This window comes from Meles meles, chromosome 20, assembly GCF_922984935.1.
Source record: "Meles meles chromosome 20, mMelMel3.1 paternal haplotype, whole genome shotgun sequence".
NCBI classification, from domain to species: domain Eukaryota; kingdom Metazoa; phylum Chordata; class Mammalia; order Carnivora; family Mustelidae; genus Meles; species Meles meles.
Window position 1 is genome coordinate 26948469 of NC_060085.1, and position 267598 is coordinate 27216066.

General features: G+C 45.3%; 7 protein-coding genes across 35 annotated transcripts; 5 read left to right on the forward strand and 2 right to left on the reverse strand.

Annotated features, from left to right (window-relative positions):
* Positions 1-19214: 19214 nt before the first annotated feature.
* On the forward strand, positions 19215-72173 carry ABHD6 (abhydrolase domain containing 6, acylglycerol lipase). Of its 5 annotated transcripts, none has more exons than XM_045990322.1 (10): positions 19215-19351; positions 31048-31111; positions 39535-39686; positions 51473-51629; positions 53719-53832; positions 55264-55396; positions 59255-59412; positions 62536-62590; positions 62808-62908; positions 71049-72173. In XM_045990322.1, the coding sequence occupies exons 3-10, from the start codon at positions 39568-39570 to the stop codon at positions 71223-71225; spliced, it is 1014 nt and encodes a 337-aa protein (XP_045846278.1). In that variant the 5' UTR covers positions 19215-19351; positions 31048-31111; positions 39535-39567; the 3' UTR covers positions 71226-72173. The 5 variants fall into 5 exon arrangements, with proteins under 5 accessions (XP_045846278.1, XP_045846279.1, XP_045846280.1 ...); XM_045990323.1 differs by having other exon boundaries at positions 39543-39686; XM_045990324.1 differs by lacking the exons at positions 19215-19351; positions 31048-31111 and adding exons at positions 31256-31396; positions 31783-31901.
* Positions 72174-81364: 9191 nt separating this feature from the next.
* RPP14 (ribonuclease P/MRP subunit p14) lies at positions 81365-90807 on the forward strand. Its single transcript, XM_045992322.1, has 6 exons — positions 81365-81630; positions 84814-84911; positions 85007-85091; positions 89318-89394; positions 89873-89951; positions 90672-90807. The coding sequence occupies exons 2-6, from the start codon at positions 84814-84816 to the stop codon at positions 90726-90728; spliced, it is 396 nt and encodes a 131-aa protein (XP_045848278.1). The 5' UTR covers positions 81365-81630; the 3' UTR covers positions 90729-90807.
* A 40-nt stretch (positions 90808-90847) lies between these two features.
* On the forward strand, positions 90848-92044 carry HTD2 (hydroxyacyl-thioester dehydratase type 2). The gene has a single exon (XM_045992321.1). It carries the CDS (start codon positions 90848-90850, stop codon positions 91352-91354), a length of 507 nt encoding a protein of 168 aa, XP_045848277.1. The 3' UTR covers positions 91355-92044.
* A 7854-nt stretch (positions 92045-99898) lies between these two features.
* On the forward strand, positions 99899-210869 carry PXK (PX domain containing serine/threonine kinase like). 11 transcript variants are annotated; one of them, XR_006816427.1, is made up of 20 exons: positions 99899-100108; positions 127632-127682; positions 129746-129793; positions 139470-139656; positions 146422-146499; positions 147044-147117; positions 147773-147847; positions 150712-150816; positions 151378-151479; positions 153075-153236; positions 153649-153766; positions 155007-155085; positions 158474-158522; positions 164838-164915; positions 165452-165538; positions 166192-166261; positions 168913-168975; positions 174837-174874; positions 177371-177403; positions 178658-178736. XR_006816427.1 is itself a non-coding variant. In XM_045990309.1 (19 exons), exons 1-18 carry the CDS (start codon positions 100007-100009, stop codon positions 174854-174856), a joined length of 1548 nt encoding a protein of 515 aa, XP_045846265.1. In that variant the 5' UTR covers positions 99899-100006; the 3' UTR covers positions 174857-174874; positions 178658-178731. The 11 variants fall into 11 exon arrangements, 9 of the variants coding, with proteins under 9 accessions (XP_045846265.1, XP_045846268.1, XP_045846269.1 ...); XR_006816428.1 differs by having other exon boundaries at positions 168916-168975; XM_045990309.1 differs by lacking the exon at positions 177371-177403 and having other exon boundaries at positions 178658-178731.
* Positions 180416-186181, reverse strand: PDHB (pyruvate dehydrogenase E1 subunit beta). The gene is made up of 10 exons (XM_045990316.1): positions 186095-186181; positions 185962-186015; positions 183943-184050; positions 183789-183851; positions 183653-183688; positions 183227-183512; positions 182709-182819; positions 182072-182163; positions 181266-181407; positions 180416-180966 (listed from the first exon to the last, which is right to left on the reverse strand). The coding sequence occupies exons 1-10, from the start codon at positions 186134-186136 to the stop codon at positions 180821-180823; spliced, it is 1080 nt and encodes a 359-aa protein (XP_045846272.1). The 5' UTR covers positions 186137-186181; the 3' UTR covers positions 180416-180820.
* On the forward strand, positions 210780-226699 carry KCTD6 (potassium channel tetramerization domain containing 6). Of its 4 annotated transcripts, none has more exons than XM_045990321.1 (3): positions 210780-210913; positions 223966-224035; positions 225247-226699. In XM_045990321.1, exons 2-3 carry the CDS (start codon positions 224009-224011, stop codon positions 225931-225933), a joined length of 714 nt encoding a protein of 237 aa, XP_045846277.1. In that variant the 5' UTR covers positions 210780-210913; positions 223966-224008; the 3' UTR covers positions 225934-226699. The 4 variants fall into 4 exon arrangements, with proteins under 4 accessions (XP_045846277.1, XP_045846275.1, XP_045846274.1 ...); XM_045990319.1 differs by lacking the exon at positions 210780-210913 and adding an exon at positions 217041-217411; XM_045990318.1 differs by lacking the exon at positions 210780-210913 and adding an exon at positions 220525-221341.
* A 2600-nt stretch (positions 226700-229299) lies between these two features.
* ACOX2 (acyl-CoA oxidase 2) lies at positions 229300-260005 on the reverse strand. Of its 12 annotated transcripts, none has more exons than XM_045990299.1 (16): positions 259767-260005; positions 259517-259625; positions 257543-258249; positions 256959-257121; positions 256591-256742; positions 256081-256188; positions 253754-253873; positions 253318-253433; positions 252490-252662; positions 250021-250183; positions 248692-248882; positions 247134-247310; positions 244622-244727; positions 239949-240166; positions 232786-232918; positions 229300-229381 (listed from the first exon to the last, which is right to left on the reverse strand). In XM_045990299.1, exons 3-16 carry the CDS (start codon positions 257700-257702, stop codon positions 229319-229321), a joined length of 2043 nt encoding a protein of 680 aa, XP_045846255.1. In that variant the 5' UTR covers positions 257703-258249; positions 259517-259625; positions 259767-260005; the 3' UTR covers positions 229300-229318. The 12 variants fall into 12 exon arrangements, with proteins under 12 accessions (XP_045846255.1, XP_045846253.1, XP_045846257.1 ...); XM_045990297.1 differs by having other exon boundaries at positions 257543-258349; XM_045990301.1 differs by having other exon boundaries at positions 257543-257766; positions 259758-260005.
* Positions 260006-267598: the final 7593 nt, after the last annotated feature.

Genomic DNA, 267598 nt, shown 5'->3' on the forward strand with positions numbered 1-267598 from the left:
CAGGTATGATCTTAATGTTTGTGAGCTATGTATGACCCGAAGAAAGGAAGGTTTTTCAAGAACTGTAGGATTTCAACCCAAGCAAAATGAGTTTTAGAGAGGTGGGCATGGAGACGGGACGATCCGAAATGCAAATCCCAGTCAAGTCCTAAGCCCCGGGTGAGATTTGCAGACTTTGGCAAGGAAAAATTCTTCTGTGAAGAAGGTGGGTGATGAGAATAACTGGAAGGCAGCATTGGGATCTCTGGGCCACCCCCTCTTGAAGAGATGGGCGGGAAAAGGGAGAAGCACGCATGTATCACTAACATACATCCAGGCAGCATCCTGGCCAAAATCTCTCGCCGAGCACGCTCAGGCATCCTAAGGAGATAACCCCAAATAGTACATGGAAGGAAATAATGGTTTCCTGAGCTCCTGGTGACAGGCTGATCCCTGGCGTCAACAACAGGCTTCTCTGAATCTCAAGGGAAAAGGGTGATGATTGCCTTCCTAGGCAAATCAGCCTCTCCCAGCCAGAGGAAGATTTAGAATTGAGTGCTGTACATGCCTTTCGCGCCTCTTAAGGACTTTGTACATATGCGCATTTCATGAACTTGTAACATACAAGAGATTTTGGACTATTTAACCGACAATCTTGTAACTCCAACATCAACTGTGCAGTTAGGGGGATCGATTTAGAGTTGTGGCTTTACGTTGAAGCCTTTCTGAATTCATGCACAGATCTGGAACATTTATAAGAATTTGGAGTTAACAGTGTTTTTTAAGTTTAATTTATTAAAATTACTTAGTATTTAGGGGTGCCTGACAGGCTCAGTTAGTAGAGCATGGGACTCTTGATCTCAGGGTTGTGGGTTCGAGCCCCACGTTGGGTGTAGAGACTACTTAAAAACAAAACAAAAAAATATTTAAAAAAAAAACGAGTATTAGTATTTTAAAAGGTGGCTTTTTTATTAGTTCAGACAACTAAAGATGTTTACAAGGAAATGGGGTATGTTAAATGTATAAAAGTGGTTTAAGTTGTTTGTAAATGGGCCTATAACCCCTTAAAAGTAATTATTTAAGTTTGCTGAATGTAGGGTTCGTTAGATTTAGCAAATAAAAATACAGGGCACTAGGTTGGGGCGCCTGGGTGGCTCAGTGGATTAAGCCGCTGCCTTCGGAGGTTGGGGCGCCTGGGTGGCTCAGTGGATTAAGCCGCTGCCTTCGGCTCAGGTCATGATCTCAGGGTCCTGGGATCGAGCCCCGCATCGGGCTCTCTGCTCTGCAGGGAGCCTGCTTCCTCCTCTCTCTCTGCCTGCCTCTCTGCCTACTTGTGATCTCTCTCTCTGTCAAATAAATAAATAAAATCTTTAAAAAAAAAAAAATACAGGGCACTAGGTAAATTTGCTTTTCTTTTTTAAACATTCATTTCTTTATTTTAGAGAGAAAGCAGGGGGAGGGAGATAGAGAATCTCAAGCAGACTCCCTGCAGAGCCTGACTCGGGGCTCAATCCCAGGACACTGAGATCATGACCTGAACCAAAATCAGGAGTCAGACGCTTAATTGATTGAGCCACCCAGGCACCCCTAGGTAAATTTGACTTTTAGATAATTCAAATTTAATTGGACATCCTATCCTGTGTTTTATCGGGCAATCCTACCTGGATTTATAAAAAGAATAAAGACTTTCATAAGCTGAATTTAAAAGCATGACATTGCCTACGGCAGTAACAATCCTGTAAGGGTCCTGAGATAGGGTTTAGTTCCCAGCATCAAAAATAAGCTAACCTAGGGCACCTGGGTGGCTCAGTGGGTTAAGCCTCTGCCTTCGGCTCGGGTCGTGATCTCGGGGTCCTGGGATCAAGCCCCACATCAGGCTCCCTGCCCAGCGGGGAGCCTGCTTTCCCTCTCTCTGCCTGCCTCTCTGCCTACTTGTGATCCCTCTCTCTGTCAAATAAATATATATATTTTAAAAAAATAAGCTAACCTGGGGACACCTGGCTGGCTCAATCAGCAGAGCATGCAACTCTTGATCTCGGGGTTGAGGGTTCGAGCCTCACGTCAGGTGTAGAGAGAGATGACTTAAAAATAAAATCTCAAATAAAGCTAACCTCCTCTATTGGGTAAAAAGCAAACCCTTTTGTTAAAATTACTGCACATGTTTATGAGAAAAAATTTTTTTAAAGACTAGAATGATACAAGCGAGCAAAAGAAGTTGGTCAGCTTGACTATGGAGGGGTAGCAATAATCTCGAAACATTCCAAAAGATTACGAGCTGAACCTCAGCTCCCTTGGCATCTGAACAGACATAGGAATATGGAATTGCCAGTTGAAAACTGTGACCAGATAGTCCGGAACTCAGAGGCATCAGCAGGTGGCCTAAAGCCATTTCAAGTACAGAAACTATATTGGGGGGCACCTGGGTAGCTCAGTCAGTTAAACCTCTGCCTTCCGCTCAGGTCATGATTCCAGAGTCCTTGGATCAAGCCCTGTGTCGGACTCCCTGGTAGCGGAGAGACCTTCTCCTCCTCCTCCCTCTTCCTGCTGCTCCCCCTGCTTGTGCTCTGTCCCTCTCTCTCTGTCTGTCAAATAAATAAATCTTTAAAAAAAAAGGATACTATATTGGGACTACAGTTATATAAATTTGAACATTCACTGTAACTTTTCCGCTTTTTCTTTTTTAAAGCATATTTGTAACCTCAAAGCTGAGCAGAAGTGACTTTACTTCCTCAAGGTCGATACTGAGCTAACTGTGTTCCCTCCTTTACTGCCCCATCATTCCTCTCACCTTCCCTAAGGCCACAGTCCACAACTTAGGTTATTTTTGCTTCAAAAATTTGAAAGAACTTCATGCCATGAATTTTTTTTCTTTTTCAAAACGCCTATTATCACCTTGTTCAAGTGTAAATGTTCCCTTACCCTTTCGAAATAAATTTCCTTTTGTAATTTTGAAAAAAAAAAAAAAACAAACCTGTAAAGTGAGAGATCCGACAAATCCGTTTTTGAATTTTTAATTTTGATTGTTTGAATATGAATTTGAAAAATAATATGAACCTCTGTATAGTGGCTTCTGCATATAGTAACTGCCCTTGAGGAGTTTAAAAAAAAAATCACGTAAACAGTCTGAGATTGACCCCATTCTGTAATTAGCACATTCAACTGTACCTGGACTTAGGGGGGAAAAAGTATCTGGATTCCAGAAAGAAAATGCTACGCCTCTAATTTAACTGAAGTCAGCTAGGTGCAGGGGCTTTGCTGAGTACTTTCTGTGTTTAACATTACTTAGTGCTCCCTCGGCCCTTCCTATGCTTCCTCCATTTTATGGATGAGAAAACTGAGGTTTGCGCCCAAAGATACACAGCTAGCCGGTCTCACCTGGGGCCTGAACCCAGGCCCTTGGACTCCAGACCAGAGAGACTGAATCCCATCCCTCGGACTCCAGACCAGCCTTCTCGCCTGCCAAACCAGGCATAGCAAAACCTTAATAAGGAGCAAACACTATAGTGGGGGACGGGAAGGAGGCCAAAGGAGACTTTGACTTTTTACTGTTACACATCTGGGTATTGTTGGATTTTTTCGTTTGTTTGTTTCTACTAAAATATTTACTTTTTAGTAATTAAAAAAGGAAGATAAAAGTGCTAAAAAGCTTTTTATTTTTTAAAGCAGATTAAACAATGCCCCTGCCAACATGTTTTCTTCGACTGAGCCAAGTGCAGGTTTCAGCCAGCTCCAGGAGTCACTGATAACATGGAGGGGTCAGGGACAGGAGGCTCTACTGCAGCCTCAAGGAAAGCAGAAAGCCCACACTCATCCATCCTGTGCTGGGAATTGAGGGTTTGAGACCCTTCCTTCCAGGAGCCCGGAGTCCGGAGCCCGGAAGGAAAGGCAGACACTGGCCTGACCTACACTGATCACTTTGAAGTGTCCTTCCTTCTGCCACTTAGTGGCTATGGATGCTGTTCCCTGGGGCATGTATTTCCAAGCACTAGTCTGTAAGATACTCCTAGAAAAAAGGATAAATATGTTACTCCCTGGAGATTTATAAAGCACATTAGCACATTAAATGCTCTGAAAAGTCCTGCAATAAAGAAAACTACTTCAGAGGGGCACCTGGGTGGCTCAGTGGGTTAAAGCCTCTGCCTTCGGCTCAGGTCGTGATCCCAGGGTCCTGGGATCGAGCCCCGAATCGGGCTCTCTGCTCAGCGGGGAGCCTGCTTCCTCCTCTCTCTCTCTCTCTCTCTCTGCCTGCTTGTGATCTCTATGAAATAAATAAATAAAATCTTAAAAAAAAAAAAAGAAAGCTGCTTCAGTGTCCTAAGCAGGGTATCCTGACTTTGTTGTCCATGGAACCCTTTTCTTCCTGCAAGTCCTTTCAATATCTTGAGCAACATCCACCTTGAGAAATACCGTCCCAGTTGGGCAGGGACAGTCAGGTCCTCCAAAGCCTCACTAAGCCCCCACGGAAGAGTTCCCTGAATGTCATATGAATGGGCAAAAATAAGGAGCAGATGTTCAGACATGTGGTCCCATACATCATTGGGAGCCACAGCCAGCCACCATGGGCCCTGGTGGAACAGGAGTCAGTGGGAGCAATACACTGGGGCAAAGGATACCTCAGAATTGGAGAAAGCCAATTCTGGGTATTTCAGGGCATTTCAGGGGGAGTGAAAGTGCACAGGCTGAGTAGCAAAAAGAAAGTAGCAAAAGTAGGAAAAGGAAACAAAGGGCTTGTGGGAAAATCCCCACTACTAGCATGGACAAGCCGCCTGACCCAAACAGGTGTTTCCAGTGACTGATGTCACTCTTTGTCTAGTAACAAATGAGCCATAGCAATAATCTTATAATGTATGCAAATCGCTCTGGTTATCACGGTTCAGAGCCAGCTTCCCTCACCCCAACCATGAGAGGAGGTGCCTTGTTTAAGGCTGCTTAATTGGGACCAAGACCTTTGTGTGATGGTTTCCAGGTGATGAAGCAGGCTCTGGGTTTTGGTCTCACACAGCATCTTCCACGCAAGGCTGTGCTTGGACTTCAAAAAGGTCTCATTCTGACACGCCAAGGCGTGTCACTGCTCTAATTAGAATCCTTCAGAGATCCTTCATTTGGCATAAAGACAAAGCTCCTTCCTGTGGCCTCTATCTACCTACCTCTTGAAAGTAACATTGTTCCTTTCCTTCTTCCTCCCCCACTGGCCTCCCCTCACACTGAGCAGCTTTCAGTGCCCACCTCAGGGCCTTTGCACATCTGTTCCCTCCATCTACAGAGCTCTTCCTCCCACCTCCAAGTCTCAGCTTAAATGTCACTTTCTCAGAAAAGCCTTGCTGCGCACCCCAGCCTATCAGTATCTTTTCTTTTACTCTCTTCCATGGGGCATATGTCTTTTGCTACGTGGCATGTATCACAATGTATGATTATGTATGAGCTGTGTGTTGTCTTATGTCTGTCTGGCCCTCCCTAGACACCTCTGTGGGGGCAGAGACACCTATCTGTGTCTGCATGGCCTGAGACAAGGCCAGCACATAGCAGGTGCGTGATAAATCTTTGTTGAAAGCATGTTGCAGTGCTCTGACTCCAAAGCCCATCTTCTCTACAAATGTGGAGATCCAAAGGGGTACGTGCACCCAAATGTTTATAGTAGCAATGTTCACAATAGCCAAACCCTGGAAAAGAGCCCAGATGTCCATCAACAGATGAACGGAGAAAGAAGATGTGGTATATATATACAATGGAATACCATGCAGCCTTCAAAAGAGATGAAATCTTGCCATTTGCAATGATATGGATGGAACTAGAGGGTATTGTGCTGAGTGAAAGAAGTCAATCAGAGAAAGATAATTTTCTTTTTTTTTTCTTTTTTTTTTTTTTTAAAGATTTTATTTATTTATTTGACAGACAGAGATCACAAGTAGGCAGAGAAACAGGCAGAGAGAGAGGAGGAAGCAGGCTCCCTGCTGAGCAGAGAGCCCGATGTGGGGCTCGATCCCAGGACTCTGGGATCATGAACTGAGCCGAAGGCAGAGGCTTTAACCCACTGAGCCACCCAGGCGCCCCTTTTTTAAAGATTTTATTTATTTATTAGAGAGAGAGAGCGCAGGCAGTCAGAGTAGCAGGCAGAGGCAGAGGGCGAAGCAGGCTCCCTGCCGAGCAAGGAGCCCGATGTGGGACTCGATCCCAGGACGCTAGGATCATGACCTGAGCCGAAGGCAGCCGCTTAACCAACTGAGCCACCCAGGCGTCCCGAGAAAGATAATTTTCATACGATCTCTCTGTTATGAGGAATTTGAGAGGAAGGGCAGGGGGTTCTGGGGGGTAGGGAAGGAAAAAATGAAACAAGATGGCATCAGGAGGGAGACAAACCATAAGAGACTCTTAATCTCACAAAACAAAGGGTTGCTGGGGGGTGAGGTGGGGAGGGATAGGGTGATTGGGTTATGGACATTGAGGAGGGTATGTGCTATGGTGAGCGTGGTGAAGTGTGTAAGACTGATGAATCACAGACCTGTACCCCTGTGGCAAATAATACATTGTATGTTTAAAAAAAAAAAATCTTCTCAACCCGTCGTGTGAGGGCGCTAAGCCAGGGGAACTTGGGTCCCTGAATAACCGAGAGAATCCAGGTCACCGAGACAAAAGAAATAAAGCAACCACCTCCACATAGCATCTGTCTTTCAGGGAGCCCTGCGTGTTAAGTTCTCATATAGCTCCCCGATCTCAGCCACAGAGCAGGGAGCGGGCTTCTCCGCCTACTGACATTTTGGTCCAGATAATTCTGTGTTGTGGGGGCTGCCTCATGCATTGCATGGTGGTTAGCAGCTTTCTTGGCCTTTACCCACTGGATGCTAGTAGCACCCCCCTAGTCATGACAACCCAGAATATCTCCAGACATTGCCAAATGCCTCCACGGGGATGGAGACTGCCCCCCCTCACCCCCCGCCCTGCATTAAGAATGCTGGTGTGAAGGTTAAAGCATATGCACTTCTACTTACTGGCTGTTCAACCTTGGGCAAGTTGCTAAAGCTCTCTGTGCTTATTTCCTCATCCTCAAAAACGGGGATAATAATAGCTCTTATATGGTAAAACTTGACAATTTTGTGAGTTTATAAATAAAGGACAGACTCAGCACAGCATCTGGCCCTCAGGAAGTACTCAGGTGGGTGATATTCTGCCTTCAGAATGAACTGTGCAAAAAAGGGATTGTGATCTCCATTTTACAGATGAGAAAACTGAGAATGACATCAGGCCCAAGCCATTGACTGTAAAGTGACATTAAAGGCAGGAATTTAGGTTTTCAGAATTAATTCTCTTAGCCAGCCCTTTCTTTATGATACAAAAGGGCCTATTAACTGCAGACCTCATCTGGCCAATTGCAAACTGGGCTGGTGGTGTTGTAATTAATGGGTTTGATCTGCCACGGTGGGACTAGGAGGAGGCAAATGAGGCCCTGGCCTCAGGTGAAACATTTAAGGGGGTGACAACTCACTAATCAAGATTAATAACATTTTTCACAATATTTTCAGTAATTAATCTTAAGTAATTATTCTAAATTTATGCAGAAGATCCACAATGAAGAAAGTATCACATCTTAAATGAAGAGAGAAGCCAACCCTCACTTTCAGGCCCCCGCCTCCATCACCTGACTCTAATCCTGCCCCTGGGATCTGCAGATGGGGAAACCACTGTGAGCACACCCAGAGTGGAAAAGTCTGTTTCCCAGCATGCTGCGGGAAGGGGAGAGCGCCCTCTTCTGGCTGATGGTGGGCACTGCTCCTCTCCTGGGAAGCGAAGTTCACCTTCCCTGGATAAAGAAGCATCTCAGTGCTAGAAGAGTCTCTTCTAGCATCACGGTGCTTTTCACCCTGTCCTTCCTGAGACATCTAGGTTAAAAGACTGAAAGCAGGCCAAATGATGCCGCTGGAGCCCCTCTCCCCTTCCTACTGGCCACTGCACTGTGCTGGATCCATCCATTGCCTTTCTCTCCTTACCACATGTGCAAACAAGTCCAGCACCTGGCCCTGCCTCTATGGGCGATCTAAAGCTGCCTGTTAGTATACAGCTGGTCCTTCCAGGCTGACCACAAGAGGGGATGGTGAGGAAACAGGACCAGGAGGTGGAAGTCTTCTCACTGTTTGCCTAACTGCATTGTTTCTTCTAAGGGTTTGGTACTTTCTTTATTTTAGTTAATTATGTTTTCATTTTTACTTTTAAATAATTTCTTTTACTTTTTTAAAAGGTTTTATTTGTTTATTTGACAGCGAGAGAGAGAGAGAGAGGAGAAAGAGAGCGAGCGCACAAGCACAGGGAGTGGCAGAGGGAGAGGGAGAAGCAGGCTTCCTGCCAAGCAGGGTGCCCGATGCGGGGCTTGATCCCAGGACCTTGGGATTATGACCTGAGCCGATGGCAGACAGTTAACAACTGAGCCCCCCAGGTGCCCCTATTTTTAAATAATTTCAAATGTGCATTAAAGTGGCAAAAATAGTTCAAAAACATATATACCCTTCACCCAGATTCACCGATGAACATTTAGGCCCATTTACTTTTTCATTAGTTTTCATACATACAGATTTTTTTTTCCTGAACTGCTCAAGAGTAAGTTGGAGGCATTAGGACCCATTATCCCTAAATACTTCCAAGTGATTTCTCAAGGACAAGTAATTTGCCTTCACAACCACAGGACAATTATCAAAACGAGAATCTTTAGCAATGATATAATATTATTACCTAATCCATAGACCTTATTTAAATTTTACCAATTACTCTAATAATGTCCTTTATAGCAGTTTTGTTTGTTTGTTTGTTTCTGGTGCAGGACCCAATCCATGCTTACCCACCGTTCTTAGTGGTCCTATGTCCTCAACCCTCTCTAATCTGAGCAGTCCCTCAGCCTTTGTCTTTCATACCCTTGACATTTTTGAAGTGTACAGGCTAGTTATTTTGCTGAATCTCTCTCAGTTTGGGTTTGTCTGGACTTCCTCATGATTAGATTCAGGTGATGCATTTTGAGTGGGAATACTACTTACGTGTTTCACAGAAGTTCTTAAATAAGCTTCTCCTAGTATTCACAGGGAAGCTGGGTGACTCAGACACAGGAAGTAGAAGATGATTTAAAAGCTCTTAAAAACAGTTGCTAACATCTATTGAGTGCTTGCTGTTTGACATTCCCTTCTGTATTTGTTGTTGATTTGGGTACTATTCTCTCTTGTATGGGGAGCTTACGTTGGATCACAGTAATAAGACAATAACAACAGCTATGGCTGTTGAGCTGTATTGACCCCATAGTACACATCTTCTTTTCATGGGTGAGGTCAGAGAGGGCATCACTTGCCCCAGGTCTCACAGCTGCCAAGAGGCACAGCTAGGGCTGTTTGACACGAGACTATGACTACCTGGTTAGTCTCCCCATACCAGTGACGAAGCTCAGCCAGGATTCCAGCTCAGAACACTGAGGACAATCCATGTCCCACCCCCTAGACTCCCAGCAAGCGGGGATGTTTTCTCCCCATATTCTGAACTCCCCTGCTTACCCCACATGTCCAGAGCATGAGAACCTGGGAGATAGACCCCATGCTGTGACGAGGGGACCTCAGTAGGTTGTGTGTTCTCCAGGGGCAGATATCCCTCCTGGGTCATCCCCCATTGGACAAGTATTTACTTATCCATTGAAAACTGTATCAGTCCCAAAAACAGGGTGAAGAGCGTGGCTAGGAGTGGGAGTCAGTCCTTAACCAAACAGTGACTCATGAATGTTTCTCAAGGCAGGAGTCCCAATGCATAAGATTTCCCCTCCACAGGCCACACCTGCTCCAAAGTCATCCCAGAACCAGATTTAGATGCAGGCCGGTGTCATTCATAACACACAGCCTTAAGAAACCAGCCGTGGAGGGGCGCCTGGGTGGCTCAATGGGTTAAAGCCTCTGCCTTTGGCTCAGGTCATGATCCCAGGATTCTGGGATCAAGCCCCACATCGCCCCACATCGGGCTCTGCTGCGCAGGGAGCCTGCTTCCTCCTCTCTCTCTCTGCCTGCCTCTCTGCCTACTTGTGATCTCTATCTGTCAAATAAATAAATAAAAATCTTAAAAAAAAAAAAGAAACCAGCCATGGAGATTTGTTGGCACAAGGAGCTCCCAGCCTGAAACTGGGAATCATTTTGCATTGTGGATGATTTAGGACATTTGTTATTCACTCATTTAACAGTTAGCCTACTAAACATGGAGAAGAGATGCAGAGATGAATACGGCAGCCCTGCTCGTGGGGACTCAAAATTAGCTAATTGCACTTGCCTTTGGTTTCAGTTTTCCATGCCTCTGAGCCTTCCTTCCAATGGCCAGAAAACTCTTATGAATATGAATGACCAATGTAAATGTGGAACTCAAACCACTATGACTTCTCTGACCGCAGAGAACCTAAACAGGTTTGTCCAAAACTGAAGGCGGCTTTCAGTGCAAAGACAAAGAAAACAAACTGGGATGAACTGGTTATTCTAGTTTAGTTGGGAATAGGGGCAGCAGGAAGGGAATTGGGGCAAGGAAAAATAACAGTCATTACCTATTTTGTTTGAGGATTTAGTAATGGCTAGAACAAGTTGATGAAGTAAGTACTATAGTACCCCTACTTTATAGAGCTGTCAACGGGGACCCAGGAAAGTAAGTATCTTGTCAGCCGTGTACACTTGGTACCTGGATGAGTCAGGCCTGCTGGGGAACAGCAAATCCTGTGTTCCCAAGCATTACACCGCACCGCCCCAGAGCCACATGTGTAAATGTGGTGCAGGTAAAGCCTTGCAACTGTATTTGAGATGAATTCTCGGAGATTGGAAGTAGTAGCCGGTGGAAGTTATGTTTCCATGGAGACCCACTCATATCCAGCCAGGCTGCGTTCACAGGTGGCCGTAACGGTGGAGAGCTGCCATCACGCAGATGGGTATTTCTTTTTTTTTTTTTTAATATTTTATTTATTTGACAGAAATCACAACTAGGCAGAGAGGCAAGCAGAGAGAGAGGAGGAAGCAGGCTCCCCGTGGAGCAGAGAGCCCAATGTGGGGCTCGATCCCAGGACCCTGGGATCATGACCTGAGCCGAAGGCAGAGGCTTTAACCCACTGAGCCACCCAGGCGCCCCCAGATGTGCATTTCTTAAGAAAAAGACCCTCTGTAGCAATTTCCTGAGCTTCCACCAATGCCCATTCTATCATTCAAGACGCCAGTGGAGTCTCCATGGCAGCCTGCAAAATGTGAGTCTTGCCCAAGCTAGGAGGTATCCGTTGAGGACAGTGGTTCAGAGCGCAGATCCAGGAGACTCGTCTATCTCTGTTCGCTCACCCGTTGGCTACATGAGCTCAGGGAGATTAGCTAACCTCAAGCCCAGTTTCCTCATCTATTAAATTGTGGAAGTCCTAACCTCCATACCCCACAGTGGCTGTGAAGATGAAAACAACTGGTATAATGCATGAAAAGCACAATACCCGGTACCAACTAGGCAGTGAAGAAATGTATGCTACATACTGATTCACATCTGCTCACCCCATGTCTCTTTTTTTTTTTTTTTTTTAAGATTTTGTTTATTTGACACAGAGAGAGATCACAAGTAGACAGAGAGGCAGGTAGGGAGTGGCGGGGAGGTGGGGAGCAGGCTCCCCGCTGAGCAGAGAGCCCGATGTAGGGCTCGATCCCAGGGCCCTGAAATCATGACCTGAGCCGAAGGCAGAGGCTTAACCCACTGGGCCACCAGGTGCCCCTCACCCCATGTCTTTAAATGAAAACAATCCACGTGAAAACTGACACAAAGGAGCAGGAGTCCACTCCCCACAACTGCTTTCTCCCCCTAGCTTCGTCTGCCCTGTTCCTCTCTACTCCCTCCTGTTGCCCATCCCACTTCTGGCCCTTCAGTCTGCTCCCAGCCACTTGTGTGCCACTCGGGAGAGAGGACCAGACGTGGGATCCTGCTCCTGGCCCCACTGGGTACCCAGTACCTCCAGTCCCTAGAACCCCCAACTGGGACATCGGGACCACTGCCTGAAGGGGGACCAGGATCTAGTACATCCACACAGATGTATGATCTGGCTCCCCCATGTGACCTCAGCAGCTCAGAGATGAGACAAGATAAGAACAAACGAAGAAGCATTATCTTTTTGACAAATCAGGGAGCATCATGATTTAGACGGCATAACATGACGTATATCTTTTAAGTTTCGTTAAAAATGTTCGTGTTGAAGTGGCTACCCAGTGGGAGGCTTAAAGGCCCCAGGAAAGACACTAGGGACAGCAAAGAGGGAGAGATCTCAGTACAGTGTCATGAGGCATATGGATGTTGAAATGAAGTCTGTGAGGACCTTGGAGAAAGTGTGTGCTTTCTTAGCAAGAAGAACTATGCAGTACATTCACACACACGCACACACATACAGACATGTGCTGGTAGGCTTCCCCCATGGATTCCTGGTTCACCCTGGGGTCTTCGGAATCTCCGTTCCCTGTCTGACCTTTGCCTCTTCAAAGGCAATTTTTAGGCCCCTCTAAGAACGGGGCGAGCCCAGTAAGTGCTGGGCCTATCAACAGCGATGATGCTGATAGCCTACAGCTGATATGACACACACTTCCTTGGTGCCAGGTGAGGGGCTAATCTGTAAACTCCTTATTCAGCTTGATCTTGTCTTCAGCCCCACGAGGCTGGTCCCATCATCAGTTGCTCATCCTCACCTCCTACTTAGAAATGAAGAAACTCAGGTTTACACAGGCAGATAGCTAGTAAGTGGCAGAGCTGGACCCACCATCACCACCTGAAAGGTGTTCCCGTGACTCATACCCTTGGAGCTTGTGTTTGCTCATCTGTGCTGCTAGCTGTGTTTTTTGCTAGCCCACCCATGAGCCCCAGTGTGGTACCTGCATCCCCAGTGTCCTTGAAGTGCAAGATCTCCCCTAATCTCAATCAGTGTGGTTTGGGTGAGGTAGGAAAGGATTTCTTACAAAAAGAACTAAACACAGAGGATAGGGGAGGCTGGGTGGCTCAGTGGGTTAAAGCCTCTGCCTTCGCCTCAGGTCATGATCCCAGGGTCCTGAGCCCCACATCGGGCTCTTTGCTTGGCAGGAAGCCTACTTCCCCCTCTCTCTCTGCCTGCCTCTCCACCTGCTTGTGATCTCTGTCTGTCAAATAAACAAATAAAATCTTAAAAAAAAAACAAACCCTAAACACAGAGGATATTTGACTAAATTAAAGTTAACGTTGGTCCAGAAGTACTAAAGAAAGTGAAAAGATAAGCCACAAACGGGAAGAAGATCTTAGCTGCACATATAACTATAAACCATTAGAATATAGACAATTAGATGGGAAAATGACACAAACAGGCATTTCACAGACACGGACGGAAACACGATGGCAAATGACTATATGAATAATTGCTCAAGCCCAATTATGCTAGACGTAAAGATTAAGGTCACAATGAGATACCCTTCTATACCTACTAGATTAGAAGCTGATGGAGGCACCTGGGTGGCTCAGTCACTTCAGCTCAGATTGTGATCCTGGGCCCTGGGTTTGAATCCCACATCCAGCTCCTTGCTCTGTGGGGAGACTGCTTCTCCCTCTGCCTCTCTCTCTGTGTGTCTTTCATGAATAAATAAATAGAAACCTTAAAAAAACAAACAAACAAACAAACCCAGCAGTCTGATGGAACCAAGTGTTGGCAAGATCCTGGAGATATTCTCCTATGTTGTCCTTCTAAAAGTTTAGTTTTACCTCTTATTATTAAAGTCTTTGGGGTGCCTGGGTGGCTCAGTCTTTGGGCATCTGTCTTTGGCTCTGGTTGTGATCCCCCAGGGTCCTGGGATGGGGCCCTGCATCGGGCCGCTGCTCAGTGGGTTGTCTGCTCTCCCTCTCCCACTCCCCCTGCTTGTATTCCCTCTCTTTCTGTCTCTCTCTGTCAAATAAATAAATAAAATCTTTAAAAATAAATAAAATCTGTAACCTATCTTAAATTAACTTGGGGGTGGGTGGGTTGTTAAATTCCATGTTTTTCTATATGAATAATCAGTTGTCCTAGCACTTTTTACTGAAGAGTCCCTCCTTTCCCCCGTGATCCAAAATGTCACTTCCCTCATAAACCATGTTTCCCTATGTGCATTGGCCTGTTCCTGTGATTTTTATTCTGCTTCATCAGTGTTTTTATCTGTCCCTACGTGAATACACACTGTCCTGATAACTATACTTTCATAACAAATCTTGATATCTACTTTTCTTTCTTCACTAGGACTGTTTTTACTTTTCTTTGACCTTTGCTCTTTCCTATAAAATCTTATTTTTTTTTTAAGATTTATTCATTTATTCTAGCGAGAAAGAGAGCAAGCGGTGGGGAGGGGTGGAGGGAAAGAAGCAGTCCTGCAGTAGGCTCCCCCACTCAGCCTATGTCAAGCCCACTCGACATGGGCTCCATCCCAGGACGCTGAGGTCATTGTTAGGTCCGTTATTAAATGAAACGAGACTGAGACAAAGTGAAAGTTATTTAAAGCTTTATTTTATGATAAGTATTAGAAGTTAGACTGATCGGTCAGGGAAACGAGACTGAGACAAGGTGGAAAGTTATGCAAAGCTCTACTCTATGCTAAGCATTAGAAGTCAGACTGACCAGTCAGGGCTGCCTCTGAAGAGAGCGACCCCTCCCCAGTCTCACAGACTACCTTTTATGGAGCAAAAGCCTGGCCACACATAGGTGGCCAATGAGATTGTAACACACAGAGAAAGTTGCATAGTCATGTTAGGTCACACGCAGGTGGCGAATTGAATTACAATATACCCTATAGTAGCTGTTTCAACTAACCTATTACTCTGATCAGAATTGGCGCTCAAGTTTGGCACCCAAAAGGCGGAGTTCACATTCTTTGGTGGTTAGGGAGACAGTATGTGTACTTTTACTGATTGGATATCTCCACCTGGCCTGACTTGTCCTTGTATTCTGGGGCTCTGTTATCAGGAACTGGCTGACCTGGCCTTGTATTCTCGCTCTGTTATTAGGAACTAGCCGACCATATTTTACTGGTTTCCCAGACTTGCTTCTAAGTAAGTTTCTCTGGGGGGGGTGGGGGGGGGTGGGCAGGGTCAGTTTAGGTTTTCCTGCACAAACAACAAAATGGCTTTTAACCAAGATGGAGTCGCTCTGGCTAAATAGGTCCTTACAGTCATAACCTGAGCCAAAATCAAAAGTCAGCCACTCAACCCACTGAACCACTCAGGTGTCCCTTCCATATAAATCTTAGAATCAGCTCATCATCTTCCTTGACAAGCCCTGTTGGGATTTCAATTGGAACTGGTTTTGATTCTTTTTTTTTTTTTAATATTTTATTTGAGAGAGAGAGATGCGCGCACAACCAGGGAGAGTGGCAGAGGGAGAGGGAGAAGCAAACTCCTCATTGAGTGGGGAGTCCCATGTGGGGCTCAATCCCAGGACCCTGGGATCATGACCAGAGCTGAAGGCAGTGACTTAACCCACTGAGCCACCCAGGCTCCCCCTCACCACCGTTTTTTATTCTGAAGACAGCATTTCTAACTTTTCATTATTGAGTATACTTGCCATAGGTTTTTGGTAGCTGCCTTTTAACTGTTTAAGGACGTTCTCTTCCTACTTGCTTATGAGTTATTACAGTGAGGGACTATTGAATTTTAAAATTTTGCAACCGCGGAGATGACCTTATAGTTCCCCCTTAATATGCTGATGTGGTTAATTACAAGAGTATATTTCCTAATGTTAAACTGTCCAAACTGTCCTGGCATTCCTGGGGTAAAACTGTCTTGGGAATGATGCGTCATCTTTTTTATATATTGCTGGATTCAACGTACTAATATTTTATTTAATTCAAGATTTTTACTTTCATGTTTCTGAGCTAAGCTTTAGGAGTAATAGTGATCTGATCTTGCTTGGTATGGAATTTAGACTGGCCTCATAGACTGAGTTAGGTTCTGCTCTTTCTTTTTCTATTTTCCGGAAGGGCTTATGAGAGAATAGTATGATCTATTCCTTGAAGGTTTATACTTGCTTCTAGAGCCATCAGGCTTAATGTTTTCCTGTGACTAAAAATTTTAACAATTTCTCTAATAATTATAAAATTTACTTTTTCTATAGTTGACAACTGATATAATTTGCTGGCAAATCAAACTTGATATTATGTAGTGATCCTCTCCATCCTTAATGATTTTTGTTAGTCTGTTATCTAATATTAATACAGCTACACCAGCTCCCTTTTGGATACTATTTTTGAGGTATATCATTTTCTGCACTTTTACTCTTAATCTTTCCAGGTTCCTATGTTTTAGGAATACCTCTTGAGAAAGTGCCTCTTAGATTCTTTTAACAGCCCATTTGACAACTTCAGACTTTTAACTGATGAGTTTAGTTAAATTACTATGATTATTAATATATCTGGACTTAGTTTTTTTACTCTCTTTTTTATGGGGAGGAGTCTCACTTTTTCTACATGACTTTGGGTTGATTAGCATTTGGGTTTTTTATTGATTTTTGTCCTTTCCCCCCTTCTACTGGTTTGAAAGGTATACGTGTTATTCATATTGTTTTAATGAATACTACTGACATTGTGCCATGCATAATTAACAAAGCCAAAGTTAATATCTTAAGTCCCTTCCCACCACAAATGCGAAGTCATTGGAACCCTTTAATTTTGACCATCTCATTCCTAATGTATTGTTGTCTCCTGTTTTCGTTCTGACCTTGTTTAAACCTGTGAATTATGATTATTGATGTCATTGTTGTTTTGTACTGACAGTTTTACTTAGATTCACTCTATTTGCCCATTTCTTCACTCATTATTCCTCCTTTCACTTTTTTTAAGATTTTTATTTATTTATTTGAAAGCGATAGAGAGACAGCAAGAGTGGGAACACAAGCAGGGGGAGTGGGAGAGGAAGAAGCAGACTCCCCGCCAAGCAGGGAGCCAGATGCGGAACTCAGTCTCAGGATGGGATCATGACCTGAGCCTAAGGCAGACAATTAAGGACTGAGCCACCCAGGCGCCCTCACTGCAGTTCTTAATTGGGTTGTTTTTCTTATTCCTGAGGTATACCTTAGAAGTTCAGTTAGTCACCCTCATTCCTGAAAGGCTGGGGATCCAATTCTCAGGTCTTTGGAGATATTCTTCAACATCTTTTAGCTTCCTATGTTGCCATTCAGAAATTTGCTGGCAATCTAATTCCTTCCTTTGGGAATAAACTGTCTTTAAAAAAAAAAAAAAACTCTACTTGCTTTTAAGATCTTTTCTTTGTTTTTAGTATTCTGCAGTTTCACTACAATATTTCTTGGTGTGGATTTCTTATCATTTTTCCTGCTTAGGATATATTATGTTTCCTAAATCTGTAGAATTACATCTTTTTTCTGCTCTTGAAATTCTCACCCATTACTACCTCAAGTGTGGCCTCTCCCTTCTTCTCTCCTTTGATGCTGCTTAAATGGATTTTAGATCTTCTCAGTCTGTTCTGCATGTTTGTAAGATCTTTCATATTTTTCATTTCATATCACTGTGCTGCATTCTGATTAATTTCTTCAGATAGTTCTTCTAAATCACCCTATTTGGTTAATTATGATCTATGAGAATCCTGAACAACTTGCTCTTTGATGAGTACATTGTCCCTGAAGCTCTGAGAACAATTCAATGGAAAAAAACAAAAAACAAAAAACAAAAAAGAAAAAAACAATTCAATGAAGCAACTCCTGTAACCTGAATGATGAGGTAGCCAACAACTTAGAGAGAGATGCTCCAGTCCAAGCCAGGGAGATTGTCCTTGACTCTGGACGGATTCCAACAATCTTGACTTAGACTGGTTTTACAAGGTGGCCTCAAAGATATTCCTTTGCCACATCTCTGAGGCTTCTTGTCCATGACCCATTCTTAAAATTCAGGACCTGCCCAACTCAGCCAGGTTCTGCCAGTCTGAAGAGTTTGGCAGGCAGGAGTCTGCCTTTGGGGTGGATTTAAATATGAAGAGAGTCCTGTTGGGCACTGGTCCCACTTAGGTCTAGACTAAGAGGCAGAAAAGGAAGCCATGGATTTGGGGTAGCAGAAGACATCAAGCCCCAACACCTCACCCCGCATACAGTGCTCAGTACATAGTAAGTGCTCAGTAAATATTTACTAAATCAATGAATAAACACTTAGATGGAAGAAGCTCATAGAGCAGTGTGGGCCCAAAGGGGACTTAAGGAAGGTTTCCTGGAAGAAATGACATTTAAGTTGAGGTATGGAAAAGAGGAAGGAGTCAGGGCCAAGCAGAAAAGGAAGAGTTCCTGGTAGAGAGAACAGCCCATGCAGAGGCCAAAGTGGTAGAATTCAGCCTGGGTGCCCTGAATAGTAGATGATGCTGGAGTGGGAAACAGGCCAGCTGCAAAAATCCAGACTCTGTGGCAGATAAACTAGTCAGGCAACACCGTTTGAATTTAATGGGTGATAATTTTTATGTTCCGCTGATTTTATTTTTTTCTTTAAAAAAAATTTTTTTTTTGCCTAATGAGATTTAACTGTCCTTAAAAAGAAGTAATGACCATAGTGGGGATTTAATTAGTGGTTTCATGACTGCCATTTTGCCCCCGAAGCTTTGGAGCCAGGTGCCGGGTCTGAATTCCCAATTCTGTCCTTTACAGGCTGAATCCACCGGCAAGCTCCTCACCGTTCTTCTGAGAAAGGAAGCCAATCACAATGCCCACCTTACAGGATTAAAAGAGACAACATGTGTAAGATAGCGTTGCTAAGCATGCTTGTGAACCTGGGTCTGTCCCTCTGAGCCCTCTGAGAACAGAGATCCACTCACTTTGACGGCGCGTGCCCGGCAGCACCAGGCACACAGCAGGTGCTCAGTAAACAATGAACCAATGCCTGGACGAACTCTGGCATCTCCCGCTGGAACTGTGGCTCCTCTGGTCCCTACCCTTTCCCCGGCCCCCAGAGCTCTTTAGGGGCGGGGCGGGGCGGGGCGGCCGGCTCCGCGCTCCGCACCCGGCGCCGCGCGCGAACGCAGTAGGCGCCGGCGCTCTGGCGGGAGCTGTTGGATGCTCCGAGGCAGGTTGCGGAGGTCGGGGTGCGCGAGACCCTCACTGGCCCCTCCGGGTTGAACGCTCCGAGCGGCGGAGCCGAGCAGCTGAGGGTTCTTGTGAGGGGTGGGCTGTAGACCGGACCGGGCAGCCGCGGAGCCGCGGGAGGGGCCCGCGCGGGCGGAGCCTGCTTTTCTGTCGGCTGACGCAGGCCGCCGCGCCGCGCCTTTAAGGCGTCCAGCAGAGCCCGGCGCCGGGAACTGAGCGGCGCGGGCACGAGTGCTGCTGCGGGACGCAAGTGGGGCTGGGGGCCGAGGACCGGCGTCCGGATCCGGCGGCCCGACCCAGGCGCCTGAGGTCAGAGAGAGTGTGCGCCCGCGGGGCGGGCTGGGGCAGGGGATGCACTCCTGAAGGGTGGAGGGGGGGAGGTGTTCGAGGTCTCTCCCTTCGGGCCCGCCGACCCACCCTGCACTTCCCGAGTCAGGGCTGCCTAGCCTCCCTGCAAGCGGAACACGGGGCGAAATGGGTCGGGGACCTGCACCTCTCTTTCTGCTCGGTTCCCTCGCTCCGGCATCAGCCCTAGCGCGCTCCCCTGCAGTGCCTGGACGGATTTGACATTCCCGAATCCCAGATGCCCTCACTCCCAGGGCTGCCTACCGCCTAAGCCCCGGGACAAGGTGAGGATGGGTCGGGGACCAGCACCCTCTTTCTACTCCGCCTCCCACCGCTGGCTCTGGCACCAGCCCCTGTGCGCCCCTCCTGGTGCCTGGATGGTTTGGAGGCTCCTGCACCCTCGTTCTACCACTTCCTGAGGAAAGGCTGCAGTTCGACCTTCCAGCTAATGGTATCTACCCCGTCCCGCCCCAGATATCAGCGCCCCTCGGGGACCTCTCCCAGCCAGTACCTACTCCCAGCCGCCTTTAGCTCACCTTTCCTCAGTCTGCCCCAGTTCTCTCGACCTCATGCCCTCTCCTCCCGCCAACCCTTGAGTTAGGATGCTGGTCCAACCACCCCGACAGCCCAGGGCTGCCCCACAACCCCCAGCATCCCCCGCCTACACCTTCGCTGCCTTCCTGGCAGCCTTGGAAACGGATTGTGTAACGCTGGCTGCAGGGCAGAGCACATGCAAGCTTTGCACCCCTGTACCCGCATTTGAGTGAGGAGGCCAAGTTGAGAGAGTGAATGAAATAGGGAAGAAGGAAGAGGTTGCAGGGGGTGGGGGGTCTAGAGGTTGTGCAATCTGGGATATGTACCTGGAGCCCTTCTTATGCCTCAGAGTCTGGTTGATTAAGAGGAGGTCTCAGCTTGGACTGTGGGTCAGCATTTCCTCTCCTCTCCCTCATGGCTAGTCTCCCTGGTTGGAAGTTAAGAGTTTATAATATTGTAAGTAATAGCTGACATAGAATAAGCAAGTACTGGCTACCGGACCGTAGGTCCGGCACCTTTAGATTACCCGCTTTTCTTTTCCCAACAGCTCCATGCATGAGGGAGGTACAGTGTCTCCCGTCTCTCAGAGGAAGAATGTGTCCCCTTCCCAGGACACAGAGGGAATCTGACCTCAAAGCCCCCATTCTGAACCATTAGACTTAATTTTTACCCAATTGTAACTAATAAATTTTTATCAACATTTTTATAACATAGAAAGTTAGAAATATGAGAAATTGATAACCTGTGTTCTTAGCACCAATTTTTCTAAAAGTGGGTTCTCAGACCAGCAGGGGGTCCTGGGTGTCCTCCTTGGGTAGACTGATGCCCAGAGAGAAGGGTTATGCTAGAGGCCCCACAGCTAAGAAGTACCAGGGCTGGGATGCTAAACATGTCCTGGGATGGACAGTCCTTACTTCCTGTGCTCCCAGTTCTGCCCCAGCCCATCAGCCTAGGCCCCTGGAGATTCTCTTCCCTCCCCTGTTTGCATCCTGATCTCCCCCTTCCCGCTCTGCTTGCTTTGCTATAACCCAGGCAGGTGAGCTGCTGCCTTTGCTTAGGCTGTCCCCTCCTTTAGGAATGCCCTCCTTGGAATCTCTGATGTCTCGGTTGTACCTACCCCTTAGCTCCAGCTCAGCAGTCCCCTCCAGGAACGCACCTCTGATTCCTCCTGTTATAACTGGGATCCTTACCTTTCACCCCCATGATGGCATTTGAAAAGTTCTAGCTGCATGTGTCTGCCTATTCTTTCTTGTGCACCTGTGCTGGCAGGATCGGAGGCACTCCCCAGTACCCCTCCAACCATCTGCCCGTGAAGCCCCAGGCAAAGAGAGAGAGAGAGAGAAAGAGGTCCATGGAGGTATGGTGTGGTTTCTGAAGTAAGGATAGGCTCAGAATTTCTGGACACCACAACATTGACTACATTGAGCTACAGCCTGATCATGGGAGAATGGCTCAGCACGTCACCCAACATTATAACTACATAATTTGTTTTTGTTCATAACCCAGAGGATTCCCACCAGAAAATCAGAGACTTGGGTCCAAATCCCCCTGCTACCACTGCTAGCTGTGTGGCCATGGGCCTATTACCTCACGTCTCTGAGCCTTAACTTCTGGTAATGGCACCCGCTTCAGAAGGCAGTGGGAAGATTTAGATAAGAGAAAGCACACAGCCCAGCATGTCCAGAGCACTCAGTAAGCACCAGCTATTATGAAGAGTGAGTGCTGGCCCCCACTTTGAATTACTAGAGACATTAAATCATTACTCAGTGACTCACAATGACTCTGCTTAGAGGTGGGCCAGGAGTCCCACCAAAGGAGAGGAAAGCATTTTTTTTAAAGATTTTAAGTAATTTCTACACCCCATGTGGGGTTTGAACCCACAACCCCACAATCAAGAGTTGCACACTCCACCAACTGAGCCAGCTAGGTGCCCTGAGGTAAGCATTTTTTTTGGGGGGGGGGGGGGTTCCTATACATTTATTTATTTATTTTTTCAGCCTAACAGTATTCATTGTTTTTGCACAACACCCAGTGCTCCATGCAATACATGTCCTCCCTATTACCCACCACCTGGTTCCCCCAGCCTCCCACCCCCGCCCCTTCAAAACCCTCAGGTTGTTTTTCAGAGTCCATAGTCTCTTATGGTTCGCCTCCCCTTCCAATTTCCCTCAACTTCCTTCTCCTCTCCATCTCTCAATGTTGAGGTAAGCATTTTGTGTGTGTACTCAGAAAGGCCCGTGACACTTTCTTCGACTCTAAACCATCCATTGCCTTGGCAAAAAGAATCGTCTTTCTGGTTTTTAGCTTTAAAAATCTATGAGCTTTGAGTTCTGTGAGGCTTCACACACCTAGAATGAGTGTGTGAATGCAGTCGCAATTGTAAGTAACTGAAAACTTACTGATACTAGGGAAAAAAAAAGCTTGTTCTTAGAGGTGACCTTGGTTTGCACTGTGTGTTGGTTCAGGCTTATCTTGGGGGTGAGAGGCTTGAATCAAAGATTTACTATGGATTTGGAGGGAAGGAAAGCCAGGGTGAGTGTTTTTCCCTAGTCTGCTAGTAAGTGGCTCAGAGTAGAAATCACCTTCCCTGTGTCATATTCTTTAGCAACTCCTGGTTATTTTGGTGATTGGATCACTTTTTACGGTGATGAGTGTTCAAAAGTAAAGGACCAGGAATATCTCCTTCAAAACTAAGTGTTTGGAGTATGCGGGGAGGCCAGCTCTGCAGGTTGAAAAAAAAAATTTTTTTTTAATGTCTCCTAATGTGACTATTAAGGTAAGTTAGGATCTCATTTGATAATTTTAAGACTGTTTAGGTATTCTAAGGCATACATTTTTGTAAATTTTCATAGTTCCATGGCATTTAGCAGGCTATGGGACTTTATTTCTGTGACCCTACAGGGACACAACTATTTTTCATGCTATTAATATGGTGGCCATCAAATTCAAATTCAGTGAAATTTAAAATTCTCTTCTTAATTCACACGGGCTGTATTTCAGATGGTCGATAGCCATGAGTGGCCAGTGGCTACTATATTAGGGAGAGCAGATAGAGAACATTTTCATCTTCCCAGAAAGCTTATGGGAAGGCACCATTTAGATCAACAAGGCCATGGACAAACTGCATGATTGCAGGGTTAAGTTCCATTCTTTCTAGCAAGTCATCTGCAGGCCAAGAAATGGAGTGTGCTGAGGATGTCTCCTTGTCAAGGATAAGGATGTTACTTAAATCCCCTTAACCTCATTCTGGTTTTCTTGTTCACTGGCTTTTAACACTGCCAGATTCAGAGGATGGAGGAGATGGAAACAAATGCAATGTCTTCCAGCAATGTTTCTCCATCTTGGCTGAATGTTAGAACCGCCTAGGGAATTAAAAAAAAAAAAAAAAAATACACCTGTCCAGCCTCTGGCCCGGGCGCATTGAATCTGAATCTGTGGGGCAGGTATCCTGGAATCTATATTTTTAAAACGCTCCCTGGGAGATTCTGTGCAGCCAGGGTTGGGAACACCTGCCTTCAAGACTGTGAACTTAGGGGAAAAAAAATCCCTGAGGACTGGAAGATGTCATTTTAAGGCAGGTATGGTGAGTGGCTAAGAATGTCCCTCATTGATTTACTGTGGCAGTAAATGCAGCATTGGAGTTGAATGGTCGTTCTCACTTCTCCAGAAGGACTCTCAACTGAGGGCAGCTTTGCATTTGTCAATGTCTAGAGACACTTCTACTTGTCACAACTTAGGGGTAGCTTCGAATGGCTAGAGGCCCGCATGTGCTGCTAAACATCCTATTTGCATAGGATAGCCCCCCACAACAAAGAGCTAGCCGGCACAGAATGTCCATCGTACCACAGTTGAGAAACCCCAATCTAGATGCATTTTTTTTTAAAGATTTTATTTATTTATTTGACCAGAGATCACAAGTAGGCAGAGAGGCAGGCAGAGAGAGAGGGGAAGCAGGCTCCCTGCTGAGCAGAGAGCCCGATTTGGGGCTCGATCCCAGGACCCTGGACTCACGACCTGAGCGGAAGGCAGAGCTTTAACCCACTGAGCCACCCAGATGCCCCCTAGATGCAATTTTTGCAAACCCAAGTTGTCTCTGACCTTGGATATAGTTATTGTCAAAGAAGATCAAGATATTCTCCTAAACTGGGACTTCGGAAACCTTTTTTTTTTTTTTTTTAAGATTTTATTTATTTATTTGACAGAGATCATAAGTAGGGAGAGAGGCAGGCAGAGAGAGAGAGAGGAGGAAGCAGGCTCCCTGCCAAGCAGAGAGCCTGATGTGGGGCTCGATCCCAGGACCCTGGGATCATGACCTGAGTGAAAGGCAGAGGCTTTAACCCACTGAGCCACCCAGGCGCCCCGGAAACCCTTTTTGATCCATCTTCCAGGCTTTCCAAACCCAGAAGCCATGGAGGGGGTCGCTGCCTGTATTCGGATGTGTTTGGGGCTGCACCAGGGATACTGCTGATTCAGGGGGACAGGACAGCCTGTGAAAGGTGTGGGCAGAGGATCTCACACTGTAGCAGGTTGCGATCCTATCCTATTCTTTTGTTAAGTAATTATCCATAGTAACAACAGCCTTTGCCTTAGGCTTTTTTCCAGAGACCTTGGCTCTGCGACTGTTGGCATGGGGTGTTTGCCTTGTGATATACTCAGGACAAGATTTAAGCCTTGTATGTGGTGAAATTTGGGACCGGAGCTAGGGGCCAGACTCTGGGAGTATAAAGTTAGTGACGCAGACGTGCCTGTAGATTCAAGTGTCTGAGAACCCCCCAGCACGGTGGCACTGTTGGGGGGGGGCGGGGTGGAGGTGTGTCAGGGCTCCCTCCCTGGGTCTTGGAGGACTGTTGAGATCTTCCCAGCTGTCCAGAATGAGTACTTGTTATCTGCCAGTCACTGCTTTGAGCAGTCTCCATGCACCCTCTCATACTGTCCTTTTACCGCGGCCCTAAGAGGTGAAGTGACTTTGCCAAGGTCACATAGCAGGTCAGTAGCAGAGTAGAGGTTTGAACCCAGGTTATAAAACTACAAAACTGAATCCTCAGAAGAGTACTTACAGACGGGCTTTGCTTCATGGCCAAGACTTGTGGAATGAGCTGGAATTCACCAGGCAGGAGGAGAATAGACATGCCAGGGAGAAAAACACCATGTGTGCCAAAGGCTTGGAGTTGTGAAAGAGTATGACTGAGCAGAGATGGTGGCTCATTCAAGGAAAGAGGTGAGAGGGGGGTGATAGAAGAGGATAATGCTTGAGAGACGGGCAGGTATTAAATCCTATCCTACGTAGCCTTGTAAATCATGCTGAGGGCCACTGTGAGCCACTGGTGGATTGGAGGCAGAGAAGAGCTGTGTGATGTTGGACAGCTTGCTTAACTTCTCTGGGTTGCAACCACCCACCTGGAGAAGGCCTCTGGAACTCAGCGCTCTGATGAAGAATGTTCACTTTGTTAGTGACCGTCATGAACAAAGTGAAGGAATGGTCTGTGATGGCGCTAGTGGGCAGCCCTGTTGATTCATGAGCTCCTAGTTTCTCATTTGGTATTGACCAAGTGCCCTCCAAGGGCAAGGCACGGTGTGTCCGGAAGTGCTGTGGCAGATGCAGAGATGTAGTGAGACTCATCTTGGAGACTTGCAGCCTAGTGGAGGGTACAGCTGGTGTTCTCACGGGTCCCGTGCTTAAAGGCACAGATCACCAGGGCCACGAGAGAGAAGCATCCCTATAAAATACCTGAGGCATGGAGGTTACTAATGACTGGGGTTGGGGTGGTGGTGGTTGAGGGAAGGTACATTGAGGGAGATAACTCCTAGCTCTAATAGAAAGACTTGTAAAGGAGAAGATAGGGGTAGGTCAAGGGTATCTTCCCAGGAGAGAGAATGGGGGAAATGGAGAGAAATAAAAAACCAGTTCACAGTCCCCAGACTATCAGCATCTCTGGTATCTGATTCCCCATAGTTTCCAGGTCACAGAGGGGAAGCAGAAGTCATCATCAGAGGAAGATGTTCAATAATGAGCTTGCCACCTACATACAGAGGTCCCACGCCATCATCCCTCCCTCTCTTTTCAACTCTGGTGTCTAGCCTGGCTCCAGGAGCACTCGTGTCTTGGTCATCTGTCTCTCCCAGCTCCTAGGATGTTTTGCAAATCAGTACAGGACAAGGAGTGGAAAGTGAAATTGGAACTCTGTGGGAGAGGCAGGATTTCATGAAATCAAAGCAAGTGATGTTGGAGAACTTCTTGAATGACATGTCAAGGCAGTCATAGATGAGGGTCTGGCAATGTGAGACCTGATGAAGAGAAGGGGGAAAACTGAATTCAAAAATCAAAGAATTAAGCCCTTGAGAGATCAATAAGATATGTTTGCAAAAACATCCTCTTTGTGAAAGCACTGTGATCACCAAATGTTAACCGGAGGATTTACCATGCTCTAAGACAATCCACGTGAGACTTATTCTTTAAGAATTAGCACAGGATTTCAGTTATGACTGATATTGTTTGATATTTACTCTTGCTTTTAAAATACATTTGGTTGGGGGCGCCTGGGTGGCTCAGTGGGTTAAAGCCTCTGCCTTTGGCTCAGGTCATGATCCCAGAGTCCTGGGATCGAGCCCCGCATCAGGCTCTCTGCTCAACGGAGAGCCTGCTTCCTTCTCTCTCTGCCTGCCTCTCTGCTTACTTGTGGTCTCTGTCTGTCAAATAAATAAAATCTTTAAAAAAAAAAAAAAATTTGGTTGGAGTGCCTGGGTGGCTCAGTTGTTAAGCCTCTGCCTTTGGCTCAGGTCGTGATCTCAGGGTCCTGGGATAGAGTCCTGCGTGGAGCCCTGCAATGAGCCCCACATCTGACTCCCTGCGCAGCAGGAAGCCTGCTTCTCCCTCCTCCACTCCCCCTGCTTGTGTTCTCTCTCTTGCTGTCTCTCTGTCAAATAAAATCTTTAAAAGGGGCGCCTGGGTGGCTCAGTGGGTTGAGCCTCTGCCTTCGGCTCAGGTCATGGTCTCAGGGTCCTGGGATCGAGCCCCACATCGGGCTCTCCACTCAGCGGGGAGCCTGCTTCCTCCTCTCTCTCTGCCTGCTGTTCTGCCTCCTTGTGATCTCTCTCTCTCTCTGTCAAATAAATAAAAATTTGAAAAAAAAAAATCTTTAAAAAAAATACATTTGATTTTTTTGTTTTGTTTTGTTTTTTATTTGGATTAAGTTCTAAACTTAATCATAGTCTAAGCTTTGTTTTTTGTTTTCTTTTTTTTTTTTAAGATTTTACTTATTTATTTTGACAGAGAGAGAGATCACAAGCAGGCAGAGAGGCAGGCAGAGAGAGAGGGGTAAGCAGGCCCCCTGCTGAGCAGAGATTCCCGGCTCAGGGCATGATCCCAGGACCCTGAGATCATGACCTGAGCCAGAGGCAGAGGCTTTAACCCACTGAGCCACCCAGGTGCCCCTGTTTGTTTTCTTCTTGACTGTGAACTTCCCCATGTGGCTTCACTGCTGGTCCCTTTGGGGGATGATAATTCTCTGGGGGCACAGAGATCTCCTATGGGAGGAGATAATGCTAGAAAGAAGGTGGGGACCAGCTCACAAAGGGCCCTGAATTCTGAGCCTCTGCTGGAAGCCAGAAATCTTGTCCTGATAAAAAAAAAAAACAAAAAACCTCCAGGCTCTTAATAACAGGACTCCCTTCTGTCTAACCCAGACTTTGTTCCTGCAGGTAGAAAATGCTACGGACCAACTTCACCTCCTTTAGAAATGACAAAACCTTCTTTAATCTCCTTGCTTTTCCTTTTATTGCGAAGTACAGATGAGCAATGGGAGACTGTGTTTTGGGTGCTGAGGTTCTATTTTAGGCCCTGTGCCACTGCATACCCATAGAGAGGGCTATTTTAATTCCTTTCAGTCATGTGGAAAATAATCACTTAAGTGATGCTCTTTCTAGCACTTTACCTCTGAGAGGTGACCTCGGCCGATGACCGTGCATGTAATCTGCAAGAGCCAAGCATTGGAATCAAAGCTGGTCCTGGGCTCCCTTAGACTGAAGATGCTGGGGTCTTCGGAGGTGAAAGGTCAAGTGACTTTGGGGCTTCTTTGATCCTGCAGGAGATTTGGCTCCTATTTCTGGAGGGTTTTCTTGTTTTCAACATGATTTCAAGCAGGCAGTTAGGTCAGACTCTCATCAGTCTAGATCTTGACCACCCCCACCCCAGGCTGATATTTTGAAGGTATTCGGCTAGGTCAGGTCACATGTTGGGTATGTTATTGCCCTGTTTCTTGGCCAGTACAATTTTTTAGAAGATCTGCTGCCAGATATTTAAGCCACTTACCTTCCAGCTGAGCCCCTGATTCCGCTGCCTGCCTTTCCCCCCTCTCTGCCTGTGTCCTTTCTCCAGAGAATCCGGTAGCATGATTATCTGGTTCTCTCATTCTCTGCCCACAGGACCAGCCTGCTTAGGCTGAGTTTCCTTGCCCACAGAGCTGCCCCAGGGAGAAGGAAAGGAGAGGGGCTGTGGGCTTGGTTGGTTCTTAAGTAAGAACCCCCAGAGGGAACCAGTTGCTGGCACTTTGACACCGAGTGGGACCAAGGGCTCCTCTTATTAGTACCTCTCCCAGAGCCGCCAAGGAACTATGCATTTCCAGTTCATGCAAGGGTTTGGTTGCAGGATGGAAATCCTTGTGTTCTTAGAGTGCTGGACTTTGACCTTTGAGGACTGACGTTCATGTCAAACTGACTTAACCTTTGGATAGTCAGGACAGGAGCCCTTCCTGGTCTTTGTTATCTTAGTAGGCAGCCTGGCTTTTTAGCTTGTGTAGAGGGAGAGAGATTTGCAGGCTAACAGCCTTCATATTTGTACTTCTTCCCTTACCATATGAAACAATTAAGGTTTGGGCCATTTTAACTAACGCAGAGTACAGGACTGGCCGGGAGAACTCTGTGATGATGAAAATGATCTCTATGTCCACTGTCCAGTCTGGTAGCCACATAGGGCTCTTGAGCACATGAAATGTGGCTAATACAGGGAGGAACTGAATTTTTCATTTTATTTAATTTTGATTAATTTAAAGTCACAGGTGGATAGTGGCTGCTATATAGGACAATGCAGGGTAGACCATTCTATTTGAGGGCTTTATATTATACTTTGTAATAAAGTAGAGAAAACCTTATACACATACATAGTAGCAACTCAAAAGATACAAAAGGGTATCAGTGACAAGTCTTCCTCATCTGTCTTTAGTCTCCCAGTTTCCCTACCCAGTGGCAGCCAGTTTCTTATGTATCCATCCAGAAATATTTCATACATATATAAACATTACATTTCTTTCTCTTTCTACCTCCCTGTCCTCTTTCATTCCTCTCTCCTTTAATGCAAGAGGTGTTATTCTGTCCACTCTCTACGTTCCTGGGGCTTTGTTTGTTTGTTTTAGAGGCAGGGAGCAGTAGAGGGAGAGAGAGAATCTTAAGCAGCCTCCACACCCGCACAAAGCCCGCAGTGGAGCCCAGTCTCATGACCTTGAGATCATGACCTGAGTCTAAATCAAGAGTTGGACTCTCAACTGACTAAGCCACCCAGGTGCCCTTGTTCTTTGTTTTTTTTGAGTTAATAATAAACCTTGGAGGTCATTATTTTAATGGCTCACATTTAATTTTACTTGTATTTAATGGCTATGCCTAATACACCTTTACAAAGTTATACCATCATTTGCTTAACAGGCACCCCCCCCCCCTTAGAAGTGGGCATATGCATTAATTCCAGTCTTTGGCCATGACAGTATCTGCTGGAACAGCTAACTTGCACAAGTGGGGTTTCACACATTAGGTATAAAACACAGACTCTTAGAAGTGAAATGATCAGGTCGAGGGAATGGTTTACATTGCCTCGGATTTTTACCGGATCGCCATGCATAGAGCGTGTTGATGAGAATAGAAGTTGGTCCTTCGGAAGAGTGCCTGTTCCCTTCAGCCTCGGTGATAGTCTGTTAGTGAACTTTTTGTTCGTTGCCAGTATGATAAATCAAGCCATTACCTTGTAGGTTTAGCATTTCTCTTATTATAAATGAGATCGAGGGTCTTTTTGTATGTTCAGGAGTTTTTTCCTTTCTGGTAAATTGGCTGCTCAGATCATTTGTCCCTTTTTCTGTTGGATTTTGTTGTTGTTTTAATTGATACATAGGAGGAACCTTCTTTACATTCAGGAAATTAGTCTGTTTCCTCTGATTTATATTGACAAATCTTGATCTTGTTCAGGGTCTCTCTTTCCCTGTGGCATTTGAAAGCATTTCATGCGGTGAACATATTAATCTTGTTATGGCCTCTGTGTCTTATATCTGACTTAGACATTCCCCGTGGAGGTATTTTCAAACAGGTCTCGTGTTTTCTTCTAGAACCTCCATGGTTCCATGGTTCCTCACTGACTCCCCTGAAATAGTTCAGGGGTTTTGTGGATTTACTTTCCCTTGCCCGGCTCCTCATTCTCTTGCTGTGGTGCCTTTGCCATTGGCTTTCTGTCCAGCCTTGGTTTTGAGCTGTGGGGCGCCCTTTCACTGACCACTCTGGGAGAAACCTGATCCTCATTTGTCCACTGGTTGCTACCTTCTTCTCTCCTTCCTTTCTCCTTTTAAAAAATTTTTTCTTAAAATTTTAAGTAATCTCTACACCCAACATGGGGCTCAAACTCACAACCTCGAGATCAAGAGTTGCATGCTCTACCCACTGAGCCATCCAGGCACCCCTTCTCATTCCTTTCTGAGTACAACTTTGAGGTAAACCCTAATCCGGAGTGGAGAAGGCGAGAGTCAATCTTTATTTACATCCCCCCACCTGGTTACCTTTCTCCCACTGCCTCCCAGATATGTCACCAGGTCAGTCCTCTGTTCTGCGGATCCCCTTGACTTTCTCCTTGACTTCCTGTGTGCCTTCCTCGCCCTGGATCATTATCTGACACACCCTGCCCTTTGTGCCTGTTGCTTCATTGGGTGGGTGACTTGAACCAGAGGTGGGCTATAAAGCTGTGGGATATTTGTACTCTGCCGGTGGGGAGGAGGAGAGTACTCCGCCTTGCTCTCGGCATTCTGTGGCTGTTAGCACTTCATTCATGTGCTCTAATATGATTTAATGCTTTGTCATTTTCTTTCCTGTGATTCCAGAATCTCATTTTCGCTTCTGCCAGAGCCAGTAGCAGTTGGGAAAGAAGGCTGTGTTCTTTGAAGAGTGAGTATGGATTTTTAACACTGTCGATTACCCAAAAAAAAAAAAGGCAGCCCTTAATGAGCTCTGGGTCCCCTCTGAAAGCTTCCTCAAAACCTCTCCCAAGCCAGCTTGTGGTGGGCAGTTTCTCTGGTTCAGTAGGTCTGGTGGAGAGGGGTTTGGGCCCCTGAAGGGCAGAGACGTGCCCACTACAGACAGTTCTCAAAGACTGTGCCAGGAGCAGGGCTCTGAGCTTCATGGGAGTCTGGAAGATCTGAGCCTCTACGAGGGAATCGGGGTGCTTTCCTGGTGAGTGTGTTGCTTGAATTAGCTCTGAAGGTGGAGAGGAGTTCATCTAGCAGCAAGGACATGGGGGTGTTCCCCATGAAGGGAACAGCCAGAGGAAAGACAGAGCAGGAGGCTGTGCAGGGCTGGCATGGGGACGGGAGCTGGCCATTTGGGGTGCGTGCAGAGATGTGGGAGTTAGTCCAGGAAGTTGGGTTGGGATCGTATGGAATGCTTTGAGTTCACATTCAACCAGGGCAGCCTAGTGCGTGGTGGGAGGTGTGATGGTTCCCCTGGCAACTAGTGGTAGGGCTGAGACAGAAGAGGAGCAAGAAGAAATGAGGATCTGGACCCAGGGCAGCGGCTGACTCACACCTGCTGGAGTTTGTCTTCTTCTTCGGCATTGCTAGGTTTTGTTGGACAACATCAGCCTCAGGAATTGGTGGCGGGAGGCTTTCAGAGGTATAAACCCCCCCAAAGCTATGTTCCTCTTCCTGTGTGGCTCTACCATGCTCTTCAAATGTGACAGGTATGACTGAAGAACTGAACTCTGAATTTTATTTAGTTAAATTTAAATAGGTGTTGAACGCCATCGTCTGTCTAGACTCCCACAAGTTGGCTCCAGTGCTGGCGCTGCTCCCGCTCTGCGTGAAGGAGTGGGAAGAGTGAGAGATGTATCTGTCTGGGAGGCTAGATCGAATGGGGAGACTCAGAAATGAATGAGAAGGGGGAGAGATGTGTCTGGGACATGGTGAGACTGTTGGGTCATGCAGGTGCTCAGGCAGGCTTTTAGAAAAGTCCGGAAGGGGGCTTCTGGCCAGGCATGTTGAGTTTTGAATTTCCTGAAGGAGGGAATGGAGGAGGACGTAGGGATGGAGAGCTCTCCAAGGAAGACTGTGAGGAGAGCATTTGGGGAATATCAGACGACAGGATGAGGAGAGCATGATGGGAAGATCAGGAGAGGAGAACATCATGGGAATATCAAGGGGGAGAGAGAGGAGAGCGTCTCAGGCCCGGTGTGCTCGTTTCAACAGCAGCGCAGTCAGGGGCACCTGCTGGCTCAGTCAGTAGAGCGTGTTAACTCTTGATCTCGGGGTCATAGTTCAAGCTCCACGTTGGGCATGGAGCCTACTTTAAAAAAATTAATTAATGGTTAATCAATAGTAGGGTTGTGAGAACTGCAAAGCACAGAAGATGAATGGACTCAGTCAGACTGGGGGGGGGACAATAAGACAAGGTGGGCATAGAGTTGGGCACCTCGTGACAGGAATCCTAGGGACCATGCCATGCTTTCATTGATGAGTGGGCAAGCTTAACTGCTTATTTGGAAATTTTGGTGTGATTTTCCTCCATGATGGAGATGATATATATGACAAGAAGTTAGAACTGCCGATTTCAGGGGCACCTGGGTGGCTCAGTGGGTTAAAGCCTGCCTTTGGCTCAGGTCATGATCTCAGGGTCCTGTGGTCGAGCCCTGCATTGGGCTCTCAGCTCAGCAGGGAGCCCTCTCCCCCCACACCCCCGCCTGCCTCTCTGCCTACTTGTGATCTCTGTCTGTCAAATAAATAAATAAAATTAAAAAAAAAAACAAAACCTTGCCCATTTCTTGGGGCGCCTGGCTGACTCAGTCAGAAGAGCTTGTGACTCTTGATCATGGGGTCATGAGTTCAAGCCCCACATTGGGTGTAGAGATTACTTTAGAAAAAAAAAAAAAAAGAGCTTTCCATTTCTTGAATTACTGTTTCATCAAGTCCTGGGGCCTCCACATAAGAGACTCTTAACCATCTTTGTATTTTTTCTAGCTGTTGATCATTAGTAATAGTTTTAAGGGATTGGTTTACCTTGACAGGAACCTAGTTTCAAAAAGCAGTTTGGGTGGTTGCAACAATATTTCAGGGCTTGGATATTACACTCAGATTTTAGGAACCTAGCGTTTTCCTTGTGGAAAACATTGTAGGAAGAATTTTTGGCCTCCAGTGGTTACTCCATGGATGGAGGTTGTGGCTCTCACCTCGTTGGCTGTGGTGGTGGTGGCCCTGGTTATTAGAGTTGCTATCATTGTTACAATAATCATTATTTTTAAGAGACCAGGACTTCAGTCTGTCAGATACAATGGTGTAGGGGTAAGATATCTAGGGAAGGGCTGGATTCTGTGAAAATGCTTCCCATTCTGTTTTTTCTTAGAATTTTGCATTATATCCTAAGATGAACGTATTGGAACTGAATTCTCGTTTTTCAAAATCAGGGAGAACGTGGAAAGCCAGTCATGATGCATTATGCCTTACTTTTCACCCCAGACTAGGGACTTGGAGGTGCAGTGTATACGTTGATCTGCTTGTGTGTCCTCTGTCCAGTTAGTGTTCACCCCTGTATTCAGAGATAACGGCCCCAAATGCACAGCTTGGATGCTGACAGGAGGCGGCCGGGGGCAGGCTCCAGTCTGGGATGGGATGCGAGAGTGTGTTACTTTCCCTGGTGTCCTAGCAGCCAGCTCTCTTCTTCCTAAGGTAGCTTCTCTTTACACTGTGCCATGAGGCCACGGACATCATTGTCCTTAACCTGGGATGCCTTGCTTTTATTTACAAGATATGTAAAAAGAGTGCATTTTTTCACCGCCTCTTTCAACCTTTTTCAACCTTTTTCGATAATTCAGGCAATATGCATTGTCAAGCCACAGATAATTTGCCTGGTACTGTTTTAGGTTCTGGGAACATGCAGCAAGGAATAAGATTCTTGAGGGGGGCAAACCAGATCCTCCTCTTTAATTCCCTGGCATAATTTCAGAAACATTTTAAGTCTTCAGAATAGGAAAAGACTGAACAGGTGATTTGGATAAATGTTCTTATTTAATAGTCAAGGAAACCAAGCCCTCGAGGCTGGTGTGTAGAAGAGCCTGGTAGGGGAGAACCCGCTGGAATGTTCCAGCTCCAGACTGGTTGGGCCCAGCTCTCACGTGAATCTGCCCGAGTGGCAGCCATTCCTGTATCTCCATTATGATTGTCACAAGACCCATATATCGCATTTTTCTTAAAATTGACTCCTTTTAACTTAGTTTTCAAAATTAATTTGCGTCCCTACCATAAATTAAAAATATCTCTCCACCTACTAGATGGGATGCTACCCCATTCATGAATGGCTTAATAAAGACAATTGGATCTTCAAGAAAGAAAGCAAGGAAGGAAGAAAGAAACCCTAAAAATCAACACAAAGAAACCATGTTATTAAGTAGCTAGGCACTGTTGCTTGCGGGAGGGGAAGGCTTGGAGAGGTTATCTAATAACACCATACTGAGAGTTCCATTGACCTTGGCAGATCTGACAAAGAGCCCAAAGCCGACTTCTCAGTATGGATGTCGGTGTTATGTTACCTGGGTAATGCTGTGTAGCCCTGAGCATTATTTAGTACTCTCCTGCTCCCTGACCTGAGCATTATTTAGTACTCCCCTGCTCCCTGACCTGAGCATTATTTTGTACTTTCCTGCTCCCTGATGTCATCTTGCAGGCATCAGCTGAACAGGGCCCAACCTTCGCTGGCTCCATTTTCCACCCTGTTAGCAGACTTTCCATCATGGGTGGTTCCAGGTTAACAGGGGTTCCGTTTTTCTGTCTCCAGCCTCTCCTTTGGGTACATAGAGTACCCTATAAACAAACCTCAGCAGGGTAGGAGAGCTGCCTATTTAAAGGAAAGCTGGGGCAACTCCTTTTCAAAATGAAGAATGATGGGACGCCTCAGTGGCTCAGTTGGTTAAGTGTCTGCTTTCGGCTCAGGTCATGATCCCGGGGTCGTGGGATCGAGCCCTACATTGGGCTCCCTGCTACATGGGGAGCCTGCTTCTCCCTCTGCCTACTGCTTCCCCTGCTTGCATTCTCTCTCTCTCTGACAAATAAATAAATAAAATCTTTTTAAAAAGATATCTTTAAATAAATAAATAACATGAGGGATGATGTGGAGGTAGGGATAGTCACTACTCCTGACATGTACAGAACACTCAGGGAGCACCTGGCTGGCTCAGCCAGGACAGCATGCACTTCTTGGTCTCGGAGTTTTGAATTTGAGCCCCACGTTAGATGTAGAGATTACTTTAAAAAAAAGTCTTAAAGAAAACAAAGGATGGGGTGCCTGGGTGATGCAGTGGGTTAAAGCCTCTGCCTTCAGCTCAGGTCATGATCCCAGGGTCCTAGGATTGAGCCCTGCATCCGGCTCTCTGCTCAGCAGGGAGCCTGCTTCCCCCACCATCTCTGCCTGCCTCTCTGCCTACTTGTGATCTCTGTCTGTCAAATAAATAAATCAAATCTTTAAAAAAAAAAAAAAAAGGAAAACAAAGAAAGCATTAGTTTCTTCACTCGGGGCCGGTCTACATTTGACCTGGTCAGGGAAAGTGTGCAGGCTTCTCCGTTATACGTCAAGCCTTGCTAAACCAGTCACGCTGTACAGAAGCTCCTCATCCAAGACTTCATTCTGCAATGAAACGGAAGGTGGCTCCAAAGAAAACCTTCCCTGGACTGACTGGGGACTGACTGGGCCAACCATAGTGGTTATAGTGGGTGTTGACAAAGCTGTGACATCTCTTTGTGACACTCATACCTTCTGGGGCTGCCATCTCCCGTGTCAGGGCCTATGATGTCATGGCCTTGGGCATAAAATGTTCTCATTCCTCGTCCAAAGGAGCATCATGTAATTAACTTCCTGCAGCTCAGAAATCAGAATTCGTGGTACCCCTCAGCAGTTTTTTTTTTCTCTAATTAATTATATTAGCATATAATGTATTATTTGCCCCAGGAGTACAGGTCTGTGAATCATCAGTCTTACGTAATTCACAGCACTGACCATAGCACACACCCTCCCCAGTGTCCATCACCCAGCCACCCCATCCCTCCCTCCTCCTTCCCTCCAGCAACCCTCAGTTTGTTTCATGAGATTAAGGGTCTCTTATGGTTGGTCTCCTTCCCCTAACCCTCACCCTTAGCAGTTTTTAAGGACTTTGTGTAATGTGGAAAAGTCTTCTTGAAGCTGACAGGTCCTATTCTCATTGACTCTTTTGTGACCCACAGTGTTCAAACAGATTGGTTCAGATTCCCTTCATCCGGAAAGTAATTTGCTACCCCTTGACCCTGAGGCCTTTCAGTATTGTAAATTGTATCTGGGGAGTTTTGTAATTACTGAAGGAAAAAGTACAGCATCATTGGGAATAGTTGGTTGTCCCTAAAACTAAGAGGATTGAACCCATTTCGTAACTTTGCTTTTCACTAATTCATTTGTCCCATATTTGTGTCTTGTGCTCTTCGTGCACTGAGAAAGAATGTGGATGATTGGCCCTACCTTCAAAGAGCTTTCCAGAAGATGAAATAGGCCAATGACTTAAGAGTGCTGGAATGTGTTTATGGTGATTGACAAATTGAGAGGACAGTTGAATTAGAAGCATACACAATGCTTCTGCTCCTGAGAAGGCTTTCATTCCTACAGTTTCAACACTGTACCCAGATAGAGAGTGTCTGCCTGACTGAAAAGAGCTACCTGACCCACCTACACTCTCTCTCCCCCGCTCCCCCTACCAAGGCTATGAGGGGCTTGTTCTCGAACCCCTTTGTAGGGGACAAAACATGTAAATGGGAGAAACCAATATTGCATTATATGTTAACTAACAAGATTTAAATTCTAAAAAATTGTAAATAGAATTTAATTTTAATTTAAATTTGTAAATAGAGATATTCTATCTTCATGGAGAAATTAGGAGTGACAGTGAGTGTGAGTATTTAACAGCAAATAGCTTACAAAGATTGAAAAAGGCCATTTGAAAAAAAAAATTTAGACACAGTAGAGCTGGGTGCAAAGGGAGTAGGTCCAAGCAGAAACTTGTTTTGTAATCATGACTCTTCCAACTGAGTAACCTTGGGCAGGTCACTTAACCTCTGTGTCCCTTAGTTTTCTCAGCCTATGAAATGGCAAAAACACCCACCTTGCCTGTTGGACAGAGCTTGGTGTACTTTACCAGGTGTTGATCACTTTTAGCCCGCTGGCCAAATTCAGCATGCAGCCTGTTTCTAATAAAGATTGGAATGTGATCACTCCCACCTATTACATGCTGGGTGTGACTGCTTTCTCACCACAGTGGCAGGTGGAGTAGTTGTGACAGACCCTGTGGGGCTCCCAATGCCAAAATATTTATCGTCTGGCCCTTGTGTTCGGTGATGTCAGTGAGGTCACACCATCACCATCATGAATTCATTACAATATTGAAATATGTCTCAGTTGACAGGGGCATATGGGAGAGATCTCTTCATTTCACAGGGAATACAAGGAAGGGCGGGATTTGCTGGTATTAACACTTTTTCTTAAAGAAGTCTCTGTCTTGTTTGGTGAAATGTAGGTTTGGTCTTAGGCAGTTGGGAACCCTCAGGTTGCAGACCAGCCACGCTCACCCGGCACAGGTCCTTGCAGGAGTTATTTTCTTGATCAGAGAGGATGATGGGACTTGCACGATTTCTCATTTCATGAGAAAACGAACCGTGTTCTGAACACCTAAGACAGGACAGATGGGGGCTACTGATTCAACTCTGGTTTCTAGAGCACCTAGAAATGTATTAGGCCCTCGTCTGGATCCTGGAGACACTCAGTAAGCCCCATTCTCCTGGTGCCCGCATTCTAGCCTTGAGATGTGCCCGGCGAGTCTGCAGGAAGACCTCAGGAAGTGCGCTAGAAACTCTGCTGTTGGGATTTGTTCCCTCCTGACTTTTTATTGTGTAGTATTTATTTTTGAATAGGCCATACATGTGTAAGTGATAAATAACCAAAAGCTTTAAGAGGCAGACAGTGAAACCCAAGTCTTTCTTCTATTCCTGACACCCAGCTTCTAGTTTCCCACTTTAGGTGAACCTAATGGCATCACATACCCTTTTGGTTGATGGTAGCATTCATGTGCACACATACGTTGTTTCCATCTCAGTCTTTTTTTTTTTTTTAATTTAATTTTATTTATTTGACAGAGAGAGAGATCACAAGTAGGCAGAGAGGCAGGCAGAGAGAGAGGAGGAAGCAGACTCCCTGTGGAGCAGAGAGCCCGACGTAGGGCTCGATCTCAGGACCCTGAGATCATGACCTGAGCCGAAGGCAGCGGCTTAATCCACTGAGCCACCCAGGCGCCCCTCCATCTCAGTCTTTTAGGTTCTCTGTCTTCTCTTTTTTTAAAGATTTTATTTGTTTATTTAGAGCAGAAGTGGAGGGAGGGGCAGAGAGAAAGGGAGAGAGAGAATCCCAAGCAGACTCTGCAGAGCGCAGAGCCCTGTGCAGGGTTCGATCCCACAACCTTGAGATCATGACGTCAGGCCAAATCAAGAGTCAGATGCCCAACCAACTGAGCCACCTAAGTGCCCCTGTCCTCTCTAACTTTTAATATTTTTTTAAGATATTTATTTATTTGACAGAGAGAGAGAGAGCAGTCACAAGTAGACAGAGACGCAGGCAGAGAGAGAGGGGGAAGCAGGCTCCCCGCTGAGCAGAGAACACGATGAGGGCCACGATCCCAGGACCCTGAGACCATGACCTGAGCCGAAGGCAGAGGCCCAACCCACTGAGCCACGCAGCCGCCCTTCTAACTTTTAAATTTCAAAAATTGCAAACTTTCAGAAAAGTTGAAAGAATACTACCTTGTAACCTTTACCTAGATTCACCAGTGGTTAACATTATCCTATTTGTTTTAATGTTCTCTCTTCTCCCCTCCTTGCCACATTTTTTTCCCTCAATTTTTAAAAGTGAGCAGCAGAAACAAACACTGAGTAGGTGATATCACAGTTCTTCACCCCTTCATACTTCGGCAGACATCACCCAGGAGCGAAGATATTCTCCTAATGCAAACATAACCATGATTTCATTCCCCGCTCAGGAATTGTGTCTCTGATACAATAATATTGACTTATATCTGGTCCGTACTCTGATTTTCCCAGTGGCTTTAACAGTGTCCTTTATAGCTTAAAAAAAAAAAAAAAATCCAGGATCCTCTCAGGGGTTCTTTGTTGTATTTATTTGTTATAACAATTTAGATTTTTTAAGCACTTTTCAGCTTTTGTTCCCTCCTGACCTTCACTCTCATTCCGGGTCCTTCTGTCTTCCACTTTACTGCTTCACCTTTTTTCTTGGGACAGAGTTTCAGTATTGACTCTCTTCAGCCCTGCAGGTGTCTGCCAGTCCTGAGGAGCAGGATGGACCTTGACGTGGTGAACATGTTTGTGATCGCGGGCGGGACGCTGGCCATCCCAATCCTGGCATTTGTAGCCTCATTTCTCCTGTGGCCTTCAGCGCTGATAAAAATCTATTACTGGTAAGTTAATTTTATAATTGAAGTACTCAAGAGTAGCATAGTAACAGTGTCCTCTTCCCTGCTTATCCTTTGGTGGCCGTTTTTCAACACTTTGTCATGAAATATTTCGAAGATACAGAAAAGTTGAAAGACATCCTGTCTTGAGTCTGGGGACTGTCTTGAAAAATTGGTTGTAGCTCCTCACTGGGTAAATTCTTTCTGGTTTCTGATTACATCTTTGCCTGGGGGGCTACCCTCACTCCCAGAGTCACTGATTCTGTCTTCAGGCAAGGATTGTGCCTGGTTATGGGAACTCCTTTGGTATTTTCTTAGTTGTTGAATTCCAACCCAGTGGTGTCCTGACAGGTGCAGTGATGTGCACAGAAAAATGATTGGAAGGACCAGTGCCAAGGAGATGGCATGGGTAAAACAGAATGGTTTTAGATTTGTTCTAAATGTGTTCGTTAGTGAAGTGACGGAAAGAAAAAGAAGTTTCCAAAATTTTTATCATTCTCGTACCATCTTTATGAGTCTTGCCGTATCTGTAGAACAGCTTTACTTTCCTTTTGTATTTTCTTTAGAATAAGTCACTCTTCTTACCTTAATTCGATTTGAGTGACACAAATATTACTACCTTATGCAGAAAATTCCTATTTGCTGTACTTGCCGTAAATAGTAAGTTAATATTAAAAAGTAAAAATGATGGGCGCCTGGGTGGCTCAGTTGGTTGAGCCATTGCCTTTGGCTCAGGTCGTGATCCTGGAGTCCTAGGATCCAGTCCCATATCGGGCTTCCCCTGCTCTGCAAGGAGCCTGCTTCTCCCTCTCCCTCTGCCTGCCAGCTCCCCCTACTTACGTGCTCTTTCTCTCTCTCTCTCTCTCTTTCTTGATCTCTGTCAAATAATTATAAAATCTTAAAAAACAATAATAAAAATAAAAAGTAAAAATGAGCACAATGCCATTAAACGGCGTTTTAAAATTCTAGTCTCCCAAGGACTCTTGTGTGTCCTTTCTCTTTGTTACAAAGTCCAGAGGGGTGTGAATGATGTAGTGGCCAGAACAGGGCCTTCCTCCTGGATGGAACCAGAAGATTAACAGTTGAAAGGAGATTAGATTTCTCATGATGTGCTTCAGTGACTTTTCGTGCTATGGTCCATTTACCAAATAAAATCACCCCCATGCCCCATGGTGTGTATCTCCTGGTGAGGGCAGTCCCCAAATAGTCCTGGTTCCTCTGTGTGCCACAGAGAGAAGGGAAGCACACTGGGATTTAACCGGGACTCCGGCAGTTAGACTCGCCTTCTCTGCACACAGGAAAGAACGCAGTGAGGTTGCGTTCAGCTCCTCGTGCCCTTTATCTGCTCTCCTTTCTGGCTCCCTTTTGTTTCATTGGAGTGTGGAATTTTCCACCTGCCAGCCAGGCTCTGATCCTTGAAAAGAAGCTAATTGAACAGAAGGGATCTTTTCATCCTGCACTGTCCCGCTCCCTCTTGGACGGGAGGGGGTGAGGGGGAGCGTGGTGACCCTTTCAGAGGGTCATCCAGGACCCACCGACCTACCTCTGCGTTGACGAAGCTGAGATTCTGTGATTGCCCTGCAGCACCTCAGAGAGCTTGGCGGCCAAGGCCTCCGTGTGACCCCTGCCATGGAAGCCCCTTGTGGCTTCACAGAGGCACCCTGGCCCTCCACACACAGATGCCATCTTTCCTCACTCTAGTCCAAGCAGAGAATACAGTTCGGTGGTGGGGCCCGTCACCGTGGATACGGCTGCAGACAGAGGTATGCCGATCCCACCCGCCACACACGGAGCCTGGCAGCTTCCTTGGGCTGTCAGGGAGAAGGCTTTCAAAGTCAGCAGTGTCAGGATGATTTTGACATTGGAGCTTTGAAAAGAAAAATACCCTCATAGCAAATAATTCGCCTTTTTATTGAATTAAAATTCACCTAATATAAAATTCACTATCTTAAAGTGTGTGATTCAGTAGTTTTAGTATATTCATGGCATTGGAGTGCCTGGCTGGCTCAGTCAGAAGAACCTATGACTTTTGATCTTGGAATCCTGAGTTCAAGGCCCAAGTTGGGTATTGAGATTACTAAAAAAAAAAAAACTAAAAATAAAAACTTCTTTAAAAAAAACCACATATATATATATAAATATATATACACACACACAGTGTTGTGCAACCATTATCACTATCTAATTCCTATCTAATTCCAAAACATTTCCATCTTCCCAAAAGGAGCCCCCGTACCTGTTTGTAGTCACAGTTTCCCCGTCCCTTCATGCCCTGGCAATTTTAATTATATCTCTGTCTCTTTAGATTTGCCTATTGGGGCCATTTCATATAAATGAGATCAAACAATTTTGGCATTGATGTCTGATTTCTGTGACTTAGTGTGTTTTCAAGGTGCATCCTTGTTGTAGCATGTGTCAGTATTTCATTATTACAACTGAATTCTGGTCCATCGTGTGGTGGTACAACATGCTATGTATTTAAAAGGACATTTGTATTGTTTCCACATTTTGCCTATTTTGAATAATGCCACATAGCAAATAATTCACTTTTATTAACAAATAATACCACTAAAATCCTGAGAGGTCCCACAGAGCAGAGCATTCAATCCCTTATTTAAATGACAGTATAGGGACACCTGGGTGGCTCAGTGGGTTAAGCATTTGCTTTCGGCTTAGGTCATGATCTCGGGTCCTGGGATTCAGTCCCACGTCAGGTTCCCTGCTCAATGGGGAGTCCGCTTCTCCTCTTGCTCTCCCTTTGTGTTCTCTCTCTCTGTCTCAAATAAATAAATAAAATCTTTAAAAAAAATGACAGCATAGATACATGTGATCTTAAATCCTGCCCATGCCTGTCACTCAGCTCAGAGCTGTAGCCAGAGGACAAACACAGTGTTCTTGATTTTATGAACTCAGGTACACAAGCTAAGAAGAAACCCAGCTGGTTGGAAAGAATGAAAATCCTAGAAAACCTTTTGGTTCATGCCAGGTTGAACTGTGGTATGAGGTGTTGTGATTATGGTACTAGAACCCTATGCCGTTGTAGAGGGCTGTTGGAAATCCTGTGATTTCCTCCTCTTCCCGCCTCCTTGGAAATGCACAGCCTGTTTCCTTCATCTCACCTCACTGCAAGTGACATTTACACAGTGGGTGGCTTGGGGTGAACAGCTTTACCATGAGTCACTTACATCCCTTAAGCACAGCTCCTCCTCCAAACACCTTTATTTGCTCAACTATGCATAATGACCACCAGTGAATTCACTCTGCAGAGCGAGGTTGGTCAGGTTAATATTCAGGGTTGCTACGTGAACAGGAGCAGCAGGCAGTAGAGTTGCTGGGCCTCCCAGACAACCCAAGCTGCTCCGCCGGATGCCCGGAGGAGTGTGGGCTTATCACAGCAGCCTCTCCTGGACATCTCTCTGGGATCTTCCCTGAGGAAACTAAGTGGTGACATAATGGTAAGAAGTCATAAATAGGAAAAGATGGACAAGAATTGAAAAAAAAAAAAAAAAAAGAAAACAAACATTGTTTGCAGGTGACAGGATTGTATTCATAGAAAGCCCAAGGGAATCTATAGATAATATTTTGGAATTAAGAAGTGAGTTTGGAAGGTTGCTAAATACAAGATAACAAAATCAGTTATGTTCTTATATGACAGCAACAAAAAATAGAAAATGAAAAAAAATTTAATGATTCTATTTACTTTGTATCGACAGTTTGTATCAACAAACTCAGAATACCCAATAATAAATCTAAAGAACAGTATGTAAGGCCTCTGGACAGCGAACTCTGAAGTATTAGAGAAATTTGGAAGACCTAAAGCAATGGAGGTATAGACAGTATTTGTGAGTTACCACTGGGTTGTCAGATTTCCCTAAAATGATATATAATTCAGTGTGTACCCATTTACAGTCCCAGCAGGTTTGGTTTGTTTTTTTTTTTTTTTTTTTTAAGATTTTATTTAGTTATTTGAGAGAGAGAGAGTGAGAGAGAGAGCATGGAGGGGAGAAGGTCAGAGGGAGAAGCAGACTCCCCATGGAGCTGGGAGCCCGATGCAGGACTTGATCCCAGGTCTCCAGGATTATGACCTGAGCTGAAGGCAGTTGCTTAACCAACTAAGCTACGCAGCCAGCCAGGGTTTTTTGTTTTGTTTTGTTTTTAAGATTTTATTCATTTATTTGAGAGACAGAGAGCATGGGTCAGGGGGGACGGATGGGCAGAGGGAGAGGGAGAAGCAGACTCCCGGCTGAGCAAGGAGCCCAATACAGGACTCCATCTCAGGACCCACGGATCATGACCTGTGCTGAAGGCAGACATTCAATCAACTGAGTCGTCCAGGCACCCCCAGCAGGTTTTTTTTTTTTTAATGGAATTTAATAAACTGCTTCTTAAATTTATAAAGAAAAGCAAAGAGCCCATTAAGCAAGACAGTCTTGAAGAGGAACAATGTGAGATAATTTACATGACCAGCTGTCAGACCTAATTATAAAGCAACAGTGAATCAAGGCAGCGTAATATTCGCACAAAGAAGGGCGAACCAGTGGGACAGGAGAGCCCAGGAACAGATGCACATAGATCCGGTCTCTTCATTGATAAAGGTGGTGCTGCTTTGCAGCAGGGGAAGAGGGCTGTGTCAACTAGATACCCATCTGGGAGAAAAGTTCATCATGACCTGTTTGGTAAGCAGAATTAGCCAGACCCACAAAGATCTCCCTCTCTAATCTGTGGAACCTGTGAATATGACAACAAATCACTCCCATGGTCGTTATGTTATACATAGTTGACCTAAAGACAAAGTTTACCTGAGGAGGCCTGATCTAGTCCTAGTAGCCCTTACAAGTGGGGAGGTTCGAAGCACAGGAAGGACTCCGTGCGATGGCGAGTCGGAGACCCCAGGTGAAGGAATGGCAATGGGCTGTAGGAGCAGACAGTCCCTGGCTGACAGCCAGCAAAACAGCAGGGATCTCAGTCCTAGGCCACAAAGAACTAAATTCTGCTAATAACCCCTAAATAATAAGCTTAGAAGCTGATTCCTTCCCGTTCCTTCCAGATCAGAGGTGGCTGGTGCCTTGATTTCAGGTTTTGATACATTCAGAGGAGAACTCGGCTAAGCTCACTCCTGACCTGCAGAACCATGAGTTAGTAAATGAGTGTCGTTTCAAGCTGCTAAGCTTGGTAATTTGTAATGCAGCTGTAAAAAAGAATACAGCCTCATCTACAACCTTGTACCGTGCACAGAAATCAAATCCAGGTGGATTTTTAGATCCAAATGAAACAAAAAACCTTTTGTAAGAAAACATGGAAAAATCTCACAAGAGCGCTTATCCAAATGGCCAGTAAACATATGTAATGGCACTCAACTTCATTGGTCATACAGGGCATTTAATAAAACCACAATGGGAGGCCGTTTTCCACCCACCAGGATGGCTAAAGTGAAACAGGCTAAAATTCCAAGAATGGGCAAGGATGTTGTATTCATATCCTAGTGATAAATAGCTACAATCTTGGTGACCTAAAACAACAGAAATTTAAAACAACAATAGAAATGTGTCTTCTCACAGTTCTGGAGGTTGGAAATACTAAACCAAGGTGTTGTCAAGGTCGGTTCCTTCTGGAGGCTCTGAGGGAGAATCCGTTCAGTGGCTCTTCCCTAGTTTCTGCTGACTGCGAGCTATCCCGGGCGTTCCTGGCCTTGGAGATGTGTCCTCCATGCGTAGATGTGTCTCTCCACTGTCTGCCTCTGTATGTCACTTGGTGTTGTTCCTTTGGTGTGTTCCTGGGTCTATATCCCCCCCCCCCCTTTTTAAAGTTTTTATTTATGTATTTGACAAAGAGAGTACAAGTTAGCAGAGCAGCAGGCAAAGGGAGAGGGAGAAACAAGCTCTGCTGAGCAGGGAGCCCGACGCAGGGCTCGATCTCAGGACCCTGGGATCATGACCCAAGCCAAAGGCAGACACTTAACCAACCGAGCCACCCATGTGCCCCAACATTTCCCTTTTTTTTAATAAGGGCACCAGCCATATTGGATTTGGGGCCAGCCCTAATTCAGTATGACCTCAGCTCAACTCAATTATATCTGGGAAGACACTATTTCCAAATAAGTCACATCCACAGGCTCCAGATAGACATGAATTTGGGGGAAATACTGTTCAACCCTATGTGGAGGTGGAACAACTAGAATCTGGCATATTGTTGATGAAAGTATGAATTGGTTTGGAAAACTTTTTGTCAACATGACCCCCCTCATTTCACACAAGAGAAGTATGTGTATAGTGTGTATAAATACACACACATGTATATGTGGAATGAGAGATATCGAAAGACATATAAAAGAATGTTAGAGAGCAGCTTCATTTATAGTACTTCCAAACTAGAAATACCAGTGTCTATTAACACCATAGCAGATACATAAATAAAGGTATAGTTGTACTGCTATTCATGTAGTATTCAGTGGGAAGGAAAGAATCTGTGCTATATTCTACAACACAAACATAATACTGAGTGAAGGAAGTCACAAATACAAATACTTATCATATGATAAAGTTCTGAAACAGCAGAACTGTCCTGGAGAGATAAATGGAGGCAGAAGTTAATGGGGAAAGGCACAAGATAGGCGCCTGGGATGCTGGCCATATTCTTGGTCCTAATCTGGATGGCAAGATGCCGGGTTCATTCATTTTGTGCAAATTCATTGGACTGTACACTTAAAATTTGTGCACTTGTCTATATGATTTATATTTCAGTTAAAAGTTTCTCTAAAAAATAAGAAGGATGTAGAGAAATTGGACTTCTCGTGTACTGCTTGTGGGAATATAAAATTATGCAGCCACTTTGGGAAGCAGTCTAGCAGTTCCTCAAAAGGTTTCTTAAGAAAAAGCTACCGTATTATCCAGCAATTCCACTCCTGGGTGAGCTGAAAACACCCAAGAGAACTGAAAACATATGTCCACAGAAAAAGTTGTACGTGAATGTTCGTAATGGCATTATTTAGCCATTAAAAGGAGAAACAGCTCAAATGTCCATGAACTGAGACTAGATAACCAAGTGTGCATATCCATATGATGGATTATGATTTAGCCTTAAAAAGGAATGGAGTATTGGGGCACCTGGGTGGCTCAGTGGCTTAAGCCTCTGCCTTCAGCTCAGGTCATGATCTCAGGGTCCTGGGATCGAGCCCCACATCAGGCTCTCTGCTCAGCAGGGAGCCTGCTTCCTCCTCTCTTTCTGCCTGCCTCTCTGCTTACTCGTGATCTCTCTCTGTCAAATAGATAAATCTTTAAAAAAAAAAAAAGGAATGGAGTATTAATACATCCTATAACATAGACGAACTTGAAAACATTATGCTAAGTGAGATAAGGCAGACACAAAAAGCCACATGCTGAAGGTGTCCCCATTTATATGAGATGTCCAGAATAAGCAAATCCATAAAGTAAATGCAAAGAGACATGAAGGAAACCAGTGGTTGCCAGGATCTATAAGAAGAGGGCGATGGCGAGTGAGTGCTAATCAGTGTAGATTTCTTTTTTGAATTGCAGTAAAATGTACGTAACATAAAATTTGCCATTCTACCCATTTTAAAGTATACAGTGCAGTCTTGTTTCTTTTTGATAAAAATGTTCCAGATATAGATAGTGGTGATGGTTGCACGCCTTTGTGAATATACTTAAAAAAAAAAAATCCTCAGTTGTACCCTTTAAAAGGGTGACTTTTATGGTATGTCACTTATATCTCAATAGAAAGAGATCTGTATTCAACACCGTAGTCATTAGGGACTTGAAAATCAAAACCACAGTGAGCCACCATTAGGGTGGCTATTTCTATATATATATATATATATTTATTTATTTATTTATTTATTTTAGGGTGCCTATTTTTGAAAAAATGGAAAATAAGTATTGTTAAAAAATAAATAAGTATTGTTGAGAATATAGAGAAATCCTTGTTCCTTGCTGTTAGAAATATGAAATGGGGGCACCTGGGTGGCTCAGAAGCCTCTGCCTTCGGCTCAGGTCATGCCTCCTGCTCAGAAGGAGCCTGCCTCCCCCTCTCTCTCTGCCTGCCTCTCTGCCTACTTGTGATCTCTCTCTCTGTCAAATAAATAAAATAAAATCTTAAAAAAAAAAAAAAGAAATGTGAAATAGTACAGCTTTGTGGACACATTTAGTAGTTCCTCAAAAAATTACACATAGAACTACCTTACGATCCAACAATTCTACTTCTGGGTCTATACCCCAGAGACTTAAAAGCAGGGACTCAAACAGATATTTGTATACAGTTCACAGCAGTATTACTCGGTCAAAAACCCGAAACTGCCCAAATACTCATCAATAGACGAATGATAAACAAAAATGTGGTACCTACATAGAGTAGAATGGTATTCAGTTTTGAGAAGGAATGAAATTCTGACACCTACTATAACACGGATGAACCTTGAGCTCATTATGCTTAGTGAAATTAGCCAGACAAAAAAGAGCAGTGTTGTATGAATCTACTTATATGAGCTATCTAGGATAGGCAGACTCATAGAGATAGAAAGTAGAACAGAGGTTATCAGGAGCTCAAGGGAGGAGGGGAATGATTATTTAAGAGTTAATAGGATTTCTGTTTGGGATGATGAAAAAGTTCTAGACATGGATGATTGTGATGGCTGACATACAACATTGTGAATGTATTTAGTGCTACTGAATTGTGTGGTTAAAATGGTGAATCTTCTGATACATATTTTACCACAATTAAAAAGAAAAGAAAGAAATGTTAAAGTCCTTTTCTCCAGAGGTTCTTATAATATAGTAATGCTGAGACTTAGAGGATGCAGGGTGTGGACCCTGCAGGGTGTACATGTATGTAATGGAGTATCCATCGGTCAGCTATAGAAAAGAAAGATCGTGCCTTTTGTAACAACATGGAGGTGTCTGGAGGGTATTATGCTAAGTCAGACAGAGAAAGAGAAATACACCGTGTGACTTCACTTATGTAAGGAATCTAAAAAACAAGGCAAATAAGCAAAAAACAGAAACGGAATCCTAAGTACCAAAAACAAACTGGTGCCAGCCAGAGGGTAAGTGGGTGGGTGGTATGGGCAAAACAGGTGCGAGGGATTAGGATGTACCACATTCCAGCTACACAGTAAATGAGTCGTGGAGATGGAAAGTACAGCAGAGAAGAACATAGTCAAGAATACCGTAAAAACGGTACATTGTTACATGGTGTTGTATTATTGTGGTGAGCACGGAGTCATGTATAGAATTGTCCAAGCACTATATTGTTTACCTGAAACTGATAAAACATCGTATGTCAACTATACTTTAATTATTTTTAAAAAGATCATAGAGTCAAGAAATGAATGAATTGGGATATTAATGAATGAATGAATGAACAGACTTGTGTCATGTGCCATGATTTCGAATTTTCGAATTGTCATAAGAGCTTTTAAGCTAGCCAGTGTTATTTTTAATGTTTTGAATAGGGAATGCATTTCATTGAAAAAGGAAAGCAGTAAAAGTCTCCCTCCTATCCCTGTTCCCTTTCCAGCTACTTCTCACTAGAATCCCCGCCTCCGGTCCAAATACTCACCTTCACAGTGTCTGGTGTATGCTCTCATGCGTTTGTTTGCAGATGCAAGTAAATATGAATATATGTCCTCATTCCTTTCTCCCTTTATTTACGCCGTGTACGCTATTTGCTTTTTGCAAGACTTGGCTACTTCTCTGGTGCAAAGTGTACCACAAAGTGAATCTCTGATTGAATTCATTATCTTTCATCTTGAAGAGATTCTTCATGCAGAGAGTTCAATTTGTTGCTAATTCCATACTGAAATCGAGTTTGGGCCAAACTCCAGCACTGCCAAGTCTTACATAAGGGACAGACGCTGAGCTTTCAACCAGCTGCCATATTTTGTGAGGAATAAAGCCAGAGGACGGATGCAGATAGTTCCTAAGAGTCAAGTTCCTCAGAACTGGTGGCTCAGTTGGTTAAGTGTCTGCCTTTGGCTCAGGTCATGATCCCAGGATCCTGAGGAGCCCTGCTTATCCGGGAGCCTGCTTCTCTCTCTCCCTCTGCCCCTCCCCCTCAACTTGTGCTCTCTCTCACTATCTCCCTCTCTCTCTCAAATAAATAAAGTTTTTTTAAAAAGTCAAGTTCTTGGGGCACCTGGGTGGCTCAGTTGGTTAAGCAACTGCTTTCAGCACAGGTCATGATCCTGGAGTCCAGGGATCGAGTCCTGCATCGGGCTCCTAGCCCCACGGGGAGTCTGCTTCTCCCTCTGACCTTCTCCCCTCTCATGCTCTCTCTCTCTCTCAAATAAATAAATGAAATCTTTAAAAGAAAAAAAAGGTCAAGTTCTCACTCTCAATATCTCTAGGGGGAAGAAACCAGCATATATTAATATATATATTATACAGATAATATATATATATAGTTAACATATATTTTTAAATACTTAAATGTGTACATATGTTTGGGAGGTAGGATATGAGCCTCTTTGAGCTTATCCACTAGAGTGGAAATAATGTCTGTATAAAAGCAAATGTTTGGGGGTATCTGGGTGGCTCAGTGTGTTAAGCCTCTGCGTTTGGCTCAGGTCGTGGTCTCAGGGTCCTGGGATTGAGCCCCCCATCGGACTCTCTGCTCAGCAGGGAGCCTGCTTCCCCCTCTCTCTCTGCCTGCCTCTCTGCCTACTTGTGATCTCTCTCTGTCAAATAAATAAAATCTTTAAAAACACACACACACACACACAAAATAAATGTTTATTACTATGACTTCTGCATCACAGTTAAAATCCAGTCCACTCAATCAAAATCCACTGGTTCAAAATCAATAGCTTCTTTGAAGCCACAGTAACACTTAAGACTCAAAAGCAGAAATTTGGTTGGCTGGAGGGCTAATTAAACTTCCGGTTTGCTCAAATAGAATGACAAAAGGACAAAACTGTGTTTTTCGCAGAGATCGAGTCCATGGACTCACCAGCGCTGGACAGCTGTGGGAGGGTTTGGTCCTGAAATCATCAGGACTCCAGGCACCCTTTAGACAGTCTTCTGTTGTCCTTTCTCCCTAGTGAGAGATTTGTGGATGTGTGGAGCGACACCACCCCCAGCCATCATAGCCTTGGTGAGAGAGGCTGGTTCTTCATCTCCACAGAGAGCGAGCTGCTTTACCTTTAAGTCTTGGGATGCCTTTCCTGCCCGGCAGAGCCTCTGCAGTGAGATCCTTACTCTGGGATGGTCCTACATGGGTCGTGTTCATGATTCTTCGTCCTGGATTTCAGGTGCCCGTGAATAAGGCCCACCGGGACATGCAGGCCGGCTCTGTGCGAGGGGAACTGCCTTTTTCTTGGCCTTTCCCGAGTTCTTCCCAACCTTGCCGCCAGCCACTTTGAATTCAGCTGCAGCTCAAGCAGGCGAGGCAGAGAAAGGCCAGTCAGGCAGCTGGAGAGATCCCACCACCTACTCCTTCATCATACCACCATTCAAACTGCTAAAAATAGGGACGTAAATATATAGAGTAACAAAAGGCTATGATGTGTCATGCTCCTTCAGAAAACACTCTTCTTTCTCCTCCTAGTTAGAAGTATCAGAAAAGTACATACCAGAATATTTATTTAAGGTGCTTCCTGGAATGGTTCCACTTAGTGCTCCCTGAGGGTAAAGCTGGTGGGGAGCTCCAGAGACCTGCTGGGAGGAGGAGGAAGGCAGCTGGGAGAAGGGTTTGTCTCTCCATGAAGTAGGACTGTGGACAGGGCACGTGCACCTTCTCTGTAGCTTGCTGATTTTGTCTCGCCTTTCTTTTTTCCTCCCCAGGTACTGGCGGAGAACGCTGGGGATGCAGGTCCGCTACGTTTACCATGAAGACTATCAGTTCTGTTACTCCTTCCGGGGCAGGCCTGGGCACAAACCGTCCATCCTCATGCTCCATGGGTTCTCTGCACACAAGGATATGTGGCTTAGCGTAGTCAAGGTGCGGTTCTAGGTTCTTCTCTCTCAACAGAGTGTCACTCAGTAAAGAAAAGGGTGGCCACTTGAATGTGATGTCCTCAGCTATGATGAAAAGCCAAGGGAACCCAAAACTGTGGCTCAAATCATCTGAAAACCAATTCAGCATAGGGGTGCGTGGCTGGCTCACTCAGTAGAGCACGCGACTCTAGCCCTCAGGGATTGTGAGTTCAAGCCCCGTGTTGGGTATGGAGCCTACTTAAAAACACACACACGCGACACACACAAACTAATGTGGTATACAGTTAAGCCTTGAACAACATGGGTATTAAGGGAGCCCATGCACGATGCAGTAAAAAATTCATGTATAGCTCTTTTGCTCCCCCCAAATTTAACTATGAATAGTCTACTGTTGACCAGGAGCCTTAACAATAACATAAATGGTCAATTAACACATATTTTGTATGTCATATGTGTTATATACTATATTCTTACAATAAAATAAACTAGAGAAAAGAAAATGTTATTAAGAAAATCAGGGGCGCCTGGGTGACTCAGTTGGTTAAGCATCTACCTTCGGCTCAGGTCATGATCCCAGGGTCCTGGGATCGAGGCCCATGCCAGGTACCCTGTTTGGCAGCCTGCTTCTCCCTCTCTCTCTCTCTCCCTTTTCTCTCTCAGAGAGAGAGGGAGAAGCAGAGGGACCCTGCTGCTCCCCCTGCCTGTATATGCTGTCTCAAATAAATAAATAAAATTTTTTTTAAAAATCACAAGGAAAAGAAAATACATGTACTGTGCTGTATGGAAAAAAAAATCCACGTCTAAGTGGACCTGCACGGTTGAAACCCATGTCGTTTGAGGGTCAACTGTATTATTCGAATCCTTTTGTCAGACAAAAGTTACTGAGTTCAGTGTTATTTGTAAAATCTGCACTTTAGAGATCATTTCACCATACAAAAATTTCTTAGGGAAAGTTTCTGACACTCAGCTTCCTCTAGAACTTGTCATGACTATCAAGATTGGGTTTAGCAAAATCACTTATTCTTTCAGACTCCAGGTGTCTCCTCTTCCTTCCCTCATCCCCCTTTTTGTTCTTCTCCCTCCCCCTCCCTCCTCCTACTTCCGTTTTTCGCTCTTGTTTTTGTGTTTTAATTTTCCTGAGCCATTTAGAGAGACTCTCTTGATCTGACAGCTCTCTGAGGTAGTTTTCCAAATCCCTCACCTTCTGTCCTGGTTTCCTTGGGTGTGGCAACTTGCTCTGCTTGATAAGTGACCAGCTGGTACAGGTTGGGCCTGAGAGAGGTCTTGGGAAGAACGAGCCTCAGCCTCCCACCTCAAGTAGAACCATACCTGAATGATTCCAAGTAGAACCTACACCAGGGGGAAAGGTTTCACCCATCCTATAGTTACTTCTGTTCTCATTCCCAAATTCCACTGTAAGGACAGTCATCTTCATGCCTGAAGGAACCTCTCACTTCCCAGACCACCTCAGATGTTTTTGGTATAACTGGTATTTGTATATCAATAACATATGTTTCTCAGCTTCTGCTTAAAAGTGGCACAAATATAAATGGAAGGTGTTTTTGGATAATAATCTTCCCAGGAATTAGACCTTAATGCAAAAAAAAAGGTTGAACCGGAATCAGGGTGATCAGACGCAGTTCTGAACTTTACTCCTGCTGGCTCTGGAGCCACCCAGGGTTCTAGGAGAACAGAGTCTTCTTTCCTAGGTCCGTGTCAGTGGCTGCATGACTGGAGTAAGTGTGGAAGGGGTGAAAGGAAGGGAGATAGTACCTACCAACTGGTATCAAGAAAGAGCAAGAGACTCAAGCCTGCTACCCCAACCTTTGTCTCCCTCTTCCCCCCTTTTCCAGACATCTCCTGAGTCCCCTCCCATCCTTGTATTGGTCTTTGAGGGCCTCGGCTCCCTGTGAGGCTCCTGGCAGTGCTTACTCACATCAGATGGAACTAGGGTCAGACACTGGGTAGCCTAGACCCATACATCCTCAGGGATGGCGGTCCAGGTCACTCGGTAAGTGAGGGCGACCTCCCTAGAAGAATGAACAGACGTCCTGCACACCACAGCCTGACTCTCTGCACCTGTGTGTCCCTAGTTCCTTCCAAAGAACCTGCACTTGGTCTGTGTGGACATGCCAGGACATGAAGGCACCACCCGATCCTCCCTGGATGATCTGTCCATAGATGGACAAGTAAAGAGGATACACCAGGTAAGCAGGAGGCTCTGCTGAAGGTTGCTCAGACTGTCTTACCCACCTCGCATGCCCAGATCTGGAGAGCAAGGAAGAGCGTTCCATGCTGACTTGTAACCAGCCTTCAGTGCATTCTGACTGCAGATATTTGCACACAAAATGGCACCCTAGCGTTGGGGCGCCTGAGTGGCTCAGTGGGTTAAGCCTCTGCCTTTGGCTCAGGTCATGATCTCAGGGTCCTGGGATCGAGCCCCACATCAGGCTCTCTGCTCAGCGGGGAGCCTGCCTCCCCCTCTCTCTCTGCCTGCCTCTCTGCCCACTTGTGATCTCTCTCTGTGTGTCAAATAAATAAATAAATAAAATCTTAAAAAAAAAAAAAATGGCAGCCCAGTGGTATCACTGGTCAGCTCTGAAGGACTAGGATGTACGGCAGACTGTTCTCCTTGAAGCCTGCTTTAGTTACTTCTCAAGGAATAGGATATGGACATTTTTTTTAGCTCTTTAAAAAAGGAGTTTAGAATTCTCGAGCCATTTCCCTAGAGTCTATTTTTCTTGCTTACACCTACATGACACAACATAATGATAGCCCTCTGCCTAGTTGTGGAGGATGGGGACGGTGCTCTTTGCATTTTGTTATTTTAGCATCTGGCTTCAGCCTCTCTCTGACTGGGCTTTCAAGGTCATGGGGCTTATGAACCACTTCAGAATTTAGTAATCTATAAGTTACAGATAGGCATTATGAATTTTCCCTAGATGAGGTTGTTATTTAATGTCTGTGCCCAGCATAACCCCCTTTAAAGTCTGTATTCTGATGAAGTCAGGTACCTTGTCTGTTGGGATCTTTGCTGTATCCTCAGGAGCTGACCATAGTTCCTTATACATGATAGATATCCATTAAATATTTTTTTAGATGGGTGGATGGTTGGTGGAATGGTGGGATGAATGGTTAGACGGATGAATAGACAGATAGGTGGATTATTATATGAAATGGGTGGATGGGTGGGAAGGGCTTTAAATGTAGGGCAAGAGTCAGCAAACCATGGTTGGCCTGCAACTGTATTTGTAAGCTTGGTTTTCTTGGAATATAACCATGCTCGTTCATTTACATATTATCTCTGGCCACTTTTGTGTTACAATACTAGAGTTGAGTAGTTGCAAGAGAACCTATGACGCACAAAGCAAAAATATATTTTTCTTGGGACCTTTGTTAAAAAAAAAAAAAAAAAAGTTTGCTGGCTCATGAGTTAGGGGAATCCTTGTCAATTTTATACTTACAAATGACCCCTCAATGACCTGTGCCAGGTAAAGAGGATTATGTAAGAGGATTATATGCCACAGGGTTTGTCTGGATAATGGATCTAGTAGATTTCAGAGGTGTTCTGCTGTGTAATCAGTCTTGTTATTGTCTATAGCTTTGTGACCGAACCTCCTTCTCATTTCCCTCCCTAGTTTGTAGAATGCCTCAAGCTGAACAAAAAACCTTTCCACCTGATAGGCACCTCCATGGGTGGCCACGTGGCTGGAGTCTATGCTGCTTACTACCCATCAGATGTCTGCAGCCTTTCTCTTGTGTGCCCTGCTGGTAAGTTACAAGGCTGCAGTAGCCCTGTGTGTGACTTGAGCACGGAGGGGTCTGAATCTCTAAGGAGCCAGTGTCGTACCTGCACTGTCTTGTAGCATCATGTTTTCAGTGTCTACTTTAGAGAGATGCAATGCTTTAGTGATAACGAACCAATGATAATTGTATAACCGTAATCATTACCTTCCTAACTTTTAAAATCTAGAGCCAGCCTTGTTCCACAAAGGATTCGAGGCGGCTAATTAAAATGTGTCTAGTACTTTGTAGCATATAAATACTTTGAAATAGAATGATAATATTAACATCCAACATATTTTTTTAAGGTTTTATTTATTTGAAAGAGAGAGTGAGCAGGGGGAAGAGCTGAGGGAGAAGGATAAACATACTCCACGCTCAGAATGGAGCCCAGTGCCGGCTCCAATCCCATGACCCTGAGGTCATGATCTGAGCTGTGACAAAGAGTCAGATGCTCAACTGACCGAGCCACCCAGGCGCCCCTAACATCCAACATTTATTGAGCTCTTATGAGCTAAGGTCTTTATATGGATTTAATTCTTGCCATATCCTTATAAGATGAAAGTACTCTTATTATGTATTTCTCCTTTTCTGCTGAAAACTCGGTAATCTTGATACATGACAAGGTCTTTTTTTTTAGAAATCAACAAACTTTAGTTTCTGTGTTTTTATGTATATACATGTCAACTTGGGCTGTAATATGTCTCCAGAAATTACAATTTGAAGTTGAGGTTTTTTTAAGGATTTTATTGGGAGGGAAAAAAAGATTGGTATTTTTTTAAGTAATCTCTACATCCATTGTGGGGCTCTCTTAATCCCAAGATCAAGAGTCACATAGTCCACTGACTGAGCCAGTCAGGCACCCCTGAAGTTGGATTTTTAAAATTAATTTTTCTCATAGAAGTCTTCAAATTTGGATTTATAATGTGTTAGAGAGAAAAATCTTAATTTTCTTTTTCCTTCTCCTGTTCCTTCTCTCTCTGGTACTTTATTGGATTTTGATTTACACACAGTATATCAACCAAATCTTAGGTGTACATCTCAAGGACTTTTTTCATGGGTAATTATTATCCAGATCAAGGGAGTATGCCCATTTTATAGGTGGGAACATTGAGGCACAAAGAAATTACATTTCTGCTGGAGCTATGATAGGAATGGATCCTAGGCTGTCTGACTCTAGAACCCAAACTGTGGCTTCTTGGAAATCCTTTATTGTCCACTACCTCTTACATGTCACTCTTATGCTCTGCCTCCTTTATCTGCTAGAACCTGCTGTCACACCTTCTACTGAAACCTAACTAAATTGACCTTTTAAAATCTTTTAGTCACCGGGGCAGCCGGGTGGCTCAGTGGGTTAAAGCCTCTGCCTTTGGCTCAGGTCATGATCCCAGGGTCCTGGGATTGAACCCCACATCGGACTCTCTACTCCGCAGAGAGCCTGCTTCCTCCTCTCTCCCTGCCTGCCTCTCTGATGACTTGTAATCTCTGTCTGTCAAATAAATAAATAAAATCTTAAAAAAAAATAATAAAGTAAAATAAAATCTTTTAGTCACCAAAATCGCTTTCACGTCTGTTAAGGACATTGAAATTAAAACTCCCAAAGCAAGGTGCCTGGTTGGCTCAGTGGGTTAAAGTCTCTGCCTTCGGCTCAGGTCATGATCCCAGGGTCCTGGGATCGAGCCCTGAATTGGGCTCTCTGTTCATCAGGGAGCCTCCTTACCCCCTAACCCCGCCTGCCTCTCTGCCTACTTGTGATCTCTGTCAAATAAATAAAATCTTAAAAAAAAAACCTCCCAAAGCATTTTCTTTTCTCCTTTTTCTAAGTTCTGTGTCTGAATTCATTTGGTCTTTTAGTTATAATGTTTGAGAATGAGAGAAACGGCTTCTATGGAAGTTATTAGGAAGGTCAAATCTAACTGGCTTTTTTGAATGTATGTTTATTTCCTCAGAGAAGAGTTTCACACCTAAGTTTCAATGGGAAATTTAAAATTAAGATTATTTGGGGGCAGCTGGGTGGCTCAGTCAGTTAAGCATCTGATTCTTGATTTCGGCTTAGGTCATGATCTCAGGGTCTTGAGATCGAGTCCTGCATCTGGGTCTGCACTGAGTGTGGAGCCTTCTTAAGATTCTCTTTCTCCTTCTCCCCCTGCCCCTCCTCCCTACCCATGCGCTTAATTAATTAATTGATTAAAAATAAATTAAGATTGGGGCGCCTGGGTGGCTCAGTGGGTTAAAGCCTCTGCCTTCGGCTCAGCTCATGATCCCAGGGTCCTGGGATCGAGCCCCGCATCAGGCTCTCTGCTCAGCAGGGAGCCTGCTTCCTCCTCTCTCTCTCTGCCCGCCTCTCCGCCTACTTGTGATTTCTGTCTTTCAAATAAATAAATAAAATCTTAAAAAAAAAATAAATTAATTAAGATTGCATGTGGAAATGAAAAGATATGCTTTTTTACTTTGAGATAGTTTTAAATTTACAGACATGTTGCAAAGATAATACAGAGAGTCCCATATACCCTTCACCCAGCTTCCCCCATTGTTAATGGCGCACCTTACCACAGTAAGTTTGTCACAGCTAAGAGACCAACACTGGTACAGCACTATTAACTGAACTCTAGGCTCTGTTTGGATTTCATCCGTTTTTCCACTAATGTGCTTTTTCTGTTCCAGGCTCCAATCCAGGATACCACATGACATTTAATCTAGGATTATTTTTAAAGTGAAAGGAAATAGATCATGTAATCTGCACCATGGCATCGCGAAAGCCACATGATGCTTGTGCTCGCTTTAAAGGAACTGCTGAATGTAGGAGATTTATAAAGTGTGGCACAGTATTGAAGTCACTGCCTTTCTTTGTGAAACGTAGCTCGTCAGCTAAGTGAAACACCTAGACTTCTGCGCAGTATTGGAAGTGAAAATGAGTTTTGCCCTCCTGTGCACATCAGCTTGTGTAAATTCTCTCGTGTCTTGCTCCAGGGAGATAGGAAACAATGGCCAGTCTTAAAGGTGTTTGGTCTCAGTGAGCACCTAATGCTGTCTGGAGAAAGAGTGGCTGTGCACAGGCCAGCTACTGCCCCATCATGGGGGACAGCTCACAAGGGGTCTCTTCCTCCCTGTGGTTTATGTATTAACCCCAAAAAAGAGATAGCTAAGTGGCCCCAGGCCAAGGGAAGGAGGCATTGTTCACTCCAGTCCTGTGTTCTCTTCCCATAATGTATTTTATCAGCTCTCCTCTTTGTGATACGGATGTGAAGGGGCTTGGGCAAGTTGTCTTCTAGACTGATCTTCTTTTTTTCAAAACGATTTTATTTATCCATTTGAGAGAGAGAGAGTGAGAGAGAGCATGAGAGGGGAGAAGGTCAGAGGGAGAAGCAGACTTCCTGTGGAGCTGGGAGCCCGATGCGGGACTTGATCTCGGGACTCCGGGATCATGACCTGAGCCAAAGGCAGTCGTTTAACCAACTGAGCCACCCAGGCGCCCCTAGACTGATGCTTCTTAAACTCTATCATACATGTGCCTCTCTGGCAGCTTGTTCAAGTGCAGATTCGGATTCAAGAGACTTAGGAAGGGGACTGGGATTCTGCAATTCCTACGGGCTTCCACTGCTGCTGGTCCTTGGACCACAGTTTGAGTAACCAGTCCCTAAACCATACTGAAGGAGTCTTTTTCTGTGTTTCTCAGAGTGCGATTTTGACTTTGAGCAAGGATGGCAATACCAATGAAAAAGAAATGTGGTGAAAAACACCAGAAATATGTTAGCTCTGAGCTGCTATTGGAAGTTTCCTGTATAATAATAGGAGCTGGTAAGAAGGTAGCTACATTGCCAAGCTGTTTCGGTTTGAATCCCACAGGCCTGCAGTACTCAACTGATAATCAATTTGTACAGCGGCTCAAAGAACTGCAGGACTCGGCCGCCATGGAGAAGATCCCCTTGATCCCATCCACCCCAGAAGAGATGAGTGAAATGCTCCAGCTCTGCTCCTACGTCCGCTTCAAGGTGCCCCAGCAGGTACCGTACTCCAGCAGCAAGATGCCTGTCCTTTGCCAAAGGCTCGGGCGGCCAGCTGGCGCCCTTCCTCCAGCTGGAGGACCTTCCCTTTCCTAGTCCTCTATGTAGTCATTTGACAGCCGTCTGTCCTGTGCCTGTGGCAGGTCTGGCATGGTGTTTGGGCACTGTGGTGAAGAAAGAAGACAGAGGGGGGACCTGGGCAGACACAGGCCAGTGTGGGAGGCAGATGGCTAATGAGTAAACAAATCCGTACACGTGGTGATAAGTCCTGTGGAGGAGATGAAGATGGTATAGTGACTGAAAGCAGGGAGGCAGGGAAGACTTTGACAAGCCCCTCTGAGGAGCTAGTGTGGGCAGAGGTGGGAAAAACATAGATAAGTTCAAGGGAAGGAGGAGGCCGGGGGGCCTGGCTCTATGTAGAGCGAGAGTAGGGGAGGGAGGCAAGGGCTACAGCGGAGACTTGGTTCTTTTTCTTTTTTCTTCTTTTCTTTTCTCTTCTTTCTTTTTCTTTTCTTTTTTTAAATTTCAGGACTGCTTTTCATGCCTAAGAATTGCTAAGAATCCCAAAGAGCCTTTATTTGTAGAGGTTCTGACTATTGCTATTTACCATATCAGAAAGTAAAACTCAGAAGAAGGTAAGACACAAGAGCATACAGGCACTCATTCCATGAGCTACCAGCGTCAAAACGCTGTCCCTTGACAGGTAGTCTCTGAGGAACAGTGCTTCTGAGAGCATGAGAGTGAAGCAAGCAAGTAACATTCAGCATTACAGAGGACCTAGCTTGACCTCATGAACCCCAGGAGCTGCTTGGAGAGCCACTGGGCTAGATCATGGAGCACCTTCAGGTTTTGGGAAGGAGCCTGGAGTTCGCCTAAGAGGGACTGTGGGGGGCACAAACTGAAGCAGAGAAGCAGTGGGGTGCTCCCGTGGCCTGGTGAGGACAGTGGTGTAGACGAGGATGGTGGCAGTGGAGACTAGAGACCCGAGCCGCTCTGGGAAGGAGGATGGGCAGGCCTTACCGGCAAACTGGCAATGGGGGATGAGAGGCAGTGAGGACGCCCAGGTGACTTCGGTGCTTGAGTTGGATAAAGGCAGCAGTTTCTGTGTAGGGGAAGGAGAGAGGGAGGACAGGTGCTGGAGACAAGCTAAGGGCTCCAGTTTGGCCATGGTCAGGTTGTCTGTGAGGCCTCTGGGTGCAGATGTCAAGCAGATGGGTGCATATGCAAACGCTACTGAGGGACGTCTGGCCCGGAGCTGTGCACCCGGTTAGAGCCATCAGCCGGGATGATGTGAAAGGTCACGGGCTGAATAAAGCCAGGAATCCAGGGAGGTGGTATGGGAACCAAGAGATGAGAATGCATGGCTAAATTTCATAACGGCAGCTAATCTCTTTCTAGTGTAGGAACTGGACCCTGCCTCATGGTGGGGTGGATCCTCCTAGAAGTTGAGGGAGGGGCTCTATGCAGAAGGCCTGAAGACGACTCAGTTAGTGGGTATAGAAGCACCCAGAATCTGATTCTGTGGTATGTTCTATCCCTGAAGTCTTTTTAGTTGTGAGGTTGCACTGATCCCCTCCCAGCCATGCTCTCTGCCGAGAAGAGACTGGCCAACCAGTGCTTTAGGAAATTCCATGTTCTAAGCTGTCGGGGATGTGAAAGCACTGGGAGAAAGCTAGAAGTCTTCCCTCCTAGGAGACCAGGAGCACCCGAGCACTCTGTGTCATGTTATGTTTATCTCTTTACTTGCCTGTGTCTTCCACTCTGACCTCAGTAAGATCAAGGATTTTGTCTTACCTGCCTGCTCTGTCTGCAGCCTTTCGCACAGTGCTCGTGTGAAGTAGGTCCTCGGAACAAACTGGGGGGGTCAGAGGGAGGGAGGATGCCCGGATGATGCAGAGGTGGAGAATGGATGGGCCGCGGAGCAGATGGACGCAGGAAGTGCTGCATGTACGTGCACAGGTGATTTCGGGATGCAGGAGAGATGAAGGGCTGAGTACTTGGTTGGATGGATGGGAGGATACCTGGAGGACACAGGAGTGGAAGGCCGGTGGATTGGCGGATGCAGGATAGAGGGGTGTATCAGTAGACATGCATATGTGATTCAGGGGTGGAGGGTGGCTGGCTGGCTGGATGTCTGCATGAAGCAGGGATGGAGGGTGGTGGATGGGCAGGTACAGGGCAGGTGGGTGCATAGAGAGATACATGCACACATGAGTCAGAGATCCAAGACAGGTGGCTGGGTGGGTAGAGCAGAAGTAGAGGATGCAAGACGGATACGTGTGCGGGTGCAGGATACAGAGTAGAGCTAACGGAATGGCTGAGGCCAAGCGTAGTGTCTTGGACAACTTGCCATTGGTCTCACCTCCAGGATTTCACTTCCAGAATGGTCGCCTCCTAGTCATGCTCCAGAGGGTTGGTTCAGAGCAGTTCGGGCTGGATTTTCCCCCTTCAGTCAGTGCACGGGTCTCCTCAGCCGTGTATGTGAGGGGCTCAAACCATTCCCAGGTAGATGAGAGGAGTGCCAGTGCCAAGGGGATCCTGCAGCAGGAGGAAGAGGAGGGCTGTGTTCCTTCTTCCCACAGCCAGTCTCTGGGTCAGGATCCCTGGGTCAGGACCTTCACCAGCCCTCCAAAAGGAAAGCAAAGATAACCCTGAATAATAAACAAAGGACTGTGGAACCCACCCCAGAATTGTTCAGATAGTTAATCTCTATTGTTCAAGAGGCCCATCATCCCCAATAATTTGATTTTTTTTAATAGACCTTGTTCTGCATGTGGGTGTTCCTAAACAGTTCCTTAATATTATTCCCAACCTTCATTGTATCTTAGGCTAAGCAGAGAATATCTCAAGATAAAGTGGCTGTGAGCCCAGGTCAGGTTTTTGACATGCTTTGGCTTCCCAATATTACCCGGGTTCCTTCCTAATTACAAAGGAAAACCATCAGATGACCCTAACTTCGAATTACAGTATATACTCCGTGGTGGGAATTTGGAACCGTGGGCCCTAAAACCTTGACAGTGCCTTCCGTTGCCGGACTTCATTTCCTTCACTGTCCCGGAGCCACGGGGGGCGTGAGGAAACAGACCGTCTCTTGCCTTCTAACCATGGCTCCCTTCTCCGTAGATCCTGCAAGGCCTTGTTGACGTCCGTATTCCTCATAACAACTTCTACCGAAAGCGTAAGTAGCTGTGTTTAAGCTTGGCACTTGTGACCAGTGAAGCTTTACGGGCAGCTGGCTTCTGTATTTTACATTCCTGAGACTTTGATCATTGTCTGGGGCGTCTAAAGACAGAAGGTGGCAGCCCGACAGTTCTCCTGTCCCTGAACTCAATAGAGTCCGGATGCCTGCCGGCACAGCCCAGCGTGTGCTCACTTTGTTTTCCTTTTCTGCAAAGTGTTTTTGGAAATCATCAGTGAGAAGTCGAGATACTCCCTCCATCAGAACATGGACAAGATCAAGGTCCCAACGCAGATCATTTGGGGGAAACAAGACCAGGTATGTAGCGAGCGTGTCCCTGGGGCCTCCTGTGCCAGCTACACTGGCCTCTGAGAAAAAGCAAGAGGTGATTTATCAAGTGAGCCTCACTGGCTGGTTTCTGATACCAGGAGGACGTAAAACACACCTGCGGCAGATGCTGGTGATTATAGAGGGCAGCATTCTCTTGAGTTGAGAGCAGTGATGTTGATCTTTTAAAATGAAAGGAAATCAGGGCTTCTGGGTGGCTCACTCGTTAAGCGGCTGTTTTTGGCTCAGGTCATGATCCCAGGGTCATGGGCTCGAGTTCTGCATCAGGCTCCTTGCTTGGCAGGGAGCCTGCTTCTCCCTCTCCCTCTGCCTGACCCCTCCATGCTTGCTCTCTCTCTCTCTAATAAATAAATAAAAATCTTAAGGGCACCTGGGTGGCTCAGTCAGTTAAGCATCTGCCCTCAGCTCACATCATGGTCTTGGAGTCCCGGAATTGAGTCCTGCATCAGGCTCCACGCTCAGCAGAGTCTGCTTCCTCCCTCCAACCCTTCCCCCTCTCATGCTCTTTCTCTCTCTCACTCTGTCTGTCACGAAAAAATAAAATCTTCTAAAAGTTTAAAAAATCTTTAAAAATTAAATAAAATGAATGGCAATTTTAAATCATTTTTACAAACTACTTTAAATCAAAGCCATGTAGTTTCAGAGTACAAAAAACTTTACAGAGGGACTCCTGGGTGGCTCAGTCAGTTAAGCGTCAGCCTTCAGCTCAGGTCATGATCCCAGGGTCTGGGATCCAGCCCCATCTCTGGGCTCCCTGCTCAGCAGGGAGCCTGCTTCTCTACCCCTCCCCCTGCTCATGCTTGTTTTCTCTGTCTCTCTCTTGCTCTCAAATAAATAAAATCGTTTTAAAAAAAAAGACCTTTAAAGAGTACAAAAAGGTTTGTAATGAAAATTTGATCCCTTTTCCATCCCCGATCCCAATTCCTTGAGGAAGCTCTTGCTGTCTTGTGAACATTTCTTCCATTTTTCTAAGGCAGGGATTGACGTGTTCTCTGTGAAGGGCAAAATAGCAAATAATTTTGACTTTATGGGTCAAATAATTAAATAAATAAATAGCAAATAATTTATGACTTTATTTCTGTTGCAACTCTGAGCTCTGCTGTTGTGCAAAAGTAGCCACGGACAGTACACAAACAAGTGGCATGGCAGAGTGCCAGCAAACCTTCATTCCCGCCAATGGGCAATGGGCCATTGTCCACTCACTGCCGTGCTGAGCATACATATTTCTGCATAGACCCATTAGATCTGTAAAGTTTTCAAACATGCATAGTGACACTGTTCACATTACTTCATATAGGTGTGAACTGAAGTATCTTGGAAATCATTTCATACCAGCCCACGCAGATTTACTCATTCTGTTTTTTTAATATTTTTTATACTTTACTGACTTTTATTAATATGTTTAGGTAAGTTTTTATATTCCGACACAAAAATGACATGACCAGTGGTTAAATCCTTTTTTAAAAGATTTTTAAAATTTCTTTCTTTCTTCTTTTTTTTTTTTTATTAGGCAGAGAGAGGAAAGGGCAGAGGGAGAGGGGAGAGGGACTGTTGAGCAGGCTCCACACCCAGCACAGAGCCTGATGTGGGGCTCACTCACAATCCTGAGATCATGACATGAGCCGAAATCAAGAATCAGATGTTAAACTGACTGAGCCACCCAGGTGCCCCAAGATTTTTTAAAATTTTAATTCCAGTTAGTTAACATACGGTGTTATAGGAGTTCCAGGTGAACAATATAGTGATTCAACACTTCCATACAACAGTGCTCACATAACAGTGCTCATCACAAGGGTCCTCCTTAATCCCCATCCCCAATTTTACCCCTCCCCCCACTTCCCCCTCTGGTAACCATCAGTTCGTTTTCTGCAGTTTAGAGTCTGTTTTTTGGGGTTGTCTCTCTTTTATCCTTTGTTCATTTGTTTTATTTCTTAAATTCCACATATGAGTGAAATCATATAGTATCTGTCTTTTTTGACTTACTTCACTTAGCATAATACTCTCTATCTAGCTCCATTCACATCATTGCAAAAGGCAAGATTTCATTCTTTCTTATGGCTGAGCAATACTGTATATATCTACTACATCTTCTTTATCCATTCATCAGTCAGTGGACACTTGGGCTGTTTCCACATCTTGCCCACTGTAAATAATGCTGCTGTAAACATATGTGTGCATGTATCCCTTAGAATTAGTGTTTTTTGTTTGTTTGTTTTTTTAATTTATTTATTTGACAAAGAGAGACCATAAGTAGGCAGAGAGGCAGGCAGAGAAGGGGGGAAGCAGGCTCCCCACTGAGCAGAGAGCCCAACATGGGGCTCGATCCCAGGACCCTGAGATCATGACCTGAGCCGAAGGCAGAGGCTTTAACCCGCTAAGCCACACAGGTGCCCCATCCCACTTTTAATATTTTATTTTGAAATAATTTCAAACCTATAGAAAAATAAGAAGATGAGCACAGAGTATTCTTATATACACTTTTCCTAAATCCATCCATTTTAACTGCTTTATTGAGGTATCATCTACCTACCATCAAATTCACCTAGCTGGGCACCCCACTACAACCCAGTTGTAGAGCATTTCTTTCACTCCCCAAAGTTCCCTCCTGCCCACCTCCAGTAAATCCCAGCCCCACACAGCCATAGATCTGTCTTCTATTTCTACAGTTTTACCTTTTCCTGAACTTTCACAGAAATGCTGTTGTATAATAGGTCATCTTTGGTATCTGGCTCTCTCTGCTTGGGCATAGTGTTCTTGAGGTTCTTTCATGGAGCTGCCTGTCTCAGTAGTTTGTTTCCTTTATGGCTGAGTGTCATTCCATGGAATATGTCTACCGTGTTTTATTTACTACCAATTTTTAAACATTTGCTGCATTGGCTTTATTAAACATTCTCTTCTGTCTATCTGTCTATATTTGGGACCATTCGAAATAGGTTGCTTACATTGTGCCCTTTACCCCCAATACATCAGGGTGTATTTACTGAGAGTAAGAATATTCTGTCACATAACCACAGTGTGTTGTTACATTCAGAATGTTTAATGCTGGTGCAATGTTTTTGTCTAATCTACCGCCCATATTCCAAATTCATGGGTGGGGGCCTGGGTGGCTCAGTTGGTTAAGCGTCTGCCTTTGGCTTAGGTCATGATCCCCCAAGGTCCTGGGATCGAGTCCTACATCAGTCTCCTTGCTCAGGAGGGAACTCACTTCTCCCTCTGCCTGCCGCTCCCCCTGCTTGTGCTCTCTCTCTTTCTGACAAATAAATAAATAAAATCTTTAAAAAAGAATAAAACAAAAATGAAATAATACCTCAGTGAACTTCAGCATAGATGTGTGGTTGTGGAGTGTGAGACCATACCTGAAAGGTGAGTTCTCCAGTGTGGACTCTCTGGGTCAAAGAGTGGGTGCATTTTATTTATTTTATTTTATTTTATTTTATTTTAGATTTAATTTATTCATTTGTCAGAGAGAGAGCAAGAGAGCACAAGCAAGGGGAGCAGAAGGCAGAGGAAGAAACAGGCTCCCTGCTGAGCAGGAAGCCCGATGCAGGATTTGATCCCAGGACCCAGAGATTGACCTGAGCCAAAGGCAGATGCTTAACCAACTGAGCCACCCAGGCATCCTGAGCAGGTGCATTTTAAAATTATAATAGGTTTTGGGGACACCTGGCTGGCCCAGTTGATAGAACATACAACTCTTGATCTCGGGGTCATGAGTTCAAGCCCTATGTTGAGTATAGAGCTCACTTAAAAAATTTTTTTTTCTTTAAATAATAAAATCTTAATAGATTTTATTAGAAAACTCTGTATTATTTTGCTGGAATAGTCATAGCAAAGTACCACAAAATGGGTGGCCTAAACAACAGATACTGATCATCTTAAAGTTAATAGAGGTTAGAAGTCCAAGATCAAGTTGTCCGCAGTTTGGTTCCTCCTGGGGGCTGTCAGAGAATCTGCACCATGCCTCTTCCCAGCTTCCGGCAGTTTGCTGGCAATCTTTGTGTTCTTTGGCTAACAGATGTGTCATACGGTCGTCTGCCTTCATCCCCACGCAGCGTTCTCCCTGTGCCTGTGTGTCCCTGTGTTCAAATTTTCTTTCCTATGTTTAAGTTTTTCTAAGGCTAGCAATCATACCGGGTGAGAGGCCCACCTGCACCAGGATGACCTCATCTTAACTAATTACATTTGCAACAACTCTGTTTCTAAATAAAGTCACCTTTGTATTGGAGGTTCGAACTTCAAAATATGAATTTTAAGGGGAGACAAGCAATGACAGACCCTCCAAGGAGAGACTGATTCATACCCCAGAAGCTCCTTTTTTGCTTGCAGCTGTTCTTTAGAAATCGTATCTTACTCAAAGTTGTTGTTGTTGTTCTTCTTCTTTTTAAGATTTTATTTATTTATTTGAGAGAGAGAGGGAACACAGAGGGAGAGGGAGAGGGAGAAGCAGATTCCCTGCTAAGCAGGGAGTCTGATGTGGGGCTCTATCCCAGAAACCTGGGATCATGACCTGAGCCAAAGGCAGAGACTTAACTGATGAGCCACTCAGGCACCCCAAAGTTCTTCTAAAGTTTAAAGCAAGAAGAGGGGCACCTGGGTGGCTTAATCAGTTAAGCATCTGCCTTCGGCTCAGGCCATGATCCCAGGATCCTGTGATCGAGCCCTGAATCACATCAGACTCCCTGATCAGTGGGGAGTCTGCTTCTCCCTCTCCACTTGCCTCCTCCCCCCGCTCATGCTCTCTGTCTCTCTTCTCTTTCAAATAAGTAATTTTTTTTTTTAAAGGCAAGAAGAGGCAATGAGAAATGGAGCCTTTATAAGGCCCATGATGATCCTTGGGGAGAAGCAGCCAGCACTGTGTCCCCAGGGTGCCTAGGGAGGGACTGGTGATGGAGTCAGTATACAGCTCTCCCAAACCAGCCAGGTACAGCTGAGGATGTAGGGTGCAGTGATGTGGACATGGTGAGGAGGGAGGGCTCTTTGCTCCCTTCTGCAGCAGCCAAGGGACTAAAAGGAGTTTTGTGTGCACCTGAGTAGAGAAGTGGGACACGGAGTAGGCCAGCAGGGGGTTATTCAATCAGAAATCAAGTTAGAACAATGAAGGCCTTTCTTCAGTCTAAAAATCCCAAAGGTGATTTGGGGCTCTCAGGGACCAACACAGAGAGGCAAGGACTCATTGCCCTGCCCTGCAGAGACAATGCGGAAGCAAGATCTCTGGGCTTAGACTCTGAAAATTCTGGGTTCCAGCCCTGCCTTTGCCCTGTATCAGCCCAGGACCTTGAGCAAACCTCTCAGCCGCTCCAGATCCTGGGTTTCTCTTCTGCTACTGAGGTGATACGAGGCTCACGTGAAGTAATACACATGAGGGAGATCTTTCTCCAGTGATAAGAAAATATGTTACTTATTACTCATGTCCTTTGCCTCTGAGAGTAGGCCTCTGAATTTTTTCCAGGACTCTGAAGTCCATTTTGTTCTGAAAAAAGAGCCTAACATTCCCTGGGCCTACTATAAATATGACCAGATCTTCTCTGTGTTCTATGGACCATCCCCAGTGCAAAATCCAAATAGCAAACCCTTTAGGGGCTCTTTATTTTATGCCCTTTTGCTTCCCAGGCATCTGGCTCTTTTCCTGTTCTGTTGTCAGCATTTGGTGTCACCAACCCATGACCGCCAGGCTGAATTCAGCCTCCCTCTTTGGACCCCTATAGGTCAGCCACTGTGCTATACAGCTGCAGGAGAGCTGTGTGTATTGTTGTCTGTGTGAATCATGCCCACTGAATTTGGGCAGTATACAGCCTGCATAACTGAACCTGGCAGTCCTCCTTCCTAAGAGGATTTCTGCACATCAGTTCAAGTATTCCCCCTCTGTGTTCAGTCCACCAGAATGGGAGGGCCTTGTGAAGATATACAAGGTCTGTTACTCTTAATGTCCCTTCATCCTGCCACCACAGTGCCTGGGATGCAGGAGACCCAGAGTATACAGTTAGTGGGGGAGCCAGCAAGCAAGGAAGTAAATAAACAACCTAGCAAAGGAACAAAGCCACCCGCTGACAGCCTATACATTTAAGTCAGCGAACAGATTTATATTGAGCACCTGGTATGTGCCTGACACTGTGTTAGGCCCTGGGGTTACAACGAGCACCAAGACAGGATCCCCGAGCTGCAGCAACTCCTGATCTACCTGCCATTATAATGCCTGGCAGACGTAATTATAATAACTAGTTGAGGTAGGTCATATGAGTGCAGGGTCGGATCCTGTCTTTATATTTTGTTCATGGTGGGTCTTCTTGCATTAATGTCTGTTTTCTTAAATACTGCATCAAAATAATCTTCATATTAATTACCGAGTTTTTTGGCGGCTGCTTTAAATTGTGTGCCCAAGGCAAGTGCCTCACTTCCCCGACCCTAGTCTTGGCCCTGGCCTGAAGTGGGATGGAGGAAAATTGTTTTGACTGTCTTCGTGAGTGTCTTGCGCAAGAAAGAGCTGATGTGGTTCCCGTAGACATGTGTACCGGTTGAGTGTCCATATAGCTATTTCCTGTATGTCTGAGTGACCATGGGGAGTCCTGGATTTGACCGGCCTGACAGTGTCAAAGCTAGAGGCTCAAGTGGGCAGCGATGGGTTCTGACCTCTCTGCAGGATAGACATTCATTTGGGAGTTTCTACTTTTTCATGCCTTGGCCCTTTGACACCACCTGCATTTCCTCTGGGGATCTTTCTTTCTGTCTGTCTTTTTTTAATATTTGATTTACTTATTTGACTGACAGAGAGACAGTGAGAGGGGGAACACAACCAAGGGGAGTGGGAGAGGGAGAAGCAGGCTCCCCGCTGAACAGAGAGCCCAATGAGGGACTCGATCCCAGGACCCTGGGATCATGACCGAGCCGAAGGCAGATACTTAACGACTGAGCCAGCCACCCAGGTGCCCCTTCTCTGGAGATTTCTCTACAGACGCTGGGCTTTATTTCTGCACAGTTGCAACAGCAGCTTTCCCTCTGAGTGCAGGCCCGGGGAAGGCGCCCCTCTCACTAAGCTCCCCATCAGCTGCTTCTGTTTGTGGCCCAGGGCTGCTTTGCTATGCTCCACGCTCAGTGCCTTGGCAGAGACATGGTGCCCCTCCCCTGACCCCCCACTTCCTGGGTGGAAAATCTTGGTTTTCATGGTCCAGGCTGACCAGAATGGAGCTTAAACACAGACAGCACTTGAGTTTGTTGGGGGGTCTTGCTTTTGCGTTGAGGATGAGAGGAGGGGTTCTCTTGTGCTGGATGAGTTGAAGGTGAACGCAGTGGCGAATGGGGAACAGATGCAAATCTGATGCTTCAGGAGGGTGTTGGGGAGAAAACCCAGGATGGGTGTGAATAGCAAGGTCACCCAGATGACAGTAAAATTAGTGCATTGTTAGGAAAGGGTCAACCTGGAGAGTGGTGCCTTTCATATCAGAAGAGCATTCCTCGTTATTCACAAACTCCAGGGCCCGTGGTCACGCAACTTGGGGGACCCTGAAAGACCCTCAAAGAGACACTGCGCCCTCCCCCAGCTTGGGATAATTAGCGTTCCCCTCTTGTATCTTCTGTGTGTGCCCTTCACAGAGCTGCCTTCTCTGGTCCGACCTGATCATGTCTGTCCCTAAGACAGCCCCGTGGCTCCCCACTGCCCTTAGATGGAGGCTTGACCCCTTATCTCTCCACCACACCCTCCCCACCCCCCACATGCTGTGTCTCAGCTCAGCTAACTGCCATCCCCGGCGCTTGCCTGACTTGCCCCGGCTCTTGCACGGATCCTCCCCCACACCCACCCCGTGCACTCTCAGATCCTGGGATGCTCCCCACTTAGAGCCCTCATCTACTGACCAGTCCTGCTTCCCTACCAGACCGAAAAACTTCCTCCTGGGCAGGGACTGTGTGTTTCCACTTCAGTAATGCTGGCAGTTAACACAAGTCCAGGTGCCAAATTGCAGAATGAGGCATGCAGTCATTTCTGTCAGTGAGCCACGTGCCCCGACGTGACTCGATCCTAAATGTCTCCCCTGCCAGGCCTCAGCCGGTGTCTGGTCCCCCGAATGCATGAGGGCATCTGAGGCTTTTCTATCTAGTGTCCTGTCTTGTCCTGCAGGTGCTCGACGTGTCTGGGGCCGACATGTTGGCCAAGTCGATCGCCAACTGCCAGGTAGAACTTCTGGAAAACTGTGGGCACTCAGTGGTGATGGAGAGACCCAGGAAGACGGCCAAGCTCATTGTCGACTTCTTAGCTTCTGTGCATAGCACAGGTAACAACAAGAAGCTGGACTGAGTCCCCACCCGCAGCCTGCACTCGCACACAGCATCAGCCCCCATCTCCAGAATCGGACGCGGCCAATTCAGCATTTCTCAGGGATCCTGCCCCAAACGCAGTCAGAGCGCCAGCGTCCCTGAGGAGGCCAGTCCCCTGTTCCCGGCCTCAACAGATCCACAGAGCTTCAGGGGCCACGGGAAATCTCCAAGATATTTTTCACAATATAGAAACTCCCATGGGACAGAATTAAGAAAACCTAGCCACGAAATCTACCCAGAAGTCTTCAAGTTCATGTTGCAAAGCGGCTGCCTCGCGACCATAATCACCGAGGCCATCTTCTGTAAAACAACCTTCACAGACTGAGACTCCAGGATTTCCTGCTGCTTCGACGTTCTCCCCTGCATGGTCAGTGGCTGTTTTAGGAGCGTTAGTCTCCCATCTGCTGAGCCCTTCTTCATGTCTAGTTTAAGTTCTATGTAGAGGCCCCTATGTGCGTGCAAGTCCATCAGCTGCAAGACCAGGGAGCAAGATGCAAGCCATCCGTGATACTAGCACGTGAGGAGGGGTGCGGTCCCCCGCCTGCCGGCCCTCCCAGCTGCCAGAGCAGTGGAGAACACAAGTCGAGGGGGGGATGGGGCCCTGCGTGTCAGCCCTGTCATGAGGGAGCCCGGAACGGCTGCCGTGCGACGACCAGGGTGGGTTTCCTGGGAATCATTGATTATATTTACAAGTAGGACTAATGAAGCAATAATGTTCTATCATCAGACTCGGATTCCACATACAAGCACCTCGTGGGCCTCTTTTCTATCTTGCTGTGCTACTGAAGACCCTTGGGTGTAAAATACTAGTTTGTTAATGAATTCTGTGAATTCTGTGAACAGTCATGTGATTGAAAATAAGTCTAAACAGCTGTAAAAGTGACCACCATGACACGAAATAAATTTAATAAATCAAGATCAACATGCAGATGGTTTCTGTCACTAAGTTCCTATTTAAGTACAACGTTGGCCGATTTCCTGTTAACTTTAAGAAGTGTTTTCTCAAGTAAGGCTTCTTCGAAGACACTGGAAGACCTTATTTGGATAAGTTACTAGTTTTCTTCTAAGAAATCATGTTTGTCATTTTTATTCAGCTGAAACTGTTTATCAGAAACAAAAGGCAAGGGTCATCAGACTGATCGTTTTGGCTCTTGTCTGTTGTACTGAGGAGCCCTTAAAATTCCCAGAGCTTCAGGGCACCTGCGTGGCTCAGTCAGTTAAGTGTCTGACTCTTGATCTCAGCTCAGGCCTTGATCTTGGTGTCGTGAGTTTGAGCCCTGCACTGGGCTTCCTGCTGGGCGTGGAGCCTTTTTTTTCTTTCTTAAAAGGGGGCACCTGGGTGGCTCAATGGGTTAAGCCTCTGCCTTCGGCTCAGGTCATGATCTCAGGGTCCTGGGATTGAGCCCTGCATCAGGCTCTCTGCTCAGTGGGGAGCCTGCTCCCCTCCCCTTCCTGCCTCTCTGCCTACTTGTGATCTCTGTCAAATAAATAAATAAAATCTAAAAAAAAAATCCTCGGAGCTTGAGCCCTCCAAATCTCTTTACAGAGACTCTGCAGCCAACGAGTTCTAGAAATAAAGTGAAATAAACTATAGTTTAAATTAAAAACTACAGTTATAGTTTAAATATTGTTTACGTTTATATTATAATTTATCAGAGAAGAGTGGAACACAGATCTTAAAAACAAGAAGATACAAAAATGGGGTGCCTGGGTGGCTCAGTTGGTTAAGCAACTGCCTTTGGCTCGGGTCATGGTCCCAGAGTCCCGGGATTGAGTCCCACACTGGGCTCCCTGCTCATCAGGGAGTCGTCTTCTCCCTCTGACCTCTCCACTCTCATGCTCGCACGCGCTGACCTCTTCACTCTCATGCTCGCACGCGCTGACCTCTTCACTCTCATGCTCGCACGCGCTGACCTCTCCACTCTCATGCTCGCACGCGCTCATTATTTCTCTCTCTCAAATAAATAAATAAAGCCTTTAAAAAAAAAAGATACAAAAATGTGGTGTCTCATATGGGTGGGCTGCAGCTAACACAGTGCTGGGAGAGAATGTTAGAGGCCTCTGTACACATATTAGCAAAGAAGAGGGGCGCCTGGCTGGCTCAGTTAGTTGAATGTGTAACTCTTGATTTTGGGGTTGTGAGTTTGAGCCCCACATTGGGTGTAGAGATTTCTTAAAAATAAAATCTTTTTTTTTTTAAGATTCTATTTATTAGAAAAAGTGCACAAGCAAGGGGAGCAGGAGAGGGAGAAGCAGACTCCCCACTGAGCTGGGAGCCTGACGTGGGGCTCGATCCCAGGACCCCGGGATTGTGACCTGAGCCAAAAGCAGCTGTTTAACCAACGGACCCACCCAGGTGCCCCTTAAAAATATAATCTTAAAAATGAAAAATCATAAATCAAAAATAAACCTAGGAAAAAATGGAAGGAAATAATACCGGTGAGAGCAAAAACCAATGGCATGGAAGGAAGCATGGATATTAGGCACACTGCTTGTTCCAGTCTTTCATGTTCATCAAGAACTCTGAGCTTTGTGCGGTCCTGAGGACAGGCATCCGTCTGGGTGGGTTTGGGTGAGGAGGACGGTGCCCAGGGTGGCTGAAGATGTCTCCAGCCTGGGGTGAGTCCTGCAAATCAGAAAGCGTACGAGCTGCAGGAATTGTCATGCCCTGGGTGAACAGCCAGTGAGAATCACATCCACAGTTGCTGCAGCATCGCGCACACACCCGACTCATCCAGGCAGGGGTGTGGGCTGCCTGTCCCACCAGGAGGACAGCTGGCAGGGTCGGCAGCAGCAGGAGGCAGCTCCTGCCTCCTTGGCTGTCATGGAACGCAGCTGGAAGTCACGAGAAAGGCATATGAAAGTCCTTTGGACAGATCTTGGGTTGCCTTGGGCCCGCACCTCTAGCCCCACCGTGCTAGGGAGACTTGAAAACAGACATGCACAGCTCCTCTTAGCACCCCACTCTTTGGCCTTGTGATGATAGCAAGCTTGCTGGTGACCGCCAGCTGGCGGTCCCCCAAGCCACAGCCCACTGGGCCCTGTGGTAGTCGCCTTCAGTGGCAGTCTTGGAAAGAAGAAAAGGGTCATTGAGAACAGCCTTGCCTGAAAGACTGCCAGGAGTTTCCGAAGTGGCAGTGGAAAGCCCCGAGAATCACAAGGGGACTGGTTCTCCCACTTCCTGGAGTGGGGCCTTCAGGGCTGCCAAGGATGGACTCTGCTGGGCACGCACCGAGGGCACTGAGGGACAGGCCGTGGGTGGCTCTCAATTCGCCATCAGTCTGGGCTTCCTGTCCAGCGCAGATGCAGCCCCAGGAGTGACCGGTGCAAGGAACGCAAGTCTCATGGTGCTGCCCATGTGTGCAAGTCTGCCTTCCATTCGAGGCCCCATGAGTGCTCCCCATCCCAGGGAACCGTCCTTGTTGCTTTTTGCAAAGGAAGTTCTCAGGAGGTACTGGGAGACTAGGAGGTGGGTCAGGCCAGCTGATGCTCTTCCAAGTACCTTCCCTGCATCACCTTATGAAGTTCTCACATCCCTGAAAGCATACAACCTGCGCCTGTTTTATTTTCATTGCTTTAAGTTGTGCCCATTTTCAGCCCAAAAACTGAGTCAGGGAGAGGTGAAGTATCTTGCCCAAGGTCACACAAATAACAGATAGAGAGAGCCACCTGGCAGTCTCACTCAGGGGGTGGAACGTGCAACTCTTGATCGCGGGTTGTAGGTTCGAACCCCTAACTGAGTGTAGAGATGACTTTAAAATAAATAAATAAAATCATGGAAAAAAAGTAGAGAGATGGAGACAGTTTATGATTGAAGGTGACTTGCAAAAACGATGTTTTCGCTGGTTCAGGCAGGAGCTGTCTGGCCCAACTTCCGGTGGAGGCTAGGGCCCTTATTGGCTCAGCTGAACCAGCCAGTGTGGGGCAGCTCTGGTCACGATCACGGAGCCCACCCCTCAGGCCCCTGCTGAAGAAGGTGACCTAGTTGTTCACTCAGCAGTTAAGGCTATCCCAGTGCTGAGCCTCTGCTAGGTAGGAAACAAGCTTACCTACATTCAGGCATCTGAGGGGGCCTCAAGGGACAGCCTGAGCATCTCCCAGTGTCTTCAGTAACTAGGACTCGTGTCATGTCCACCCTGGAAGGGCTCATTCACCTTGTTGATAACCCTCATCCCTCTGCCACACTCTGGAAATGATCATCAGTGTTGTTTGCCCAAAGGAGTTTTCTGAAGGGGAGGTCTCCTCTGCGTCTTGCCCCTCGGGGGTCAGGTTTGGCAAATGGTCAGTTGATTTGGCTCTGCTCCTAGCTGCCATTCCAGAAGTGGCCCGAGGCTCTGCCTGGGATCAAGTTCAGTCTCCATTTGAAGGGGGTCAATTCCCCAGACTTCCTACCAGCCAGGGCTTTCCCACTGCCTTCAGAAAAATTTTAGGTTTTAATTAAATATAAATGCTGACTTTGGGTCCCTCATTTACTCCCAAACCCTGGATATTTTGATCTCAGGACAATTATTAGTTGATGAGTGAAACACACATTGTTCTAAAATGATGGATGCAAATTTTAATATCCACACGTACCAACCTTCTGCTTTGGGGACTTCCTGTCTTAGATCCAGAAGTCTTTTATTAAAAGTGGCAGTTCACTGGGTCTGTTCCAAAAATGTTAGCTGAAATACTCTTTGGCCAGGTTTGGGAGTTTTTTGTTTTTTTTTTTTTAACTCCTAGTCTGTGTCTATCTCAACTTCTCTCCTCCCTCACCCCATCTGTTTCACCACTTGATCTGTCTCCTACCCATCTGTCTGGCTCTTACCCATGGACACAGACACATAGAGACATACTCTCCCCTGACAGGTGGGAGCCTGGCTCTTCTGATCCTTCGTCCTGTAGGTCTTCAACACCACTCCTTTAACCATACAGACTGGGCTTTCTCACCAGCCGCTTCTCTCCCCCTGACAAAGTAGGATGATGTTCACACACAACCCCCATCCCTAAAAGGAGGCAAAAAAAAAGTAGAGAGGGAGTGGGAGTGGTCACAGGTGGGGCAGTGGAGATGTCTTCACATTCCCTGCTGAGGTCGGGCCAACTGCCCTGGGGCTCTGGACTGGAAGTCACCAGCAAGCGGGCTTGTGGTCACCTGCGAGTGCCTCTGATGGGATGAGGGTCTTGCATGACCATCATTAGCCTAGTCAGGGAGAGGAGGTCAGATAGCTCCTTTCAGCAACAGGAAGGCCTTTTCCCTTGGCTCCTAGAGGAACCTTGCCTTCATGACTTGTTGGATCTTTGGTCTCTCTATCCTCCAGGCAATCACTAGGAACCTTAGGGCACACCTAGGGGGTGTCCAAGCTCCAATAGGAGATGGGAGGAGAAGGAAGGATTCTTAGGGGCAAGAAAGGGCCAACTATTCACATGGGATAGGTTTACAATCCGTTACCAAACCTCCAAGAGCCAGATGTGCTTCTGAATTTAGAAAGTTTCCCATTTTAGAAAGGTGTTAGGGTGTGTACACCCCAGATTATGTAACATCCCCGGCGGGGTCTGGGGCTGCCTGACATGACTAAATGCATCGACATTTCTGCTGTGTGATGGAGGAACATCCACGGTAAATGGGACAAAAGCTATAAAAAGCTTCATCTGTGTTCAGCTTAAACACTGCTTGCCGCATGAAGATTTGGTTTTCACGTTTTTCTTGGATTTCAGAATTGCAGATAAGGGAACAGCAGGCCTCCACTCCCTGTTTCCTCTCTCCTGCCTTGTGGGGGTGGGTGGTGGGAGTTGGGGGGCAGGAGGGGGTATCTTGAGGAAGAGTCTGTTCTTCCTAGTGGGAGAGAGGCATACAGATGGGTGTGGTCCATGGCTCCCTCTTGTGACTGTTAGGGGCAAGTCCTGATTTTTATTTGACAATTATTAAATTATACAAATAATGCCCTGTCACTTTAAAAGAAGTCAAAGAGGGGGGCACCTGGGTGGCTCAGTGGGTTAAGCCTCTGCCTTCGACTCAGGTCATGATCTCAGGGTCCTGGGATTGAGCCCCTCATCGGGCTCTCTGCTCAGCGGGGAGCCTGCTTCCTCCTCTCTCTCTCTGCCTGCCTCTCTGCCTACTTGTGATCTCTCTCTCTCTGTCAAATGAATAAATAAAGTCTTTTTAAAAATGCTCATAGGGTGGTTGGGTTATGGACATTGGGGAGGGTATGTGCTATGGTGAGTGCTGTGAAGTATGTAAACCTGATGATCCACAGACCTGTACCCCTGGGGCTAATAATACATTATACGTTAATAAAAAATAAGAAACTGTTTTAAAATTTAAAAAATATGCTTGTACATACATATGTATCAACAGAGAGGTCCCCACAGTGGGTTTATTGGGGTGGTGTTTTACATAAATGGGTCATGCTGGACACTATTGTTGCCAACCCTGCACCTCCTGCTTGCTCTTTTCACTTATGTCTATGTCTTGGGCCTCTTATAGGTCAGAATCCACAGATTCCCCCAGGTTCCTGTAATGGAGATGCAGAGGCCTCCAGGGAAAGGTGGGGTACAGCAAGGGTGCACTTCTTTGTAGGAAGAATCTTCGCAGGATTTGCTGAATCCCTCAGAAAGGATCTCTGAATTTTAAGAAAGGCTCTTGGGCCCCTCCAGAAACAGGCTGCTTAATTACAGGGTGGTTATCCCCTCCCCAAATTCTCCCTTCCTAGAGTCTTAGAGCTTTTTTTAGGGGAGAAGTTCCTAATGTCACTTGTGAGGAAAGTTCCCTCCATCATTTAAATGCATTTCAGAAATGCTGGATGAAACAGAGTTAAATAGCGTGGCTCCCACTCCGACCCCAACACAAGCAGGGAACTGACTGGGAAGGAGCAAAAACACCCTCGGAAGGCAGCCAGGGATGCTGGGGCTGAGGCAGGGACCAGGCAATTGTGCTCCTCCCCTGGATGATGGGGCTGGTTTGGACTTGACAGTCTGGGCAGGAACTTCTGGCCTTTTTTTACCCTTGACTGGTGAGCTGCACCCCAGAGTCCTTGCCTGCAGCATGTGCTGCTAATGTCCCCTTCCCAGATCCCCTTTACTGACTGCTGCCTCCCCATCGCTGCCGAGGAAACACACCTGCCCTTCTCCAAGGGAACTGCCCTCAGACACAGGAGATGCCTGAGAGGTGGTGCCCCATCCTCTTCCTCTCACATCCTGGGGTTGCCAGACAAAATACAGACTGCCCAGCTAAATTTAATTTAGCATAAGGCTATCCTAGTCACTGTGTATCTGAAATTCAAATTTAACTGGGCAACTGTATTTTTATATGCTAAATCTGGCAACCCTACAGCTGGCAGTCAATGACTGGGCGGGGGGGCGGGGGTAAGGGTAGTGGTGAGTATGATGAAGGCTTTCCCCCCTTACCTCCAAGGCTGGAAGCTTGCTGGTTATCGTTTATGCTCCAGGGCTCCCTGTGGGATCACCCTGAGGCTGAGCTTCAGCTGAACCCACATCTTTGCTTAGCTTCTTCCCCTGCCCATCCTACTTTCTTCCTCCCTTGCAGGTTTCCCATGAGAGCTGCCCCCAATAAATTTCTTCCACGAGGATCCCCGTCTCATGCTCGGCCTCTGGGGACTCAAAAATATGCCTCCCTTTCAATTTCCTTTGAGGGTTGCCTCAAGGAGCAACTTCCAGCCTTGTCATCCCATGGATTCTGGAGCTTCTCACCACCTTAGACAAATGACTTGCCCTCTCTAAACTCTTTTCTCTTTTTTCATCTGTGAAAGGCAATAATGTGACATTGTAGGGTAGATGGGATAATGTGAGCATGCTCTCCGGCACTTGGCAAGTCTCCCTAAATGGAAACAACAGCTGTCATCCCGTAGCTTTTAGCTCCTGGTCATTTTCACTCCCTTTGTCCTACCTTCTCAATCTGCTGGCATCAGTGGATATGATTCCCATGAGTCTGATGGAGATTTGTGGCTGTAATCCTACTTACGCCTCCCTCTTGCCTTTTCTTCCCAACCTTGTGAAAGCACCTCAGTTTTAGCAAAAGCCATTTGGCACCAGTTCACAAAGCAGGGAGGGGAAAGCTGAACACAGCAGGGGGGAGGAAGTGTGGACTCAACTCTTTCTTGGCTGCCATAGCTTCCAGGAACATAAAACACTCCCCGACTGCCCCCAACAACTTGGCTCTGAAATGTCAGAAACACAGTGTCTGGAATGGCCGTCTTGAGCCAAATGACTCCACCAATGCAATGCTGGGCAACGTCTATAAAGACTGAGGCAGGTTCGTGTATTATGTTTTGGAGTGATGTTAAGATATATTGTTAAGAGGGGCGCCTGGGTGGCTCAGTGTGTTAAGCCTCTGCCTTCGGCTCAGATCATGATCCCAGGGTCCTGGGATCGAGCCCCGCATCGGGCTTTCTGCTCAGCAGGGAGCCTGCTTCCCTTCCTCTCTCTGTCTGCCTCTCTGCCTACCTGTGATCTCTGTCTGTCAAATAAATAAATAAAATCTTTGAAAAAAAAAGGAAACTTGCATTAATAGTTTACTGTATAAAAAAAAAGAAAGAAAATGCCATTGTTTGTGGGGTCTGTGTTCATTTCCTCTACCTCTCCCCCAATCTGGAACACGTCCTGTCTCCTCTGAGGAAAGAAGGAAGGGAAGCAGAGCCACAGAACCAGAGAACGTGACTATAGCCAAGGACAGGTTGCAGGATGATACAGAAGAAAGTGGGACTTCGAGAAAATACACAAGAAAGAAGGTCCCAGCTGAATCAGCCTCCTGCGTGCCTGTGCAGGGCAACCCTCTGCCCTCAACCCAGGCAGAATCAGCACACCCGCCTAGGAACTACTGCATTCACTAACTGTGTGCTGTACATTGAGTGCTAGGCACCGGAGCGCAGTGGTGAGCCGCACAGACAAGGCCTCGTGCTCATGGGGCTTACACTCAAGTTTTGGCAGCCCCAGTGCCTCTCCCACACACACCCCCGACTCATGCCACACAACTCATGGTAGTATGGGGCAGTGTGGACAGCACCATCTAAAGTCAGACAGCCTGCTCTATTGTTAACACCTGGATGATCTTGGGCAAGTAACCGCCTCTCCGACCTCAGTCTCCACCCCTGTAAAATGGGGATGATCACAGTAATAGCTACCTTAGGGTTGTGTGAGAGTTCCACGACATAACATATGAAAAAACTGGGGCGTCTGGGAGGCTCAGTGGGTTAAAGCCTCTGCCTTCAGCTCAGGTCATGGTCCCAGGGTCCTGGGATAGAGCCCCGCATCGGGCTCTCTGCTCAGCAGGGAGCCTGCTTCCCCCTCTCTCTCTGCCTGCCTCTCTGCCCCTCTCTGTCAAATAAATAAATAAAATCTTAAAAATAAAAAAAATATGAAAAAAACTTTTATTTCATGACGCCTGGCCCGAAGAACGTACTCGATAAATATTAGCTGCTATTATTATATTATTATTATTATTATTATTATTATTATTTACAAACACTATCAGTTTCACGAGTACAGGGCCATATCTTCTTGTTCTCCGCTGGGTTCCCAGTACCAGCACATAATAGGGACTCAGCATGAATAAATGCATAGATGAAACCTGGCTTACATCTAAAGACAGGACCATCGGGAGCTTATGTCAAGATGGATAACCTACTATGGGCTGGGCGCCTCAAGGGACATTAGGAGTGGCTCCAGTCCTTGGGGTGCTTGATGGAAGATGCACAGCAGAAAAGATGCTACATAGAAAGCTGAGTGAATGAATGCATGGATAAATGCACGACTATGAAGGCGAGCTCCTGGGACGAATAAATACGTCCGGAGTCCAGTACCCCATACACACATTTGGTCACAGAGCTTTCTCTGGAGTGGGCACCAGGGGGCACTGAGCTCAGCCAGTCTGAGCTCCTGATCAGGATTCACTCCCGCGTTCCAAGGAGGACGCCGCGCGGTGACGTCATATCCGCGCCAAGCCATTACCCTTGGGGGGGGGGCGAAACAGGAGCCAAACGTAAGTAACCCCGGAGTTTTCTGGGCCCGGACGGTCTGGCCACTGCAGGGGAGCTCCCAGCTTTGGTGGATTCTTGCAGTGAACAGAAATCAGGGAAATCAGGTTAATCTGACCGAAAGCACGTAAGCGGAAGCCCATAGTAGAGCGGCTTTTTGCCGGGATTGAGCTCAGTCGGCCACACTGGTGACGCATGCCCGTGCACGCCAGGTGCGCATGCGCAAGCGGAGAGTTACGGCGGCCGGCGCGCGACCGTCTGACATACCTACCTGCTCCGGCCTAGGACGCAGTGGGCTGCTGGCGAGCTCCGGCCTCGCGCCTCCACGGGCATTTGTACAACGGGGTCTCGGCAGCAGATGGTGGCTGCGAGGAGTGAGCGGAATCACGTGTGCTGACCGCATGCGCCCGGCGCCAGGTGGGCGCCAAATAAATGGCGGGTGGTTGTTAAAAAAAAAAAAAAAGTTTAAGACAACTAAAGAGTCCAACAGTAGGGGACTGAGCTTTTTTTTTTTTTTAATGATTGACTTGGCCCAAAACTTATATATTGGATGCATGCTGTGTGTGATGCACTTTTCGATATCTGCGAAACAGTCGTGAACAAGATAGAACTCGGTTTCTTGCGGAGTGTACATTCTGTTGGGGTGGGGAAGGGAAGTACAAAGCGAATAAATGTATTACGTAGTTGTGTTAGAAGGTGGTAAGTGCTGTGGGGGAAAACTAGAACAGGGGCGTGGAGGGGCTGCCGTATTACACAGAACAGCCACAGGACCAAATCGAGGGGTGCGAGTTGATCAAAGCCGTGAAAGAAGCGAGGGAGCGAGCCATCTGGTTACCTGCAGGAGGAGTATTCTCGGCGTGCGGAAAAGCTAGGAGCGAGGCGCAGAAGCGGGAGGGGAACGGTGTGTGAGGAGGAGCTACGAGTCTGGTGGAGGGGATTGAGAAAAGGAACATGGTCAGAGCTGTTGGAGGAGGCAGCGGTACAATTCAGGTAAGGCCTTGCAGGGCCTGTAAGTCCTTTGGGTTTACTCTCAATAAAACGGGAACCATTGCAAGGTTTTGAGCAGAGGAATGGCGAGGGCTCCAATAGGTTTTAACTGGCTCAGTCTGACTGCTGTAGAGACTAGATTGGGGGAGAGTGGGCAGCAGGTGGAATTAGGGACACCTATGACTATAAGTCACTTAATGAGCATCCCTACAGCCATTACAAAGGCTGGCTTCAAAGATGATGATAGCAAGAGCTATGGAAGTTCTTTCATTGTTATGGTGAGCCTGGCTGTAGGAGGGGTGGCCAGACATGCTCTCCCTTAATCTCGGGACAGCCTGCAGAGGGCAATAATGTCACTGCCTCTGAGGCTGAGGCCTTTGTGGAGGTCACTGCTCAGTAAACACTTGTTCCTTAAGTCTTTTTTGGTGAAATATACATAACATAAAATTGCCATTTTTAAGGGTACAGCCCATTGATGCAAAGTATGTTAACACTGTTATGGAACCATTTTCATTATCCATTTCCAAAAAAGTCTTCATTGTTATTGGTATCCTGAGCCTCCGGCCAAGTCTCATTCCCCTAGCTCAGACAGCCAACTCCATCAAGGTTGATGATGACTCTTAAAAAAACACCCATCAGGTGCCAGACAATGAATGAAGCGATTGAGGGCCCTATTCTCCAGGGACGACTCTAATGATTGGGAAAAAATCATCAGGTGGTTATTTCTCCAGTCTTTCCTGAAAGCAAAGGTATCCTTGAACATACAGGCCTAATACTTCTCATTCAGTAAGTGTTTATTGAATACCTACTCTGTGCCAGACACAGTAACTATGTTTCTAAGTGGATGCTTGGATGTAGCTCCTTGACCCTAATTCTTTCCTCTGAAGATATCATCTAGGAGTGGTTGGAACTGAGCCTGGTGCAGAGGTTTTGTAAATGCTGGTTTATAGCTATGTGACCTTAGCTAAGTCCCTTGCTTTGGTTGGACCTCAGTTTCCCAGTTTCTTTAGTGGGGAACCAGATATTGAACAAATAGTATTAAGAGATTGCATAACAAGTGAATCTAATTTAGAATAAGGTGTCCAAAAGAAGGCTTTCTTGAGGAGGTAAAATTCCTGGAAGAGGTGAGCTTTAAGCTAAAATGCAAAGGATGAGTAGAGGCTATCCAGAGGGAGAGTGAGGTAGGAGTGGAGCCAGTGACAGATTCTCCCCAGGGGACCAGCATGTTCTGAATTCTTGAAGGATCCAGGTCTATTAGAAATTATATTGATTGTCCATTCCAGGAATCCCACTTCTCAAACCCCTTGCTCTTTAAGTTCAGCCCTTTGGCGGGGGGGTTAGGGGCTACCAAATAGCTCTGTATACACCTGACCTTCAGACAGAATAGGCAGATCCAGCATGGGATGGAACAGGAGCTACCACTCCTCGTTCTCCTCTTCGTGTTCTGTGTTGACTGAGAGCAAACAAGAAGATCCTACATTTTATTCCTGTATGCTATTTTTTTTTTAAGATTTTATTTATTGGTCAGAGAGAGATCATAAACAAGCAGGAGAAGCAGCATGTAGAGGGAGAAGCAGGCTCCCCACTGAGCAAGGAGCCCGATGCTCAGAATGTCAGGACCCCGGGATCATGACCTGAGCTGAAGGCAGATGCATAACTGACTGAGCCACCCAGGTGTCCCTTTTTTTTTTTTTTTAAATTAGGAGGCATTGTACCAGAGTGGTCTTGAGGGGCTCAGGAGTGTTTGGAATCTGTGTGTCCGTGGGCAAGTGTTACCTCTCTTTGCCAAGCCTCAGTGTCCTCTTCTCAAAAATGGGTTGGGGGGAAAGTGGGAATAATAATAGCTTTTTCTCATGGGATCATTTTGAAAACTTATGACTTAAGGCATGTGGGGCTTTTAGCACAGAGCTAGGTACTTAGTAAGGAAAAATGTCCATTGGGATTATATTATTAGGATTTGAGAGTACAACAGTGTGGCATATAGAAAATCTTTTCTTTGCATCTTTATGGGTAAATTTGGTTTGACCAGAAATAAATGAATTACTATGCTAGGAGTTCTTTTAAAAATCAAATGGGTTAAAAAAAAAAAGGGGAGAAAGAAAGAAAGGCAAGGGGTGCCTGGCTCATTCAGTCAGAGGAGCATGTGACTTGAACTCAGGGTCATGAGTTCAAGCCTCACTTTGGATGTAGAGATTACTTAAATAAATAATAAGCTTGAAAAAAAATCAAATGGGTCTGGGATGCCTAGCTGGCTCAGTTGGTAGAGCATGCGACTCTTGATCTCAGGGTCGTGAGTTCAAGCCCCACACTGGGTGTAGAGCTTACTTTAAAAAAAAAAATCAAGGGGCACCTGGGTGGCTCAGTGGGTTAAGCCTCTGCCTTCAGCTCAGGTCATGGTCTCAGGGTCCTGGGATCGAGCCCCAAATCAAGCTCTCTGCTCAGCGGGGAGCCTGCTCCCTTCACCCACGCCCGCCTCTCTGCCTACTTGTGATCTCTGTCAAATAAATAAATAAAATCTTAAAAAAAAAATTCTCATTTAAAAAATGGGGGGTGGGGAGTGAAAAACAGCTTGTACCTTGCTAATTTGTAGCCCTCTTGACTTCTAATTTCTAGATGTGTTCAGCTTTGGAAAAGATGCGAACCCCAGCCACCACATACGAAAGAATAGTTTACAAAAATCCCTCTGAGTACCATTATATGAAAGTCTGTCTGTAAGTTCAGTCTCTTTAGGTCTATTTGTGATTACATTTTTATGAATCTAATAGTATGAAATTTAATACTTTTTTTCTTTTTAATGTTTTTGTAGAGAATTTCAGGATCGTGGGGTTGGACTGAATGCTGCACAGTTCAAGCAGCTGCTTATTTCAGCCTTGAAGGACCTCTTTGGGGAGGTATGAATCACTTGGTAGATTGAACATTCCTAAGATTTTCGTAAGAAATACCGAAACAGTGCTTTTCCAAATGCTTATTTTAAAACTTTAGAAACATACTTGACACTGTGGAAGCAGGCTTTCAGAAATGATGAGTTTGGGGTAGGTCTGTTCTAATACGCCTTTGTGTATTTGACAAGGAACTTGTTAGGCAAATGTTTTAGTGCCGTGCTACACACAGTGTGGCCCAGACTGACAACCTGCAAATAGTTTTTTGGGGTTTTTGCTTTTTTTTTTTTTTTTTAAGATTTTCTTTATTTAGAGAGGGTGTGTGAGAGCAGGGGGAGCAGCAGAGAGAGAGGGAAAGAGAACCCCAGGCAGACTCCACATTGAGCACAGAGTCCACCCAGGGCTCAGCTTCAGGACCCAAGATCACAATCCGACCCAAAATCAAGAGTCAGACGCATAACTGCCTGAGCCACCCAGGTGCCCCATGCAGTTTTTTTGCCCATTGTGAAGATTTGTAACTCACACCAAAATCAGCACACTCCTTCCTTTACTGAGAAAGTCTCTGTAAGCAAACCTTGAGGTGAGCTCTCAGAAGAGCTTGCAATGCTTGATCTTAGAATCATGAGTTAGAGCCCCACGCTGGTGTAGAGATTACTAAAAATAAATAAATAATTAAATGAACTTTTTTAAAAACCTGAGCTGAACTAAACAATGTACTTAGTGATATTGTTGATATACATTGTGTTATAGCCTCTTATTTTATCACAGACCAGCACACTGAGTAGTCCCGTGTTAGCATTTACTTGAAAATAAGCAGAATTTTGAGAGAACAAAGATGATTCAGGAAATTATTTTCTTATTCATATATTTTATCAAATCAAAATCTGGTGAGCATCTCATTAAAATTAAAAACATATACTCCATAGCAGACTCAGTTAAGAGGATGAAAAGACAAATGCAGACTGGGGGAGACTAATTGCAAACCACATATCTAAAATATATAAAGAACTCTCAGGCACCTGCGTAGCTCAGTCAGTTAAGCGTCTGCCTTTGGCTCAGGTCACCATGCCAGGGTCCTGGGATTGAGCCCCGCATCGGGCTTCCTGCTCTGCAGGGAGTCTGCTTCTCCCTCTGCTCCCCCCATGCATGCTTGTTCTCTGTCTCAAAAATAAATGAAAAATCTTTTAAAAAATAAAAATAAAATAAAGCAAACTCTAAAAACTCCATAGTAGAGAAGACCAAACATTTCAACTTGTGAAAGTGAGTAAAAGACACAAATAGACATTTTAGAAAAAAAGATGTACTGTTGACAAAGAAGCACATGAATGAAAAGATGTTCAGCATTATTAGCCATTAGGGAAACACACATTAAAAACACAATAATCTCAGGGTGTCTGGGTGGCTCAGTTGCTTAAGCAACTGCCTTCAGTTCAGGTCGTGATGCTGGAGTACCGGGATCGAGTTCCGCATCGGGCTCCCAGCTCCATGGGGAGTCTGCTTCTCCCTCTAACCTTCTGCTTTCTCATGCTCTCTCTCACTGTCTCTCTCTCAAATAAACAAATGAAATTTAAAAACAACAACAACACAATAAGCTCAAAAAAAACCCCATAAAACAAAATGGGGGTGGGGCACCTGGCTGGCTCAGTTGGTGGATCATGAGACTCTTGATCTCTTGACTCTTGGTTGTGAGTTTGAGCCCTATGTTGGGTGTCAAGATTACTTAAAAATAAAATCTTTAAAAAACAAGTAAATAGGGGCGCCTGGGTGGCTCAGTAGGTTAAGCCTCTGCCTTCAGCTCAGGTCATGATCTCAGGGTCCTGGGGCTCATCGGGCTCTCTGCTCAGCAGGGAGCCTGCTTCCTCCTCTCTCTGCCTACCTCTATGCCTACTTGTGATCTCTCTGTCAAATAAATAAATAAAATCTTTTAAAGAAAAGTAAATAAAAAATAAAAACAGTGAGGTATCACTACACACCTAATAGAACAACTGAAAATAAAAATTAAAAAAAATAGTGATAATACTAAATGCTGGTGAGGATGTGAAGTAACTGGGTCACTCCTTCATTGCTAATGGGAATGCAAAATGCACAGACACTTTGGAATACCATTTGACAGTTTCTAAAAACAACTAAACATGCATATGCTCTACTACCCAGCAGTTACACACCTAGGCATTTGTCCTAGAGAAGTGAAAACTTCATGTTCACACAAAACTTGTATGTGAGTGTTCATCGTAGCTTTATTTGTAAGAGCCCAAAAGCAGAAATAAGCCAGATGTCCTTCCGTGAGTGAGTGGTTAAACATTCATGATATATTCATACCATAGAATATAATCAGTAATAAAAAGGAACAAACTGTAGATACACATAAAAACTTAACCGAATCTCCAGAGAATTATGCTAAGTGAAAAAGCTAATCCCAAAAGTTAATATTCTGGGTGATCCCATTTGTATCATGCTCCTGAAGGAAGTAATTATATAATCTGGAGAAAGATACATGGTTAGGGGTTCGGGGGGAGGAGTGGGTGTGACTAAAACAAGGTAGAAGGAGAGCGGCCATGTGATGATCTAATTCTGGTGATGGCATCTCACCAGATGAGATACCATCTTGGTGGTGATGATAGTGTTTGCATGAAACGCTCTGTGTGGGAAGATTGCATAGAAATATGCACACGCACACACATGCACAGACAAATATGAGTGCATGTATGACTGGCAAAATCTGAATAAACTGGTTTATCAATTTTAGGTTTTGGGGTTTGATACTGTATTACCGGGGACGCATAGAACCTTCCTGTAAAATAAATTGTAACTTGTGATTCCAATTTTTCAAAATAAAAAGTTTAAGAGAAAAGTGTGCACCTTCTATCAGGTATAATACCTGGTTCTAGAATGAAGAATGTTATGAGAGAGGAACTAGATGATTTCTGTATGTGAAACAGCCTAGCAGGCAGTTGAGCTGGGGATCAGGGATGGAACTTTTTCTTTTTTAACCCTGAGATTGAAAGTCTCCTGCTCAACTAACTGAGCCATCCAGGTGCCCCCAGGGATGGAATGATTTAAACGAAGACTTGAAGGGTAAAGAGTCATGAAGAGTTACAGGAAGAACATTCCAGACAGGGATAATTATAAATAAGCAGTCCCAGTACTACAGCACCACTAAACAAAATACTGCTTTTTTAGAGGAGAAAAACAGTTGATAGGATTAGTTGTAAGACTTTAAGACTAGTGATGATGAGGGCTCCTGGGTAGCTCAGTCTGTTAAGCATCTGCCTTCGACTTGGGTCATGATACCGGGATCCGGGGATGGAGCCCTGTGTTAGGCTCCCTGTTCAGCAGGGAGTCTGCTCCCTCTGCTCCTCCCCCTGCTTATGCTTGCTCTCTTTCTCTCTCTCTTTTCTCTCTCTAGCTTGCTCTCCAATAATTAGAATCTTTTTTTTTTTTAAGATTTTATTTATTTATTTGACAGAGAGACAGCGAGAGAGGGAACACAAGCAGGGGGAGTGGAAGAGGGAGAAGCAGGCGGGGTTCCCACCAAGCAGAGAGCCCAATGTGGGACTCAATCCCAGGAACTTAGGTTCATGACCTGAGCTGAAGGCAGGCATTTAATGACTGAGCCACTCTGGTGCCCTCCAAATAAATAAATAAAATCCTTTTTTTAAAAAAAGAACAATGGGGACGCCTGGGTGGCTCAGTGGGTTAAGCCGCTGCCTTCGGCTCAGGTCATGATCTCAGGGTCCTGGGATCAAGTCCCTCATCGGGCTCTCTGCTCGGCGGAGAGCCTGCTTCCCTTCCTCTCTCTCTGCCTGCCTCTCTTGTGATTTCTCTCTGTCAAATAAATAAAATCTAAAAAAAAAAAAAAAAGAACAATGATGGTAGAAGGTACCCCGCTACCTCAATCACTGGAGCATGCGACTCTTGATCTCGGGGTTGTGAGTTCGGGCCCCACATTGGGTAGAGATTACCTTAAAAAAATAAATTTCGAGGGGAGCCTGGGTGGCTCAGTTGTTAAACTTCTGTCTTCAGCTTGGGTCATAATCCCAGGATCCTGGGATGGAGCCCCACCTCAGGGTCCTTGCTCAGTGGGAAGCCTGCTTCTCCCTCTCCAACTCCCCCTGCTTGTATTCTCTCTCTTCCTATCTCCCTCTCTCCCTCCCTCTCTAAATAAAATTTTAAAAATAATAATAATAATAATAAATAGTGACAATAATAGTCTGCTAATAGTATTTTTCCATACTTAGGTTGATGCAGCCTTACCCTTGGATGTCCTAACCTATGAAGAGAAGACCCTGTCAGCCATCTTGAGGATATGTAGCAGGTATGACAGACAGAGGCACCTTTGTAGTATAACAGAGGAGAGACATGGATGGAGAAATAGAGCAAAAATACTCTTCTCTAAGAAGAGGTTTGTCATGTGAGCTCTGAGTAGTGTTTGGAAGTTTAAACTGGGAAGGATACGAACATTTATCCACCAGGAGCTTAGACATAAAGAACAAAACTCATGATTTGCTTACAACTATTGTGTTTCCCAATTGATGGCCATGGTTGCAAACTTAAAAATTTGTATTTTAGAAACATTCCTAATTGAGGTTCATTTTATTCTCTGCCTATGATATACTGTGCTTTTACTTTTAAAGTTTTCTCATTTAGGGCTCTCTTTGGCAGCACATCTACTCAAGTTTTCCCATTTAAATTAGGTTTTTTAGAACTAATTTAACTGTATGGCACATCACAAAAGTACTAGTGAGATGTCGCAGAGAAAAATCCTTATGCATTCATTGTTGATCTCTCTACAGTGGTCTCGTCAAGTTGTGGAGCTCTTTGACTCTGTTAGGATCCTATAAAGGCAAGAAATGTGCTTTCAGAGTCATTCAGGTAAAGACTTCCTTCACATATTCCAAACAAAGCTGAGTAGGGGTCAAACAGCTTTTTATTTTTCTGTTTTTAAAAAAGATTTATTTATGAGAGAGAACGAAGCAGAGTTCGGGCCCCAGCGTGCTGGGCCCATGAGAGAGAATGAGCTTGTGGGGGAGGGGCGAAGGGAGAGGCAAGGGAAAGAATCTCAAGCAGACTCCATGCTGAGCGAGGAGCCCAGCATAGGGCTCAATCCCAAGACCCTGAGATCCTGACCTGAGCCAAAGTCAAGAGTCAGACACCCAACTGACTAAGCCACCTAGGCACCCCTCAAACTGTTTTTTTTTAATACATACCCCATTTTTTGTTTGTATAAATCTAATATGGTTAAAATTATCCACGTGGAACAGTGGGGAGGAATAAGGACTACATTGCTTCTGGAGGTGTGAGAGAAAGCACTTAGATTTTAGATTGTATAGGAGATGTTTGGGGATGAAACTTGGAACTCTTGTGGAAGAGTCTTAATTTTCCATTTGTTGCTTAATGCCTAGTGCCTAAAATATTAGAAGACTCTAAACTTATTAAGAACACTTAGGTATTTGAGGCTACCTCTAAGGGTGCTCTTTGAGAGGCCATTACATCAGCCTCGCTTACTCTAGGAAACTAGGCACGTTTCCACATGCCCTGTGTTGCAGAGCAATTTCTCGGCAGATTTCCTTAACTTTTTTCTTTCTCTTACAGGTTTCTCCATTTCTGCTCGCCTTATCTGGTAATAGTAGGGAACTAGTATTGGATTGAATAATCTTCAATTGCAGAAACATTCCTCTACTCTCAAAAGCACTTTTTGGTGATAATAAGCTGTCTGAAGACTGAAGCCGTTTAAAAGCTCCGATTGCCGGAATTTGACAGTGCTGAAGATGTTCCCAGTAATTTCCCGCCATCGTCTGTGGTGGGTTGGGGTTCAGAGGAGAATCTGCCTGAGCCAACCAGTGGTGAGCCGGCAGCACGTTGAGCAGACGCACGTCAGAGTTGGAGACCGGGCTGAACTCAGCAGGGTTTTCACACACAGGGACGTGGCTGCCTTTTCAGAATTAACGGGGGATGTCAATCCTTTGCATTTAAATGAAGATTTTGCAAAACACACCAAGTTTGGAAAGACAATTGTACATGGAGTTTTGGTCAATGGACTGATTTCCGCTCTCCTGGGAACTAAAATGCCAGGGCCAGGCTGTGTGTTACTTTCACAGGAAATTAGCTTTCCAGCTCCTTTATATGTTGGAGAAATTGTTTTAGCTTCCGCAGAGGTGAAAAGGCTGAAACGATTCATAGCTGTCATTGCCGTGTCATGTTTTGTAACAGAAAGTAAAAAGACTGTTATGGAAGGCTGGGTTAAAGTTATGGTCCCAGAAACTCCCCAGTCCTGAACTGTGTTTAAAGATGCACATTCAGGTGCCAGTGATACTGTTCTAGAGCCTCTGAGGAAAAGGGATTGCTGCTCTTCCCCGAGGGATGGCTTTAGACCTCGAAGCCTGTGTTGGGGGAGGGGAGCAGGTAGAGGGGCGTTCCAAGGTCCACTGTCCAATTTGGTTTTATGTATCACACAAACTTGAGTATATTCATCGTCTGTCTAGGTTTTTAAAATGGAAAAAATACCAGGAAGTTTATCTGGCCAAAGGTTCTACTTCTAGGATTTCACATGTAGTTAGATTTGCATTTGAGTAACAAACCTGCCTCTATCTGTACAGAGTAAGTTTGTCACTGAATTTATATCTAGCATTTTTTTTTTTTTTTTAAATATAACTAGCATTTAATTACTGAAGGCAGCAGCAGAAGTCAGGTCATTTTTTAACACCTACCTTCTGCCAGTCCAGGTACTGAGAGCCTGTCCTTCAGCAGTTTCTGGGTCAGAGTTTATTGTAATTTGTTACTATTTACACTGCAATGGCTCCTCGTTCCATCTTCAGTGGCATTTGCCTTTCGGATGGTTTCCCTGTGATTAGAGAAGGGCTTACGTGCACGTTTGGACTCATTTATGTAAACTCTCTCAATCTCACGTAATATAACAGAGATGACAACTCCTACCACACAGGACTGTTGGAGATGCTAGGTACAAATAGCTAAGTGCAAAGTCCAGCCGCCCATCCATTCTCCCTGTGAATGAGGCTAGAGGTTTTCCCAAGTTTAAAGCAAACTAGCCCACAATTAAACAGGTGAAAGACTCATTTTTCAAGATTTTTTTTTTTTAATTTGACAGAGAAAGAGATCACAAGTAGGCATAGAGGCAGGCAGATAGAGAGGGTGAAGCAGGCTCCCCGCGGAGCAGAGAGCCCAATGCGGGGCTTGGTCCCAGGACCCTGGGATCATGACCTGAGCCAAAGGCAGAGGCTTTAACCCACTGAGCCACCCAGGCACCCCATTTTTCCAGATGTTAATCAGTCTAAACCTGGAATAGAGTTGGAATGCAAAATTTTTATTTTAGTAATCAGAGTATTTTCTCCCTCCCTTGAAAACACTGGATTCTCCCCTTTATAAATAATACATGTTTATTGTAAAGATATTATAAATAAAAAGTATAAGGAACGCTGTGGAGTCCACGTTCTTAAGAATTGAGGGATATTGAAAATGTAATCAGTATTTTTTTAAAAAGTTGGACACCGAAGAGGAAACGCATCTAATACGTTTGTACTGAGTGGTCATCCCAACACAACCAACACTTTCAAGATAATCTATAACAGAACATCCAAATCTCTGTGACTTTATTTTTTTTAAGTTTTATTTATTTATTTGGCAGAGAGAGATCAGAAGCAGGCAGAGAGAGAGGGGGCAAGCAGGCTCCCTGTCGAGCAGAGAGCCTGGTGCGGGACTCCAGCCCAGAACCCTGAGATCATGACCGGAGCTGAAGGCAGAGGCCCAACCCACTGAGCCACCCAGGCGCCCTGCTCTGTGACTTTAGATGGTGGTTCTGATTACATACAGTTAGATGCTTTGATCAGGAAGATAGAGCAGGAGTCATTGTGAGATCAACCTCCATTTCCTGGGAAAAGGTTTTTTTGGCTGGTGGATCAGTAACTAGATTTTTTTTTAGCGTCAAGGGGATAAATTAAGCAGATTACTAGAAAAAAATCATTCTAGGCTCTAGAGGGCAATGATGTGTATAAATGGTATTTTTAAACTGTTGACTATTGTACCATATTCTAGTTGGTGAGATGAAAATACTAAAATCAGTGTGAGAAGCAAGGATGCTGTTCTCATGAGTTTGAGAATGGGCAGCAGTGTGGCTCAGATGCACAGGAAGACTTATTCATAGGGGAAGGCTACACAAGCTCAAACTGATACAGTGTTGGGGAAAAAAATGGAATCTTGAAGCACAAAATACAGACTCAAAGCCATGACTGTCTGTTCCCGTAGAACTCATTCTCTGGTTCTAGTAGCACTCTATGAACTAGGTCTCTATGGACTAGGTCCATAAATGGAGTGTGATATGATCGTTAATAATAGTAGCTACCATTTTTCTTCAAATTTCTACCTCCCCCTTTTTAAAAAAATTTTTATTTATTTATTTGACACAGAGTCACAGCAAGAGAGGGAACACAGCAGGGGGAGTCGGAGGGGAAAAGCAGGCTTCCCTGCCGAGCTGGGAGCCCAACGTGGGGCTCGTAAGGCTCGATCCCAGGATGCTGGGATCATGACTGAGCCAAAGGCAGACGTTTAACAACTGAGCCACCCAGGTGCCCCTGCCCCCGCCTTTTTTTTTTTTTTTTTTTTTTAAAGATTTTTAGAAAGTGTGAGTAGAGGAGGGGCAGAGGAAGAGAGACTCTCAAACGGGCTGCACACTGAGCCCAGAGCCTGACACAGGGCTCAGTCTCCTAACCCTGACATCATGATCTGAACCGAAGCTGAAACCCAGTGTCAGACACTCAACCAACGGAGTCACCCCAGTGCCCCTAAGATTTTATTTTTAAGTAATCTCTACACCCAATGTGGGGCTCAAACTTATAACCCCGAGATCAAGAGCCACAGGCTCCACCAACTGAGCCAGCCAGGCGCCCCACTGAGCCAGTTTTCTACATTAACTCTAGTCTTTGAAAACTTCGTGAATTAATGTCCCATTTTATAGGCAAGGAAATAGACTGATGCTGTGTGACTTGCCCAAGGCTGTACAGCCAGTATGTGGTAGAGCAGGATGCAAATGGGGACCTGCCTGGTGCCAAAGCATTTCTTTGCTCCATCTCCCTGTGGGTCTCATAACGTTCCCATTACTGGAGTACTGTTAGCTTCTGTTATAGTATCGCGTCATGTGGCATTACAGTATTTGGAACCACGATTCTATAGAATTCTCTTTATATTCAAAATGTGCTAGATCTCACTTCCTGCTACAGTTGCAGCATTTTCCTATATACTGTTACTTGATGGCTTCTACCCGTAACCATCACCTACCCTTTTTCTCAGTTGACCTTCAGTGATAACTTGTCTTCAGAGCAGAATCATCAAAAGGGTTATTCTAAAGGTGAAAGGTTATGTGTAGGCCAAGTTTGGTGGGGAAAAGGGGAATGTCAGGCCTGGCTGGTCACTGATACTGTGTAATTCAAAAGTAGCTTCTCAATATGACCCGTTTTCATTTTTTAAAATGGTCCCTGAATACCCTGGTCTCCTTTGGTCTCCATAAATCAGTACCAGGTTGGACTAGAGAAGTAAGCAAGAAGGGATACTTCTCTGTCAATGATGACTTCTTATTTTTACTCAGAGCTGCTCCAGCCACTCATGCTTTGTGAAAGCTGGCTCTAAGGGAAACTGCCTGGTGGTTGGTTTCACTTTGAGCCCTGTGGGAGATGCCAAAAAGAATGTGGCTCTTCTGATGAAAGCAGGAGTGACCCTCAAATTAGGAAATCCTCTCCAGGATCATTGAGAGTAGTAGTACCCTGATGGTACTAGGTCATAGGTGGAAGTGGGTATGAAAGCACCGACTAAAACAGCAGGCCAAATTGTACTAGCACTTTCCACATAGGGGCATTGTAAGACTACAATTTATGTCATGTTTGATTGCTACAGAAAGATATACCCATCTTAAGTAATTTCAGCCTAATGTACTGGAAAATTGCTTAACAGATTTTTATATTCTATTAGAAACATTTCCATATTGGTGAGATGCCACTCATTTCTTTTTCTGAGCAGCAAATCTTGAGTAGCAGCAGAAAGAAAGCCTCAGCACAGCCTCCATTCATCTTGCAGACCTGACTTGCGTATTCATCTAGAAAAAGAAGAAATTGCTATATGCACAACGGTACCTCTTAGGTAACCATAGGCCTTCATTTGGTGCTGAATTATTAGTCATTTTTCTTTTATGTTCTTCAAGTATGATTCTGAGACCAATTTACTCAGAAAGAAAATTGCTATTAAATTATATCTATTAAGTTTTTATATTAAAACATACTCTAGCAAGGGTTGACTGTCATTCTGAGCAGCTGGACCCCTCTGAATGCCTCATGTGTTGGCATAATTTATTAACTGGCTGTATCTGAGCAGAATGGGAGTGCTGTGAAATGACTCTTGGGTTGCAGGATCTCCCAGGTCCCAGATGTTTTACTTTCTTTGTTCTTGGCTTGCCTTCATTTGTTCTTGGCTTGCCTTCATTTGGATCACAAGCAAAGCAGAGACAAGAATTCTCAACATCTTCAGAGAAATGTTGGGTTGGACCAAAATCAACTACAAGAAACTATTTAAGTTCAAAATCCTAAGAGAACCCAAGACTGATGTTGACACTACATAAATAGAACAGGATTAATAGGAGGCCCCACAAACAGTCAATTTCTAGGCCACAATCAATTTCTAGGGTGGCTTTTAGCTGTGTATGACCTTCTTTCAAACCCTGGGCAAAATTCCTCTGTGATATGATAGCAAACATCAAAGGGAAAGAAAAATGATCAAATGTGGGTTTGATCAAATTTTATTGTTTTCTATCCAGATCATGAATATTTAAAGAAATAAAATAGGGGTGCCTGGGTGGCTCAGTTGGTTAAGCAACTGCCTTGAGCTCAGATCATGATCCCAGGGTCCTGGGACTGAGCCCCACACCAGGCTTCCTTCTCACCACGGAGCAGGCTTTTCCCTCTCCCTCTGCTACTTCCCCTGCTTGTGTTCTCCTGCTCTTTCTCTGTCAAATAACTAAATAAATTCTTAAAAAATAATTTTGAGTTGGGAGGCAATGCTGCTTAGGAAGCACTGAATTTTTCACAAGCTTCTGTGATTTGCTTTTGTAGAACAGTTGCCAGGTCTGGAAGCAACCTCGCTAAAGCATCCTCATTATCTTTAGCCTGGCCAAATGCCAAGTTGTTAAACAACCTGTGGGCCATCTACACATTTGGCAACATATAGGGATATAAATCTATTTTTTTCCCCCTGCTAGCCTGAGTAGTTGTGTATGTGGCAAAAATCAAGGTATATATAACTCACTCGCTTTGCTGGGTCTGAGGCTGGAAGCAAAGCTGATTGGATTTAGATCAGCTCTGGCCTGGGGAGGGTTTCTCCACAATCAGCACGGGCCACTTCAAAAGCTGTCACAAGTTTTGGGGCCTGGTCTCCAGAGGATTTAGGGATCCAGTTAAATTCAGGATCCTCAGGGGATCACTGATAAGGCACTGATTTGGGCAGATGAAAATGAAATGATAAGGCTCGCGTAGCACTTACTCTGAGGGCCTACTTCAGGTGAGAATTTCCAGAGAAAGGGAAAGTCTGATTGAGAGTTAGTCTCTGGCATCATTCCATCCTATATCCGTTTTCTTGCTTTCAGTTTCTTTTCCCCAGTGAGGGAAACTTAGACAAGGTTGTTATTTTACAAACTTTGCAACTCGATTGTATATTATTTTTTTTGTAATCATACAAGTAAATATTTTCATTAGAGACATTTTGGGAAATACAGAAAAGCATAAAAATGGAAGGTATTCCTTCCTAGAGACCCTCAATTAATATTTTAGTGTTTTTCCTTGTTGTTTTTCTATATAAACACGTTAAAAACTTGGGATCCTACAAGTGCACATACTGTTTTTACCCACTCATTATTACATCAAGAGAATTTCTCAACATTATTAAATACCTTTTGATAATCTGATTTTTAATCACTGCAAAATATTCTACTTATGATTGCCCCATGATTTGTCCAATTCCCTATTGTTAGATATTCATCATTGCATGCTATTTATTTGCACTGATTTCCATTATTTCTTTAGGCTACCCTTCCAAATGTGTGATTACTGGGTGAGAACATTTTCAAAGTCCTTGATATGTACTGTCAAATCCCAGCTCCTAGCACTGGGTAAGGTAATTATTACGTGGTAAGTACTCTGTAAATTATTGTTGAATAAATGTCTTTCAGAAAGGTGGACCAATTTATACTCCCACCAGCAGTATTTGAGAAGGCCTTATCTTGGTCCGTCCACATTATGAAAGGAATTATGATTCAAGCAGAATTTCGGTTTCTGTGATTGTGGCAATGAAATAATCAATTTGCTTTAAAGAAATGGAAGTAAAAAGTGGAGGGGCACCTGGGTGGCTCCTTTGGTTGAGTGACTAACTCTTGATTCTGGCTCAGGTCATGATCTTCAAGGTCGTGAGATTGGGCCCCATGGCAGGCTCAGTGCTAAGCAGGGAGCCTGCTTAAGATTCTCCCTCTTCTTCTTCCTCTGTTCCTGCCCCTTCCTCTCAAGAAAATGAAAATAAAAAATAAAAATTAAAAAAGAAGAAAAAGTTGAAATGATAAATGATACATGGTTGTGGTTTAGTAGACTGCTGTTTTTAAACACACGGAGACAAAAACTGAATACTGGAATTCTGATTATATTAGGACTGAATCGTGAAGTTCCTTGTTTCCCTTTTCGCATGTCGATCTGTTGTGGCTACTTGCCCAATAATCGCTGTAAGCTCAAGATCTGGAGAGGGTATTCTTTGGATACTGTCTAGGCCTTTGCTGTCATGTCTAATGGTGGTGGTGGGGGGCAGTTACCAAGAAACTTTATTCTCTCTTTTTAAAAAATACTTTATTTATTTGACAGGGAGAGAGAGACAGCGAGAGAGGGAATACAGGCAGGGAGAGGGGGAGAGGGAGAAGCAGGCTTTCCACTGAGCAGGGAGCCTGATGCGGGGCTCCATCCCAGGACCCTAAGATCATGACCCAAGCAGAAGGCAGACATTTAATGACTGAGCCACCCAGGTGCCCTGAAACTTTATTCTCTTGTCTAAAATGCAAAAATCTAGGGGAGACAAATTTAAGAGAAACTCTCCATTCTGTGAACTGTAGGGGAAGGAAGTTAACAAATATTATTAAGCAAAAATGTGCTAAGTCCCTTCCTGTCCAACTGCATTCCACATCCTAACCTTTCCATATAGGTAGTAGTATCTCCATTTTGCAGATAGGGAGCTGGGGCTCAGAGAGGTTGGGTAACTTATTCAAAGTCACACAGTTGGTAAATACCAGAGCCCCAGTGATCCTGGTCCTCTGATTCCAAGTCTAACTCCACTGTTCTGGGATGCAGCCCTTGGAAAGAGAGGTGTGGGTGGGATTCCAGGGGTGGGGTGGGGGGAGAGGACTGGGTGGCAGGGGGAGTGCCAGTATTGTGACCTTGGTTTCAGAAAGACTGTGAGGGGCAAACGTGGTGCTGGGAAGTTGATCTCCAAGCTCTGGGGCTCTGGGGTTGAGGTTCTTGGAGCCAGTACAGTGGGACGGAAGATCCTAAGTCTGCAGGATCTTGGTTGAGAGTTTTCAGGGGTGAAGGCTGTTAAAAGAATTCAGCCAACTAAGTCTGAAGATCTAATAGGCATTATTAAGTGATTCATACTCAGGCAAGATCCCATCTAGCAAGCAGAAAGGACCTCTGAGGAGCTGAACAAAAAGGAAGATTTTTGGTTGTTGTTGTTGTTGTTGTTGTTGTTTTTGTTGTTGTTTTTAATAGGAAGGAGGGTGGGGCAAGGAAGTTATTAGCAAAAGAAAGGATTATTTCAGGCAGGGTCACTTTCCCTTAGGGGAAAGGGCAGAGGGTCTTACCATGCAAATTACCTCATCTTCCTTTGGTGGGGGTGAAGGGGGGGGGGGATGGAGAGTCTGCGGGTCAGATTACCTCACCCGGGCCGGCCATTAAATTCCTGACTGACTGTTAAAACTACATTTCTGGGAGAATTTGAAACCACAGTTAGGTTAGATAGTAAGTTCTGGTTTGGTGATGTGGCCTAGCATAAGTGACTCCATTTTGGGTCTATGGTTTTCTTTTTGACAAGGCTTTTGTGGCTGGGGGCAAGGGTGGAGATTGGAGTCCTGGACTGAGGCATGGATTTTAGGATCCCCAGTTCCAAGAACTTGGGTCTGAGGGTTCTGAGGTCCGAAGGCACCAACTGTGGGTTTCAATTCTGAGGACCTAGCTCTTAGGTTCTTGGGTCTGAAAAGCTAGGATCAAGGGTTCAGTAAAACCTGAATCTTAGGGGCTTGTTTTAGAAAGTTTCTGGGTCTGCAGGGCTCGGACTGAGAGTCTCATCCTGAAGGTCCCTTTTCTGGCTTAGGCTCCTTGGGCCTGGGAGGTCTGGGTGGGAAAGGTCCAGCTGTAAAAGTCTCAAGTCTGTTAGTCCCGGCTTCGAGGGCCTAAAGTGAAAAGCCCAACGTTGCGAGGCTTGGTTTGGCAATCTTTGGGCCGGAGATTTCCTGGATCGCAGGGCGCAGGATGCCATGTCTTCGGATCTGAGGATCTCTGGACGTGGTGGCTTGGGGTGGAGTGTCCCAGGTCTGATGCTGGATGCTGAGGGTACCGGGTCTGCGGGCGGCTACGAGGAGCTTGGAAACGCGGGTCCAGGGCTGCGGCGACTGTGATAGTATCGCGCTAGGACCCCGCGGGAGGCGGCGGCGGGAAGGGCGGCCAGTGTTGACAGCGTGGGCAGCGAGACTGCCGGCGCTAGGACCCCGCGGGCGCGGCGGGTGGCGGCGGCGCGTGGGGCGGCGCGTGTTGACAGCGGCGGCGGCGGAGCCGGGCGGGCGGCGGGAGTCGGCGCGCCTGGTTCCTGCTCTTGGTGTAGAGGCGGTGGCGGACGGGCGTCCGGGGATGGCCTTCATGGAGAAGCCGCCAGCCGGCAAGGTGCTGCTGGACGACACGGTGCCGCTGACTGCAGCCATCGAGGCGAGCCAGAGCCTGCAGTCCCACACGGTGCGCGGCCCGCCGGTCGGTCGGGCGGCGCGGGGCGGCCCCGGGCGGCGAGAGGGCTTCGGCGGCCCCGCGCGGGTTGGGCAGGGTCTCCCGGACGGAGAGCGGGGCCGGGGGTCGGCGGCCCAGGCCGGGAGGGTAGTGCCGTGGCAGTGGCTCTGGGTCAGGGGCCCCGGGGCCCAGGTGAACTCAGGTCTGTAGGGGCCGGGGGTGGGGATCTCAGCCCCCTGGGCCAAGCAGGAGGAAGGGCTCGGTGGTGCCGCTGCGAGTTGTAGGATTCCCGGGCCCACCTTGGCCAGGCGGAGTAAAGGGAACAACCAGGACCCTCTCCTTCACTTCTGCCCGCCGCCAGCCTTCTCTCTGGGGCCGCCGAGTTTTCCTCCCTTCGGCTGGGTAGCTGAGTGGCGGCGATGTGGATGTGTCTGGCCAAATAAGTGTGACTTTAGAGCCTACTTCTTGGGATAACAGAATGTAAATGGCTGGTGTCTGCCTCCCCAGTTGCTGGGTAGTTGCTTGGCCTAGGCGCTGGGAAGCGGTGAGGGAGGCAGTCTGGGGTCCTGCTGAGGCAGGTGTATGAGTGTGCACCTTCCCTCCTCTAACCTGCTCTTTAGTGGGCAGTGGTAGCATTCATTTGAGTTTAAAATTCACCAGAGTAGCATAAAGGAGTAATAGGTCCTCATAGTAAACACAGACAGAGTTCATTTGTTACATATACTGTCTTTTATGGGTCTTTAAAACCAGGATTGTTTTCATTTGCCTGTACCTTTTTTTTTTTTTTTTAAGAACACTGTGCATTATAATTTACAAGCAATAAACCTAGAAACCAGCAGAAAAACAGGAGCTGTCAGCCAGTAGGACTTCGTTTGGGAAATAATGAATGGGGAGAGAGAGATTCCTTAAATTGTAGTGTTTTGTCAGGTCACCAAATCAGATTCTAGCTCTGAGGCTTGTTTGTTTACCATTGCAGTGTGTTTAGGGTTCATCATCTGGAGGCTAAAGTCCCACAATAGCCTTCTGTTTCTCTTTTTGTTCAAGCTGTTCTGGTGACTTCAAAGAGATCTTTTATTCTGTTGTATTAAAGTGGGACTTTTTTGAACCTCAGTTTCCTCTTCCAATAGCCATGCTTTGTAGGGTTTGGATTGTTCAGAGTGTTCATTTCCAGTTAGGAAGATGATTATACATTTAAAAAATGTATTTCATTTTCTCATTTATCTTTAATCCTCTTTTACAGACTTGGGAGAAGGCACTGTGTTGGACAGAATTTTTACCCTTTGTAATGTATACCTGTGGGAGTATGGGTTAAAGGTTGAAATTTAGGGCAGGTAGTCAAGAATAAATTCTGCTATTAAATTAGATTTTTAACTTGACTTTTGGCACGTAAATCGTTCAAACTTCCGAGGAGGAGAGTTAAGTCTTTTAGGTTTATTTTGTGTTGAAATTAAAGAGATGCTTATAAGTACTCACAGATCTCTTCTTCCAGGAAGCATTCCATGATGGCCACTGCCCCAAGCCCTGTACTCACTTCCACCTTGACCTAGATTAGTTTATTCTGTAATCACTTTTTCAGTTTTCCTCTCCACCAGGCTATGAGAGGAGGGACAGGTGCTTAATTTTGGGTCCCAGATCCTGATGTCAGATAGGATTTCATATGTGTTTGTTGAATGAATAAACAAATGAATTGCAACCTTACTTTGCCTCTTTTTTGTTTGTGTAAAACAGTAGTGGTGAAAATTGGAACAATGTGGCATCTAAGATGCTAAGTTAAGGGGGTCAGTGCTTCAGCAAGGTAGTGAAAGGTGTAATAAGATTCCATTTCTACTGCCGAGCTTTTCTTTAAGAAATAAAATAATTAGAGAATGGGAGTCCCTATAATGATGACTGATCACAAAAGATAGTGACTCACAGAAGACCCATAGAGACAGATGTGGTGGAATAAAAAACACTGTAGCATTGTCTTGCGCAATTTTTGACTGTTCTATGTTCTTGTCATTTTAGCTGTAGAATTGGAGAGTGGGAAATGTTGCATCAGCCCTGAACTTTATTGAGAAAATCATATGCTGATGCAGACTTTCTGGATTATTAGCCCCTTATGAGTAAGTCCCTTTAAAACAGGAACTGTTGGAAATTATTTTGGAAAGAAGTAGTTGTTAGTAGTGGCATATGGAAGAAAAGAGCATTGTTTTCTATTGGGAAAACTGAAGGTGACTTTCCTATTTGTCAGCTGAAGGGAGACGGTGTCCCAAAAGTCAGGGCAGTCCTCCCTCTGAAATGCTGAAAAATGGATGTTGCTCCTTGGCTGTAGGATAGAAACAGAGAGAGAGAGTATGTAGTGGACAGCCTTTGAGCTGGAAGAGGCAAGACGTTAATATAGTTTTGGGCAGATACTTGCTAGTCTGTGGACATTGGTTGGGCAAATCATAAGAAGGTTAACTTTTTGATGTGTATTTTGATGTTGTAAAGAGGGTAATAAATGTGTGCTCTGCCTGCCTTCCAAGGTTGTTACAAAGATCAGATGAAACAATCTTTATGAAGTATTCCTAAAGGGCATTTCTTTCTTCTTCCATCTCTTCACTTCCTGGTGAAATAACATTCAAAGTGTTAAACATGATAAAGTGTTATTATCGTAAATAGCTAATTTCTGTCCATGGTTCCTTCCCTTTACCAAGGTTGTTTAGCTTTGGGAAACAGAATTTACAGCAGAAAATTTTAGGTTACATAGGATTTAAAATTTATGGACTTGGGAGGGAAACATTCTGTGGGTTGGAAAATACAGATGCCAGGATGGAGGGAACACAAGGTCACTGCGAGAAAGGCATATTTGCATGAGAAACTGGCAGAGAGGGTACAGATTGGTAAGTGATTCTGTTCCTGACTGTGGTTTGAATGATTTTATTTTCACTTTTATGGAGCACAATGAATTTGGCTTCAGGAAATAGACCAGGTCTCTGCTGCAAGGAAATGAAACTTCCATAAAATCCAAAGGGACTATAGTTAGGGAGGATGCTTTCAGCTCGGGTGGGAGGAAAGGGAAGGATTTTCCAAACAAAAGGAATTTGAATAAAAAGCCGGTACAGGTGAATTATGGGAAAGTTGGGGCTACTGAAGAGAAGACAAGGGAAATAGAGATGTTCTTGGTGATGTGAAAGGGAAAACTTCTAAAAATCAATAGACTGAAAAAGTGCTTACCTAGCTGAAATAGAAACCAGAGGAAACCGACAGTTTTGGAGAGGGTTGTTATCAAATATGCATATCAGGTTTTTGCTGGTCAGTGTGCTATAGTGTGCTAACGCTTCATCTCCATTTTCTCCTTTTAAAATACTCTTTTGTGGGGCTCATCTGAATCTAGGCCCATTTACTCTGCATTTGGTATATTTTGTTCTTGAGAAACAAAAGATAATTTTAGTGGTATTTGAGGCATAACACAATTTTTTTTAATCTGGAAAAGATAATATTACATGTTGAGATCTTTACCAAAAATAGTTCTCTCTTTGAACCTTTGATTTTTGGAAACTGTGTTCTTTTTTTTTTTTTTAATATTTTATTTATTTGACAGAGAGAAATCACAACTAGGCAGAGAGGCAGGCAGAGAGAGAGGAGGAAGCAGGCTCCCCGTGAAGCAGAGAGCCCGATGCGGGGCTCGATCCCAGAACCCTGGGATCATGACCTGAGCTGAAGGCAGAGGCTTTAACCCACTGAGCCATCCAGGCGCCCCTGGAAACTGTATTCTTTTTTTTTTTTTAAGATTTTATTTATTTATTTGACAGAGAGAGAGATCACAAGTAGGCAGAGAGGCAGGCAGAGAGAGAGGAGGAAGCAGGCTCCCCGCGGAGCAGAGAGCCCCATGCAGGACTCGATCCCAGGACCCTGAGATCATGACCTGAGCTGAAGGCAGCGGCTTAATCCACTGAGCCACCCAGGCGCCCCTGGAAACTGTATTCTTACCCAGTTTATTTATTCAGCAGCTCTCATTAATTTGAGAAAATGTGTTGTGTACCTACTGTGTGTCAGACACATGCTGGAGATCTGGTGGTATGCTAGATAGCTCCAGATTTCATTGAGCTTTTGTTCTGTGGGATTCTGAGGTCTTCCGTTTCCTGAGGTGTAGATGAGTGAGTCAGAATCTTTACCTGCCATAACACAGATGGTTTTGATCTTCCTTTTGTGGCTTGGATTATTGAGCTTCCACTTTTTATTTTTATTTTATTTTTTAAAGATTTATTTATTTATTTATTTGACAGACAGAGATTACAAGTAGGCAGAGAGGCAGGCAGAGGGGTGGGGAAGCAGGCTCCCTGCTGAGCAGAGAGCCCGATGAGGGGCTCCATCCGAGGACCCTGGGACCATGACCTGAGCCGAAGGCAGAGGCTTTAACCCACTGAGCCACCCAGGTGCCTGAGCCTCCGCTTTTTAATCAGTGGCCTTTTTTATAGTCTTTTTCTTTTTATATTTTATTTATTTGACAGAGAGAGAGAGATCACAAGTAGGCAGAGAGGCAGGCAGATAGAGAGGTGAAGCAGGCTCCCTGCTGAGCAGAGAGCCCTATGCGGGGGCTCCATCCCAGGACCCTGGGATCATGACCTGAGCTGAAGGCAGAGGCTTAACCCACTGAGCCACCCAGGCGCTCCTTCATATAGTCTTTTAAACTCTTTTCATACGTCCTCAGAATAAATCAATCAAATGTGATGCCAAATTAGTAGACCTCATTGCCTTCAGAGCCTGACATTTTAGGCAACCCAGTGCTCAAAATCGGGATCTCTCTGGGCTTCCTTTTGGGATGCTATTTGGAAGTTTCTTTACAATTCCAAGTTATACTGAATACTTTTTTTTTTTTTTAAGATTTTATTTATTTATTTGACAGAGAGATCACAAGTACGCAGAGAGGCAGGCAGAGAGAGAGGGTGAAGCAGGCTCCCTGCTGAGCAGAGAGCCCGACGTGGGGCTCGATCCCAGGATGCTGGGATCATGACCTGAGCTGAAGGCAGAGGCTTAACCCACTGAGCCACCCAGGCGCCCCTATACTGAATACTTTAACAAAAAAAATTTCTTGAAGGTATTTGCATAGGCAAATGCAGACCAAATAATAGTTCCTCATTTTATATGAAGACAATAAGTTTTCTTGAAATCTTTTTTGTTTTTTTAAAGATTTTATTTATTTGAGAGAGAGAGATGAGAGAGCACACACAGAGGGAGAATCAGGCTCCCTGCTGAGCAGGGAGCCTGATGTGAGGCTTGATCCCAGGACCCTGGGATCATGACCTGAGCCACCCAGGCGCTCCAAATTTTCTTGAAATCAAACCACTTGTCTTCTATTTGGTTATGGATTTTCCCCACTTGTTTTTGAAACCTGTGATGGATATAGTTGCAAAAGTCTGAGTTGGAACCTTTTAGATAATGGTAATTAGTTAATTTAGAGATTGTAAGTAAACTGTACGTATTTCTTTTTTTAAGATTTTATTTATTGGAGCTCCTGGATGGCTCAGTGGGTTAAAGCCTCTGCCTTTGGCTGGGAGAGGGGGGCGGTGATCTCAGGGTCCTGGGATCAGCTCTGTGTCAGGCTGTCTGCTCAGCAGGGAGCCTGCTTACCCCCTCTCTCTCTGCCTGCCTCTCTGCCTACTTGTGATCACTGTCAAATAAATAAATAAAATCTTAAAAAAAAAAAGATTTTATTTATTTGACAGAGAGAGACACAGCGAGAGAGGGAATGCAACCAGGGGGAGTGGGAGGCCTCCTGCTGAGCAGGGAGCCTGATGTGGGGCTCCATCCCAGGACCCTGAGATCATGACCCAGGCCAAAGGCAGATGCTTAACCGACTGAACCATCCAGGTGTCCCTAAACTGTACCTATTGAAGTCAATTTTTTGCAGACTGATTTAGAGGCTGGCTGGTGATTTTTTTTTTTTTTTTTTTTTGAGGGAGAGCATGCAGGTGGGGGAGGCCGGGAGAGGTAGAAGCAGAGAGAGAGAACCCTAAGCAGGCTTCATGCCCAGTGCAGAGCCTGATTTCACAACCCCGAGATCCTGACCTTAGTTGAAGTCAAGAGTCAGACGCTTAACTGAGCCACCCAAGTGCCCCTAGGGGCTGATGATTCTTAGGCCTCATCACTTCTTTTGAGGATTATCCCACTAGGAAGATTTTTTGTAGTAGGAATATAAATAAGAAGCTGGCTGTAGTTACCTGGAAGAAACTAGGATTCTGGGACTGAGGTTTATTTTAGGAGAAAAGATCTTATGTGTTTTGCTCCTCAGGGCAATATCATAAATATTCACCCATGTGTACGTAGCCTCCATGTAGTTTGTGATCTTAATAAGATTGTTCAAAATATAGATTGTTGATTGATGGTCTACAAGGGTTCATTTGGGCCGACTAGAACCAACCTGTTTTCTACTGAGGCAGGTAGTGGTTCCTTTTCAAGCTGCTAGAGATTTCTGAGCGGCTTCACCTGAAATGAGGCTCCTTTATGTTCCAGCTTTCAGCATCCTGAAGACAGGAGAACTGGATTCGAACATTGTTTTGGAACTCAGAAGTGCTTGAGTGCTTAGGGGTGTTGTAGAAGGGAGAGTAATGGGTTTTTTTCCATTGTTTTCCCCCTAAAACCGGAAGTCATTCTTGTCAGTGACTTCTTTCACAAGTAAGATGCACATGGTAGGGGAAATTAAGGTATGACTGTCTTCAGAGGAGACGACAGAGAACTTCATTTTCAGTTTGAAAATGTTGACTAATGGGGCGCCTGGGTGGCTCAGTGGGTTGAGCTGCTGCCTTCGGCTCAGGTCATGATCTCAGGGTCCTGGGATCGAGTCCCGCATCGGGCTCTCTGCTCAGCGGAGAGCCTGCTTCCCTTCCTCTCTCTCTGCCTGCCTCTCTTGTGATTTCTCTCTGTCAAATAAATAAAATCTTAAAAAAAAAAAAATGTTGACTAAGGACTAAGGGACAGGCACTATATTTGGGGTAAATACTTGTACCCCTCGAGGGGAAGAGTTTATGTGGATTGACCATTTAGTCTCCAGCTGATCTTGCTGACTGTCAAATATGGGGTGAGTCTGGCCATTTCCAGTTGATATGCTGTCACATATTTCCTCCTGCTTACTAAAAGAGTACATTTTTCCTGTGGTCTTCAGATAATTGAGTAGTTACTTTTTTGTTGGGTAAGAGGGTATTCCTATTAGTTTAATATTAGTTTGGGAACCTATTGCAACAGAATTCTTCTAGAATTTTTTTTTCTTAGTAACAGCTTTATATGTAATTCACATACCATACAATTTACCCATTGACTATACAAGTCCATATAAGTGGATTCACAGAGTTGTATATCTATCTCCATAATCAGTCTTAAAATTTTATGTATTCATTTCAGAGAGAGAGAGAGAGAAACAGCAAGGGGGAGGGGCAGCGGGAAGTGGGAGAGAATGCTCAAGCAGACTCTCCACTGAACACAGAGCCTAATGCGGGGCTCGATCCCTGGATCCTGAGATCATAACGTGAGCTGCCCATCCCCCCATTTTTTTAGATTTATTATTTATCATAATGAATTTTAGAACATTTCATTACCCTGAAAGGAAGCCCCATACCTTTTAGCCGTCACCCTGGGAAGTTTATAACATTGCAGGATACTAAACTCGAGACACATTCTTAGCACGAGTTCTTTACCTCTCTGAGTTTACCTCCTTTCACAGTCTTTTCAGAGGGACAAATTCTCTGTAAATGCTCATACACATGTTACGATAACCTCCCAGATCTTCCCTGGCCTGAAGCCTACTCTTTGGCATTGAATCTTAGGTTAAGAATCACTGCTGGAGAAGGTTTTTCAAACTGCAAAGTTGGAAGGCAGCTATGCTCACCACTATACCACCAACGCTCAAACTGCAAAGTTGGAGAAGTAGCTCGTATCTAAACAGTTTGCCTTGCTGCCACATGAGCCCTGCTTTCAGGAAGCCGTGGCTTTAGAACAGTAGATGAATTCTGTCCTGTCCGTGGGAGGGGTTACTCTGGATTGCACCTTGCCGAGGACATTGAGGTGTAGGTGCTGAGATGACTTAGTAGAGGAGCCCCGCGGAAGGCAGGGACCTCTGTGTGGGACAGCATGGTGTTGGTGCCCTGGCCACCTCTTTCTTTATGACATTTCAACCAGGCTGCCACACTGCTTCTGTGTGGCTCCTCAGAAACTGGTCATCTCTCTGCAGTTCAGTCGAGGCTGTTTTGGGGTGGCGGGAGGAGCGTTGGTATGGGACAAACCTGGGTCTAAGATGCCGCAGCTGTTTCCGAGGTGCAAAGGGAAGGCAGTGTTGTTCCGCATGCCTGCCTTCCAGCTTGCCCTTCGCCCGGTGACAGGGGACTGGTGGGCGGGGGACAGGTGCACTTTAGTCCTGCAGGGGGAAATGGAGCCTGAAGCGGGCCTGCTCACACCACACCCAGCACTCTCACTGTCCCCCCAGAGCACAGGGAATGGCTGGCTGACACATCGCCGTGCTCCATGTATCCCCGTGTGTCCCCCTGTGCATACCACATTCACTAACAGCCTGCTGCTCTCCACTCCGTGCTGCTTCTCGGGTTCTGGCTCTGGCTCTCCGACGGCCATTGCGGTCGGTGCTGGGGGTGCGGTGGTGAGCAGGCCTGGTGAGCAGGCCTGACTCTGGGAGCTCTGAGCATGCAGGACACGCCTCTGCCCCTTTCAGCCACTCAGATAGCAAGGGGAATATGGGTGGTGCCTATGGGCGGCTTGTTCTGCCTCTGTCCTAGTCTTTCTCTCTGAGGTTACCCCCAACTCCAAATCCAGCCTTTCATGTCTGTGTATTGTTACTTTGATTCCATTTCAAACTAGCACATTCCCTAGCATATAATAGTAAGATTCAGTCCGTGTTTGTTGAGTAAATGGGGTTTGTTGTATGATTGCTGTTATCTGAGCTACTGCTCAGGGAACATTTCCTGGGGACAACTACCTTACCAAGCTCGATATGCTTTTCTTTATTTTTTGAAAAAGATTTTATTTATTCATTTGAGAGAGAGACAGAGAGAGCACAAACAGGGGAAGAGGCAGAGGGAGAGGGAAAAGCAGACTCCTCACTGAGCAGGGAGCCCGAAACAAGGCTCTGTGCCACATCCTGGGATGATGACCTGAACGGAAGGCAGATGCTTAACCACTGAGCCACCCAGGCGCCCCTGCAGAGCTGAATATGCTTTTCCTTCCTGTGAAATTCCTATTGAGCTTTATTGGTTCCAAACGTGCAAGCATTTTACATATCTGTTCGTTCGTTCGTTCTTTCTTTTTTTAAAGATTTTATTTATTTATTTGAGAGAGAGACAGTGAGAGAGAGCATGAGAGGGGAGAAAGTCAGAGGGAGAAGTAGGCTGTCCGTGGATCTTGGAGCCCGTTGTGGGACTTGATCCCAGGACTCTGGGATCATGACCTGAGCTGAAGGCAGAGGCTTTAACCCACTGAGCCACCCAGGTGCCCCTCTTTCTTTCTTTTTAAAGATTGATTTATTTATTTTAGATAGCTAGGGAGAGAGACAGAGAGGGCGTGTGCATACAAGGGGGGGGGGGGCGGGAGAGGGGCAGAGGGTGAGGGAGAGGGAAGGAGAATCTCAAATAGACCCAGTGCTGAGCCCTATGTAGGGCTCAATCTCAGGATCCTGAGATCAGGACCTGAGCCAAAACCGAGAGTCAGTGCTTAACGGATTATGCCATCCAGGTGCCTCCATACCTGTTATTTCTTACTACTTTGTTTTCTGTTTGTAATCTCCCCCTCCCACACACGTGAAAGGGTAAGGCGGTGAAAGGGTAAGGCCGGAGCAGAGGGACAATAACCTTAGTGACCTTGGACAACCGGTTTAATCTCTTGTTTCTTTGTAAAGTGCAGATGATAAGAGTGTGTTAGTGCTGCTGTGCGGATTAACTGAGCTCACACCTTGGCGCATAAGTGTCAGCTGTTTTTTTGATGTAGTTTATTACCTCTGTATTTGCCAGAACACTGGTAACTAATTTCTCAGGTACTGGTACTTGCTGGGTGCTCAGGTATGTTTAGCAGAAAAAAGAGAGTAAGAGAGTTATTTATTTAAAAGTCTCACTGTCAGCTGTGACTGCTTTACTACCAAATGCAAAAAAGAGACCAGTGACCTATGTCAAAGAGCAACCTCCCCTGCCGCCTTTTTCTTTTTCGCTCTGAAGGAACCTGTTTTGATAGCCAGGCTTGGGGGATGCAGCCCGGGGTCCCCTTCTGGGCCCTGCCCAGCAGCAGAGCCGGCTGTTGGCATTCAGAGGCGGCGGAAGAGGTGGAAGAGGCAAATGGGCAGGCCACGGGGCTCGGCCACGGAACTGGCAGATGGGCGCCCAGAGGCTGGGCCTCGGGGGGGAGGGGGGCGCACCTGACAGATGCCCATTTCAGCTCTTCACCTTGAAGCTTTTTTGCGTCCCCAGCATCGGTTTACACACATTTGACCTGTAGCAGCAGAGTGAGAAATAGAAAGCCCTGTGCTCTGTTCTTGCCCTGCCAAGTAGACCGTGCCAGCCGATACTTGTGAGGGGGCGGGCTGGGGGGCAGCTGACCTCTTCAGAACACCGCTTCCTGAGACGTGCACTTCTGTTCTGTGGAGCCCCGCTGACTTCCTTTCCCCTAGGCAGGCTGTGGGCACAGACTCCGGGTTTGGGTGCCCTTCACTCTGTGAAGCATAGAGCTTCTTCCTTGTCAGAAAGCCTCTACGGTGTTGGGAACCTTAGCAAGCACCTATGAGGAGTCTCCTGTGAACTGTGCACTGGGCGGTGTATTAAGATAAAAAGATGCATGAAGCAGGGAGCTTCTTTCCTGGTAGAGGTGGCAGATGTCTGAACCAAAGGTGGAGGTGTGGAAAGTGCCCCGCCCGGCTGCCTGGGAGCCCTGAGGGGGCAGTGGGAGTGGCCCCAGCCGCCCAGGTCCTTCCTGGGGCTTTGCCTCAACAGCCTCTCAGAGAACAGGTTCTAAATCAGCACTCCCCAGGCTTTTGAACTTGCAGACTCCTTTCATAGTGCTACTGAATTGTAAAAAAACCCCTCTGGAAGTGATTTTGACTCTGCGTGTTTTGTTTTTTTTTTTTTTTTTCTTTTTTACAGAGAGAGAGAGAGAGAGATTACAAGTAGGCAGAGCAGCAGCCAGAGAGGGGAGGAAGCAGGCTCCCTGCCAAGCAGAGAGCCCGATACGGGGCTCGATCCCAGGACCCTGAGATCATGACCTGAGCTGAAGGCAGAGGCTTAACCCACTGAGCCACCCAGGCACCCCTGGAAGTGATTTTGAATTAAAAAACATTTTATTCAGATCAGTACATTCTTAAAAATTATATTAATGTTTGGGATCTGAATTACATTTTTTTTGAAATACAAGAGGCAGTGAGAATTGTGATAAGATGAACACAGCTTAAGGCTCTGATAATGAGCATCTTCAGACAGTTTGCAGAACTACCAATTTTATGATGGTTCTCACTTCTCGTATTTCTCACTAACTTCTCACTTAACTCCTATTTTACCATTGGCATTCCTAATAAAAGCCTGTCTTTAGTCATGGTCCATTAATGGGTATAAATGAAACCATGTGTGACGCAGAGCAAAATCAGTTAAAAAGTGGGTGCCTGGGTGCTTCATTAAGCTTCTGCCTTTGGCTCAGGTCATGATCCCAGGGTCCTGGGATCGAGCCCCGAAATGGGCTCCTTGCTCACCGGAAAGCCTGCCTCTTCTTCTCCCACTCCCCCTGCTTATGTTCCCTCTCTCACTGTGTCTCTCTCTGTCAGATAAATAAATAAAATCTTTCAAAAAAAAAATGAGTTGAAAAGCTATGTAGTGGCCCAAATTGTGATAAACCAAATAAACCATGAACACATTCAACTGATTTCTATGACTGGCCCCATGTTTCCTGTGAGTTCACTTGGAGGCTCTTAGTCTGTTCTGGGCCAAAGGGAGAAAAAAAATATATATATATTTTTAAAGATTTTATTTATTTGTCAGAGAGACAGCGAGAGAGCTCACAAGCCAGGGGAGCGGTAGCAGAGGGAGAAGCAGGCTCCCCTCTAAGCAGGGAACCCAATGAGGGACTTGACTCCAGGACCCTGGGATCATGATGTAAGCTAAAGGCAGATGTTTAACCAATTGAGCTGCCCAGGGGTCCCAAAGGGAGAAAATATTTAAATAATTATTTTATTGATGTATTTTTTAAAAATTAGAAATGTAAACAGAAGCCTTATAACCTTTAATACATAAATCCTTCCTGAGACTCTAGTTGTTTATCCTCTTCTAAACTGTTACTAACCCACCCCATAAGGATCTCAGTTTAAAATACTAAAGAATGACTAGCTGTGTTCTCTGAGGCTGGGTTGCATTTGCAGACTTCAGTTAATTCAGCGGATGCTGCTATGAGCATGCCCTTTGTTCCTGGCATCGTGCTACGCACTTGGGGTGCACATCGGAGCAAGACCCATGTGGTCCCTGCCTTTGTTTGTTCATTTCGAAAGGATCTGTCATGGAGGATTCTGATGAGAGGTAGAAGATGGGAAGGGGAGATTGGGCCAGCTCTGGGGTCCCTTGGAGGCCAGGCTCAGGGATCTGAACAGTAGTGAGGGACTTGAGCAGGTTATGTAGCGTGTGGAAGTGGTTTTTAGGAAGCTTATTTTGCTGCTGGTGAGTAGGGGTCGGTGCAAAGCGTGAAGGGAGGGGAGAGGAGAGGTCAGGGTGGTAGTGAAGTGATGGGGTTAGAAAGGCCACATCAGGTCAGTGGCAGCGGGGAGAGAAGGACTGGAGAGAGGCAGGAACGCAACAGAGAAGTCTGCTAGGTAGAGGCCACAAGGGAAACAAAGAAACCAGAAAAGAATAGAGAAACGGTCCAGGGTAAGTGAGCAGTAGCTGGTTTACCCAGGAAGATCATGAGTCTGAGTCTGGTTCTAGAAAGTTCGGGCAGTACTGAAGAGGCAGTGGCACTTGCCATGATAAGAGCTAGCATTGTTTAAGCACTTGGTATGGGCGGGCAGGGCCCAGCCCTGTGGTAAATTCTCTATGTTACTTATCTCACTTCCTAAGTTGGACAAATGCAGGCGCCCATGTAACCACTGTAACATTTTCATCACTCCAGATACTTCCTTGAGGCCTCTTTGCAGTCAGGATCCTTCCTCTGATCCCTGGCAACTACTGGCCGGCTTTCCGTTACTGTCATTTCACCCTTTCTAGAATGTCATATATATAAATGGTATCTTATAGGGTATAATGGTTTGCATCCGGCTTCTTTCACTTAGTGTAAAGCTCTGAGATTCTTTCATGTTGTCGCATGTTTCTTTTTATTGCCGGGTAATATTTCACCTTTTGTTACACATTCATTAGCTGGTGGGCATTTGGGTTGTTTCCACTTTGGGGCTGTTGTGAATAGAGCTTCTATGAGCATTGGGTACCAGTCTTTGTGTGGACAGACTTTCATTTCTCCTGGGCAGATATCTAGGAATGGAATTGCTTAGTCATATGGTGAGCGTATATTTAACTTTTCTAGATTCTTACCTGATTCTCATGACAACTCTGGATTGAGCTATTATCTCCATTTTTCTGTTGGAAGAAAATGAGGTGCAGAGAGGGTAAGTAACGTGCTCCAGGCCATAGGGCTGGGGGCGGCAGAATGGTCTGTAGGCCAGTGGACTTTGAGCCATCCCCAGCCTGATCTGTTATCAAGGCCCACAGAGCCGTGGACCTGTTTGATGTCTCCACGAAGCCGGGGCTTAGACGAGGCTGAGTTAGGGGTCCTCCCCTGAGCCACCGAACCAGACACCGATTTGGGTTGCCATTTTCTCCGTTCTCCCACCCTGGCTGCAGAGGCCTGGAGTTAGTTCATTACGTGCCGTGAAGGCCGTAGGGCAGTGCTGTCCAGATCACGCATGTAATTGTAAGTTTTCTCATAGCCACATTGGAAGAGTAAAAAGGAAAGGTGAAATGAATTTAGTGACCTGTTCCTAACCCAGTATATCCAGAATATTATTTCAGTGGATAAGCAGTATAAAAACTATTAACATGTTTTATGTTCTTTATGTCCTACAAAGTTTTTGAAATCTGGTGTGCATTGTACAATTACAACATACCGCAGTTGGGACTAGCCACATTTCAGGTTCACAATAGCTACATCCTGCTTGTGGCTACTATCCTGGACAGCCCAGATACAGACATTAAAAATAATATCCAGATGTGTGGTTGCTAATGTGGAAAGAGATTTTTCTTATATTAAGTGGGGGGGAGAAAAGCAAGTCATAACACACTATGTTTACTGTGCTCCTGTTTTCATAAATATCTCATGTGTATGTCTGCAAACAGTTCCTGTCCAGTGGCTACAGTTAGCCACTTAGACGACTTAAATTTAATAAAATTAAATAAAACTTAAACTGCAGTCCCCCAGTCAGTGGCCACTGTGTTGTACCTCACAGCCTTAGGTCAGGACTCTCTCCAGACTGCTGAACTGAGTGAGAAGAGCTGAGCGGGAGCACAGGACATGCCCTGCAGCGGGTGGGGCCTTGTGACCACTGAGACCCAGAGCTAAATGGTTTCTGATAGTGAAGCGCAGGGAGACGTGCTGTTGTTGGAGGTGAACAGGAGCATAGTGAGGAAACAGAACGGCCCCGTCAAAGGCCCTGTTGCATTCTGGGACAGCTGAAGTTAACCACTATTCACATTGCTGGGTGCTCACTCTAGAAGCCTGATACCTGCTTCAGGACATCTAAAAATGTTCCTCCCTGCTGCTTTGGAACCTGCCTCGTGTTTGGGAGTGGGGGGCTTATTTAATATTGGGGAAAGAAAAGACTTTTCATATTTGTACACAGCTTCTCTGCGGTGCCCGATTACATCCAGCCCGCGGTTTGTGAACATGCAGGAGGAGGCGGCTCGTCTGGTCTTGGAGCCAGGAGCCTGGGCTGGGAGGTGTGGAGAGCTCTGCAGCTGTTTCAACTCCTGTCCCCCAGGCCTGGGTTCCTGTGGTCTGCAATCTGCCCCTCACTCTCTCTGGGCTCCTTCCTCACTTGAGCGACTGGTTCTGCCTGTTTCTCTGAGCTCTCCTGCAAAATGAGGGGTGTGTGATGTGTGAGTGCCCCGCCTCAGGCCATGCAGGGTAGGAAGTGCTGTGCCCTGGGTCAGAATGGCGAGGAGTCTGTTCTCCTGACTTCCTAGCTGAGTGCCCTCGTTTAAGGCACCTGCCCTCTGAGAGGTGGGGTTCTTGTGAAAGAGATAGTGACTCGTACCTCGCAGCACTGTGGGGAGTTGGGATAAGTTGAGGAACCAAAGAGTAAACGCTCCACCAGCGCAGCGGTTTCCCCCTTCAGCTCTGAAGAGGCCTATGGCCACATGGCCTGTAGAGTCACTACACGGTTATGATTGGAACTAGCGTCTCAGGAATACACCGGGATGCTTTTAGGCGAGGCAGAGTAAATTTATGTGCAGTCAGCCCTCCCTCACCCTTCGTGATGTTGAGCGGTTCTACTGCTTTGAAACCACTAGGGACTTCCCGAGCTTGACTTCCCCATAGTTTCAAGCGCCTTCCCCACCAAATATTTTACCAGTGCTGAAACTAATAGGAGGGTTAATTTGTTTGACTTTCATCTTCTGTTTTTCCAATCTCCCCAGCACAGTAAAAGTGCTGGTGAGTCATAAAATGACTGAAAGTTCACTTACCAAAGGAAGAAAGATGATAGCTTGCATTCATCATGGATAAGGTACTGTGCTCTTCTCTGAGCTCAGATAGTCTCAGTCCTTATCACTCAGGATTCTTTGTTTGAAAGTAGCATGTTTTAAATTACATGTGTAGCAAACCAAGGAACTTTTGGAAAAATTGTTTTTCCTGATTAGGAAAGTAAAATATGCTCATTGCAGATAACCAAAAAAATATGCAAAAAAAAAAAAAAAAAAAGCCAGGAGAATTTAAACCACACATAATTTCACCCCAGAGATAACTACTGTTAACATCGGTTGTAGTTCCCTCTTCTTATCAATGTTATTGGTTTTTTTTTTTTAAAGATTTTATTTATTTATTTGACAGATCAGAAGTAGGCAGAGGCAGGCAGAGAGGGGAGGGGGAGAAGCAGGCTCCCTGCTGAGCAGAGAGCCCAATGCGGGACTCGATCCCAGGACCCTGGGATCATGACCTGAGCCGAAGGCAGTGGCTTAACCAGCTGAGCCACCCAGGCACCCTGTTATCGGTTTTTTTATCCCTTTAGAATATTTGACATTATACCATCCACATTGTCCTGTGTCATGAAAAATTCCTATAATACACTGTTCTAAAGGCTTGCATAGTCTTTCACCACATGGTCATACCATAAACAACATAACCTTTCTCTTACTGTTGATATCCGGCTTTTTTTAGGGTGAGGCTTTTTACTTAGCTTCCTTAAAAGTATATAGATATAGACAGGATTCCAGGCTGGCTTAGTTGGTGGAGCATGTGACTCTTGATCTCCGGGTTGTGAGTTTGAGCCCCACATCGGGTGTAGAGATTACTTAAAAATAAAATCTTTTTTTTTTTTAAAGATTTTATTTTATAGCTATCACAAGTAGGCAGAGAGGCAGGCAGAGAGAGGGAGAAGCAGGCTCCCCACTGAGCAGAGAGCCCAACGCGGGGCTCGATCCCAGGACCCTGGGACCATGACCTGAGGTGAAGGCAGAGGCTTTAACCCGCTGAGCCACCCAGGTGCCCCTCTTTTTTTTTTTTTTTTTAAGATTTTATTTATTTATTTTGACAGAGAGAGAGAGAACACAAGTAGGGGGAGTGGCTGGGAGAGGGAGAAGCAGGCTCCCCGCTGAGAAGGGAGCCCGAAGGAGGGCTCCATGCCAGGACCTCGGGATCACGACCTGAGCCAAAGGCAGACTGAGTCACCCAGGTGCCCGCTAAATAAAATCTTAAAAACAAATAGATAGATAAATAAATAAATGTGAGCATAGAAGCTGGGACAAGAGAAGCTGGAGTAGTGGTGCCTGCTGTCAGAAATCAGAGACTGATACGGTTATTTCCTGTGTTCAGAGAGAATGGCTGCTTTTTATTGTTCCCTTGGTGCTCCTGATAGTGCTGTGGCTGTCTCCTGGGCTTGCTGATTAGGGCCCTGGTGTATTCATCTGTACACACCTTGTGTTTGCTATTTCTTAGCAGGAAAGGAAACTAAGTTATGGAGCTGGCCTCTGGGCTGGGTGCCGTAAATATATGGTTTCCTCTAATACGTACTGCCATCCTGTTGGAAAGGTATGCTTTTGCAGATAAACTGAGGCTCAGAGGCTCAGCAAAGTTAGGTCTCAAAACCAGTAAGTGCCAGCTGGGGTTTGAACTGGACTGTGACTGGAAAACCAGGCCTCTCCCCTTGGGGACTTGCAGTGGAGGCATGGGGGAGGAGAGCGCACTGTGGCCCATCAGCACATCAGCCTCCAGAAGGCTTTGGGGCCACGGCACAGAGTGGGAAGGCAGAGAAGTGGCCCTGGAGGAAGAACACTTCCTTCCTAGCTGGTACTCAGGTTGGTACTAGCTGTCAGATACCGGAGCCCCCATGAACATCATTATTTCTGACCAGATCAGAGTTTTCTTGTCAGCCAGCTAAATAGTGGTTTTCGGAGGTTATGTTCACTGAGTCTGTGTCTACACTTTTAGGGCATCGGCCCAAGAAATTTGAGGATTATTGGAGGTCATATTTCATTTTTAATTACTATTTAATTGAGCCCGAGGTTTTTGAGGGTTTTTCCCCCTTTGCTTTGACGTAAGATGGGATTCATGTCCCATCTTAGCAAATTATGTGATTTGCTTTGGCGTCATTTAAGGGTCCTTGCACAGAATGCCACAGAAACTGCTATTTAAAATGCCGTGTTCATTCTCTAGTCATGTCTGCTGCCAAAAGGATTTTTGAGCGCTGCTTTGCAGTGTTGCTCCTAGCTGAAACATCGCTGTCTTTGAAGTCAGGCGGGGAGCTCCCCCGGCAGGGCAGGAGACTGTCCCGCAGAGGAGAGCTTGGACTTCAAAAGGCCTGGAGAGGAAAGAAGCTTGCTCAGTAAGGTGGTGGCATCTCACTGCAGGCATCAAAGCACATTTATGACGTGTTCCTTGCCCCTTCTGGGAACACAGAGTAGAAACTGGAGAACTTGCTTTGCATAAAGGTGAAGCACACAGTTCTATGATTCAGATTTTAAACGAGACTTATTTCACTTGGTTGAAAAGGAGATACAGTTGGATTCACTTACCTGCCCAGTATTTTATTTATTTATTTATTTGAAAGAGTGCATCTGCACACAAGTGGGGAGGGGCAGAGGAAGAGGGAGAAGCAGTCTCCCTGCTGAGCAGGAAGTCTGATGTAAGACTTGATACCAGGACCCCAAGATCATGACCCAAGCTGAAGGCAGACACTTAACTGACTGAGCCACCCAGGTGCCCCCTCTTCAAATGCCTTTTAAAACACGAATGCTGGGGCACCTGGGTGGCTCAGTGGGTTAAAGCCTCTGCCTTCGACTCAGATCATGATCCCAGGGTCCTGGGATTGAGTCCCGCATCAGGCTCTCTGCTCGGTGGGGAGCCTGCTTCCCCCGTCTCTCTGCCTACTTGTGATCTCTGTCTGTCAAATAAATAAAATCTTAAAAAAAAAAAAAAAACCTGATTGCTTTCATTGGTTTGAGGCAGGTTTTGCACATTATTGGAGTGCACAGCAATGAGAATAAAACATAGGTACATTTCAACACTGAAAATCTACAAATGAAACAGCAATAGTAATGAATATTTAGCAGAGAAGGAGTCATCATTAATTCTAGGTGAAATATTAAGAATTATAAGCAGCCAGGCAGGTTGCTGGTGAGCTGAGCAGAAGTCCTGCCACGTAGAATTTCCTTCGAGACCTTGTTGTCCTTTGGGATGCTGTTGCCCAATACCCGTGAGCTCTGGCCCTTGTGCTGTGTGATACCACGGGTTTGAATATTGGGTTTATAAAGGATGATAAATCAGGGCTTGGAAGGTCCATGGAGACTTTCTTTAAAAAAAAAAAATTCTGGGGGCACCTGGGTGGCTCAGTGGGTTAAGCTTCTGCCTTTGGCTCGGGTCATGATCCCGGGGTCATGGGATCGAGCCCCGCATCGGGCTCTCTGCTCGGTGGGAAGCCTGCTTCCCCGTCTCTCTCTGCCTGCCTCCCCTTCTCTCTCTGCCTGCTTGTGATCTCTGTCTGTCAAATAAATAAATAAAATTAAAAAAAATAATAAAATTCTGTTTTATTATTTAAGTAGAGTTGACATACAACTCTGAGAGCATGAGAAGGGATGAAGGAGTAGAGGTAGAGAGAGAAGCAGACTCCCCACTAAGCAGAGAGCCTGATGTGGGGCTCTCTCTCAGGACCCTGGGAGCATGACCTGAGCCAAAGGCAGGTGCTTAACTGACTGAGCCAGCCAGGCGCATGGCCTATTTATTTTATAACTGGAAGTTTGTACATCTTAATCCCCTTCATCAATTTCACCCATGCCCCCACATCCAATGAGATTTTCTTGAGCGTGCTGTTTGACTTTTCCTGTGTGTAGGTGTGCATGAAAAAGCAACATGCTTCCTCCTTCCCAAAGGAGCAATCAGTCAGTTAATAAATCCCACCAACAAGTATTTGCTACTATGGGTCTGACCTCGTGCTGGGTGCTGTTTGCAATACAAAGAAATACGTTGATTCTAGCCCTTGAAGAACTTACCTTAATTCAGTTGGAGAGAGTCCCTCCTCTCCCCAGACATAGGTAGACATAGGACAGAAATAGCAGTAACATGATTAAACAGCTGACCTTGCCAGGTGTTGACTTGGTAGAACAGAGAAAGAGGGGAATCAGTAGGGGATGTTTAGGACACACAGACTCTGACTGAGCAGAGGCGGGTTTGAGGAGGAGGAAGAGTTAGGACACTTTGGTTGGGTGAGAGCAGAACATGGAAGCTAGGCTAAGAGTTGGGTTTTAGTCTCTGGCCAGTGGGAACCCTGGAAGGTTCCTGAGCAGGGAAGTAGGATGGTGCTGGATGGCCAGCAAGTTCATCCGTTCTCAGCGTTCTTTGCAGGCCTTCCTATGAAGGGAAAGTGCGAGGAGGAAGTGGGTTTGGGAATGAACCCAAGAGAGTGGTGTGGCTAGTAGGTGCTGGAGACCAGGCCTTCTGTCTCAGAGTTATCAGTTTCTTTCTAGTCAACGCATTTGCCTCTTCAGAGACTCATTATCCCCAGCTACGAAATGAGGGTAATGGTTCCCATCGGCAAGGAGGGGTAAGGGCGGGGATGGAGGAGGCTATGAGGTTTGGTGGGTGCTTGGCTCATTTGTTTTCTTCCTCTCGAGAGGGTTTTTATTTTTACAGTGTAAAGCTGCTTCCTTTTTAAGAGGTTTTAGAACCATGGTTCTTGCCCCTGGCTGCACGTTAGAATCGCCTGGGGAACTTATAGGACCTACTAATGCCGTGTTTCAGCCAGACAAGTTAAATCGAATCTCTGGGAGGGAGGGTCAAACCATTAGTATCCTTTTATTATTTATTTATTTATTTATTTATTTAAAAGATTTTATTTATTTATTTGACAGAGTGAGTGAGATGACAAGTAGGCAGAGAGGCAGGCGGGGGGGACGGGGGAGTAGGCTCCCCGCTGAGCAGAGAGCCTGATGCGGGCTCGATCCCAGGACCCTGGGATCATGACCCGAGCCGAAAGCAGAGGCTTTAACCCACTGAGCCACCCAGGCGCCCCATATCCTTTTATTTTTTTAAGTTCTCTAAATTATGGAGTGCAGCGGCACCCTCTGCTTTAGAGATAGTGATGTGGGAACACAGACAGGTGAAGTACCTCCAAAACGCTGCCCTCATCTCTCTGTACTTTGAGTCTCATCTGTGCCAAAAGAGAAGGAAGAATTATATGGGTTAATCTGGTTTGAAGGGTTTGCTTAAGTTTGGGTTTTAGTTCCTTTTACACATTTTTTTCCCAGAGTGATCTGTGATTTGTAGCTTCATTAAGGTAATTTGGGGCCAGACAGATTCAAAATAAGTTTTCCTTTTCATTTTGTTCCTAAAATTTCATCAAACCAAGGCATCTTTGAATGTCGGCTATTGTGCAGGGAAGTCTTAACTGTGTTTCTGAAAACTTAGGAAATAAAATGCCAGTGAAGATGCTTACTTGGAAAACGGCCTGTGTTAGGAACATTAATCAACAGTTGTGGAAATGACAGGCCCTCCCCCCCACCCCCAGTATTGGAGTCAATAGATCACCATCATTAGAAATGGACCACTTGGGCATCTGGTGGCTCAGTGGGTTAAAGCCTCTGCCTTCGGCTCAGGTCATGATCCCAGAGTCCTAGGATTGAGTCCCGCATCCGGCTCTCTGCTCAGCGCGGAGCCTGCTTCCTCTCTCTCTCTCTCTCTCTCTGCCTGCCTCTCTGCCTACTTGTGATCTCTCTTTCAAATAAATAAATAAAATCTTAAAAAAAGAAAAAATGGACCACTTGAGTTGCACCCACTAGTGCTAGTTGCACCCACTTTCAGGGCTGCAGAAAGAGCTCAGGGCGCCCCAGGTCACCGAGGGCTGCCAGCCTGGTGGGTGGGAGGGTGTTGGGAATCTGCTACTGGGGTTGCACTTCCCACTCAGCGGCTTCCTAGTTATGTGACCTTGGACAGCTCACTCAATGGAGCTGAGATCTACCCTCTCCGCAGCTGTGAGAATTGGAAAGAAGTATAGAGTAAAGGGCTTAGCAAAGTTCCTGGCACAGGATCGGTGCTTGCTTCTCTCTAACCTCTCTTAAGTGAGAAATTCCGTGGTCCTGGTGCCTTTCCAGTTTGAAGAACTTCTGCACCAGACCACACCAACTAGCCAAAATGCTAGGGCTTGACAGGATGGCCACCCTGCCCCACCGAGATGGAGGGTGTGGTGTCACAAGGGGGAGCGAGAAGAAGGCCCTTTGGGGAAGTGGCAGCAGATGGCAGGGTTTGGGGACAGGTGTAGATCGGTGAGACTCAGGGCTGCACTACAGAGCCCTTCATTGCCTGATGGGCCTTGGTGGTTTATTGTCTCTTTGATACACACGGCAGTTTCCATTCTGCATTAGAGTTGGTGGAAAAGATGGGAATGATTTGCTGGAGGATTCTGGGCTGCTGACTGTGGTGCAGGAGGAGGAGGTCAGACTTCAATGTTGGGTTTCTACTAGTCCCCAGGGTACTCTTCTCTCTGCTTTAATAAGAGCTACAGCCTGATTGCCAGCAGTGGACAGCTGTGCTGTGTTTAGTTTATAGATTGGAAATTTGAGGTGAAAATATTTCCTTTTGGTCAAGTGGATGGTGGTATCATGCAAAATAAAATAATTCAAACATTTTATAGTAAGGAACTAACTTGCCTTATTGAACCAGAGTAAAAATATTTCTGAGCAGGGATGCCTGGCTGGGTCAGTCGGTAGAGCGACTCTTGATCTTGGGGTTGTGAGTTTGAGACCCATGTTGGGGGTGGAGTTTACTTAAAAGAAATATTTTCTAGCAAAATCACCTTATATTCTCCAGTGTCTTTCTGTATCTGTTACCAGATGGCATATGGGACTTGGGGGCCACAGTGAAGCCTTAATGGGTCCCTGATGTGTTTTTACACAATGGGTGGTGCTTTCAGGCCACCAGTAACTAGGTAAAGTCTAGGTGGACACAAGTGGTGTTGTGTATGAGATACTAGTAGGCTACAGCCAACTGCAGATGATGACAGAGGTAGCCCCCAGCACCACCCTGTAAGCCAAGCCTCCGTGGGCTGGGATGACTGAATTATCGATGCACCTGAACCTGAGTGTCTCAGCCTTGGCTCTAAGGACGTTCGTGCCAGGTAGTCCTTCTTTGGGGGGGGGGGGGGGATGGGGTGGGCTGTGCTGGCCATTGTAGGTGTTTAGCAGCATCCTTGACCTCTATCTACTGGATGCCAGTAGCACTCCCCCAGCCCTTGTGACAACCAGTGATGTCTCCAGACATTGCTAAATGTCACTTGGGTCAGAATCACCCTCTTTGGAAATCACTGGCCTAAATTTAAAGAATGTCTTGGCGTAGACATTAATGGCGATGTCATTTTGGCTATCACCGTCTGACAACATGACCCAGGCATTATCTTGTAGTTACTGCTTCACTCTGTCACATGTTTTCCCCAATCATTATTGTGTGCTACTTTATAGACAGGTCTTTTTTAAGACAGTGTAATAATCATAATCACAATAATAGCCAACTTTATAGGGTATCAATGAAGAGACTTCAGGAATACCTTAGTGAGAATTATTAGCCTGATAGTCCTGCGTTCCTGGAGTAGAGACAACTCTAAAGGCTCATGCAAGACTAGAGCACATAATGGTTACTGTCAGTTGAGGGGAGGGGAGAGGAATAAAGGGCAAAGAGCATATAAAAAGGAGTACAGTGAGAAGATGTTTGCCAATTGACCAGATAGTGTAGATGTAACCTATTCTGGCACAAATATGTGTTCAGGAAGTTCTGAATTTTACTAAGTAAACGCTGCCCTCAATGTGGGTCTCAAACTCACGGCTTTGAGATCAAGAGTCACATGTTTATAGACAGTTTTTTTTTTTTTAATCTAAATTATGTACCTACAAAGGAAGGAATGGAATCAGATTGTACCTTTCTGTTCAGACTTACACCCCAGCATGAATGAAGTACAGGGATTGGAACGTTATGGGTGCTTTAGTGGATATTTGCAGTTGGTAGCAACATCTTTGTAAAGCACAGGGTTGAACTTTAAACTCAACATATGTAAAGCACGACAACAGTGTTTTACTCAGTACCTACAAAGTGCCCAACACTGAACTGGAATTTTTAAAATTAATATTGTTCGAGGGGTGCCAGGGTGGCTCAGTCGTTAAGTGTCTGCCTTTGGCTCGGGTTATGATCCCAGGGTCCTGAGATCGAGCCCCACGTTGGGCTACCTGCTCAGCAGGAAGCCTGCTTCTTCCTCTCCCAGTCTCCCTGCGTGTGTTCCCTCTCTTGCTGTTTCTCTAGCAAATAAATAAATAAAATCCTTTAAAAAATTAAATTAAGTTATTATTATTCCTGTGATAAATTGTAGTGAAATAATAGATGCTAGAAGTGACTTTTGAGAATCAACATTTTCCCTCAATTTTAGACATCAGAAGAGCTTCTTTTGGATGTGTGATTGTTTGGAAGTACTCAACTATATATGCTAATTTCAGCTTGACTCTGAGAATGTAAAAGCCCAGAAAATTTGCCAGTAAGACAACCCTGGAAAAAAGAAAATTTCCACTGTAAAGGATTGATCCCCCAAATTTAAGAATGTCAGAAGTTTTCAGCATTTTATCTGTATGAATTTAGAAATAATTGCATTAGCATATTGCTTAAGAGATTTGCCACACTACATGAATTGTCTTAAAATATTTATTTTATGGGATGCCTGGGTGGCTCAATCATTAAGTGTCTGCCTTCCGCTCAGGTCATGTTCCTGGGGTCCTGGGATCGAGCCCTGCATCGGGCTTCAGGAAGCCTGCCTCTCCCTCTCCCACTCCCTCTGCTTGTGTTCCCTCACTTGCTGTCTCTCTGTCCAGTAGATAAACAAGATCTTTAAAATATATATATATATAGGGGCGCCTGGGTGGCTCAGTGGGTTAAAGCCTCTACCTTCAGCTGGGTCGTGATCCCAGGGTACTGGGATCGAGCCCCACATCTGGCTCACTGCTCAGCGGGGAGCCTGCTTCCTCCTCTCTCTCTGCCTGCCTCTCTGCCTGCTTGTGATCTCTGTTTGTCAAATAAATAAATAAAATCTTTAAAAATATATATATAGATGTATATATACATTAATTAATTAATTTATTTATTTTATACCCTGATATGAACCCAACTCAGCATAGCTGCCAGCTGTACACAGCTGATTCACTCATAATTGAGTGGATATTGTTGAATTGCCATCCTTAACATATTCCTGAGGAGGCGGGAATTCCTGCTATGAGAACTTTATCCACTTTTCTTAAATACACGGAGTGGAAGTGAATGATAGCGCAATAAGATCTATTTTAAAATCCACTCACCAGGTTAACTGCTTATTTGGCTTTGTTTTCTAAATCACCTATTTAAATGAGAATTCAGTAGAAAGGATTTGTTGAATACCTTGTTGATAAGCATTTGTTGAGTAGTGATTGTGGTAATGCCTAAATCATACCATCCAAGGAGATTAAAACAGTTCTGAGCCTTTGAGGAAAGAATGTCAACATTCGTATATGATTTAATCTATACCTTCATTATGACTCCCCCTGTATATAGACAGGAGGGTGGACTAGGTCTGTGTTTCCTGCTTACTGTCTTAGTAAGAATTAGGTGGGGAGGGGTGCCTGGGTGGCTCAGTCATTAAGCATCTGCCTTTAAAATCTTAAAAAAAAAAAAAATCATGTAGGGAGGCTGTTAACACATCTAATTCCTAGGGTTCTATCTTAAGAGATTCTGATTCAGCATGTCTGGTGCAAAGCCTGAGAATGTGTATTTTTTTTTTTTTTTTAAAGATTTTGTTTATTTGTCAGGGGAGGAGAGAGAGCACAAGCAGGGGAAGCTGTAGGCAGAGGGAGAAGCAGACCCCCTGCGGAGCAGATAGCCTGATTTGGGACTGGATCCCAGGACCATGGGATCATGACCTGAGCCAAAGGCAGCCACTTAACCACGGAGCCATCCAGGCATCCCAAGAATGTGTATTTTTAACACCCTCTCCTCTCCCTCCTCCTCAGGAGCAGAGAGATGTTAATGATCAGGCAGGTAGGGGTTTTGGTCACTGGATTTGGTTTCTCTGGAAAATGCCATCACTGCTTCTCTATTCTACCCTTTCACTTGCTTTCTTAATCCGGGCCTTCTCTAGCTGGGGACGCATATAGAATGCAAACTCTAAACACCCAAAATGGTGGATCTTAGTCTTCCAATTGCTACCACTCCTTGTTTGAATATCTAAGTTTAAACTTTTTATTTTAGGTAATTACAGATTTACATGCTGTTGTAAGAAATAACAGAGAGAGATCCCATATGTCCATCATCCAGTTTGTTTCAGTGGTACTGTCTTGTGAAACTATGGTTCAGTTTCACAGTCAGCACATTGACTCTGATACGGCTAAGATCCAGAACATTCCCATCAATCCGCGCATCCCTCAGGCGGGTGTGGATGGCTGATGCACTACAGAAACTTATTTTTCACAGTTCCAGATGCTAAAAGTCCGAGGTCAGGGTGCCAGCGTGGTTGCCTTCTGGGGAGGGTCCTCTTCCTTGTTCATAACTGGTACTTTCTCTAAGTATCCTCTTGGTGGAAGGGGCAAGGGATCCTCCTGGAGCCTCCTTTACTTGGCACTAATCACATTCATGAGGGTTTCACTCTCATGACCTAAGAACTTCTCACAGGTCCTGCCTCCTAATACCATTATCTTTGGGGTTAGTATTCAGCATGAATGGGGGGGGACCAAACATTGAAAACAGAGCCCCATCACTTTGGCTTTCTATAGCCACACCTGCATCCCTCCCCCCCACACCCTACCAGTCCAGCCTTAACTCTTAAAACACTAATTTGTTCTCCGCATCTATCATGTTGTCATTTCATGAATGTTATATAAATGGAGTCATATAGTTTATAATCTTTTGGGATTGACTTTTTCACCCAGCATAACCCTGGAGATTCATCCAAGTTGTTATGTGAACCAGTAGTCTATTCCTCTTTGTAGCTGAGTATTGCTGTGTGATACGGATGTAGCAGAGTTTAACCACTCACCTGTTGATGGACATCTGGCTGGTTTCTAATTTTGGACTGCTACTAATGAAGCTGCTACAAACATTGGAACAGAACATTCCTGTACAAGTTTTGTGTGAACATAAATGCTCATTTCTCTGGGGTAATGCCCAGGAGTACAATTGCTGGGTCGCATAATAGTTGCATGTTCAGTCTTTTAAGAAACTGCTAAACCGTATTCCAGAGTGATGGTACCATTTTACATGCCCACTGGCAGTATAGGTGTGATCAAGTTTCTCTGTGACTTAGCCAGCATTTGGTATTATTTTTTGTTTGTTTTAGTCATTGTGGTAGGTGTGTAATAATATTTCATTGCGGTCTTTGTATGCATTTTTCGGATGACTAGTAATGTTGAACATCTTTTTCTGTGCTTATTGCCATCTGTATGTCCTCTTGAAAGGAATGTGTATTCTGCTGTTGTTGGCTGGAGTGTCCACAAATCCTCATTAAAAATGTTGGTTGATGTATTGTTGAGTTCTTCTGTATCCTTCCTGTCTAATAGTTCTATTAATCACTGAAAGAAGGGTGTGGCAGTCTCCAACCATAACCATGAATTTGCCCATTTCTTCTTTCAGTTCCATCAGTTTTTGCCTCCCCTATTTTACATCTCTGGTGTTTGGTATATACACATTTAAGATTGCTGTGTCTTGCTGGTTGATTACTGCTTTATCTTGATGGGATGGCCTCTGTCTTTAGTACTTTTCTTTGCTCTGAAGTCTACTTTATCTGATATTTTCAATTAATTTTGATTCTCTGATTTGGGTGTCTTATAACAGGCTCTTTCTTTCCCCTCTTCTCTTTTTTTAGGAGTATATCATTCGGGTGCAAAGAGGAATTTCAGCAGAAAACAGTTGGCAGGTGAGCATTTTTTTTTTTTTTTTTTGTCCCTAGAAAAATGTTTAAGTGTTTAAATAAAAGTCTGACTCAGGTCATCCAAAAATGTGGGAAAACCAAAACATGCATAAATATGAATCCTGTTTCTTTTAGATATAAACCTTCCAGCTTTAAGATACTTATATCTAAAGGCTTTTCTGTTCCCATTTGTTTGGTTTAATTTGTATATGATGTTACCACAGAGAGTATCTAGGAATTTGTTCTCTAGTGTGACCCAGAGTAAGATAGATAGTAGGTAGATTACTTGTTTTGTTCTTAGTAATTCATACTTCTCCCCTGCAGCCATGTGTAGGTGGGGCCCGTTAGAGTGAGCTCCATCGGATGGAAAGGCTAGAGGGGATCGTGGACATCGTACAGCTCAGAGCCTGTGCAATTCATGGACTCCCCATGGACTCGCCATATAGCCCTAAGATCTGTGCTCTTCTGTAGTGGAAGGAGAGAAAAAACTGCCTACTTAGATCCAGAAGTCCTTCCTATGTTGGTTGACTTGCAGAGGGTGGGTGACTTCTTTCTTGGGGCCATTTTTTCTTGCTTTCGTAATTATAATTACCCTCCCACTCTCTGCTACTAAACAGCTTACCTTGTCCTTCAGGCCTGAATCTTAGGTCTCACCCTAAGCAGTCTTGGACCACAGTGGTCCACACTTGGTCTTCTCTTTGCCTGAATTTTCAAACTGTTTTTTTTATTATTATTATTATTTGTTTATTTGAGGGAGAGAGAGAGTGAGAGAGAGCATGAGAGGGGAGAAGGTCAGAGGGAGAAGCAGACTCCCTGCAGAGCTGGGATTCCCGATGCAGGACTCGATCCTGGGACTCTGGGATCATGACCTGAGCCAAAGGCAGTGGCTCAACCATCTGAGCCACCCAGCGCCCTCAAACTGCTTTCTATGTGAATAGTTACACTATTTAACATCTCTTGAACATTTGTTGTCAGGCACTTATTCAGGTACATTAATTCACTCAACCCTTTAAAAATACTTCTGTATGATTGGAGCTCCCTGTTTTACATTCAAGGGTTACTAACTAGGCAGTGGTCACACGCAAATCAGTGACAGAACAGGGTTGGAATCTGTATATTCGCCATGATTAACCGCTGTGTGCCTTTTGCTCCTTTGCACTTTTGAGGGGTGGCCTTCTATTTAACTCTTGGGTGTGTATTTGACAAGCAGGGCAAGAGCATTGTCCTACCAGGGAAGTCAGTCCTTGGGGTAGTTTTCCAGATACAAGGCATTAGAATCCTGGGGATACTTCCCCAAAATGTAGACTCTTGGGCCCCACTGTGGACCTATTGTGGGAGATTCTCCGAGGGCAGAGTCCTAGAAGATTGGTAGGTAATTCTGCTCACTAATATTTGAGAGTCCTCAACAAGCGTTGAAGTCAAATCATTCAAAAGCAAAATAATTTCCTTGCCCAGAGCCTGAAGAGCTAGTGGAATTTGACTCTGGCCTAATCAGTGCCAGCAGCATAACTAAGAAAGAATGTATAGACAATGGAAAGTGGACTGTCTGCCAAGAGGGGAAACACAGGGCGTTGGGAAAGGTGTGGCCTCTCTGCCTGCAGGTACAGTCCTATCTCTAGAATGGTGGGTTCTCAACTGGGGGAAGTTTTATCCAGGGCAAGGATGAAAGGACCTCAAAGCTGTTCACTTCCTTTTACTTTGATTTCATGTTCAGTAAAACTTTTTTGGGTGGGGCCATAAATCATTAATTCATCTTTCCAGGTGCCTGGTTAATGAGAAAGATATTTAAAGGGCTATTCACCCTAAAAACAAATGCATCATCATTCTCTTTTACCTATTGGCATCTTGTGTGTTTGACTGGTGTTAACTGGTTTCCCATGGGCCCAGCTAGCTCTGGGCACTGATAGGTCTGTTTTCTGGGCCTGTCAGTTAAGCAAGTTAAGCACCCGGTATAAGCCCTCCTACCTTTAGTTCAAGTGCCTCAGCCCTAGAATGCCAATAAATATTAAATAAGGAAATGAAAAGAGGTGGTCTTTACCGAATGAAAACACCGCTGTCTTGTCTTACAGATCGTTAGGAGATACAGCGACTTTGATTTGCTGAACAACAGCTTGCAGGTAAATATTTGAAAACACTAATGACGCACGGTCATTGCTTGGGGTGTCCTAGAAACTGGTTGGAAAGGGCAGTATCAAGAACAAAAACTAGCAGATCTTCCTGGTGGAGGATATAGACTTATACTTTAAACAGATGATGTGTGGCTCTAAAAATAAACTTTGGGAAATAAACATCTGATTTACAATAGTCACAGGCAAGTGAGTGCGAGATGACATCCTTACCACAGTCGTGGGATGCTGTGTGTCCTCTCCTCCGCACAGATAAGGAATGACTGGCTGGGTTGCTGGAGTCATTCACTTAGAGCTGGGACTGTCTCAGACTCTCACCACTGAGCTAGACTGCATAGTCAGCCTTGCAGATCAGTACTCAGCAGGAGCTAGAGATAGCCTTTTTCAGTGTAACTTTTTTCTCTTAAATACCTATTTCTAACTCCCTATGATTTAAATGTTCCTAACTTGGTGGCCACAATGGAAAGAGGGATGAGCTACAGAATCTTTTCTGGAAATAGCTGTGCTGGTCATGATGGAAGGGTCTTAGAGGGGCGTTAGCACCATAGTAAGTACTGGCAGTAGCAGCCACATCCCCATTCAGCAGATTGGTCTTCAAGTGCCATGGGTGATTGCAGACCGCTGGGCCTGGGTCACATCTCAGATGATTGATAACGTAAACCCTGAGCAAGTGCGCTTGGCTTACGACCAGTTCAGCCAGGAGGTGAAGCACTGTTCTCCCTTCATTGATGAGCTTGTCATCACTTATTACCTAGTCTGAGTGACCACTGGTCCTGTCCACGAAGGTCAGGAGGACTGCTGGCTGAGAGCGAGCGCATGCTTCCTTTCCTTCAAAATGCCACGGTTATTGATCAGGCTTTGGAAAACAGCATATGTAGAGTCCAAACTACAACATTATTTACAACCCTGCTGAAAACAGAAATGCCTAACTTGCTCTCTGATAGAATTGGCCTGAGTGTCTGCAGACCTTTATGTAATTGACAGATGGTTGTGTATTTGACAGATTGTGTCTCTTTAAATTTTAATTATAGTACGACCAATTTAAATCTTCAGATAAAATATTGGGAGAGATCAAATTCTCCTTATTGATGGGTTTAATTGGTGTCATTTATGGATTTTTATAGCATATCCTTTCCACTTAGACAAAAGCTGGGTCTTTGATGATGTGGATAAGGCACCAATGTATATATAGTTCATTCCAACAGTGGATTTTCTCCACAAGTCTCTCCAGACGTTCCCAGGCAGTATTTCCACAATGGCATTTGGGAGTTAACATTGAGCCTACTATGTGTTTTCACCTTGATGCACAAGAGAACCTTTGTCCAGCGATCTTCATACAGTGTCATTCAGCCAGGACTGAGGAGGACTCATGGGAGGAATGGCTCTGAAATTGAAATTGTCTAGGCCTAGCCCCCAAGAATGGGTCAGGGGCAGGGGAGAGGGTTTTTTCCCCTCTTTGTTTTTGCTTAGGGGATGTAAGGTTGGATCTCTATGACGATTCAGTTATGGCCTTTTTAATATAATAGAATTTTATTTTTGCTTCAGTATAATTTTCCCTTTGAAAAAAGTCACTTGAAAATAGGCACTATTTTCACTTTGAAAATAGGCACTTTCACTGTGCATTTTATTTCAAATGCAAATATCCACGTGTATTGATGTTGGCTTATGCTGGGCAGGATATGGCCAGACATCATTTCAGTGGGAGGTTTTTCTAGATCCAAGTAAACAAACAGAAGAAAGTACATACAGCTTTTTGGCAAGAAAATAATTTCAAAACAATCTCCATAAAACAGACCAAAAAGACTGTAAAAACCACAGAATAAAACTGTGACCATGCTTTTTAGTGTCTGATTACCCTTTCTGACGGATAAATGAGTTCCTGCTGAAGAAAGAGAAATATAATACACATACACAGAGTTGTCTGTCTCCAATAGGAGAGATGCCAAAGTGGGAAAAAAAAAAGCAGAATGTAAAATGATACATGCAAAATAATAGAATTACATGAAATGTTTAGAAAGAAAGATTGGAGGGAGATATGCCAAACTCTTAACAATGGTAATCTCCAGGTGGCAGGACTATGGGTTTTATGGTTTTTTTTCTGGCTCTTTATAGTGTTTCATACTTTCCAAGTTCTCTATAAACAAGCAGATATAAGCCAAATAAGCAAAGCTAAGGAAGGTGCGTGTTCATAACTTTATATAATGAGCATATTTTGTGGTAAAGAAGAATCACTACCTTATTTTAAAGATTTATTTATTTATTTTAGAGAGGGAGAGAGGGTGCCTGTGAGTGGGTGGGAGGCAGAGAGAGGGGGACAAGCAGACTCCCTGCTGAGCAGGGGAAGCCTGCTGGGGCGGGCAGGGGAGTGCTGATCCCATGACCCTGAGGTCATGACCTGAGCCAAAACCAAGAGTCAGTTGCCCAACTGACTGAGCCACCCAAGCGTCCCTGAATCACTAACTTATTTTAAAGGCAACATGAAATGAGTAACCATCCAGGGAGACCACATACAGCAAAACAAAAGAGAGGACCAAGAGCTGAAATGATGGGAAATGAGCCAGGAATGCTCATGTTGGGAAGGAACCCAGACCCTGCCCCTTTCAGCAGGGAGACCTTGGGTCATTTATTTTCTCTCTCCATCCTCACTTTCCCCATCTGAAACAAGGGTTTGAACCAGGTGACTTCTCATGTCTGTTGTAGCACGGATGCTTTGTGATTTGAATTTCATTGCCCACTGTTGATATAGGAGAGACTCTGCGGTACACTGGGGGGATATTGGGACAAATTAAGGGTCCGTTGAAAGCTTAGAACTCCCTAGAATACTCAATGGAATATAGTTGAAAGCAATTTGTAGACCACTGAGATCTGATCATGAAAATGAAGGATTAAAAGATTCAGAGTTTGAAGGTTCCTCCTCCAGACAGAACTAGTTTTCTTGAAACTACAGTATAGTTTGTCATGTACTTTAGAGGCCTCTACGAGCGGGTCAGATTATGGGATCTAGAACTCACTTTGACGATTATTCCTCTTCGCCTTATCATTCTGCGGGTAAAATGGATGTGCCTTTGGGGATTTATCCACTGACTTTCTTATTCCCTTCCCTGTACACAGGGAACTCAAGAAGGGACTCCGTAGGACATGTTAAAGAGGAAAGCTCTCAAAAATGGGATGGTGAGGGGCTCCTGGGTGGCTCAGTGGTTTAAGCCACTGCCTTCCGCTCAGGTCATGATCTCAGGGTCCTGGGATCGAGTCCCGCATTGGACTCTCTGTTTGGCAGGTAGCCTGTTTCCCTCTCACTCTCTCTGACTGCCTCTCTGCCTACTTGTGAGCTCTCTCTGTCAAATAAATAAGTAAAATCTTTAAAAAAAAAAAATGGGATGGTGAGGGACACCTGGGTGGCTCAGTGGGTTAAACCTCTGCCTTCAGCTCAGGTAATGATCCCAGGGTCTTGGGATCAAGCCCCGCATTGGGCTCTCTGTTTGTCAGGGAGCCTGCTTCCCCCTCTCTCTGCCTACTTCTCTACCTGCTTGTGATCTCTGTCAAATAAATAAATAAATAAAATCTTTTAAATAAGTAAGTAAATAAAATGGGATGGTGAGCTGTCATGGTTTGACTCCATCAGTGTGGCGGTGTCTAGGAAATCATTGCCTAGAGACTTGATTGCTCTCTGTACTAATATTCTCTTTCCCTCCCTCCTAATGAGTCATTGGACTTCTAAATTTTATATTCTATAATTGGCAAACATTTCAGAAATTCTGGGAGAAAGCTGAAAAAGTAAGTATCTCTCAAATGCTAGTCTTTTTTAAAAGGCAAGCTTTTAAAGTAACACATATTACATACTAGTAATGCTTGTAGAAATATTTATTGTGAGATCTTCAGGCAGAGCAGGAAACAACCTCCGGTCTGTCCAGCTGACCAGCGTAGTAAACATAGCAGAGATACTATAATTGCAGCTGTTGGCAAAGAATACTTTGTTTCACCTGATGATTTGGGATCAGGTGGTGGGATGAGCTGATGGGATGTCTGGGCAGATCAGTACATTTTCCTAAAGTGAAATGAAGCTTGAACAAATAGATTGATGGAAGCTTGAGGGCCACAAAGTTCAAAACAAATACCTTATCGAACTCATTTTCATATCCTCACCATGAATGAAAATAGCCCTGTTGGGGTTTGAATCTGATGATATAGATGTGACTCTCCATTCTGTCAATTTTTTAAAAAAAGATTTTATTTATTTGACAGAGATCACAAGTAGGTAGAGAGGCAGGCAGAGAGAGAGAGAGAGAGAGAGAGGGAAGCAGGCTCCCTGCTGAGCAGAAAGCCCAATGCAGGGCTTGATCCCAGGACCCTGGGATCGTGACCCGAGCTGAAGGCAGAGGCTTTAACCCACTGAGCCACCCAGGCGCCTCAACTCTCCATTCTGAGTCGTGTGGATTTCATCTGGGTATGCTGTCAGGCGGGAAGTGCAAGCAAACGGGCTGATATTGGTACATGTGTATACACACACACACACGCAAGGTATATATATATGTATATATAAAAATACACAATATACATACATATACATATGTAATATACACACATATACATATATAAATATTTATATACATATATATATTTAAGATTTATTTATTTGAAAGAGAGAGACAGAGCATGGGGAGGAGGGACAGAGGGAGAGGGAAGGAGAATCTCAAGGAGCTGTCTGGAGCAGAGTCTGATGCAGAGCTCGATCACAGGACACTTTTAAGACTTTATTTATTTATTTGAGAGAGAGAGAGAGCACAAGGGAAGGGGAAGGGGCAGAGGAAGAGGAAGAGGGACAAGCAGACCCCCAGCTGAACAGAGAGCCTGACTCAGTGCTTGATCCCAGACCCTGAGATCATGACCTGAGTCGAAGTCATTTAGCTGACTGTGCCACCCCACCCCGCAAGAGATGGACACTTAACTGACTGTGCATTTTCATGGTAATTTTTAAGAATCCTTGCTGTGTATATGGTCAGTTTGATAAGCATGAATTTTTCTTTCCTTTTTAATTAAAAAAAGTGGTAAATGAGAAGTGTAAACATTTCATAGTATAGAAAATTTATTTATTTTTTAAAGATTTTATCGATCTATTTGTCAGAGAGAGGGAGAGAGAGCACAAGCAGAGGGAGAGGCAGGCAGAGGGAGAAGCAGGCTCCCTGCTGAGCAGGGAGCCTCATGTAGACTTGATGCCAGGACTCTGGGATCACAGCTTGAGCCAAATGCAGATGCCTAACCAACTGAGCCACCCAGATGCCCATAGAAAAATTTATTGACCAATCCACTCCCAGAGTTAACTGTTCTCAAGGAGATAGTGTGAGTCCTTTTAGACATTTTTTTTCATGCATATATAACCATATCCATGGGCTTAAACACACACATACATACATGCACACACACAAATGAGATTATATTCTGCAACTTAAGAAAATAATTTTCATTTATTTATTTATTTATTTAAGATTTTATTTAGTGGTACCTCGGAGGCTGGCAGTTAAACGTCTGTGTTGGGCTCAGGTAATGATTCCAGATCCTGGGATAGAGTCCTGTGTCAGGCTCCCTGCTTAGCCCCACTCCCTTCTCCCTCTCCCTCTGTATGTTCTCTCTCTCTAAAATAAATAAAGAAATCTTAAAAAAATAAAGAATTTATTTGAGAGCAAGAGCGCATGCAAGGTGGGTGGGTGGAGGGATGGTAGGGTAGGGAGCTGACTCCCAGCGGAGCAGGGAGCCTGATGCAGGGCTTGATCCCAGGATCCTGGGATCATGACCCGAGCCCAAGGCAGATGCTTAACTGAGCTACCCAGGCACCCCAGTAAAAGAACTTTTAAAAGAAATAGCAGTTGTGTTTTTAGTAGTACCTTTGATTACTCTGTATTACTCAATGCTCTGGAAAAACAACAACAAAATAATAATAAAGTGATTCACTTGAATGTGTACTAGCTGAGTGATGTGCTTTCTTCTTAAGTATGCTTTTTATTTAGTTAATAAAGAAACTGCTATTTGGTAAAGCCTAATTGTATGAATGAGGAAAATGACTTGAAATACATGTGTCTTATCTGGCAGTGAATTATGCCATGATAGAAAATTCATTCTAAGTATGCTCTGACACATTTTCATAATTATGTTGGAGAAATAGGCAATTTAGAATTGTCAGCCAACCTTTTCGTCTTGTCCAATGTTGAGTTCAAGGTCTTCACTGTTTGACAAATACAGAGTGGAACAGCTAAGTTAGGTTTGCCCACACGGGTGGTTTAGATTACATCCTTTCCTGAATTAAAGATGCCCTTCTCTTGAGACCTTCCTATCAATCAATATGCATGTCTCACTTGGGCTATTCTAATTTAAGCAAAAGTATAGAATACAACTTCTCTTTGAAAGTGATTTTGCTCATTAAATTAAGATACCAATCTGATACTTTTTTTAACAAAGATTTTATTTATTTATTTATTTGTTAGAGAGAGAGAGCGCGTGAGTGCGCACAAGCAGGGGGAGCAGCAGGCCCAGGGAGAAGCAGGCTCCCTGCTGAGCACGGAGCCTGATGTGGGACTTGAACCTAGGACCTTGAGATCATGACCTGAGCCAAAGGCAGGCACTTAATAAACTGAGCCACTCAGCTACCCCCAAGGAACACTTATTTTTTTATTTTTTTATTTTAATTTTATTATTATTATTATTTTTAAAGATTTTATTTATTTGTCAGAGAGAGTGAGCGCAGGCAGACAAAGTGGCAGGCAGAGGCAGAGGGAGAAGCAGGCTCCCTGCTGAGCAAGGAGCCTGATGTGGGACTCCATCCCAGGACGCTGGGATCATGACCTGAGCCAAAGGCAGCCGCTTAACCAGCTGAACCACCCAGGCATCCCTATTTTTTTATTTTTTGAAAGATTTTAAAATTTACTTATTTTTGAGACACACAGAGAAAAAGAGCATGAGCAGGGAGAGAGGCAGAGGGAGAAGCAAGTAACTGACTGAGTCACTCCAGCTCTCAGGAACACTTAAAACAAATTTTTTAAAAGATTTTATTTATTTATTTGAGAGACAGAGATCATAAGTAGGCAGAGAGGCAGACAGAGAGAGAGGGGGAAGCAGGCTCCCCGCTGAGCAGAGAGCCCGATTTGGGGCTCGATCCCAGGACCCTGGGATCATGACCTGAGCCAAAGGCAGAGGCTTTAACCTACTGAGCCACACAGGCGCCCCTCAGGAACACTTTTAACATAAAAGATATCAATGAGAACAAACAGGAGAAAAAGAAAAGAACCTTCAGGAAGCAGAATATATGCATTAAGAGGAACATCTCAGGCTCTTCAGAAAAATGATCTTTTATGATCTCAGAGAGATAAGAAATTGCATTACATTCAGGATGCTAGTAAAGAAAAGAGTAATCAGAAATAATAAAAAAAAAAAAGATAATAAAAGTGAAACGTCTGGGGTGCCTGGGTGGCTTAGTGGGTTAAAGCCTCTACCTTCGGCTCAGGTCATGATTTCAGGGTCCAAGGACCGAGCCCCTCATCGGGCTCTCTGCTCAGCGGGGAGCCTGCTTCCCCCCTCCTCTGCCTGCCTCTCTGCCTACTTGTGATCTATCTCTGTCTGTCAAATAAATGAAATCTTTAAAAAAAAAGAAAGAAAGAAAGAAATGAAACCTCTTTGGAAGAGCTGAATGATAAAGGAAATATTCCTGAAGACTTTTTTAGTAGGAAAAAAATATTGTCTCACAAAGGTAGAAAGTAGGAGAGAAAAGGTGAGAATAGAGGACCAGTCCAGAAGACCGAACACTGGAATAAGAGTTCCAGGAAAAGAAAGCAAAGGGTATAGAGGGGAAGAAATAATGACCTAATACCAGAAAATACCAAAGAACAGAAGGATGTTTGTTTCCAGATAGAAAGGGCTCAGTACGCAACACAGAGGATGAAAATAGATCTGGAGAAAGGCCCATGGCATTCACAAACTGGGGTCAAGGAGAAGACCCTAGAAGTTTACAGGGGGTGGGGTGGGGGCAGGGAACAAAAACGGGAAGGAAGAATCTACTGCTAATAGCAGCACAGAAGCTAGAAGACAATAAGGTAGTTCTTAAAGATTCGGGAGGAAAAATATTTCCAACTTAGAATTCTATATCAAGATTCTCTATTATTCAAGTGTGAAGGTAGAATAAAGACATTCACACATGCAACTTTTCAAAAAAAATTGACCTCCCTAGCTCCCTTTTTAGGAAGCTGTCAGAGGGTATCCTCACCAAAATCAGGGATTCTTCTACAAAAAAGGAAGGTATGGATCTAGAAGTGGGGTTCAGCAGGAGAAAGGCAAGAGCATCCCTAGCGTGATGTGTCAGGACACCAGCCCGTGGGGGGAGGGACCACCAGTCCTGCTTGGAGCAGGCAGTCCTCAAGAAGATGAAACTGATGCATCTTTGTGTCTGAATATGTTGAGAAAATGCTTAGATGGAGAGTTTGGAGTTGAACAGAAAACTAAAACAAACAAACAAACAAAAAAACCAGCTTATATAAAGGAATTGTAGGCATGGCTTTCTGGTTCCATGGTGTAAATCACCTAATGTAAACAGGAATATTGCACTAAATAAAATTATAACTATATTGGAGGGATTACGAATAGGTTGCATGTGGAGTGAGAAGAGGGTGAAAGGGAACTTAATCTGTAATGGGAAATTAATAGATTAATACCCAACAGTGAAAATCAATTCATAATGAACCCTGTGCCAAAAAGATGGGCTGAGAGAATTCGATGTGGCTGTCTCTGGGGAATGGATAATGGCTTGGTCACCTGTTGGCAGAGGTGGTTGGGGAGGGGAGTGTCGCAGGGCTGCTAATAATAAAGATTCTTTGATTCTTCGAAATGATATGCATATATAAGTTTGATAGAAAAACTTTTTTTTTTTAAGATTTTATTTATTTATTTGACAGAGATTACAAGTAGGCAGAGGGGCAGAGAGAGAGGAAGGAAGCAGGCTCCCTGCTAAGCAGAGTGCCGGATGCGGGGCTTGATCCCAGGATCCTGGAATCATAACCTGAGCTGAAGGCAGAGGCTTTAACCCACTGAGCCACCCAGGCGCCCAATAGAAACACTTTTTAAAAAATTGGATTAAACCGCTGCCTTCGGCTCAGGTCATGATCTCGGGGTCCTGGGATCGAGCCCCGCATCAGGCTCTCTGCTCCGTAGGGAGCCTGCTTCCTCCTCTCTCTCTGCCTGCCTCTCTGCCTACTTGTGGTCTCTCTCTCTGTCAAATAAATAAATAAAATCTTTAAAAAAAAAATTAAATTTTGGGGCCCCTGGGTTGCTCAGTAGGTTAAGCCTGTGCCTTCGGCTTAGGTCGAGATCCCAGAGTCCTGGGATTGAGCCCCATGTCGGGCTCCCTCCCTGCCCAGTGGGAAGCCTGCTTCTCCCTCTGCTTATGTTCCTTCTCTTGCTCAATCTTTCTCTGTCAAAGAAATAAATAAAATCTTTTTTAAAAATTACATTTTAAAGTTGCTATGCTTCATATAGCATTTTATGAATTCTGAGTTGCAATTTTTTTCACATTTTTATCATAGCACTGAAATCAGTATGCATCTCAATGAAATGTCGTGGCTCAGGATTCTGCTATTATATCTTCTGTGAAGATGACAGGAGTATAATACTTTTTCTCTTCTAATTAAAGATTGCAGGCCTCAGTCTACCTCTTCCTCCCAAAAAATTGATTGGTAACATGGACCGTGAATTCATAGCTGAGAGGCAGAAAGGTCTGCAAAACTATCTCAACGTTATCACCACAAATCATATCTTGTCTAATTGCGAGCTGGTTAAGAAGTTTTTAGACCCAAACAACTACTCTGCAAACTACACTGGTAAGCAAAGCAATCTCTGAGGTACGGTTGCATGACTGTAGAGACACTGTTCTTTGCTGGCGACAACATGTGGGAGAAGTTATTTCCAAATGGGGCTGTGTGTACATTTGTTATAGGTCGTTATCTGCTTATTAATACTTTACCCAATTGTAATTTACTGTAAGTATAAGAAGAAAATAATTACTTCTAAAATGTTTGTGATGTTTGCACAGAAGAATATGAAAGAGAAGTTATTGGGTCCTATACTTAGTCTTGTCTTTCTTATCTTCCCTGACAGAAAAGAAAGTAAATAATCCACAATAATCTGTACCATACTCTCAATTTGATTTTTATTTGGGTCTGTTTCTGTATTTACAACATACAGTATGTCTGGTTTTTCTGGGTGTTGCTTTATACCACGTGGTTCCAAAGGGTCCTTTCTGTGTCTTCCCATTTGCACCCAAGGCAAAGCCTGAGGAGGAGCTAGTTTCTTCCAGACCTTCCCTGGATCAGTCAGGGACTGAGGTGGAAAGGGTGCCAATTACACACAAAGCTGGCATCAATGACCTAAGCCTCTTGTCAGCAGAATGAGTGATTAAACATTCAGTGTTCCCTGGTGTGGCCTTGAAGAGACCAATGGAAACCGTCATAGAACTGAACCAGTGACTAGAATTCAACTGATTTGTTAAAGCTGAGCCATGCTTGAAATCTTAGTGGAACTCTGGGTATTTTTAATAAGCTGATTTCCTTGCTGAGAGAATAGATTGTGTACATGTTACGTTTCAGGTCCTCAAAACACTACTTTTATTTATTTATTTATTTATTTATTTATTTATTTAGTTTATTTGACAGAGAGCTAGAGAGAGAGCACAAGTAAGCAGAGCGGCAGGGAGAGAGGGAGAGAGAGAACCAGGCTCCCGGATGAGCAGGGAGCCCGATTCGGGGCTCGATCCCAGGACCCTGGAATCACGACCCGAGCCGAAAGCAGCTGCTTAACCAACTGAGCCACCTGGGCGCCCCAAAATACTACTTTTGAAGTAATTAAAGGAAGGCGCTTTTTTTTTTTAAAGGAAGGCGCTTTTATACCTGTTTCAGAAAGAGGGAAATAGGGGACTGCTTGTCCCCCCTCAAGGGAGGGCAAGGGCGCTTTAAAAAATTCTGATGCCCAGGTACTCATGCCAGTATAATGAAAATCTCTACGGGGGGGTGGGGGTGGGGGTGGGGGGGCGTAGTTTGGAAAGCTGCTGGAGAGACTGCAGTATGGGGCCAGAGTTTGAAAACCATAGCCCTGCACCTTGTTCCTCACATCCCAGTGTGGTCCTCTGACCCACAGCAGCGGCATCATTGGGAGCTTGTCAAAAACGCTGAATTCGGGCCCCATCCCAAACCTACGGGTCAGGATCCGAGTTTATCCAAGTCCCCAGGTGATTTGCGCGCACATTAAAGGCTGAGAAGCCTTGCTACAGAATGTACCTCCTGTCTTCTAATGGAAGTACCTGCAGAGGTAAGAAAAATGCCTTCTAGAATGCAACCAAGTGAAGGAAAGTTTCGTTCAAACTCACATTTACTCTAAGTGACAAAATGGAGCATGACATTATTACAGGGCTGTCATTCTTCCCCCCGGTTGTTTCTTGGTTCACCTAGGAGAAAAGGTATCACAGGCCAGGGGCTCCCAGGAGAGCATAACTCCTTCCAGAGTAACATCTCTCATGGCCTGCGGTCACCATGCTTCACCTCCATTGTTCTCCACAGCGTCTGATGGGGGGGTGGGGGGGTCTGGACCGACTGCTATCAGATCAGCCCTAACCTAGCGCCCTCCATTGGTCTGTCCCCGTATTTCTGAGAGTGTCTGTGCATTTGTTCCCGAGGGCAGGCCTCAGGGTACAGTGCACACAGGCTGATGCTGCCCGATCCGGAGACCTTCCCCGTCTGCTCTGCCTGTGCCCTGTGCCAGGTATGGGCCTGGCTGGTGGGGGCGTGGGTGCAAGGAAGATGTGCTTGGGGAACACTGAGTTATGTGGGGTCAGAGCTAGGGGAGATTTTGGAGCAGGCATACCCAAACTAACCCTTTCATTCCGTAGACGAGAGGTCACCTGAGAGGAAAGGCCTTACCTTGCTAGGGTTGCATATGCGTTGGACTGTGCAAGTGTACAATGTCTGAGTGTTTTCCAATTAAAATGCTGCTTTGCCCCTGGAAGATGATCTGATCCCTGTATTTCCTGCTGTACCCCTTACAGGCTGCTGTTGTACTTGATCTTTTCTGTCCCCCTGCCCCCGCCCCTGGCATGGCAGACAGTCAAGAGTCCAAAGCAAATGTGGGCAGAGATCTAAGAAGGCTGCCAGGGACTCCCACTGGGATCCAAATGCTCAAGAAGCCGCTGCTATTTAGAGGACACAGCCCTGTAATGAAACGATAGGGGATGGATGCTGTTTTCAGAGAGATGCTGATATATAATTCAGAGATTGCCCCCTTTGAATGAAACATCAGAACTTGCCTTGCCTCTAGGCTGACTTACTAGCAGCCTCAGGAAAGGGAAGCCCAGGCAGCCTCCTCTGAACCAGCTTGACTGAGCCAAATCCCCGGAAAACCAGGTGGATTTGTCCGGCTTCTTGCAACTCAAAGCTCAGCCTCTGGTTCCTAAGGGCGTACCGCCACCCTGTGGCTCCTCTCTGGGCAAGGCCACTGCCCCCTTCATATGGATAAGGTCGCCACCTGTTACCATTTCCTAGTGGTCCGAGGTCACTACCCACTCCACTTCAGCAGGATCTGAGATCTGTGCTCACGTGACCAAAGTCACCAAGGCTGCTTTTCCTGCCTCTTGCTCTGAGGTTGAAGATGCCTGGTTGGAGGGGTACTATGGCGCCAGCCCCGTCCCCAGAGGGTGGGTATCTAGGAGCTTCAGGGCATCAGCAGCTGCCTCCTCTCTCCCTGGGGCTCCAGCCTGGGATTTCTGATATTTTCTTTCTTTTCCTGGTGTTCTCCAGATGACCAAGGAAATAGAGGTCCCTGGCGCTCTGGGGGGGAGTTAGGAGGTGCCCATTGGTGTTACCAAGTCTGATGGAGGGCCAGCTTTTGTTAAAGGGAGAACAGGTGTCTCTTTGTCATGAGGGCCTCATACCGGAAAACACATGTGCACGCATTCCCCACCCCCACACACCTCACTTCATTCATCTTATTGACGGGGTGCTTCTATCACTTAAAAGCGTCGGCGCACTGTAGCCATCTTCCCACTTCATACCTCAGACCCCCTGAATAAGGGGATTTTAATGTCCATACAGAAGTCACTTGGACCAGAAAATGAGGAGGTTTGGCTCCTGGGCCCCAACTTTGTCATCAGCAGCATTTTTCCTCTGTGAGCCTTTGGTCCCGGCCCAGAAAACAAGAGGAGAGGGAGCGGGGGTGGAAAGGGAGTGTACAGGCTGTCTTCTAGTCCTGAAACCCCAGGAACCCAGTGAGCTGGTCAGGTAGTAGTGGGCTCAAGGATAGAAGGAGGGTGGGAGGGAGGGATGGGAGAGGAGTGGGAATTATATTCAGAACCAGGGCCCCTTGCTCTGGAGAGGTGGAAGGCCCAAGTCGGCTGTGTGGGCCTCTGTGGTGCCACCTGCTGGAGCAGATCAGAGAGCTGAAGCCCAGTTGCAGGGCCGGGGTCTGTTCTCTTGTCATGATGATGGGGCTGGGACCTGGGAACCCAAAGGCTGCAAACAGTGGGGACAGCTGGTACATTGTGAGCTGACAAGTCAGAGCTCTGTGGGAAGCACAGGGTGGGCCTGAAGGCCTTGCTCTGCATTTCCTGTCTAGAAATGTTTCTCAGCATTTTCCTGAGCATGCAGTTTTCCCCCATGTGTCCGTCAGTATTAAGGAAATAGAGGGCAGATGGCTTTCTTTTCATGGATTTCATGTTCTAGTGGAAGAGAGTGTCCACATCCATCGAACATGTACTGAACCTTTAGTTCTTGCTGCATCCAGTATTTATTGAGTGCCTGCTCTGTGTCAGGTGCTACAGATAGAGCATTAAGGAAAGCGTAGCCCCCGACCCCCACCCCCGTTCTGCAGGGGGATTGACAGGTAGAGGCTATGACTGAGTAGACATGACCCAGCACCTTGAAGGTGGGAATAGGAGTTTTGAACGTGGAGGAAGCCTTCCAGAAGAGTTGATGCCTACATGGAGATTTAAGAATAAGTAGAATTTAGTCACACCAAGAGGCAAGGGTCAGTGCTCCAGGAGAGGACAGAATATTTTCATGTGGCTGTGGGATTTTACCCAGATTAAGACGTAGCCTTCACAACCAGAGTTCACAGTCTAGTGCAAGAGAGTAGCCCTAACACAGGACAGACCTTGGGTGAATCCCATGGGGGAAGCACACACAGAGCTCTGGGAGTGTAGAGGATAGAGGGTTGGGAGAGACCTGGCTCAAGGAGCAGCAGCTTTAGGCTGAGCCTTGCAGGATAGGTAGACAGGAACAGAAAATGTGGAGGGGTGGGATTGGGCCTGTCTTCAGGGGTCAAGGCAGGTAAATCTAGGCATTGCACCACTTGTGTGGAGGGGTAAAGACAGAAAGTCAAGGTAAAGCCAGATCTGGGGTAGCACTAGGTTTAGAAATTTGGCCTTGATCTTGTAAAGAGGTGGGGTGTGGTAAATGCTTCTAAGCAGAGGAGCAAATGCTTAGAATTTAAGTGTGTTGCCTGAAGCTCGGGAAGGAGGGGATTCATGTTGGAAGTATGCTCGTCATGGAATTTACTTGACAATAAATCATAGTTCGGGGAAAGAAAATGTCCTTTCTACAATTTCCTGATTCCCCAAGGTAAAAAAAAAAAAAAGCTATTTCCCAGTCCTCAGTTTATCAGTAACAAATCTAGCATGTTCCATTTGTTGACAGCCATTCTCCGTTCTTAGAACAATGTATGGTATCTAGTAGAATACGATAAATGTTGTCAAATAATGATTTTGTGGGGAATTAAGAGTCACTTTGCGTTGTGAACCAACTGTCCTTTACATTCTCTTAGAATGACACTGTACTGTATTTAGAAAATTATTTTTCATGATCTTTCCCAAAGTTGATATGATCTTAACTGAAAATGATGCCTTTTTAAGCTGTTTATGTTCAAGTTTTTTTATGCTTATTTTTGTTCAGGTTGTTTTGGAAAAGCTAAAAATATTTTATATCAACATTATGTCAACATTAACTCAACAGAGTTCCCAGCATTGATTAGGAACATTTTATATGCTTCTGCCATACCTGATCCCTCCAAGTGGTTTGTCCCTTTGGGGTAGTTAGAACAAATGTAAATAGAGTCAGTTTTGTATCTGGTCATCTCAGGTTTTCTTTTGTGTGGATGGCATCAACAATTTACGCATTGAGTCAGTAAACCACTAGTTAGTAGATTATTTTCTTCCCTGAATGTCTTAACTCATAATGTACTATAAAATATATCAAAATCACATTGCCTGCCAAGCACTAGCCATCGTAATTCCAGACGAGGTCAGTCTGACATACGGAGACCATTTCTGCCGAATCTCCCATTCCTCACCGGTCGGCCTGGAATGCCGCCGATGCTAAGCGGAGGTGAAATCCCACAATGAATTTGCAGTATTGCTGTTTGCTTTCAGGGATCTAGAGTGGCTTCCTTTTTCCATTGTGTTGAGGGAAAATAGCAAATTACAGATGTCTCTTTTTGCAGGAAATGTAAAAGCACAGTTATTCTGATAATTTCTTAATGCAGTGAACTTTAAAGAACTTCCTCTTCTCATTGTCTTCTTAAAAAGGGGAAACGTTCTCATGATAAATGAACACAAAACGGGGGATGGATTTTTTCCAGTAAACAGGGCTATGGTAACGTCCCACAATAGAACTGTGTTGTTGCTGTACATAGATGTTTTTCTAAAACACTGGCTTTTATTTCCAATATATATTTAAGGCTAATCGCTTCTTTGTTGGTGTAAGCTTTAATTCCATGAGGAATGAAGACAGGATAAATATCAGTTAGAGCAACATAAATACTATTCTGAGCTGACCTCAGAACGCATTTTGAGTTTTGTGCTTGGGCTGTGGCCTGACGCATATATTGAATTCTTGGCTCAGGCCACTTAGTTTATTTACATATTTTAGATCTTTCAGTTAAAAAAAAAATATATATATATATGTATTTTTTCACATCATTAGTAATTACTCTTCTTTTTTTTTTTAAAGATTTTATTTTATTTATTTGACAGACAGAGATCACAAGTAGGCAGAGAGGCAGGCAGAGAGAGAAGAGGAAGCAGGCTCCGGCTGAGCAGAGAGCCCTACATGGGGCTCGATCCCAGGACCCTGAGATCATGACCTGAGCCGAAGGCAGAGGCTTAACTCACTAAGCCACTCAGGCGCCCCAGTAATTACTCTTCTTAATAAACCTTTTACTTTGGAATAATTTTAGACTTACAGAAAAACAGCAATGATAGTACAAATAGGTTCCCTATACCATCGCTCACCAAATTTCCCCTAATGTTAACATTGTATGTAACCATGGCATATTTATCAAAACTAAGAAGTCAACTTTGGTGCGTTACTGTTATCTACAGATTTTATTCAAATTTCGCTTGTTTTTCCGCTACTGCCCCTTTTCTGTTCTAGGATCCAATCTAGAAACCTACATTCTCTGGCTTCTTTTGTTTTTTTTTCTTCTTGTAATTAAGCTTTTTAAGAAGGTCCTAGACTTACCAAGATTTCGTTTGCAAGAATAACATCTTAAGCCTGTGGTACTTTGCTGATAGGTCGGACTGATGAGTTTCTAAAATGTCTTTGCAGAGATTGCCTTACAGCAAGTTTCCATGTTCTTCCGATCAGAACCAAAGTGGGAGGTGGTAGAACCGTTGAAAGACATAGGTGAGAAACTGGCACGTGCCTGGTCTGTTCAAACAGATCAAAGAACTGGACTCTTTGTCACGCTTTCCTATCTGTAGCCCAAGAAAGCTCTTCCACGCAGGTGATTTCTTTTTCTTTTTGCCTTCCTACTGCTTGAAGACGCAGTCCGTAACTTGTATACTTAATGAATCTTGGGTAACGTGCCACCTGGAGACTTGGGGGGTAGTAATGTGTATTTTCAGAGCCATCCGTCATTCTTCATCTCTCTTTCTCACTACACCTTAAGTGAAGTGCCCATTTTCCTGTGCCTATGAATAGTTTCTTCGTTTGCAGTTGTTTTGGTGTTTTCTGTGGGTTTTTTTTTTTTTTTTGCTTTGGGGTTTTGTTTTGTTTTTCTTAAATGCCATCTTTCCCATGTCAACATTACCAAGTGGTGGTTTTACTGGTGCCTGTATTGCAGCGGGTAAGATTGCCAACCTTGATTTTTAAAGTTACTTAGTTGGTGAAACTTTTCTCTGTTGGTGTAAAAATTATTTGCTATGACTGCATCTCTGCTTTTATGCAGGTTGGAGGATAAGGAAGAAATATTTCTTGATGAAGATTAAAAATCAGCCAAAGGAACGGCTAGTGTTAAGCTGGGTGAGCTGGTTTTTTTTGCTTCGGTCTCCTTTCGTGGACTTGAGATGGGTTTATAAAAGCAGATATTGAAAAAGGATAATTAGGAAATTGCACTGTTCTTCTGAGTGCTGTTGTAAAGGCCTCTTCAGTCCCACATCAAAGGAGAGTAATTTTGAGTCACTTTGCTTATTCACTTGGTTTATCCATGTGATTGTATTTGATTAATTAGTAAACATCTGGAAAGAAACAGAACAGCTTAAGATAGTTCCAAACTTCTTTAGGATTGGGAATTTTGCAGTTTGTTTTAAAGAAAAAATATGCATTGCTTTATGTTCTCTCTTGCTTCGGGAGTTCTAGTGGTTTGGCTAATGGAATTTGATAAAGGCATAGTTTTGTTGTTTTTTTTTAAATCTTTTTGCTTTTGTTTTTTGTTTTTTTAATTTTAGGTAGTTAACATACGGTGCAATATTGGCATTCAGTGATAAATCACTTACACATAACACCCAGTGCTCATGATAACAAGTGCCTTCCTTAATACTCATCACCCAACTTTGTGTGGCTTGCGCCTTTGGTTTACAGTCCTATTTGGACAAATGAAATAAAGGGAAAGGTTTACAAGGAATTTTTCTTTTGGTAACTTAAGGCAACACCCTGATATTTTCCCCCATGTTTCCAGGCTGACCTTGGTCCTGACAAGTTTCTGTCAGATAAAGATTTTCAGTGTCTAATCAAACTTCTGCCTTCCTGTTCGGTGAGTACGAACCCTTCTATTCTTTCTCTCTTTTTTTAGTCTTTTATTTTTAAATAATCTCTACAGCCAGCATAAGGCCCAGATGCACAACCCCGACATCAAGAGTTGCATGCTCTATTGAGTCAGCCAGCCAGGCGCCCCAAGCCCTTCTGTTTTTCTAGGTGCTGGACAGATTCAGAGTTTTCTTGTAGGTCACTGGACAGAAGAGCTGGAAATGCTCTGTAGGCTCAACAGAGTGGAGAGGTATAGTGGATTTCAGTTCAAGCTAAAATTGCTCAGGGCTGCTCCTGTAGCTCAGACCAATTTTTTTTTTTTTAAAGATTTTATTTATTTATTTGACTGAGAGAGAGAGAGCACAAATAGGGGGAGTGGCAGCCAGAAAGTGAGGGAGCAGCAGCCTCCCCACTAAGCAGAGAGCCCCATGTGGAGCTCGATCCCAGGACCTGGGATCAACACCTGAGCCGAAGGCAGACACCTAACTGACTGAGCCACCCAGGCACCCCCAGAGGCCATTTAAATGGCATTCATGACATCGGTACAACCCATGAAACTTGACAATTGTTTTAAGCAAATATCCGAGTAAGAAGGTGCCCACTTTGTTCTCAGTAAGGATGTTTGTATCAGTGGAATTGAAAGATCTGTTTCTAGTCTGAGAAAACAGAACTAGTTTGGATTTAGATAAGCTGGGTGAGGGAAGGCACAAAGAGCCCTTTTGCTGTCTGAATCACTATTCTCACAGGCCAGCTAGTTGGCCTTTAAGAGTGCCTGGCATTATTTATGCTAATGTACAGTTCTGATCCAAGGCCGTTAGTGGAAAGAAAATAGATCACTGTATTTCAGAATATATGCAGAATATCTTCAGGAAAAGACTAATCTGGCCAGGAAAGCGAGTTAATATTGATGTTCTTTATCTGTGATCCTCATGAGGATGTAGGACCCTAGAATGAGTCATTCATGAGCACAATTTTATGCTGACCTATCCAGTTGGGTAGGCAGGTTCATTTTTGAAGATAGAGTGTCTTGTCAAGCTAGCAAAACCAAGCTTCTAATGAGGTGTGCAGTGTAGCCAAGAAAAATGCTGTGGTCTTTGTGTGTGATTAGTTGTGTGCCACAGGCTCTCAGCATTCAATTCCAAATTTCCTTTAAAGGTTGTGCTTTTAAAAAAAGAAGGTGGTACAGATAAGTGGTGCATATTAATTGTAGAAAAGTTAGAAAATATGGATAAGCAACAATAAGAAAATAAAACTCACCTGCAGTCCCAAGCAAACCAAAATGTCTAGAACCTTATATGGTTATTTTTTGAAAAATTACACACATACTGTTTTAAAACCTGATTTTTTGGTTAATGGTATATCATGCACATCTTTTATGGAATAAATATGGTATAACATCATTATGACTGGCTGCATAGACTATTGTTGGCCTTACTTCCATTTATTCACCTCATCTTCTACGAGACATTTGGACCACTTCGTTTTTTCTTCTTATTTAAAAAGGAAAAAAGCCACAGTGAACAATTCAGGCTAAATATTTGTACCCATCCTTAATTATCTTCATCAAATAAATAACGAGAATTAATAAAGGAGATATTTTGAGACTGTATAAATATCCTGTTCTTACCGAAGCCCTACTAGCTTTAGCTTCATTGAGATTTTCCAACACCATCATTCCTCTTAGGTTTATCAGTTGCCATACTGTAAGGAAGAGCTTCCTATTCTCTCCTCTTGGTCTCTTTATATCAGTATGGACTCAACGATTTTTATTTTATTCATTGGGTTCCTTTTTGAGGCGATGAAAGTGTTCTAAAGTTAGATTGTGTGGTAGTTTGTACAGCTCGGAATATACTGAAAACCATTGAATTGTATACTACAAATAGGTGAATTATAATGGTATATGAATTATATAGGTATGAATATATATGAATACATGTTATATGTTAATGTCATATATATAAGAATTATATTTTAATACAGCTGTTACAGGATCAGTAATAATCATTTTGATGTGATGGTCAGAAGAAACTTCATGATCAAGGACTATATTTTCCTGGGCATACCCTTCCATCCCCCAGCCCACTCAGTCCGAACCCTCCCAAACCTTTACACAGCTCAGCTCCTATGGGTTTAAATTATAATGGTGCTCGTTTGAGCAAATGGACATGTAACACCTGTTTGAAGCCAGTTGGTTCATGTAACCAAAATTCCAGGTCATACGAGGACTTTCAGTCATTAAATAATTAGTCTTACTCTCCACCCCACTTGGTTGACGTCAGTGGCCCCTTCTCAGGAAGACACCGTGAGTCGTCACACTGTACCCTGCAGAAGATGGATGGGAAGATTCACACTAGTTGCTTTGGATAAGGGCCAGGTTGCCAACAGATGTGGATTTTTTGCTTGTTTTCTGGCGTTTACATTTCCTGGCTTGGCCCCAAACAGCAGTGTGAAATGTTACGCAGCGCTATAAATGAAGACACGTTTGTCCTGGTCCTCACTTGGCTGTGCTAGGGTTTGACTGTATTCTCTATCAATGTACAGAGGCAGAATATTAAAACCATTATCCCCCAGACCTCTGCCTGAGCTCCGAGCATGAGTATCCCCAGGCACACACCTTCACGTGGAGAGCTCGCCGTGCCAGCTGTCCATGTCCCTTTGTCTGTGTAGTTTAGGTTCCTTCTCTCATTTTAAGAACGATGTGCTTGTTGATCATCTGATAAGAAAATGCCACATGTTCAGGGAACATCCCCCCGTTTATGTGCGACAAAAGAGCTGTGATGGTACTTAAGTCTACATAACCAGATTCTTGATTTGCTCAAAGGACCCAGATGCTGATGCAAATAAATGTGAATTTCTTTTTTGTTTTGGCAGCACCCTTATATCTATCGGGTCACCTTTGCCACAGCTAACGAATCCTCCGCATTGCTTATTAGGATGTTTAATGAAAAAGGAACTTTGAAGGACCTGATCTACAAGGTACTTGTGGTGCAAGTTCATGGTCATAAAGAAGTTCTCAAGTCCCTTCAGAACTTATCACAGATTCTTGATCCCTCAGGTTCCGGAAGTTAGGCCCTAAGGGTTTTATTTTAATTTTGATTTGATTTGGAATTTATTTTGATTTTAGCAGTAAAACTACCCCATCTGGTTAAAGAGCATTCCTTTCCCCAAATGAAAGAAGGTTGAATAGGTAATGGTTATGTACATGACATTGTAGGTTGCTCTCTCAGGTCAATTTTAAAGTTTGTGTCTTTCACTTAACGAGCAATACTGAACTATCTCAGTAAAGTTGGAAAATAAGACTCTGGGGTCTGCTAAGGCCAAGACCAGGCCCATCTTCACTGGACCAGAGAAGGGATGCAACTCAGGTCAGCCTCTTTCTATCAACTGTACAGACTCTTGTACTTTAAAAACCCACATCCTGTGAGCTGACCTCATCTGGCACCCCCAGCTGCTTAGAGCCCTGCCTGTTCCAGGAGGCTACATGTGGTATTCAGACCCACTGCTGTTCTCTTATGTGCTCTTTGTGCTTTTCCAAAGGCAAAACCAAAAGACCCGTTCCTAAAGAAGTACTGCAACCCTAAGAAGATTCAGGGCCTTGAACTCCAGCAAATAAAAACATATGGACGGCAAATATTAGAGGTAAGAGGTATTTAATATTTGCTTAGGTTACATTGGGATTTCACCCAGATTACTGTATTCCTTTGGGAAAGTTCTTGCGATTGCTTATAAACCGATGGCATTGTCCTATTTTATCCCCAAAAGCAAGTATTTGAGACTAAGGCAGCCAATTCAGATCTACAAAAATTCCAAAAGCTTAGTTATTAGAATTTAGTGTCTGATTTTTAAGAACTTCACTGTGCAGATACCAACTTTTGTGTTATGTTTGGTTGATCTTTATCTTTGTGCCAGGATTGTTGATTTTGTTATATCAATACATAACCATCTGGCTCCCTTGCAGAAGTGAAACTAGCATGAAAAGCCTTTCCCATATCACTCTCTAGAGCCTTGTTCTCCAGCTTCTTGGATTGTCTGACCTTATCAGTGAAAATAGTTTAAGCATAACCTTTCCCCCCAATAATAACTTATACGCATGCACTACTACTAATATATGTGTATTATAAGTTAAGTTAGGAAAGAAGGAGTTTTTTTTTTGTTTGTTTGTTTTTTTAAGTAGGCTCCACGCCCAGTGCAGAGTCCAACACAGGCTCTCATGACCCTGAGATCAAGACCCAAGCTAAAATCAAGAGCGGGACACTTAAGCAAGTGAGCCACCCTGGAGCCCCAGAAAGAAGGAGATTTAAAACAAGCAAATAGAAGGAGAAGTTGTCCTATTTTCTTCCAGTCCTCAGTAGATTGTCCTGGGTATCCCCTTTGGCTCGCACTGCTCTAGTTCATGAGGTTGTTATGGGTATATCTCCAGGCATCTCCCTTTTTTAGGTGAGCCTCTGTTTAATAAATGGCAGCCGAAAGGTTTGCTTCTTTCTGTGGGAGCCTGTCATGTGTTCTCTTAATAAACAGCCTAATATATTCTTTTTTTTTTTTTTTAAGATTTTATTTATTTTTTTGACAGAGAGACACAGCAAGAGAGGGCATACAAGCAGGGGGAGTGAGAGAGGGAGAAGCAGAGAGAGACACAATGAGAGAGGAAACACAAATAGGGGGAGTGGGAGAGGGAGAAGCAAACTCCCTGCTGAGCAGGGAGCCTGATATGGGGCTTGATCCCAAGACCCTGGGGTCATGACCTGAGCCAAAGGCAGATGCCTCACAACTGAGCCACCCAGGCACCCCAGCACAATATACTCTGAGAAGAATTTGGACTAGGGATGTTTTTCGCTCAACCCCTTTTCCTGAACAACTAACTGGCTGATGCCCTGCCATGTTAGTCTTACTCATCTGTGCGGGAGGATCAAGACTTTGGCCTGCAAGGAGCTGGCCTGTTGAGATAAGAAAGTGCTGGAAGTCGAACATTAAAGCTGTTAACCCCAAGCTTTGGGTTAACAGAAGCTACACCTCTGTTCTTTGGAAATGAGGGAGCTTGGAGTTGGGTCTCATAGCTGGAAAGCATTCAGCATCACCCCCTTTTCCAAAGAAATGGATGGAGAGGGCATTTTTCTTCAGGAATCTCAGTGACCAGTTTTGTTTCAAAATATAGTGACTTAAAAAACGAAGTTTAACCTGTCTCATAGCTGAATGAGTTGGGGGGGAAATGTAACCTATGCATATTTTTTTAATAGGTACTGAAGTTTCTACATGACAAGGGATTCCCTTATGGGCATCTTCACGCCTCCAATGTGATGCTAGATGGTGACACTTGCCGGCTGCTAGACCTTGAAAATTCCTTATTAGGCCTTCCTTCCTTCTACCGATCCTATTTCTCACAATTCAGGAAAATCAACGTAAGTTGCCAGAAGTAATGAAAACAGAAAATTCGTTTTTAGGTATAAATGATCCCCCTGGCAGGACCCATGATCTGCCCATGTAAGAAATATGCAGGGTAGGCCATGCTTATTGGCTCTGTTCTCTTACAGAGTATCGCTCTATCTTTAAGTGCCTCGTGGAAATGGTAGATGAGATAAGGAGGGACATAGAATCATGGACTGGAAAATAATGGGGAGTAAGAACAGGACCTTGGGTCAGAGCAGTGCCCTGTGAGCTTTTGCAAAAGGCCTTGGAGTTGTGTTTTCACTACCAGTAATGAGTGGGGTTGCCCCTGGGCCATGTTTTTCTTGGTGAAAGCCTAGGGAAGAAACACTGGGATTCACAAAGCCAAACTGAAAGATAACCACCCTGCTCTCTTGTCTTCCACAGACATTGGAAAGCGTGGACGTCCACTGCTTTGGCCACTTACTGTATGAAATGACTTATGGAAGACCGCCAGACTCAGTGCCTGTAGATTCCTTCCCTCCTGCACCGTCTATGGCTGTGGGTCAGTATGGGGTTTGGAGGAGTCTAATGGGCCCCAGTAGTCCGCAGAGCTACTCACCCCCTTTCCACAGTCCAGGAAGGACCCAGAGGAAATTGCCATGTTCCATAGCCAGCCAAATCCAGTTTATAAAAGTAAACCAGGTCTGAGTGATTTATTTAAATTCACCTCACTAAAAATTCAGATGGTTTGTCCATTTGTCGGGCTATCTGAAACCTCAGGAGACATACTGTAACTGCGTTCGAATTTTGGAAGCAGGAGGTTGTAAAGAGAAATCTGTCCAGACAGGCAAATTGAAGCCAGCCTTTCAACTGGGACAGGTGTTAAGGGCCAGACCAAGGCTGGAGTGGGACCTGCAAGGGACAAGAGAGCCACGGGCTGGACATCTGGTAGATAAAAGGCTGGCAGTCCGAGAGCAGGGACAGGGAGGCAGGAATATAGATACCTGGCTGATTGGATCCTGGCGTTCTTCCAGTCTTACTTAGGGGACTGAGGAGGGCCAGAGGACAGGTGGGAGACACTTTTGGGAGCAGGACATAGGGACTGATGCAGACTCATCCAGGGACCCTTTCATCCCATCCACAGCCCGCCCAGAACTCACTGTTAGAGCAACACCAAGAGGGGAGGGCAGGGTAGGGTAGCTCTTGGACCACTGAGCCTATGAGATGTGCAAGTTAACCCCCCACCAAGTGTGAGTTTTGTGTCAAATTAGTGGTTTAAGAGTACGGGCCCTGAGACTACTGGGCCTGTGTTGAGTACGAACAGCTGAAACTGAACAGTGACCTGTGAGTAGAAAAATCTGGCTGCTTTTGTTTATATCATCCAAGGTGTTGGATGATGAGACGTCAACAATTGGCATTTTGTGTGCCAGTTTTGGTTAAAAAGCAAGCAAGCAGCAAAATGTCTTCCAAGTTCAGAATTTTCTGTGTAGTGTTTACTTTTCTTTTAAGAGAGCAAACACTTCTATGAATGATATCTGGAATCCTTCCTCCAATTATCTTTGAAATATATTTAGCTTTCTGTCAGCATGTGGTTTCTGAACCATTTATTTTGAGCCATCGGTAACACGGTGTTGCCAACATTCCCCTCCCCCATGTATGCCATCTGTCTGTGCGTGAAGAGTTTTGACACCGTCCTGATCAGCCTGCAGACAGTTGTTGCAGAGTGGTGTCAAACTTTTCATCACCAAGCGGATTTGCCAGCATGTTCTGTGGAACTAAAATGTGTATCTGTTCATTTCAAGTGGCCGTGTTGGAGTCCACGCTGTCTTGTGAAGCCTGTAAAAATGGCATGCCTGCCGTCTCCCGGCTCTTACAGATGCCGTAAGTCAATCACACGCCTTGGTTGTCACCTTCCTAACTGTGTAGAACGCTGGACCATGAAGCCAGGGACCTGGCGCCATAGTAGACTCAGGTGTGGTCCTTGCGGAGTCGAAGTGACATGCTTGTTGTCAGTCACTTGCAGCATGATATCATTAGCTGTTTGCTGCCGTGGTCTGATCGCTGTCCCTTGATGTCCACATGTCTCTCCCTGTCGATGTTAGCGTCATGTGTGTGTACATGTGCCCCCCCCCAGCTCACCCCCACTTAGACATTCTGACGGACAGCCTACTGGAGCACTGTCCTTCATGGCCCAGTTCCACGCACCAGCTGGCCCTCAGCTGTGGCTGGTTGTGCCCTCCAAGAGGAGGGCAGTGTGTTTCTGGTCCCCCGTACGCACCTTTGTTCCTCTGCTCCCTGGGTAACATGGGTCACACATCTGACTTGTACCAGGCATTGTGCTAGGGGCTTGGAGCACAGAAGACGTTCTCCCTTAGATTGGGTTATCCTCCCTTAAACTAGGTTATGATTGGTTCATCAGGACCATTGAAATAGTGCTGCAGGGCCTTGCCTGTAGCTGTGCTTTCGGTCCCTTCTCAGAGAGCGCAGCAGCATGGCTGAGAAGGGTGTGTCTAAGGTTAGACAGAGCTGGGGGTGCACCCAACCTCCCCACTTCTGGGTGGGGAGGCTGACCTGGGGCAGCTTTCCTGCGTCTGGAAGCTGAGGCTCCCCGTCTGGGAAATAGGACTGGTAGTGGGCTCTACCGGAGAGAAGGAGAGGATCGTTGGGAGGAGTGAATGAGGCGATTCCTGGTGTAGCAATTCGCGAATGTTAGTCATGATGACTATTGATTCAGCGTCTATTTTGTGAGTGGCACATATCCGCGGCACACCCAGTCTGTCGTCTGTGCCAGCTTGCCACGTAGCAGATGTTCTCAGGAAACAGTGATGCGGGGAAGCAGGGCAGGGCTTAGCTTGAATGCGTAAGGCCAGAGCTCAGAGGAGCTCCAGGCGGTTAGAGAGTGTGGGAGCTGCCCCAACCCTTGACCCCGCCCCCGCCGCTGCCCCTGCCCATGGATATGACCTTTTAAAGTTCAGCTGACACTGGTGTGTCCCTCTCCCAAGCAGCCACCTCTAATAACAGTGTGAATATGGAAGAATAGACCCAATTAGGGAAATGAAACAATTTTCGCACAAACTCATTTTAAAAGAAAATGCCTTTGGGGTGCCTAGGTGGCTCAGTGGGTTAAGCCTCTGCCTTCCGCTCGGGTCATGATCCCAGGGTCCTGGGATCCAGCCTTGCATTGGGCTCTCTGCTCAGCAGGGAGCCTGCTTTTGCCTCGCTCTCTGCCTCCCTCTCTGCCTACTTGTGATCTCTGTCTGTTAAATAAATAAACAAAATCTTTAAAAAATAATAAAAAATAAATAAAAGAAAATGCCTTTGTAGCTGGGGAACAACCTGGATTTGTGCTGATGTACTTGGGTTTGCGTTTGTAGCCTCCATGGTCCCGATCTCTTCCATTCTCCTCCTAGCCATCCAAGTCCAAAGGGAAGCCACATTGTTTTTTCCTCACTGAGGTCTTTCTACCCTGCGGCCTTCAGTCTTGAGAAGAATACTTGAAGAGGCATGAACTCTGTTCAGTTAAAATGCATTTTCTGGAAGTAAATGGGCCTGTACCCTTGATGGGGAGAGTTCTGTCTCTACTGCCAGAGCCACCCAGGGAGCACTGTGGGGAAAAGTTAACTGTATCGTTTCTACTTGTGAAGTATTTCCTGTTTTTTAAAAAGGGGACTCCTCAAGGCAAGGCTCCCGCACAGCCATGGGGGCACTGCCCAAGCAGCCATGTAAATTCCCCAAACTGTCTTGGCCGAAGTAGCTCAGAATTCCTCATGCTGTTGTTTCTAGTCACATAATTTTGGAAGAGAGAATTGATATACTCTAAAAGGTGCCTTTTTTTTTTTTTTTAAGATTTTATTTATTTATTTGACAGAGATCACAAGTAGGCAGAGAGGTAGGCAGAGAGAGAGAGAGGTGGAAGCAGGGTCCCCGCTGAGCAGAGAGCCCGATGCGGGGCTTGATCCCAGGACCCTGGGATCATGACCTGAGCTGAAGGCAGAGGCTTTAACCCACTGTGCCACCCAGGCACCCCTAAAAGCTGCCTTTTAAAAAAAAGATTTTGTTTATTTATTTTGTTTGTTTGACAGAGAGAGGGAACACAAGCACGGGGAATGGGAGAGGGAGAAACAGACTTCGCGCTGAGCGGAGAGCTTGATGTGGGGCTTGATCTTAGGACCCTGGGATCATGATCTGAGCTGAAGGCAGATGCTTAACAACTGAGCCACCCAGACCCCTCTGGTTTGTGGTTGTTTTAAGATTTTATTTATTTATTTATTTGACAGAGAGAGAGATCACAAGTAGGCAGAGAGGCAGGCAGAGAGAGAGGGGGAAGCAGGTTCCCTGCTGAGCAGAGACCCTGATACAGGGCTTGATCCCAGGACCCTGAGATCATGACCTGAGCTGAAGGCAGAGGCTTTAACCCGCTGAGCCACCCAGGCACCCCAGTTTTTTTTTTTAAAGAGAATATAAGAAATACTTCTTAGAAGAAAATTATTTTCTTGTTAGATTCCAATCAGAACAGTGTCTTTCTACTTAACATTTTTATTTTACTGAGTTCTCGAATAATTTTTTTTAAGATTTATTTATTTAAGAGAGAGCACAAAAAAAAAAGAGAGAGAGAGTGAGTGCAAGAGCAGGGGGAGGAGCAGAGGGCAAGGGGGAGAGAGAGAGAGAGAGAGAGAGCATCTTAAGCAGACTCCATGCTGAGCATGGAGCCCAGTATAGGACTTAATCTCACGACCCAGAGATCATGACCTGAGCTGAAACCAAGAGTCGGACACTTAACTCACCATGCCCACCACAGAATAAATTTTATCCTTTTCTAGGGTTTAATAAAAAAGGGGGAAAATTGGTTATTCTGTTTAGAAATATCTACTGCATAAATTATTTGCAATATAATAAATGTAAATATAATAATATAATAAAATAATAATTTGCAAAACTAATTTTTAAAAGTGTTTTATTACTTTATTCTATAGCATAAGAGGGTGTTGCCCTGCCATGTGGGGAAATAGTTTTCAGTACAGGGCTGACCCAGTCTTTCCTTGGTAGCACCTCTGATACTGGGGGGCAGTGAGGAGGTGCTGAGCTTTTTCTGTGGTTATATTGGGTGGCCTGTAAACTCTGAGTGTGTCAATCAGCATGAAATGGTGGACTGGGCCAGGGCTGGGGGACGTGGGAACCTCATGGCCTAAAGATGTCTCATTCTGTTTTGATCCTGTTCTGAGAAGACATCTGGGTTAAGAAAGATTTTGTTTGTTTCTTTTCTTAACAGATTATTCAGTGATGTTTTACTAACCACTTCCGAAAAGCCACAGTTTAAGGTAAAGCAAATCATACCATTTTTTTTTGCTTTGTGACGTATATAAGTTGATGTTGAAACTTAGTGCTTTTTAAAAAATTATTGAAGTAGAATTGACATGCCACATTATGTTAGTCGCAAATGTCCAACAACATAATGACTTGATATTCGTGTACATTATGAAGTCATCTCCACAGTAAGTCTAGTTAACATGTCACTATATATAGTTAAAATTCTTTTCTTCTTGTGGTGAGATTTTTAAGATTTACTTTCTTTCTTTTTTTTTTTTTTTTTAAAGATTTCATTTATTCATTTGACAGAGAGAGAGATCACAAGCAGGCAGAGAGGCAGGCAGAGAGAGAGGAGGAAGCAGGCTCCCTGCCGAGCAGAGAGCCCAATGTGGGACTCGATCCCAGGACCCTGAGATCATGACCTGAGCCGAAGGCAGCGGCTTAACCCACTGAGCCACCCAGGCGCCCTAAGATTTACTTTCTTAAAAAAAAAAAAAAGATTTACTTTCTTAGCAACTTTGAAGTATATAATATAGTATCTTAATAATAGTCACCATGCTGTACATTATGTCCCTGTGATTTAACTTATTTTAGGACTGGAAGTTTGTACCTTTTGCCCCCTCCACCTGTTTCATCTGCCCCACCCTCCCGACCTGGCAACCACCATTCTGTTCTCTGTGAGCAGTGTGTTCTCTGTGAGTTCAGGTTTGGTTTTGTTTTTAGAGCCCACATATAAATGAGGTCATATGGTATTCGTTTTTCTCTAACTTATTTCACTTAGCATAATGCCCCCAAGCTCCATTCATGTTGTTGCAAAAGGAAGGATTTCTTTTTTTTTTTTTTAAGATTTTATTTATTTATTTGAGAGAGAGCGCAAGCGAGCAGGAGTGGGGGAGAGACAGAAGGAGAGAGAGAAGCAGGCTGCACACTGAGCAGGGAGCCCGATGTGGGACTCGATCCCAGACCCTGGGACCAAGACCCGCGGGGAAGGCAGCCACTTAACCCACTGAGCCACCCAGGCATCCCAGGATTTCCTTTTTATGGCCAAGTAATATTCCATTGGATATACCCATATTTTCTTAATCCATTCATCCACTGATAGACACTTAGACAACCATTATTTCCATGTTGTGGTATAAATAATGCTGCAGTGAACATGGGAGTGCATATCTTTTTGATTCCGTGTTTTCATATCCTTCAGATAAATAGCCAGAAGTAGAATTGCTGGATCATTTTGTAGTTCTAGTTTTAATTTTTTGAGGAACCTCCATACTATTTTCCCAATTTACATCTCCACCTTTAGTATAAATGTTTTTTTTTTCTCCACATCCTCACCAGCAGTTGTTATCTTGTCTTTGTGATACTAGCCATTGCAACAGATGTTAGGTGATACCTCCTGTGGTTTTGATTTGCATTTCCGTGATTAGTGATGTTGAGCACCTTCTCATTAGACGTTGGCCATCTGTGTGTCAAGTTAGTGCTTTTTTTAATCAAACAAGAGAAGGTACAGTATTTTTTTTTAATTGACATAAAGGTAACATGCAATATTCTCTCAGTTTGTGTACATCAAAGTGATTTGATATTTTTTATATATTATGAAACGATCCCAACAATAAGTCTAGTTACCATCTATCACCACACAAAGTCATTAATTAAAATATCAACTATATCCTCTATGTTGTAATGAATGTGGCTTATTAATTTTATAACTGGAAGTTTAGGTACAGAGTTTATAATAGTGAAAATTTGAAAACATTCTAGTATCTGTGCTGCCAAAGCGAGCACTTGGAAACAATCTAAATATTCTACAATTAGGGACTAATTTAAGAATTTATGGTGTATCTGTTTGACAAAATGTTTTTTATCTAATGAAAGTAAAATTTATAAAGACATTGTTGTAGCACAGAAAACGACTGTTTGGGCTAAGGGGGAAAGACAAGCAAGATAAAAATACAATGTGTAAAAAGAATACCTTGTCTAGCAGAAAGTTAGGAAGGAAAATCCTGGGAAATAGCAGCGCTGTGTGGTATCGTGGGAAGAGTAGGGGCTTTAGAACCCGAAAAAACTCAGGGTGATGCCTTACTTCGCTTTTTTTATACCAGCCATTTATCTATGGCTGCTTTTCTCAGACATGACATTTTTTTTCTTTTTTTTTTTTTTATACGTTTATTTGTTTATTTACAGCATAACAGTGTTCATTGTTTTGGCATCACACCCAGTGCTCCATGCAGTACGTGCCCTCCCTATTACCCACCACCTGGTTCCTCAACCTCCCACCCCGCCCAGACATGACATTTTTTAAAAGATTTTATTTATTTGTCAGCGAGAAAGCACAAGCAGGGAGAGCAGCAGGGAGAGGGAAAAGCAGGCTCCTCACTGAGCAGGAAGCCCCATGGGGACCTCGATCCCAGAACTCTGGGATCGTGACGTGAGCCAAAGACAGACACTTAACCGACTAAGCCACCCAGGTATCCCATCATACACGACATTTGACATTTTGGATCAGATAGTTGTTTGTCGTGGGGACGGTCTTGTGCATTGTCGGACATTAAGCAACTTCCCTGACCTGTATCCTCTAGATGCAAACAGTACTTCCCTTCCACCCCACACATTGTGATGATAAAAAATGTCTCCAAAAATCGGCAAATGCCCCCTAGAGAGGGAAGGGAGCAAAACAACCCCTATTTGAGATCTCTCATCCATGGGCCTGGTCTTTGAGTTGATGTTTACTCAGTGTGTACAACTGGTGAGTAATACCTGTTTATTGTTCTTGGTCAACTGAGATGGTCCACGTGGGCACCTGGGCGGCATGGGGCAGCAGGACTGGCTCTCCTCAGAGCTCGAGGTCAGTTCTGTTCTGGGCAGTAGGATGAAGGGGGATTCTTTCTCCTCTCCATATTCCAGAAGAACATGTGATATTATTAGGATGAAATTCTGTTTAGGAAAAACAAAAACAAGGTGGGGTCAGAAGATTGTACAGGAGAGGAAGACATTTTCCTTTGTCCTATTTTGCCAGTCAGAGGAGTTCTGACAAAAATAGCTTGTTTGAATCTGAAGTAGGAAAGAAAAACATTTAAATCCATCTCTTCTTCACTGAAACTCCCCAGGAAATATATTCGGCCTTGTAAATAAATATGCTCTCCCCAACCCTGAACGTCCAGCCTAGGAATTATTACTAGACCTTGTTCTTTCTCTGAACCAGAGAGTTTGTGCAACAATGACAATGTGATTTAAAAATCAAGGTTAATTTCTTTTTTTTTTTTTTTAAGATTTTATTTATTTATACAGACAGAGATCATAGGTAGGCAGAGAGGCAGCCAGAGAGAGAGGAGGGGAAGCAGGCTCCCTGCTGAGCAGAGAGCCTGATGCGGGGCTCCATCCCAGGACCCTGGGACCATGACCTGGGCCGAAGGCAGAGGCTTTAACCCACTGAGCCACCCAGGAGCCCCTCAAGGTTAATTTCTTGTGTATGTGCTTTCTTTCTGGAAAGATACACAAGAAACTGGTGACATTGGTTGCCTCCATGAAGGAGAACTCATTGGCAGACTCTTTACTGTGTATATATCCTTTCATATCTTTGAATTTTGAACCATATTACCTATTCAAAGGTTTTTAAATTTAAATTTTTAAAAGAATAATAGAGACAGGGGCACCTGGGTAGCTCAGTGGGTTAAAGCCTCTGCCTTCGGCTCAGGTCATGATCCCAGGACCCTGAGACCATGACCTGAGCCAAAGGCAGAGGCTTAACCCACTGAGCCACCCAGGCGACCCCCTCTTAACCATTTCTAAGTGTACTCTTTAATAGTGTTAACTGTGTTCACATTTGTGGTGTAACATACTCCTAGAACTTTTTTTTTTTTTTTAAGATTTTATTTATTTGGCAGAGAGAGAGAGAGATCACAAATAGGCAGAGAGACAGGCAGAAAGAGGGGGAAGCAGGCTCCCCGCTGAGCAGAGAGCCTGATGCAGGGCTCAATCCCAGGACCCTGGGATCATGACCTGAGCTGAAGGCAGAGGCTTTAACCCACTGAGCCACCCAGGCGCCCCACTCCTAGAACGTTTTTATCTCAGTAACTGAAACTCAAGACCCATCAGAAAACGACCCCATTAACCCATCCCCAGCCCTTGGCAAATACACTTCTTTCTGCTTCCATGACTTTGACTATTTCAGATGGCTTGTATACCTGGAAGCTTACAGGATTTGTTCTTTTGTGACTGGCTCATTTCACTCAGTGTAATGTTCTCTGTGTTCATTGGTTCATGTGATAAGATGTCCTTTTTTTTCCCCCTAAGATTTTATTTATTTGTTTGAGAGAGAGGGAGAAGCAAGTTCCCTGCTGAGCAGGAAGCCCGATGCAGGGCTCGATCCCAGGACCCGGGATCATGACCTGAACCGAAAGCAGACACTTAACCCACCCACTGAGCCATTCAGGTTCCCCAGGATTTCTTTTCTTTTTGAAGGCTGAATACTATTCTACTGTATGCACATACCACATTTTGTTTATCCATTCCTCTATAGATGAACATTTAAGCTTTTTTCATCTCTCGGCTATTGTGAATAATGCAGTGAACTTGGGTGTGCACATATCTCTTCAGGACCCTGCCTTCCAGTCTTTGGGATATGTGCCCAGAAGTGAGATTGCTGGATCATGTGGTATTTCTATTTTTAGCCTTTCGAGAAACTTCGTGGTGTCTTCCACAGCAGCCACACCATTTTATGTTCCCACTGTCAGTGCACGAGGGCCCCAATTTCTCCGTCCTCGCCAATACTTGTTATTTTCTGCTTTTGCAATAATGACCATCCTAATGTGTGTGAGGTGATATCTCAGCATGGTTTTGATTTACATTCCTCTAATGAGAGATGTTGATTAATCTTTTCATACACTTGCTGTCCATTGTTAAATCTTTGAGGAAATGTCTCTTCAGGTCCTTTGCCTGTTTTTTGTTTTTTTTTTTTTCCTCTTAGATTTTCTAATCTTTTTTTTTCAAGCTTTATTCTGGTATCATCTATTTTTTTGTGACACATCCGTTTTTTTCCATCAGGTTATTTATTTTCTTTTGTCAGGTTATAAGAGTTCTTTGTATATTTTGGCTCTTACCCCTTGTTAAATATATGATTCCCAGTTATTTCCTCCCATACCATAGATTCCTTTTTACTCTGTTGATTATTTCCTTTGATATGCAGAAGTTTCCAAAAAGTTTCATCTGTCTGTTTTTGCTTTTCTTGCCTGTACTTTTGGGGTCTTATCCAAAATCATCGTCAGATCCAATATCTTAAAGCTTCTGTTTTGTTCTAGGAGGTTTTTTTTTTTTTTTAAGATTTTATTTATTTATTTGACAGATAGAGATCACAAGTAGGCAGAGAGGCAGGCAGAGAAAGAGGGAGGAAGCAGGCTCCCTGCTGAGCAGAGAGCCCGAAGTGGGGCTCGATCCCAGGACCCTGGGATCATGACCTGAGCCAAGGCAGAGGCTTAACCCACTGAGCCACCCAGGCGCCCCGTGTTCTAAGAGTTTTATAGTTTCAGGTCTTCAGTCCAGTTTTGAGTTAATTTTTGCACATGGCATAAGGTGAGGGTCCAGCTTCATTCTTTCACATTCAATTTTCCCAGCACCATTTCTTGAAGACACTATCCTTTCTCTACCGTGTATTTTTGGCACTCTGCTCAAATATCCTTTTACTATATACCACATGAGAGTTTTATTTCTAGGCTCTCTATTCTGTCCTCTTGGTCCATGTGTCTGTGTGTATGCCAGTAGAACATTATTTTGATTATTGTAGTTTTGTAGTATATTTTGAAATCAAGAAGTGTGATGCTTCCAATTTTGATCTTATGTTTCAAGATTGTTTTGCCATTTGGGGCCCCTTGAGTTACTTGAGTTACTTGAAACATGTCATATTTATTTACGTGTTTCATATATTCATTACTAAAAAATGGTACTGCATTGAGCATGGTGGGGATGGATAGTATTCAAGTGGGTACCTGTGATTGGTTCTTTTTTTTTTTTTTTTTTAGATTTTATTTATTTATTTGACAGACAGAGATCACAAATAGGCAGAGAGGCAGGCAGAGTGAGAGGAAGGGAAGCAGGCTCCCGGCTGAGCAGAAAGCCTGAAGCGGGGCTCGATTCCAGGACCCTGAGACCATGACCTGAGCCGAAGGCAGAGGCTTTAACCCACTGAGCCACCCAGGTGCCCCCTGTGACTGGTTCTGTTGCAGACTCCCTCCTTCGTGATAACCAACCAATTAGGTCCTGTATTAAAACCAGGGCTTAAGAGACTCTCTGGCCATTTTACTCAGTGGGTTATGTACTTTCTCTTCTTTCAGATCCCCACAAAGTTAAAAGAGGCATTGAGAATCGCCAAAGAATGTATAGAGAAAAGACTAATTGAAGAACAGAAACAGGTACATGTTACTAGCGCCTTACTGGCTTTTGATCTTTTAGAGTCCCCATCCTTTGCCGCCATATTCACAGTGACTTACCTTTGACTGGTTGTTCATTCCATAAACATTTCTTGCATCCTTGCTCTGAACCAGGCTGCACGCTCAATGCTGTGAGGTAGCCTATTACTTCACAGTCCTGCCCTCAAGGTGCTGAGCCTGTGGGGGAGAGAAGCACATCCATAACACATGGTCTTCCTTTATGATTGGGGCAGGCAGGGTAGTGGTGGGGGGCACACATGGTCCTTGCTCTGAAGGTGCTGGGAGCCACACTTGTCTTCTATAGGGGAGCAAAGGGCAGGAAGGAACAGGGAGAAAGGAGAAAGGTCTTCAGCTTCTGGCAGACTCTTCTCTCAGACATCCAGACCCAGGCTTGGAGGAGACAGGCTGAGGAAGGACAGAATTTTCCATCCAAAATAACTTGATTTGGCAAAACATGTTAGAGATTTTCACTGATGTAGGATGCACTTACATTTGTGGTGACTTGTGGTCTCTCAAAGATTCACCAGCATCGAAGACTGACAAGAGCTCAGTCTCACCATGGATCTGAAGAAGAAAGGAAAAAGAGAAAGATTTTAGCTCGAAAGGTAAGCGTGGTGTCTCTGAATTCTCTGTGAATTCTTTTTTTTTCTTTTAAGATTTTTTTTTTAATTTATGAGAGAGAGAGAGAAAGTATGAGCGGGGGAGAAGGAGAAGCAGGCTTCCCCCTGAGGAGGGAGCCAGATGGCCAGGCTTGATCCCAGGACGCTGAGATCATGACCTGAGCCAAAGGCAGATGCTTAACCAACTGAGCCACCCAGGCATCCCCTCTTTGCGAATTCTTAACTACATGTGAAGAAAGCTGTAGGTTAATAGTGCACATTTAGTTAATGACAAGATTTTGTGCTATATCTCCTTGAAAGCTAAAACTATTTCCAGATGACTGGTTTGCAGCTTTTAAAAAAGAACTGCATAATATCAGCGGAGAAATGGACCGTATAGTTTCCTGGCTTGCTGGGATGATTACAGCCTAATGTAACTGGGGAGAATGACTGGCCTGAGATAGTAACTCAGCATTCTTGGTTTTATTCCCCATTTTGGTTGTGGTTCGTGGCTTCTTAACTGTATTAAGTTAGGAGGCCAGATATGATCTCGTATGTAGCTAGTTTCACTGTGTGCCTGGAAAATATTTGTGTTCTAACTCTCGGCTTCCTTGTGTTTATCCTTTGCTGCCCTCCATCTCTCTCTCTTATTTTTAAAGAAGTCAAAACGATCTGCTTTTGAAAACAGTGAAGAGCATTCAGCAAAATACAGCAACTCCAATAATTCAGGTAACTGGTTATAGATTGTAGTGGGGCCTCTGGACCCAAGGGTCAGGATGAGGAGTCAAGAGTTTTTGGCTTCTAGTGGCCAGATACTGAGCAGTGTAGGGAAGAAGAGAACCTTGCCCCTAGTAAAGAATTGTGACAGCATTCACAGGCTCACAGGACTCATGTGCTGAAGAATCCTCAGAGGTTATGAGGTAACCCAGCCTCTGCACTGATGGTGAGACTTGATCAAAGATGAGCATGAGGCATGGATGAAAAACCAACCCAACTTACAACACGAGGCCTCCTGTTTGTTAGTAGAACCTTCTTGAATAGAAATGATCCTGAGTCTTGCCCCCTACTCTGGTCCCTATGTGGTGGGAGGAAGTGCCCTTATACGTGGGTTGAGGAAAGCACTCAACAGTGTGTGGGTGGGTGTGGGTGTAGTGGCGGGGGTGGCAAAGAGCATCATTCCAGAAGGGCTGGGGTGGCACAGAGCACGGTCCTCACACCCGCTCCTGGCTGCCCCTTGCCCAGCCCCACTGGCTGTGGACCTTAGTGTCTCCGTCTTCGGAAATCAGGGCCAGAATGAATTTGGGGACTTCAGTTTTTCCACCTTATGCATCCTATGAATCTTTTTTTTTTTTTCTTTCACCTTATGAGTCTGTGAGGTAGAGTTCCACATAGAGAAAGGCATGGCTTCATCTGAACCCACATAGCTTTGGCTTAGTCTGGAGGGCCAAGGAGAGGGGAGGTTTTGTTAGGTTGAGGGATAGCTGCATATACTTTGAGGCAGGAGAAGGGCTGAGCAGAGAGGGAGAAGCTGAAGATGTGCAAGAGAGAGAGACCGGGAGGCCAGAAGGCCAAGAGGTTAGCCTCAGGAGCCCAACTGCCAGTCTCACTGAAGAGGAAGCCTATCCATCCCTTCCTGGGAGGCAGGAGCCAGGAGAGCTGGTTGAAGAGGCAGAAGCATTTAAAAGTAGAAAGAAGGGAGGATATGGAGGGTGTTCACAGCCCGTGCCTGCTCGGGACTTCCCCGCGTAGTCAGTGAAGAGATGCCTGCCGGGGCGCACAGGACCTGAGTCCTGGACCAGCCGCAGCCAGAGACAGCAGCCGGAGACGGCAGGCAGTGCGGGTGGGGCTGGAAGTCGGGAGCAGGGCTGTCGGGGAAGGGCGTGGACTTCAGGAAGAGGTGGGAATGTGCTGACATCACTGCCTGCAGACTTGAGCTGCAGAAGGGAAAGAGGTGGGGAGGCGCCCAGTGAAGACCAAGACTGGCTCCTCAGGGATAGTGGCTGCTGTGGCCAGTGGGCAATTCCAGAGTTGGAGGTCTCCTTTCTCCACAGTTGATGAAATGGATATGGGCCAATCATCGTCAGCATTAGGGTGAGACTCATGTCTCCACCCAGCATGGCGGACGGATACTCTGTCCAGTGGCTCATTCCTTATAAGGCAGAGAAAGCCTGGCTCAGGGTTCTCCACCTTCCGGAGGCCCTGCCTGCCTGCAAGGCTCTGGGCCCCTTGCACCCGGATGAGACTCCTTGGACTCCCAAGACCCCACCACGCCCTCAAGAGGTTCAGGGAAGCCATGTAGCCATTGGCGGAAAGGAACAGATCATCTCCAGACTCCACTGGAATCACAAGTGCAATCTTCTCCCCCTTTACGTATCTCCGTCAGCACTGGAAAGCAGTGGAAACACAGGACGCGTTGGGTTTTACCTCATTTTTCAGTAAAACGCCTCTCCTATTTATAGGGAGGTGAGAGAATATTGTGAACAGTGAAAAGCTACTCCGCTTGAGGGAGATGTGGTTTAACTGGGACGTTTCTCCTCACGCCCAATGTCCGTGCTGTGCCCAGCCTATCCTGTGGGTGGTAGGTGAGGTGATGGTTGGAGGCTTCTCAGAGGCCTGATCACGGCCCTCCCTGGAGCTTCGGTCACTCACTCCAGAGGATCTCTGTGGTGGGAAGGGGGCTTCCCGTGGCCGCAGAAAGGCTTATGTAGGAACCTCTCTGCTCATTGGGCTGCTTTCATCTCAGGCCAGCAGGATGTTCTCTGGGGACTCCTGAGCAAAGGGGAGATGCTGAGAATATGGGAATATGCAGGTTGTTTTAATGGAAAAGAAGGTTCTTACTGGATTTCATCTAAGAAGAGGCCTGGAGATCCACAAAGCGAACAGGCTGACCCTGTCTAGTTGAACATAGCTGCTGATTAAATGGAACTTCTGCAGAGAGCACCGCTAGTTGGATGCTGTGGAGAACTCTTGCTTCCTCTGGACTGGCCTCCCCTGGATGGCTTTGTCCCCTGTACTGTTTATGGCCACTGTCGTTTGTCATTCATTATGCAGGGACAGAGGCTGGGTCAGGAGGAGAAACCATAGCCAACTGCACAAGCCATTGACAGCTCAGAGTTGGTTTCAACCCAGGCAGGGCGTAGAAGGCAGCGGGTGGCAGGGAGCCCTTAGTGGCCTTGGGACGAAGCATATCCTGCACCCTGGGGGAAACCTGTGGTCACTGGGTCCAGGCTCTGAATTCTCTGTCCTTCCCCACCTTTTACCACAAGACCCACCCACTCAGCCAAGTGCAGATTCTCAGACAACAGTGGGTGCCCCGCTCAGGCCAGATTCCAGATGTCTGTCTTTGGTCCCCAGGAGGGTTTGTCTGTGTTTTCTCTTAGCAGGATCTGGGGCCAGCTCACCTCTCACATCCCCGTCGTCACCGACTCCACCCTCTACAGCAGGTGAGTGATGAAGCCACAGTCCCTGCCACCCTCCTCTCACCCAACAGGAGGAGGAGTGGGGCCCTTTGCCTTCTGGCCCAGGCGTAAGCGTCGCAGGGGTCAGCCTTCTCCAGGGAGCCCTGGGGGAGTGCACACTGGGAGAGCTGAGGGTCTCGATGTCCCAAGTCCCACTTCATGGGGACTGGAGTAGCTGGTTTCAGAGGTAGCAGCCACCCTCCACTTTCAGCCTGCTCTCGTGCTAAAAAGGCCTCATGCTGGGCTTCTCAGATCAGATCTTGCCCTGGTACGTGCTGAGCCGATCGAAACAGTTGCGCTGCTGCCGGGGCGCCTTGTCCTGCCAGAGCTCTCCCCTCGGGGAGCCCAGCCACAATGTCGTTTTGTCACCAAGCAGGACTGGTGAAATGCCAAGGTGTGGGAGCGACAGAACCACCCAGCTTCTGCTTTCCTGGTGACTTTTCGTGCTCTCTTCTGCTCTGTAATGTGTTTACTTACCAGGGTAGTTTTCTGTGACTAGTCTTTGCTTTGCCCTTGCGAATTCAATCAGATTACCATGAGTTTGGTTTGGAAAAAAAAACATAGGAAGAATTGATCTTGGGGAATATTTGTAAGAATAGTCTCTAATTCTTTCCCTCTTTCTTTTTTGAATTAGTATCTCTTTTCTGACCATTTTGCATGCCTTATAAAAACACACTGGGGGACCAGTATTTCTTTTCACTTCTTAAGGGAACCAGATGTTCTCAACATCAGAGGAGCTGGTTCTGCCTTTCAGAGCTTGTCAGCTGTGCTTGGAAGAGTTGCTGCAGCTGTCTGGAGGGAGGGTCACTGCCTGGGGTTGATTTATGAGTGGACAGTTCCATATTCATCGAGGCCTAAGGCAGCACCCAGGAGCTATCAAGAACGTTACCCATCTGCTCTCAAATCTTCTAACTGACCTTCCTGAGAAAATGACAAGCAAGTGTAAAGGGAATAGTTTGCACAGCTTACTTCTGGCTGGTGGTGTCTCCTGTTGCTGACTGAGGATGGTTCCTGGTGGATTGCTGCTGAGTGTTCTGGGCCGGGACCCGTTTTGAGAAGCCAAGTACCTGGTTCATGGGAATGATATTCTTTTCCCTGGCCAACTTTATGAGCAGCTTTTACAAGAAAGCCCCCAAATATTGTTCAAGAAAGGATACAGTCTTCTCTCTCTTGTGTAGGGGTGACTTGTATAGGCTAGTCAGAAATTTCTGGAACTCCACTGCCCAGATCATGTTCAGCCACTTAATGGAAGAAAGGGTATTAATTTCACACCACTTAGACGTTTGAAGGAGATTGAGAGAATGAAGAGTGAGAATCCATAAATGGCTTCTTTAATACACGAGATGTCTCTTTAGTCATACAGAGCACCTACTGTATGCATTAGAGTGGTTGTGGGAAGTTAACTTCCAGTTCTCATTTTTAAATGCCTTGGGGAATTCTCAATCTGTTTGGATTTTTTCGTGAGCCCTCTGATTTTACCTGTGTTTTGAATTCAAGCTATCTCATACTGTAGCAGGTTTATATGAGATGAGGACATTTTTAGAATGAGAGAAGAAGAAGGGATCTGTTGTAATTGGAGGCAATGTTGGAAAAACGTTGAGGTGAGTGGGAGCGGCAGAGGGCGTTACTGTGAATTTGATCAGACTGTTCTGAAAGAGAGTTGTAAGGATTGAGCAGGAAAACCTGTGAAGACCCAGGCACAAAGCCTGGCAGAGGTGGTAGGTTCCCAGCAATTATTGGCTCCTTTCCTTTATCTCCTCTCACGATTTGTTGATGAACTGTCTTGGTCCTGGTGACTCTACTCTGACCTCTGCTGGGCACTTACTGTAATGCATCTCTTAAAAGTGATGATTAGTATTCTCTTGTCAACCCAGCATTTCAGGCCCTAAATGGTGAGTTTATTCATTCAGTTACTCAGGATGCGTTGAATGAGAGCCTGCAATGTGCTGGACACTATGGTTGGTCCTGGGCTACAGGGATGAATAGACAGACAGGGCCCTAGCTCGTGTGGAGTCCCATTTCCAGTGCCTCTCAAGAACTCCAAGAACTAGACATAATTAAACAAGTGCTTTCCTTGGGGTCCAACTCTGGTAATTTTTCTCCTCCCAGTATTTCCCCTCTTTCAGTAGAGAATCTCCACCTAAAAAACTAGTGCACCAGCTTCTGTTCTGTGCAAGGCAGAAGGGAGCCACAGACAGGTAGTGGCTTGGTGCTGTTGTGCCTGTGTTTGCTGCTCGGTAAATCCTTGTTGCTGGTTTGCCTGAGCTTGCTCTGCCTTCAAGGCCTCTGCTGGGTGAGAGCAGACTCCCATCCTACGGGTGGCATCTTCTGGCTGGTTGGTCCTTGCCTAGACTGATCCCTCCTTCTAGACAGGAGGCCAAGCTTCTTAATGGGCTCATCTTTCTCACTGCTTCTCTGCACACTGCCCATCTTGTTGCTGGAACCACATTTGCTCCAATTTATGTCTTTATTTCTAGGCCAAGTTTATCATTTAAAAAAAACAAAAGGCATGCTTATCTGGGAACCAAGTGAAGAATAGTGTCTTCTAGCTTTATGATAAAAGGCAGTTTTCTCAATAAAGGAAGAAAAAATCTTCACTTTCAAGGATAGTATTCAACTAACAATTCCTGCTCAAGGTAGCATCTCAAACACAACTCAATCTGGGAGCCCTTGGGAACTATGCTTTGGGCCAGGGAACCTAAACTTGAGGGTGAACACTTGATAGTTCTGACAGTTGGCCTCCCTTTTGCTTCTGGTTTCCCGTTTGTCAGTGAGGATAGTAACAGTGCCTGCCTACAGGAGTTTTTATGAGGATCCAGCACATTCCATGTGTATGGGGTTAGAACAGCCCCTGGCATACACAAGCCATCGCTACACTGTTCCTTATCGGGAGACCTTGATGAATCACTTTACATGTCTGGGTGTTGACTCCCTTCTCTGTCAAAGGCAAAAAGGTCAGAATTAAGGGGAGACTGTCTCATTGTCCCTTCTAATCAAGCATACTGTAAATCCACTGGGGATCCCATTTGCTCAGCAACATATAACTTAGGCAAGTTCCATTGGCTGCATTGTCTTCCGGAAAATGTCAGCTTTAAGCACATTCATGATAGTCGACAGTGGTCTTAGGCTCCATGACTTTTAATATGGGGCAGAAGGACATATGATTCTAAGCTAAGCGGTCTGCCTCTCATGAGCTCTTTCCAGCAAGCAGGTAAGGGCTGGGGCCTCCCCCATTCCTTACCGCCCCTCCTGCCATGGCACCTCTTCCTGAGGTCCTTACCAGATTGATGGAAGAAATGCCATTTCCCTAGGTCTGCTGGTCATTCCTTTGGGAGGAGTGAGATTCTCTAAAACTTCTGCTTCAATTCTTGTATTTTCAATGAGACCATTCCTTTCTTTTCTGCTGAAGGTTATACTTCCTGCCTCTGGAAAGTCAGTCTTTCAAGAGCTTTAAAATTCTTTGTCCTGACTTATTTCATGGTAAATATCACCAACTTGTGTTTACACTTTCTATTCCTAGAACTGAGTAGTTTAGAAGGTCCCGGTTTATATATATATACACACACACACACAAATACACCCCGGCACTCTCTTTGGGAGTGCGTAGGTCTGTTGTCTTGCTATTGTAGGTCTGTTGTCTTGCTATTGTGTGTGTGTGGTTTCTTTTTAAAACAGGTGTGCAAAAGAGTGTTTTGGGAAAGCTAAGTGAGAAGAGACCCTCAGTTATTGTTTTTAATAAGCACGTCTAACATATTCTAGGCACTTTGTGCAAGGCACTGTTCTATGTAATTTAAAGTCATGGTTCGATTTAACCTCTATGAATACCTTCCTTTCCAATGAGAGTAGTTCCTACCAAAGCTCCATTTTAAAGGCAAAGAAAACGGAGGCCCTAGTGAGGTTAAGGGACTTTGACCAAGGTCACACAAGTGGGGGATGCTAGAGCCAGGATCCAAACTTGGTTCCGACCTTGCACATTTACCGGGTTGGTTGGTTTTTTTTTAAGATTTTATTTATTTATATGACAGGCAGAGATCACTAGTAGGCAGAGAGATAGGCAGAGAGAGAGGAGGAAGCAGACTCCCTGCTGAGCAGAGAGCCCGATGCGGGGCTCGATCCCAGGACCCTGGGATCATGACCTGAGCTGAAGGCAGAGGCTTTAACCCACTGAGCCACCCAGGTGCCCCTACTGGGTTGGTTTTGATCGAGTGCCTGTTCTCTCGGGTGCACGGCAGGGTGTGTGCTGTTAAACACTGCTCTGTGGCCTGAAAAAAGCCCTGAGGGTAGAGTCGGAGCACTCTGGGCCAGAGTCCTAGCTCTGCCGCTTTGCAGCTGAGACCTTGGACAAGTAATTTCCATTCTCTGAAGCTGACTTCTAAAAGAATTCCTGGTCTTTATTAGGTTTTGTACACCACAAAGCTTTATAAGCGGTATGTGCTATAAAGTAGAAGCCATGATTGACCCACAAGAGAATTCTAGCCCATTTGCTTGCAGCTAATAATTTAAAGACATTTTGGAGAGAGAGCTGGCAATTTATAGAAAACTCAGTGGGTAAGAATGAGTGGGGAGAGAGAGAAGTTTCAAATCTAGCGAGCTAGACGAGGGACAACAGAGCCTTATGGGCACAGAGTGGCTGAAAGCTTGAATAATAGGAAGGATGGTTGAGAATAAATAAGACACAAAAAAGAGATATATTTATTTAGAATATTGGGAATTTCCAGACTCTGTCTGGCCAGGTGAAAGTCTGAAACCCATTCTTGGCTCAGAATCCGTGTCTCCGGCCATAAGAATTGCTTCCTTTTCTCGAAACCTCCACACACACACAAAGCAGTTGCCATCTTTGGGATGAGCAGATCAGCCTTTGGTGTTTCTCTGAAGAGTATGTTGGCTCTGCTCTCCTGCCCTCTTTCAGCCCTTCTTCCCCACCTCCTCCACGCCCAAGGGGGTGAGGCTGGTGTGGGTGAAGGTGGCGCAGGGTAGAGTGTCCCCAGCATCCTACCAGAGCTGTCCCTGGGGAGTGGTTAGCCTGCCCAGCCCCTCACGGGCCTCATTTCTCAGCTCCTCTGCAGACGAAGCGTTCATCAGGAACTCTGGGATTCTGTCAGGAAGAGCATTATCCTTCACATTTAACCTGGAATCCAGTCAGTTAAAAGGAAGACAAGAGCAATGTTTGCCTGGCTTGTTTTCTCTTTAATGTTTTATAGCACAAGTAAGCAAATGTCACTCCCTGCCCAAATTCAGCCTGTAGATGGTGGCCTTCAGGGAGGGGCCCCTTGCCCCTGCCCAAGAACTCCACCTTCCACCTACCCTGTTCTCGTGCTCTTCCTGACTTTAAAAAGGCAGGTCTCCATTTTAGATTATAGAAGATTTGATTGGGAAAAGTGATGAGTTCTAGTTTTCCTCCCTTCTTGATAAACTGTCCTTATTTAGCAGTAGAACTAATTGCACTTCCTGTACTCACTCCACTTTGCAGGGCGGGGATTAAAACCTTCACAGGTCTTCTGATGTGAGTGTTGTGCTTATAAACAAATAAAAATCCCAGTCTAAATGGCTCTGGGGGCGGGGGACGCAAAAAAAGTATGAAGAGGAAAGCGACTCTCTGGCAACTCTGTTAGCACGTTGACTCGCTGATTACTGTCTGAGCCTATTCTCCGTATTCTAAAATGGTCACCGTCTTGTTTACAAACCAGTGCATTTTGCGGTGGAGTGGGTCTTAGTTTGGCAGTGAGAAGAATCAGCATGTGGTGCAGACTAATATTTTGCTGTCTCTATTTGATTAACAGACACTGAAATCTGAATAATGACGTGTGTCCCCCCTCTCTCTCTCTTTCTCTCTTTGCTGTTTTCAGTAGAGCATGCACCATTTTGAACGTGAATTTTCGGTAAAGTAAGCTATACTGATTTCTCTAACTTTAAAGATGCTCTGTTTCTGGATGTGAAATGGGGCCCAGTGTGTGGCGATCGCTGAAGTGATAAACACATGGGAAAGCAGATTTGGGATGATTTCCTTATCTGAACATCTAAACGAAATACAGCATCTTTAAAAAGCACCCACATGACTTCATCTACATTCATTTCATTTTCACCGTGACCTTCAGAATCTTCATTTCCACTCTGATTGTAGTTTTAAAACACAGCTCAAAACCTGCAAATCAACCGCATGGCATTTTTGTATATTTTCATTTTGGAAAGCAGGATCCCACAAGTGTTGGTGCAGCAAAAATATCGGTTCCCCTGTTACTCTGATGCAGGGAAAGAGTTAGTTAGCCGATTAGGTTCTTGATTTCAGGAAGACAGTTCACTGGCTTTTATAACGGAAAGTAGGGAAAAACAGTTCTCTAGAGCATCCCTACTAATTCCTGAGTTGGGACATGAGTGCAACCTTCTCGTCTACCTGAGGAAAAATACAAAGGCAGTTGCCAAGAGCTGGGAGCGCGGTCTGCTTCCAGGGGTCACTGTTCTCTGCTCCCTCTCGAGGGTGGCTAGCAGGTCTGGTGTTGGTCTGGTGGCCCTGTGGTCTCCCCGCTTCTGTTCACAGACCACAAAGACAAACCTGCAGAGACTTGTAGATGGCCCACTGCTAAAGCTGGCCCCAAAGAAAGGGCAGTCCCCAGACGTCCTTTCCCCAAGGCTCTTTCTGGCAAGGCTTTCCACCCTAGATCTAATCGAGGCTCTGGATTGCCAGGTTCTCATTAGTTTGGTGAATGGGATTCTGGGGAGGATAGAGTAGCTGGCTTTTGGGATTTTTGTCTAAGAGTAGGTAGGATGGAAGAGAACTGTTTGGGAGCATCCCTCATCCTGGGTTTGGAAGCCAGTACTTTTCAAAGCTGAGTGAATTCAGTTTGCAACCAACCTTCCCCCCCCCCCTTTAAATTTTTAATTTAAATTCTAGTTAGCAACCAATGTAACACAGAATCTGTCTGGTCTTGTCTGTGGCCTGGGGGTAAGGGCTGTTGTGTACCTGTTGGCGGGGAGGAGTCAGTGGCCATCAGGCCTGCCTCAGGCCACATAAACCAGTTCTGAATTTGGCCCCTATCAGTATTGCCAACTGTTAAAACGTGTTGTAGCTTAAGCCCCAACAGACTTTAAAGGAAGCTTGTGGACTATAGAGAAGGTAAAAAGAAAAGGCCGAAAAATCTTGGGTTTGGGCCTGTGGTTAGAGGCTGAGTCCCTACGTCTGTTCTTGCTTCCTCTACTCCTGACCTTCTGACCATGGGACTTCCTCCCCACTTCCAGAGTGTTCTGAGCTGGCAAGATGAGGTCTGGCCTTGCCCTGGGTGTACACCTGAAGATCAGCCCTCATTGTCTCAGGCCCAGTAAGGAAAGGGGCCTCGTGGGACAGTTAGGCCCTTTGGGTCTGGTCCGGCCCTCTGGGGACAGCTGCCAGGGTGACTTTGTTCCTTACCCTTGGATGAACAGCCTCTCCTTTTGCACAGACCTTCACGTCTCATTTGTTTTATAAGCACAGGTTACTCTTTGACACTTAGAACCGTCTATTTATTTATGCTACCTACATAATCAAGGAGATTCATTTAAAGCCATAACAATCTCAACCTCTACGTGGAAAAATACAGATTCATGTACTGAATACCACCCCCAACTCCCAAACTCCGAGATAGTCAATTTGCACTTACAATTTTGAGTGGCTGGTAATGCAGCCAAAGTCGAGGGTGGGCTCCTCATGAGGGCCAAGCAGATTTGTTCTGTGCCAAGAGGCAACCCAGATCCAGGTCCAGCAGCTGAGACCCACCTCTAGCCTCCCAGAATCCCAGGCTGGAGGGGTAGCAGGTCTCCGGATGGCTCTTCTGTGCCTTTAGCATAAAACCAGTGCTGTTGCAGCCTGGAGCCTGTCTTCCCTCTTGGAGCCTGCAGTGCCTCTTCTCTCCAGAAACTATGGAGCCCCTTCTGATGCATGGCAGGCCCTGAATGTCAAACCCAGATGCTGGTCGGTGGGCGGCACTGCAGGGCTTCCGCACCTGCTGGCTCCTTGGGGCACTCTTGGTGCTGCTGTTGAGTCCCAAGAGCCTTCAGAGACACCCCGTTCCTCCTGGGATTTCACTGGCCACTCTCCAAAACCCCCTTCTAGCACGCTTATTCTCCCTGTTCTCATCTCAGCAAACACTGTGGGTTTAAAGTCCTTTTTATCTTTGTAACCCTGTAACACACAACCGTGAACATTTTTCCCCATGTCACCCTGGCAGAGAACATACTAGGACTTCATTCATTAGTTGTTACTATGTAGTACTATGTAGTACCAGTGAGAATTACATTTTGTTCATTTGTCTGTATTTAATGTTTATTCATATTGCTGTATTTTCATCATTTGAGAATTCTAAGATTGCAGAGCATGAATGTATGTGTCTGTGTGATTCTTTAATTGCAGCTGGCTTAGGTTTGAGTAAAAGATGAAAGGAAGGTAAGTGGTCTTCTATGAAATACAAGATTTTGAACTGTTATGTGTCACGCTTGGTGAAAAGAATGCTCTTAGCTAAGTATTTGGTGATCCTGAACCACTCATCCGTGGGAACTCAGGTGGTGATGGTTATGTTTACTTGTTACCAGCACAGTTCAGCAGCAGGTTAGAGGGGAGGAACACCTAACAGGATGGGTTGCTGTGTAGCCCTAGGAGGGGCTGAGACTAAGGCCAGAAACAGACAGGGGAGTCACGGAGAGCTGCAGGATTCCCAGGTGACAGGACACGTAACTCTGCCGCACCAGCTAGTTCTTGAAAGCAGGTCTTTTTGGCTGTGCTCTGCTTTTATTTTGTCCTAGGAGAGTAATTCATTCATCGATTCAAAACTATAACAGCCACATGTTGGCATGCCTGGAAGCTAAGGGAAGCTTTAGATACGTGTCCCGTTCCCTTCTCCTTGCCACGTGGGCGGAGTCTCTCCTGACGCTCAGAGAAGGTGTAGGGTTATTGCAGCTCCGTTCTGTTCCCTGGTGAAGCCCTGTGGAAAGAAGGTGCCGAGGACGACTCCTCCCTAAGACTATTGCCAGGGAGTGAGCCTTCTGCCCCCTGCTTTGCGCTGCTAACAGTTATTAGCATTTTAAATTTCTTTAATGCAGCCTAATAGAAAATGATTATTCAAGACACATGCCCCTGGGGAACCCTCTACCCAGCAGGCACTGTTCTTTGCCTAGAGTCCTGAGTGGCTTGTCATTTTCTGTTAAATCACATCCTTCAAATATTGTGTGTGTTGGGGCAGCTAAAGAAATGTTTGTCCTTTGTCAGTGATTGATACTCAGGTAGCCCAACTCTGTGCATACAAATGTCTTGTCTTGCTGGCTCAGTAGGTGCCCTGGACCTGCCTGAAGCAGCTGATGGAACTTTTCTTTGGGGACCACTGCTAAAATTTGGAAATGGAGTTAGAGCCTCATCTATGCAGGGAGAATGTCACTGTGTAGAGTTTCATGTCATCTGTGATATTCAGTCTTAGGTGACTTATTAATGGCAACCTTTAATTAATTCCCCTTTGATGCTTCTAGTGTTCTTGTTCAGCATTTAAAAAAAAAAACCACACAGTACTGGGTATCTTGGTCCCTCTGTGGGAAAACATTGGCAGGCTCATCGAAGTCCCTTCTACCCAGGACTGAGCAGTAGCATGTGTGTGGGGGGAGGGTTGGGAGAGATGATTCTGACTGTCCCCTTTCTCCACCCCCCACCCAGGGATGTCTACATTACCTCCACCTCCTCCTCCTCCGCCTCCGCCTCCACCACCAGCAGCTCCTTTGCTTCCTGCGAGCACAGAGGCGCCTACACAGCTCCCGCCCCAGGCTGTGAATGGTGTGAGCCGCGGGGCCTTACTCAGCTCCATCCAGAATTTCCAAAAGGGAACTTTGAGGAAAGCCGAAACCTGTGATCATAGTGCTCCTAAGATCGGCTAAAGCTTCGTGTTTACATTTGGAGGGAAAAGTTCTTTGTTTTTTCCTCCCACCTCCAGCCCCTGAAGTACTCTTTTTCCGGATGAATGAGCCGGACAGCCACTTGCTGTCTTGCAGATGCTCGTACAAGCAGCTTCTCAAGAGGGAAATATTCAAATAGAATAAAGTCAGGCTGGCATTTCTGCCTTAAGAAATATTTATTTTGCTCCTTTATTGCCATTTTAAAGGAGTATGGTTCATCCTCTAATGGGCATCTTTCAGGGGCAGCAGCATATTGGAGTCAACCTTTTCACCCACTGAAGGAAACGGACACAAAAGCAATGACCACGTCCAGTCACAGCAGTGAATGACCTTTGTGTTGCAATCCCTCCTCTCCCATCAGACGGCTCCCAGAAACGTTCCTCTCATTTCTCTATAAAGCATTTTCTGGTTATTTCTTAGATAACTCCCATTTTTGCTACCTTATTTCATCTTAGACATTATTAACACTGTAGTCTAAAGCCTAGTTATGTCATGGAGTGAGAGAAGCAACTGAGTTCTTCCTTTTCCATTCGGATCGACAGGCAAGTCAAGTCTGGAACCTTCTCTAGGTTCTAACAGGAATACCATTGTGATTATAGAACTCAGGGCTGTGAAAGCAACCACTCAACTCATAGTTCCTTTTAGTTAATAAGAGTATATTGGACAGGCAGAAAATGTTAAGATCAGGAAAAGCACTTTCCGATTAGAGTATCTCCTTAATCCTCAGCAATAAAGTCAAGTTTGTGGTTTATGGGGGAGTTATTATTACAACACAAGTAAATTTGGCATCCATAGAAATCAATTCTGATTTTTAAAAGATTTATCCAAATACATCATCTTTCTAATGTTACTCATTTATTAGATCCTTTATCCTATGATTTGTTTAAACCCTTAAATAAATTGCACTTTAAAGGATTATCAGTAATCCATTTAAAAATTCAAGTACACACATCAGTGTTGGTTACTATGCAGAGAGAATGTCATTGTGTATGGTTTCATTTAATCTGTGATAAATGTTCAGCTGTATTTTTTATTAAAATAAACCGTGTCAAGAAAATGTGTCTGTAGCTTGGCTAGGCATTTGAAGTGGGAATTTTTTGTGGGAACTTTTATAAAAAATAGATCCATACAGTATTTCTTGTTCCTTCTTACCTACCTGATGTCTATTTCTTTTTGTCATATTTTCTCTCTTAATTACTAAAAGCTAACAATCCTGTCTTGCTATTTAAATTAGGTACCTTTTGTATGCTTCTATAACTAATTGTGTTTCTGTCTCAACTTCTAAAGAGGACAGCATATGGTAGAATGTCTGTTTTTTACTTGACATGAATTTTGATTTAATTTGGAGGGGAACCCTGTTACAATTGGGCATTTGAAGAGTCTGTGGACAAGTTCCTGTTACAAGTGTGATGGCAGTTTAGGTGATTAGTGTCACTCATTTCTTAACAGAAATTCTTAGCAGAATTTTAAGACCTCTACCCACCCCATGCTTATTATTTCAAGAATATAAAATTACAATTAGTCATAATTAGGAATTCCTTTATTTCTTATCAAAACAATTTAACAGCAAATGTAGATGATAGATTTTACCTTTACATACAAGTTGTCCTTTTTGGATACATCTTTCTGCAGAACTCTGCCACATTCATACCTTGTCTTTATGAGAGGTTAAAATTTTACATTAGCCTTATTCAAAGAATGTGGTGATTGTAACAGACCAGAAAAAAACCCCACGGAGTCTAGGGCAGGAGAGGAGTTTTTTCCACATACAAGCACATTTAAATTCTTCCAAGTACAAAGTACAAAAACACACATGTTGTTGCTTTAGAGAGAACTTTATGAATCATAAGGTCTTACAGTACGATCCAGGTGAAGTAGACAGCAAGTATTTTAAGTAAATCCCAACGACTTGAAATTCAAGTCCAAATTAAATATTTAATGTTTTCTTTATTGCAAATATGATGTCTTTAACCTGAGGTATAGAGTTGTCTTCTAGAATCTTTGCGTAAGGCATGGGGACGTCAGCACCAGTGACACGAACTGCAGGAGCATCCAGGAAATTGAATGCAGGGCCTAGGAGAAAAGGAGGCTCATTGAGAGGCAAGAAAAGCCACTGAGCACCACCACCTTCCCATAGGAGGTATGGCTCTCCAAAGGAGAGAAAATCTAGAGGAATACTCATTACCAGGACTTGTTTCTGGCTTTTTAAAAAACACTTACCCCTCCCCGACCAAGAACACCCATTGACCCAAACGAAAAATGCCAAGGTGTCAAGTTCAGACTGTTGGCCTAGCTTCTAATCTCTGTCCAGTATCCAGGTACACACTGTTTATTACAGTTTGGGTATTCTTGAACCAGTTTCTCTGAAATACCTTCCATGATCCTGGCACAAACTTCAGCTCCTACTCCAAACTGTGGCCAGCCTCCTTCCACAGTTACAAGATGATTGGTCTTCATGACACTGGCTTCTATTGTTTCAATGTCCATTGGTCTGATGGTTCGCATATTTATCACCTAAACAGACAACACAGATATGATTTGTAGAGCCACTGCACCACAAATGTAGTCTCATCCCCATAATACCACTCCCTCTCTTGTTTCCTGTTAATCTCTGGGTCTAGGAAAATTGAATCTGCCTAACCAAGAACAAAATATAAAATGGGAAATTGTAATTAAAATGAAAATCTTTATCTCTACCACAAGTGGTTCTGGTAAGAATTCACTTATCCTCCTGTGCTAATTTAACTTCCTTCTTGTCAAAACAACTAATAACTACCAACTGACTGCTCACTGTGCACCAGGTCCTACACTATGTGTAATTCCCACAACCAGCCCGAGGGGACAGTAAATGTATTCTCAGTTTACAGCCGATGTGGCTAAGATTCAGAGTACAGATCTTGCCCAAGTGTAACCAGCAAGTGGCAGGTCCTGGACCTGAAGGAGTTAGACCCTGATTTCTAAGGTTGGCCCTCTCCCGAACTCCAGCTCCAGGCTGGATCCCAACTTGAGAAAGTAGGTACTACTTTAACACATCTATAACCTACACAGTAAAAAGCTAGGTATCTGCAAAGCAAGATTTTACACTCAGTTAACCTGTTAAAGAATTCAAACTCCTATTTCTGGGTCTTAAATTTAAAAGGAAACTTTATGATTTTTCCAGAAGTGAATGTCCACATACCTCACATTCAATTCCCTCTTTGGATAGCACTGTTGCAGCTTCTAAGCAGTGGCCCACAGGTCTTGAATGGGCAACTACGGTTATGTGTGTCCCTGAAACAAAGTGGTCACAGATCAGAGGCCAGGTTGAAACCAAAGATGCTGTACGGCCCCACAGCCACTGTGGCTCTTGTTCATTTGTAAAATCTTCAACTTAACTCTGTTCCAGGGAGGCGAGGAATGTGTTAGCCTTCCTAGAGATGAAATACAAATCTATTGGACTGAGAATTAGGAAGCATAAATGTAGAAGCAAAACATGACACATTTCTTAACTTGAACTCATCGTACAACTTCCTAATCAAAGTAAACGGCAGTAACCTCAAGAATGCATTTGACCAGGTACGCCTGGCAGGCTCAGTCAGTTAAGCGTCCAACTCCTGATTTAAGCTCAAGTCATGATCTTCGGGTAATGAGATCAAGCCCTAGTCAGGCTCTGCGCTGGCTGGGCACAGAGCCTGCTTAAGATATTCTCTCTCTCTCTCTCTCTCGCCTGCCACTGCCGACCTTTTCCCACCTCTAAAAACAAAAAAAGAATTTGACCAACATAAATACAGGGGCTAGATTACAAATAATATTTAAGATGTACTAAGTGCTCTTACCTTGCCTTTCTATTTTGGCTTTTCCAATAGGAATCAGAAAATCTTTTGACTGAGCTTCTGAGGGTAATTCAAAAGGAACTCCATACATCAGTTCATTCTCTAGCACTACCACTGAAAAATACAAATATTTAACAGAAGTAACTACATGACCAAATGTATATACAACACTATGACTCATTTTGCAAAAAGTTTCACTGTGCCAATAGGAAGCCTCACAACTACTTGTCTAGTAGCCTTGAGAGGATGGTTTAGGAACTGGCATTTATATTCTGGTCAATCCTAATTTTAACTATTGTAGTTAAATCAGCGTTGTAGGTACCTAGCACGCCCCTTTACAGTCAGAAAAGCAAAAACAAAACGACCTCTTTGAAAACAGTCTTTACCATATCTCTAAATCATTAATTGACATTTTATATATGTCTAAGCCTAACTAGAAGCCTTTAACGGCTTCCCTCCAAGCAAAGATTGCAACTTAGTTCTTTAACGTTCAAAAGAGACCTAAGGGTCATTCTACTGACCTGGATTATTATCCCGAATGGCTGATTTAATAAGTCCTTTTGCATCCTCTGAATTCCAGGGGCTGACCACCTTTAAGCCTGGGCAGTGCCCATACCAGGCAGCAAAGCACTGTGAGTGCTGGGCAGCCACTCCTGCTGAGGCGCCATTGGGCCCCCTGAAGACTATGGGCACAGGCTGAAGGCCCCCCGACATGTAGTAGGTCTTGGCAGCTGAGTTTATAACCTGGTCAATGGCTTGCATAGAGAAATTGAAGGTCATAAATTCACAAATGGGCCTCAACCCAGCCTGTCAAATCAAAAACAAAGATCTTTAAAAAACTAAAAAGTGATAAAAAGTGGCAACCACTCCAAAATTCAAACAATGTTTTTAAAAGGTCATGTTAAAAGAAGTATCTTTGGATGAGATTCATAAAGAGGATTACATACCATAGCTGCACCCACAGCAATTCCAGCAAAGCCCATCTATAAGTAAAATATAAACATAAGTGAAAATGCATAAAAATCAGAACAGTGTACACTTTAACATGCCCCTGAAAGGTCTGCTTCCTGATGGAAGACTTACCTCAGATATGGGAGTGTCTATGATCCTCTTATCTCCGTATTTCTTCCACAGGCCTCGACTAACCTAAAATTACACAATGATCTCATTACTTTTAAGTGTACATGAGGGCCAACAGCCACCTCAATTTATATTGCTTTATTGTATTTTGGGTTACCTTATATGCCCCATCATACTGGGCAACTTCTTCCCCAAGCAGAAATACCTTCTCATCTCTTTCCAGCTCCTCATCCATACCTTGGTTTATAGCGTCACGAACTGTCACCTGTCACAGGTATGGGGAAATCAATCAACAAGGATTACTGCAGAATTATTTCAGATACTACTGAGGTTCTTTCCTTTTATAATTACCTAGGCTGCCTACAGCACATAATATAAAAACTATCACTAGAACAGGCTTTTCTTTAAAAGTTCAAAGAATTCGAAAAGTAACATTTTTATCATACAGCCTCACTGGATTTGTTAATGAGTTTACCGAACACTTTTTTTTTTTAAGATTTTATTTATTTATTTGACAGAGATCACAAGTATGCAGCGAGGCAGAGAGAGAGGGGGAAGCAGGCTTCCTGCTGAGCAGAGATGCGGGGCTTGATTCCAGGACCCCGGGGATCATGACCTGAGCCGAAGGCAGAGGCTTTAACCCACTGAGCCACCCAGGCGCCCCTCGAACACTTTTCTTGATGTACATCTAAGCTTAACAAAATCTGTTTACTGGCCAAACCAGCTCATAAGTAGTTTCCTAAGTAGAAATTATATTGGGTTGTTTAGTTCCACACTTGGTATAGTGTGGGACGGAGAACTGTTAAGGAGGCCCATATAAAACTATGTTTTGAGCACTCACTAGGTACCAGGCACTTCCAAACACTACCTTCAGAATCTACAAGTTATTTTACTAAACAGATTGGTAGAATCCTCTAGTTTAAAAAAAGCTGGGGGGTGGGAAATTCCTCAAAGAGTAGAACACAGAATTACTATATGATCCAATAATTCCACTTCTAGATAGGTGCTCAAAAGATAATAAAAACAGGGACTCAGATACTTGCACACCAATGTTCTCAGCAGCATTATTCACAAATCCAAAAGGTGAAAACACCCAAATGTCCATCAACAGATGAATGGATGAACAAGATGAGGTATATTCATAAGATAGAATGTTAGCCTTAAAAAAAGAAATGGGGGCACCTGGGTGGCTCAGTGGGTTAAAGCCTCTGCCTTCAGCCCAGGTCATGATCTCAGGGTCCTGGGATGGAGCCCTGCATCAGGCTCTCTGTTCAGCAGGGAGCCTGCTTCCCCTCTGTCTCTGCCTGCCTCTCTGCCTACTTGTGATCTCTCTCTCTATCAAATAAATAAATAAAATCTTTAAAAAAAAAAAAGAAAAAGAAATGAAGGGGGCCTGGGTGGCTCAATGGGTTAAGCCTCTGCCTTCCGCAGGGGTCATGATCTCAGGGTCCTGGGATAGAGCCCCAAATGGGGCTCTCTGCTCAGCGGGGAGCCTGCTTCCCCCTCTCTCTCTGCCTGCCTCCTTGCCTACCTGTGATTTGTCAAATGAATAAATAAGATCTTTTAAAAAAAAATGAAATTCTGACACATGGTATAACATGCGTGAACCTTGAAAACAACCATGCTAAGTGAAATAAAGCAGACCTAAAAGGACAATGTAGGATTCCACTTACAGGACATACCTAGAATAGATAAATTCACAGGCACATAAAGTGCAACAGAGGTTACCAAGAGCTGGGGGAAATGGGAAGTTCCTGTATAAAGGATAGTTTCTGATTGTGATGGTGACAAAGTTCTGAAGACGGATGGTGGTGACGGTCTCACAACGTAGTAATTGGACTTAGTGCCGCTGAATATACACTTCAAAATGGTAACATTGATTTTATGTATTTCAGTACAGTAAAGATTTAAAAGGAGGGTGAGGGAAGAAGCGTCAAGTCTAGTGTAGTAGTGTCAGATCGTCCCACAGATTCCCAATGAGCCTGGCGGGGGTGATATGCTGGTGTGTCCGGTGCTGGGTCCCAACAGAAGCACGACGAATCCCAGGCTGGACGTGGGAATCCCTTGACTCCAGGGCCCGCTGCCGTCCCTCTCCCCACGGCGCAGGCGCGTCCCCGGCCTCCGCCAGGGGATGGACGGCCCCCTCCCTGCCCCGGCGGGAGTCCAGGCCACTTACTTGCAGCGCCGCCGGCGCCGTCCGGTGGAAGCGCCTCCTCAGCAGCCCGGAGACCTGGAGGGGAGAGAGAAGACGCTGAGAGGGGACGCAAGGTGGGCAGGAATCACGCGCAGGCACGCGTGTCGCTGTCTACCTGTTCAAGGGGTCTCCGCATCAGGCCAGACACTGCCGCCATCTTGACTGTGTCCTCTAGGCGTCGCAGAATGACAACACTGCAGGACTGCAGTCTAATCAGGCCCCGCCTCCCCCGCCAACTCGAGCCAATGGCAGGGCGCGGCGCCTGCGTGCCCTGCCCATCCCCTTAGGGGTGAGGGGCCGAGGGGGCGGGGCTAAGGTGGCGCGTAGGGTGGTTCCACCGCTGTTTCTGGGGTGGACTCCAGCTAACTTCCTCGGTAGTGGGAGGTTGCTGCAGTGCGGGCTGTCTGTCGGGGACACTTTCGTAAGTGGTGGTGCTTGAAGCACGGCGACACTTTCATAAGTGGTGGTGCTTGAAGCACGGGGACGGAAAGTCAGACTCTAGGGAACATAACTTGAGGCTGTTAGGTCAGCTTTTTGAGGGCACTGAAACTCTCAGGGCACCAGGTGTCGCTTGCGCACTCTCTAGTGACAGGAACGTAACCACTTTATGAACGAGTCCGGTTTTCCCGGGACCGCGCTCAGTCTGTTCCCTAGAATGCGAACCAGAGCTTTCACTGATGCATTAAGCGCCTATTGTGTGCCAGGCATTGTGGTAAGTGCTTTACAGCTCCTTTAATTCTCACAGGAACACTCAGGTGATTACTGTTACCTCCAGTTGTCCTCAAGTCACTTTGGGTTGTCAGTCCTCAGAAAGGCCTTCATCCAAAATTTTCAACCTTCTATGGGCTTGACCAAATTATTTATTTTTTTGGCTTTGTCATTTCAAACGAGATTTATTAAGAGGGATTTTTCACTCACCCTACCTTTTTAGAGGTAATTTAAACACAGTAAAATGCACAGTCCTACCACCTCAGAAAGTTCCCTCGATGTTTCCTCCCGGTCATTCCCCACACATCACCGCACAGGCAACCACAGATATAATTTCCATCATTGTAACTTAATTTACCTGTTCTCGAACTTGAAATAAAGGCAATTATAAGACGTGTACTCTTGTGTCTGGCTCAGCTAAGTGTTTTTGAGATTCATCCATGTTGTTGAGTGTATCAGTAGTTTACTTTTTTTTTTTTTTTTAATAATCTTTACACTCAGCATGGCCTTGGAACTCATGACCCCCCTGAGATCAAGAGCTGCAAGCTCTTCTGACTGAGCCAGCCACTTGCCCCTCCTCCATTTGTTTCTGATTTAACATATCCAAGAAATCATTCCTAAATTCAATATCATGAAGAGTTTCTCCTATATTTTCTTCTAGGAGTTTTATAGTATTAGCTCTTATGTTTAGGCCTTTGATCTATTTTGTGTTAATTTTTGTATACGATATAAAGTAGGGCCCAATTTCATTCTTTTGCATGTAGATATCCAGTTTTCCCAGTACCATTTGTTGAAAACATTGTCCTTTCCATGTTGACTGTCTTGGTACCCTTGTTGAAAATGATTTGACCATATATGGGGGAGTTTTCTTTTGACCTTTCTAGTTTATTTTTTGGTTTCCATGCCTATATTTATGTCAGTACCACACAAGTTTGTTTGTTTTTTTTAAGATTTTATATATTTATTTGACAGAGAGAGAGAGGAGGAGGAGCAGCTAAGGGAAAAGAGCAAGCAGATTCCCTGCTAAGTGGGGAGCTGGATGCAGGGCTCAATCCCAGGACCCTGAGATCACAACTGGAGCCAAAACCAAGAGTTGGACACCCCACTGACTGATCCACCCAGGCGCCCCAGTACCACGCTGTTTTGATTACTATAGCTTGGTAGTAAGTTTTGAAATCAGAAGTTGAGTCCTCCAGCTTTGTTGTTCTTTTTCAAGATTGTTTTGTCTACTTGAGGTTCCTTGAGATTCCATGTGAACTTTAGGATGGGTTTTACTATTTCTGTAAACACAATGTCATTAGGGTTTTGATAGAGACTGCACTAGATCTGTAGATTGCTTTGGGTGGTATGGACATCTTAACAATATTAAACCTTCCAGTCTATGAACACAGGATATCTTTTATTTATTTGTGTCTTCTTCAATTTCCTTTAGCAGTGTCTTATAGTTTTCAGTGTTTAAGTCTTTAGCCTCCTTGGTTAAGTTAATTCCTAATTATTCTATTCTTTTGGATGCTATTATGAGTGGAATGCTTTTCTTAATCTCCTTTTCATCTTGTCCATTGTCAGTGTATAGAAATGCACCCGATTTTTGAGTGCTGATTTCATATCCTGCAAATTTCTGAATTTGTTTATTCTAACAGGAGTGTGTGTGTGTGTAATCTTTGGGATCAGGCTCCCCACTGAGCAGAGAACCCGATGTGGGACTCGATCCCAGGACCCTGAGATCATGACCTGAGCCGAAGGCAGAGGCTTAACCCACTGAGCCACCCAGGCGCCCCTTTGGGATTTTCTATGTATAAGATCATGCCATCTGTAAAAGGAAATAATTTTGTGTCTTTCTTTCCAGTTTGGATTACTTTTATTTTTCTTGCCTAATTGCTCTGACTAGAGCTTCTAGTACTATATTGAGTAGAAGTATCAAAAGCAGGCATCTTTGTCTGCTTCCTGATCTTGGAGGAAAAATTTTCAGTTTTTCACCATTGAGCTAGCTGATGTTAACTATAGGTTTTTCATATATGGGCTTTATTGTGTTGAGGTGGTTTCTTTCTATTTCTAGCCTGACAAATGTTTTTAACATGAAAATGTTTTTAACATGAAATGTTTTAACATGAATTTTGGCATATACTTCTTCTGTATCCAGGAAGTTTTCCCCCCTTCATTCTGTTTATGTGATCTATTTCATTGATTGATTTTTGCATAATGAGATTATTTTCTTACGTTGTCTTCAGAGCACTGTTTATGGATTCCGTATACAAGTCTTTTGTCAGATATGTGATATGCAAACATGTTCTTCAGTTTATGGGTTGTCTTTTCATCCTGTAAAGATACTTCACAGGCAAGAGTTTTTAATTTTGATGAAGTCCAATTTTTCAACTTTTTTCTTTTATGGATTATGCTTTTATTGGTATCATATATGAGAAATTTTTATCTAACACCAGCATACAAAGACTTTTCTTCTTTTTTATGAAAGTGTTATGGTTTTATGTTTTCCATTTAAATCTATGATCTATTTTGAGTTAATTTTTGTATGATATTTAGCTTTAGGTTGACATCTTTGTTTTTTTTCCTCAAGTATGTCCAATTATTCCAATACCATTTGTTGAAAGAACTACTTTTTCGATTGAATTGTTTTTGCATATTTGTCAAAAATCATTTGGCCAAACCTGTGTAGGTGTATTTCTGGAGTCTATCCTGTGCCATTGATCTGTATCTCTGTCCCTCCTCCTCCAATACCATACTGTCTTGATAGCTGTAGCTATATTGTAATTCCTAAAATCAGGTAGTGTGATTCCTATTACATTTTTCTTTTTCAAAATCATTTTGGTTATTTTAGTTCTTTTACCCTACAATATAAATTTTAGAATCAGCTTGACTACAGTTCACTCCTTTTGTTGTTCCTTACCCATTTCATTGATGGACACCTAGGCTGTTTCCAGTTTGAGGCTATTATGGATAAAACTGCTATGAATATACATATTAAAGTCATTATGAGGCGTATGTTTCTGTTTCTCTTGGAGTGAAATTCTGGGTGATAGAGCAGATATACGTTTAGTTTTACAAGAAATGCAAATAATGGGGCGCCTGGGTGGCTCAGTGGGTTAGGTCTCTGCCTTTGGCTCAGGTCATGGTCTCAGGGTCCTGGGATCGAGCCCCACATTGGGCTCTTGGCTCTGCAGGGAGCCTGCTTCCCCCTCCCCTTCTGCCTGCCTCTCTGCCTACTTGTGATCTCTCTCTGTCAAATAAATAAATACAATCTTTTAAAAAAGAAAGAAATGCCAAATAATTCTCCAAAGTGGTAGTACTATTTTATATTCCTTCTACCAAGATGAGCACGTTTCAGTTACTCCAAATATTTTTTTTTTTTTTAAGATTTGTGTTTATTTATTTGAGAGAGAGCAGGAGAGTGGGCTGAGGGGTATAGGGAGAAGCAGACTCCCCACTGAGCAGTGAGCACGATTCAGGGCTTGATCTCGGGAGTCCAGGATCATGACTAGAGCCTAAGGCAGCCTCTTAACTGACTAAGTTGCTCCAAATCTTTACCAACATTTGATGATATCAGTTTTTAAGATTTTGCTATCCTGTTGGGTATAGGTTTATATCTCATGTTGTTTTAATTTTTGTTTCCTTGATTATCACCAACGTTGAGCACCTTTCCATGTGCTTAATGTCTGTCAACCTCTTTTAAGAAAGTGACCAGAGTGGTGCCTGGGTGGCTCAGTGGGTTAAAGCCTCTGCCTTTGGCTCAGGTCATGATCCCAGGGTTCTGGGATCGAGCCCTGCATCGGGCTCTCTGCTCCGCGGGGAGCCTGTTTCCTCCTCTCTCTCTCTCTCTGCCTGCCTCTCTGCCTACTTGTGATCTCTGTCTGTCAAATAAATAAATTAATTAATTAATTAAAAAGAGTCTCTTTCTTAAAAAAAAAAAAAAGTGACCACAGCAGAATTTAAACTTTACATATAAAGCCTCAGTGAATGAATGTCTCCTTTTATTCCCTCAGGACGAAGCAGAGAAGACATGTTTTGTATCCAGGGACAGGTGGCATATTAGTGATTATTCTTATTTTATCAACAACAGTGCCTCTGGTTTTTTGTTTTTTTTTTTTAAGATTTTATTTATTTATTTGCGAGAGAATGAGAGAGAGAGAGAGAGCATGAGAGGGGAGAGGTCATCAGGAGAAGCAGACTCCCCGCTCAGCAGGGAGCCTGATGTGGGACTCGATTCTGGGACTCCAGTATCATGACCTGAGCTGAAGGCAGCTGCCCAACCAACTGAGCCATCCAGGCACCCAATGCCTCTGGTTTCTATGATACCTTATAAATACATTTTTATGAAAATGATCTTATCTTTCCTTACAGGTTAGAAAAGTGGGAAACCCTGTACCAAATTCATACAAATGAATATTGGATAAGGAAATTTTTAAAAAGTAGAAATAGGGAAAAACTAGAAGCCTTCACATATCCATCAGTTGGGACCTGGTTTAATGAAGCATGTGACATCCCTTCCATGGAATATCACTCTTCTGTTAAAAGAATAAAAATGGGAGAATGAAGCAGACCTACATGTACAGATCTATACATATATACTGTATGTACTTATTGGAAACAATCTCTAAACAAGGTGAGATATGAACTGAAAAAAATGGAATCCCAGGCCCTTGGATGTCTCAGTTGGTTAAGTGACTGCTTTAGGCTCAGGTCATGATTCCGGGGTCCTGGGATGGAGTCCCACATTGGGCTTCCCCTGCTCTGCTGGAAGCCTGCTTCTTCCTCTCCCGTTGCCTGCCTCTCCTCCTGCTTAGGCTCTCTCTGTGTGTCAAATAAATAGAAAAATGGAATCCCATTTGTGTAATAAAATACAGGAATAAAAATATTTACTCAAAAAAGTGTTTTGAAAGAATGCATAAGAAATTGTGAAGAGAGGCTAAATGGTTGAGTAGTAGAATTTGGCTAATAGAGATCAAGGAATGTCTTACTTTTTAAAAAAATTTTTTTATTATTTATATATTTATTTGTTTATTTTTTAAAAGATTTTATTTATTTATTTGACAGACAGAGATCATAAGTAGGCAGGGAGGCAGGCAGAGAGAGAGAAGGAAGCAGGCTCCCCGCCGAGCAAAGACCCCCAACTTGGGGCTTGATCCCAGGACCCTGGGATCATGACCTGAGCCAAAGGCAGAGGCTTTAACCCACTGAGGCACCCAGGCACCCCTTTTTAAAAAAAATATTTTATTTATTTATTTGACAGAGAGAGAGATCACAAGTAGGCAGAGAGAGGGAGGAAGCAGGCTCCTTGATGAGCAGAGAGCCCGATGCGGGCTCCACCCCAGGACCCTGAGATCACGACCTGAGCCGAAGGCAGAGGCTTAACCCACTGAGCCACCCAGGCACTGCTTACTTTTCTTTTTATACCTTTTTTATAGTATTTTTTTAATAGAATATTTTTCTTTAATTTATTGTTAATTAACATACACAATTCATAAAACTACAGGTCAAATAATATACTGGGAAATCTTTATCACAGACATGGCAATATATTTATATAAATACTTAATACATAAAGAATTCCTAAGGAGTAAGGAGAAAACACTAAAATCCCAATAGAAAATGGGCAAAGAGCATGAAAAGACACTATTACAAAGTAGTAAAAATGATAGCAAACATGAATTATGTAAAAAAAAAACAACACATGAATTATGTCTGACTTCACTCATACCCAAAGGGATAGAAATCAAAACATCAGTGAGACCCCATTTTTTGGTCCTTCAAATTATTAAAGATTTGATAAAGTTTATCCGTATTTATAAGGGTTCAGGGAAATGGACACTCATACATAGTATTAATTGTTCAGTGTTTCTGGAAAGCAGTTTGTTAATCAATCCTTAAGAACCTTCAAATAAATATGTTCATCCATATAAATAAATGTGTTTATATATTATAATATATACATATTCCTTTGGCCTAGCTATTCTACTTATAAGGATTTATCCTCTTAAATCTTGGTTGCTTCTGATTAATTTATGTGAAAATATTCATATAGTAGGACAATTTTTCAACTATTTAAATATCTGGGAAAATACTTAGATAAATTAGGATATATCCAGATGTTGAAATATTACATAATACCTGAAATTCTATTTTTAAAGAATTAATTAATATGCAAAAGTATTTATGAAATAATATTAAAGAAAAAAAGCAGAATAAAAATAGTTTGAAATATAATCCCAATTTTATTTAGAAGTAGGTATGCATAGAAAAATGCTTGGAAGGGATAATATGTAATAGCTTAACAGATTTAAATATAAAAGGAAGATTTTTAATTGTGATCAATATATGGTTTATTATTTTTACATATATTCATATATTCATTTGCCTTTATATTTTATTTTGAATTCCAAAAATATTTTTGAGTAGGAAATTTTTTTCATTATAGGAAAAAGAATTCAAGTACAGAAAGTTAAAAAGTGGGGCGCCTGTGTAGCTCAGGGGATTAGGGTCATGATCTCAGGGTCCTGGGATTGAGCCCCACATTGGGCTCCCTGCTCAGCAGGGAGCCTACTTCCCTCTCTGTCTCTGCCTGCCTCTCTGCCTACTTGTGATCTCTGTCTGTCTGTCGAATGAATAAATAAAATCTTAAAAATATATATTAAAAAAAAATTTAAAAAGTAATTGCCCTCCCCTCCCCCAACCGTGATTACCTTGCTTCCTCTCCCCACTTCACCAGCCACTATGACTCATTTCTTCTGTGTATTTACAAGAAGGACCATTTGTGTATAAGCATGTATGTCTGGATCGCTCTTTGTTTACATGAAGATTAGCTTTTTAAAAATATATTTTTAGGGGCGCCTGGGTGGCTCAGTGGGTTAAAGCCTCTGCCTTTGGCTCAGGTCATGATCCCAGGGTCCTGGGATCAAGCCCCACATCGGGCTCTCTGCTCTACACGGAGCCTGCTTCCTCCTCTCTCTCTGCCTGCCTCTCTGCCTAGTTGTGATTTCTCTCTGTCAAATAAACAAAATATTAAAAAAATATATATATATTTTAAGTGAGCATACAGTAAAGTTCTGTGTGTGTGTGTGTATGTGTGTGTGTGTGTGTGTGTGTCCAGCCTGAAGAGTTTTGAAGCTGACAACCACAGTGAGGTTACAGAACAGTACTATGATCCCCAAAACTCCCTCCTTCTGTTTTCACAAAGCCCACTCCTTGCTCCCATCCCTGATAATCACTAATCTGTGTTTATTGCCATACTACTGCCTTTTCCAGAATGTTATATAAATGAAATCATACAGTATATAACTTTTTGAGACTGACTTCTTTCACTCACATAATACCTTTGAGATTCATCCAAGTTGTCATGTGTATCAGTAGTGCATTGTTTGTTCTTGCTGAGTAGTACTCAGCTGTATGCATGTACCACAATTGGTTTATCCATTTACTTGTTGAGGGACATTTGAATTGTTCCCAGTTTTTGGCAGTGCTGAATAGAGCAAATGCAAAAAAGTTTTTACAGAGTTTTATGTAAACATATGTTTGTATTTCTCTATGGTGTGGGATTGGGATTGCTGGGTCATGTGGTGCATGTATTTAACTTTTTTTTTTTTGACAGACAGAGATCACAGGTAGGCAGAGAGGCAGGCGGGGGTGGGGGGAGGAAGAGAGCCCAATGTGGGGCTCGATCCCAGGATCCTGAGATCGTGACCTGAGCTGGAGGCAGAGGCTTTAACCTACTGAGCCACCCAGGCACCCCGCATGTATTTAACTTCTAAGAAACTGTCAAACTGCTTTCTAGAGTGGCTGTACCATTTTTTATTCTCACCACCAGTGTATGAGAGTTCCAGCTGCTCCATATCCTCCTCAACATTTAGTAGTACCATTTGTTTGTTCTTTTTGCTTTTTTGCCATTCTGTTAGGTGTATAGTAATATCATCATGGTGCTTTTTTTAAAGATTTTATTTATTTTAAGATTTTATTTATTTATTTTAAGATTTTATTTAGTTATTTGACAGACAGAGATCACATGTAGGCAGAGAAGCAAGGAGAGAGAGGGAGGGGGAAGCAGGCTCCCCGCTGAACAGAGAGCCCAACGTGGGGCTCAATCCCAGGACCCTGAGATCATGACCTGAGCTGAAGGTAGAGGCTTAACCCACTGAGCCATCCAGTGACCCAAGATTTTATTTACTTATTTGAGAGAGAGAGAGTGAGAGAGAGCATGAGAGGGGAGAAGGTTAGAGGGAGAAGCTGACTCCCAATGGAGCTGGGAGCCTGATGTGGGACTCAGTCCCAGGACTTCGGGATCATGACCTGAGCCAAAGGCAGTTGCTTAACCAACTGAGCCACCCAGCCCCCCACTATCACCATGATTTTAATTTGCATTTCCTAATGGCTAAAGATGTTGAACATCTCTTCAACGACTCATTGGCCACTTACATGTCATCTTTGGTGAAATACCTGGTTAAATCCCTTGCCCATTTTTTATTAGGTCATTTGAAATTTTCTCACAGGTGAGTCATATATATATATATATATATATACACACACACACACGCATATACATATATTCTGAATACAAGTTCTGTGTTGAATATCTAACTTTCAAATATTTTTTCACAGTCTGTGGTATATCTTTTCATTTTCTTAATAGTGTCTTTTGTAGAGAAAAGGCTTAAATTTTTATGAAATTCAATTCCCCAAATTTGTCTTTTATGGGTCACATTTTGGTATCTTATCTCAGAACTCTTTACCTAACACCAGATTGCAAAGGTTTTCTTTGATGTTTCCTTCTAAAGTTTTATAGTTTTACATTTAGATTTATTTTGAGTTAATTTATATATTTTTTTAAGATTTTATTTATTTATTTGACAGAGATCACAAGTAGAGAGAGAGGCAGGCAGAAAGAGAGGGGAAGCAGGCTCCCTGCTGAGCAGAGAGCCCGATGTGGGGCTCGATCCTAGGACCCTGGGATCATGACCTAAGCCAAAGGTAGAGGCTTAACCCACTGAGCCACCCAAGTGCCCCGAGTTAATTTGTATTTAAGGTGTGAGGTTTAGGTCCTGAATTTTCTTTTTTTGCAGATGGTGTCCATTTGTTTCAACGTCATTTGGTAAAAAGACTGTCTTTTCTCCATTGAGTTACCTTTGCACCTTTGTACAGAAATCAGTTGACTGTTTTGTGTGGGTCTGTAGTTGGACTGCCTGTTCTGTTCCATTGATCTCTACGTTTATCCCTTCAATATTATACTGCCTTAATTACTGTAGCTGTGTAATAGTTTTTAAAATCAGATAGTATAAGTCTTCCAACATTACTCTTCTTTTTCAAAATTATTTTTACAATCAGCTTATCTGCATCTACAAAAAAAATAGAATTTCGATTGAAATCATGAGGAAACTATAGAACATTATGGGAAGAACTATATCTAAACTGTACTGTCTTCCAGCCACATTCACAGCATGTCTCTCCCTTTACTTCGTTTTCTTTGATTTCTTTCATTGGATTATTGTAGTTTTCAACTTTCAGGACTTGCACATATTTTATTAGATTTATGTCTAAGTATTTCTGTCCTTTTTAGGCTATTGTAAATGATATGTAAAAATTTTTCAGTTTCCAGTTTTTTACTGCTAATATATCGAAATATACTGGTTTCCAGGGTTTGACATTAAGTCTGCAACCTTGCTAAATTCATTTATTGTTTCTGGAAGCTTTTTTGTAGGTTCCATAGAATTGTCCACATAGGCAATTATGTTGTCTGTGAAAGAGATGATTTTTCATGTGGGTCTTTAATCATATATTTTGGGCAAATAAATATAGAGCTAAAGCAAATGTGACAAATGACAAGAGCTGTGGCATCTAAGTGGTGAGTATGTGGAAATTCATGGCAGTATTCTTTCACCTGTTCTGTATGTTTGAAAGTTTTTCATGATAAATTTGGGGGAAGGGAAAGTGAGTGTCCCACCCATCCCTGTCTCTCTTGTGATGTCTTCCCCCCCATCCCAACCCAGGGGCAAGCACCCTTACTGGTTTCCTGCTTCTTTTTAGGGGTCCTAAAGGGGATATTATGTATGTGTACGCATGCACGCGCTCGTACGCACACGCATCGGTCCATAGGATTATTTCTGGTACTGCACTGATAGAATTTAGTTTCTGGAAGTTCTAGAAGCTGAGCTGTTGAGGAAAAGCCATCCAGGTGAATTCCCCCAGTTCCTTCCCCAGGTGGCGGTGACTATTTCAGTACCCAGGCTCAGCCCTAGAGGGCGCCCGCTCCCCTTGAGTGGCGGCAGCAAGCCGTAGAAGGCGTGGAAGCCACTGTGTCAGGCCAGCCATGTGACTCGTGAAACGTGGGGCCTCCAAAAGTGTAAATACGTCTGTTTTCCGGCCTTAGCCACATTTTCTGTGGGTTGCAAAACTCAGACTATGAGCCCACATTTTGGGTTCGCCGCAGCAAAGGCTGAAAGAGGGAAAGGTTGCCCAGAAAGCTTCACCCCCACACGCTGTACCGTGAACTTTTAAAGGATGGATAAAGCGCCCCATTTCCAGGCTCTGTGTAGCATCCTAAGCATTTTGATGCTGATTACTTGATTAGATTAAAAAGTTGTTTTTTTTTTGTTGTTTTTTTTTTGTTTTTTTTTTGGGGGGGGGGGCTGAGGGAAAGCCATTTTGTTCAATACGTTAGCACCTATTTATAATACTGTGTTGGAAGATGTCTGAATTAATAACACTAGTCATATTCTATGTGTAGTTGTTATATTTAGGTAGACAGAATTTCACATTTTCTCTGGATCTGTGTAAAAATGAACTGTATTATAATAGTGAGTGTATAACTTTAAAACTGCATTTAAGTTGGGGTGCTTGACTGGCTCAGTCCCTAGCGCATGAGACCCTTGATCTGGAGGTTGTTGGGTCAAGCCACCCATTGGTGTAGAGATTACTTAAAATCTTTTTATTTTTTTTATTTTTTAAAGTTTTTTTTTCTTTTTTTATTTATTTATTTGACAGAGAGAGATCACAAGTAGGCAGAGAGGCAGGCAGAGAGAGAGGAGGAAGCAGGCTCCCCGCGGAGCAGAGAGCCGGATGCGGGGCTCGACCCCAGGACCCTGAGATCATGACCCGAGCCGAAGGCAGCGGCTCAATCCACTGAGCCACCCAGGCGCCCCGAGATTACTTAAAATCTTAAAAAAATCTATTTAAGGGGCGCCTGGGTGGCCCTGTCAGTTAAGCGTCTGCCTTTGGCTTAGATTGTGATCCCTGGATCCTGGGATTGGGTCCTTCCAGCCACAGAGGGCTCCTTGCTTAGAGAGAGCCTGCTTTGCCTCCTCCCTCTGCTCTTCCTCCCACTTGTGCTCACTCTCTCACTCTCTCTATCCCTAATAAATGACTATTTTTTAAAAAATTTAAGAATGTATTTAAATCAACACCAATAGATAAATAACTAGCTTAAGTAAATAAAATAGAAATGTTTGGGGCACCTGGGTGGCTCAGTGGGTTAAAGCCTCTGCTTTTGGCTCAGGTCATGATTCCAGGGTCCCGAGATTGAGCCCCGCATCGGGCTCTCTGCTCAGCAGGGAGCCTGCTTCCACCTCTCTCTCTCTCTCTGCCTACTTGTGATCTCTGACTGTGAAATACATAAGTAAAATCTTAAAAAATATAAATAAAATAGAAATGTTTTATTTATTTATTTATTTATTTATTTATTCCTGCTCAGAAAGGTTTACTGACTGAATGTAACAGCTCAGTTCCAGGTAATGAAAGAACAATTATTAGTTGCAGTGCCTTTCTAGGTATTTACAGTAGAATTATCCTGGCTCTATTCTAATTGTTGCTTTGATTTAAAAAGGGCTATAGTACTCCCCTCGTGATAAAGGAGTGAATGTAACAGTCTTTCCTTTTTTGTTTTTAATTTTTAGCTGTTACTGCTTTTATCTTAAAAAAAAGATTTTATTTATTTATTTGACAGAGAGAGATCACAAGCAGGCAGAGCAACAGGCAGAGAGAGAGGGGGAAGGAGGCTTCCTGCTGAGCAGAGAGCCAGATGTGGGGCTCCGTCCCAGGACCCCGAGATCATGACCTGAGCCTAAGGCAGAGGCTTAACACATTGAGCCACCCAGGCACCCCTGCTTTTATCTTTTTTTAATGTTGAATATGTACAACTTGAAGTAGACTAAAAACTTTTACCATTAAGAATGTGTGCATGAAGATCTATTTTCAGAAATGAGGCTTCTTGAAAACAATTTATATGTTGCTTAAAAAACAGAATAAATATAGCAATCAGCATAGTTGTTAAGAAAACCAGTTTTGGGGGCACCTGGGTGGCTCAGTTGGTTAAGCGACTGCCTTCTGCTCAGGTTATGATCCCAGAGTCCCAGGATCGAGTCCCACATCGGGCTCCCTGCTCATCAGGGAGTCTGCTTCTCCCTCTGACCCTCTCCCCTCTCATGCTGTCTCTCTCAGTCTCTAAGTAAATAAACAAAATCTTAAAAAAAAAAAGAAAAAAAAACCAGTTTTGCCACTTCAAAGACTTTGTATTACAAACATAGTCGTAAAAGAAATGGATGACATTTATGTATAAGGTGATACGTGGATGTTTAGAATAATGACAATTTACAATAGCAAAAGATGGAAATAAACAATCAGGGCTTAGATGAGAAAATATATATGGTACAGACATGAAACAGAATATTATGAAGCTGTAAAAGGCATAAAGAAGACTTCTCCATATGAGAGGCATAAGCAGCCTTCCACTTGACTAGAATTTTTTTCAGACCAGTGTAGAAAGGAAATTTGAGAAATCAGGTGATGCTTTCAACCATAATTTTCTTTTCTTTTTTTAAAACTTTCTATTTTGAAATAATTATATATTCACAGAAAGTTGCAAAGATAGTACAGAGAGATCCTTGAACCCTTCATCTAGTTTCACTCAATGGTTACGGCTCTGGGAACTATAGCACAGTTTCAAACCCAGGACCTGACATTGGTAAGATGTGTGCAGATGCCGTTTTATCAAGTGTGTGGAGCTGAGTAACCACCAGAACTGTTGTGTCACTGCCGAGATCTCCCTGGTACTACCCTGTTATAGTCACACCCACCCTTCCCTGCCCCTGGTAACTACTCATCAGGTCTCCTTTTCTAAAGTTTTGTCATTTTGAGAATTTTATATAAATGGAATCATACAGCAGTAGATTGGAAGTTTTGGTTTTTTGTTTTTTTGTTTTACTTAAGCACAAGGCCCCTGAGATCCATTCAAGTTATTGCCTGTATCAGTAGTTTGTTCTTTTTGCTGTTAAATATTATTGCACGCAGTATGGGTGTACCATAGTTGGTTTAATCATTCACCTACTGTAGGACATTTTAGCTGTTTCCAGTTTGGGGTTATTACAAATAAAGCTACTATGTACAATCATGTACAGGTTTTTGTGTGAACATAAGTTTTCATTCCTCTGGGATAAATGCCCAGGACTGCAACTGCTGGGTTGTAGGATAAGTGTGTGCTTAGTTTTCTAGAAACTGCCAAATCATTTTCCAGAGTGCTGTACCATTTTACATTCCCAACCACAGTTTTATTATGCAAAATGTTATTGAGGGGCGCCTGGGTGGCTCAGTGGGTTAAGCCTCTGCCTTAGGCTCAGGTCATGATCCCAGGGTCCTGGAATGGAGCCCCACATTGGGCTCCCCGCTCAGCAGGAAGCCTGCTTCCCCCTCTCTCTCTGCCTGCCTCTCTGCTTACTTGTGATCTCTGTCTGTCAAATAAATAAATAAAATCTTTAAAAAAAAAGAAAACCACCAAAAACCAAAAACAAAACCAAAATGTTATTGACTACTGTTAGTACATGGGACTAGGCCAGAGGTACAGGAGAATCTGAGACACTTTTAATTTCTAGAGAAAATAATTAGGTGAAGAAAAAAAGAGAGGTGAAAATAATCACTTTGCTGGTTCGTAAAGTTCCATGTTTATTGTGTTAGGTTTTCAGAATGACTCTTCCTGGGGCTCTGAGTGGCTCAGTGGGTTAAAGCCTCTGCCTTCGGCTTAGGTCATGATCTCAATCCCAGGACCCTGAGATTGAGCCCCGCGTCAGGCTCTCTGCTTATCAGGGAACCTGCTTCCCCCTTTCTCTGTCTCTGCCTGCTTCTTTGCCTACTTGTGATCTCTGTCTGTCAAATAAATAAATAAAATCTTTAAAAAAGGGGCGCCTGGGTGGCTCAGTCATTAAGCATCTGCCTTCGGCTCAGGTCGTGATCCCAGGGTCCTGAGATAGAGCCCCACATTGGGCTCCCCGCTCAGCAGGAAGCCTGATTCTCCCTCTCCCACTCCCTCTGCTTGTGCTCCCTCTCTCGCTGTGTCTCTCTCTGTCAAATAAATAGATAAAATCTTAAAAAAAAAAAATCTTTAAAAAAAATTTAAGCAAACAAAAAAACAGATTGACTCTTCCTTTGCCATCAAGCTAACCTTTTGTTGGAAAGCTACAACACTCTGCACCGGCCACCTGGGCATACCCCTGACCTCTGACCCCTGCTTGTATTCTGCCCCAAGTTACCCCAGGAAGCTTGGGTTTATTCTGGACTGTTCTACCCTCTGTAACATTCCTGTAGAGACTTTAGAGAGTCATGTCAGAACCATACCCTCCCAGGGACCTCTGTACCTATACACCTTGTCCCCAGTTCCCAGCACTAGACAGCATTAAAACTTTATCCACCCTCCTCCCAGCCTTCAGGCTTGAGTTGTTAGAGTACACAGGTGAGATCACATTCCTCTGTGTAAGGAGTCCAGGCCCCAGGGTTAGCCCTTCCTGATGTCCTTGTACAAATAACAGCTCTTGAGCCTGAATCTCCTCAGCTTTACATTTGAAATCATAAATAATAAACAATACCAGCCAACAGGACCATTGGGTGTTTGCACTAGGCTGGCTGAGTATACAGTAGTGAACAAAGGAAGCCCTGCCCTCAGGGAGCACGACTAAGAGAAAACGTAAGTACAGTGTTCAGGTATCGTTAGGAAGGACATTGGGTCTGTGGCTGGTGTTGAGAATAACCACTGTGACTGCCGGTGTTTGGACAAAACCTCTGATGCAAGGCCTTCTGGCCAAGCCTCTGCAGTTTCATTGTGTTGGAGTGTTCGCTATATCCCTGGGGGTTGCAGCTTTCTCTAAGTTTGCTGTGGCTGAACCAAGAAAAAAGGCACATGTAGGGGATCCTGGGTGGCTCAGTCAGTTAAGCTGCTGCCTTAGGCTCTGGTCATGATCCCGGGTCCTGGGATTGAGTCCCACATCTGTCTCCTTGCTCAGCGGGGAGCCTGTTTCTCTCTCTCTGCCTCTGCCTGCTACTCTGCCTACTTGTGATTTCTCTCTCTGTGTGTCAAATAAATAAAATCTTAAAAAAAAAAAACAACCAACTTAGGATTATTCTGAATTTAATACCTTGAATATCAGATTCAGTAAGGGTCTCTTGCTGTGAGCACACAACTTTGAAGAGTCTATACCCACTTGTAAATAAGTCCCTTACAGTTGTTGAAAGGTTCATATACTATTAAAAGACTCCCACAACAGTAAACAATTTTATTGTTTATAAAAGGTGACATGTTTTGTTTTTAAAGATTTATTTATTTATTTATTTATTTATTTATTTATTTATTTATTTATTTGACAGAGATCACATGTAGGCAGAGAGGCAGGCAGAGAGAGAGAGGAGGAAGCAGGCTCCCCGCTGAGCAGAGAGCCCGATGCGGGGCTCGATCCCAGGACCCTGAGATCGCGACCTGAGCTGAAGGCAGAGGCTTTAACCCACTGAGCCACCCAGGTGCCCCAGACACTTTTCTTTAATACTTAATCAGAAATACAAGATTTACAAGGTGCCTGGCTGGCTCAGTTGGTAGAGTATGCGAGTCTTGATCTTCGGCTCATGAGTTCAAGCCCCACATTGGGTGTAGAGCTTACACACAGATGCACACACAAATGCGAAATTTAGCAGGGGAAAAAACCCTTAGAGGAAATTAAGTTTTTAAATCCGTAAAATTGCCCAAAAAGGTGCCCCCCCTCAACAACCCAAAACGTGGCAGCCAGATGAATGCAAAAATACTCAAAAGAGGCTTGAATTTTAGATAAACTGTTCATAATGCAAATTGGTCCATGAGTGAACTGATCAACAGGTAAATTTATCATTAGGGTATATGGCTCTGCTCAGAGTCGTCTGTTCTTAGGGCAGAACCAAAATGGTGGCCATAGGCAAGTTGGACATTATCATAGGGCTGGGCGGGAGTGAGCTTAGGTTTTCTTCCTGCTTCTAGGAAGTGAGAGAGGGATTTGTGGCTTCTCTGACTTCCATAGGGGAAGTCGAGGCCTATTCCATCTGTGACTCACACAACAAATACAGTTGACCCTTGAACAAAATGAACGGCATGTGCAGATTCAATTTCACTTATACATGGATTTTTTTCTATAAAAAGAGCACAATATTATAAATGTATCTTCTCTTATGATTTTCTTTTCTGTAGCCCACTTTATTATAAGAATACATATAACATATATATATATGTTATATATATATGTTATATATATTAATATGTTATATATAATATATATAACATATATAACATATATATATGTTATACATATACATATATATATATAACATATAACATATAACATATATATATATAACATATATAACATATATATATGTTATATATATATGTTATATATGTTATATATATATATATGTTATATGTTATATATATATATGTATTTATATAACATAATGTGTTGATTGGCTTTCTGTTACCAGTAAGGCTTCTGTCAACAGTAGGGTATTAGTAGTTAAATTTGGGGGGAGTCAAAAGTCACACTCAGATTGTCCACTGCGTGGGAAACAGTGCCCCTAACCCATGCACCGCTCAAGGGTCAAGTGTAGTAACCAACAGATGTTCATTATAGTGAATGAATAGTCAGGTAACGTGATTTCCAGTCATGATTCATTGACCATCCAGTAATGTGACTTTGCAAAAAGTTCTGTAAACCGCGCCCCTCTCCCCAGCTTGAGATTGCTCATGCATAAGGTGCCAGAGTGGACTTTAGATGGTCACTACAGTCTCTGTAAGCTCTAAGCTTTCCTGAGATTTCCCTGCTCTCAAGCTCCTGCCATGTTCTGACCTTTCCAGTAGACTTGAGGCTAGAATGGATATTAGGAGTACCATTTTTTGTTAGAGGCTTAAAGACAGCCAAGACTTTGCTATAGCAAAGGTTAATGTTCTGTCTCAAAGATCCATTTCCCCAGGCTCTCCAAATGTAAATGTTAAGGTGATGAAAACAGGGGAAGCTAGGCTCTGGTTCATTTGAGTTGGAGGCGCTCACCCCACACGGTGCAGCTCTGGAGCCAAGGGCCTCCTCTGTGGCCTGCAGCTTCATAAACTCAGGTTAGGCTGTCAGCATTGATTTAAAGAGATGTGGTGATTCAGTTTGCTTCTGGGGAAGAACTGACATTCACAGAGGGGCTTGGGGGACTAATAGTGAAACCAGAGCTGGCTTTTCCACCCCCCCCCTGCCCCCCGCCCTACCCCTCCTGCCTTGGAGGGGCAGAGTGAGTCACCTGTTTGCACAGAAGACTGTGGTATCAAATCCGCAAATTCACAGGCCTTATGCCTTCACCACTTTAAACCAGAAAGGTGTTGCAACATAACAGCTTTAATTGCTAAACCCAAGCTGCAAACCCAAATCTGGGGATTTGATAAGAACTGGGTGGGAAAGGCTGTGAATAATGGTAGTTTTCTGCCAGGTGTGTTTATTTGTTCCTCCCCTCCCTCATTTGCTTCCTTGTTTGTGCTCAAACCCAGACCAAAGGCCTCTGGACAGCTGCCACCACCAGGCCCACCAACAGATGATGGGTTGGTAGTGGCGATTACAGGTTTGCCTTCTTTTCTATTCTTTGCTGGAATCTGTGGACCTTGTGTCTGCCCCAAAATCCTAGGAACAAGCAACTCCGAATTCTTCTTGCTGTAGCTCATGTGACTCTCAGTCTACAGCTCAGGTGGACAAGCAATAAGGCTTTCTTCCCTAGAACTCCCCTCAATGCAGGCCTCCCCCTTTCTTAGCTGGTGTAAAACCTCTGATTGCAGTCTTTCCTGGGTATTTCCTCCCCATTCCTCTGCAACACATATTAAGTGTCACACTGTGCTGAGGGTTTGAGTGAGGCTAAGGTGAGGGACTGGGATGACTCTGGCTCTGGGTCTTCAGTCCCATGGTGGGTCGAGGGTTCTGTTGCCCTGTCCACCTGGCCCCTGTGGCTCCAGGGTCCTCTGCTCCCTTCTTGACATTATTGGGTCCCAGGAATCCTTCTGGGGCTGTGGCTGGCTGCACCACCTTCCACAGGCTTCCAGACTTCAGTTTGTATTCCTGGAATCAGTTCCCTTCTTGAATAGGAGGAAGGGAGAAAGGAAGATACAGGAAGAACCAACGGTGTGGATTAACACCCTCCTGCATAATCCAGGTGGGTAGCCAGCTCTCCCTTTGCTCCAGCTCTGTGTTTGTACTGGAGAGATTATAGGCATTTATTTTTTCAAGAGGAGTAGTAAAATGACAAAAAGTAATATTCTCTAACCTCTATGGAGTAAGTTCTGAACCCAGCATTATCTGATTTAATCAGCATACTTGCCTTTTGAACTAAGTACTATTTTAAAAAAATTTACTTATTTAGAAGAGGAGAGTGCACATGAGTAGGGAGGGAGAGGGGCAGAGGGAGAAAGAGAAGCTGAGCAGAGAGCTCCATGGGTGGGGGGGGGGGGAGGGTGCCCCATCCCAGGACCTTGAGATCATGACCTAAGCCAAAGGCAGACACTCAACCCACTGAGCCACCAGGCGCCCCTGAACTAAGTACTATTATTATTTCCATTTTAAAGATGAGAAAACTGAAGCTCAGCGAGAAGCAAAAGAAATTTGCTCAAGGTTACATGGCAAGTAGTAGGAAAACTAGTAATTGAGGGGCGCCTGGATGGTTCAGTCGTTCGGTGTCTGCCTTCGGCGCAGGTCATGATCCCAGGATCCCTGGGATCGAGCTCCACATCAGGCTCCCAGTTCAGCAGAAAGCCTGCGTCTCCCTCTCCCACTCACCCTGCTTGTGTTCCCTCCTTCACTGTCTCTCTCTCTCTGTCAAAGAAATAAATAAAATCTTTACAAAACAATAACAGAAAACCTGGGATTTGAATCTGGGTCTTCTGACACTGTAGTCCAAACCCATATTTATAAGCAGGTGCACCTTAGATGCCTCCGAAACGATGTCAGGCCTGGAAGTCCAGTGTGGTGTTGGAAGACTCTTTTCATAGAGTTTGTACCATATTCCAGTTCTCCTCTCAGTAGGACTATAAAACAGCACCTAGCGGTTACTCCGGCTCAATAACACTTGTTTGAATTATACATTTTGCGTTTTTGCATTTTCAAATACATTTGTGTCTGGTTCAGATGTGGCAGAAAAAGTAGGAGGTTGCTGGCAACCCTGTCTTATCTAAAAGATATGAAAAACCTTTCAGAGGCACCTGGCTGGCTCAGTTGGTAGAACATGTTACTCCTGATCTTGGGGTTGTGAGTTTGAGCCCCATGCTGGTGGTAGAGCTTACTTTAAAAAAAGAAAAAAGGGGCACCTGGGTGGCTCAGTGGGTAAAAGCCTCTGCCTTCCGCTTGGGTAGTGGTCCCAGGGTCCTGGGATTGAGCCCCGCATCGCATGGGCTCTCTGCTCAGCAGGGAGACTGCTTCCCCCCTCTCTCTGCCTGCCTCTGCCTACTTGTGATCTCTGTCTGTCAAATAAATAAATAAAATATTAAAAAAATAATAAAAATAAAAAAAGAGAGAAAGAGAAAAAGGAGGAGGGAGAGAGAGAGAGAAACCCCATCTAGTTCTGCTTAAATTTCTGTTTGTTTGCTTACTGAGATTCTTTCAGCTCTTCCTTTGTTTTGACTTCCTAGCTCCCATCCAAACTCACTCAGCATGGGATGCCCTGTAGGATTTTGGCAAGTCAGACCTGGCTTTTAAATCAGACCTGGCTTTTAAATCCTGGTTCAGACACTTGCTATTTGTGTGACCTGAGCTGGTTTGCATACCTCTCTGAGTATCCACAAAATGCCCATAAAAAGAGAGTAATAATAAAACTACCTCTGGGATATTGAAAGTGTACATAATACTTGTAGGCATTCAACTTCTAGTTCCTGGGGCACCTGGGTGGCTCAGTGGGTTAAAGCCTCTGCCTTCAGCTCAGGTCACGGTCCCAGGATCCTGGGATCTAGGCCTGCATCATCTGGCTCTCTGCTCAGCAGGGAGCCTGCTTCCTCCCCCCTCTTTCTCTCTCTCTCTGCCTACTTGTGATCTCTGTCAAATAAATAAATAAAATCTTTAAACAAACAAACAAAAAACTTCTAGTTCTTATCTTTGTTAATTAAATCAGCCACAGCAGAACATTCTAATCCATTTATTTATTTTTTTTTTTTTAAAGATTTATTTATTTGACAGATAGAGATTACAAGTAGGCAGAGAAGCAGGCAGAGAGAGAGAGAGGAGGAAGCAGGCTCCCAGCCAAGCAGAGAGCCCGATGCGGGGCTCGATCCCAGGACTCTGGGATCATGACCTGAGCCGAAGGCAGAGGCTTTAACCCGCTGAGCCACCCAGGCGCCCCTCTAATCCATTTAAACTTAAACTTAAGATCCTTCTGAAAACTCTTTAAGGATGTCATCCCTTGATTTGATTTACTTGTTGTTATTTTTAAAGTAAGTTCTCTACCCAGCAGGGGGCTTGAACTCATGACCTAGAGATCCAGAGTTAGCATGCTCTACTGACTGAGCCAGTAGGGTGCCCCAATCCTTTAGCTGGATTTAGGAATTCATGTTTACAATGCAGCTTAATGACAATGTATCAATAGGATATTTTCAGTTGCAAGGAAAATGCTGACCCAAACTGGCACAAATAGTAAGAAAATGTATCCAAAGGTGTGAGGGTTGGTTCAGTGGCTGGTGGTAGTAAGGATGTAGGTTTTCCAGCTGTTTCTCAGCCTCTGCTCTGCTTTAGCTTTCGCTAGAACCATCCTCCCACCTTCTCTGCCTATCTAAATTCTTCCCTCACGTGGCCAAATCCCTCATCATCCAAACACGCCTTCTCTCCCTTTTCTGAATTGTCATTCTTGTCAGCCCAGAACCTTTGGGGCAACTCCTGTGGGCAAGCACATAACCATACTCTCTTGTGTGTTACTGGGTTTAAATCATCAGATTCCTTTAAAAATATTTATGATGTAAATACAAAAAGCAGCTTGACTAGAATCTCTAAATGAACATTTATCTAGCATCTAGCACATGGAAGGCATGCAATGAAAAGTGTCAGAAGAGCTGTTCCTGGCTGGCTCAGTGGGGAGAGCAGGTGACTTTTGGTCTCTGGGTGGTGAGTTCAAGCCCCATGTTAGACATAGAGATTACTTTAAAAAAATATTGGAACGGTCGATAAAACACTTGAATGGTCTTAAAATTCTGAATAGTATTTTTAAACATCTATATACTGGTTAACATGCAGAGGATTTCAGGGCTCAGAGAAATGATTTTTTTCTTTTTTAATGTAGGTCTCTATTTTACTGGCTTCAATCATTTGCATATACCTTTACAATTTCTATGTTATCTATTTACCGTCTGTGTTATTACTAATATGGTTCCTTAAATTATTTTTTATTTTTATTTTTTTAAAGATTTTATTTATTTGTCAGAGAGAGAGAGCAAGGCGCACAAACAGGGGGAATGACAGGCAGAAGAGGCAGAGGGAGAAGCAGGCTTCCTGCTGAGCAAGAAGCCTAATGCGAAACTTGATCCCAGGACCCTGAAATCATGACCCAAGCTGAAGGCAGATGCTGAACCAACTGAGCCATCCAGGCGCCCCTGATTAGTTTTTAAAACTGTTCTAGATCTAAGGAAGAGTGTCCGTGACACCAGTGGCTTGATGTACTCGTTATTTTCATACATCTTAGAAAAAATACACAAGTAAGATATCAGACAGTTGTCTATGAGCCGCCTAACGTTATTTCATGGGGCACACTTGGGAAACACTAATCTTGGCATATTTACATCAATATATTTTAGGACTAAAAAAAACAGTCATAACGCAAAAAACTACTCTGGTATGTTTACTATTGCATTCTTCTACTTAAATGAACATTTAACAAAGACAAAACTAGAGACAGAAAGCAGATCAGTGGTTTGCCTGTGGCTCAGGACCAAAGTGGGGACCGACCTTGGACAGGAATCAGGGAAGTTTTGGGAATGCTGGGAGAATTCTAAGACTGGATGGTGGTAATGGTTGTACATCAGTGTGAATTTAGTCAAATTCATCAACCTGTGTATTTCAAACAGATACATCCTATGGTTTGTAAATTATATCTCAAAGAGAGAAGAGGAGGAGGAGAAAAAGAAAAGAAATGACCAAGCAGGAGGGGCCTGAGGGAGGCTTCTGGAGTCCTGGTGAAATTTTGTTTCTTGATCTGGTATTGCTCACAAGTGTGTGTTCACTTTGTGAAAATTCATCAAGCCATTCAATTATGCTTTGTGTACATTCCTATATGAACATTATACCTCAGTAACAAAATTTTCTAAAAAAAAGAGAGAGAAAAGAAAAAAAAATCAACCAAGATTTTGGGGAGGGCACCATAACTTCCCAATAAAGAGTACTTTTCTGTTTATTATTTTGTGTAATGACCTCATTCTGCCAACTTAGTTTTATGATGTGAGGGGTTTGGGTTCTATGTGTCTTAGGACAGAAAGGGTTATAAAAAGACATTCAGCTAATCACACGCAAGTGCTATAAGAATGTCAGCGGAAGCTATTGTTTCTTAATTATTCATAGAAATTATCAATGTGGACAATATTCAACTTGCAACCAAAATAAATGGATGTTTGAAGAGGCCTTGGTGGAACAGTCAAATCATCAGTCTCAAAATGTCCCCTCTTGCAGCCCAGTCCTGCTGCCTGCCAGAGTTTCAGTTCTATATTTATCTTTCCGAATCAGCAGTATAGCAATTAGTTATTATAATAGGAGCTACCAATTTATTGTGTGCCGACTTCACGCCAGGCACTGCGTTACCCGAGCTTTTCATCCTTTAATTTCATTGTCCCCACAACCCTGCCAAGATGTTGTCTTACACCACTTTACAGTTGAGGAAACTGAGGCTGGGGGGCTCCTGAGTGGGTCCAAGACCCCACTTCTGCTGAGTGACAGCCAGAAAGCAAGCTGGGGTCCCACCCAGTGTGCTTTGCTGGGTCTCGGGACCTGACGTCAGTGACAGGAGATAAGTGACATGTGTAACAGAATTCCGAAGCCCGAATCATGGCTCTTCACACGGTTACTATAGTTACTTCTCTCCATGATGCTCACATTTTTGCTGGATAACAATGGATCCACTGTTAGCCATTGAGGTGTTTGAACCCCTACCTTCCTCATGAAACCCGAGGGACATTTTAATAGGTTTAAAATAGCATTCCTGCCATTTAATCAGACCTTTTATTTCAGAAGCTCCTGGAATGTTAACAGATCCCACTCTGTGGCAGCTTTACCAATATTGTTTTTTGCACTTTGTGTAAAACATAGGAGCTCTCTAAAGGTAATACAGCCCTATTTCAGAGAGAGACCCAAAAAACTCCTTGACAAAAGCAATGCATTTGGATGGGTGGGGTGGGGGGTGGGCATCAGAGCAGGAAGACGTGGGGAAAGAGGGCCTTAGCTAGGGTGGGAAGGAGAGGCTGTAGGACCTGGAGAGATCCAGCCGAAGAGGCAGGAGCTGTGCTTTGCAAGTGGATAAACAAACATATGCAGAGGAAGTGGTTTGGATTAGGAATGAGGTGGGAAGACAACCAAGGCCTGAAATGTGTTATTGACAGGCATCTAGAGCACTGAGCTGGGCGGGGGGGAGTATGAGAACTCAGAATCGGGGGTTCTCTTGCCAGCTGCCCAAGCAATGGTCAGGCAGCTTTATTCCCTTTGGACTCTCAAGGCCCCTGACATTCTCAGATGGGGCACGCTGAGACACCCATGGGACTAAAGACAGAAGCCAGAGCTTTGGATTCCTGGTCTAATGGCAGATCCATTCTCTCTAATTACAGTGTCATAATGGTGAAGAGGATGGTGACATCCAAGGACAACCAAAGGGCCTCTCTCTCAACACTGGTGAGAACAAGATTCCTCCCCCTGGTTCTGTAGCTCCCAGCAGAGTTCTGGAAGCTGATTAAAGAGAAGATCAGAAATAATAGGTAATTAGGAACCTTATAAAAAGGAAAAATGCTCTCATCAAACTTACCAAAGCGTCTCCATGGCTGGGAGTGGGGGAAACATTGAAAAGTACTGGCTGCAAGGCTCACTTGTGTCAAAGGCCTGACCTGGAGGCTGAGGGGTATGTGTGCAGAGGGACTGGGACTGGTCCCCAGGGGTGGAGTCGGGAGGTGGTTTAGAAATGTATTTCTCACCTGGGGCAGCCACTGAGCAAAAGGCTAAGGAATGCCTTTCAGCTGCCCCAGGAGAATGTCCGCTGGTGAAACCAGTGGTACAAGGACCAAAACGGACTGAGGGCAAGAAAGGGAGAGAGACACACAGAAGAGAAGGAGCCTACCAACAAGACAGGTGGATGGATGGACTTCTCCACTAGCCAGTTCCTTGGCTATTCAGAATTCTCCAGGAGGGGAAGTTGGAAGGAGCTCAGCAATATTTTGGGTCAGATAATCTATGCAATTTGGTTGCTCTAGGGTCCCTTACCTTCTGGGATCCCTAGGAGCAATGTGGAAGGTCATTGGAATGCCATATGTAGGCTGAATGGAGGTTTAGCCCCCAGGTGGTCTGGCTGGACTTCAGTAGCTCTCTGAGCAGTGGAGCGGCACCCCACAACTTTGGGGGGGCATCTCCCCACCCAGGGGATCCTCACAGCATCTTTCTAATTTAAGGCTGAGGCATATAGTCCCCCACCCCCACCCCTTCACTGTACCCTATAGACCCTCCCATTTGAATGCTGAAGAGACTGTTTTGGAAAAACCCCTGAAGGGAAAGACTGTTTCTTTTTGCATTTCTGCTCCACCAATCCTAAGGCTTCCAGGGTAGGAGTGGGTAGACACCCCCTGGACAGAGACATGGCAGGGGGTAGAGGTGGAGTGGAAGAGGAGCTCTTGACTGCAGTCAGCACCCCAGAGATTCATCCTGTGTTTGGGGCCGAGTTTCATTTGCTGGTTCCTTTTTCCATCTTGTTTACTTTCATCTCTTCTGTGCTCTTTCATTCCTCTCGGTAAACCTTACTGACCATTTCCGTGGCCAGGGTCAGTCCCAGGTGAAAACTCACTTTGAAGACTGAGACAGGTCTTCTCTGTCAAAGGAGTCACATTCTAGGTCCGTTTCAAAACAGAGTGAGCTTTATGCTCAGTGGGGGCAGGCACGGGCGTGGTTTGGGAGCCCAGGTTTTGGGGAGTGCGGGGACCTAAGGTGGTAGGGATAGAGATCAGGGAACTCTCCCAAAGGAGGAGGGAACTCGTGCTGGTTCCTGCTGGAGGTTGTCAGATGAAATACAGGAAGGACCCTTGTATTTAATGCAATATTAATGACATAATTTTCCTAAAACAATTATTTGTTATTTATCTGAGATCCAGATTCAACTGGGCATAGTGTATTTTCATCCCTAGTTTCCTGATGAAGATATAGGAGTTCGTTGAGTAAATAGAGGGACAGGAGGGAAGAGCATTCCTGCAGCGGGAACGGCATGTGCCAAGACTTGGAGGTGAGGGATCCCGCGCTTCCCTGGAGAAACTGAACATTATCTAGGGGCTGGAATATGGAGTGCAAGGGGCGGGGAGGGAGGGAATGGAGAGAATGCACCACACTGGCCCATAGTTGCTGAGTGGGTACTAAGTGCCAGGCACACTCCGCTCACACAGGGTGCTCTTCAGGGAGCCAGATGGACGCAGCTTCTGCTCTCAGGGAGCTCACGGTTCAGCTGAGAGGCAGTGAGGTGGGGAGAGAGGAAGTTACAGCTGGGGGACATCAGCTTGGCTGGGAGGTCAGGAGATGACGATACGCTGAAGGACGAGGAGACAGGAGTGCTGAGGGCTGTGGGAAGAATGTTCTAGACTAAGGGAATAGCATAATGGAGGGTCTAAAGTAAAACAATTCACAGTGGGTCCTGGATGCTGAAATGTGGCCCAAGGGGCTGGGGCGCTGAGGAGAAGAGGGGCAGAGGAAGAGCCTGGCAAAGTGAGCAGAGGCCAGATCACGTTGGAGGGCATCTGGGCTGGATCCTGAAAGCAATGGGAGCCACTGAAGGAGTTTAAAGCAGGCAGGGAGACACAACCAGCTTTGTGTTCTTAAAGGTGACTCACGCAGGAGAGAAGAGGACGGATGGGTAGTGTGGGAGCAGAGAGAATGAGGGTGATGAGGGAGGGGGCTCCTGCAGATGTCCAGGGCAGACAAGTCAGTGGCTTGGAGCTGGAGAGAGGAGGAGAGATGGATCCAGGCTGCGCTGAGGAGGAAGACTTGGCAGGGCTGGGTTACCCGGCACTGGGAAGTGAGGGGGCGGGAGGAGCAGACGTGACTCAAAGCTTCTGGTTTGGACAGATGGGAGGACGGTGGCACCACTTGCTGAGCTGAGCTGGGGACTTGAGAGGTTTGGGGGTGGTAAACTGACTGGGTTCAGGTTTGCGCATGAAGAAGGTGAAGACGCTGGTGGTGGGCCATCGGAGGAGGGTGTACAGGAGGAGAGAACCAGGGGATGTCCAGCAGAGTTGGTGTTCAAAGCTTTCTTCTCACACTTGGCTGTGTGGCCTTGGTCAATGACTTCCCCTCACCTTGCCTCGGTTTTCTCATCTGTACCCTGGGATGACGTGGGCAGTCTGTCCTCGGGGTTGTCAGGGTGTGGTGAGCAACCTCCAAGATACTCCAGTCATCCCAGCCTCCTGGGACTCACGTGCTTATGTGGCGCCCTCCCACACTGTGAGACCAAGGGACTACATGTGTGCCACTTTGAAGGCTACGTTATAAAAGACACTGTGGCTTCTGGGGCGCCTGGGTGGCTCAGTCAGTTAAGTGTCTGGCTCAGGCTCAGGTCATGATCTCAGGGTCCTGGGATCAAGTCCCAGGTCAGGCTCCTTGCTCAGCGGAGAGTCTGCCTCTTACTCCTCCTGTTTGCGCTTGCTCTCTCTCAAATAAATAAATAAAATCTTAAAAAAAAAGACATAGTGGCTTCTGTCTTTTCTTTCTTAGATCACCGGCACTGGGGGACACCGCAGCTGCCATGTTGTTGGGAGAGGCTCAGGTGAAGAAGAGCCACTGTTTCCTGCTAGAAACTACCCGAGTGATCTCAGAAGTGGCTTCTGGCCCCAGGCCAGCCTTCAGCCGCCAGCTCCGGCTGACATCTAAACTGCAAGATCTGCTCTCCCCCTAATCTGCTTCTCAGTTCTTGACCCATAGAAACTGTGAGATAAGAAATGCTTTATGTTTTGAGCCCCTAGGTTTGGGGATGATTTACTATGTGGCAATAGAGAACTGATCCAGAGGGCAAAAAACTTAGCACAGTGCCTGGCGCAGGGTAGGGGCCACAGAATACGTAACATCGGTGGGGTGAGCTCAGGAGAGAGACTTTGGGCTGGAGGTATGGATCTGGGAATCTTTTGGCTTAGAGACAATAATGGAATCTGTGGAGGAGGCTCAGCCGGTCCACAGAGATGGGTAGACAGAAGAGGATGGCCTTGGCCAGAAACCTGGGCAGAAGGGGCAGGTAAAGCAAGAGGAGGAGCATTGCCGTTAGTCTGGGAGGAGGAGCTGCAGAGGAAGGAGGGAAACTAGAACAGGGCCTGGGAAGAGGCTGAGTCCTGGAAGGTGTGGTCAACAGCATCCCTACCTGTTGGGGGGGGTGGTGCTGAGTTGGGGAGAGCTAAGGAGGTTCTTTTGGATTCAGCAACAAGGAGATTCCTGGTGGCCCCACAAGAGCTATTTAGGTGGAGAGACTGAGGCCAGATTGAATATTGTGGGTTGGGGTGTCAGTATAAACACTTTCCACCCCCAACTCCCAAACCAAGATGGTTTGCAGGAGAATCCTATAGAAAACCCAAACTACAGAAAATCACACTCTTATATAAGCTGTATAGTGAACAGACACCCATCCTTAATTGATTTTATGAGCTCATGTAACTTTGATAGCAAAACCAGACAAGGAGAGAAGAGGGAAGGAAATTAGCAGGCATATCTCATTGCAGATATGGATGCAAAAACCCTAAATAAAATATTGACAAATGCAATCCAGCACTATTTCGAAAAAAATAACACATCATCAAAGGTATGTTAATTCCACGAATGTATAGACCGTTTAATATAATAAAATCCACCACTGGATAAGGGGAAAAAAAAATCTCACGTTTAATAAAATTCAGCACCCTTTCCTAATAAAGCAGAATAGTGCTTTCTAACCCTCATAAAATGTATCTATCAAAAATCTATGACTAACACTGTTTTTAAAGGTAACATATTAGAAACAGTCAAGGACAAGATGGAAATGCCTAGTGTCATCATTGCTGTTCAACATTGTGCTGAAGATTTTAGTCAGTGCCATAAAACAAGGAACAGGAAATAAAGGCTGGACAGGGAGATACCAAATGTAATTGGTTCCAGACTCTATGATTATTTAACAGAGAATTCAAGAGAGGCTATAAGCTTATTAGAGCTAAAAAAGAGTCCAAGTTTGCTGGATACATTATATAAAAACCAACCACATTTCAGTAATCATCAATATATTATAAGATGTATACTTGAAAATATAATTTATAATAGTAATAAACATTTCAAGAGATATATAGGAAAAGTTCTGAGAAAATAACTGACAAAATTAATTCCTCTGTTTTTAGTTGAGGAAAAGGGAAGTCGCTCTTTCAAGGATACTGGCAAGCCAGGGGGAAGTTCTGGATTTTTAGTGGCACCCAATCCTGAAGATCTGAGTGTTGGGGTAATTTTGATAGTGTTTTTCTTTTGTAAAAATTAAAACCCATTATATTTTCTGATTATAAATTCAGTATCTTTGCATTCTAGATAATACAGAAAATTCAGAAGTGCATTAAGAATAAATCACTAATGGGACACCTGGATGGCTTAGTGGGTTAAAGCCTCTGCCTTTGGCTCAGGTCATGATCCTGGAGTCCTGGGATAGAGCCCCACATCGAGCCCCACATAGGGCTCTCTGCTAGGCGGGGAGCCTGCTTCCTCCTCTCTCTCTGCCTGCCTCTCTGCCTACTTATGATCTCTGTCTGTCAAATAAATAAATAAAATCTTAAAAAAAAACAAAAACCACTAACATCCCTATCCTAAAGAACTATGATCAATGACTTGACATATTTTCTTCAAAATTTTTGTCTATGTATATTGGTGTTTTTTAAACATAATATTAGAACTATGCCACATATACCATTTTGTGCATATCTTATTTTCATACACATTTCCCTGTATCCTCATCTAGTCTTTTTGAATATGATAATACAGCACTCAATCATGTTGATGAAACATATGCCATTCATTAAACCTATTGATCTGTGTTTTCGGAGAAAAACCAAATTATCAGATTTGGCTGTGATGATCATGCGAATAAAAGTTAAACCCCAGAGCCAATCAGGCACATGCAGACATAAAAAACAGGTGAGTTTCTAAGGCCAGGGGTTATCCTGGTGTAGACGGGGAAAGGACAAAACCAACATCATCTACCTGGTCCTGCCTGAACCGGGACAGAGATCTGGTTAGCAGGAAGAGAATGGAATTTGGAAGGAGTCTATGCTTGCCGACCAGTTCGCTCTGAGACTTAGGTAATTCCCTAGCCTCTGTAGCCTTGGCTTCAGTAGCGATGTACCCACACCAGGTCAACTAGGGCCAGCTTCTTTAGGCCTCAGGACCTTTGCACTGGTCATTTTCTCTGCGGAAGTCAGCTCTCCCCTTCACCCCACCTGGCTGCCCATGGCGACACTTCGGGGCTGGCTGCCCTTTCCTACCATGCCCACCAGCCCGGATGGGTGACCTTATCACAGGGTGGCTTCCCCCAAGGGTCACAGGCAGGGCGTCCAGGTCTTCTTGACCACCACTGAGTGAGGCAGAGGCCCCTCCCCTTATACTCCGATTCCTCCAACCTTGTACTTCCCAAGACCTAGAATCACAACTTGTCATTATTTTGCTATTTCCTTGGGTCTTGTCTCTTTTCTTCTTTCATGAGGACCCCCTTCCGTCTCGGTGGCCGCTGTACATGGTCGGGGCCCTATGTGTGTTCGTGAAACAGAGAAACAGCTGTGAGCACCCGAGTGCGAGGACGCAGGGAAAACTGCCAGGGGCTGGGCTGATTCCAAACTGCGGTCGGGGGCGGGACGAAGGGGCGGGCTTCTGGACGCGGCCTCCGCGTTTCGGGGCGGGAGGCTTCGACTTCGGGGCGGGCCTTCGGGACTGCGGCGGAGCCGGCCTGACCGCTCGGCCCAGGCTGCGCCCAGCTGAGCTCCTTCGGCCTCCTGGCCCTCTGGCCTCCAGCTCGAGCCGCCGTTAGGGGGCGCCCGCACTCGTGGCGCCGCTGCTCTGCTGGAAAGGCGCCGCCCGCGCCGGGCGGCAGGAGCCGCAACTCCGGGCGCGGGCTCAGTCGTCCGCTCTGCCACCGCCGCCGCCGCCGTCGCCGCCGCTGGGCGCAGGCTCGCTCGTCCTCGCGCTCCTGCTCTCCGGCCGCCGGCGTCTCCCCGCCGGGCCGCTGCCGCCACCGCGCAGTGAGTGGGGGCGGACCCAGGGCTTGGGGCCCTGGGGTTCGGGAGGGCCAGACACAAGGAGAAGCCCGCGCGGAGCGGCCGGGGCAGCGGGGTTAAGGAGAATCCGGGTGGTGGCGGGCCGCGCGGAGGGGACCGTGGGGAGCCGGCGCGGCGCGCTCCGGGACTGGCACGAGCCCGCGGCGGAGCGGCCGGGCTGGGGCGGGTTCCGGGGCCCGCCCCGCGGGGACGTGCGGCTTCGGCTGACCCGAGCTCGCGACACCGGGCGCGCCCCCCGCCCGGGCCCAGAGCATCTTGCGTCCACGCCGGGCCGGGTTGGGGGTGGGAGGGCACTTTGGCTACAGGCAACAGGGAAGCACGGCCCGGACGGGGACACCTCGAGTTTTACCCGAAAATGATTGTCTTGGGGATGGCGCTTATTAGCCACGGTTTGCCCTAATTTAAAGGCTGTGGCAGGGCTTCTGAGCACTGCTTTAGGGCATTTCCTGCCCTCAAAGATACTCTGTGAGTGCGGCTGAGTTCTTTATGCCCGGATTTGTGTATCTTGGCATTTTTAATGGTTGATGTCAGAGGTGATAAATGACGGTGGTAATGGGGAGCCCCTGAAGCACCTGCTGGGCTGACAGTGGTGGAGGTTGTGTCTGAGGCTGGGACCAGAGAAACGAAACACATCCTCTTTGGATATTCTGCTGAAGTTATCATGTTTCTGTTCAAGTATAGCTGTTCTGGAACAAGTTGATAAATCCAATTTTAGGACTTTGTGATAGAAGACGTTTGAGTGGCAGGCAGACCCGAGGTGACCTGGTTTGGCCAAAAATGTTTGGGGTAGCCCAGGTATCTCTTACCATTTACCCTTGACATATTTATTTCCTTCCTCTCACAAATGTCCAAGTGTGATCTCAGAATAGGAAGAAAGCTAGAGGACAGCATTTAGCACAGGCCTGAGCCCCAGACTGATATTTTCAAATGAACAAATGTGTGGCTGGGAAAAGGAAAAGCTTATCTGCAGGGTTGGTAAGTTGGAGAGAACTTGCTCTTCGGTTGAGAACTATCAGACCATACTAGTTTTCATTTAATGTAATGCCATAGGTATTAAAGACTGAGTGGTGAGGACTGCCACAGATGCCATTCCTAAGATTTGTATGATTGAAATGTTCATAAATCCTGTTTTACCCAAAGCCTTCCTACATAAAGGAATCCCAGGGTGAATCCTTCTGTGGATCCCACAGTGTGTCTTGAATTTTGATATTTAGAGTCTGTTTAAAACAGAACACACGTATTTGGATTTGGCTTTACCTTAGAGATAATCCTGAGTCATGCTTTAGGGAAGTTCCTTCTGTGATCAAGAACTCAGATGTCTGGTGGTCTCTATACAAGCCCTCTTGCTCCCCTTTACCTGTAATTCTGCCTTATGGAGTTCTGAAGAAAGGAGGACCTGGGAAGACTGGAAGCAAATTAAGAGGCTTTTTCTTCCATATTTGTCTTGTTTCCATGCCAGGGCTCTAAATTACTTGTGTTCACACTCTCAGGTTTCTCAATTTACCACAGAAATTTTGCTTATGCTACTGCCATTAGTATTTTCACGTTTGTTTAATACTCGCCAGTGTTTCCTATTCATGATCTTGCTTATTTTCTCGTTTTCTGCAAAGAAGCTGGGCTTAAGGAGAGATTTCCTCAGGGTCTCATAATTAGTAAAAGAGCAGAAAGGGGATACAGATCCTCACCAGTAACCAGTTCTCTTTCCTCTGCACTGACCTGCATGTGACTTCAGAACCCTAGTCCTGATCTGTTACCCTGTAGGTCAGTTGTTGCCTTTGTGCTATGCCTAAATGGTATCATTATTTTGGGGAAGGTGGTATTATCCTATTTTGTAGAAACTGAGAGTAAGAGGAATCTTCTAATTTTGTGACTATTTGTGACAGCTCTTTAGCATTAAGACCATTTTTTCAAATTAGACCTCCTTTCCTCTAGACTACATGGAGACTGGAGAGAGAAAAAAATAATTAATTTTAGGAAAAACAATCTTTTTCTGCGTTGGTATGGTTAAGGATACCCTAACATGTTCTCTTTGTGTGCCTGGCTACTACTATCAGCCTGTATGTGAATGTTAACCCAAAAGATTCCTTTAGTGTCCTTTAGTTACTATAAAAAGTTTTAATTTTCAAACTCCCATGTTTCAAGAACTGAGGAATTCCATACTAAAAGTCATTTTGAAGATATGTATAGGTAGAATTTATCGAGTCTTTTCTGAGTGCCAGACACAAAGATTTCAGGAGAAAAGCATTTAACAGGGGCTACCTGGAAACTTTGGGAAGGCAGTAGTTAGAGATTTTTTTAATTTATCTGAGTTTGGTGATGTGTATTCTGATGGATAGGCTGTTATATAGGAATAGGACTTTTGCCTGAGAGAAAACTCAGTTTTAGTCTGTAGCAGAAATGGTAAACCCAGAATATTTATGTAGAATTAGCTACTTAATAACCAAAAGCTTGATTGCAGCTTTGCAACGATGAGGAGAATGGCCCTGAGTTCTTCGGTTATTCTTTAGGTTATTAACTTGTTGGGTTGTGCATTTTTCAGATTTGCTACTTGAGAAAATTGTTGGCAATTTCTTTTAAGGCTTTTATAAATTCTTTAGTATGTGTTTTCCTTGGCTTAATTATCTGCTAAAATTACACTGTCAGAATTTACACACTAGTCATAATTAACCTTTGAAGCTTAACCGTGGGTGAATTTTCAGTACTCTTTATGTTCTTTGGGAATGGTCAGCCAGTAGTTTCCACAAGAATTTTATTTGCACTGAAGGTCAGATATTTTCAGGTAGGACTGATTTTCAGGGGCTGGAAGCCTTTCTTTGAACTTTATAATTGTGCTTGGTTGCATTCACTGCCGTTTAAAATGATCTTTAATAAGGAGAGTCACTTTAAAGAAAATATTTTTTCATTGTTACCTTCATAGTCTCTATTCCTGGCAAATTTTCCGGGATATTCGATTTTTCTTTGTCTTCATTAAGTAAAACAGGTCCATTTGATGCCCATTTCAAGATCGTCCTTCTGCTGCCTGTCTTGTGGTCATTTAACTTCTCATTAAGCCCTCCACTGGAGACTGTGCCAGAAGAGAGAGAAGATGAAAAGCAAACAAATCATTTTCTAATCGTTAGCAGCTCTGAAAAATGATTTGTAGAAGAGATTGACACTATCCCGGAAATTCTTTCGGATTATGTTTTATTTCATTCATCTGTATTGTCTTTGAAATGTTCCTAATAGTCATCAAATAGAGACTGATTATCCAGCTTTGGATGACCAGGAATCTAACTGTTTTTTGTGTTTTTTTTTTTTATTTGTTTCTTGCTGTATCTGAGCATTAAGCATCTCCACAGAGGATGTCTAGAAGTAAGGAGTAGGGATAACATTTAAACTGATCAATACTATTTTTTTCCCCTTAGAGCTCTTAGTGAACAATTTGATTTTTTTGGACAGTTTAGTTATTGTTACTGGAAGTAACTTATAGTAACTTTATTTTATTTTGAGTATCCGTATCTTATACAGAAATGTAGGGAGGCTTTTGGGTGCTTTTTAAGAAACATGGGTTTATATAGATTCCCGTAATTGCTCTCTTGAATTATTAAGCTTGAGGTTTCATTACATCTTTGTATCAGAACAGAACCCGGGCTTTTGCCTTCGAACAGATTCCAAGGCATCATCTAATTTTCTTTTTATGATTGTTTAAAAAGTTATATTGTTTTGGTTTAGCAGTAAAAAAGGGGGAAGAGGATTAATAGTGGACAGACCTTGCCTTACAGCTGTAACATTGATGCTGTCTGATTTTTTTCTGTTGTCTTTGGTCTCCCATTTCTCATTTAATCGTTCGTATATTCCTGGATTGGATTTCTTTGCTTCACTTAAGGCAGAGGACACCAGCCTTCAGTCACACTAGTGAGTAGGTTCTTGCTGTTTTGCCTCAGGGGAATTTTTACAAACCCATTGTGACTGCTCACTTAGACTGACTTACTGTTAAATTTGTAAATAAAATCCACCTCTACCTGCTGGGGGGGTCCTAACGTTAATCCTTTCAGTTTCTTATTTCTTGGATTCTGTTCTTTCAGTTTCTACCTGTAGAGGGGATTTATAGAAAGATCTAGACTAGGAATCAGAAAATCCAAGTTTTTTTTTTTTTTTTTTAAGATTTTATTTATTTGACAGTGAGAGAGAGACAGCTAGAGAGGGACCACAAGCAGGGAGAGTGGGAGAGGGAGAAGCAGGCTTCCCGCTGAGCAGGGATGCAGAAACTCGATGTTGGACTCCATCCCAGGACCCTGGGATTGTGACCCGAGCTGAAGGCAGACGCTTAACAACTGAGCCACCCAGGTGCCCCATAAAGTCCAACTTCTTAATCAGTTACTTTCCAGCTTTGGGAACTTGAACAAGTCATTTAATCTGCTGTTTCTCTATTTTTGCATCTCTAAAATGGGGATATCAATTCACCCATTGCTTTTTTTTTTTTTTTTAAGATTTTATTTATTTATTTGATAGAGAGAGAGACAGCAAGAGAGGGAACACAAGCAGGGGGAGTGGGAGAGGGAGAAGCAGGCTTCCCGCTGAGCAGGGAGCCTGATACGGGACTAGATCCCAGGGCCCTCAGGGCTCCGGCACCTTGACCCGAGCTGCAGGCAGAGGCTTAAGGACTGAGCCACTCTGGCGCCCTCATGCATGGCTTATGTAACAGGAATATTGTGGGAGAAAAAGGCCCATGTATTTTTATTTAAATTATTTCTTCATTTTGGAATCCCTTCTCTGCTTGGGTTGTCCACATATTCCTGCAGAGTCCTCCTGAGCAAGCTCTTCCTAAAGTCGGCCCATTTAGAAATGTTCTTGCTTTTTCTTCCTGAAGGCCTCTGCTAGTCCATCCATTATGTAGCATTTTTCTGTACAGTTGTTGCATGTTGCCTTTCTTCACAGGTAGGAAGCTCCATGAGGGCAAGGATTATTATCTTTCCTATTTCTGTGTCTTTACATTGCACATCGCCCCCCCAACCCCCGCAACCAAGTTCACCTATAATAAATGTTGCTTGACTGAATAATTTTTGAGGCTGTCAGGAATGAAAACTTTGAGTGATGGGAAGATGCCAAAGATAAATCTATTACCAGAACTTTTGGATGACTGGCCTTTTAAATCACTCAGTCATTTATCTGTCTGTTGTATCAGTAACTGAATCAGATGCTCATAATGTAAATTGATAAAACCTGTTTCCTTGGTTCTGTTTACTTCAGATATTGCCAAGCAAGTCAGAGGAATGCAGCGTTGTCACGACCCCCCTGAATATAACATTTGTTCCATTTCTCACCCTGTAGCATGTGGAGATCTATCTATATCCAGCTGCTGAGTATGGAGAATTAAACCTGACTGCACGTTGTCTGGTCCACATTTTAAGCTTGTTTTCTTTGAAGAATGTGCAAGGTGGAAAAATAGATGCTTCAGGCTCTGATTTCAGCCCCTGCTGTGCTATGCAAATGTTCTCTACATGCCTGAGTGACCTTTTTGAGAAAGAGCCTTTGTGATCTTCTGTAGCCAGGGCCTGTTCTGGGAATAGTGTGCCAGATTTCTCTAAAAGTGGGAAAAGTGAATCTGTTCAAAGACCATATAAAAAAGCCAGTGCTTTTCCTGGATAAATACCGATAAGTTCATGTTTCTTACTGTCTCTTGCCAGAGCTTTTGAAATTTGCTCTGCAGTTTGCTTTGCCGGTTGATTTGGAGAGTGATATGTGTGAGAGGGGACTGACTAAAGCAATTCTGTAGCTGGGAAAGTGTTTTAAGTGCTTTTGAATTGTAGATAAAAATAAATTCAAACTGGCATCATTAGTATCTGGGTGTTTATCAATGTCTTCAGGCTGGTTCTCCCTAAGTGCCGGCTGAGTGACTTGCAACCAGATTGGTAAGGTTGTCCCAAATTGTGCTCTGATGATTTGGCATTTAAATTGTTTTCTATTTGTTTTGATTATTGTACAAAATGAAATATGTCATTATTAAAAGTATCATTAGTGTTTTTTATGTTATAAAAGAAATACCATTCTGATATCTTTCTCTTGGAATGTGATACTGGTGTCGTGGAGGTTTATGGCTTTTGAGGCTTTTACTGAGATGTTTAGCTTCTGTGGCTGAAATGGATAAAAAAGAGTTTCCTCTTTCTCCCTTTCCTTAAACCACCTTTTTGATAAGGATCATTGTAGGTTTGTATGAGGTTAGGGTTAAACAGTTAATTGTAATGTTCTCCTGTATAAATTGTAAAAATTGAATTTTCAGAACAGATAGAATTTGAATGACTGGTGTACTTACTAGGCTCTTCTTCCTTCCCTAAGCATAGGATAATTTTTTTCTCTAAAGATTGTCATCTTTTAGTTATGTGTGGACGGTCGCAGAGGAATGCTTTCTTCTCCAGATCTTTGCTCTGTACGTCGTTTTGACAGAGCAAAGATGAGTAGCTGTCTGCTCTGTTGGGTGGGAAAATCCTTCTTTTTTCATAGTTACATGCTCTGTTATATGTCTTTTTCTTCTCCCCAAGTTTCCCTGGAACCTGGGCTCCCCAAGACGCAGCGCTGGAGCAGATGGATAATGGAGACTGGGGCTATATGGTGAGATGCTTTTGCAGATGCATTTTGAAGGCTGGCAGATAATTTGTATGTGTCTTTCCCCCCTTCTTCTGTGTTCTTAGGAATAATACATCTTATAAGAATGAAAATTATAAATTGGTACATCATCCTGTCCCCTTTAGTTTATTTTTTGGGGTCTAATGTGGTGTTTTTATGTAAGCAAAGTCAATATGAAGAGCATACTATATTTTTTGGTCTTTAAAGTATGTTGCTCTTAAAACTCTTAAAACTCTTCCTTCATAGAGTCATGACTATTAAAATGGTCTAGTAGGTAATGGTACAGAGGATATTTTCTTGTGTTAGGGAAGTGAAAGGTTGAGAAGCTGCCATTTCTCCCACTTGTACTTTTTTTGAGTGTGAATGTCTTCCTCTTTTCCTTTGGTAAGAAATATTTCACTTGTCTAGTACCTGAAGTCTTTTTGTCTTTATTTTTATTTTTTTTTCCTTACGCATAATGTCTAAAAGGTAAAGTATGTATTATTTAGAGGACCTTGCTTTTCAAAATTAAAGGCCAAATTGCAGCATTATTACAAAAGTGAACACATGATTGGATTACAAAATTTGAAAGCTGCTATTAGCCTTTGAGTATATAAGATGGTGTTGACTAACTGTGTATTCTAATTTAGTATTTGGCACTTTTATTTCCATGGAGAAGTTATAAAGATTAGGTCTGCACAAATTTTTAGTTTTAAAATAAATTTTTATGATTTGTTCCCCTTTTTTGAGTGGGAAAAACGAAAGAAATATTTAAAGTAGATGTCTTTATACTATCAGATCATTTTTATTCTATTTTGTGTTAAATTGACTTAAGAAAAAGGAAGGTAATCAGAAAAAAACTTTTGTGAACATAACATAGATTGGCTTTTCTCTTCCCATAGTGTACTCTGCCCTAAAAACTTCTCTGTAGATACTAGGCCTGAAATTAAGTGGCTTTGGAAGTCATGCTCTTCTTTTTTAGTGTAAGGCTTTAATGAATTAGATTTATCCTTTTCCTATTGAAAGAAAATGTTAGATCCCTTCATCTGGGTAGGTTTATCATTGACAGTAAAGCTATTTTGCATTATAGGATTGCTGAATACATTATAGCCTGAAGGAATCTTTTGCCTTGCTGCTTGTTACTGTTAACTTTCTTATTTTGTCAAAGTTAGGATTTAAGAAATTTCAGATGACTGATCATTTTTTTAAAATTTCAGATGACTGACCCAGTCACGTTAAATGTAGGTGGACACTTGTATACAACGTCTCTCACCACATTGACGCGTTACCCGGATTCCATGCTTGGAGCTATGTTTGGGGGGGACTTTCCCACAGCTCGAGACCCTCAAGGCAATTACTTCATTGATCGAGATGGACCTCTTTTCCGTTATGTCCTTAACTTCTTAAGAACTTCAGAGTTGACCTTACCCCTGGATTTTAAGGAATTTGATCTGCTTCGGAAAGAAGCAGATTTTTATCAGATTGAGCCCTTGATTCAATGTCTCAATGACCCTAAGCCTCTGTATCCTATGGATACTTTTGAAGAAGTTGTGGAGTTATCTAGTACTCGGAAGCTTTCTAAGTACTCTAATCCAGTAGCTGTCATCATAACGCAGTTAACCATCACCACCAAGGTCCATTCCTTACTAGAAGGTATCTCAAACTATTTCACGAAGTGGAATAAGCACATGATGGACACCAGAGATTGCCAGGTTTCCTTCACTTTTGGACCCTGTGATTATCACCAGGAAGTTTCTCTCAGGGTCCACCTGATGGAATACATTACAAAACAAGGTTTCACGATCCGCAACACCCGAGTGCATCACATGAGTGAGCGGGCCAACGAGAACACAGTGGAGCACAACTGGACTTTCTGTAGGCTGGCCCGGAAGACCGATGACTGATCTCAAAGCCTGGGAGAAGTTCCTGGAAACTGACTTTCCAGGACATGGAAGAGACTTTTTTTTTTTTTTTTTTTTTTTTTAATCACAGTGTGGGTGTTTTTTTGTTTGTTTGTTTTTCTTTTTTGTTTTGTTTTTGTTTTTTAAGTATTTGTATTTATTTGAAGGCAGTGAGGACCAGAAGGAAGTTTTGTGCTTTAGCAGACTCCTCTATGTTTTGTTCCCTTTACCTTGAGTATGCATGTGCCTGTTCGGAGCCTCCAGATACCTTTTTTATAAAAAGAAGTATGAAAATCATTATGGTATATAATCTACTCTTAACAGAGCTTTTTTTATTACAGTGCTACAATGATTTCTGATTAAATGGTCCCTAACTCAACTAGAAGGTTAAAAATGCAGGAATGAAAGAATAAACAGAGTACTCATGATGCCTTTGAGAAAAATCAAAACATCATGTAGGGTGACCTAGTTTCCAAACCAATAAGCAGTATTGTAATATTAAAGGAAAACTGTTCCAATCATTTAAAAGTACTTGTTAAGTACTGCTTTTTACAGTTATGACAACTGTTTCTTTCTATGCATATAAATCAAGCAACCAAATATCTGTAGCCATGGAAATGTCTGACTAGAAATATTTATATTGGATTCTGAATACAAAATGTCCCTGTGGTAGAACTCTTACTTCTTATGCCTGGTGCAGTATAATTCCCAAGTGTACTGTCTACCAGAAGAAAAAAAAAAAAACCTAATAAAAAACGAAATATGAAAATTAGGTTTGTATTTGTTGAATATTGTTACTTAAGGGGGGAAATCACAATTCTTGCCTCAAGTTTGCCTTGTTCAGTTTATGTCCCACTATATACTGCCTGTAGAGCCTTTGTGTTTGACTCGAGGACTCAGCAGAACCTTAGGATGCAGTTTATAGAATCTCCCATGTTACTGGAACAGGAATGGATGGAATTAATTGTTTTGTCTAAAAGAGTGCACATTTGAATAGTGAACATAGAGTTGGTAAACTTTTTTCAAATAGGACTTGTGTTGAAGATTACAGATTTTTCTTCAGTAAGCCACCAACGGTCAACACTGAATGTGACCCTTACTCTAGCTTTGTACTGAGCACAGGGACAAAATGCCTCTTCAGCTACTTTTTACCTCACAATATTATGGTGGCCCACAAATATATTTTATTATTATGGTTAAGTCTGTTTCTGAGGAGAAAAACTAAACTGCAGTGACTGTAGGCTCTGGAACAGGAGATATATGGATGTACTTATTTCATTGTGATCTTATTTTGAATAGTTGATTTGATTTTCTTCCTTGGAAGTTACAGGAAGGATTATGTAGCTATAGTGAGACTTCCTAGTTTTCGAGAACACCTTATAAAGGGAAGTCATGTAATTTTTTCCCTGTTTTCTAAGGGAAGACTAAAGTTCTGAGGCTGTGTGCCCTCGGGCAGGTCACTCCTTTTCTCCTCTTCAGAGAAGATTCTGAGATTCTTGCTCTGAAAGGAGGATGAGAACACTTACCTACATCCATTTTTGCCCATGTCTCTGAAAACTTATTTTAAGATTTGACAAATGACCGGCGTGCCTGGGCAGCTCAGTTGTTAAGCCTCTGCCTTCGGCTCAGGTCATGATCCCAGGTCTGGGATCGAGCCCCACATTGGGCTCCCTGCTCTGCGGGAAGCCTGCTTCTCCCTCTCCCACTCCCTCTGCTGTGTTCTCTCTCTCACTGTCTCTCTCTCTGTCAAATAAATAAAATCTTAAAAAAAAAAAAAGATTTGACAAATGACCAGCATCTAGAAACCTGTAATTTTCCCGTTTTCACCATCTTCAACTAAACCATCTTCAGCCATCTTCAAACTAAAATCCCTTCATTCTCTTGGCAGGTTGCCGTGGTTTCAGTCAATGTGCTAGTGTGAGGTGATCTTTTTAGAAAATCGTCTCATACTTCAAATTGATTAGAGCCTCCCACCCCCACCAATAAATATCCAGCCACTTATGTGTTGAGTTGGCGGAAGTAGATGCAAGACAGAGTGATTTGGGTTGAAAATTGATGTGGAAATGGGAATAATAGCTGTTCTAGGATTTTAAAAGTTAAAATCTTATGGGGTCTGTTCCTTGCTCGATTTACTGGAGAGAAGTTTGTTTTGGTAAATTTTCTCAGATTTATTAATTATTAACAACTGAGGGGCCCCTTGGTGGCTCAGTCGGTTGTTGAGCATTTGACTTGATTTCAGGTCACGTCTTGATTTCAGGGTCGCGGGTTTGAGCCCTGAATTGGGTTCCATGCTGGGTGTGGAGGCTACTTTAAAAAAAAAAAAATTATTAACAGCTAAATGGTTATTTTTGAGTAAATTAGGAAAGTAGCCAGCTGAGATTTTTTGCAATTTAATTTGTCTGGTGGCATTTAATTTTGAGTGTTTTATTCACTTGTGCAATATGAAAAATGTAGTTTGATTATATTTGGGTAATTTGAAACAATTATGTCTTTTTAAGAAAATTTTAAATCATTTTCACTGTGAAATAGTTGATTTTCAAAAACTGATACTCAGTGGTATTCTCAGGGCTCTGCATTTTATTTAGATTACTCCAAGTACAAGCACGTTTGGAGAATTGTGTATGTTCTTTTAACCCACTGAGCCACCCAGGCGCCCCTGTGTATGTTCTTTTAAACCCTTGGATAAATGTGTGCTAAATTAGACATAAGTGATAACTGATGAATCTGTTGACTTTAGATCTAAAGTAAAATTCTTTAGTTTTACTAAATAGATGCTACAAATGGTTAGCACTACTGTTTTTTATCATGGGAAATTTCTAACATACTCAGAAGTCGAATAGTGCAAACACCCCTGGACTGTCTTCAGCTATTGGCTCTCCTCTTTTCCTTTCATGGATTATCTTGAAGTAAATCATAGATGTTTTATCAGTCCACGCAGATAATGACCCACTCTTTAAAAAATAAATACTTTAGGGGGTGCCTGGCTGGCTGAGTTGGTAGAGTATGCAATTCTTGATGTTGGGATTGTAAACTCCAGGCCCACGTTGGGTATTGGCTTACTTTATTGTTTTGTTTTTTCTTAAAGATTTTACTTATTCATTAGAGAGACAGCAGGGGACAGAGGGAGAGGCAGACTCCCCACTGAGCTGGGAGCCCAATGCAGGACTCCATCCCAGGACCCCAGGACCCCCCAAATCATGACCTTAGCCAAAGGCAGATGCTTAACTGACTGAGCCAGCCAGGTGTCCCTAGAGCTTATTTTAAAAACAATATATATATGCACTTTGAAATATATAATATGTATGTGAAGCATACTTTAAAATTTAATGCTGTATATGCCATAGTACCATAATCACACGGTGGTGTCTCTTGAATGCTGTTGATGACTTCACAGCTTGGATTTCCAGCTTTGTAATAGTGGTCTTAAGTATTTCTCATAGGCAGGGTTCCCCTATTTGTAGAAAAAAGTACACTGTTAGGACATTATTTCTGCTGGGATTAATGACTTCTACCTTCAAATTAAGTTTTTAGTTTCAAAAAAGTAACATTACATAAGATTCTTAATTTTAAGAATTATTTTTTAAAAGGCATTTTGTGTGAACATATGGAGAAACATTTTTTTCCAAAGGGCATCCTTCCTTTTCTCATGCAGATTTTAAATTGTGGATGCAGGTGGCCAACTAAGAAACAGCTTATCATTTGCTTTTGGAATTTAATACAAATAAAATGCTTGACTTTTTGAGGTTCTTTGAAATTGAGCATTAACCACAAAGCAAGGAATCAGAAGGTGGCCCAAGGTAATCAAGATTCTATGTCAGAGTAGGTTATTCCCCATTGTTCATTACTGTGTGTCTTGATTATTTCCTTTATAGTTCTAGCTTCATCTTTTATGTTAACTTGTTTATTAAATTTTTTGCCTGTCTTGGCTAAAACTTGAAGCTCCTCATTGAAGACAGGATCTATGATTCTTTTGTTCTCCACTGTAGCCTTAGTACCTAGAATAGTTTCTGGCATATAGCATATGCTCAATAAATGTTTACTGAATGACTGACTGACTGAATCAATCAATAGGTATGTTTAATGCTTCTAGCAGCTACTTGGACAAATTTTTACAGTAGAATACTTAGGGGATATAGGATTCTTGTTTTGAAATCCCCAGTGATTCTTGCGCTGTTTTCATCTATAGGTAATCGCTTAAATGTGAATTCACGTCGGGAGCAGGAACAGCCTTTTGCGATTCCTTTGGAGAATCTGGCTTGAAATAGCACCCAGCTCAGGAAAAAAGCCAGAAAACACACCATGGCTAGAGGAAACTATGAGAAAGTGGATCATCCTATCAAGGATAGAGCTCAACACTCAACCTGCCCCAGACAGAGCAGAGACTGTCTTAGGGTTCTAAGACATTTAACTTAGTATAGCACTTTTCTTTTGGTAGAAAATGTCGGTGAAGTATATTCCCGTTTGTAATGTTGTGTCTCCAAGGTGTGTTTTAACGTAGCTGTTGTTTTAATTTATTTGAAATACCTGTCACGTGCCTTTTTCTACTAGTGCAAATGAAGGGGAAAAATGTCTTACTGCAGCTTCAGAATTATCTATAGCAGATTAGAAATACATACCTTAAAAGTGCTATTTCAGTAGACTCTCAAGGAGCCAGTGATACAAGATTATGTGACTCTATGTCAGTAGTTAACCGACTGCCATTTTAACTACCTCGCAAGAATTCCCCAAGGTCACTGATAACCTCACAAATTACGGTGCGTGGAAGAGCCACACTGCTATACCCGGCCCCCTTTTAGCCAAGTGACGTAAGCCACGATGGGCAGGAAGTCTACAGCGCCTACAGTGTCTACAGCAGGTTCTCCGGGCCGCTGTGGGGATCATAAAACTGTGTTCATTTATTCCGTAAATGGGAAGTGTCTACTCTGAGACAGATCTTGGACTTAGGAAGACGAAGACTCCCTCCTTGTTCACAGTCACGTAGCAGGAGAAAAGGAAAAACAAGTGAATGGGATGAAATACATCAACATTTTACCAGATCTGTTGATGCTATGGACCAGTCATGCCCCTCATTTCCATAAACCTGCCTTCATACAGTATCCAGATTCAGTGCTTTTAAAGTAAAGAGGAGACACAAAGTGTAAAAAACAAACCAGGGCACTCCCTATGTTCTTTAGCAAAGATGAGGAATCAGAACTGGCATGTTTCCTCCTCGTATTGCTAGTTAAGCAGGTCTGAGCTAGATAGATCAGCATTTGCTGGCAGGTGTACGGCAGGCTCGGTTTCTCGCCGGAGCATCAAAGGGCATAATACAGTTATCCTTAGACCACAGGAGCTCACCTGGAGTGGGAGGACTGCTGTTTTACGCCAGGATTTAAACAGTAGAAAGCAGGGAGATCTAATTATTAGAAAAAGTAACACGCCAGAAGTAGCTTGACTGTATGAAGTGGTAAATATATCAACCTTTCTCTAGGTGAGTTATTTCTATTTTTTTGTCAGGTCAAAAGGATGCCTCTCTGGAGACAGGGAATGGCCAAAATGGATTGGCCTTCTGACAAGCATCTTGAAGGTGACCAGTTGTGTTCTAATTTTAGATAATCATGGTAGATTAAGCTATGAGGTATGACAGGATGCAAAATGTGAAGAGCAAGTCTAACACCACGCTAAGTGTGAATGAAAGTCTGAGAGTTGCCAATTTTATGAGGCGTTAAGACACCTTTTCTGAAATTTGACCTAAGGGGTAAAAAAGTAGGCTTCCCTATCTGAGTAACATATTTGCACTATAGAGCGTAAAATAATCTGTTGCGTATCTATAGATTATCTTTGTTTTGATCATCTGTATCAAATCTGCTATTAAATATGGGTTACCACATTCTAAAATTAGGCTTTATTTCTTTACTCCAGTAATTGGAGTCATTGACATTCATAACCTTTTCCAGTGAGGCTTATAGCAGAGGGTCTGCGATGTGGGCCCTTCCTTGATCATCAGGATTTTTTTTTTTTTTTTTAAAGATTTTTATTTATTTGACAGCGAGAGAGAGAGATCACAAGTAGGCAGAGAGGCAGGCAGAGAGAGAGAGAGGGAAGCAGGCTCCCTGCCGAGCAGAGAGCCTGATGTGGGACTCGATCCCAGAACCCTGAGATCATGACCTGAGCCGAAGGCAGTGGCTTAACCCACTGAGCCACCCAGACGCCCGATCATTAGGATTTTAGGAGTCCTTCCCTCTCCTGTCAGTGACATTGAGTTTTGGTACTCTCTCTCAGGACAGCTGGGGATCTTTTTGCCATAACCCTCGTAATGGTCATTTATACGGCTCTCCTGGGCTGCCAATGGCCCTGCAGCAGCCTTCTTTGTTCCTGGGGCTGTGTTCCTCAATGCAGAGAAAGGAGGTGTCTCCAGCAGATGGTCAGATCTGCTCCCCCACATCCCAAGCTTCCTATCCCCTCTGAGTACCCATTTTTATCAACACAAAACTGAGAGTTAAAAGGCCGAAAATAAGATGGTTAAATCACTGCAATGATTTATCTTATTTTTGTTATTTAAAAGTCAGTCTGCCACTATGTGTATATGCCCTTGGGTATATCAAGCCGTGATTTAGAGCCTGGACCTTCCTCCTAGTTCCCTTTATCAAATCCTGAGCAATGCCTTTTGCTGATTACAGTCCAGCCTCCGTTCCTGCGAAGCCACATCCCTACTCCTGGTTTCTTTTATGTATTCTCAAAATATTTTCAACAGACATGCTATGCCAAGCAATTTCCAACCTAACGGGGATCAATTAAAATGAGAAAACACGGAGGTGTATTCACTGCTTGTTCTCTGCTCTCTTACATAATTTATAATGTGTTCTACTCAACTACCTGAGTATTGGTCGGTGACTTCTGAGCCCAGTGGAACAGACGTTCATAGACATTTCCATCGTAACAGCCAAGTGCTGAATTTAAACTGGGATCCGTGAAGTCAAAGGCATCAGTTAACAAGATGGCATCCTTCCTGTGAGAGAAAACAAGAGTTTGTGAGTATTTTAGATTGCTCTTATGAATCTAATTAATCAAGGATGGTGAATAACAACACCTAATTAGAGACTTCATCATTATTCACTTTTTAACAATTCAGCTTTAAATTTTTTTAGAATTTTTGACTTTTGATCTGTTCTCTACGCAAGTATAGAGTCTGGCAGTCTTCAAGGCCTATTACTTAAAATCAGCACCTCCCTGTCTCCCTTCTACTTCCCCCACCCCTGGAATTTGTTTCAGTCTTTAAGCTGATATATTTTGAATGTCTCTATCTTGTTCGGATTGCCACTTCTGGATTGTTCCGTTTTAGATATTATCTGTCAACTCTATTACAAAAAGATAAGGATATGTTTTTGGTCCCCTACCCTCACCCCTATATGTCATCCCCTCTTCCCCCCCCCCACCCCCAGCCCTGGTGTTGCTTCTCCTCGGCCTTCCTGCTCCCAGTATAGTTATGAATGAGTCAGACTTGCATTGGGGGCTTCCACTGTGATGGCTGTATGTGTGTGTATGATGGTGACTTTATGTGTCCCGCTCACAGCTGAGCTGTGTCCCTCCCAGGTCTCTCCATTCATGATGTACCTCCTGGTCTGCTGCTTCTCTCCCCCATTTCCTCTGTCATCATCCTTAGTGATTTCATTGCTTACATGAATGTTCCTCTAAAATGTGGCCTCAACGTCCTGGGATCTTCTCCGCTGATCCTGTTCCGCTGTCACTCCCCGGCAGGAGCCCTCCCCAGGTCTCGGTCCTCCACATGGGCACCTTTTCTGGGATGGTGATGTGGGACGTCTTCCTGTTGCTGGCTCCGGCCCTTTTAGCTTACTCCCTCTAGAGTTCTGACTCTGATAGCTGCTCCCCCCCTTTCTTTTTCTTTTTCAATCAATGAAATATGTTTTATTTTAGCCTATTAAATGAAGTATTTTAAACAAATGTTCACATGCTTCTCTTCCTTTTTTAAGCAATGGATCTAAAGCGTAACATTGCCATTGTTTACACCCAAAGCAGTTGAGCCGACTGGGATACTGTACCTACCTGTTGTCACCTTCTCTGGGTGACCCTTCACCGTCACTGTGAGAGCATTTCCATTTCAGGCTGTTCACACTTCTTTGACCCTATCCACACCCACCACTTACTTCATGTCCCTCATCCTCCTGGTGGCCTCCCTTCCTTCCTTATTCAGCTGAAATGCCTGGTCTGTTACATTTACTCCCTCAAAAACAGATTCAGCAGTTTTTCACCGACTCTGTGCCTTTGTAGCTATAGGTGGCTGGGAAACCAGTGCCAAGTGGTGTATGTAACTCCCTTCCTGCTGCCTAGCGATCGTACGACATTGCTCTAATTGCTTTACACTCCCATTCGCTTAGATGATTATTTCACACCTTCTCTCTGAATCTTAAATCCACACTACCTGCCCCCCCATCTCTCTTACTTAGATGACTTTTGGTTCCATTTCACTGATAAAATAGACTCAGTAAGAGCCTAGCCACAAGTTCTCGCCCATATATTTCTGCGTGCTTTCTCTGTTTTTAGTGCAGTTATGCTTTCCAAGCGCCCAGCTCACACCAGTCCTTCCTTGTCCATTAGATGCCTTCCCCTCTTGCCTACTAGAGAACATTCTAGAAATTCTCTTGCCTTTCCTCTACAATGTCAAAATCTTTCTCCACTGGATCATTTTCAGATACACACGTGCTTTCCTATTTCTCATCTTGAAAACAAACTTTTGAGTCTATTTTTCCCTCTCCATCACCTACTCCAGATCTTGGCTCCCGTTTATGATAAAACTCCTTAAAACCATAACGTTGTGTTGTGCTTGTTTATGCTTTGCTATTTGTTCTTCCCTACCTGTCCTCCTAGACTAGATCCGTTCAGGTTTTCACTTCCACCACTCCACTGAAACAGCCCTTGTCAGGGCCACCTCCTCTCCTCCTCTTGGAGGGTCCCAAGACTCAGGACTGGGGCGTCTTGCCTTTTACAGTCACTCCATGTGATATCCTTCTGAGGGCTTTAAATACCAGTGATATGCTAATGACTTCCAAATTTATCTCTCCCGTCTCGCTTACCTGCTTATTAACATCTTACTTGATTTCTCACGGGCTCTTCAAAGTGAACATGTTCAAAGCCAAACTCCTGATCTTCTACACCTTCTGCACATCCTGCCCAAACCTGGTGCATTTAGAGCGAATGGCAACTCTGTCCTGGCCAAAAACCTGTGCTGCTCTCTGTCGCTTACACCCCACATTGGATCTTTCAGCAAAGCCTGTTCTGCCTTCAAAATACACCCACACTTCGGCCATTTCCCACTACCTCCAGTGCTATCACCTAGTCTGACCCAACAGCGTCTTTCCCGTGGGTTACTGAGGTAACCTCCTAGCTGGGCTCCCCACTTTTTATTCACCCCCCTTGCCCAGTCACTTTTTTTTTTTTTTTTTTTTTAGGATTTTACTTATTTATTTGACAGACAGAGATCACAAGTGGGCAGAGAGGCAGGCAGAGAGAGAGAGGAGGAAGCAGGCTCCCCGCTGAGCAGAGAGCCTGATGTGGGGCTCGATCCCAAGACCCTGGGATCATGACCTGAGCTGAAGGCAGAGGCTTAACCCACTGAGCCACCCAGGCGCCCCTGCCCAGTCACTTCTTAATATGGCAGCTGGAATGATCCTTTAGAAAAATTCATCAGATGATTGAAATACTGAAAACCCTCCCATTCTCACACATAGTAAAAGCCAACATCTTAAGTCTTTGCAATGATCTCCACCCCCTTTCGCCCCTGCCCCAGTACACCCTAAACACTCTGACCTCTGCTGTCCTTCCCCACCCCAGTCACTGTTGCCTGTTCTCTGGATGGACGCAAGCATGCTCTCGCCTCCAGCCTTTGTACTTCTCTGCCTGGGGTGCTCCTTTCCCAGCCAACCCCCTGGCTTCTCTCCTGTCCCCACCCCTTGAGATCTTTCCTCAAACATCACCCTCCCTGAGAGGCCTTCTCTGACTTATTTAAAACTACAGTCCCTGGGGCACTTGGCTAGCTCAGTCAATAGAGGGTGACTCTTAATCTTAGGGTTGTGAGTTCAGGCCCTGCCTTTGGCGTAGAGATTAAAAGTAAAATCCTTAAAAAATAAAATAAAACTACAGTCCCCCACCCCCCCCACCCTGCTTTGCACTCCCAGCATCCTGATCCCCTTCCCTGCTTTCCTTTTCTTCACAGCATTTACTTACCATCTTGCACACTGTATGCTTGACTTATTTTTCCCTTGTGTGTTTGTCTCCTCTAGTCTGTAAATGTCTATGGCCTTTTCAGTCTGAAACGTGTGCTCTTCATTTGAGGAGTATTTTCTTGAATTATTTTGTTAATGGTTTGTTCCCTTCTATTTTCTCTGTCTGCCCTTTCTAGACCTCTTTTTCAGATGATGGACAGTTGAGATCAGTCTTCTTACTATTATTATCTTTTCTAATTTTTATCTTTTTGTCTTTTTGCTTTCTTTTCTGTGAGATTTATGTAACTTTCTCTTCCGGTCCTTCCACTGAGTTTTTCATTTCCACTATCGTTTTCTGGTTTCACAGAGGTCTTTTTTTTTTTTCCCCCGCGAATATTACTTTTTAAGAAATAACATTCTTGTTTTGTGATTGCTGTATCTCCTCTTAACTCTTTGAGGATATTACTTATCTTTTTAAAGAGATTCCTTCTCCCTGAAGATTCTCTTGTGCAGTCCAGTTTGTTTCATTCTTGCTTGTTGGGGTCCCTTTTATGTCAGGAGTTCCCCCCCAGGTGTCTGGAGATCCTGAGTATCTAATCGTAGCTAAGAGTAGGGCACTAGCTAGCTGATTACAAGTCAGGGCATGCTTGTCAATGTGTGGGATTCACTATGGGTGAACTGGGGGGATCATGGTGTCAGTATCAGTTTTGTCTCCTTTGGGCTGTTTCAGATTCTCCAGAGAAGGAACATGCTATCGTCTTCCTGTAGCTACTGGCCTGGCTGCCAGTTTTCTGGGACCCAAGGGAAAGAGGGCTGAGGGAGGGGGCTTAGGTTAGCACTTAGCCTATAAACATTTATCCGGCCCCTGTTTTCTGTGGGTAGCCTCATTCTAAACTATGCTCGATGTCCCTGGCCCACAGACCATCTGTGTGCCCTTCTGCCAGGGTGGAGTCAGAGAACCTCAAAACTACTTGCAGAGAAGGAGGGGAGCTGGGAGTTCAGCTCCTTCTGAAACAGACTTTCAGTCCCTCCTGTGGGTCTGACCTTCACCCCGATTGTCAGACGTACAAAGTGCTGTTAGTTCTTGGGGTTCTTTGGTATAACTTGTTTCCCACTCCTGGTTTATGATCCAGTTTTTCTCAGATCTGCTAAGTCACTTTACTTTCTTCCTTCCATGTTTCCTCCCCTGTTTTTTTGTTTTTTTTTTTTTTTAATTTTGTTTAGTTATTTGAGAGAGAGACTGAAAGAGAGCATGAGAAGGGGGAGGGTCAAAGGGAGAAGCAGACTCCCTGCTGAGCAGGAAGCCCAATGTGGGACCCCATACTGGGACTCCAGGATCATGACCTGAGCCAAAAGCAGTCACTGAACCAACTGAGCCACCCAGGCGCCTATCCCTTGTTTTTTCTTTTTGTCAATTTATACCTTTAACAATTTTTAAATCCATTTGCTGGTGTTTTCATGGGGTTTCAGGAGGGAACAAAAGTAAATACGTATGGTCAGTCTGCTGTCTTCACCTATCTGTCCTCCACCTGAGATTTTACGACCCCTTAAACAACTGTAAACTGTGGGTCAGTTAATTACCGTTACACAGAGAGCTGTTTCTTAGTGTCACATGAATAGTGTGCCATCCTTCATTTGTCATCTCAAATCAGAGAGTGATACTAAGTAATCAAGGGAGGGAACTGTGACACAGAATTGTTACACGTACGATGTCTGTTACATACCTAACTCCCTTGCAGTGATAGGTTACTTAAGAACCATAACATAACATGGGGGCACCTGGGTGGCTCAGTGGGTTAAGTGTCTGCCTTCGGCTTGGGTCATGGTCTCAGGGTCCAGGAGTTGAGCCCCACATTGGGCTCTCTGCTCAGCGGGGAGTCTGCTTCCCCCCCCCCCGCCCCCCCCCTCCACCGCCCGCCTCTCTGCCTACTTATGATCTCTCTCTCTCTCTGTCAAATAATCAATAAAATCTTAAAAAAAAAAAAAAAGAACCATAATGTTAGTAAATCAGCTTGTGGGTTGGATGCATGCATAAGTTGCCTGTTTGTGTCAGTGCTGTTGGTTGTAAGTCTTTGGCACCAAGGCAAGCACCTAGAAATACTGTTGCAGATTTAAAAAAATCATGCTTCTGAGGTGTCAGAGTGATCTTTTGTGTTTCATCTCTGTCAATCAGGCTAGAATCTTATTGACTTCATACGCTTTAAAATGTGGAGCATTTCAGGGGTGCCTGGTGGCTTAGAGGGTTAAGCCCCTGACTCTTAATTGTGGCTCAGCTCATGATCTCAGAGCCCTGTGCCTTGGGCTTTGTGCTCAGCAGGAGTCTGCTTGAAGATTCTCTCTCAGTGCCCATGCCCTGCTCAGACTCTCTCTCTCTCTCAGATAAATAAGTAAATCTTAAAAAAATAATAAAATGCCAAGCATTTCAGAATTAGGTACACTGGAGCTTGACCTGTGTAATACTCAGTTCTGCTATTAATGGTTCTCACCACTGGATTCTCTCTATTAGGAAAAGTTTAATACCTGGGCCATACTTGTAAAAAATGTATTTTTGACAGTTTTTGATGGTTTAATTGAACATTTGCTGACCACCGAATATCTGTTAGGTGCTTATATGGACTCATAAATGGTCTGTAGCATATTGCACATTGTTAGAAATAAAAATAATTTGATTTAGATTTTTTTAAAAACTTTGTCACAAGTAGCTTATTGGCCTTTTTTTTATCATCTTAGTCTTACAGATAGTGTGAACTACTGGAGGTTCTAGGGGGAAAGTCACACACACACACACACACACACACACACACACGATACCACCCCACATGAAACAGTCATCCCATTTTCTCAGAAAAGGTTGTACTCTCCGTAGCCCATTTTTATCCTAGTGACAACAGTGCCTACCCTGTTTTGTTTTGTTTCTTCCAGGGCCCTGTTCAGGTTGGGGCTTTGGTTTCAATGTTTCTAAAGTGATCATCTAGATTATATACAATGTAACCGAACAGAAGGGCCGCATTAGTATGTCATGACCCTGAACTGCAGTGCTTTATGGTGCATTTTAGAACTGTTTTTATTATTGCTTTATGAATCTCTGTATGAATGACCGGGTTAAAAAAAAAAATCATCGTGAAGCTGATGGATTAAAGTAAGTTTAGCCCACTTAGTAAGGGTTTGCCTGAGCCCATTCAAAAAGACAAGGATATATTTGAAACAAATAATCGCCCCACCTTAACTTTAACACAGTTGAAGAGCATATTCTCAGGCCAGGCCCCAGAGTACCCTCTGATCTCCCATGGCTGATTCTGAGACCTGGGGCAAGGTACTTCCTCCCCTCAGCCTGAATTTCCTCCCCAGTAAAATGGGGAGATTAATAGTGTTCCTTTCAGAAGGCTGTAAGGATTAAGTGAGATGATGCATGTGAACGCTTTTGGCATAATGCCTGGCACACATATGTGTTCCTTAAATATGAGCTATGATGAAGACTCATTAATACTACCTGTGCACACTCTGAATACGGTGGGATGCTTCATTTAGATACTCTCCTTATTTCCTTTACAGTGTTGAAGAGTATTTGGTGGCGATTATTTGTTTTTAAGCTTTTTTATTTCTAATTGTTTTTTTCATTTTTTTCCTTTCATTAATCTATCATGCTTTACGTTGAGGTAACCGTGCTACCTGGTCAGCCTCTCCAGGGTGGTTGCTGCTTCTGCCAGACCCTGTTTAGCAAGGTCCTGGAGCACCAGGTTTCAGAGTGGGAAGGGAACGAAGGGTGTGGGGCTCCTCTCGGAAGATTAGCAGGGTCTGAGGGTCTGGGGGGCCACTCACCGGACCAGGTGGAGCAGCTCCAGGTAGCTGGTTCTCACCGCATCTACTTGGGTCCCAGACAGGAAGCCATCGTGGAGAAAGTCAGTGGCGTTAGTCAGGATGCTGTGCAGAGCATAGAGGTCACAGAGGCGGTTGAGCACCTGCCAAACCTCCGGCTTGTTTTCCAGTTTCTCGAGAGTTCCTGTAAAGCTCTTCACACTGGTATAGTAGCAGTGTGCCTAAAAGACACGAAGATCCATCAGCTTTTGATTTCTGACTCCAGAAGTCATCTTGGAAGCTGGGCAAGACCGCTGGGGTGAGGTCTCTGTGGCCACGTGTTTCCTCGAGCTCACCGCGGGTCCCCATGGGGTGTGTGTGTGTTTGTGTGTGTTCACACATGTGCTCCAGTTGGGGGCTTGTGGGCTCTGGGACTTGGTAGCTTCCTCATTTTGTTTGGGGAAATTTCAAGGTTTGAAAGTAGAATTGTATTGGGTATTGGAGGCTGGCCTGGAGACAGTGGAGGACGGCACCACATTTCTGAAGAAAACAGCTGTTTGTTGTTTGCTGTGTTCAAGGCAGCGGGGTGTGGGTGTATGTGTGTGTGTGTGTGTGTGTGCTTTTGTGTGTCTTGGGGTGAGAAAGTAGAGGTACCTTATGGACATAAAATGTATCCCAGCTAGAAAGTAAACTCCACAAGGTAACCAAGGCTGTTAGTTAACCCATACCCAACAGTATGGCTTTGTCAGTAGTTCCGCTTGGTAAGTGACCACAGCCCTCAACCTAGTGAGACTCCCTCTCTGTCAAGCTGGGATCCTTCCCTGGGACCACCTCCTCCCCACAGCTCTGCAAATAAAGGATGAATGCCTGACCCAGCAGGAGGCTTTCAGGCCCCCCTGCTTCCGTTAGGCCTGAAGTACTTTCTGATTAGTCTGTGCCCCCCTGCTGGTTGTTGAATATTTTTGAATTCCCCTTCTCCCCAATACAAATGCACATTATTGTTATCAGGTTAGGTATATGAATTCCATGGGGGTGGGGAGGCAAGCAAATAAAACTCTTCTCAAATGTTCATGTGCATACAGACCAGCTGAGCATCTTGTGAAAATGCAAATTTCCAGGTAGCTTCCCAGTAATGCCTTAAGTAGCAAGGCTTAGACTGTCTGGAGCGGTCAAAGAAGTCTGACAAGGGGCAGGGACAGGGCCGGGGTTATTGCGTGCACACTGGACTGTGCTTGCAGGAGGCTGGCCCAGTCTGCTGGGGCTGCCCCCTGGGACACAGTGAGGCAATGACAGACCTGCAGTGGTGAGGCTGCCCCCTCCCCTCCATAGCCCCGCGCCAGTGAAGGGCTGTGATCCACATGGCTGGGGAAGTGGGGAACGAAGGCAAAAGAAATGTAGATAAGATGAAATTTTCCTCTAGCTTGCAGCCCACTGACAAATACTTGAGACAGACTGAGTATGCCACTCCTCCAGGAACTGCACAACTGTCTTCATGTTAATGCCTTGCTAGAGGGAAAAAAAAACACCTTAGCCTGACAATAACTGGGCCTCCAGGATCCAGTAAGTCTTCTGGAATGTAAGAAAATCCTTTTGGAAACTCCTTTTGTTTCTACCCCTCCCGATTTAAATGTATATAATCAATCGCTCCTCATACTGCCAGGGCAGCTCTTTCTGCTCGCTGGTCCTGCCCCTGGGCTTTAATAAAACCACCTTTTTTGCACCGAAAATGACTCAAGAATTCTTTCTTGACCATTCACTCCCGACACCCACATCAGATCACATCAGTCGGGGTTTCTTTCTGTGGGGGTCGGAGAGCCACCAAAGTCTTCAACAGGAAAGTGAGCCCATCAGGTTTCTCACTTGGAAAGGATCTGCCTTTCCCACGGAGGCCTCACACGGGGGCTAACGACACACTCTGCCGCCTGGACCTGGTGTGCTCACAGCCGCACTGGGTTCGCTGCAGTTGGGTGCGGAAGGGGGGGCAGATGTGCGCTGCTGCCCCCGCTGAGTCAGACAGACCTGGCTTCCCTTTTCTCATCTGAGGGCCACATCCTTAAACTCTCAGGGCCCTGGGCTGTGGAGTGGTGTGAGAAAAGCTGCTCGAGGGCCCTGGCCTCCATGGCCTCTGTTTCGATGACAGGGTGAGCCGAACTTCGGCACCATGCTCCAAACGCAATGAACTCTATTTACTTTTTGTGTGTGTGGGTTTAAACCTTACCTCCTGACTAACTTGGTGTGTGGGGTGGGATGTGTAGCATTTATATGCTAGGTGCATTTTAAGTTTTACATGTATTAACTCATTTAATCTCCATAATAATCTTAAAAGGCAGGCACTATGATTGGCTCCATTTTGTAGATGAGGAGACTGAGGCATTGAGGGATTAACTTCCTTGCCCAAGGTCACCTGACTAGCAAGTGGTAGTAACAAGATCCACACCAAAATAGTCCATCTCCTGGTTAAGCGTCTGTACTCTTCACCATTCCCCTGCGTTGCCAAAGCCATGAGAGACGGAGGCTGGATTAGAATGAGGACCAGCATTTGCTCCCGTGGTCCTAGGGACCGACGTTTCTCCTGAGCAGGGTCTCAGATAACAGAACCAGAACTCGTCAGAACCTAAAGGTCTTTTTCATGTCCCTTTGTTTTACAGACTGGGAAGTTACAGCCCAGAGAAGGAAGGACACTGGAGGTCACATAGAGAGGCCGGTCATGCAGAGCTGGGAACAGAACTTGGGCCACCACTCTGCCACTGTTCCCACTCCCCTTGTGTTGCTCACTCTCTACCTGCATATTTATGGTTTCTAGATGGGACTTGGTGGGTGCTTAAGAGTTCTGTAGAGTAGATGGTTCTTCCAAAGCATGAAGCTCAGAAACTGCAGATTTCCCTGCCTCTTCTGACTTTGGAGAGTCAGCTTGGGCATCATCTCCCCAGGAAGCCACTCTTCTTCAGCTTACAATGGCCAGAGGAGAAGGGACTTGCTCTTCTCCTCTAGGCTGGTAGAACTCTCCACCCTCGGTAACCCTAGAACTCGGGGATCACCTCCCTCCCTTACACATAATGGCTCCCTGAGGACACAGCTTGCCTCTGTGAGGGAAAGGAAAGCAAAGCATCTAAACTATTTTCTACCTCTGGGACTTAATTCTTTTGAGTTCTGGTTCCTCATCCTTAAAATGGAGATTATGCTGCTCTCCCCTGCAAGGTGGTATGTACTAAATGAGGTAACCCTAGCATGCAGTGTCCACTCCACTGGAAGGCAGAGCACAGGTTTGGAAAACGGATGCATCATGGGCAGCTGGGTTCCTTTTGTGCTCGTCTGGTGACAAGCCTTGGCTCACCCTCCCCTGTGTTGACAGGACATTTAGCACAGCAGGGAGTGCTCTTGCGGCGGACACAGCCTGGAGGATGGTGGCCGGTTAAGACCAGCACCAGCTGCTGTGGCAGAGGGGGCGAGTCACCAGGGGGCGCTCATGCCCAGCCTGTGCGGAGAGGGCGCTACAAAGCACTCCTCGGGCTTTCCTGCCAGTTCCTGGGCCTGATGCTTGAGGATCAGAGCGTTCATCTTGGTTTTCCAGCTGTAGGTAGGGCGAGAGTCTCAGCTGCCTAAGCTAGAGCTCAGGACTCAACCTCTTTCCCAGCCCACTACTCTAAGAAGCCTGTCACTATCTCCTACCCCCTTAATATGTCTGTATCCACCCACTCTTCTCCATGCCCCCTGCCAAGGTCATGGTCGGGACCATCCTCAGCCCTTGGCTAGGCTGCCGCTGCCTGCTCCTAACAGGCTTCCAGCCTCCAGTCAATTGCTCCCCAGGCAGCCTGCGTGATTCTTCTATAGTGAAACTCTGATCACCTCATTCCCATGATACAAAGTCGGCCAAGGCTTCCCATGGCAATGAGAACAAAACCAAACTGCTCACATTGAGGCAGAAGGTCCCAGGCCTTGCCTATCTTTCCCCATCCCCTAACTGCCTTCCTCTCCTGAGTTCAGTCTTCCTTCTTAAGCTCCTCCTTGGGAGGATTTGCATTTCTTCAAGCACCATGCCTCTTCTTGTCTCTTCCATTTCCACCTGCTGCTCCCTTTGCCAGGAAACCTTTGTTTCCCAAACCGCAGCATCTACCCTTTGCCTGGCTAATTTCAGCTCCTCCTTGAAGTCCTGGCCTCTACGTCCCTTCTGGGAAGCCTTTCGGATCCTCACGCCCGGTAAGAGCTGCACCTGTCTGGGATCACACGGCAGCCTGTGTCTCCCCATCACAGTGTTGCCTTGATGGCACTGGGTGTAAGGGCACCATGGAGGCACCAGCCCCCAACCCATGCCTGGTGTTGAGCGGGTGCTCAAATATTTGCTGACTGAATGTGAATTATGCACAAACACAAAACATAGTAGAAATTGAATCAGACATCTAAGGCTTGCCTGTGGGGCTAAAGGGAGACTTGACCTGCTTTTCTATGTGGGAGGAAATATTTGAACAACCTGAAGCAAATCCAATAACACTGCCTCATTACATTTTTCCCTAAGAGCTGTCAGCAAGATTGTTTTGGAGTTAAGTCCTTTAATTAAAATACCCTGGACGAAAGCCTTGGAAGTGAAACAAGGGCAGCCACCAAGCAGGGCTGGGGAATAATGGCAGAGCTCAGATTTCCTCAGCGTGGTGGTCTGCTGGGGAAACAAAACAGGTCCCTTCAGCTGACGGGCAGCTCACCTTAGCAGTCTGGAGGTGTATGACAGTGGTCTGGTTCCATGCCTCATCCCAGTCAGCCCCGGATTGCATCAGAGTCTCTAAGTGCTGTGCTGAGTCCTTTATGAGCCTGAAGGCCAAAGGAAAAAAAAAAGGTTCCACTTCCTGACTGACTGGGAAGGACACTGATGGAGTCTGGTCTCGGGCTACCTGGGGATCCCTCAGAAGTAGAAATGCAGTCATTTCTGTTGATTGACCATTGGTTTGTGTTGCAAAGCTAAATGGTGACTATACATTATCTCCCTTACCCTTCTAAGGCTTGGCATTCCCAATTTACAACGGGGAAAGCTGAGTCCCAGACTGGCTCACTTAACTGGTCTGGGGTCATACAGTAAAGGGTAGAGCTGTCCTGACCTCAGCGCTGGAAAGCCTCGGGGCTCTGGGGCGGGCACTGACCCTCCTTTCTAATGCAGACGCCACCTTATGCCAGTGTTTCCACGCCATCCCTTGACTGCCTTCTGTGGCTGAGCAAGGGCAATGGTTTTCCTGTAAAGGCTACTGACACCTGTCAGTCACCCGGCCTGTTCCAGGTTCTACCTAAGGGACCTTAAAAGGCTAGAAAAGAAAACTAAACAAACTCTTGTCCTCCAAACCACTAAATCGGTCATTTGCCATGTACATAACCTTTTTTATTTTCTATTCCCTGCCCATCCACTCATGACCCTTGGAATTTCTACGCAAAACACACTGTTTATTAAGCAATATTTATCTTTTCTTACTTGTCAGGGAGTAGATAAACAGATGTCACATCGAATTCCAAGCAAAAATCAATATAATGGCATTTTAACTACCCTGAGAAGCTTACTGGGCACTCACCACCTCCCCCAACTAAAATGTTAGTTCCGTGAGGCCTGGGCTTTTTGCGACTGGTTTCCTGATAGATCTGAAATGCCTGGAATAGTGCCTGGTGCCCTGTAGGCACTTAGTATTTGTGGAATAAATAAATGGATGTCCAAAGTTGCTTGTGATCTTGAAATAATTATTAGCCATCCCTTCGACCACAGGTAGGGGTATAAGACCTCTTTTCATATGGTGATAGTATTTCTTCCAGCTTGTTTTGGTGTTTTATTTTTTTATCTTTTTAAGATGTTATTTATTTATTATTTATTCATTTATTTATTTGACAGACAGAGATCACAAGTAGGCAGAGAGGCAGGCAGAGAGAGAGAGAGGAACCAGGGTCCCTGCTGAGCAGAGAGTCTGATGCTGGGCTCGATCCCAGGACCCTGAGATCATGACTGGAGCTGAAGGCAGAGGCTTAACCCTCTGAGCCACCCAGGCGCCCCTATTTTTTAATTTTTTTAAAGGTTTTATTTACTTTACAGAGAGAGAGCACACAAGCAGGGGAGCAGCAGAGGGAGAGGAAGAAGCAGGCTCGCTGCGATGCGGGGCTCCATCCCATACCGTGGGATCATGACCTGAGCCACCCAGGCGCCCCTGTTTTGGTGTTATAGTTGGAGAGAGTTTCAGAAGGTTCATTCTTAGGTACTTCAATCTCTCTATCTTTTCTGTGGTGTGTGTGTTTGGCAGGACCTCTTTTTTTTTTTTAAAGATTTTATTTTTTTATTTGACAGAGACAGAGATCACAAGTAGGCAGAGAGGCAGGCAGAGAGAGAGGCGGGGGGAAGCAGGCTCCCTGCTGAACAGAGACCCCAGCTGAAGGCAGATGCTTTAACCCACTGAGCCACCCAGGCGCCCCAGTTTGTGGGATATTTTAAATACAGTATTGGTATTTATTATTTATCAGTATTTACACACTGATACATTTGTGGTATTTACAAATGGGCACATTCATTGCACTGCAAATCACAGTAAGAGCCTAAAGATAGAAAAAGTTCAGGGCAGGCGCCTGGGTGGCTCAGTTGGTTGAGCTGCTGACTTCAGCTCAGGTCATGGTCACTGTCCTAGGAGCAAGCCACTGCTCAGTGGGGAGTCTGCTTCTCTCTCTGCCCCGGCCCTGCTCATGCTCTCGCTCTCTCACTCTTAAATAAATAAAATCTTAGGGCGCCTGGGTGGCTCAGTGGGTTAAGCCTCTGCCTTCAACTTGGGTCGTGATCTCGGGGTCCAGGGATTGAGCCCCACATTGGGCTCTGCTCGGCAGGGAGCTTGCTTCCCCCTCTCTCTCTGCCTGCCTCTCTGCCTACTTGTGATCTTTCTGTCAAATAAATAAAAATAAAATATTTAAAAAAATAAATAAAATCTTAAGAAAATGTCTTAAAAAGAAAAAAAAAGAATTTCCCTGCACTGGCCAGAGGGGTGATGTCCTTCTACCAGCTCGGCCAGGATAGGGAAGTGATGGCGGCTCATGGATGTGGCTTCCCCTTCTCTGCCCATGGTGGCAGGAACCAAGAGGACTGAGGTTGGGGAGGGGGTTTCTTCTCAGAGGAGTATCCACGAATGCTCATCCAGCCCGCTCCAAAGGCCCTAGTGTGGGAAGGAGCCTGCCCCCAGATAGAATGGCCAATTTCTTGCTCACCTGGCTGCCACGTGTTCCCAGGCCGTGGTGTAGAGTTTTGGGTGGAGGAAGTCAGCTGCTTTCTGGGCTGGGCACCTGGCCAGGTAGGGTGCAGTCAGGTATGCAAGAGACGGAGGGAGAGAGTTCGGTGTGGAGCCTGGGATCGCCTGAGCTTGCAGGTAGTTTTTCACTAGAAACCTGGGGGTGGGGGCGGGGGAAGCAGGTAAGCAGTGGGGAAAACACGCAGTCTTATACTCGCTACTGGAGAACTGAGGCCATGCAGGCTCCTCCCCCTCCCATGGGCAAGCTCACTCCAGAGCCCCCTGAGCCCGCCTGCTGTGAGGCCCTCAGGAAAATGCACCCCGAGGCTGGAGTCTCTTCCCTAGGGAAAGGAGGCTGGAGCCACGGAGCTGCTGCGCAGACGCTCAGATCCAGAATGTAAACCCTTTTGGTATCTGAGCAAACGGAATCGTTTCTTCTGGTTAGGATCTTGGGATTTGGGGATTCGTGCTCAACTGTACAGTGACAGCAGAAATCAAATTTTCTTGCTTGAGAAAGGACAGGGGTAAGAACGCTAACATGAGTGGAGAGTTACAGCTAACTCTCAGCTTCTTTCCTCCGACGACCCAGTGGTTAAAGGCTCTACGCTCAGCCAACCCTGGATTTCCAGGGCAGCTCTACAGAGACCTCCGGCTGGTCCAAGTTACCTCATCTCCCTTGGCCTCAGTTTCTCCATCTCTAGATGGGGATAATAACAGTCACCTGATAGAAGGGTTGTGAAAACTGGAAATATTTGTAGTGCTCCTATAATGGGGGGGGGCACTGCATGTCTAATATAGGATCCCGTAGCCCCCTTATCATTTGAGAAAACCTCCCATAATACTCTAGGGACGGGAAAGGCATTGCCAGTCCCAGCCCCCACAAGCAGAAGAGAATGACCAGAAGCCTCCACTTTGCGGGGAGGCAAACGCTGCCTCCCTTCCTGCCTCTCACGGGGGAGGCTCTGCGGGCAGGCCGGGTGTAAGCCCGGGGACCCGCGGTGAGCAAGTCCCTCAAAACTCCGGCTCACAGAGAACAGCCTCTCCGACTGTGTTCAGTGCAGGGCTGGCGTGTGCAGTCGGGGCCGGCAGCTAAGCCGGGACCTGAGGGCTGAGAGGAGCAGGAGGCCCAGCAGGCTGGGGCAGAGCCCTCGGGGAAGGGAAGCTCCGGGAGCCCGTGATGGGAAACAGGAACCGGGTCCAGCTGGGGAAGGGAGAGCATGAGCGGAAGCGGGAGCACGTGGCGCAGGGGGAGCACGAATGGGAGGGAGAGCATGGGGGCGGGGAGGAAGGGAGGCGGGGCCAGGGGCGGGGCACGCCGCAGGGACCCCATGGGGCAGGTGCAGCAGGCGGTTTCCCGGTGAGCTGTGGGGAGCCCCTGAAGGCTGCGAAGCAAGGGAAAGCTGTGCGCCTGTCTCGCCTACCAAAAGCTCCAGGTGGACTGGAGACTGCGCGGTCGGCCTCAGCTCGGTGGGCGCCGCCCAGTGCCCGCCTCCGCCGGGGGGCCTCGGGCGCTGCTTCAGCCCAAGCAGGGGCCTTACCTGGCCATCTGCAGGTAGAGCACCGTGTTGTCACCCTCGTAGGTGCAGGAGGCTGTCACTCTAGTGACCAGAGAGGGCAGGCCGCTCAGCTTCGAGTAGCCGTGGCCGCCGCAGGCTCGGCGGCACAGCTCGGAACCCTGGAGGCACAAGTCTGATATCATGGCCTTGAAGCCTGCGCTCAGGGCGTGAAGCTGCGAGAACAGGGGATCGTGGTGAGTCAGGGGGCCCTCCAAGAACAACCATGCTTCCCATTCACTGAGCGCCTGCTGTATGCCCATGACAACCCTGTGAAGTAAGAAAGATTTCCCTCGCAAGTTCATGGAGAAGGCTGAGGCCCAGAGATGTTATGTGACTTGCCCGAGATCCTACGATGAGGCAGTGTAGCTGTAGGGGCAGTAAAAGCAAAGGGAAACTGTCCACGCGAGTGTCTCCAGGATCTCGGGAAGACGGGGCTTCCTGGGGTGGGCTCACCATCATCTAGGAGTTATGGATTTTGCTGGCAAGTGGGATTTTTGGAGAGCAGGCCTGGGACCCTGAAGGTCCACCATCAACCCCAGTGGTCTGGGTTGTAGGAGGGGCAGCCACGCAGCAGACCTGTTTGAGCTTTTGGTTCTTGAAAGCCTTTACCCATCTTCCAGACTTCCAAGTCCTTGGGAGGAAGGTCATAACCTGTAATCTCTCTGTGCTTCACTTTCCCAATCTGTAAAATGGAACTACAAATGGAGCCAGTGGCACAACTGGAAGGATTAATGAACCACCACTTATGAAGCCCACCATCTGGTGGACAGAACCTCAGTGTGTATCTAAGTCCACAATCCTTCATCTGAGACTCTTGGTGCCAGATGGGTTTTGGAATTGCTATTTTTTGGACTTTAGAAAGCTAAGGCAGAGCACTGAAGGTAGATTATATATAATATCCAGAAAAGTCTGGGGCAGCCTTAGTGATCAGACTCATTAGTATTTTGGCTGCAAAATGTATATATATCCAGTGAGATACACCAGATCAATTCCGGTCATACCATGCCACGAAATATGTTCTCAATGACGGTAATTTTTCAGAGCTTTTTAGGTTTCAAATTCACACCAGTGATTGTGCTCCTGTGTTCTATGTTTTATGTGTGATTATTCCCTCTAGCATTTCTGGAGGCCAGATGTAGGTGGATTTATATGTTGGGGCACAGTATGCCCTAGGTGCCCTGGGATATTGGGAGGCTGGGGGGAGGGAGTAAAAGGAGTTCATGGGAACAAGAGTGAGGCTACTTCCCAGTGGGAGGAACAATTTCAGCCATCTTCCCCGCCCCCCCCCCCCCCCCAGCAGAGAGCAGGTACCTCCGGCAGGCGTCTGAAGTCTTTGTTCCGAATGGCATCGTAGGAGCTGTGCAAGAATTCCAAGAGGTTGCTCGCCAGGAAATGGAATGCATAGGCTGTGGCCAGCTGAGGGAGGAGTTTCTGCTGCTGCGTCTGGTAGTCCAGGATTTTTGCCTCTGGGTCGCTGAGGGGAGGAAAAGCAGAAGGTTTAGAAGATCACTACAGCTCCCTCAACTTCCTATATCCCCAGGGCCATAAGGGGTGTAAAAACTGATAGTTTTTTATAAGTCACTGCAAAACTTGACCTGAACAGGCATGAGGTTAGTAATAATCTTAAAATGCCATCTAACATGAGTATCCACACATTTCTTGATAGAAATATTGACAGGTTTGCTTATGGGTTCTGCCCCTTATGGGGGACATGTACAGAATTATAGCATATGCACCATATTATCTTGCTGAAATCTGGAAAGTTCTGAATTCCAATGCATTTGGTCCTGAGGACTTCAAGTGAGGGCATGCGGTCTTGTACCCCTCATGATGTGAGACTTGACCTTTCACTGTCCAGGTGCACATAGTATGTACTGGGGGGTAGATCAAGTCTAATCAGTAACTCTGAGGATGTGAGCTTGGGCCTGATGGAATCCCAAGGCAGGGACTACATATGCATTGTCCATTGCTCTGCCTGCAGTGCCTGAGACTGTGCCCAGCACGAAGGGGGCCGGGATAACTCTTTGTGGATTAAAAGAAAGTGTGAATGTGAGAAGCCTCCCATGGCTGTTGGGGAGAATCTTAGGTCAGCAGCTCCTCATTTGGATGCTTAAAAAAAAAAAAAAAAGATTTTATTTATTTATTATGGGGGGAGGGGCAGAGGAATCTCAAACAGACTCCCCACTGAGCACAGGGCCCAACTCGGGGCTCAACCCCACAACCCTGAGATCATGACCTGAGCCGAGACCAAGATTCAGATGCTTAACCGACTGAGCCACCCAGGTGCCTCAGACACATACTTTTATAACTATCCTTGGGACACTTGTGGAACTCAGAAAACTGGGCTCTGGACAGGACTTCAGCAGCAGCACCTTCTCCCCCAGCACCCCTGTCCTGCAGAGAAGACTCCCTCAGCAAGGGGGAGTTCGATACCCAGGCCAGGCCCAGTATCCTGGGTTTGCCAGAGGAAAAGGACCCTGGGCTACGGGCCTGGCTTGCTTTTTTGAATTTCACTCTCCTCAGTGCCCTAAAGGAGTGCTCCTGTCATGCCCCGTGTTGTAGGTGAGGACACAGAGGGACAAAGAAGTGGCGTGACTTGCCCCAGCTCCCACAGCCGGCAAGCGGCCCAGCTGTGTGTCCCCCAGGTCTGTCTGGCCTCTGACCCTCAGTCCATTTTGCTTTAGTCTCCTGGATCCTTGAGCCCATGGCATGAAACAATACTGGGTCCTTAGACTGGAGATTCTCCCACTCTTCACATTCCAGGTAAGAAAACCGAGGCCCAGAGTGGGCAAAGGACTTGCCCAGGGTCACTTGGCTGAGTTGGGACAAGAAACCGCCAGGCTGAAGTCCATCCCTCAGCACCATGAGTTTAATCAGCCGGGACTGGACCTGTCTTCCCACTCTGGTACCATATGCTCAGCTCCTCACTGCCACATCCGGGCTGCATGTCCCCATTGGGGGTATATTTATTCTAAAAAATATTTACTGTTTACCTAAAATTCAAATTTAACTGGCAGTCTATATTTTCATTTGCTGGCAACCGCGCATGTTTACACAGGCCCGCATAAGCACGAGGGAACATAACACACGGTGAAAAAGAGAGAGTCCTAGGGTACCTGGAGGACTCAGTGGGAAGAGCCTGTGGAACTTGATCTCAGGGTTTTGAGTTCAAGCCCCATGTTGGGTTGAAGATTGCTTAAGTAAATATTCAAGTAATGACAGAGAGTACAGTCTGCTATTCAGTCCCATGGGGCAGAGGGGGTACCTGCTGGCCACAGCCACAGGCAACAGAACGGATCCAGACTTGGACGTGCCACACGGGGGTGCAGACAGCCATAGCTGGACAGAACCCACCTCAGCCACACACCGCCCGACGTGACAGCTGGCCTTTCCCAGACACGCTCACTCACACCCCGACAGAACTCAGGAGCCACAGTACCCCACCTTCTGGCAACCAGCTGACAACCCAGACACAGTCACCCAGTCATAGCCGCGCTAGACCCGGACAGTCAGATCTGAGTCAGATCTGACAGTACAGGATCACACAGAAACCCAGACCGTGAACTCTGGCGGTAGATCAGCCAGGGACAGAGAGAGCCCGATGGAGACCCCGCAGGCAGGGCCAGATGGGCCGGGTCTGGCCAGAGGTTGTGCGTGTGTTGTGGGGGTCACATGAATTCCCGGCACCCCACTCGGGCAGAGGGGCAGCATCAGGGGGCAGGCGCTGTGGGATGGAGAGCTAGCCCTGTCTGTCGTGGTCAGCGTGTGGGTGCTCCTTGCCTGGGTCGGATGCTGGATTGGCGGCGGATGACCGAGTAGCGGATAGCGATGACACAGGCCTTCTGCAGCAGAGGGACGATCTCACCCAGGAGCAGCTCCACCCGCACCACCACCATGGAAAAGTAGTTGGTCTGCAGTGTCCCCAGCTTGACATAGGTGCCGTCTGGCAAGACCTGGGGGACCAGAGACAGGTGCTGGGTCTGAGCCAGGGCCCCTGAGCCTGTCCTCCACCCATGACCATGGGCTTCCGTCCCCTGCAGGTGCACAGTCCTCTCAGACTGCTCACTGGGAGCAGGTGGCTGACCGCCAGCCGGGCGCACTGGGTGTGAAACACACCTGTGCTTTCTGCTGATCTGTCCCTGCCTCAGGTGCCTGGGTTCATGGCTCCTCTCCTGGGACACCCAGGACCTCCCCCAAATCCACAGCTAAAGGGAATGCCTGGCAACATGGGGACCTCCAGAACTTCCTCCAGCACTTGGCTCGTGTCTGGTCAGTGACTGGTTGTCCAGGCCTTACTGTAGGTAGATATGCCGGTCCCCCTCAGCCCTTCCCTCGTCTCCCGTCGCTTTGCCACCCTGCCCTGTGACTGCTCTACCACCACATGGAGCTCTGAGCATTGATCCATGAGAACTCTGAGGCTCAGGGAGGTCAAGCAACTTGCCCACGATCACACGGCTCCTAAACTGGGACTGTGGGATGCCAGAACCCCTCGAGAGTGGGGTGGGGTGCCCCAAACTCTGCTCTCTGGAGGAAGACCCAGAGCCAGCAACATTCTGCGGGGGGCCACTCTCCCCTCTTCAGGCAGTGTAGGCATGCGAGATTTCCCACCTGTGCAAAGCGACTCAGCATGTTCTCTCTAGGGATCCGCACGTGGTCCAGTCGCAGGAAGCCATGGTCTGTGTGGTCATAGTCCATCTTGGGTCCAATGTCTCCAACAGTGACTCCTAGAAGGAAATGGAGATGGGAACATCTGTCAGCCAAGTGCTTTCTGTGTGCCAGGTACCACCCCTCCAGCCCCCCAAGCCTCACAGCAGCCTGTCACGTGCGGTTATTACACCTGTTTTGCAGGTGACCAAGTTGAGGTCAGACAGGTGCTGAATGTTGCTCAAGTTCACCCAGCCGGTTAGCACCAGGTCTATCCAGGGACCCATATCTGCCCAAGGGGGACATGCCCCAGCTTCTCCCATGAGCTCTGGGGCCTCGGGATAGGGAGGGCTGATGGGGTCTCTCCCTGGCAGTGGTCTTGGGAGCCATGTGGGCTTACCTGGCAGTGGGGTGTGGTCCTGGAGGCTTCGGATGGGCACAATGAAGGCGTGCATGCCCTGCCGGGCTCCTGAGCAAATCAGCTGGGCCTGGACCAAAGTGTGGGTGGCTGACCGTCCCACTGAGGGCAGAGAGAGGAGAGGACCAGCATGACCTCTCTTGTAGAAAGCTTACTCTTCCTATCAGGAGTCTGGGTGTGGGTCCTGTCTGTAACGGGCCAGGAGGACCAGTGTGGTGGCCTGGGGAAGGGCAGGGCACCATGGGAAGCCGGGATGAGCTTTGTTTGATCAGCCTCAAATGGTGAGGTCAGGGGAGGGTGCATGAGGAACTTGAAAGGTACGGGGCCTTCCCAGGGGGGTCACACAGGTCAGGGAGGGCCAGACAGAGGATGAGGTAGCATCTGGGGCAACAAAGCGATGCTTTTTCAGGATACCCCTTGACCCATCCTTGGAAATGGCTGGGACAGTCTTGAGAGCTTTAATACGAGCATCTGGCTCTAGAACGCACTGGCTTGGTGGACTTTATGGACACTCATTTGGTGGCTGGAGGTGCAGGGGGTCCTGTCTAAATGTCACCTGTGTGAGCAACCTCCCCACAATTACACAGGCACAGGGCGGGGAGGCTGTAGGAGGCTGCTGGAGATCCTGAGGGGTGCGGGGTGCGGAGCCCTCCACACCCTCCAGATGCTCCCCACTTCCAAAGGTAAAGTTCACAAAGATTATGGATTTTAATGCAAATAGCCTAAATGGAACGATCTGGGGAATCTCGGCTTCTTTAAAAATTTGGTTCTTCTGCAGTCTTCTGGCTGAAGTGTATGCCCTTGAGTCATTTTCTTTGGAATCGGGGAGATAGGATCTTTATGCCAGAGCTGCTGGGGTATGTCTGTTAGGATCCATGGTGAGAAAACCAGTCCTGGATCACAGGGAAAGGTGTGCATCGCTACCCCCCTCCATCCCAGGGACCTCAAAGAGTCATTGATCCCAGAGAGGGAGACCTGCTCCCAAAGAACCAAACAAATCCAGCAGTGTTCTGCAGAAGGCACTGTGAGATGAGCAAGACTTTTGGTTTTTTTTCTGTCCTCAAAAACCTATAAATGAATCACTGTTTCCTCCACCTAGTAATCATGAATATAGATAATTACCATTTATCTAAATCCAGGTGGTGCATTCTAGTTCTTGCAGGGCAGGGATGATGAATCCCATTTCCCAGATAAGGAAACTTGAGGCTCAGAGAGGCGAGGGAGGCCCTCAAGGTCACTGGCCTGGAAGGGGGAGCCTAGAAGGGGGGGCGGCACTGGGATTTCAAGCCTGATTGCCAAGGCTGGTTTCTTTTTTCTGCTGTACTTTTTTTTTTTTTTTTAAGATTTTATTTATTTATTTGACAGACAGAGATCACAAGTAGGCAGAGAAGCAGGCAGAGAGAGAGGAGGAAGCAGGCTCTCTGCCGAGCACAAAGCCCAATGTGGGGCTCGATCCCAGGACCCTGAGATCACGACCTGAGCCGAAGGCAGAGGCTTAACCCACTGAGCCACCTAGGCACCCCTTTTTTTCTGACGTTCTGACGGTGGTCATCTAGTCCCTCCCTCTCCTCTCTCTTTGCTCTCTCCTGTCTCTATTTCTCTGACTTCTCTCTCAAGCTTTCTCCCTCTCTGCTTATCTCTGGCCCGTTTCTTTCTGCTTAGTCGTACTCTTGGGATTCCTTGTTTTTTTTCTCCCCCATGGAAGCATTCACCAAATGGGTTCTGAAGTGCCACAGACCGGCCTTCCCAGGTGTGTGTCACATCCGGGGAGAGGGCCTTGCTGGGATCCCCTCTGGGGCAATGACGGAGCCTGGGGGAAGCATGGTGCGGTCGCCACCTGGTGGCCACAGGGGGCAGTGTGGTGCCAGCAGCTAGACGGTGGCTGAGCCTTTCTGGAGCAGGGGCGATCTGTGAACTGGGTGATGGATTGGCAAACTTAATCACTAACTTGGGAGGTGAGAGTGCCTGGGACTGGGCCGTGTGTTTGTGCACGCGTGTGTCTGTGTTGGGGGCAGGGTGCCTGTGGGAGAGGCCCTGGCCCTCATCCCCTACAGGTCAGGTGCTTTTGTTTCCTCTGCTCCTTCAAAGTTGGGGTCTCTCAACCACTCACGGATGAAATTCTTCCCATCCCCCCCTGTTGACAGAGTGAGACCCTGAAGTTCAAGTACATGAATTGATTCATTCAAGTTCACCAGCCTAGAATAGGGAATCTGTCTGCAGTCTGGTGGACCCCAGAGCCGTGCTACTCTGCTGTCCAACTTTGTTCTCCTTGGGGACAGATAGGGCTGGGGGTACAGATGGATACTCACTGTCCCCAGGCCACCATTTGGTGGCCGTCAACGTGGGGCTGTGCACCACAAACTCCTGGGTGGCTGCATCATAGGTGGCTTCCGTCTCCAGGCCCCGAAGATTCGTCCCTGGGAATCAAGGAGGGGAGTCTGTGAGGCAGGGGTTCAGGACAGGAATCGCACCGGGGAGGGGTGGGGGGCAGTGTCCTGGTGGACCCTGAACTGCCAGGCACCAGCCTCGTCTCCAGTCGGGGTGCTCCCAGCTGTACTCACAGGCATTTCTTGTCTTTCACCCGTGGGCTGAGTGGGGGGAGATGTGTCCAGCCTGTGACAAGGGACGCTTGCTGACATTTCCAGAAGGAAAGCACGCTAGCTCACTCGGTGTGTTTCTATAAACTAGGAAAGGGAACCCCCTCCTTCCAGACCCTTGACTGCCACCTGCTGGAATGTTTCCATAGGAAATACACAATCTCTGACTACTCAGCTGTGAGTGGGCTTTCTGGAACCGTGCATGCAGAAACGCAGGCTCACCGTGTCCCAGTTCTGTCTGGGCATATGATGCAATGATCTGGAACTCATTGCAGAGCGGGGTCCATTTGGCAATCTGCTCCTCAGAGCCCAGGCTCTGGAGGGATTTCAGGAACACGGTGTGTAGGGCTAATGCCAGTTCTCCAGAAAGGGCTCTGTGGGGGGAAGGACACGGTGCTGGAGCAACCCACCGGAGACAGGGACCCTGGTACCGTCAGCCTGGTGGGGTGCAGGAGGGAAGGGGCGCCTGTCATCCTGGCCTCCCAACAGCCATGGCCTTTAAAGGTGGGGAAAACTGTTAATGGTGCTAAGGTTTTCCAGGTGAACCCAGGTGATCTCCTCTCTGGTGGGGCTGCCCTGGGAGTGAGTACCTGTAAGCATAATAGAATTCAGGACTGTTTTCCGACCAGCCGAGGTGCTTTGCTATTATCTGGAGGTGAAATTTCTTCCGGACAGCGGCCACATAACGTTCATTCTGGGTCATGAAATAATTATCCTTCACGCTAAACTCTGGGTCACTGTGGATGATGCTCTCTTCCAGAGACAGAGAACAGAGGGCTTAGAGACCAGGGAGAGGTTCCTGGCACCTTCAGATCTTTCCACCCTCTTGCCTTGTGGACATGGAAAGGAAGTCAGACATTGTCATTTTACAGGTGTAATGACTGAGCACCAGAGGTGGGAAGGTGACTTGCTCTAGGTTACAAAGCTAGGCAGTGACAGAATAAGGACCAGCATCCCGGTCTTCTGCTGCCTAAGACTCTTCTATCCTTCAGTTGGGCTCAGGGAATATGGACTTATTAGAGAGGTCCTTCCAGGCCAAAGGAATGAATCTCTAATAGTGGAATTTTGAGAGCAAAATTTGTCATTTGAAGGTGGGACTGCTAGTGGAGGACTCTTCTTCCAAGAAAGGCATATGGGCACAAACCAGAGGCTCCACTCCCCAGCTCCCTCTTACCCACTTTCCTCCGGAGTGCAGTGTTCTGGGCACCTCCATCCAGGATGTTGGTGAGCTGTTCCACGTTGAAGGACTGTATGAGCCTCTCACTGGCTATGTCAGGGTGCACTCGCCTGCTCCAGGTATCCCCCAGGGACACTCGGTACACTGGGTTGTCCATCCTAGCCTGGAGCTGCCTGGTGCCTCAGGAGAGATACTTCTGGCGTAGTGCTGCCCTGGGGGTACTAAGGACCCGAGTGCAGGAGGAGGAGGAAGTGCCCAGAGCTGAACATCAGCCAGGGGCCCCTCCGGGTAGGAAAGCAACTGCCCTGAAATATGCGAGTGCCCCGCACCCCCACCCCCTTTCCCGGGGTGCCCTCGGTGGGCCAGGCGTGCAGTAATCTACCATTTAGGTAGAGCAGGATCGTTTGTTGAGATCCGGAAGGGATCCACTCACAGGGCCCGAGCCCCATTCACTGCAACCTGTACCGCAACGGTTACCTGGGGGAATTCTACAGTAGTTCAAGTCACTCCTGCACAGGTATTTGGTGACACTGAGCATCTGTGTGGCCTCTAGCCGCATAGCTTGAGGCAGCCAGGAGTTGGACAGGGTCTGACCACAGAGCCAGGGGGCCTCGCGGGGGGGGGCCTGTGGTCCCATTCACCTGGTCCCCTGAGTCCTGGGCCCCCTCAGTCCGTTTCTGTGAGCCTTGAGAAGTACCGCAGAGCTGGAGGGAGGAAGCTTGCTTCGGACCTGGGAAGGGTTCCCCCAGGGACCCCTGTGTGTCCCCCGCAGTTAGGATGGATCTGCGTCCTTTGGCAAACCCCCTGATCCCCCACAGCAAGGCAACCATCAGGTAGGCTTCAGCCCGCTTCTTGAGTATCTCAAGTGCACTTATTCCATCCCAGTGTCTGTCCCCCACCCCACCCCCACCATCTCTCCCTAACTCCGCCTCTCCCTTGTCAGTTCTCTGGGCTGCCAGGTGGAGATCTTCAGCTGCAGTCACATTGTGTCCTCCCCTCCCCCCAACTTGGAATTTGCCCCTTGGTGCGCACTGTTTTGCAGGAGAGAGTCTATGCTCCCAGGCTTCCACCACCTCCCCCCAACCTGCCCCTTGCCCTGGATCAGCCACTCCAGCACCTGGGGAGCTCCCCTCCTGCTCCCTTTTGCCTCTGGCACTTTCCCCCATTGTTCCTAGTCAGACCCAACCTCCAGGGACCTCTCCTCCAAGGAGCCTTCCTGATTGCAGCACCCTGCCCCGCCGCACCGTGCCCCCCCGGCCCCCCAGGAACTGAATGCCCCTTTGCTGCCCCACTGGGTGCTGTTAGCGTAGGCAATAGGAACAATGCCTTTTTTGCCCGAATGTTCCCTTCCAAAGTGCCTGGATGGCCGGCACTTCTTTGGATCCCATGCCTAGCTGTCGGGAGGCATGTGGTCTGTCCCTCAGGCAGCCACCGCAGTCCTACAGATAGACTACTGTTACTAGCCTGTTTTACAGGGAGGTCAGGATGGGAAGGAAGGTCACTCTGTGAGGTCATGTAGCCACAAGCGGCAAGTGGGGTTTGTATGCAGGCTTCCAAACCGATAGCCCCGAGGGGGTGGCAGGGCCATGGGGGGGCCTGGCCCATTCAAGGAGCCCCTCTCATCTGCCCCCTGGATCCCCGCAAGGCCTCCGAGCTGGCCTCCTGTCTTCCTGCTCCACTCCCCTACTGTTGCTGCCACCTTGCTGTGCCTGGACACCGCAGGCCTCCCCTTCACCCCACCTCTGCCAAGTTGTATGCTCTGCCTCGAACTCTTCTTCTGCAACACCTTCCCCAGGTATCCTCTTGGCTCCCTCATTACCTCCTTCAAGTCTTTGCTCAATGTCACCTCCTCAGTGAGGCCCACCTGACTGCCCTCTTTAAAAATCCCAAGCCCCCCTACCCTGGCGTTCCCAGTTCCCCTCACTCTGCTCTACTTTTTCTCCTAACATACAAGATAATTTACTCACTTACGTTCTTGTTTATTGTTCTCTCTCCGACAACAGGGTAAACTCCAAGGGCACAGTGGCCTTTGTCAAGTTAAACTAACACTCAGCCAGGGCCTGGCCCACAGGCAGGTTCTCTAAATACAGGTTGAAATGAAATCAAAGAAAGCCGAGCTCAGAGTCATTAGGAGCTCCGGGAGGGTCATGACTGCGGTGGTCCAGCCCTCAGGGGCCTCCCACTCCCTCCCCTGTCCCCTGGCCCTGCTCACCTGTCTCACCTGTGTCTGCCTATAGGCCTGGCCTCTGGAGCTGCATGCCTCGGTTTCTGGTGGGTGGCCCAGCCCCTTTCTCCTCCTCTGGAATGGGCTGGAACATGGAAAACCGGAAGGCAGTGCCTGGCAGGCTCTCAGCCCTCAGGATCCCCAGGCTGAGCTCCCTGCTTTCCTCTCCCACACCGGCTCCCTCAGGTGGTGTGACCCGTTCTGCCTTCTGCCACCACCCCCTTCTGCGGGGGTGGTGGGGGCACAGCTCTGGGAGTGTCAACTGCTGACCTTGGCCAGGCTCTTCCTCTGCCCGCCTGCACTCCAGAGCCAGTCCCCGGAACATGCGTACCCGGTTCCCTGTGCATCAGCAGACACCACAACCCCCACCTGGAGTCCAGAGGCCCCTGCTCAGACCCTGCAAATGTGACCGGGAGATGTCACTTGACCTCTCTGAACTTCCCTTCCCTAGTCTGTAAATCGCAGGCTATCCTGCTCTTGGCAAACTGTGAAACTCTGAGTTGTGACTTGAAATTACACGTTAATTATCTCAGGTTGTAACTTGAGATTATGACCGGTTTCTTGGTGCCCTATGACAGAATTTCTTAATTCCCCCAAGTGACGTTTCATGGTGGAATTTCAGATTCTGGACAGTCTGCTGGTGAGGGACTTGTGGGTGTGTGTGTGAGGGTTTAGGTTGTAGGGACGTGTTGGTTTGCTTTGTTATCCAACCCTGTGGTTGCGTGCCCAGCACGATCTAAGCACTGGGGTCCAGTGGAAGCAAAAACAAAAGGAAAACCTCTAGGAGTCCTCTGACCCTGAAGCATCCAGGCTGGGCTTGGGGAGCTGCTGGGGAGGGATTCTCCGCAGGAGAAATGAGCAGGAAAACCTGGATGGCATACTCACAATCCCTTCTAACGAATTTCCAGCTTTTTGGAACTTTGAAGTTTCTCTCTCTCTCTCTTCCTGTCCCCGCTGTTCCCAGGACTCCCTGGCCCTACCTGTCCAGCTGCTTTTTATCTTTTCATCTCACCACATTGGGGATGTCAGCACAGTCTGGGTTGGAAGCTGCAGGACCCGCTTTCTTAGCTCCAAGTTTTGGCCCCTTGTGGTATAATACAAAACACGGGTATTTGGTTTTTGTCCCCAGTTCCTGGCACAGACCCCCTAAAAACCCTTGCAAGCTCCTGAGTGATAAGACCATATCCTTTTTTTTTTTTTTTTAAAGATTTTATTTATTTGACAGACAGAAATCACTAGTAGGTAGAGAGGCAGGCAGAGAGAGAGGGGGAGCCAGGCTCCCTGCCGAGCAGAGAGCCCGATGTGGGGGCTCGATCCCAGGACCCTGAGACCACGACTTGAACCGAAGGCAGAGGCTTAACCCACTGAGCTGTCCAGGCGCCCCAAGACCATATCCTTTATTATCCGTAGCGGGGATGGTGGGGGGGGGGTGCTTAGATAGCTTCAGGATGGAGGCTGCTTGCAGGAAAGACCAAGCCTTAATGAGAGCGGTTGGAATTCTCTGTTTTTCCGGTACATCCTCCCCACCCAGCCTCCAGGGAGGGGAGAGGGGGCTGCATTTTGAGCTAATCACCAGGGGCCAGTGATTTAATCAACGATGCCTGTGTAGTGAAACCTTGGGAAAAGTCCCTAAACAGCAGGCTTTGGGGAGAGCTGGCGAACATGGAGGTGCTGGGAGGGCCGCCTGGAAATTTCCATGTTGCTTCCAGCCCCTCCCTCCTCAACACCCTGTCCTCCACGTGCCTTCCCATTGGCTGCCCCCAAGTTGTGTCCTTTATAATCACCCGATAAACTAAGTAAAGTGAGTTCTGTGTGTCATTCCAGCAAATTATTGAACCCAGGATGGCGGGGGGGGGGGGGGGGCTGTGGGAATCCCTGAATTTATAGCCAGTACTTTGGAGGTACAGGTGGCCTTTGGGTTGGGCAGCTGTGGTCTGAGGTGGGGTCAGACTTGTGGGACTGATCCTCGATCCTGTGGGATCTACATACACCCTAAGAGTTGGTGTCAGAATTGAACTGAATTGTTGAACACCCAGTTGGTGTTGGGGAATTGGTTGTTGGTGTGGAAAAACCACACCCTTGGTACACCCACTGCCGTGGGGGTATTTTTTTCTTTAACTCTTGGTTTTTGTGTAGCTCACCGATGAAAGCAAGGACTCTCTCGCTCTTGGTCACCAATATAGTTCTGTTCCCAGACCAGGGTCTGGCCCAGGGTAGGTGCTCAACAAATATCTGGCAGATGAGTGCGTAAGCATGGTTGACAGTGAAAGACTTTGGAGCTTTGGCACTGTTTTCAAAGGTGGGAGGGGGTGGGTTTGTGTGTCTACTCTATTTGCACACATTTGTATATCTTTTTTTTTTTTTTAAAGATTTTATTTATTTATTTGACAGAGAGAGATCACAAGTAGGCAGAGAGGCAGGCAGAGAGAGTGAGAGGGAAGCAGGCTCCCTGCCAAGCAGAGAGCCCGATGCGGGACTCGATCCCAGGACCCTGAGATCATGACCTGAGCCGAAGGCAGCGGCTTAAACCACTGAGCCACCCAGGCGCCCCCACATTTGTATATCTTGACACGAGATCCATACCTTCAGTCTCAAAGCTGGGGATTCCTTTGGTACTACCTGTACCAAAAAGCTGTGTACCCAGCTGGGTTTCCAGAGTGATCCTGGTTTTTCTGCATCCTTTCCCAATCTTTCCTGATGGCTTCTTGTCCTGTACGCATCAGGAACTCAAGTTGTTAATATCCAAGGAGCTTAAAAGGCTTCCCACAGGTGGTCCTTCTAAGAAAGGTTTGTTCTGCAAGGTGAGTGATTTTTCTCTTCCTGCGTGTTTCTGTGCTAAAATTTGGCTTGCTTTGGGGCACCCGGGGTGGCTCAGTCAGTTAAACGTCAGCCTTCGGCTCAGGTCATGACGGATGGAGTCCCGCATCCCACTCCCTGCTTGGCAGGGAGTCTGCTTTTCCCTCTGCCCCTCTCCTTGCTGGTGCTCTCACTGTCGCCGTCTCTCTCTAAAATAAATAAATAAATAAATAAATAAAATCTTAAAATTAAATAAAATTTGGCGTGGCTTATGCTTAGCATTAGTATCCATATGCCTTCGACCACCACTCTGGGGTGAGTGTTTTGGAGCACGTGTCCGGCTATACGGGTGGGACTTGGAGTGGAACCAGGTTCTGTGAGTGGGTGGGATGTTTACTTACAGGTTCCCTCCCCTCCACTGCATAACAACCCTGGGAAGTCGCGTGCCTCTCTTTAGTTCGCAGAAGGTGCAGAACTGGGATTTGAACCTGGTGTTCTGGCTCTTTTTCCATGTATATAAGATTGGGAAAGAAGGCAAGAGAGCCAGAGCACCTGTTCTGAGAGGACTTCTGAGGTTTCTGGGCAGGTGCCCTCTTCCCCCAGGCTGTGGCCTCCTCATCTGTGATGACCGATTTCTGCTCACTAAGGGGCCTCACACCGCCCCATGGTCTCTCCCCATGGTAGCGTCACACCTTAAAATCTTAAAAAAAAAAATTAAAAAAACTAAGTATTTAAGTAATCTTTGCTTACCCAGTGTGGGGCTCGAACTCATGACCCCGAGATCAAGAGTCACACGACCTGATGGAGCCTGCCAGGCGCCCCGCCAGACATTTTATGTTTGTTAATGCTGTCCTCCCAGCTTGTGAGGCTGGCACTATTGGAATCCTCAGTGAACAGATGAAAAGCTCAGAGATGTTAAATAATTTGCCGAGGGGCGCCTGGGTGGCTCAGTGGGCTAAGCCTCTGCCTTCGGCTCAGGTCGTGGTCTCGAGGATCATGGGATCAAGCCCCACATCGGGCTCTCTGCTCAGCGGGGAGCCTGCTCTCTCTGTCTGCCTCTCTGCCTAGTTGCGATCTCTCTCTGTCAAATAAGTAAATAAAATCTTTAATAAAAAAATAAATAAAAATAAATAATTTGTCAAAGGCCACCCACCTGCAAGTGGCAGAGCTGGACTGCCCTCCCCCCCCAAAGTCTGAAGTCTGACTTTGTAGCCTGGGCTCCTCACAGTCATGCTGTGTCACCTGCCAGGGTGTCCTTAAAAGGGAGAGAGAGAGAAGGAACGTCCGTCCCTTGAAGTGAGCCAGGCTCCGGGATCAGGCATTTTGTGTCTGGTCTCTCACCTGCCAGGCATACAGTAGGTGCTCAATACATGTTTCTTTCCTTCTTGCTCTTCCCTGAACATCTTGGGCTGAGTGAACCCTGGTATCCCACTGGCCACGGTCTTGTCTTAAAGTGGTGAGAGGAATGGGCATGGATTCTTGTTCCTAGGGCCCAGTCTGCCAGACTGGTGCCGGCTGGGCCACCTGCTGTTGCGGAAAAAGGAAGGAGGAAGGCCGCAGGGCCTCAGCTTGCTTGCAGCATGTTTGCGGTGACAGATGGGAAAACTCAAATGTGGGTGCTTTGCAAAAACAATCCTGCAGCCTCCACCAGCAGACGCTTCCAGGACAAATGTGCTGGCCCAGTCAGGCAGACGTGGGTTCATGGGTTCCCAGCTTGCTGCCTCCCCCTGCTGATGGCGTGCCTTTGGGGAGTGGCTTGTCCTCTCTAAACTTTGGATTCTTCACCTGTAAAATGGAGGCAATGCCAGTCCTGGGGGGTATTCAAGGAGAGAATTCACAGAAAATATAAATAGCCCAGTCCCTGCCACAGACGCCAAATATTCTATAAGTATAAATAGCATTATCTGTGTCGCAGATGTGGACAACGTGGTCCCGCAAGTTTTCCAGGCCTGTGACAAGTGCTTGTCAGAGCTGGGGCTTGAATACGGGTCTGGGCACAGGGTTAACCATCTTTATGGGGCAAAAGCCTAAAGTCAGTCTTGCCATGGGGAATGTGCCTCTTAGGTCAGGTTCCCCAAAGGGTCAGCTTCAGCTCCCTGGTCCCCTGTGAAGCCTCTCCCTTGGAGGGAGGGGGGGCCCAGCTCACTTTGGTCTTGCTGGGCAGCCTGGGGGAGTTGTCAGGGTCCTTCCCTGGGAAGTCCCGCTCATCTCTCCAGGAGTCCGTTCTGGGAAGTGTCCTCCCTAGGTGAGCGCCTGCTTTTCATCAACTGAGGTAATCTTTGGGTGGCTGAAATGAGGGCAAGTGGCCCCGGGGAGTATGGGGCCAAAAGGGCCAAAGGGCATTTGTGAGGCAGGGCCTGGTGGGAGCAGGGTGGCTGGGGGTTGATGGGTCTGGTGGGGGGGCACGGAAACACCAGAGTGTTTAGGTTACTGCTCAGCCGAAGGTCCAGTCCTGCAAGGCGGGCAGGAATCCCACTTCGAGGGTAGATGCTAACCTGTTGTTTGGCTCCAGAGACTGGTTGGCTTTTGGGGGGCAGAACCCCAGAACTCACATCAGTCTATATTGACCTGAGTCTGTTTTTATGGGTAGAGGCCAGATCCCTCAAGTTCAGACACAGAGAAGGTTAAAACAGCTCGTCGAATCTCATGGTCAAAGGTCAGGGAGGCCTGACCTGGATCCTTCCTAGGATCGAGGTCTAGCTGTAGTGGAGAAAATGCGCACTTTGCAGACAGACGGCTCTGTGGGAATCTCGTCTTTCCCCAGGGATGGTTTTGTGACTATGGGCAGGTCTTTTAATTTACCTAAACGTTGGTTAGTTTGCAGAATAGTGAGACTGACATCGTGTTGTCATGGGTGGTGACATTGCTGGCCTTCCGTAAATGCGGTGACCATGACTGACACCCGATCACAGCTTTTGGAACACCTGGGTTGGTACTGGCAAATGGAAGCCGAATCAGCCAGAGTCCCTGCCCTCCAGGAGCTTGGAAGTCGTACAATCCCCAGCGAGGTGAGGCTGCCCAGCAAAGGCTCCTGGGTTCTGAGGGCTCCCCTGGGCTACATATGCAGAATCAGGGAGGGAGGGCCTCTTCACCTCCTGAGGTCTGTCTCCCAGGTTGTGAATTTGGGCCCATCAGCCAAAGAGGGTTCACCCCAAACCCAGTCGCCAGTGAGACGGGACTGGATTCCTGCTCCTGGGGCCCAGTCTGCCCAGTCTTGCTACTGTCCCTCAGAACAATTTGTTGCTTAAACTATAGCCCCTGGAGGATTTTACTAGTTGCCAAGCACATTTAGTCATGGCGTTAAGAAAAACATACTGGCAACAGGTCTTTGGGGAGAAGGATGATATACGGCAGTGAAGCTGGGCAGCTGGGAACGCCCGGCCCGCCCAGGGCGGAACAGCCGCCAGCTTCGGCGAAGCAGAGCACCTGGAACGCCGGGTCAGCTCAGGGAGCAACGAAATAGCGCCTGCTTCCCTTTTCTGTTATCGCTCCTTTTCTTCCCAGAAGCGCCCGTTGTCTTTTAGATGGGTCCTTTGAATGTGCTTGGTTAACTATAAACTTTATCCTCCTCCTTGCTGGTCCGCAAGACCTGTGACTAGTGTTTGACCTTCATCGATTCTTCTGTTGGCTATTGTTTCTATCTAAGTGAGACTGTGGAGTCCTTCGTGATCGCAGTCATTTCGACTGTTGCCCCTGGCACCCAATGTTTTGAAGTTGACTTGTTTGTGCGTAATTCTTCTCCCTTCGCCGACTGGAAGCAGCATAGTCTGCCGGAGACTGGCGCAGTCCAGGTCACCTGCTGGCAGGGAAGGAGGAGGGGGGACGGCCATTTGGGATTCCGCAGGAAATGAGACAAACATCTCTGCCCTCATGGAGGGGACATTTTCACTAGGGGAGACACACAAGATGTACAAGGAAGATGTGTGTTTGGTGGCGGCAAATGGTGAGGAGGAAAAATAAGACGGGGAAAGAAGGATAGGAAATGTGTACGAGATGGGGAGTCGGACGGGTCGGCCACGGAGGGCCTCCTTTAGAAAGAGCATAGAAAAAAGTCCTGAAGGTTGTGGGGAGAGAACTGTATGTTTCTCTGAGAGAAGAAGGTGAAAAGGCACCTCATGGGATGTTGGGTGTGAGGAGACTGGGCCGGTAGCCGGATCTGGGGGAGGGTGGAGGGCAGAAGGCAGGAGGCCAGAGGTGAAGGGAGAGCTGGACGGCAGGGCACTCCGGGTGGCAGGAAGGCTGTCATGGGGGGTGGCAGGGTAAGGGAGGGCCCTGGGCAGAGGAGCGGCAAGACCTGTCTTCATTGTTTACAGGTTCATTTTGGCTGCTCTCTCTCGAGAGGAGGCCGAGAGGAGGCCATAGGGGGCAGGGCAGAAGCAGGGAGAACAACGAGGAGGAGGCCACGGCAATGATCTCATCATTTTTGTTTCCAACTGTGCCCCCAGCACACAGCGTGCTTCCTGGCACCGAGCAGGCCCTCAGCAAATCTGTACTAAATGCTGTGTGAATTAAGGGTGCCCAGATACCAGACTGGTGTGTGGGCTGTGTGGAGAAGAGACGGAGAAACAGATCTCGGGCATTGCTGCTGGCGATCCGAATCCAACTAGTTTCCTTTAAAAAAAAAAATTATTTTTGAGATTATTTATTTGAGAGACAGCGTGTGTGTGTGTGTGTGTGTGTGTGTGTGTAAGGGGCCTGGGAGGGGCAGAGGGAGAGAGATAATCTTCAAGCAGACCCCCTACCGAGTGTGGAACCCAGCATGGGGCTCCATCCTACCACCCTGAGATGATAACCTGAGCTGAAATCACAAGTCAGATGATACTTAACCGACTAAGCCACCCAGGTGCCCCTCCACAGAATAGCTGGCTCCCTGCTGAGCAGAGAGCCCAATGTGGGCCTCGATCCCAGGGCCCTGAGATCACGACCTGAGCCGAAGGCAGAGGCTTTAACCCACTGAGCCACCCAGGCACCCCCCCTCCTCCACTTGATTTCTAATGGAAAGAGGAATCTGGATTTTCAGTACAGTCTGGTGG

Excerpts from the sequence above, each read along its gene's own strand:
- ABHD6 (XM_045990322.1), top strand. The coding sequence starts at position 39,568 with ATGGACCTTGACGTGGTGAACATGTTTGTGATCGCGGGCGGGACGCTG. Across the intron at positions 53,833-55,263 it reads AAGTAAAGAGGATACACCAG|TTTGTAGAATGCCTCAAGCT; the intron begins GTAAGCAGGAGG and ends TTCCCTCCCTAG. Across the intron at positions 59,413-62,535 it reads GCTTCAAGGTGCCCCAGCAG|ATCCTGCAAGGCCTTGTTGA; the intron begins GTACCGTACTCC and ends CCTTCTCCGTAG.
- RPP14 (XM_045992322.1), top strand. The coding sequence starts at position 84,814 with ATGTGTTCAGCTTTGGAAAAGATGCGAACCCCAGCCACCACATACGAA. Across the intron at positions 84,912-85,006 it reads CATTATATGAAAGTCTGTCT|AGAATTTCAGGATCGTGGGG; the intron begins GTAAGTTCAGTC and ends ATGTTTTTGTAG. Across the intron at positions 89,952-90,671 it reads GTGCTTTCAGAGTCATTCAG|GTTTCTCCATTTCTGCTCGC; the intron begins GTAAAGACTTCC and ends TTTCTCTTACAG.
- HTD2 (XM_045992321.1), top strand. The coding sequence starts at position 90,848 with ATGTTCCCAGTAATTTCCCGCCATCGTCTGTGGTGGGTTGGGGTTCAG.
- PXK (XM_045990306.1), top strand. The coding sequence starts at position 100,007 with ATGGCCTTCATGGAGAAGCCGCCAGCCGGCAAGGTGCTGCTGGACGAC. Across the intron at positions 146,500-147,043 it reads AGAACCGTTGAAAGACATAG|GTTGGAGGATAAGGAAGAAA; the intron begins GTGAGAAACTGG and ends GCTTTTATGCAG. Across the intron at positions 151,480-153,074 it reads ATGGACGGCAAATATTAGAG|GTACTGAAGTTTCTACATGA; the intron begins GTAAGAGGTATT and ends TTTTTTTAATAG.
- PDHB (XM_045990316.1), bottom strand. The coding sequence starts at position 186,136 with ATGGCGGCAGTGTCTGGCCTGATGCGGAGACCCCTTGAACAG. Across the intron at positions 183,852-183,942 it reads AGTATGATGGGGCATATAAG|GTTAGTCGAGGCCTGTGGAA; the intron begins GTAACCCAAAAT and ends GTGTAATTTTAG. Across the intron at positions 180,967-181,265 it reads TTGTGCCAGGATCATGGAAG|GCCCTGCATTCAATTTCCTG; the intron begins GTATTTCAGAGA and ends CTTTTCTCCTAG.
- KCTD6 (XM_045990318.1), top strand. The coding sequence starts at position 221,220 with ATGCTGTCTGATTTTTTTCTGTTGTCTTTGGTCTCCCATTTCTCATTT. Across the intron at positions 221,342-223,965 it reads ACCAGCCTTCAGTCACACTA|TTTCCCTGGAACCTGGGCTC; the intron begins GTGAGTAGGTTC and ends CTTCTCCCCAAG. Across the intron at positions 224,036-225,246 it reads ATGGAGACTGGGGCTATATG|ATGACTGACCCAGTCACGTT; the intron begins GTGAGATGCTTT and ends TTAAAATTTCAG.
- ACOX2 (XM_045990304.1), bottom strand. The coding sequence starts at position 257,702 with ATGGACAACCCAGTGTACCGAGTGTCCCTGGGGGATACCTGGAGCAGG. Across the intron at positions 240,167-244,621 it reads TACACCTCCAGACTGCTAAG|GCACACTGCTACTATACCAG; the intron begins GTGAGCTGCCCG and ends CGTGTCTTTTAG. Across the intron at positions 229,382-232,785 it reads AGTCACCGACCAATACTCAG|GGGAACCCTGCCTATGAGAA; the intron begins GTAGTTGAGTAG and ends TTCTACAAATAG.